General features: G+C 42.6%; 2 protein-coding genes across 3 annotated transcripts; one reads left to right on the forward strand and one right to left on the reverse strand.

Annotated features, from left to right (window-relative positions):
• Positions 1–11,101: 11,101 nt before the first annotated feature.
• axdnd1 (axonemal dynein light chain domain containing 1) lies at positions 11,102–168,558 on the forward strand. Its single transcript, XM_073063319.1, has 29 exons — positions 11,102–11,135; positions 11,703–11,833; positions 16,430–16,534; positions 36,098–36,261; positions 41,349–41,449; positions 43,029–43,149; positions 45,480–45,568; positions 47,521–47,577; positions 62,116–62,227; positions 72,603–72,724; positions 76,310–76,450; positions 77,293–77,397; positions 92,560–92,680; positions 105,837–105,938; positions 107,395–107,561; positions 109,927–110,002; positions 111,038–111,272; positions 113,862–114,075; positions 115,877–115,970; positions 125,039–125,229; positions 126,270–126,366; positions 130,116–130,259; positions 135,569–135,673; positions 147,671–147,703; positions 151,927–152,022; positions 154,788–154,916; positions 157,441–157,532; positions 161,782–161,927; positions 168,455–168,558. Exons 2-29 carry the CDS (start codon positions 11,725–11,727, stop codon positions 168,556–168,558), a joined length of 3,372 nt encoding a protein of 1,123 aa, XP_072919420.1. The 5' UTR covers positions 11,102–11,135; positions 11,703–11,724.
• LOC140737129 (podocin-like) lies at positions 168,541–213,455 on the reverse strand. 2 transcript variants are annotated; one of them, XM_073063320.1, is made up of 8 exons: positions 213,088–213,455; positions 203,468–203,571; positions 201,514–201,586; positions 200,581–200,663; positions 194,480–194,683; positions 180,083–180,138; positions 173,585–173,663; positions 168,541–170,964 (listed from the first exon to the last, which is right to left on the reverse strand). In XM_073063320.1, the coding sequence occupies exons 1-8, from the start codon at positions 213,416–213,418 to the stop codon at positions 170,683–170,685; spliced, it is 1,212 nt and encodes a 403-aa protein (XP_072919421.1). In that variant the 5' UTR covers positions 213,419–213,455; the 3' UTR covers positions 168,541–170,682. The 2 variants fall into 2 exon arrangements, with proteins under 2 accessions (XP_072919421.1, XP_072919422.1); XM_073063321.1 differs by having other exon boundaries at positions 170,845–170,964; positions 173,585–173,640.
• Between the last annotated feature and the right edge of the window lie 45,587 nt (positions 213,456–259,042).

The following is a 259,042-nucleotide window of genomic DNA, read 5'->3' on the forward strand; positions in this document are numbered from 1 at the left end:
CTTGTTCAATTAGATGCCAGACCAAGCTGTCCTTACCACTATTATGGAAAAATCCTTAACTGAGATCCAAAATTAGCAAAGGTGTCCATCAGGCTAAAGATTTCCACAGGGGTGGGGGTAGGAATGCAAGCAACTATTTAATTATTATTACTGGTGGATTTGCACAAACATTCTGCACTGGAAAATAATCCTGTGCCAAAATGTTTTCTTCTTGTGTATCCTTGAATTGATCTTGAATTTGACCTTCATCTTAAATTTGTTTGCCAGTACTATAATCCCTCATCCTGCCTCTAGGTCAAATGATCTTTGTTTAGTGCTGTGAGATTTATAACCTATTCTTTCAGAGTGCTCAGATTTTTAATTGTCATTGGGATATTGAATGGTTTCGGGACTGGTACCTGGAACTGATACTGCTTCAAGTGAAGTATTCATTCTGAAAACATGGAATTTCTTTTTCAGGTTGAAGTCAATGTAGTGTGCAGGGTGTTACTTGTCCAAAATTATGATTGTGCACCATGTTTTAAACATCTACTGAGAATTTAATACGAGGACATATTTGATATCTTTTGTCAAGGAAACTATTTGTACCAAGGCCAAATTTGGGCACAGCAGCCAGCAACATTTTTCAAACTGATAATTGTTTACTATTTTTTAAATCCAGGATCCAATTCTAGCCCCTAGAAATTAACCCGTTTCAAAAGCACTCATAAAATCTTTTTCAAAATACTTGTTTCAAAATCTTGCAATTAACGTATCATCATACAACTTTAGTGAAAACTGTTTTAAAGTTCAGTAATCTAGATGAGGACAATATTCAGAAAAGCAGTACATGCTCCCAGAGGTTCAAAAGTGCAGATTAGAAATTATCATATTCCATCACTGTTTATCCAGATGTGTATTTAAAATGGGTGCAGAGTATTTTTGGAGCGTCCATTAGATGAATTGGAAATGTCAGAGTAAAGCCCCTTTTGAAGTATTTGGTTAAAATGTAAATACAACTCATAGACATGAACCACCAAAGTTAATTTAAGTTACCTTGGTGCTTTGCATCTGCAAATATCACCATTTTTTTGAAGAGAATTTGGCACAATTCTGGTGGAGAATAGGTTTTGTGCACTGTGATTACAATATCCTAATCTGATTAACTATTTCAAATGTTGAGTTTTTTTTCTTTACTGATATAGTATAATAAACATTTAAAATAGGCCACAGTTTTCTGTGTTGCACCATAAATTATGTAATTGTTGCAGACTGCTTTGAAGGGCCTTCACTCTGATATTTTGGCAAGTTTATTGTGTGTGTATAATATATATGTATAAAAGTACACATGAATAATTCCAAATACCACATTGCAAAAAAAATTTGTATCCTGCAACAGCATTCTTTAATTATTAACATGTTCATTAGTTCACATACCTCTGTCACCTGACCTATTTCATTCCCTAACAGAAGATCCAACGCTGCCCCTTCTCTAGTTGGTTCCTCTATGTATGGCTTCCCAGTCTATGTGTGGAAAATTAAGATCTCCCACAATCACAACCCTGTGCTTACTACAAATATCTGCTATCTTCTTGCAAATTTGCTCCTCCAATTCTCACTCCCCGTTAGGTTGTCTATAATACACCCCTATAAGTGTTAGTACACCTTTCCCATTCCTCAATTCTGCCCAAACAGCCTAGACCAGCCCTCTAATCTATCCTGCCAGAGCACCGCTGTAATATTTCCTCTGACAAGCAAAACAACTGCACCCCTCTTGTCCCTCAGATTCTATCACACCTGAAGCAACAAAATCCAGGAATATTTAGTTGCCAATCACACAGTCACATGAAATCACATCACTTCCGATGAAAATTTTTGAATACAAGCACACTCAACAAGTGTAATTTACAATCACTTTGCTCTAAGCACAGTGTAGTCTTCCATCCATGAGGGTGCACATGTCTGACATTAGTTAGAAACTGCTTGGCAATGGTTTTCTGCCCCAATTAAGTGGCATAGTAACCCAAATAAGCAAAGGGAATTTGGACTATTTCCAATCAGTAGTTCTTTAAGAGTTGTCCCAAATAAGCAGCTACCCTGATTTAATCTGGCCCAATTAACCAAAATGCACTGTATGTCCAGTATTATATCCAGTATGTCTAAATCTATAAAGGTAGTTCCCCCTTGGTGTTTTTAGTATTTAAAAAAATGTGTATATATCTTTATTCAAAGGTTCAGCTATCCTAGAGCTAGCTTTTGTATAAACCTTAACTAGCAATTTGAATGATCATATTTGGTATTGTAGCTACAGGTATGTTTTGTTTTATTTGCGTTAATTCCTTTTATCAAACAGTGGCACTTATCTGTGGAACTGTTACACAATTCTATTTTGTGTCATTGTGAAGCAGTTCTTCATTTGTCTGTGGTTGTCATTGCAAATCAGCCAGATTTCATTTCTGGGGGTTGACCTTGCCAAAATAAAGTGCAGTGGGACTTTGAACCCATTTAGCGTACTGTCCAGTTTATAGTTCAAGTTCATTATTGAGATATCAGACTCAATGTCAGTACCCAATCTGAATTGTGTATACTGGTTATGGCACTGTTCATCACCAAGGCTTCAGTAGTGTGATGAGTCTGTTCACAAGCAGATGCAATTTCTCCATGAAAAAAATACTAATTACCATCTTTCTACTGAAAAGCAGATACTATTTCTGACATTGCAGGGGGCAGTGCATGATTTTTTTAATTAAGATTAGGACTCTGCTGTACTTCTCTGCCTAAATTATTCTTGATTGTCCTTTTTTTTGGTTAGGGTGCTAATTGTTAAGGTACTTTTCTGTAGCACTTTTCAACAGCTTGGGGTATTCCAAATGTTTTACAACCTATGAAGTATTGTTGAAGTAGAACCACTGCCATATTACAAGGAAACAGCAATCATTTGTGCTTTATTCGAAGGAAAATGAGTATTTTGTTACTTGAGAAATTTTGGCTAGGGCACTGGTACATTTATGCTTATAATTTATGGGGCAAGTGCATTGCCAACAAAGCAAGTGTTTATTGTCTATTCCCCATGTGCTCCAGAGAAAGAGGTAGTGAACAGTCTCATCGAATTGCCGCAGTGCCCCTGTAATTCTACTGATGTGTTGTACAGGGAGTCCCAGGATTTAAACCTAGTTATAAAAGAAAAACTGACATATTTCAGTTGGGATGCTGCTACTTAAAGGAGAATCTAGAAAATGTACCATTCCTTTCTTTTGGCCACATTCAAGCTTCTAAGTAGTAGTTATAAACTGAGTTTGATATGTAGTTGAAGTTGTGCATTTTCTGAAAAGCGATGTTGAGGGATTGAATGTTTGGGCCAGTGAATGGGATACTAATTTGTTTGTGTAGATTGTTGGTGCTGCACTGGTGGAAAATGGGAAATACTTTATGACACCTGACTCCAAGTTTGTGCTTTGTAGTAATGGGAAGGCTTTTGGGTCTGTGGAGATCAGTTATTAGTCATTAGTTTCAATGTAGTCAACCCTCTTTTCTGTTGCTGCTACAGCACACAAGTGCCTAGTCCAGTCCTCCGCCTACCCCCCCCCCCCCAGGATATTTATAGTGGGGAGTTGGTATGTCCCATAGGATAATCAAAATCAGGTTTAATATCACCAGCATATGTTATGAAATTTGTTATTTGTGACAGTAGTACATTGCAACACAAATGAAAACTATAAATTATAGTAGGTATATTTTTTAAAAACTAGTGCAAAACTACAGGGGAAATTACTGAGGAAATGTTCTTGGGTTCATTGTCCATTCAGAAATCTGGCAGAAGGGGGAAATGTATTTTCTGAAGTGTTGAATTTGTCTTCATGCTCTTGATGGTAGCAATGAGAAGGGAGGCATGTCCTTGGGTAATGGAGTTCCTTAATGATGGATGCCACCTTTTTGAGGCATTGCTTTTCGAAGGTGCCCTTATTCTGGGGAAGCTGGTGCCCATGATGGAGCTAGCTGAGTTTACAACTTTCTGCAGCTTTTTCTGATCCTGTGCGGTGGCCTCTCCATACCAGAGAGTGATGTAATCAGTTTGAATGCTCTCCATAGTACATCTGTAGAAATTAGTGTTTTTGGTGATCTACCAAGTTTCCTCAAACTCCTGATGAATTATAGCTGTTGTTGTGCCTTTGTAATTGGATCAATATATTGGTCCCAGGATAGATCTTCAGAGATGTTGACAGCTAGGAACTTGAAACTACTCACCCTTTCCACTTATGATTCCTTGATGAGGACTGGTGTGTGTGTTCCCTTGACTTTCCCTTCCTGAAGGGAAAAACCAAAGAAGACTGATGACATAATGATGGTAGTGCTAGCTGAAAGACTGTTAATTACAAATAATTGACCTAGAAGAGAGAAAAGTTGATGAATGTCAAGAGAGGATAAATGCTACTGGAACTTTAAAATAGTGGAGAAACAATATTGCAGATGCTGGAAATCTTGAAATAAAAACCTGATTTCTCAACCAGGTCAAGCAGCATCTTGACCCATTGCCTATCTTGGATAGGTAGTATCCAGCTATTGATGAAATAATAGCAGATATTAATTAGATAAAGTAGCAGCAGGTAAATAGAAGAATGAGGCTGTGCAGTGGTGCAGCTAGCAGGGTTACTTCCTCTCAACAAGAGCCAGGGTTCAATGTTTATCTCCAATAAAATGCATGAGCTCTTTGTGACAACATGTGTTTCCTCCACATGTTCGAATTTCCTTCCACATTCTATATAAGGGTAAGCTGGTGGGTTAATTGGACGCTGTAAACTTCCTCCGGTAAGTGGATAAGTGATAGAATATTGGCATGTGTTTAAGGTTCCTTAAGGTTGCCCTAGCTGGGGGAGGGGGTGGAGGCAGTGGGGATAAGCTCCCACTGCCCATTAAATGCTCCCATTGGTGAACGTCTCTCATAGTTCCTGCCTTCCATGTGTAGTTTAGCTACTAAGCCCGGTGGAACTATTTCTAGTGACTGGAGAAGGGGCAAAGGTGGGTTACTGACACCTTAAAGGTAGTTGCTTTGGGTAGATGGGACTCTACAACCAGTTCCTTGTTCTTATCGACATTGAGTGAGAGGCTGTTATTACACAGCCAAATTTTCAAACTCCCTCCTGTATGCTAATTTATCACCACCTTTGATACAGCCCACAACAGTGGTGTCATCTGCAAAGTTGAGTTGGACCTTTACTTAGCCACACCGTCACAGGTGCAAAGTGAATAGAGCAGAGGGCTAAGTCCACATCCCAATGGTGCACCTGTGTTGATGGGGATTGTGGAGGAGATGTTTGCCAATTTGAACTGGCTGGGGTCTACAAGTAAGGAAATACATTATACAATTGCACAAGGGATTATTGAGGCACAGATCTTGGAGTTTACTCATTAGTTTTGAGGGGATGATGGTGTTAAATGCCAAGCTGTAATTGACAAAGAGCACCCTGATGTCCAGATGTTCCAGAGTTGTGTGAAGAGCCAATGAGTTAGCATCTGCTGTAGGCCTGTTGCTTCAGTAGGCAATTTGGAGCAGATCCAAATTGCCACTTAGATAGGAGCTGATTTGCCTCAACACCAGTCTCTCAAAATACTTCATCATTGTGGATGTTAAGTGCCACTGGGCAATAGTCATTTAGACAGGTTACCACACTCTTCTTGGGCACTGGTACGACTGAAACTTGATTTAAGTAGGTGGGTACCACACACTCCCAAAGTGAGAGTTGAAGATATCTGTGGGCACAGGTTTTCAGTACTTGGCCAGGTACTCCATCAGGACTGGATGCTTTCCTTGGATTCACTTTCTTGAAGGCAGCACACATTGTGATCTTCAGATACTGAGATCAAAAGATCACCTAGAGACATCGGGGTGTGCGATGGTTCCTCCCTGTTCTAGTGGTCAAAGCAAGAAGAGAAGGCATTAAGTTCATCTGGAAGTGAAGCTCTGCTGTCCCCTATGTCACAGGATTTAACATTGTAGGAGGTTATGGCATTCAAACCCCTGCACAGCTGTCCAGCATCCCTCGTTGATCCCAGTCTAATCCAGAACCTCCACTTCGCCAGTGACTTGGCCTTCACAGCTGGCAATGAATTCCATATACTCACCACGTTGACTCAAGAAATTCTTCCTCATCTCCATTATAAATTGATGTCCCTGTACTCTGAAGGTGTGTCTTCTGGCCTTAGACACCCCCACCATAGGAAACATCCTCTCTTTTCAGATTTTTTTTTACATTTGATAGATTTCAATGAAATTTCCCCATCCCTACCCTCATTCTTCTGAATTCCAATGTACAGGCTCAGAGCCATCAAATGCTCCTCATATGATAAGTCTTTCAATCCCAGTCATTTTTGTGAATTCATTTGAACCCTCTCCAATGTCAGCATATTCTTTCTAGATAAGTGGCCCAAAGCTGCTCACAAGATTCCAAGTAAGGCCTCACCATTGCCTTGTAAAGCCTCAATATGACATCCTTCCCTTTACATTCTAGTCCTCTCAAAATGAATGCTAACATTGCATTTGCCTTCCTCACCATTGACTTAACCTGCAAATAAATCTTTAGGGAATCCTGCATAAAGACTCTTACGTCCTTTTCCAATTTTATCTCCATTTAGAAAATAATCTATGCTTTTATTTCTTCTACCAAAGTGCATGACCATAGACTTCCTGACACTGTATTCCCTTTGCACTTCTTTGCCCATTCTCATAATCTTTCTAAATCTTTTTGTAGCTCCTCTGCTTCTTCTACACTACTGCCTCTCCACTTGTCTTTGTATTGTCCACAAACTTGGCCACAAATCCACCAATTTTGACATTCAAATCCTTGGCATATAACATTAAAAGAAGCAGTCCTAACACAGACCCCTGTAGAACACGGTCACTGGCAGCCAACCAGAAAAGGCTCCTTTTATTTCCATTTTTTGCTTCTTGCCAATCAGCAAATGCTCCATTCATACTAGTATCTTCCCTGTAATACCATGGGCTTTTAACTTGTTAGGCAGACTCATGTGGCACTTCATCAAAGGCCTTCTGAAAGTTTAAGTACACAACATCCATCGATTCTCCTTTGTCTATCCTGCTTGTTATTTCTTCAGAGAATTCCAACATATTTGTCAGGCAAGATTTTTCCTTAAGGAAACCATGCTGACTTCGGCCCATTTAATCATGTTCCTCCAAGTACCCTGAGACCACATTCTTAACAAGACTTCAAAATCTTCTGATTCCGATTCTTCAGCCTCTCTCCCATCTTGAAGAGTGGAGAGACATTTGCAATATTTCAGATCTCCAGAACCATGCCAGAATCTATTGATTCTTGAAAGATAATTACTAATGTCTTCACAATCTCTACAGCCATCTCTTTCTGGGGTGTAGACTATCTGGCGCAGGTGACCTTTCAGTTTCCCAAACATCTTCTCCCTAGTAATGGCAACTTCTCTTACCTCTACCTCCGGCACTCTTGAACTTCTGGCATACTGCTAGTGTCCTCCACAGTGAAGACTGATGCAAAGTACTTATTCAGTTCATCTGCCATTTCCTTGTGCCCCATTACTCTCCAGCATCATTCTCCAATGATCTAATATCTACTCTTCCCTGTTTTACACTTTATATGTTGCTTTAATATTATTGCCTAACTTATTTTTGTATTCCATCTTTTCCTTTTTTTAATGAATTTTTAGTTGCCGTCTTTTCATTTTTAAAAGCTTCCCAGTCCTCTATTTTCCTGCTAATTTTTGCTCTATTCCATCTCTTTGGCTTTTATGTTGGCTTTCAATTCTCTTGCATCATCCTGCCTTTAGAGTACTACTACTTCTTTGGGATATGTCTATCCCGTGCCTTCCAAATTGCTCCCAGAAACTCCAGCCATTGCTGCTCTGCCATCATCCTTGTTAGTGTTCCCTTCCAATCAATTTTGGCCAGTTCCTCACTCATTCCTCTATAATTACTTTTACTCCACTGTAATGCTGATACATCTAACTTTGTGTCTCTGCTGTGCATCTATTTTGTGTGTTTGGAAGTTGTGTTATTAAATCATTTGAGCTCTAGGCTCTTCATGAGGAACAAACTTGGGGGAAGTGGATGATGTTTGGTTTGCAGAGTCAGTTCTTTGCTGAAGCCATATGCCAAAATAACAGGGTGATGCACCTGAAACTCAGTGGAGGGAAATACATGGCCTATTGAAATTAATAGATTAGATTGTAGGTTTGAATTAGTGTGTTCATTTTCCTGATGGAGCTTTGTACTACAAATTTTGTTTTAAAACAATTTTAAATAACTTGCACAGGATTGATCCTGCTGCCTATACCAAGGTGCCATATTGTTGCGGTCACCTTTAGAAGGGGTATTAAATAGAGTATTTGTCTGCTCTCAATAGACATAAAAGAACACATCTTCATGAAGGCCAGGTTCATCCATGTGAGAAGTGAATAGTGGCTAGATTTCAATACTTTTGAATGTAACATGTAAATTGACCATGCTAGTTTTGAAATTTCACTGATGTGTGTGTAGGCCTCTGTTAGTCTCAATAGACCATGGATTTACACCTTGGAAAGTTTCCAGGACTCAAGCCTGGGCAAGGTGTTCTTTTTAATGGAAGACCGGCAGTTGCCAAAGCTGCAAGTTTCCCCTCCACGCCACCGATGTTGTCTAAGGGAAGGGTATTAGGACCCATACAGCTTGGCTGTATGTGTTGTCGCAGAGCAATGTGTGGTTAAGTGCCTTGCTCAAGGACACACATGCAGCCTCAGCCAAGGCATGAACTAGCGACCTTCAGATCACTAGATGAATGCCTTAACCACTTGGCCACGTGCCAACAATTTCACTGATAACATTATTAGAAATTGATATGTACAGTTGTACAATTTAACTTCATGGTATTTAAAATAAAATTTGTTAGAAGCAATTGGGCACGTGTAGGCATCTTCCATGTGCTCTGGTTTCCTCTCACATTCTAAAGCTGTGTGGGTTAATTGGCAAACACAAGGAAATCTGCAGATGCTGGAAATTCAAGTAACACACACAAAATGCTGGTGGAATGCAACAGGCCAGGCAGCATCTAAAGGAAGAAGTACAATCGACGTTTCGGACCGAGACCCTTCGTCAGAACTAACTGGAAAAAAAAGTTAGTAAGAGAGAAGGGGAGCAGTGAGAAAGGGTTTCACTGAACTCCCGTCGATTTAAACTTCTTCAGTGTAGGCATCACTGGGAGACGCTTCGCAGTAGTGAATTTAAAAACTCAAACATCAGGAAATCTGCAGATGCTAGAAATTCAAGTAACACACACAAAATGCTGGTGGAACGCAGCAGGCCAGGCAGCATCTATAGGGAGAAGTATAGTGGACGTTTCGGGCCTCTTCCTACAGATGCTGCCTGGCCTGCTGCGTTCCACCAGCATTTTGTGGGTGTTGCGTGGGTTAATTGGATCTGAACTGTGGTAGAATTGATGAGAATGCTAAGTTGAGAATTAAGTTAATTTACCACCATAAACTTGATAGGCCAACTAGCTTATTACTGTCTTAAGAAAATATTATTTCAGAGGAATATTCGACTGGAATGCAATCCAGGCACAGCCTTTTATAAAGACTCTAAAGTGAATGGTTGTTCCATTGTCCTTTATGGTTACTATTTGTATTTTAAAATAAGAACTAAGTCGCAATATTTGTTTAAAAGTTTCATTGGTAATTCTTACTCTAAATTGATCTGGGTTCTGCTTATATTGTTTTATTTTGTCAGTTACCTCGAGAATCAAAAAATAGATCTAAGCATCAAAATAACTACTATTGCACTCAGCGGCTCAACCTCATGAAATTAACTCCGATTTTGAACACAAAGTCTTCAAGTTGCACTTAAGGAAGTAATGGTCTCCAAAGTCTGAGCTGGCTCTTTTCAGATCCCTGTACGTATTCCAATAGTTTGTCAGTCTTAGTTGAGGAAATAATGGTTATTTGTGAAATATTTTTCTTGGTCAACATGAGAAAGCTTAAAGGCTGAGTATGACTCCTGTTGTTTACAATATTCCCTTCCCACGGAGTGAGTCATGGATGGAAGAAGAGACGTGCTTTTCAATTTCACTCCCCTACCAACCCAGTATAATTAAACACCTATAATCCCTATGCCGACTAATTAGAAATCCTGGTTGATTCCCGGGCTCTTACCGGCCAGGCGTTCACTCCATCTCGCAGAGTGAGACCCCTTTCAAAATTCGAGCCTCGGCACCTGCACTCGAGACTCACTTGGTTTGTTCCCCGTGAAATGCATTGGGACCTATGATCCCTTAAAATCTAGCAAGTTGAATGGAAACAATTACTCCACTGTGTCCCAGGGCTCCCGGGTTAACAAGAGTTTGCTGCATTTGAAGACCACTGTAGGAGTGTGGGGTGGGGTGGGGTGATCTCTAACACAGCTCCTGTTCAGGGACTGTGACCTCTGCAGACGGCTGCAAAATGCCGGACCCCCTTCCTTTCCTCCCAGTTCTCTTTTGCATATTTGACCTTCCCTTTCAACGGCACCAGAACGTTTGCATTCCTGTCACTGGATCTCTTCGTATTTCTCTCATTCGGAGTTTAGCATTGCAGTCACTGTGGAAAGTTATCGTATATACTTTGTGTTATTAGCTTTTATGTTCCGCTACACCCGTTACATTTTCCGGTTGTCCAAAGAAGTGATCAGTCAAGTGGTATTCCTGAGGTGGCGTGACACGGCCGCCTCCCTGTAACCACAGCGACACCGCACCCTGGTCACTTTCAGGCGGTTTCCTTCACACGGCGGACTTGCTCGCAATCTTCACCCGACATTGGAGGGCAAAGCGTGGGCTTCGTGGCAGCAACGGCGCCTGGGGTAAGGGGTTTGTGCTCCCGTGGCCCAAGTTGGCTCGTTGTATTTAAAAGTGTCGGTTCACCCTTTTAAATCAGTAAAATTGCAATCAAATTTTAGCTTTGATGTTGAGTGTTGTCTTGGCAACGGGGACTTCTTACTCCCATTCCTGGAAGCCTTAGCAACGGGGCAGAAAGCCTGCGCGGTTGGGCGGCGGTCGCCCCTGACAACGGACGCTCCATTTGGGATTGGGCGGCCTGTCGCCCTTAGCAACACGCAGAGACCAGCCAGGTTTGAGTGAGTCTGGGAAGCTGCGGAAGGCTCGGTCACTGTGAGTTTAAGTTGGACAGTATTGTCAGCAAATGGAGTACTGTACTTCCCATTCGTTGTAATGGCTGTATTTTCCAAAAAGAACTCAACATGAAATATGACAGTTATTCATTGCTCCAAGATTATCCTCACCTCAGTTTTTTGTTCCATGTTACATTAGTACAGAAGTGAAAGAAAATACAGTAAAGATGGGAAATTAATGGTACAAATGCAGAGTGCCCTTAATAACGCTCATCTGATGTTCTACAAAATATATTGTCAGGAAACCTTTGGGAATTCCAGCTAACTAGGGAAAGCTTGGCCCAAATATAAAACTCTGGATACTTTACGACAGAGAAAATGGATGTGATTCTGGCAGGATTATTCTGGATGTGTTATAAAGAGTAACACTAGCTGTTGTGAAAGCTGTTATCAGTGGGGTAAAGGTATGAGGAGTGCTTAAGAGACACGAGTCGGACGAATGGTGTGGCACATCTTCATAATTTATTTTGTGTTGTGTCTACTCAATGAATAGAAAACATGCCATTAATTTAATTAGAAGCATTATTTTATTTATGGCTTCTTCTAGAAATACGAGGAAGTTCTTGGAAATGTGTGATGAAAGTTTTGAAGATGTATCCCTGGTTAATCCTGCTGATCAAACGCTTGACAACAGCAGACCCACTGAGAAAGTGTGTGGACAAATGGAGGAGCAAACAGGTACACAAAAAGCAGAGTTGATTTTACAATATATAAGTCTTACGTCAGAATGTACCACTCCCTGTGTGAAATATCTTAAGCTTGAGGGTGATTACCGGCTGAAGCGAACAATTCATGATGCGCTCAGGCTCTTCAATAGATCAGGATAGCATCAGTAGTTGGTTAAGCTCCATACCCCAGAGCCCAGCTCTGATATCCTCCAGGTAAAAACACTTCTGTCATGGTCTGGTCTGAAGTCCGCGTTCCAGTCTGTGGACTCCAGACTCCGGGTCCTCCGACTGTCCCTTGTTTCGGTTGGACTCAAGTATTTGCACCTGATGCTCATCTTGTTGGCTGGGAATATAAGTGGCTCTGGGATTGAGTGTGGTTGGGTGGTTGTCTTGTCAGTCTCCACTTGGAGTAACTCACCCGTGGAAGGCTAGCTCATTCAGTGAGTTATGGATTTGGCTGTTCTGTAGCCCACTGAGGTTACCGGCTGCCTTGAGTCCTGGAGCCACCCCAGAGTGAGCTCTCTTCCTGTCGGGTAAGCCAGGCTGATTGCTGTTACCCTCTGGTTGGATCTGTCCCTTCCTGTTCCTTGCCTCTGTCGGGTTGTGTCCCGTGTCCTGCCCAGGAGTCCCACGGCTCGCCAGGCGGCTAGCTCCAAGAACCCAAGACTCTAGCCTCGAGCTACCCAAGCCTCCAAGAACTCCAAGGCCCAAGACTCAAGCCTTGAGCTACCCAGGCCTCCAAGAGCCCAAGTTTCCAACTCCCAGAACCCAGGCCTTGTCATGTCTTTGCCTGGTTTGGGGGTCCGAGCCCGAGTCAAGAACCAGGCTGTGGGTCTGTGTCCAGTTTCGAGCTCGGATTCCACCCCAGGCTCCTTGTTCCCAGTCCCTCGTCCCGGTCCTGCTTCCCCAGCCCTGTCTGCGACCTGTCCTGTTCCTAGTACTTCAGTGTCTGCGTCCTGCATTTGGGTCCAGTCTCAATGCTCCCCCATATTCCTGTATGTGCTGTTGTCCAGGACATGGAATATGTCATACAAGTCCATATTCTAGGTATTTGAGGTTCCTGTATTGCCTCTATTTATTTAGAGTACCATTTGAACTCTATTTGCAATATATAGTACATAATCAACTGTTACTATTAAAGTACTTCCTGTTTTACTTAACTTGAGCTACTTTCTTTAAACTAATGTTTAAACATTGAAGTTCTGTTTCTCAAGAATGCTTTTCCTGTACAAGACTCTGGATCCCATATTCCACTCACCAGGGTTGTGCCTCCTGCTTTCCTTTCACTCACTGGGACGCTGCCACCTCCCCACACCTCCTCGTATGGTTACCAGAGCTCTGCTTCCAGGCTTGCTTTAAACTCACAAGGGCTTCATCTCCCACGTTCCTTTATTTGAGATGCAGACCCGCTTTGAAGTTTGCCTGCTGAGGTTCACAGTGTCCTGTCCCAACTCCCACATAACACATCACTTACCCATTGTTTAATTAGAACATAGAATATAAAACAATACAGCTCAATGTGGGCCCTTTGGCCATCCTCCATGATCAATCTAATCATTCCTTCTTACATGACCCATAATTTTCCACTTTTTCTTTCAACCATGTGCCTATCTAAGAGTTTCTTAAATGTCCCTACTATCTCAGCTGCTGCCATCACACTCAGCAGTACTGACCCCTCTATGTAAAAACCTTCCTCCGACATCTCCCCTAAACTTTCCTCCACTCACCTTAAAAGGATATCCTTTGGTACTCACCCTGGGAAAAAGGCACTGGATTCCACTTTGTTAATACCTCTTACACACCTCTATCAAGTTGTGTCTCATCCTCCTTCACTCCGAAGAGAAAAGTCCTAGCTTGCTCAACCTTTCATCGTCAAGTATGTTTTCTAATCCAGGCAGCATCCTGAAAATCTCCTCTAAATCTTGTCTAAAGCTTCCATGTCTTTCCTATAATGAGACCAGAACTGAACACAATACTCCAGAGTTTTATAGAGCTGCAATATTACCTTGTGGCTCTTGAACTTAACACTCCTACTAATGCAGGCCAACATAACATATGCCATCTTAATCTGTATGGCAACTTTGAGGGATCTATGGACCTGGACCCGGAGTTCTCTCTGCTCTTCCACACTGCCAAGAATCCTGCCATTAACCTCGTACTCTGCCTTTGTTCAACCCTCCAGCTTTTCTGGATTGAACTCCACCTGCCACTTCTCAGCCCAGCTCAACATCCAGTCTATGTCCTTCTGTGACCTACAATAACATTATCTACACATCGCCAACCTTCATGTCACCTGCAAATACACTCGTTCACTTTTCCACCTACTCAGCCAAGACATTTATAGCAATCACAAAGCGCAGGGGTCCTAAAACAGTTTCCTGTGGAACAACCGCTAGTCAAGGACCTCCAGGCAAAGTATGCTCCATCTACTACCAACCTCTGCTTTCTTTCTGTGCCAGCTCTGAATCTTTGCAACCATGTTTCCATGAACCCCATGTCTCATGACTTTTTGGATGAACTTTCCATGGGGAATCTTGTCAAATGGCTTACTAAAATCCACATACAGGTCAAACACTGCTCTCCCTTCTTCAATTTGTGTTGTTACTTCCTTGAAGGAGTCAATCAGGCTTGTGTGGCATAGCCTGCTCCTCTCAAAGCAATGCTGACTATCCCCAATAAGACTGCTTTTCCAAATGTTCATAAATCCAGTCCATAAGAATAGTCTCCTTTAGTTTGCCCACCACTGATGTAAGGCTCACTGGTCTATAATTCCCAGGATTATCCCTATTACGTTTCCTGAACAAAGGAACAACATTTGCCATCCTCCAATCATCTAGTACTATTCCTGTGGCCAGTGAGGATACAAAGATCATCAATGTGCCAGCAATCTCTTCCCTTGCTTCCCTTAGTAACTTGGGGTATATCCTGTCCAGCCCCAGGGACTTATCTATCATAATGTTTTTTAGAAGCACCAACACTGCCTCTTTCTTTAGATAAGATTAGCTTTATTTGTCACATGTACATTGAAATATGTTAATTGTGCTGGAGGCAATCCACAGAGGTCAACACATTTGTGACACTAACACAGCATATTCACAACTTACTAACCCATACATCTTTGGAATATGTGAGGAAAGCAGTGCAGTCATGGGGAAAACGTACAACTCCTTACAGCCACAGAGGGAATCTAACCCTGATCGGTGATTGCTGGGACTGTAAAGCAAGCACTACCTGCTATGCTGCTGTGTCACTCCCTGACCCACTCCAGCACGTTAGCCTGTGCTTGCTGACCTCACATTTTTCAAGGTCCCTCTCCCTGGTAAAACTGAAGCGAAGTATTCATTAAGAACCTCTTCCTCTTCTGACTCCAGGTGCATGTTCCCTCCTTTATTCCTGAGGGGTCCAACCCTCACTCTAGTCATCCTCCTATTCTCCACTACCTATAGAATGCCTTTAGGTTTTCCCTAATTCTGTTTGCCATGGCCTTCTCATGTCCCCTTCTACCTCTTCAAAACCCTATCCTAATATACTTCCTGCTTGGCTTATAACTCTCAAGAGCCCTGACTGATTTTTGCTTCCCAAGTCTTACGTATACTTCCAAACATTAAGTATCCACCATAAACCTTAAGCATCTTCTTGACTACATGTTCCATCTCTTTTGTATACCATGGTTCCTTCACCCTATAATCCTTTGTCTGTTTCAGTGGGACAACCATATCCAGAATTCATGCAAATGGTCCCGAAGCAGTCTCCATATTTCTGCTGTGCATTTTCATGACAACTTTTGCTCTGAATTTATGCTCCCAAGTTCCTGCCTAATACTGTTATAATTAACCCTCCCCAGTTAAATACTCTCCAATACCATCTGCTCCTATCCCTGTCCAGGCTATGGTAAAGGTCAGGGAGTTGTGGTCACTATCTCCAATATGGTCACCCACTATGAGATGTCACTTTACTAGATTCATGGCTAGCACCAGATCCAGTATGGCTTCTTCTCTTGTTGGCCTGTCCTCATGCTGTGTCAAGAATCCTTCCTGGACACACCTAACAAATTATATCCCATCTAAACCTTTTGCATTGAGTAGGTGCCAATCAATATTCGGGAAGTTGAATGACAACAACTGTGTTATTTTTGAACTTTTCCAAAATCTGCCTGCTTATTTGCTGTTCAGTGACCCTGAATTGAATATAGAAATAAAGCTTTTTTTTCCCATTCATTTAACATATTGTCGATCTGGAAGTGAACTGCATTTACTTCCATTCCATATCTTTGGCAAAATCCTTCAGGAAGACTGGTGAAAAATTATCAGCTTAGAAAACAGTTAATCAGACTGTATTACATAAATTTATTATTTAAAATTCCTTGACACGATGCAGTATCAGATAGAGTGGTTTATAAGTGGAAGAATATTAAACAGAACACTAATCACAAAGTAATTTAATGCTTTGGGCCAACATGCTAAGTGTATTAGAGCAAAAGATTACGAGCTGCTAAGTGGATTTCAAAATGGATTTTATATTAATGCAGATGAAGAACCTGCTTTGCACATAAAGAACTTCAGCAACTTGAAAGCTAATGAAAACCATAGTTATGCTTTTCTTTTAGAGTCCAATCAAACCTCTGAACAGATATTGGATATATGCAACTGTTTTGGCAGAGAGCCGGTATTTGATGGAAGTGAGAAGTCTGTCACCAAAGTCTGCACACAAGGTATGACGTGCCAGTATTGAAACTTAGTAGGAATCAGGATCAGAGCTTAAAGAGAAAAGTGATAATCACGATCTCTTTAAAACTAAATTGCTTGAAACTCCTTTAAACTGGTAAGCTTGGAAATTCATTGGTGCAAGATGAGCAGATTGCTCTTTTGACCGTTGCTCTGATTATTATTCCAGCATGCTTCTAATTCATTATTTTGTGTGTTGCTACACAGTGCAATAATTAACTTTCCAGTGAATCTGGTAAATTTAAAGGGAGTTCAGGAGATCCAGGGATGGTCAGCAAGTGTATGAGCTGAGCGAACCACTGGTTTCCTCGGCTGTGTAGGTCTAGGGAAGAGCATCTCCAGCCCCGCCAAACTTGAGATTAAGGTGTAAGCCCGTTTGTGTGGATGCTGTGTGATTCGTTACCCTCTTACAAATGAGTACCACAAAATAACAGACAGTACACCACATACAATTAAATAATTTAGCTTTATAATTCTTAATTTGACTAAAGGGTTAGTAAAGAAAAAGCACAAAAAAAAGGCCTATTTTAATGAAACATTCTAAGTTGGAGCTCGTGGTTTCCCCTTCATCAATCCTCCTTCGATTTCCCTGGGCTTCGTCAAATCATGGCCCTGCTCCAGGTCGAGTCCTACGACCTCTTCTCTCTTCATCTCCTGTTGAACAAAAGACCCAGCTCACACCGGTGTCAGGCACACAACATGAAAACACACACCCTTCATTGGACGACTCACATTCCAAAATACCCCTTATAACTAACCATAACCCAAAAACTGCTACTAGAGTAAGACCATTATGTTAGCAGTGAAACCTTTCCCAGGCTGTTACATGAGTATTTTCTTCACAGCCTTTTCTTATCTTAACGGACTTGTAGATAACGATATTGCCTAGTTACAATTGCATAAATCGTTAACTGTTGTATGTTGAACAGACTAATTTTGGAAAGGTATTAATTATTATAAAGCCATTCATCCAGCCGCTGAGCTACAGATTGGAAATAGTGTAACACACACAAAGTTCTGGAGGAGCTCAGCAGATCAGGCCGCATCTATGGAAATGAATAAAGAGCCGATGTTTCAGGGCCAGATCCTTCATCAGGACTGGAAAGGAAGGGGATGGGGGAAGATGTCAGAATAAGAAGGTGAGGGGAAGGAAATTCACAGTATATTATTTTAAATGTGGAATCTACATGATTAAAAACTAATGATCCACTGCAATTTACTGACCCACAATACAGGAACAAATGAAATAGAAGACAGTGATAAGATATATAGCCTGCTAATGTTGCTATACTCCTCCGATGTTTTATTTTAATTCAACTTTACTGTTTTATTCCCACCTGACCTTGAGTACTCTAAAGTACAAAATTTACTGGATTCACTGCCTTCGTGATTGAGAATCCACAGATTCTTGGTTCTTTGAAGAATTTCCTTGTAATTTTAATCCAATATATTTCACTACATATGATGAAACCATGCTTCAGGTTTTAGCCTGGAGAAGCAACACCTTAGCAATTATTTTCATGCCGCTTATTATCTGATGTTATAGCAAAGTCACCTCACATTTCTCTCAGTCAAAGAGTTATAGAACACTAAAGCACAGAAACTGACCCTGTGCCGAACCATTAATCCACCTGCACCTGGATCATAAGCCCTTCATACCTCTCCCATCCATGTGTCTATCCAAATTTATCTTGCATTTTGAAATCAAACCCACATCCACCACTTGCCTAGCAGTTCACTCCATACTCACTATCCTCTGAGCGAAGAAAATCTCCTTTAAACATTTCACTTTTCACCCTTAACTCATGACCTCTCATTGTAGTCTCATTCAACCTCAGTGGAAAAAGCTATACTCCTTATAATCTTGCATACCTCTATCAAATCTCCCCTCAATCCTCGACATTCTAGGGAATCAAATCCTAACCTATTCAACTTTTCCCAAGAACCCAGGTCTTCAAGTCTTGGCAACACACTTGTAAATTTTCTCTGCTTTCTTTCTATCTTATTTACATCTTTCTTGTTGGTAGGTGACCAAAACTTCACACAATAATCTTAATTAGGCCTCACCAATGGTCTTATACAATTTCAACATAACATCTCAACTCCTGTACTCAATACATTGATTCATGAAGACCATTGTGTCAATGCTTTCTTTACGAATCTATCTACCTATGATGCAACTTCCAAGGAATTATGTATCTGTATTCCCAGATCCCCCTGTTATGCTGCACTCCTCAGTGCCCTACTGCTCACCATGTTAAACCTACCTGGTTTGCCCTCCCAAAGTGCAACACCTTACACTTGTCTGCATTAAATTACATCAGCCATTTTTCCAGCTGTTCCAGATCCCACTGCAAGTTTTAAGTCTTCCTTGCTATCCACTTGTGGTGAACTACATATACCTGTCTGGACACGCCCCCCCCCCCCCCCCCTTGCTGACTGCTCCTGTGGCTCCTCCCACGGACCCCGGTATAAAGGCGATTGGGGACTCCGCCCCGGCCTCAGTCTCCAGGATGCAGTGTGGTGGTCAATTGCTGCTTGTTCTTTCTTCCAGCCAATAAAAGCCTATATCTCGCCTCACGTCTCAGAGAGTTATTGATGGTGCATCAATTTTATTGGCTGGAAGTTTTAAAACATGGAAAGCATTTTACGTCCGGAAAAATTAGACATTGACCCCAAACTCCAGAAGCAGCTCTTGCCTTTGAACTCTGGCTTGCATGCTTCCAATCATACTTGCAAGCGATTCCAGTGACTGAGCCTGCCACAATGTACAAAATCCTACTATCAAGAGTAAGTCCGAGAGTATTCTCCCTTATCAGGGACCTGCCGACCTACCAAGGGGCACTGGACGCTCTCAAAAGACAGTACCTGCGGCCGGTGAACACCGTCCACGCAAGACATCGCTTAGCGACGCAGCGGCAGCGAACCGACGAGTCAAGCGCTGAGTTTCTCTGAGCCCTACAGACACTCGTGCAAACTTGCAACGGCAAAGGACTGACTGCGGAACAACATGCGGAGCTGCTGGTAAGAGACGCCTTCGTTACGGGGATCAGGTCAGTGTACGTGCGCCAGCGGCTGCTGGAAAATGCCAATCTTACCTTACGCTCGGCGATCGAGACGGCCGACACGCTGGAGGCTGCTCTGCACAACGCCGACGCTGTCCAGCCGCGCGATCCCCCGCTGGAATTCACCACCGCCGCTGCCAGTCGCGAGTCCACGAACTCCTTGAAACCGACCACAGCTGCTGCCAGTCGCAAGTCCGCGCAGTGTTATTTCTGCGGACTCGAAAAGCACCCCCGAAAATGCTGCCCAGCCTGAGAAGCGACCTGCTCCAGCTGCGGGAAGAAGGGCCATTTTGCCAAGGTCTGTAAGTCTGAACCACGAGCGGGGTCAGGCAACGCTGTGTGTGAGGCATGGGGGCCGCCATCTTGGTCACCGCCATCTTGCCTGCCCGCCTCGTGAGAGGCATGGGGGCCGCCATCTTGCCTGCCCGCCTCGTGCAAGACATGGGGGCAGCCATCTTTGTCGGTGCCACCTCACCCCGCCCCCGACCCACCGGTGCTTACCGGGCACCAAGACGGCAGTTCAACTCTGGCCACCGTAACCCTCGACCAAAGCGCCCCACACCAGCTTGCAAGGTCAATGATGGACATCCTGGTGGAGGGGCACAGGACTAGCTGCCTGTTTGACACGGGCAGCACTGAGAGTTTTATTGACCCGGACACGGTGCAACGTTGCGGACTCGTGACACGGCCGGTAAGCCAGAGGGTCACCATGGCTTCTGGGTCGCATTCCACAGACATCCGGGTGGGTTGTGTAGTGACATTGGTGATGCAGGGCACAGAATATCGGGACTTTGTGCTACTGCTCTTGCCTCAACTGTGCGCGCCTGTGCTATTGCGGCTGGACTTCCAGAGCCACCTCGAAAGTGTGACTATGGCATATGATGGGCCCCTCCCACCACTCACTGTCAGGAATCTTCAGTTTTATGGGACTTCGTCATATACCCCGCTACTGACCACACACACACACCGACCCGCACATCCCACCCAGCACCATGCCGACAGCTGCGCTACTGACACCACTTGCAGCCTCTCCACCCTTAAGATCCCTCCCCCACCACTGTTCACCAACCTGACCCCCGACTGTAAACCTGTGGCAACTAAAAGCAGGAGGTACAGCGCGGGGGACAGGGCCTTCATTCAGTCGGAGGTGCAGCGGCTGCTCAGGGAGGGGATCATTGAGCCAAGCACAAGTCCTTGGAGGGCCCAGGTGGTTGTTGTTCGGACTGGGCAGAAAAATAGGATGGTTGTGGACTACAGCCAGACCATCAATAGATTCACGCAGCTTGACGAGTACCCCCTACCCTGCATCACAGATATGGTCAACCAGATAGCTCAGTACAAGGTGTACTCAACAATAGATCTGAAATCCGCTTATCACCAGCTCCCCATCCGCCCAGAGGACCGCCCCTACACTGCCTTTGAGGCGGGCGGCAGGCTCTATCACTTCCTGCGAGTCCCTTTTGGTGTCACAAATGGTGTCTCTGTCTTCCAGAGGGAAATGGACCGGACGGTGCACCAGTGCCAACTGAAGGCCACATTTCCCTACCTGGATAACATCACCATCTGTGGTCACGACTGGCCGGATCACAACGCCAACCTCCAACGATTTTTCCAAGTGGCCAAAGCCCTGAACCTTACCTATAACAGGGACAAGTGTGTGTTCGGAACCACCCGACTCGCTATCCTTGGGTATGTCGTGGAGAACAGGTCATTGGCCCTGTTAGAACTCCCTCTTCCCACCACCCTCAGAGCCCTCAGACGGCGCCTGGGCTTCTTTTCCTATTACGCCCAATGGGTCCCCCATTATGCAGACAAGGCCCGCCCCCTGGTCAAGTCTACCACATTTCTCCTCTCGGCCGAGGCCCGCGCGGCCTTCAGCTGCATTAAAGGGGACATTGTCAAAGCAACGATGCATGCGGTGGACGAGACCATTCCCTTCCAAGTAGAGAGTGACGCCTCCGATTTTGCACTTGCTGCTACCCTCAATCAAGCAGGCAGGCCAGTAGCATTCTTTTCTCGTACCCTTCAAGGCCCTGAAATTCGGCACTCCGCGGTGGAGAAAGAAGCCCAGGCCTTAGTGGAAGCTATTAGGCACTGGAGGCACTATCTCACCGGCAAAAGGTTCACCTTGCTGACCGACCAGCGCTCAGTTGCGTTCATATTCAGCAACCAACAGCGGGGCAAAATCAAAAATGATAAAAATTTGCGGTGGAGAATAGAACTCTTCACCTACAACTATGATATCCTGTATCGGCCTGGAAGACTCAGTGAGCCCCCGATGCCCTATCCCGGGGAGCATGTGCCAGCGCACAGCTTGACCAGCTATACGCCCTCCATGCAAATCTTTGCCACCCGGGGGTCACCCGATTTTACCATTTCGTGAAAGCCCGGAACCTGCCTTACTCCCTTGAGGACATCAGGACAATGACCAGAGACTGCCAAGTCTGCGCTGAGTGCAAACCGCACTTCTACCGTCCTGAAAAGGCGCAACTTATCAAGGCCACCCGCCCCTTTGAGCGACTGAGTGTTGACTTTAAGGGCCCCCTTCCCTCCACCGACCGCAATGTCTACTTTCTCAACATTATCGACGAGTACTTGCGGTTCCCCTTTGCCATCCCCTGCCCCGACACCACTGCCACGTCAGTCATAAAAGCTCTGCGCCAGCTCTTCACTCTGTTTGGATATCCCTGCTATATCCACAGTGATAGAGGGTCCTCCTTTATGAGTGACAAGCTGCGCCAGTACCTGCTGGCTAGGGGCATTGCTACTAGTAGGACCACGAGCTATAATCCCCGGGGTAATGGACAGTTGGAGAGGGAGAATGCCACAGTGTGGAAGGCCACACTTTTAGCCCTTAAGTCAAAAGGGTTGCCAGTCTCTCGATGGCAGGAGGTCCTCCCTGAGGCACTCCACTCTATCCGCTCCCTGTTATGTACGTCCACCAATGCCACCCCTCATGAGCGCCTATTTTCTTTTCCCAGGAAGTCTGCCACTGGGACCACCCTACCGGCTTGACTGACATCCCCAGAGCCAGTGCTGCTCTGGAAACATGTGAGGAGTAATAAATACTCCCCGCTGGTCGAGAGGGTTCACCTACTTCATGCGAATCCCCAGTATGCCTACGTGGTCTTACCTGATGGGCGGGAGGACACGGTCTCCGTCCGCGACCTGGTGCCCGCAGGAGCAGCAGACCACTACCCCGAACGCTCCACGGTAACTATGAACCCTGTACCCGAGGTGACACCGCGCACACTGAGCCCTACACAGACTCCTCATGACACGCATATACCAGGCACCTCGCACACGCATGAGGGATCACTGACGCCTAGTGGGCTGACACCTCCAGTTAGGCCGGAACCAGCACAACCACCGTCTCCAGTGCAATCACCACCGGCAACTGTGCAATCACAGCCGGTGCTACGTAGATCGCAGCAACAGATTCGACCACCTGATAGACTTAACCTGTAAATATACTTGTAAGAAACTTCGCCCCATGGGGACTCTCTTTTAAAACAAAGGGGGGGGTGAATGTGGTGAACTATATATACCTGTCTGGACACGCTCCCCCTGCTGACTGCTCCTGTGGCTCCTCCCACAGACCCCGGTATAAAGGCGATTGGAGACACCGCCCTGGCCTCAGTCTCCAGGATGTAGTGTGGTGGTCACTTGCTGCTTGTTCTTTCTTCCAGCCAATAAAAGCCTATATCTTGCCTCATGTCTCAGAGAGTTATTGATGGTGCATCACCCCTACACCCCAATCTTGGTGTCATCTATAAATTTGCTGATCCAGTTTACCACAAACAATAACAGACCCTGCGCTATTCCCTGCAGCACACCACTAGTCACAGGCCTCCAGTCAGAGAGGCCACCATCTACTACCACTCTCTGGCTTCTCCCATGAAGCTAATGTCTAATCCAATCTACTACCTCATTTTGAGTGCCAAGCAATGGCCTTGCTAAAGAAAATGTAGACAACATCCACTGCCTTGCCTTCATCAACTTTCCTGGTAACCCCCTCAAAAAACTCTATATGATTGGTTAAACATGACCTACCACACACATAGCCATGCTGACTATCCTTAATCAGTCTGTCTATCCAAATATTTATATATCTGGTCCCTGAGAATACCTTTAAGTAATTTTCCCACTACTGCTGTCAAGCTCACTGGCCTATAATTTCCTGGTTTATTCTTCGAGGCTTTCTTAAACAACAGAACAACATTAGCTATTCTCCAATCCTCTGGTATCCTCCAATCCGTGGTTAAGGATGTTTTAAATATTGCTGCTGGGGCTCCTGCAATTTCTGAACTAACTTCCTACAAGGTCCGAGGGGATACCTTGTCAGGCCCTGGGGATTTATCCACCCTAATTTGCCTCAAGACAGTGAACATATCTTCGCCTGTAATCTGTATGGGGTCCATGACCTCACTGCTGCTTTGCCCCACTTCTATAGACCATTTACTCCCGAGTACTGTAAATACATGAAAAACCCTTTTACTGGGCATCTCTGGAAATGCAGCTCATTAGCCCCACACTAACAGCCACTGGAAACCCACCTTTCTCAGGCTTTGTATGACTAGGGTGTAACCAACTTTGGTGCCGTCAAATTCTGTAAGGTTGGGATGCCTTGCCCAACCAAATCCCAGTTTGTGTGAACACTGTGTGATTTATTGCCACTGACAATTGCCTGTCGGCAAGAAAATACAGGTCATACATTGCATACAATTAATCATAGGTATGCTTAAGAATGTAAACTTTAGCAGTTACTAAAGGCAAGAAAAAAGACAAAAAGGGCCCATTATACTTAAACAGTCACATGTGCACGATGGATCTCAAATCTTGAACTTGTCTGTAAATCATGCACCTGACCCTCGGTCTACGTGAAAGCACACACCACCTCCTGAAGGTCACCTGAAATCCATCTTGAACAAACGGGCTGGTGGTTCTTCCTCCTCAAAGCCATCCGTCTGCACAAAGCATCTTGTGCCATGGGGCCAGCATCCTCCACCATCTTCTCTCCTGTCTTCTCACCAAAGCATCAACCTCCCCCCCCCACCCATTTCGGCAAAAAGCCTCCGCGCCCACCAAAGCACCCAAACAGAGACCATGACTTGCAGTCAACAAAAACTACTGTTTACCTGACAGTTCGACATGCCCCAGGCTCACTCTCTAAGAAGGAACAGAGAAATATCACAGTGAAGGGGGAGACTGACAGTCGCTGTTATGGTCTGCCGTGCTGCTTTTTACTCCAAGATTCCCGACCCGAGAATCAGCGGCAAACTACCCCCATCAGGGGAAAGACAGAGAGGCCACACATCCGTTCATAATCTGCTGCAGTGAAATCCTGATGTTTCTTCTCCCGCGATGCCTCGGTCAGCAACACCAGCCTAGAATTGGCTGTCTGCAGGGCCGTGCCCCGGAGGCACCATCTTCCCAACCGTACCTGGAGAGTGTCAGAAAATGGTTGGCCGACGAGCTCCAGGGATGGGAACTCATTCGCTGTATATAAAAATGCAGTTTGAGTGCCACTTCCAGATCAAGGCGTTGATAGAATCCCAACCACCTTGAAAAGGGAAAGAAGAGATAGTAAAGAGAAGAATTTCAGCTGTTTCCGCAGATGTGCTCAAAGAGACAGCCATCTTAACTCCGCCCAGCCATTTGGGGGATTTCTTCGTCGAGCACCCCCACTTCCATCCATCAAAAGCAGAACTTCCCAATGGCCACACATTTTCATTCCCTTTCCTATTTCTATTTCTATTCTGATCTGTTGGTCCATGGCGTCATCTTGTGCCACGTTGAGGCTACCCTCAGGGTAGAGGAGCAACGCCTTATTTGGGTAGCTTCCAACTTGATGGCACGAATATCAATTTCTCCTTCCAGTTAAAAAAATCCCTCCCTCTTGCTTCTTCTATTCCCAACTCTGGCCTCCCACCTCTTCTTACCTGCCTGTTGCCTCCCTCTGGGTCCATTCCTCCTTCCCTTTCTCCTATGGTCTACTCTCCTCTCCCATCAGATTCCTTCCTCTCCAGCCCTTTACCTTTCTTATCTTCCTTCATTCATCTATCACCTTCCAGCTATCCTCCGTCCCCCTGCCTTTTTATTTTGGCATCTTCCTTTCTTTCCAGTCCAGAAGAAGGGTCTTGGCCCATAATATTTATTCATTTCCACAGACGGTACCTGGCCTGCTGAGTTCCTCCCGCATTTTGTGTGTATTGTGTTGAACAGGATTTTGGTGGAAGCCTTTTACCATGTGTATGACTGAGCTAAAATTTTTTAAAATCTGACTTGCCATGAAGGAGCGGTGATGAAGGGGATGCTCAGGTATTGTATCAGGCAATGGTCAAAACTGTGGAGAGAGAAAGCAGCAGAATTGCTGGAGGGGAGAAAGTTGGCAGGCAGTTATTAGAGTGGTAATTCTGGGGCTTGATAAGGGGTGTTTGAAGTAGTGGATATAGAAGGGACACAGCACATAAAGGTGATGAATAAGGCAGGGCAGCACAGAGATTTTGTGGGAGGGTTGGGGAGACTGGAGCGAAGGCTCTAGTTGGGCAATGCTGGAGAAAAAGATTAAAGGATTATTGAGTATGATGAGAAGTCAGCGAAGAGGATTGTGGCAGATGATTGGCAAGTGAGGTCATATTGTTGGCTGTAAGGTGGTGTCATGTAAAAATCTCAGGAAAAACTTGTTTTGCTGGATTCCAATAGAAGTTTAATTGCTGAACCCAAGGCTGAAAGGACTGTCCTGTTTTTATATATTTGTTTTGAGGATGTAGATATTTGAAGCAGGCCTTAGCCTTTCAGTTAAGATCTGCTTCAGTCTTTGAGTGGGATTTGTAAGCGCGCTATAATTTGTGGAATGGACGCCAAATGAGTGCACCATGTGGCACAGGTCCAGCAGTCTGCATTTGCAACATGGAAATATTAGCAACAATTTCAGGAGTGACTTGCCCACAGAAGATTAGGGGTAGTGGTCGATGGGTCTTACTGTGGATGGAGATCTATGACTAGTGGTGTTTCGCAGGGACCTCTGCTGCTTGTGATATATATATATATATATAAATGATATGGATCAGAAAACTATTTCTAGCAGTGACGAGACAGCCTACAGAGGAGAGGTTAACACCCTGACACAATGGCGCCAGGATAACAACTTCTCCCTCAATGTCCAAAAAACAAAAGAGCTGATTGTGGATTCCAGGAGGAACAGAGACAGGCTCAGCCTGATCAACATCAATGGGACTGCAGTTGAGAGGGTGAGTTCAGCCTGATCAACATCAATGGGACTGAAGGTGAGAGGGTGAGTTCAGTCGGCCCTCCTTATCCGTGAGGGATTGGTTCCGGGACCCCTCGTGGATACCAAAAAACGCGGATGCTCAAGTCCCTTATTCAACCTGTCTCAGTGCGGTGGACCTTAGGACCCGGTGGTGGAGCTCTGAATCCAGTGTTTCTGTTCACAAAAATAATCACGATTGAAAATAAAGTGGAAATAATAAAGCAATCGGAAAGAGGTGTAACGCCATTGGTCATTGGAAAAGCGTTAGGCTACAGTCGGTCAACGATTGGAGCAATTTTAAAGGATAAAGTGAGAAAGGCCCTGCCCCAATGAAAGCTACAATTATTACTAAGCAACGTAGGGGTTTAATTATTGGGTATTGGGGTTTTGGGTTTTTGATCCTCCACATCAACTAGGCATGGATGGAGTGCGCGCTTGGAAGCAATTTGTCACTGGATCGAACTCAGGAACTTCTGTTTCTGAGCCTGGCACTGAAACATACATCCTTAAGTGTTTTATATGCATAGGAAGGTAAAATATATACTATATACTGTTACGTACCCCGCAACTGAGTCACTTACCAGCAAAGATAGAGAGGTCCGTTGAAGTCTGATGGTACTATTTTTAGCAGTATTTATTGATAAAAATACACAAAAATAATATCAATGCAACCATACAGATAATATACGTCGTCAATACTAAATCTAAAAGCGCGGGTATAATAATAATCAATAAGAAATAACTCTATCGTTGTCTAGGGGATAATGTATTGTCCGATGGAAATATAAAAGTCACTCAAGTTCATTCAAGCTACCGGCTGCAGCCTTTGGTTGGAGTCAAGAGAGAGAGATTAAAACTTGCCCATTCCTTTTATGATGTCAATCCTTCGAGAGTCGTTGGGGCTGATTTCTCCTTTGTTGTTAGCTAAAGCCGTTCTTCCGTGGCAAGGCCCACCAATTCCGAGGCAAATGGAAAAGGACGCACGTGGCTTTCCACCGGTTTTCGCTATTACGCTGTTACAGGATTTCTAGCGTTTCTTCTGGTGCGTCTGAAGGGCTGTTCCCACAGACCCTCTTTTATCCTGACTCACAGGGTCTCAGATGTCAATCGGGGTGGAATGATGCCATCCCCCAACCAGCCCACGTTGCCTGAGGGCTTCCACGAAGCACAGTACTCAATACACAATTCCGTCTCCCAGAGACAATGGCCGTTTCCCGTAGCTTTGTATCGCCGAGGGGCCAAGACATTCCAAACGTCTCTCTCTCATTTCCTGGGTCTCCTGACCTGAATTAATAGCGATCTTGCGATTCTCAAAAAGGAGGGGGCTACTTTGGGACCCTTCGACCCCTCAGAGTTGGGCACAAGCGTAACAATACTAAAACAAACATTTGACTAACTGACGCTAAATAATACCGGATGTTCATGTTCCGACTTACTTAGTAAGAGAACTTCCGATTTTTTCCGATCCCGATTCATGATAACCTACGCACATCCTCCCGTATACTTTAAATCATGTCTAGATTACTTATAATACCTAATACAATGTAAATGCTATGTAAAATAGTTGTTTTACTGCATTGTTTAGGGAATAATGGCAAGAAAAAAAGTCTGTACATGCTCGAGCAACAAGTGCTGGAAGAGCACTTCCGGATTTTCTCGATTTGCGGTTGGTTGAATTCGCGCACGTGGAACTTGCGGATAAGGAGGGCTGACTGTAGTTCCAAGTTCCTCGGTAACCACATCACTGGAGATTTCACTTGGACTGCACACGCTGGTAGTGTGGCATAAAAAGCACAACAGTGTCTCCCTCTTCCACCTCACCTCAAGAAGTTCAACATGAGCCCCCAAATCTTCAAGACTTTCTGCAGGGGCACCATTGAGAGCATATTGACTGGCCGTATCACCGCCTGGTACAGGAACTGCACCAACTTTGATCACTGGGCCCTGCAGAGAGTGGTATGGATAGCACAGAACATGTGTGAATGTGAACTTCCCTTCATTGAGGTGTGTAAAGAAGGCCTGGAAGATCAGTGACACCAATCACCCCAAACATAAACTGGTTCAGCTGCTTCTACCTGGCAAGTGGTACCACAGTATTAAAGTCAAGACTAGCCGGCTATGGAAAAGCTTCTTTCTAGAAGGCATTAGACTTTTAAATTCATGTGTGTGTACATTGCAATGGAGTCATAACACAAAAGTTTTTACTCCCTCACGTTGTGGGACAGGTGTAAGATTTATTAAATTCAAAAGCATGGGTGGGTTTTAAAGATTGCTCATGACGCAAAGGTTTTACTGTTATGGATATTACAGAAGGTTGCCAAAGGATACAAAAAGATATAGATTACTTGCAGAGATGAGCAAAGAAATGACAGATTGGGTTTAATTCGGGTAAGTGAGGTATTAGGAGATAAAATGTAAATATAAAATACACTGTTAATGGCAGGGCCCTTAACAGTGTTGATGTACTGAGGGACCTTGAGGTCCAAGTCTGTAGTTCTTTCAAAGTGACTACACAAATTGATAGGGTGGTAAAGTCATTGTATAAAGTGCTTGCCTTTTTTAGTTGAGGCAATGGTTTCACAATGGTTATGTTGCAGCTTTTTAAAGTCTGGTTAGTGAACATCTGGAGTGCTGCATACAATTTTGGTCACCGTGATATAGGAAGGACGTGGAAGCCATGGTGGGTCTCAGAAGAGGTTTATCAGGATGCTGCCTGAATTTAATAGTGTGTACAACAAGTAGACATTGGACAGCTATGACTGTTTTCTCTGGAATGGCGGAGGGTAAATAGAGACCTGATAGAAATGATCAAAAGTGTACATGGTAGATAGTGGGTAGTTCTTTTCTCCAAAGCTTTAAATGTCTTATATGAGAGGGTATGCATTTAAAGTGGAAGGGGAAGTTGACAGGAGATGTGCAAGATTTTTTACACAGAGAATGGTGGGTGCCTGGAATGCATTGCCATGGCTGGTAGTGGAGGCAAATACAAGAGGCATTTAAGAGATAGGCACATGAGTATGCAGAGAATGGAAGGATACAGATCATGTGCAGGCAGAAGGGATTCGGAGTCATTAACTTAAACATTTCACGACAGCGTAATGGGCTGAGGTCCTGTACCTGCGGTGCATACATCTATCTACTAGAACAGCATTATGGTTTTGACCGCAAGCCCATTCAGTTCTGGGTATTCAGAATTGAATTTAAGCAAGAAAGTAGGAAAAGTTGGGTTTTGGAAAAAGGATCTTTGGCCTCTCATCAATACACAACTCAATCAACTTGTCCTGTAAAGTTAGAAACTGCAAGGTCTCGGTGTCAACAGGAAAGGATTACCAGTTTTGTGCTTCCTTTTCAATGGAGTGGAGTCAGTGGGGAATTTTTGTCAAGTTGATTTTAGATGGAATGACTGTATTGTACTTTGCTTTGGAGAGCGAGAATGACATCTTTGCTGCCAGAAGATGGGACCAGTCAAAACAATTGCATCCAACTCCTTTCCAGACCTTAGCATTTTAAAAAAACTGATCTTGTTTGCTTTTCCAAATGCACTAGAAGCATTCCCTACATTGGCAGATCTGTATGATTGAAGTGATCAAGATGCAAGCTTGGTGAACCATAACAAATCCCAAAAGTTTTCTATCAGAGGGAAGTTATTTAGAAACAGAAAAGCTTCAAATTCACTTTGCCGTTCATACACACAGTTTTGTATTTCATCAGTGACAACTTTTGCATGAGCCAGGTGATGCACCATCAATAACTCTCGGAGACGGGAGGCAAACGACAGGTTTTTATTAGCTGCAAGAAAAGACCACACAACATCCTGGAGACTGAGGGGGGAGCAGTTCCTCCAACCGCCTTTATACAGGGGTCTGTGGGAGGAGCCACAGGAGCAGTCAGCAGAGGGGCGTGTCCAGACAGGTATATGTAGTTCACCACACCAGGAGAAGTAGATGATGGTAATCAGCCCCTATTTATTCACACACCACAGCAAAGAATTCAACATTTCTCAAAATTCACTATTTTAATGAATATAATAGGATATGTTTAAGCTGGACAACTTTTTGGTTGCCAGTACCTTTCTGTGAAAGATGCAATGTGTTGTTTGAGCAGGTGAAGTAACATGCCTTCCCTGGCCTGCAGCAGCTCTGTCAATACAATGTCACAGTCCTTCTGGAGTCAGTGCCTTGTAAAATACTTGTGCAGAATGCGGAACATTTTGCCAATGGTTATATTTTGTGGCAGTTATACAGAAGAAAGTAGACCTTCCTGAAAGTCTCCTTCATTGGCATAGCACAGATTAGCAAAAAGAACTCCAGCATTACAATTGTCTATACAAGTAGACTCTTCAAACTGAATTGCACACCGGTTCAATGTTTTCTCTTTCAGTGAATTGAGATACAATATGATCTCTAATAGCAATAGTTCTACACGAGACAGTATCACTTAACAAAATAATGCACTACTTTTCTTTACTTTTATCTGTGTCACCCAACCTGGAATTTTAAGCATCCGTCATTGAAGGCATCCGTGAGATAGTATGAACATCTTCCCATGTGCACATGTATTTCCTCCGTATCCTCTGGATCCCTCCCACAGTCCAAAGACTTGCTGGTTACTAGGATAAATGGTCATTGTAAATTGTCCTGTGATTCAGAGGCGCTGTTCGTTGGGCTTGACCACAAATGTTGCGTCCCAGCTCTCTGTGGTACGTAAGACAGATTGCAAGCCAGAGCAGTGTGATATGGAGAGCAATCTGTTACCCGTGCAGCAGGCTCCCTCTCTCCATGCAGCTGATGAACCCAAAGGAAAGGCTGAGACCAACACAGTTTGGCACCAGCGGCATTGCAGGTTTTGCCATTCAGATGTAGGACAGCCTTAGGGACTCCAGCTTTGGATTTTTCTCTCAGGATTTACTCCCAAAGCCTTCCCCATGAATGAGTGTCGCCAGAAGGTAATGGAAGTTTGAGATCAGAGTTCTCCTTCTCCTAAATGGGTTACCAACTATGGCTGATGAGCCCCATGCGCCCAAAGCAACTGGTTTTAAGGTGCCAGTAACCTGCCTTTGCCCTGTCTCTTGTCAGCAGAAATGGCTCCGCTGGGCTTAGTAGCTAAGCCATATATGAAGGCCAGGGGCTGGACTTGCTTGTTGGAGACTATTTGAGACACACGCCATTAGGAGCATTTAATAGGTAGTGGGAGCTTATCCCCATTACCAACCTCCAGCTATAATTACCGTAAGGACCTTCCTTTATTTTTCCCTTTCAGGGTTCTTCTGAAGACCCTGACCTGGAGTTACACACTGACTTTGGTTCTTTGTGGGAAAGGGACCTGTTCTCGGGGTTTCAGGACTGGCCGTTGTTCAGCACGCCAAGGGTTTGGCCTGACGGTCCGTCTCAATTTGGATGTCTAAGATCTCAGGGCTCTGGAGACGGGCTGATCGAGGGTCGGTGACACGGCAGGAGAGCTGTGTGTCGTCAGGGGAGTTGGAAAATCTACTGCTGTGTGCCCAAAGACCTGGGATCTTCATGATCTTGGGGCATAGAGCTTGAAAAAAACAACGTAACGGACTTTTAACATCGTAAACCAGCGAGTTGTTTGTTATGTCTCCCTGCTCACTGGGAAAATGGAGACACCCCCATTCTCCCTTATTAGGGAGAAAGAAAACCTGTGGTATGTCGAATTCTGGGTGAAATTCGAAGTCTTTGGGGTAACTGCAAGTCTGTGTCTTTGCTGTTGCTTCGCTCATGCCTGAGTGCTCAGTAGGGGTGCCAATGCTTTTCCTTTGCCAGTGGTGGGAGGGCGATTGTTGCGCGGAGGGGGGGACTTTGGTGTTCTTACGTTTAACTGTCATTCATTCTTTGGGGCACTCCTCTGTTTTCGTGGATGTTTGTGAAGAAAAAGCATATCAGGATGTATATTGTATACACTTCTCCAACATTAAATTGGACCTTTGAATCTTTGAACCTTTGATTAAGCTGGGGATTAAATTGGTGGGTTGCTGGGCAGCAAATACAAATAATTTGTATTTTCTTTATCTAAGTTTATACAGACCCATGAAGAGTCTGCGACAGAGTAGCACTGGTCCTTGGGTCTGGATTTGGTACTGAGAGAATTTGCTCCTGTTGTATCGTTACAAAGCTGGTTTTAGAGACCGCAGCGCAACCTCATGCAACACACACAAAATGCTGAAGGAACTCAGCAGGCCAGGCAGCATCTATGGAGAGGAATATATGGTCGAAGTTTTGGGCTGAGACTCTCCATCCAGCATTTTGTGTGTGTTGTTCTGGATCTCCTGCAGCTGCAGAAGCTCGTGTTTATGATTTGTAGCGCCACCTCATGGGCGGCTGGCTGTGCCTCGGCCCGATCACATCCCGTGCTTTCATTCAACTGTGGAAGCCTGGTGATAAGAAATTCAGCTGGTGGCAGAAGCCTGATGAAAAGATAAATATCTTCAACAGGAGATTCTCTAGTTTTATCATAGCTCACCATGCGGTCAAAAATCTCAAATGTGGATCATTGAGGTAGAATCACTGTTATTGGAAAATGAAATTGTTGCATAAAAATTGGTGCTCAGGCTGTCTTAATTCCTGCCCTTGTTGGTGGGAATCTGGTACATTCTCCCCATGACCGCTTGGGTTTCCTCTGGGTGCTCTGGTTTCCTCCTACAGTCCAAAGACATATCAGTTGATAGGTTAAATGGTCATTTAAAATTGCCCCATGATTAGGCTAAGGTTAAATTAGGTGTGGTTTGAAAGATGGGAATGGCCTCTCTGCACTAAACCTCAATAAATAAATAAACATAAAGTTAAATCTCAACTGATGAGGGTTTGAGTGGCTAAGTGGAGAATATATTTATAATATGGTATACCTATTTAATAAGATGTTGTTTATTTCCCTAAGTAATATAGACACCATGGTAGCGTAGCAGTTAGTGCGATGTTATTACTGCTGGGGGCAACAGAGTTTGGAGCTCAATCTGGTGTCCTTTGCAAGGAGAAATTTGTACATCTGCCCAGTGTAATGTGCAAGATTTTCCTGGGTGCTCCGGTTTCCTCCCACAGTCCAAAGGCGTACTGGGTAGGTTAATTGGTCATTGTAAATTGTCCCATGATTGGGTTAGGGTTGTTAGGGGTTGCTGTGTAGTGACTCGAGGGGCTGGTAGGGTCTACTCCTCACTGTAAATAAAATAAATACTAGCATTGAATTTTATATTGAATTAAGTCATTTTACAATTTTCAAAAATGTTGTTTTTACTTTTATTTTTTAATTTAGAGGTACAGCATGGAGCAGGTCCTTCCGTCCCTACAAGCAGCACTTCCCAGCAATACCTCGATTTAACCCTAGCCTAATCACAGGACATGTTACAATGACACAATGTCTGGACTGTGGGAGGAAACCAGAGCACCTAGAGGAATCCCACACTGTCACGGGGAGAACGTACAAACTCCTTACAGTCAGTGGTGTGAACTGAACCAAAGTCGTCTGTACTGTAAATCATTGTGCTAAACATGACCACCCCATATCTGCAAGCAGCTGGTAGGGTTAATAAGTTAATGCTTATTTCCTGTCCCTGGAGAATTTCTGATGCGCTTTCTTGAACAGCTGCTGTGCTTATTGGGAACTGCCCAATACTGTTTCCATATTGGGATGGTGTGTGCTTGGTCAATTTGCTGGTTACATTTTTGCCTTGTGCCACCCAAATAGCAAGGTTCATAGACCAGAAGAACATATGACAGAGGAGCAGAATTAGGCCATTTAGCCCACCAAGTGTGCTCTGCTATTCAATCCTGACTGATTTTACTTTCGCTCTCAACCCCATTCTCCTGCCTTCTCCCCATAACCTTTGATACCCGTACTAATCAAGAACTTATAAACCTCTGCTTTAAGTTTTTCCAATGACTTGGTCCCCACAGCCAATTTTTGGCAATGAATTCCACAGATTTAACACTCTCTGGCTAAAGAAATTCTTCCACATTTCTGTTCTAAAGACACATCCTTGTATTCTGGTCCTAGACTCTCACACTATTGGAGACTTCCTCTCCACATTCACTCTATTTAGGCCTTTCAATTTCAGTCAGTTTCAGTGAGTAAGTACAGACCCAGAGCCATCAAATACTCCTGATATGTTAACTCTTTCATCCCTGGCATCATTCTTGTGAACATCCTGTGGACCCTCTCTAATACCAGCACAATCTTTCTTAGAAATGGAGCCCAAAGCTGATCACAATACTCCAAATGCAGTCTGACCAATGCCTTATAACGTTTCAGCATTAATATGTAATTTGGTATCTTTTTAGTTAACTGCTATATAAAATAACCTTACTTGTTCTTATCTGGTACTCACCTGTGCACCCTGGCTGAAGCCCCTCGAGCTGAAGCCTCAGATCTTAGACTCCTCCACCAATCTACTCACACCACGGCTGCTCCTACAGTGGCTGCTCTGCTTAATCTCATTTTTATTGCCCCTAGAGAAACTCATATGCAATGAAACTCATGGTTTTCGATGTTTCCCACTCTCTCATAGATCTTGCTCTCACTATTCCAAGCTGAAACTCAATTGCAAGGTTTGGAGTTGCTTTCAAAGACACCTTGGCCTGTTGCTGCAGTCTATTTTGCAGCCACAATGTCTCCCACTACTGTCTGTCATATATAGTATGTTCTTATGATGCCACTTTCTACATCCCTGCCTTTGACGCATGTTTCTTATTCCTTAATCACAATTTCACCATAGTTAATGAGACCCTGTTTTGCTCTCTTTCCCCCTCTTTACATCACATTTCCTCCAGATGTACCTTTACCTGTTTCAGCTCGCATTATCAATGCATGTATCACTCTGTCTCTGCTGGAGTTCAAACGCTTTCCACTTTATGCTCTCTGCATCTTCTCCCTTTTCCACATATTAGCACTCATTTCATTTTTAGCCCTTCCTAGTTCTGCTAGAAGGTAAATAACATGAAACATTAATTCTGTCTCACCCTTCACAATCGTTGTGAGCATCTCCACTATTGTCACTGCAGGTTTAGCTCTCTGAGATGAACTAGGGCCTTTACCTTCAAGTTTGAAATTAATATTTGCAATCTTTTTGGAAGCAATCACACAATCCCCAACTTTGCTATTTCATATTCCATCATAGGTTTTTATTAATATTTAAGTTCTGATTAATTTAGTAGTAAGCCATTACATTCATGGTGGTATTTTCTTTACTTGTACCTTTGCAGAATTACCACAAACAAAGGGAACGTCAGAAACTATTGATCAAAATAAACTGCTGCCACCTTTCCAGAATGATTTCATCCCAGAAGAAATTCTGTTGTCGTTGACCACTGTGCCAAATTCATGCTGTCGAGGTGAATCACTGCTAAAGTCCCCGAAAGATCTTAAGGTAGGGACCTAAAATCACTTCAGATTCCCAAGTGTTTACAACCACTTTGTAAGTAATTTATGCTAGTTAAAAGAGGAAACAATGCAAACTTCATATTGAACAATGCAATGGACTTGCAGCACCCTTCAAATGTTAGGCTGTCTCAAGATGTTTTACAACCAAGGCAGGATTTTGCGAATGCAATGACACTTGTGGTTTAAGAAACAGCAGCCAGTTTGCACAAAGCAGAACGTAACAAGCAGCAGTGTGATAATGATAAAATATTCTGTTTCAGATGATGTTGGTTCGAATAAACATTGGTGTAGGAAGAACATGCCATCTCTTCGAAATAAGTAACTGGATCTTGAGAGAGACAGTGAATTGCTTCAATGCCTTATCTGAAAGACAGCCTCTTAAATAGATGAGTGCTGTAAGGGTTTTTCAGGATATATATTGTATACATTTCTCTGACAGTAAATGTACCTATTGACAGTATTACACTGAAGTATCAGTATGAATTATGTATTCTTATAACTGTATGTAATGTATTACCTGTCCTTTTACTTCTCTTCCCACAATCCAGGGACCAAAACAATTTTTCCAAGAGAAGCAGTGAGTCACTTGTTCTTCATCTAGTCTAGGATACAATACTTTTGTTCAGAATGTTGCCTCCTCTACAGTGAAGAAGCTTAGACTTGTGTATCATTTGCACTCAGTTTAAAAGTGTGACTCTAAGCTTCTGATTGCTTGCTCCTTTAATTCACCACCACACTCTTACTCTGACTTTTCTGTCCGTGGTCATGTGCACTGTTTCAATGAGGCCCAATGCGAGCTGGCAAATCAATACCTCATCTAACATCCGGGCAAATTACAGAATGCAAGACTCAATATTCAATTCCCCAAGTTTGGATAATACGCTGCTTATTTTCTTTATATAAGAGCTGGTAAATTCCTGCCTGCCATTCAGTTTTTTTTAATTTGTTTAATCCAAGACTAACTTGATTCTCTCTCAGTTCTGGACTTGCACATTATCTGTTCCCCTTTCTCTAGATGTTTTCCAGAATTGTATGTTTTTATTTCAGATTTTCACCACATGTAGTTGTTTTGATTTACACACAAATTAGGGAGGTACTTGACATGTATGCATCATAGCAGAGTGATCAAAAGTCACTCATTGATCACGTGCTTATCTGCCTAAGTAGCCACTAGTAATGGGAATTTCAGCCAACGGATTAAAGTCCTGCTGATCTAAGATTTTAGATGTGTTAGGTCTGAAATTCATAACATCAAAGCATGGAAGCAAGCCCTTCAGCCCTATTCGTCTGTTCTGACCAAGATGCTTAGCTAAGCTAATCCCATTGGCTCATATCTCTCTACACCTGTGCTGTCTAATTTTTAAAAATGTAATTGCATCTGCTTCAACAACTTACTCTGGAAGCTCATCCCACCCTCTGTGTGGAAAAACCTACTTCACAGATCTCCTTTAAACCTTAAACACAAGAGATTCTGCAGATGCTGGAAATCCAGGGAAGATAGTCCCAACCTATCAAATCTCGATGAATAAACACTTCTGGGGTTTCCAGCCAGGTACAGATATCAATCATAACCAATGTTTTGATGACAAACTCTGCCATCTTCATCAAGGATGAAGATGGCGGAGCTTGCCAATGAAATGTTGATTATAATCAATACCTGTAACTGTCTGGAAGCCCAAGAAGAGTTTATTTGTCATATATGCCGGGAAAGCACTAGACCCTTTATCAAATCTCTCTTTATAACTGAAGCTCTCCAGTCCAGACAATATATGAATGTTTTTTGCATCCTCTCTAGTTCTACTGCATTCTTCCTGTAGTGTAGCAATCAGAACCACATTCAGCTCTCCAATGACCAATGTTTTGTCAATGGTAATGTGACATCCCAACTCTTATACTCAATGCCATGGACATTGAAGACAATTATGCCCCATGCCTTTTTCACCATCCTGCCTAACTGTGTTGACACTTTCAGGGGACAATATACAGTACATGTACCCCTAGGTCTGTAAGTTCAATAGCATCCCCTTCAGAGCCCTTCCATCCATTGTGTGTGTGACCTGCCTCGATTCAACCTCCCGAAAGGTATCACTTCACACTTGTCTGAGTTAAACTTCATCTACCATTTCTTTAATCATTTTCCAGTTGATCAAAATCCCTTTGTAACTTTAGATAACCTTCACAGTCCACTATACCTCCAGTTTTGGGGTCACCTGTAAGCCTAGTAATTAGACCATCTGCATTTTTATCCGTATAATTGTAATTAATCAGTGTGACAAACAACAGGGGGCCTAGCACTGACCCGGCAGCACACTATTGGTCACAGGTCTGCAATATGAAAAGCAACCCTTCATTACTACAACACACAAAAGTCTGTGTGCTCTCTGAAATTCCAGCATCTGCAGATCTTGTGTCTACTTCACTACCACTTTCTGTTTCCTGGACAAGGTGACATGTAGTCTCATCATGAGTCTCACATGTTGTAACTTTCCAGACTAGCCGACTACATGTGACCTTGTCAAAGGCCTTGCCCTTGTGAATGTTTTTTATTGCCACTTCAAAATACTCGGTTGAATTTGTGAGGCACGATTTCCCATGCACAAAGTCATGCTATCTCTAAACATTCTTTGCCTTCTCAGAATAAAAGGCAAGGATAATAGGGTTAGGGAATCTTGTTTTTGAGAGATATTGAGGCTAAGAAAAAGAAGTGCAGAGCAGGTATAGCCAGGAAAGAGCAAATGAGATACTTGAAGAGTACAATAAATGAAAGAGTACACTTAAGAAGGAAATCAGGAAGGCTTAAAGAAGAGATGTGGTTGCCCTAAAATGAAAGAGAATTAGAATAGTTTCTGCAGATATATTAAGAACAATAGGAGAGAAAGGGACAAAATTGGTCCTCTGGAAGATCAGATTAGTCATTTATGCATAGAGACAAAAGAGATGGGGAAGATTTTAAATTAATTTTTTGCATCTATATTTACTCAGGAGATAAACACAGAGTCTATAGAAGTGAGGCAAAACAGCAGTGAGTCATGGTCTGTATACTGATTACAGAGAAGGAATTGTTTCATGTCCTGAGGGACATTAGGGTGGATAAATCCCTAGGGTCTGACAAGGCGTTCCCTCAGACCTTGTGGGAGGCCAGTTCAGAAATTGCAGGGGCCCTTAGCCATGGGTGAGGTGCCAGAAGATTGGAGGATAGCTAGTGTTGTTTCCATAATTTAAGAAAGGCTCTAAAAATAAACCAGGAATTTATAGGCCAGTGAGCCTTACATCAGAAATAGGTATGTTATTGGAAGGCATTCTAAACAACTGGATGTATAAGTACAGTGGATTTCGGTCAATTCGGCTGTTGGTTAATCAGGGCAGCTGCTTATTTGGGACACCATGCTGCATAATTGGGACAAGACACTATTCCCAAACAGTTTCTAACTAGCATCAACTGCAAGCACTTGTGTGGCCGTTAAACACTATACTGTGCTTAGAACACACAGTTTCTAAATAGTGTCAGTTGGGTATATTATTTTCAAAAATCAGTGACAGTTGGTGAGAAATAAGCAAAAAACGCAATTCAGAACTGTTTTTTCTCACTGCAGTTTCAAGCATTCAGTCTTAGAGATGCCAGAAATGGCTGGGAGTGAAAATGAAATGATATCACTCCTTCAACAAGTTGGAACTATGAAGAATTTGAAGGTATCAACAATCGTCTTGAATGTTACAATGGAAATGAAGATTTGAGGATGCAATTGTCAAAAGCATTGTATGAAGTCAATTATCTACACTAAGTGCATTGATTTTGTTTATTTACAGTCAAACAAAAGAACATGGCAGCATACACTGGATGAACTCCTCTGTCAATAACTATTAAGAACTAATACATTATATTATATTACTGTAGTAGTATTTAGTAATGTTCTAAGTTGTTCTGTATTTCATTTAAATACATAAATTGCTACTCAGTAAAATAGTAGTTTGTCTTTCTTTATACCTTTTTAACTTTTTTTTCTCATGAAACTTTGGTTTTTTGGGCCAAAATGTACTGTTTCCAATTAGTTCCAATTAAATGGAATCCCCTGCATTTGGATAGTCAGGGATTGATCTGGGATAGTCAACATAGCTTTGTGTGAGGTAGATCACATCTAACCAATTTAGTAGCTGGTTGCCTCTCTGACTGGAAGCCTATGACTGTTGGTGTGGAGTATTGTGTGCAATTTTGATCATCTATGTACAGGAAAGATGTAAATAAGATTAAAAGAGAATATATTGCCAGGATTTGAGGACTTGAGTTATAGGGAAAGGTTGAATAGGTTAGGACTTTATTGCCTAGAACATAGAAGAATGAGGAGAGATTTGATAGAGTTATACAAAATTATGAGGTGTATAGATTGGGTAAATGCAATCAGGCTTTTTCTAGTGAGGTTGGGTGAGTCTAGAACTAAAGGTCGTGAGAGGGAGTCCCTTCACTCAGAGGGTGGTGAGAGTGTGGAACGAGCTGCCAGTGGAAATGGTGGATGGGGGTTCAGTTTCAGCATTTAAGAGAGTTTGGATAGGTACGTGGATAAGAAGGATATGGAGGGCTATGGTTCGGGTGCAGATCGATGGGTCTAGGATAAATAGTTCAGCATGTACTAGATGGGCTGAAGGGCCTGTTTCTGTGCTGTAGTGTTCTATGAGTCTATGATTCTATACCCTAGGGAAAAAGAATTAACCCGTCTATGCCCCTTATGATTTTATACATCTCTATTCGATCACCTTTGAATCTTGTTTCTTCACAGCTATTCAGTAACCCATTCCCTTAATGCTTGAGTATTCTACAAATCAATGTGTTTTATTTTGCACTCAGTTTAAAGAACATTTTTCACTGTACAGCTTGACTGATGGACAATTACACTGCATTCAAAACATTATTTTTGCCCATGAATAGATATATTCTCCCCCAAAAGTACAGCTATACATGTTTAATTTAAAGAACAGGATGGAATGAAATCTGCGTTATGATTTTATTTTGGCACAATAATTTATTATGGTAACAATGATCAACTTCCATGCAACTATCCAGATTCTCTGTTTCCACAGTCGAGTGTCCGACCAACTGATCACGTATGGCATCATCCAAGTCGGAGATCAAAATTCAAACACTTGATCGATCAGCCCATCTCACTGGCTCGAGCAGGAAGGTACATTTAGTCAGTTAATTGAGGTGGGGATGTTTAAATGGAGTACGTTACCATAGAATGGGAAAATCCAGCTGCTTTGTATACAGTTTTGATTGACATTATGGAGTTCATTTTCCCATGCAACTTGTTGAAGTATTCACATTGCACGGGGCTTTATTGTGCAAAAACTGAACCGACACATTTTTATTTGACAGGTAGGAGTGCAGCAGCTACACACAATATAGTGAGTGAAGAATGCAGATGATCGAGGGAAAAGTAGGACACGCATATTATTCGGCTTGTTTCACGGAGCAGCTTAGATGTTGCCCACTATCTAACTGGCTGACAAATGCTCAGAGAAATTAGCATTCCCCTTTGCCTGTTCAATCATCTGAATCCAAAAGTGTGAACCAATGAGTTGCCATGTATAGTGAAATTACTCCTAATATGCTGTTGGGAAGAAGGCTTTAATATTTCAAATTCAGGAGATAATATTGGAACATTAGTTATAAATCCATAGTACTCTGCACACTGCAACATATACAGCCTCTGACTTTTTTGAATAGCCTCTGTACAGCATTTCTTATGATAACTGACTAGCACTATGCTCTTGTTACACACATGGGGTTAATGGGATATTAATTTAGCTAGGTTGTGTTTTTTTTTTGTGGCTAGGGTAAACCGTAGCAGCTTTCTACATTATTGTGTATATGTTGGTGTCATGACTGAAGCATCATCAGTGTAGAAAGACCTAGCCACAGTTTCACCTGAGGTGGGATGATGTCAGGGTCATAGTGTGGCAAATCCATGTACCGGCTTAGACATAGTGCGGAAGATAGTTAGAGCTCTTTACATGAAGTAATCACATGGGTATTGAGACTGTCAGGTTTAAGCCAAATCAGATAAAGCTATCAAGTTTGCTTCTTTGAAGTACATTGACCTTTCCGCCTTTGTAACGATCTGAGAGATTTATATTTTTCTTGTGAAAGTTATTTGCCGGAGTACTGCTACAAGAATGCTTTGCTTGGCACTTGTGCATGTACAATAAAATCCATATTGACTTTAGGTATATTTATCTTTCTGAAGTTAACTCAGACCTTGCAACTGTCATGGTGAGATTTGATTGTAGTCCAATATTCTAATTTATTACAGAGGACAGCTGTATCAGGCTTAAAAATGTTGCCACTTATTATCCATATTCTGCTGCTTACCTCGCTCCTGGAATTCTCCTTTTCGAGATTACCCTTAATCTCCTGATTCCTTCTGGAATGTTTAATTTTCTCTCCTTGTTTTCTCAGCTCATTTCATTTACTAGATACTTTTTTTTGTGTCCAGGGTTCTCTTCCTGTCTGGTGTATTTGTCTTTGCGTACAGTTATTACTCCCTTCTCTCTTACTTTATCACTCGCTAAAGAAAACAATATGTTATTTCTTTGGCCAAGGACTTTTAGAGCCTGTTTATTGCAATATTATTGGGTCAATGTTAAGTTTGGAAGAAGGCAGAGATCATTTTCATTATTTCTTTAATATCTTGGTGCATCTGTACCTATTTTTTTGTTGGTGACATTCGTTTATTTTAATCTTTCCATATCTTAACGCAGGGATATCTCCTTTCTGTGTGATGCCGTATGTACCAAATGTTCCATTAATGTGATGCCAATTTCATTGGCAGCCATAGACAAGAGTGCTGTTCGAGCTCAATCTGTAAAACCGCCTACCACAGTAAGTAATGAAGAGATCAGAATGCTGAGTGATTTGCAAGCAATATTTATCATGTTTTGTTTCCAGCCAGTGCCATTATAATTGCTGGGTTCAGAATAAGCCTGTTTCAACTTTATTTCAGTTTTGAATTTTCATTTTAAATTTCTGAGATGAGAAGGAAAAAATCTAATTTACACATTTATTTATATCACAACAAAGAAGAGGGCTGTTAACAACCTTGTTAGTTAAAACAGGGAATATTCCAATCGTGACTACTTTGAAAGAGAAGTTCACCTTAATGACTGCTTTAAGGAAAGGTTTACTGGACTGTTGACAGCATTTTGGAATCATGAGAACCACGTCACCCTATTTTGATTTTAAATGAGATGTGCTTTGATACTGGATAATATTTCATAGAATGTAGAACAAAAAATATGACAGCACTAGACGGGCCATTTGTACTACAATATTGTGCTAGTCTTGATATCAATTTTATCTCGATATCTTAAATGTCCTCTTTTAAAGTATCATCGATTTCCCTCCATCCCTTTATATTCTTGTATCTATCAAAAAACCCTTAAACTTCACCAAAATGGCTGCTTCACAACTGCCCCAAGTAACCTATTAGAGGCACCTACTACACATTGCACAAAGAAATCTTGTCCTTTACATTGCCTTTAAACATACCCCATCAAACCTTAAAAACATGTCTTCTGTGTTTGAAATTTCTGCCATGGTGAAAAGATTCTAACTGTCCACCCGACCTATGCCGCTCATAATTAAAAAAAACCTCTATCAGGTGTCTCAGTCTCCAATGCTCTCAGGAGAATAGCCTACGTTTGCCCAGCCATCCCTTATAGCTCATACCCTCTAATCCAGGCAGCACTCCAAGTCTAGTTCACAACTCCTAGTTCCCAAGTCTCCACGTCTTTCTCCACAGTAAAAACTGAGGAGAAATATTCATTGAGTAACTTGCCTATCTCCGATGGCTCCACACATGAATGTCCACATTGGTCATTAACGGTGTTTGTCTGTCTGTCTGTCCCTCTCTCCTTTCTCCTCTTTCGTCCCTCTCCCCCTCTCTCTTCTCTCTCCCCCCTCTCCCCTCTCTCTCTCCCCCCTCTCCCCCTCTCTCTCCTCTCTCCCCAATCCTCCCCTTCTCTCTCCCCTTCTCTCTCCCCCTCTCTCTCTCCCCCTCACTCTCCCCCCTCTCTCTCCCCCTCGCTCTCTCCCTCTCTCCCCTCTCTCTCCTCTCCCCTCTCTCTCCCCCTCTCCCTCTATCTCTCTCCTCTCTCTCCCCCTCTCTCCCTCCCTCTCTCCCCCTCTCTCCCCCTTTCTCTCCCCCCACTCTCTCCCCACTTTCTCCTCCTCTCTCATCTTTCCTCCCCTCTCCCTCCCTCTTTTCCCCCAAAATTGCATAAAACCTCTTTGGATTTTCCCTAATCTTCTCTGTGTGAGCTATCATGTCCTCTTTTTGCCCTCCTGATTTCCTTCTTGAGCATACTCAAGTATAAGCTGATACTTTATCTTCATTGCTTAGACTTTGTGCTGTAATCTCTAATATGACATCTTATCAAAAGCCTTTGAGAAATCCAACTGTACCATTTCTGCTGATTCCCTTCATCAGCTGTTTGTTATGGCTTAAAAGAATTGAATAAATAAGTCAGACATGATTCCCTTTCATGCTGACTTTGCTTGATTTTGTACAAGGGGTTTTTGAATGTTCTTCTGCTGGTTTCTTAATGGTGGATTCCGACATTTTCTCAGTGGTGATTTCTTAGGCTAACCGGCTCATAGTTTCCAGCTTTAATTGTCCCCCCCCCCCCTTTTCAATAGTAGCATTACATTTGCTATTTCCCAATCTGCTGAAAACTTACTTGTGGTTTCAGCATTTCCTAGAGTAATGTTATGCATTAAAGATGCAGTGAGAGACTTGAGATGTGCCCAACGTCGAAAGTCAAAGGTGAGTTTATTGTCACACATTTGAACACCAGCACATAGCAACTAATAAGCAGCATTCACAGGAAAAACACAAATGGAGCATAAATTACATATTTTTTGGAAGAAGAAACACAATAAGAGTAAGAAAGACCAAGTGCACTTTAGTGCAAAGTGATCCGGTGTATGGTGAAGAATTCAGCTGAGAGAGGCTGATTCACTGAAATCATTCAGAGATTATTCACCCATGCTTCCCCCAATGCCAAATAATTACTTGAGGTTAGAGTCAATGTTGAGTCTTTTCAAACCTGTTCTCCTTGAGGTACCTGCTTGTGATGTTTGTACTCTGCACTGTATTTAGGGACTGAACTGATTTCTTTTTTGACACTGAGTACTTTTTTCCCACTCTGCAGAAACAGGGGGATGTACCTGAGAGTGTGATACCAGATAAGTACCATATTGTGAAGAACAAGGGTGTTCTGGGATTGGAGTATTATGAGGAGTGAGTAATCCTCTAAATTATAAAATCTTTGATTAAAGTTGCTTTTTTTCCCCTCCAAAGTGAAAGCTTTCTCCTTTGTGTTTTGTGATATGTTAGACCTAAGGCTTCACAGCTTGTCACTGCATATGAAACTATGCTAACAAGTCTCTTTCCTGATTTCCCAATAAATCAACTACGTGGTCCTTCAAAACTGAAGAGTTATATATGATAGGGCTTTTGCATGACTTCACAGTGCAGCACATTGACGTTTTAATTTCAAGCTCAAGTTTAATTCTCATTCAACCATACAGGAATACCCATGAATGCAGCCAAATGAAACAATGTTACTCCAGGATAAAGGAGCAAAACACAGTACCAACAATCATACACAGCACAAGGCACATATAGCACATGTAAGATATCAGTAAAACACAGCCTCACACAAAACAATATAGTCCGAGTTAATGAATGTTGCAGCAGTCTAATACAGTACAGCTTGTCTTCTGTTGAGTGAACACTAGGGGGCAGCATCAACTCCAGCATGGACGCCGAGCCACAATACCTCTGGTGGAGCACTTGAATCCGATGCCTCCCCCAGGCGGCCGCAAACAGGCGACAACACAGCATGAGGGCTAGTCTTCGTTACACCCGAGGCCACGTAGCTCCACTACTGTCCGCCCCTGCCATCCGCCAATAATCCAATGAACTGGACTTAGATAGATAGATAGATAGATACTTTATTCATCCCCATGGGGAAATTCAACTTTTTTCTAATGTCCCATACACTTGTTGTAGCAAAACTAATTACATACAGTACTTAACTCAGTAAAAAATATGATATGCATCTAAATCACTATCTCAAAAAGCATTAATAATAGCTTTTAAAAAGTTCTTAAGTCCTGGCGGTAGAATTGTAAAGCCTAATGGCATTGGGGAGTATTGACCTCTTCATCCTGTCTGAGGAGCATTGCATCGATAGTAACCTGTCGCTGAAACTGCTTCTCTGTCTCTGGATGGTGCTATGTAGAGGATGTTCAGAGTTTTCCATAATTGACCGTAGCCTACTCAGCGCCCTTCGCTCAGCTACCGATGTTAAACTCTCCAGTACTTTGCCCACGACAGAGCCCGCCTTCCTTACCAGCTTATTAAGACGTGAGGCGTCCCTCTTCTTAATGCTTCCTCCCCAGCACGCCACCACAAAGAAGAGGGCGCTCTCCACAACTGACCTATAGAACATCTTCAGCATCTCACTACAGACATTGAATGACGCCAACCTTCTAAGGAAGTACAGTCGACTCTGTGCCTTCCTGCACAAGGCATCTGTGTTGGCAGTCCAGTCTAGCTTCTCGTCTAACTGTACTCCCAGATACTTGTAGGTCTTAACCTGCTCCACACATTCTTCATTAATGATCACTGGCTCCATATGAGGCCTAGATCTCCTAAAGTCCACCACCATCTCCTTGGTCTTGCAGCATTCCACACCAACAATGTCTGACAGAGTCTTGTGATCACAACAAAAATGACTAAGATAATCACTGGCTGTTAGTCTGCACACCTCCGTCGTGCACTAACTCTGACTCTCCGACGCAGACAGCAGCACGATCTTCATCAAGTCCAGCTCCTTCCGTTTCTCTGCCAATGATGCGGTAGATCTGCAGTTCTTAATATCCAGCAGGGTCTTGTGATCATAAAAGATATCTTTAAAAAAGACAGTAACACATTTGGTTGACCATGTAGAAGCCACCCTCTTACTGGAATTTATTATGTAACTAGGATGGTATGAACTAAAGCTGAACAGATGTTTTGGGGGAGTTTGACCAATCCACGAAACAGTAGTTCTGATTCTTTAATCTGTTCTCCATTTTCCTTACCTCAAGGAACAGGAAATCATTTATTCATTTTTATTTTGCATAGTTTTAACTTCAAAGGATCCACCAGAATCCTTGCTGATTTGTGGTTAATCTTTCTTGTAGTAAATATACCACGCTACTGGAAGACGATGAGAAGAAACTGAGAGTATTTCCCTCCATGTAAGTACTTGTACTCACTGTCTCTTTGATTAAATCAGTTTATTTAACAATGCCTTTTAAGATCTTTTTATGTTTTGTAACTCCAAAACATGAAACTAATTGCAAGAAAAAGATGGGAGCCCAGGAGAACATGTCTTAGTTGGGGTTTACATTAAGAGAGGGGAGCACGTATGATGTGGTAGCGTGATGACGTATACAATTCCCTTATTTTTACATACAGCCCATAATGATTTATTGAAATGAACAAGAATGCTTAATCAAACCATATATATTCAAATACTAATGAAATATTAAATGTACAACACTCCTCCTTGCTTAGCTATAAACTCTAACTCAATATAAAATGCATCTCAACTATAATCACAGTACACTATATAATACAGCTACTATACAGACATTCACAGCATATAAATTTTGAATTGTTCCATTCAGGCCTAAGGATTTAATCGCTGCAGAGGATTTGTGAGATAATGTCTTTCCTGACAGGGATGGGGGGTGGTCACTCTGCTTGGCAGGTGAGACGTGGCGATGAAACAATCTCAGGTTCTGGGGTGCCTCCGTGGTGGTTGTAGTGGTTGACTCTGGGACTGCAGAAAGTGGTTCTGATAGCTTCAGCCATGTTTCTTCTCTAACAATTGGCCCTGCTCACTTCAAATAATCAATGTGTCATTTTTAACCATGTATAACCATATATCAATTACAGCACAGAAACAGGCCATCTTGGCCCTTCTAGTCCGTGTCGAGCGCTTACTCTCACCTAGTCCCACTGACCTGCACTCAGCCCATAACCCTCCATTCCTTTCCTGTCCATATACCTATGCAATTTTTTTTAAAATGACAAAATCAAACCTGCCTCTACCACTTCTACTGGAAGCTCATTCCACACAGCTACCATTCTCTGAGTAAAGAAGTTCCCCCTCGTGTTACCCCTAAACTTTTGCCCCTTAACTCTCAACTCATGTCCTCTTGTTTGAATCTCCCCTACTCTCAATGGAAAAAAGCCTATCCACATCAACTCTATCTATCTCCCTCATAATTTTAAATACCGCTATGAAGTCTGCTCTCAACCTTCTACGCTCCAAAGAATAAAGACCTAACTTGTTCAACCTATCTCTGTAACTTAGGTGCTGAAACTCAGGTAACATTCTAGTAAATCTCCTCTATTTTGTTGACATCTTTCCTATAATTCGGTGACCAGAACTGTACACAATACTCCAAATTTGGCCTCACCAATGCCTTGTACAATTTTAATATTACATCCCAACTCCTATACTGAATGCTCTGATTTATAAAGGCCAGCATACCAAAATCTTTCTTCACCACCCTATCCACATGAGATTCCACCTTCAGGGAACTATGCACCATTATTCCTAGATCACTCTGTTCTACTGCATTCTTCAATGCCCTACCATTTATCATGTATGTCCTTTTTGATTATTCCTCCCAAAATGTAACACCTCACACTTATCAGCATTAAACTCCATCTGCCATCTTTCAGCCCACTCTTCTAATTGGCCTAAGTCTCAGCAAGCTTTGAAAATCTACTTCATTATCCACAACGCCACCTATCTTAGTATCATCTGCATACTTACTAATACAATTTACCACCCCATCTTCCAGATCATTAATGTATATGACAAACAACATTGGACCCAGTACAGATCCCTGAGGTGCACCACTATTCACCGGCCTCCAACCTGACAAACAGTTATCCACCACTACTCTGACATCTCCCATCCAGCCACTGTTGAATCCATTTTACTATTTCAATATTAATACCTAACAATTGAACCTTCCTAACTAACCTTCCGTGTGGAACCTTGTCAAAGGTCTTACTGAAGTCCATATAGAAATCATCCACTGCTTTACCCTCATCAACTTTCCTAGTAACCTCTTCAGAAAATTCAATAAGATTTGTCAAACATGGCCTTCCATGCACAAATCCATGTTGACTGTCCCTAATCAGACCCTGTCTATCTTGATAATTATATATGCCATCTCTAAGAATACTTTCCATTCATTTACCCACTACTGACGTCAAACTTACAGGCTGATAATTGCTAGGTTTACTCTTAGAACCCTTTTTAAAGAATGGAACCACATGAGCAATACGCCAATCCTCCGGCACCATCCCCATTTCTAATGACATTTGAAATATTTCTGTCAGAGCCCCTGCTATTTCTACACCAACTTCCCTCAAGGTCCTAGGGAATATCCTGTCAGGGTCTGGAGACTTATCTACTTTTATATTCTTTAAAAGCACCAGTACTGCCTCTTCTTTAATCATCATAGTTTCTATAACTACCCTATTGTTTCCCTTACCTTACACAATTCAATATCCTTCTCCTTATTGAATACCGAAGAAAAGAAATTGTTCAAAATCTCCCCATCTCTTTTGGCTCCGCACATAGTTGTCCACTCTGATTCTCTAAGGGACCAATTTTATCCCTCACTATCCTTTTACTATTAATATAACTGTAGAAACCCTTTAGATTTATTTGCACCTTACTTGCCAAAGCAACCTCATATCTCCTTTTAGCTTTTCTAATTTCTTTCTTAAGATTCTTTTTACATTCTTTATATTCCTCGAGCACCTCATTTACTCCATGCTGCCTATATTTATTGTAGATCTCTCTGTTTTTCCAAACCAAGTTTCCAATATCCCTTGAAAACCATGGTTCTCTCAAATTTTTAACCTTTCCTTTCAACCTAACAGGAACATCAAGATTCTGTACCCTCAAAATTTCACCTTTAAATGATCTTCATTTCTCTATTACATCCTTCCCATAAAACAAATTGTCCCAATCCACTCCTTCTAAGTCCTTTCGCATCTCCTCAAAGTAAGCCTTTCTCCAACCAAAAATTTCAACCCTGGGTCCAGTCCTATCCTTCTCCATAATTATATTGAAACTAATGGCATTGATCACTGGACCCGAAGTGCTCCCCAACACATACCTCTGTCACCTGACCTATCTCATTCTCTAACAGGAGATTCAACACTGCCCCTTCTCTAGTTGATACCTCTATGTATTGCTGCGAAAAACTATCCTGCACACATTTTACAAACTCCAAACCATCCAGCCCTTTTACAGAATGGGCTTCCCAATCTATGTGTGAAAAATTAAAATCTCCCACAATCACAACTTTGTGCTTACTACAAATATCTGCTATCTCCTTACAAATTTGCTCCTCCAATTCTCGCTCCCCATTAGGTGGTCTATAATATACCCCTGTAAGTGTTACTACACCTTTCCCATTCCTCAATTCCACCCAAATAGTCTCCCTAGACGAGCCCTCTAATTTATCCTGCCAAAGCACTGCTGTAATATTTTCTCTGATAAGCAATGCAACACCTCCCCCTCTTGCCCCTCCGATTCTATCACACCTGAAGCAACAAAATCCAGGAATATTTAGTTGCCAATCACACTCCTCCTGCAACCATGTTTCACTAATAGCTACAACATCATATTTCCAGTTATCAATCCATGCTCTTAAGTTCATCCACCTTTCTTACAATGCTCCTAGCATTAAAATAGATGCATTTAAGAAACACTCCACCTCTTACTCTTTGTTTATCTCTAATGGTGCAAACAACTTTATTATCTTTTTCTTCCTTCTCCCCTACATCTTCGGTCTGAGCGCTCCCCTTCTTTGTCACCTGCCTATCCTCCCTCGCACACTGTCTACTAGCTTTCTCTATTTGTGAATTAACCTCCTCTCTCCTAGTCTCTTCAATTTGATTCCCACCCCCCCAACCATTCTAGTTTAAAGTCTCCCCAGCAGCCTTCACAAATCTGCCCACCAGGATATTTGTCCCCCTAGGATTCAAGTGTAACCCGTCATTTTTGTACAGGTTACACCTGCCCCAAAAGAGGTCCCAATGATCCAGAAACTTGAATCCCTGCTCCCTGCTCCAATCCCTCAGCCACGCATTTATCCTCCACCTCATTCCATTTCTACTCTCACTGTCTTGTGGCACAGGCAGTAATCCTGAGATTACTACCTTTGGGGACCTTCTTCTCAACTCCCTACTTAACTGCCTATATTCTCCTTTCAGGACCTCTTCAACTTTTCCTACCAATGTTATTGGTACCTATATGTACCATGACCTCTGGCTCCTCATCCTCCCACTTCAGGATATCTTGGATGTGATCATAAACATCCCGGACCCTGGCACCAGGGAGGCAAACTACCATCCGGGTCTCCTGATTGCATCCACAGAAACGCCTATCTGACCCCCTAGCTATCGAGTCCCCTATTACTACGGCCTTCCTCTTCCTTTCCCTACCCTTCTGAGCTACAGGGCCGGACTCTGTGCCAGAGGCACGGCCACTGTTGCTTCCCCCAGGTAGGCTGACCCCCCCCAACAGTACTCAAACAGGAGTACTTATTGTCAAGGGTTACAGCCACTGGGGTACTCTCTAGTACCTGACTCTTCCCCTTCCCTCTCCTAACCGTGACTCACCTGTCTGCCTCCCGTGGCCCCAGTGTGACCACCTGCCTGTAACTCCTCTCTATCAACTCCTCACTCTCCCTGACCAGACGAAGGTCATTGAGCTGCAGCTCCAGTTCCCTAACACAGTCCCTTAGGAGCTGCAGCTCAGCGCACCTGGCACAGATGTGGACGTCTGGGAGGCTAGGAGACTCCAGGACCTCCCACATCCGACACCAAGAACAACAAGCTGCCCTCACATGCATGCTTCCCCGTTTCCTCAAATAACAAGAAAAACTGAAACCTAAACCTACCTTGCCTCGCCCGCTTCCACCTAAGCCCGTTGAGCCAAAGCCCTTAAGCCTTCACTCTGCTCCCGGCGCACTCCGCTGCCCGCAAACGACGCTGCCCGCTGTATAATGCTGTGTCCCTTTTAAATCTTCCGCGCTTCACTGCCCGACGTCACTCGCCTGCGCAGTCCTGCCTCTCTTAACTCCAATGAGAAGAAGAAAAAATCAAAATGGCTCCCGCTGCACTCCCGCTCCGATTCTTAGTCTTCCTTCTCCAAATTCCTTCTCCATATCATTTCCAGATGATATTAAATGCAATCTCCACTGTGTAGAAGAGTGGTCCAGTTCTGTCCTCAATCTTTCCAAGTATCCACTTTTAATCACCTCTGTAATATCTCGCTTGTCCAGGAATGAAACGTCGAACCTCCTTGTTTGAGCAGCCTTCAATTTGTCTCAGCAGTTTGTCCTGAGATTGGGTTTGCGGAGATGCAAGCGTGGATGTAAGGGACAGCCTTGGAACAGCATAGTTAGTGATTTGTTGGTTGTGGCGTTTGCTGCATTGTGATATGCAAGGAGGGATTTGATGAGCTTGTGATTCAGTGTAGTGTGTTCTGCTGACATAGGTTGCTGTGCATTCTTAACACTCTGGACAAACCTTTCTGCCAAGCTAATTGTAGCTGGGTGGTACAGTGCAGATGAAAAATATCTTAGTTCATTGATTTTCAGGAATGATTGAAACTGTTCTGCAGCAAACTGTGGTCCATTGTCATTGACTACGTGTTCTGGAACACCAGGCCTTGAGAACCTACTTCTCAATGTAGCAGCAGTGTGTGAGGCGAGAGGGAGCACTTCCGGACACTGTGTATCTGTGTCCACTGCTGGTTGCGGAATCCACATGAATCATCTGCAGGCTGCTCCCAGGATGGAGAGGCACTGCTATTGGCATCCCAAACAACGCATGGCTAGCTGCTTGATCTGCTGATCTATCACAGGCCACCAAAACACCTTCAGCCAACCCTTTCATTTTGATCATGCCTAGATGACCGGCAAGTAGCTGCTCCATCAGTTTAGCTCTCAGGTAAGATGATACAACAACTTTGAATCCCCACGTAAGGCAACTTCCGTCAAGGGCAAGTTCATCCTGGCGCTGGTAAAAACGAGGGAGCTGGGATTTCTGTTGCACATTCCAGCCATTTTGAGTGGCCATGTAGACCTGAGACAGTGTGGGGACTTTCTGGATTCCCTTTGGATCATCTCTGCTGCAATAGGAAGACATTGCATTGCATTGGGGATAATATGTTGAGAGGAGTGCCCTCTTCTGTTAAATGTTCTGCATCTTTCTCCTTTAAACCTGCATTGGACTGGTGTATGTGAACCCCCGTCACAACGGTAACTCGATTTGTTCAGCCAGGCTGGTTTCTGTTTGGTCATTGCAATCTTGTTCCAACTGACTTCCATTCTGCAACATAATTGTGTTTCTGTCTGCTGCGACCATTAGTACAGCTAAATCAACTGCACTTCTAAATAAACGTTGTGCTTCAGTTAGGAGCCATTTCTGATGCTTTCTTGTAAGATTCCACAAGCTAAACAATCTCTCAGTTCATCATTAAACCCATTATCAACTGACAGTGCTCAGGCAATCTCTTCAGTTCAGCTACATACACTGATATGGAGTTGCCTGCCTTATGAGACCTAAAGCGTTCTGCAATCAGCAATGGCTTCAGTTCTAAATGTTTCTGCATTACTTTTACAATATCAACAAAGGTCATTTCAGCTGGTTTGGTTGGAGCAGTTAAACTTCTAAACAAACTGTATACCTTTAAGCCAAAGGACTCAGCAAAATTGGCAGTCACTTCTCATCAGTTATTCCAATTGATATAAAATACTGCTCAATTTACTCCGTATACAGTATCCAGTTATCTGTTGAGTAATCAAACATGTCAATATTTCTGATATAGCCATTGATAGATAGATAGATAGATAGATAGATAGATAGATAGATAGATAGATAGTTCATTCATCCCCATGGGGAAATTCAACTTTTTTCCAATGTCCCATACACTTGTTGTAGCAAAACTAATTACATACAATACTTAACTCAGTAAAAAAATATGATATGCATCTAAATCACTATCTCAAAAAGCATTAATAATAGCTTTTAAAAAGTTCTTAAGTCCTGGCGGTAGAATTGTAAAGCCTAATGGCATTGGGGAGTATTGACCTCTTCATCCTGTCTGAGGAGCATTGCTGCTCTTTTTAAAAAAATGATTATCACCACCTAGTATTCACTGTTTATGAACCTGTGAATTCTTCAATTCTCTGTGTTCGTAAAAACTCGACCGTCTTTCCTTTTGTGAAGAAAATGTGCTGCGCTTTTTTTTAACCCAATTGTTTCTTGCTGCTCTTCAACAGGTAGGTAGTCATCTTGGGTTCAGTTAAAACTTCCGCATCTTCACTGTTCTGTTTCATAACTCCAAAGCATTAAGCTAATTGCAAGAAAAAGATGGGAGCCCAGGAGAACGTGTTTTAGTTCATTTTTACTTTAAGTGAGGTGCGCACATATAACGTGGTAGTGACATGAAGTATGCAATTCACTTATTGTTACATATAACCTGTAATGAATTATTTAAATGAACAAAAATGCTTAATCAAACAATATATTTTAAATATTACTCAAATGCTACTGAAATATTAAATACAATCCAGCTTGTTTTTAAAAAGTCTCTGTATTTCACTGAATTTGCAAAGACAGTGCCATTATTGACACAGCCATTTTTGATGGCAGTAGCATTATCAAGTATCTTTAACCAGGCTGCTCTTATTGTAAATGAGCCAATGATTTCTTGTAATGATTTCTGGAAGGTTATTTTTAGGTGGAGAACATTAGAAACACAATTCTGTCATCTGCTGTTCGCACATGCATACATTTTAGCAGTGTTGACTTGGAGACCTGTTCCTTTGCTCAGGATTAATGAATGGTCTGCACAGTTCAAAGTAACTTTATCATCAAAGTACGCATATGTCACCATACGCTACAGGAAGATTCATTTTCCTGCAGATATTCACAGCAGAATAAAGAAATGCAATAGAATCAATGAGAAACTCCACATGAAGTCTGACAACCAAGCAACATGTAAAAGAAGATATTTATGCAAATACATAATAAATAATGGAAACATAAGTTGTAGAGACCTTGAAAGTGAGTCCATAGTTGTGAAATCAGTTGAGAGTTGAGGTGAGTGAAGTTCAGGAGCCTAATGGTCGAGGGGCAATAACTGTTCCTGAACTTGGTGGTGTAGGACCCAAGGCTTCCATACCTCCTTCCTGATGGCAGCGGTGAAAAGAGAGCTTGGCCTGAATGATGGATGCTGTTTTCTTGGGGCAGTTCTCCTTATATATGTGCTCAAGAATGGAGAGGGGTTCTTCCTGTGACGAACTGGGCTGTATCCATCACTTTTTGTAGGCTTTTCCATTCTTGGGCATATGGTAGCCTGTGTTGCAACCAGTCAGGATAATCTTCACTGATCATCTATAGAGGTTTGTCAAACTTTTAGATGACATGCCGAATCTGTGCAAACTTCTCTGAAAGTGGAAGTTTGATGAGCCTTTTTTGTAATATCACTTACGTGCTGATCTCAGGACAGGTTCTGTGGTATGATTAAGCCAAGGAACTTGAGTTACTGCTCCTCTCCACCTCTGATGCCCTAATGTGGACTGCCTCATGGACCTTCAGTTTCTTCCTCCTGTAGTCAATAATCAGCTCTCTGGATTTGCTGACATTGAGTGAGAGGTTATTGTTATGGCACCATTTTCAATCTCTTTGCTATATGCTGATTCATCACCACCTTTGATTTGGCCAACAACAGTGGCGTTAGCAAGCTTAAATTTGGCACTGGAGCTGTGCTCAGCCACACAGTCATAATTACAAAGCAAACAGAACAGGGAGTTGAGCACTCAGCCTTGTGATGCAGTTGTGTTGATGGTGATTGTCGAGGAGGCGTAGTTGCCAATCCATATTGACTGGAAACTGCAAGTGAGTAAACCGAGGATCCGGTTGCACAAGGAGGTATTGAGGCCTTGGTATTGGAGTTTATTGATTAGTTTCGAGGGGATGTTAGAGTTGAATGCTGAGGTGTAGTCAATGATGAGCATCCTGTTGTATGTATCTTCACTGTCCAGATATTCCAGAGCTGAGCGAAGAGCCAATGAGATGGAATCCGATGTCTACCTGTTGTGATAGTAGGCAAACCAGAGCAGATCCAAGTCACCCCTCAGGCAAGAGTTGATATGCTTCACAACCAACCTTCCAAACACTTCATTACAGTGGATGTAAGTGCCACTGGGTGATAATCATTGAGGCAAGTTATCCCATATTCTTCTTGGGCACTGGAATGATTGAAGCAGGTGGGTACCTCAGTCTGCCGAAGCAAGAGTTTAAAGATAACAGTAAATAGTCCAGCCACTTGATTAGCACAGGTCTTCAGTACTCGGCCAAGCACATTGTCTAGGCCGGATGCTTTCCATGGGTTCACCCTCCTGAAGGATGCTCTCACGTCAGCCTCAGAGCCTGAAATCACAGGGTAGTTTGTGAAGGTGCCTCCATGTTCCGTTGCTCAAAGTGAGAATGAAAGGCATTGAGCTCATCTGGAAGCAAAACCTTGTTGTTACTATGTTGCTTGGTTTTGCTTTGTGGGAGGTGGTAATGCAGGATTTTGTGAATAAAACATGCAAGAGTCATTTTATGTTCTTAACAACAGCTTCAGCCCTTTACTTTCATTTCATTGGGTTTACTGAGGAGGACAGAATGCTGATGAGATGCCAACCAGGTGTTTGTGCTATTGGGAATAAAATTACCCCAACTCAGCTGCGGAGGACTGCCGGTCCTCTTTTTGAGCTGTTCGGAGCCTCACAGGCTCCACAGGAGATGACTGTGCCAACACTTGTCTGTAAGGGAGGTGCTCAGAGCAGCTTTGGATTGTAGGTGATATGCCTTGGTGTGATGTAATCTGATGCCGAAGCTGTGGGTCATTGTGGCCCAGAGGTCTGACGTGAATCGGGGTCTGCGGTCATAAGAAATATCAGAGAGGGTGCTGAACTGAGGGAGCCAGGTTTTGATGAATGCCCAAGCCATGTCTGCAGCCATCATCTGTCGTCAGTGCTAGAGTGGCAACCTCTGGTGGTACGATCCACCGCGGTAAGGAGGTGTGTGAAACCATGGGCCTACCAGATCCATGTTGACATGATTAAACCATCGCTCAGGGAATGTGAAAGTTGCCAATGGTGCTCAAACATGGCAGTTAATTTTCACCCGCTGACACATAACGCAGGCTGCACTCCAGTCTGGGGTGTCCTTCCTAAGGCAACCAGTTTCTGTGAAGTCTCCCTGCTGGTATGCGAGAGGCCATGAATGGAGTTAAAAAGAGTGCACCTCCAGTTTGCAGGCACTATGGGGCGAGGGTGACAGGTTGAGACAGGAGAGAAACTCCTGTGTCCCTGAAGTTGATGTCAGCCAACCGCAGGCCAATGACAGCTGTCCTGTAGGCCTGGACCTTTGGGAGGGAGCAGCCATGATGGCATAGTCAACCCCAATGTGTATTGCACCAACGGTGGGCCACGAGAGGCAGTCAGTCAGAGCATTGTATTTCCCTTCGATGTGCTGTTTGTCAGACGTGAATTCTGAAATGTAGGCCTGGTGGCATTGCTGCCGTGCAGAGGGATTTGTGGTGAACAAACGCTGTGAAACACTGACATCCAGTAGAAAACAAAAGCAGCAGATGGCCAAATAGAAACTGGCAGTCAGATGTCCAGAACTTCCTCTTGGGTGGGGGCAGGAGCAGGCAGAGCTGCCTGCTGAAGAGGGCGAGTGGCTGCTGCATGCCTCCGACCAACCGTTTGTGCATGGGACCCCACAGCCCAGACTGAGGCCACGGTATTGATGACTGTAGGTGCATAGGGGAGCAGGTGCACCACTAGGGTCGCAACCTAAAGGGCTCATTTGTTCTGTTCAATCCCGCAAACCGCTTAAGCATGTGATTAAGGACACTGCCTTTAAGGGCCTGAGTCAAGGGGAGCAGAAGGTCAGCAGCTCTCGGAATAAAATGATGATAGAAATTCCCCATACCTAAAAACCCTCGCAGTGCTTTGGTAGTGTGGGACAGTGCAAAGTCCATAATAGCGACGACCTTTGATGGCAGGGGTGTTGCACCTTCTATGGAGTTGCAGTGGCTGAGAGAGTCAATAGTAGACAACATGAACTGGCACTTAGTGGGGTTAATAATTAGCCATGTTGGCTCAAGTGCTTGAAAAGTCTGCGGAGCTGTGAAAAGTGTTTGGTTTCCAATGTGTTTGGAGCTAGCGACAAGTGTATTGTCTAGGTAAACAAAAAGAAAATCTAACTCTTTTAGCACACTTTCCATTAGTTGTTAGAAAGTCTGTGCTGCATTTTTCAGCCCTAACAGCATGCACAGAAACTCAAATAGGACAATCAGGGTATAACATCAGTTTTGGAAATGTCTTTTGTGCACACAGCCAGCAGATGGTAGCCCCTGACTAATGCCACTTTAGAAAAAATTATTTCCTGGCCAAACAGACTTGAATATGTGGGACTGGGTAATGATCGGATGTGGTGACCTCATTAAGGAGGTGGTAATAGCCACATGGACGACAACCACCATCGGGCTTAGGGACCATGTAGAGGATGAAGCCCAAAGGCTATTTGACCTGTTGTTAGTAATCTCAGCCTTTGCACTGTCCAGCTTTTCTGAGTCCAGTCTACACGCGCACGGGCATGGATCGGCCAGCCACTCGTGGAAATGTAATGCTGGATCTTCATGCTTTGTAACTGTAGTGGAAAATGTGTGCTTCATGAGGCTTGGGATTTCACCCAGCAGGCGAGTGAATTCACATGTGGTGGAGCATGTGCTAGACAGAGTCATTGTGGGGAACTTACTGAGTGTACAGGATAAAGACCCAAAGCGCTTTGCATCCACAAGCTGCCAGTTCTTAAGATCTACTAACAGTCCTTTACCGCACAGGAAATCTGCATTGAGCAGAGGTCCAGCAACTTTAACCAAGACCAAGTCCCATGTGTCGTGTCCCATAAGTCCAGATCCAGCTGCCTTGACTGAGGGTCTGTTGCTCTTTGCCTCATAATCAATGGGTGATTCTGTCAGCACAGACATTTGAGTGCCTGTGTCACATGGGAAGCGTTGCCCTGAAAGGGTGTTTATAATGAAGAATGGACGACCCTGACAGCTGGAGCCCACCACGTTCAAGGACCTCTGATGTCCCAAGGTGCTGCCATTGTTGAAGCTGATTGGCGGTCATCTTTAGCATTTGTGCTGAAGCGTGTGTGGTACGAACAAAGGCTCGGTGTTGTCTGGTTCAGCGCTGAGGGCATTAGTCTGCTGGAGGCTCTGCTGACAGGGCTTATTGAGACAGGGAAAGGAGGAGGACAGATGCACCTCTGCTTGGCTGAGCGTAGACAATCGGCTATTTTAGCAAGCTCCCTATAGTCATTCACAGGTGTATTAGCAAGGGCTGTGCTAACTTGATCAGGCAATCGTTGCAAAACAATTCTTTAAAAATAAAGCAAGGATGGTGATTGCACAGGAGAGATCGCATGTGGTCCTATAATTCTGAAAACCAAGCATCACCCAGGCCAGGCAAGGAGAGCAACTGTTTGGCATGCTCAAACTCAGTCAGTCCAAACGTCTGTCGTAGGTCAGTTTTCAGAGTGACATACTTATCACCTGCAGGTGGGTGAGTCTAGTAGACTCAGCACTATGGCCACAATGGAACTACTTCGCAGTGCTACGACATAGTAAAATTTGGTATTGTCCACAGTAATTTCTTGCAGTGTAAACTTGGCTTCTACCTGTGCAACCCACACAGCAGTGTGCTGCTCCCTAACCTCCAGCAGCTTCAAAGCGACTATGTTGATCGACATGCTGTTGAGTAACTCTGACATTGTCCACAAGCATCGGGGTCACCAGTGTAGGATTTTGTAAATAAACCATTTGAGAGTCATTTTATTTGCTTAACACAAGCCACAACCCTTTACTTCATATGCAAACAAACCAAAAGCATTCGCCTCACGCTGACATCATTACATCATACACCATCTCTTAAAGTGAATGCAACAACTCAATGATAGTGTTTGTGAGTTATGTAGAACAGTTTCTATTATGAACTACATGTGTCGTCTGTCACCCATTTCATTACCCTCCAATGGCATTCAAACTTTGCCGCAGCTGTCCAGCATCCTTCTGTAATTCAAGTTTGGTCCGGAATTGCCACTTCATATCTGAGAAGGCTTTCCATACCTGGGCCTTGTGTACTTTCCTGTGTCAGCAGTGCTGAACGGCACCGAACTAGCCTTCAGTAGAATGCGGATCTCTTGATCTATCCGGGGATTCTGGTTGGCAAAGACTATGAATAATTTTGTAACACCATCCTGGCTTTTATTTCTGTACATTGCAAACAGACGTGATCCTGATAAAACCCTCAAGTGATTTTATTCATTTGGTTCCTGTGAATGGTTCATTACCCAGTCAGTTAACATGTCAGAAAAATTATGTGAATCAAGTTCCCAGGCATCAGAAGATGCCTACAGTTTCACAGCAGCCAGAAAATCTATCCTGCCGGTCTCCCAGATGTTTCTTTGCATGTACTTTTATCCATTTTATTGGTAAAGGTAATTTGAAGTTCACAAAATCAAAATGAGCAATTATAGGGCATTTTTTTTTGCTGAAACAAGGTTACTTTATTGTCTTACATCATGTCTCCAGGTTAATTAATAACCCAACAGTAAGTTATATTCAAGAAAGAGAAATATAACATTATGGCGAGCATTTTGGTCCATAATGACAGGAAGCTTGTTAACTCAACAGTCGTTTTATTGTGATAAACACAAAACAGACTGGGCACCATGACCCTGAGAGTGAAACCACCCCCCCCCCCCCCACCAGTCTCATACAGACCATCATGTACCCCAGTTACAGTTGGGATGACCCACAAAATACACAAGCAAAACCTAGGTAAAATGTAACAATAAATGAACTGGAACTTCCCATCATAATCCCACAAAAGCTTTTTAACACAAGAACAATGAACAGTAATGGTCATTAGAAATGTAGGGTCGGACTGTCAGCCACGCTCCCCACCCCCCCAAGCGTCACAATATTATATAAAAGATAGTACTATAGAATTTCACATTGAAATGATGAAACGGGAATTCTAAACTTTTAAGTCATTATGCAGGATCTATTGGCTGAGGTTAGCCGGTCGGTGATGTAGTGGCATTAGCACTGGACGTCGAGCGAATTGTGTTGAGTTAGAATCTGGCCAGCCCCTTGCATGCTTTCCGTTTGTGCTGGGTTGTGCGTTCAGCTAGCAACTCAGCCTCGTAAATGGAAGCGGCAAAAATCCCACTTGATATACCAAAGGGCATGATAAGGAACAACAAATTCGGCTGAGGCAAATTGGAAAATGTGATTAAATAGTATGACAGTGAATAAACAATGCAGGCTTAAGGGAAAAGCTTTGCATATTTTTGCCTGGAACTTGATTCACTTAATTTTTCTGACATGTTAACTGACTGGATAATGGATAGTTCACAGGAACAAAACCTGTACCTGGGAGGAAGTGTAACCTATTATAAATCTTCATTTGTTACAGTAGTGAACAAATGTTAAACCATTTTATGCTCCATCGCTGGTTTCCCTCATCCTATTGAACAAATGGTTACCACTGCTCAGAGGAAATCTGAACTGCTGTTCAAGCATTTCTTTAATTAGACCATTGTTTTCTTCCCAGGAAACCCAGTGGAAGAGCTGAGGCCATTCAGCTGTCACAAGTGATGGATGATATGTTAGAGAAAGTTGGGTTTAATGAAGATGATAAACAGGAATTAAAAGGCGAAACTCAGGTATTGTGAGAATGGCAGAAACTGTATTTCTATAATAAAGACTCAAATAAAAAACATTATAAGAAGATAAATTTAGGAACTAAATTAGTTATTATTAATTTTATTCAACTAAGTTGGGCCAAAGAACCTTTTTCCACGCTGTATTATGCTTATGATTCTAGCAACTCACATTTTACACAATGATGTGAGCTTCTTGCAGATAAATGCCCCAAGGAACTTCACAAGACTATTATTGAACAAAATTTGACACAGTCACATAGCAAGATATTTACAAAGATATTGAGTTTTATAGTAATATAATAAGAATGTTTGTTTCCAATCTAACTTTAGTAGTTTTTCTTATACATAGTCATGATTGACATGAAATTCAGCAACAAGCTAAAGTGGAAATGTCTTGCTGAAGTTTTGGAAGGTTGAAGTGTTAAAGGTTTAAGAGGCAAGTAACTTCAGTTGTATAGGATTGATTCAGTTTATCAGTAATATTTTTAAAATTTGAGCAGGTTTTCTTAATCCCAGCCAACTCTTTCTCCAGTATAAAGCAAAGGTTTGGTTGAAGAAGTAAGTAAAGAGCTTCTGAAATAGGGTTTATGAAACACTTTAGTAAAAATTGGCAAGGATTAAGAGAAGATCTCTGCAGCTCATTGCTGAGGTAGCCAAAGATAAAGCTGGAAGTGATGAGCAATTAAAACACAGATGTGCAAAGGAAACCCATAAATTAGCAACTGCACTGTTCTCTGTATATTAAGATAGATTTTTAATGAGCCATTCCTCAGAGATTTCAGATTCCCTATCCTCCTGGAAATTCCCTACTTCTACATGTAACTCATAATGAATTATTTTAACGAACAAGAATACTTAAGCAAACAATATGTTTACAATATTACTTAAATATTACTGAAATATTAAATACACAACACAACAGATCAATGTGTAATGTCCAGATAACATCAGATGCAATCCCCAAGGTGTAGGAGAGCTGTCCAGTTCTGTCCTTAGTGTTTCCCAGTACTCACTTTTGAAAATCTCTGTAGTCCCTCACCAGGACTGCTTATCCAAGAGTAAAACATCAAACCTCCTTGTTTGCGGAGCCCTCAATTTGTCTCGGCCGTTTCTCCTGCATGCTCCTTCTGAGATTGGGTTTGAGGAGAACCAAGTGTGAGTGTGACCGAGGCACAGCAGAGCTGGTGAGTTGTCAGCTGTGGAGTGTGCTGCATTCTGATAGGCAAGGAGGAGATTGGTGAACTTCTGATTCACAGTGCTCACAGTGTGTTCATTGGACTCTGCACATACCTTTCTGCCAAGTCAGTTATAGCTGGGTAGTACGGTGCAGATGTAATATGTCTTATTCCATTAATTTTCAGGAATGACTGAAACTGTTCTGCCACATTTGTTGTTACTGACTACATGTTCTGGAACACTAGACCTTGAGAAGATGCCTCTAAAATCATCAGCAGTGTGCAAGGCTGTAGTGGAGGCTATTGGGAACTCTTTTGGTAACTTTGTAGCTGCATTCACCACCACATAGAAATGTGTGCCCATGAATGGTCCGGCAAAATCAACATGATTCCTCTGCCTGGCCAATGCAGGCCATTCTCTGCAATGAAGAGTCACTGCTCTTGGCATTTTCTGGGCGTGTTGGTGTGGTGAACTACATATACCTGTCTGGACACGCCCCCCCCCCCCCCCCCTGCTGACTGCTCCTGTGGCTCCTCCCACAGACCCCTGTATAAAGGCGATTGGAGGCACTGCTCCTCCCTCAGTCTCCAGGATGTTGTGTGGTCGTTTCTTGCAGCTAATAAAAGCCTATTATTTGCCTCCCGTCTCCGAGAGTTATTGATGGTGCATCAATTTTATTAGCTGCAATTTTAAAACATGGAGAGCATTTTACGACCGGATAAATTGGACATTGATCCTCAATCTCCCGAAGCAGCCATTGCCTTTGAACTCTGGCTTGCATGCTTCCAATCATACTGGGAAGAGATTCCCGCGACTGAGCCTGCTATCATGCGCAGAGTCCTCCTCTCCAGAGTCAGTCCGCGGGTGTACTCCCTCATCAGAGAGCTGCCGACCTACCAAGGGGCACTGGACGCCCTCAAAAGACAGTATCTGCGGCTGGTGAACACTGTCTACGCAAGACATCGCTTAGCGACATGGCGGCAGTGGGCCGGAGAGTCGAGCGCTGAGTTTGTTCGGGCCCTACAGACACTCGTGCGGGCCTGCGACTGCAGGGGACTGACGGCGGAGCAGCATGCGGAGCTCCTGGTACGAGACGCCTTCATTACGGGGATCAGGTCAGTATACGTGCGCCAGCGGCTGCTGGAAAACGCCGATCTTACCTTACAGTCAGCGATCGAGCTGGCCGACGCGCTGGAGGCTGCTCTGCACAATGCTGATGCTGTCCAGCCGCGCGATCTCCCGCCGGCCCCGTGGATGCCGCAGACCTCGCCACCCACCAGCGAATCGACCACAGCTGCTGCCACTCGCGAGTCCGTGAACTCCCCGCAACCCTCCCGTGAATCGACCACGGCTGCTGCCAGTCGCAAGTCCATGCAGTGTTACTTCTGCGGACTCGAAAAGCACCCCTGAAAACGCTGCCCGGCCCGAGAAGCAACCTGGTCCAGCTGCGGAAAGAAGGGCCACTTCGCCAAGGCCTGTAAGTCTAAACCACGAGCGGTGTCAAGCAGCGCCGCATGCGAGGCATGGGGGTCGCCATCTTGGTCGCTGCCATCTTGCCTGCCCGTCTCGTGCGAGGCATGGGGGCAGCCATCTTTGTCGGCACCACCTTGCCCCGCCTCCGACCCACTGGTGCTTACCGGACACCAAGACGGCAGTTCAACTCTGGCCTCCGTAACCCTCGACCAAAGCGCTCCACACCAGCTTGCAAGGTCAATGATGGACATCCTGGTGGAGGGGCACAGGACTAGCTGCCTGTTTGACATGGGCAGCACTGAGAGTTTTATTCACCCAGACACGGTGCAACGCTGCGGACTCGTGACACAGCCGGTAAGCCAGAGGGTCACCATGGCTTCTGGGTCGCATTCCACAGACATCCGGGTGGGTTGTGTAGTGACATTGGTGATGCAGGGCACAGAATATCGGGACTTTGTGCTACTGCTCTTGCCTCAACTGTGCGCGCCTGTGCTATTGCGGCTGGACTTCCAGAGCCACCTCGAAAGTGTGACTATGGCATATGATGGGCCCCTCCCACCACTCACTGTCAGGAATCTTCAGTTTTATGGGACTTCGTCATATACCCCGCTACTGACCACACACACACACCGACCTGCACATCCCACCCAGCACCATGCCGACAGCTGCGCTACTGACACCACTTGCAGCCTCTCCACCCTCAAGATCCCTCCCCCACCACTGTTCGCCAACCTGACCCCCGACTGTAAACCAGTGGCAACTAAAAGCAGGAGGCACAGCGTGGGGACAGGGCCTTCATTAAGTCGGAGGTGCAGCGGCTGCTCAGGGAGGGGATCATTGAGCCAAGCACAAGCCTTTGGAGGGCCCAGGTGGTCATTGTTCAGACCGGGCAAAAAAATAGGATGGTTGTGGACTATAGCCGGACCACCAATAGGTTCACGCAGCTTGACGCGTACCCCCTACCCCACATCGCAGATATAGTCAATCAGATAGCTCAGTACAAGGTGTACTCCACCATAGACCTGAAATCCGCTTATCACCAGCTCCCCATCCGCCCAGAGGACCGCCCCTACACCGCCTTCGAGGCAGGCGGCAGGCTCTATCACTTCCTGCGCGTCCCTTTCCGTGTCACAAATGGTGTCTCTGTCTTCCAGAGGGAAATGGACCGGATGGTGGACCAGTGCCAACTGAAGGCCACATTTCCCTACCTGGATAACATCACCATCTGTGGTCACGACTGGCAGGATCACGACACTAACCTCCATTGATTTTTCCAAGCGGCCAAAGCTCTTAACCTTACCTATAACAGGGACAAGTGTGTGTTTGGAACCACCCGACTTGCTCTTCTTGAGTATGTCGTGGAGAACGGGGTCATTGGCCCTGACCCCGACCGTATGCGCCCCCTGTTGGAATTCCCTCTTCCCAACACCCTCAGAACCCTCAAAAGGTGCCTGGGCTTCTTTTCCTATTACGCCCAGTGGGTCCCTCATTACGCAGACAAGGTCCGCCCCCTGGTCAAGTCCACCGCATTTCCCCTCTCAGCCGAGGCCCGCGCGGCCTTCAGCCACATTAAAGGGGACAATGCCAAAGCAACGATGCATGCGGTTGACGAGACCATTCCCTTCCAAGTAGAGAGTGGCGCCTCTGACTTCGCGCTGGCTGCTACCCTCAATCAGGCAGGAAGGCCAGTAGCATTCCTCTCTCGTACCCTTCAGGGCCCTGAAATTCGGCACTCCGCGGTGGAGAAAGAAGCCCAGGCCATAGTGGAAGCTATTAGATAGATAGATAGATACTTTATTCATCCCCATGGGGAAATTCAACTTTTTTTTTTCCAATGTCCCATACACTTGTTGTAGCAAAACTAATAACATACAATACTTAACTCAGTAAAAAATATGATATGCATCTAAATCACTATCTCAAAAAGCATTAATAATAGCTTTTAAAAAGTTCTTAAGTCCTGGCGGTTGAATTGTAAAGCCTAATGGCATTGGGGAGTATTGACCTCTTCATCCTGTCTGAGGAGCATTGCATCGATAGTAACCTGATGCTGAAACTGCTTCTCTGTCTCTGGATGGTGCTATGTAGAGGATGTTCAGAGTTTTCCATAATTGACCGTAGGCACTATCTCGCTGGCAAAAAGTTCACCTTGCTGACCGACCAGCGCTCAGTTGCGTTCATATTCAGCAACCAACAGCGGGGCAAAATCAAAAATGATAAAATTTTGCGGTGGAGAATGTAACTCTCCATCTACAACTATGACATCCTGTGCCTGGAAGACTCAATGAGCCCCCTGATGCCCTATCCCGGGGAGCATGTGCCAGCGCGCAGCTCGACCAGCTATACGCCCTCCATGCAGATCTTTGCTACCTGGGGGTCACCCGATTTTACTATTTCATGAAAGCCCGGAACCTGCCTTACTCCCTTGAGGACATCAGGACGATGACCAGGGACTGCCAAGTCTGTGCTGAGTGCAAATCGCACTTCTACCGTCCTGAAAAGGCGCAACTTATCAAGATCACCCGCCCCTTTGAGCGACTGAGTGTCGACTTTAAGGGCCCTCTTCCCTCCACCGACCGCAATGTCTACTTTCTCAACATAATCGACGAGTACTCGCGGTTCCCCTTTGCCATCCCCTGCCCCGATACCACTGCCACGTCCGTCATAAAAGCCCTGCGCCAGCTCTTCACTCTGTTCGGATATCCCTGCTGTATCCATAGTGATAGAGGGTCCTCCTTTATGAGTGACGAGCTGCGCCAGTACCTGCTGGCTAGGGGCATTGCTACTAGTAGGACCACAAGCTACAATCCCCGGGGGAGTGGACAGGTAGAGAGGGAGAATGCCACTGTGTGGAAGGCCACACTCTTAGCCCTTAAGTCAAAGGGATTGCCAGTCTCTTGATGGCAGGAGGTCCTCCCAGAGGCGCTCCACTCTATCCGCTCCCTGTTGTGTACGTCCACTAATGCCACCCCTCATGAGCGACTCTTTTCTTTTCCCAGGAAGTCTGCCACTGGGACCACCCTACCGGCTTGGCTGATGTTCCCAGGGCCAGTGCTGCTCCGGAAACATGCGAGGAGCAATAAATACTCCCGATGGTTGAGAGGGTTCACCTACTTCATGCGAACCCCCAGTATGCCTACGTGGTCTTACCTGATGGGCGGGAGGACACGGTCTCCGTCCATGACCTGGCGCCCGCAGGAGCACCAGACCCCTACCCCGAACACTCCACGGTGACTATGAACCCCGTACCCACCGAGGTGTATACCCACGAGACACCGCGCACACCAAGCCCTACACCAACTCCTCACGACACTCCCATACCAGGCGCCTCGCACATGCATGAGGGATTACTGATGCCTAATGGGCTGACACCTCAAGTCAGGCCGGAGCCAGCACAACCACCGTCGCCGGTGCAATCACCATCGGTGCTATGTAGATCGCAGCGACAGATTCGACCGCCCGATAGACTTAACCTGTAAATATACTTGTAAGAAACTTTGCCCCATGGGGACTCTCTTTTACAACAAAGGGGGGGGGGGGGGGTGAATGTGGTGAACTCCATATACCTGTCTGGACACGCCCCTCTGCTGACTGCTCCTGTGGCTCCTCCCACAGACCCCTGTATAAAGGCGATTGGAGGCACTGCTCCTCCCTCAGTCTCCAGGATGTTGTGTGGTCATTTCTTGCAGCTAATAAAAGCTTATCGTTCGCCTCCTGTCTCCGAGAGTTATTGATGGTGCATCAGTTGGCATCCAAAACAACGCGTGGCATGCTGCTCGAGTTGCTGATCTGTCCCAGGTCACCAGACAAAGCTTTGAGCCAATGCTTTTATTTTGAACACGCATAGTTGACCAGCAGGTACAATAGCTCCACCAATACTTTAGCTCTCAGCTTGGATGGTACTACAACTCTCAAGTCCCACATAAGGCAACCCCCATCAAAGGCAATTTCATGGTGATGCCGGTAAAAATGGAGAAACTGGAATTTCTGCTGCACCTTTCTGCCACTTTGGGTGGCCATGTACACCTGAGACAGTGGGGGAACTTTTCTGCCTTCCCTTTGGATTATCTCTGCTGTGATAGGGAAACTTTCAGCTTACATTAGGAAGAATATGTCAAGAGGAGTGTTCTCTTTTGTAAATTTTTCAAGCATTTCATTTAATCAGGGTAAACAGGACAATCCATCAGCATTTCCATGATGAGCTGTCCTCTTGAATTCGATCTTGTAATTGTGTCCTCCAAGAAACAGAACCCATCTCTGGTTCGTGCTTCTGCTGTTAGTGGAACACCCTTCTGTGGATTGAAAATGGACACTAGTAGTGAGGGTAAACTCTCCCCCATGTAAGTACTTGTTGAAACGTATTACACTGCAAACCTCTCTGTAATTTTTCTCTGCAGTAGTAAGGGAACACAATGCAAAGGCTATGGGGTGTTCAATTCCATCTCTCACAGCATTTGACATGACTGTACCTGTACCATAAGGTGAGGCATTACAGGGAAGCTTCACTGGACAATATGGATCATAATGTGTGAGTACGGTGTCTGACGTCACCATTTCCTTTGCCTTTTGGAAAGCCGTCTCACGCTGCTTTGTCCATTGCTATTTCTTCCCGGTCTATAGTCATGAGTTTAAGGGGTGGAGCTCAGTAGCCAGGTTAGGCAGGAACCTGTTATATTAATTGACAAATCCTATAAAGGACCAGAAATGTGACAGGTCCTTTGGCCTCAGGGCATCCACTACTGCTTGAATATTCTCAGCACACTTGTGTAATTCTTGTGCGTTAATGGTGCGCCCATAGTATGTGAAGCTTGGTTTAAAGAGTTCACACTTCTTGCATCATGCTCTGAGTCCATAATGTTCTAATCTTTTTTAACACAATCTTGAGATTTTGGATATGTTCGTTGTCATCCTCACCATTAACAATGATGACATCCAGGTAACACTGACTGCCTGGCAGACTTGCAGCACCTGGTCTATAACTTTATGCCAGAATGCAGGTGCAGATGCTACTCCAAAAATATGCCTATTATAGTGATAACCACTTTGGACTCTTCTTCCATCTCTATCTGTAGGTAGGCCTCAGTTGTGCCCACTTTACTGAAGTGTTTTCCTCCAGAAAGGTTTGAAAAGATGTCCTCTCTCTGGGCAGAGGATATTGATCTACTTCCATTATTGGGTTGATAGATTAGCTTAAATTTGATCTACTTTCATTATTGGATTGATGGATGATCTTAAGTTCGCCACAGGTCCTGACAGATCTATTCCTCTTGATTATTGATTATTGGGACCCCTGGCATTGTCCATAGACTCCACTCAACCTTGGCAAGAATTCCTTCACTCTGCATGCAATCTAGCTCACTGGCTACTTTATCATGGGTGATATAAGGAACTATACGGCATTTGTAAAACTTGGATGTGGCATTTTCAATTAACACTCTTTTACCCTTGATATGTTTGAGTTTTTCAATGCCATTCTTCAACACTGCTGTAGCGTCATCAAGTACATTAATTCATTTCACTTTCAGTTCACACTATAGCAAGAGATGTGGCGTGCAACTGGTGGATGGATCTCCACTCAAGCTATAGTTGTCTCAGCCAATCATGTCCCCACAATGCTGGCCCTCTTGTTTTTACCCCATTTAAGCCCAATGTGGCTTGTTGGTTGTTATATTCCACTGTTACGAATGTCTTTCCCACAGGAGTTGACTTTCCTCCAGTATAAGTTCTTAGTTCGATATCTGCAGGTTTCAGTTTGTGGAATAACTCATTTTGTGAAATAACTAAGACAGCTGAGCTAGTGTCCAATTCCATTTTAATTAATTTGCTGTTCACTTGTGGAGTAAGCCGTATTGCTTGTCCCTTGTTAATATTCATGTTGTAAATCCCAAGGCTTCCCAGTGCTGTGTCACCCTCATCATTATCAGATTTTTCATCAACGGCATGCAGATTAGTGTTCTTTTTGAAACTGCACCTTCACTTTTTCATTTATTTTTGTATGCCCATCATGCCCTTTGTGTATGTCCTACTTCGTTGCATTTTCTGCAAGTTTCACCTTTAAACCTGTGAACCTTTGTACGTGTCAGGAGCCCCTGCCACAATGGTACCCCAATTTGTCTGGCCTGGGAGATCTCTTTAAATCTCTTTAAGCATTGCAATTCTGTACACGCTCACTTCCATTCCTGACTGCAGCAACTTAATTGAGTCTATGTCTGCAGTTTCTATTGATGCACTGATTGCAACTGTTCTTTTAAATGTGAGTACTTCAGTTAGCAGTTGTTTCTGAATACTTTCTTGTAAGATTCCAATGCATCATCAAGCCCTTCACTGAACTGAGAATGTTCAGACAATCTCTTCGATTCAGCCACGTACTCTGTAATCAACTCCCCCTCCTTTTGATTCTGCTTATGAAAACTAAAGCATTCTGCAATCAATTATTTCATTGAACAAGAATGCTTAATCAAACAATTTCCAAATTAATTGAAATATTAAATGTACATCATTCTTCATATAAAGATGAAGTTTTATTTATATCATTGCTAAGGATCATCAAATAGACTAGATTTAGAGAATAACAATATTGTAATTACGTTATTATGAAAAAACAATGAAAATATAAAAAGAGCAATTTAAAATGCCTTGACTGCTTATAACCAACATGTATGTGGGGTAGAAATTCATTCAGGTGCTTGTGCTAAATGCAAATTATATTGGCAGCAGACTTAATGGAGCAGAGGGACTCCGGTGTACAAGTACATGCAGCGGTTTGTTGAAAGTGGCATCACAGGTAGACAGGGGTGTGAAAAGGGCATTTAGGATGCTGGCTTTCATTAGTTAGGCAACTGAGTATGGGAGCTGGGATGTTATATTGCTGTTGTATTATGTTGCTGTGTACAGATTTGGTCACCCCTGTTATCGGAAAGATGTAGTTGAGCTGGAAAGAGCACAGAAAAGATTTACGAAGATATTGCTAGGACTAGAGAGCCTGAATTATAGGAAGGGGTTGGCCAAGTTGGATCTTTTTTTGTTGGAACTTAGGAGAATAAGGGAGATATCTCTTTAACATTGCAATTCTGTACACGCTCATTTCCATTCCTGACTGCAGCAACTTAATTGAGTCTGTGTCTGCAGTTTCTATTGATGCACTGATTGCAACTGTTCTTTTAAATGTGAGTACTTCAGTTAGTAGTTGTGGAAAAGTTTGAAGTTATGAGAGGTATGGATATGATGGGTAGTAACAATCATTTCCACAGGATGGGGAATCTTAAATAACGGGGCATATTTTGTGGGAGAGAGGGGAAAGATATAAAAGTGATCTGAGGGACAACAAAAGGTGGTGAATATATGGAACAAGCTACCAGAAGAAGTGATTGGGGCAGATACAGTGATATCGTTTGAGAAACACTTGCCGGGATGTGGGCCGAGCAAAGGAAATTGGGATGAGCTGGGTGGGCACTGTAATCAGCATGGACGTGTTGGAAAGAAAGATCCATATCCATGCTGTACTGTTCAATGACTCCAGAATCCTACCCGATTCTGACTGTTGCTTCTATTGACTTTGGCGTGAAGTAAAAAGGAAATCTACTACACCTTTGTGATTGTTGAAATAAAATATTAATTAAGACTGTAAGATCATTCAAAGGCTCTTGCAGCAGTTAACAAATTGAACAGCATCATCATACTTACCATCTGTTTATCTCTCTTTCAACTGTGCTTTTTATTTGCATAGATCCATCATTTGCTGGACCTGGTGAAAAAGGAGCAAGACATTTATAATCTTGTGTTCCATGAGCTTATTCGTCAGATTAGTGTGGATTGTGGGGAACGAGGAGAGCTTCTTGCCAAAATCAGGTCTGTTTTGCAACCCGGAAGTAATTTGCCACATGGTAAATAAAGTTAGCAGATGATGTTACTTCTGGGCCGGAGATGCGAACAAAAATGTCCAATTTTGTTTTTTGTAGCATTGGAACATTTTTGGTAATACATAAACAAGTATTCAAATTTCAGATATAGTGATGCAATAAATAAGATGAAGGAAGGGAAGGAAAGGCAGCAGGTCCTGATGAATTAGTAATAGAACAAATTATCGCCCTTGAAGATTATGGAATTGAAAAACTTACTGATTTAATCAATGACATTTATGGGACTGGAATAATATCAGAAGAGATGAAAAATCAGTATTTATCACTCTTCCTAAGAAACCTGGAGCAATAGAATGTGAATTACATCGGACTGTAAGTTTAATGAGTCATATAACCAAGATACTTCTAAGAATTTTGATGACAAGAGCTAAAAGTAAGATACAAGTTGAAATAGGTAAAGAACAATGTGGTTTTGTGAAAGACAAAGGTACAAGAAACGTGATATTGATGTTAACGATACTATCAGAATCAGCTATTCAAGTGTAAAAAGATTTGTTTGTTTTATCGACTACACAAAAGCACTTGATAAAGTGAAGCACAATAAGTTATTTGAAATATTACAGGAATCTCTAGATTTAGATTTGGAAGACCTCTGCCTAATCAGAAATCTGTACTGGGAACAAACAGCGATTATAACAATAGATGGAGAAGTAAGTCAGTTTACGAAAATCAAGTGAGGCGTTAGACAAGGGTGTGTTTTCTCCCTGATTTGTTTAATGTGTATAGTGAAACAATATTACAAAAAAATAAGAGACATCTTGGGAATTAAAGTTGACAGTGAAAACATCGGTAATTTCAGATATGTAGATGACACTGTGTTAATTGCAAGTACGGAGGAAGAAATACAAAACTTAATTGATATAGTTGTTGAAAAAAGTGCAAAAATGGGTCTATCTATCAATTGCAAACAGACAGAATGTATGGTGATATCCAAAAAGAAGGAGAATCCTCTCTGCAGGCTGAGAATAAATGGGGAAGGCATAAACCAAGTACAGAACTTTTGCTACTTAGGAAGCTGGGTGACATCAGATGGCAGGTGTGACATGGACATCAAAAGAAGGGTAGGGATGGCAAAAGGCACCTTTATGAGAATGAAGAGTCTACTGACCAACTCTAAACTAGGCATGACAACCCACCTCAGAGTACTGAAATGTTACGTTTATCCAGTTATGTTATATGGTTCAGAATGTTGGACAATATCTAGTAACATGAGGAAATGAATTGAGGCAGCAGAGACTGGTTTTTGAGGAGGATGCAAAGAATATCATGGACGAAACGAATATCTAATGATGTCATGAACAGAGCAAGCGCAAAAAGAGAAATCATGTATGAGATCGTGAAAAGGCAACGTGACTTCATTGACATGTGATTAGGAAAGAGGAGTTAGAATGCACGGTAATTATGGGAAAGATTGAATGGAAGAAAGCAAGAGGAATGCAAAGACAAGTGATGATGGAGACAGCAGCCAGAGAACTGGAAATGAATACCAATGAATTGATCCACTTGACCCGAAACAGGACTGTGTGGGCCATGGCAGTCATAGCTCAAACTGGCATGGCACCTGACGATGATGATGCATTGTAATGTATAAATTATACTGAACATTTTCCCTTGAAGCATTAGCATCAAATTTAATATGGGTAAAAGCATGCTGTTGCTCAGATGGGATTTCTCCTTATAATGAAGAAATAAGTGAAGTAGCATTAAATAATTTTGATGGCATGACATTGTTTTAATACTGGACAAAACCAGCCAGGTAGTATAAATGCAAAGTCCTACACACAGTCTTGTTATTCTGAGTTTGGGCCCAACTGCAATGTTAACTGTGCCCTTTGTGGAAAAACAGTTTACTTTTCTTAAACACAGAGATTCTGCAGATGCTGGATATCCAAGGCAACACACACAAAATGCTAGAGGAACTCAGCAGGTCAGGCAGTATCTGTGGAAGTGAATAAACAGTCAATGTTTCAGGCTGAGACCCGTCTTCAGGATTGGAAAGGAAAGGGGGATGATGCCAGAATAAGTAGGTGGGGGGATGGGATGGAGGACGAGCTTAAAAGGTGACAGATGAAGTCGGGAGGATGGGGGTGAGGGATGTAGTAATAAGTTGGGAGGTGAAAGGTGGAAAAGGCAACTGCTGGAGAAGAAAGAATCTGATAGGAGAGGAGAGTGGACCATGGGAGAAAGGGGAGGAGGAGGGGTGCCGGGGGAGGTGAAATGCAGATGAGGAGAAGTGGTAAGAGTTCTTAGTGGGGAGAAGTGGGAATGGGGAGCAATTGATGTTCATGGCATCATGTTGGAGGCTACCTAGACAGGATGTGAGGTGTTGCTCCTCCAACCTGGAGGGTTTTCTTCATTGTGGCAGAAGAGGAAATCATGGACTGACATGTCGGAACAGGAATGGGATAGTAATTAAAATAGTTGGCCGCCAGTTGGCCTCCATCCGCCAGACGGAGTGGAGGTGCTCAACAAAGTTGACCCCAATCTATCGGTAATAATAGATAACCCCACCAGGTTCGCAAGTGAAGTGTTGCCTCGCCTGGAAGGACCGTTCAGGGCCCTGAATTGAGGTGAGGGAGGAAGTGTATGAGCAGGTGCAGCACTTCAGCCATTTGCAGGGAGAAGGGCCAGGTGGAAGGTTTGCGGGGAGGGATGAATGGACAAGGGAATCATGGAATGAGCGATCTCTGTGAAAAGCACAGTTTGGATGAGGTGAAAACATGTCTGGTGGTAGGGTCCTGATGAAGATGTGGAGAATGAAGTGTTGGATACAGAGGCTCATGGGGAGGTAGGTAAGGACAAGAAGAACTCTATCCCTGTTAAGGTGATGGGAAGATGGAGTTGGTGTGGATGTCCGGGAAATGGAGGAGATTGTGGGTGAGCGCATCATCAATGGTGGTGAAAGGGAAGCACTGTTCTTTGAAGAAGAAGGACGTCTCTGATGTGCTGCAATGGAAAGCCTCATCCTGAGAGCAGATGCAGTTGAGATGAAGGATGCATGTCCGTTGTCTACTTGGACTACAGCTTCTCTATTAATGCAATGCTACATTCGTCATTCAGTTATCTTTTTTTACCACTTTATTGCAATTTTATATGGCATGATCTGTTAAGATATCCAACAAAACAAAAAGCTTTTCTCTGTATCTCAGTATCCGTGACAATACTAAACCAAGATTACTTCTCAAACTTGCAAATATTGCCACTATTTCAATTTGGAATCTTAACTCTTGCTTAGCATTCACTAATGAATTGAAATATTACAAAGATATAGACTGATTACCCAGGAGGAAAGTATGAATGACTTTAGGATGCAATGCTCAAAAAACTGACAACATAGCATTCATCCAAGACTTGTGATTGGAAATATCGAGAGAGATTGCAAAGAAGAAGGGAAAATAAATTAAAAGTAAATGATGGGGAAAACTTTTTTAGAAATTGTATGATTTTGATTTTTTCTAGTAATGATTTTTTAAAGTATGATTTTAGAAGTAACATTTTGCCTACCTCTTCACAGAGAGAGGTATGTAAGCTTATTGGACCACATTCCACGCCATCTAATTAGTATGCACAATGAAATCATGATGCAACGGTTGTTGGACAAGCAACTTGTTTTGGAGCTGTTTCTTTTCCAAAATGCTGTTGAGAAACTTAACAGGTAATTATTTTAATCAATGAATCTATCCAAAAATTTTGCTTTTATTGAAATGACATGAGTAAGGGCTTTTCAAATGAACTACTAATTTCCAAATTGTAAAGAACTGATGGGTGGTTATGACAAAACAAATAAATGCAGTACATTTGATGCTCAAAATATTGGGTGTTTTTATTATTTAAACTCCTTGCACAGAATCACAGAAAATAAATAATCCCAAGCATGACCTTTAGTTGATTTTATTAGTTTCTCTGAACCAGGGTCATTTGGACTCATGGATTGTAAAGTGGTGAAGTTAGCCAGGGTTTGAACTCCAGGCCTGTAGATGTTAAGAGAGGGCCAAAACTGGACTCCATTGTGATTCTCCTGCCAAATATTTGAAGAGCATTTCCATTTACATACATTATAACATGTATAAGCATTTTGAGTGCAATCCACTACAGAGCAATAGCCAAAAGGAGTCTGTGCCTGCGGGATGTGAAGAAAGGAGAGAAGGCTGGCAGATAAGCATTAAGAAAGATTAAGAAACACTCAGATTCTATAGCTAAGATGCAGTCATATTACTGTGGAAAAGGAGCTTTCTTCAGAAGAGGTACTAAGTACTGATCAGTTGTAGATTATCATAAATCCGGACGTTGTGTTACCATTGAGAGTCCTTTGCTATTGATGGTCCAACAATGCCCAATGAATTTTGATATTACAGAGAAGTCTATGGATGATAATGTCCTTTTAAGAACTGACTGCAAAGATTGCATATCGTTGGCTACATGCTGGAGCCATGAGAACGTAATAACAGCATTTTAAGATAACAATGTAATTTCTCACTCTCTGTCTCTTACTCCTAGTGAACTTGGTGAACTTCGAGAACGTGACCGCAAGGCAACAAAGATGATAGCAAAGACACAGGAGGAGCTAAGTAATGCATTGATTGAAGCCCATAAAAATGCCAAGTGAGTCTTCAGTAATCTGACATAAATACTCATATACTTGGTAGATATGCAGCAAGAACCATGCTTTGCTGCAAACTGGAAAATGGGAATTTAGTAAGGAAAACTGAGTCTCAGTGAGACAAAATATGCCTCCACGCTTCAGAAGCATTAAGGTAGAAGTAAACATTATTGTGGAAATTTGAGTAAGGAGCCTTATTGATGGAAGGAAGGCAGAGTTGGAAACAGCCCTAGTTCTATGGATCCCAACAACAGAGTGCCTCAGTTTGGAGAAAAGCTATTGGTGGCAAGGATGTGGAATTTATTGTGAAGAATAGAGAATGTGTTACGTTTTATCACTTCAAAACACCAAACTACTTGAAAGGAAATGTGAGTCTAGCTTCATGTTTACTTTAACTGAAGTGCCCACACATCGCATGGTAGTGTGATGATGTATGCAATTCACTTATTTTTACATATAACCATAATGAATTATATAAACAACAAAGAATGTTAATCAAACAATACATTTACAAGATTACTGAAATATTACCAAAATATTAAATACATAACACTCCTCCGTGCTTAGCTATACACTCCAACTCAATATAGAATGCATCTCAATTATACACAGAATACTATCTAATACAACTACTATATAGACATCCAGGGCCAGATTAAGCTAGTGCGGGGCCTGTAGCATATGCTATAAAGGGGCCCTAAATTTAAAAAATGCACATAAGTATTAAAACATTAACTATTTAATTGCATAATAAATTAATTCAATTTTTTCATTTGCTATACGGCCAGATAATACGACAGATGTCTGGCACTTCTGTAATAGTATTACTTACATGTAGGTATCAATTTCAAATGTCAAAAGTAACAAAACTACAATTTAAAAGTTACATTTTCTAGATTTAGCATGAGCAAATTTGTTGATATTGGAAAGGTCTATTTCATGCAGAAGTTTATGTTCAATGCTCATTAGAGTGAGATCGTTCAATCTGTTTTGACCCATGGTGCTCCTTAATTCATTTTTAGTCCTTTTTAGTTTTGAAAATGAGTGCTCTCCACTGCAGTTGGCAACCATGAGTGACAAATAGATGCTCAAAGCATTTTCTACATTTGGAAAACATGACTCCAAAGAATTGTCAGTTATCAAACGGTACAACTGTAACTCTCCTGATGAAGGGTTTCGGCCCGAAATGTCGTCACTACCTCCTCCCATAGATGCTGTCTGGCCTGCTGAGTTCTGCCAGCATTTTGTGTTTTTACAAATGTAACTCTACAAGGTCTTGTTTGGTGCCAATATGAGAAGCAAGATCAGTTTTCAACAGTTCAGTAAACTGCACAAATTCTTCATCAAGACTTTCTTCCAGGTCTTTTGGATATGATTTAATAAGATTTGATGACCTTTTTACATCTCTTCAGGTGTAAACGACTGTAACTGATGAAAGAATCCAAAAACACCATTGACCTTTAGATAAGCTTTCTGCCTTTTTGACAGGGCGGAAAGCAAGCTGTCAATAATGATAAGAAATGTTCAGCTTTTAAACTTCTGAGAAGGCGTTTGAGATTCAACAAGTGGATCAAGAGTGCTGGAACCACTGAAATCATCATACGCGCGATTTTGCTTGTGTTTTCTTTGAGCTTGCTGTTGATAATCGTTACACTTAGTCAGATCCTTGGCTTGCTGCTCAATGTCTGAAAAAGTAGACCACATAGCTTAAATATATCCATGCAAGGATTCAAAGAGTGCACAAGCTGCGTTCAAGTCTTGGCCGGAAGATTGCAAAGAAACACTGGTCATTTGAAAACACTGTAATACTTGATCCCACTATATGACCATTATTCCTGTTTTCAACTTCATCATGGTTGAAAGTTGGAAACAGAGCCTGTTGTCGACACTCTGCCTTCTGATCATTGTTAATTGAAATGTCATCCAGGACTTGTTTTATTGCAGAAAAGCTGTGTAAAAGTGCTTTTGTTACATCTGCACGAGCTGACTACCTGGAATCTGACATCCTTTTCACAACAGGCAAATGAGCACCACCATCAGATAATGCAGCAGAAAGGAGATCCCACCAATAAGTAGAAGCAGAAAAAATGTGTACAGGCTTTCTACAAATTGAAAGAAAATTAATGCTTCTTGATAACATTCAGCAGCACATTTTCCAACCAAATTTAGTGAATGTGCAAAACATGGAATGTAATCCGCAAGCTCTTTCAGCCCTTTAATTCGTGCTTGTAAGCCACTGTACTTGCCACTCATGTTGCTGGCATTGTCATAACTTTGACCACGGCAGTCTTTTATATGTTTTTCAATGTCATCTTCCTTTAAAAAGTCAAGTAAACTTTGAGCGAGCAGTTCAGCACTATGACCTTCCATATCCAAAAACTTCACAAATCTTTCAACTGGTCCAGACGGCATAACATAGCGCACAGTCAAAGTCAGCTGGTCCACATTAGATATATCCGGAGTAGAATCCAATGAAACAGAATAATACTTGTATTTCTTCACTTCACTGATAATGTGATCCAGTATGCTGGATCCAATCAGATTGATGAATTCCTCACATGTTGTTTTAGATAGGTATGATTTATGTCCCCTTCCTTGGTTTGCATGAGCATTCATATACTCTGCCAGGAAAGGGTCAAACTTGGCTAGTAATTCTAACAACCCCATGTGATTTCCATTCTGAGGAGAGCCAACAGTTTCATCACTACCACGAAATGAAAGGCCTCGTTCTGCTAAAAACTTTACAACTTCAATTATTTGCTCTAGAAGTGTGCACCAATACTTTTGTTCAGTCTCCATTTCTTTCACAAGGTGGGAACCGACACGTTTAGCGACACGAAACTCACAGTCTAATCCGATCTTGTATGTTCCTGAGCTGGTTCAGAATACCTAAAATCAGGAAAAAAACTGAGGAATCATGAACTGGGTCACAAAAAACTGTTGAGTCGCACATCCCTTATCGCAGGCTCACCGCGGCGTGCATCCTCCAGCGGCATAACAGCGCACGCTGGAGCGGCTTGGGACTGTGGGAGATAGCACAAAGGTCACCATGACACAACAAGGAGCCAACACACGCCACGCAGCTCCCCCGACATGAAAACAACAGCGTTGCCAGATCGTCGTGAGAGTACGGTGAGAGATGCCGATTTCATCAGTCTGCAGCTTGCTGCATTTAGTGTGGGGTCCGTAGCATATGCTACTTTTGCTACTAGGTTAATCCAGCCCTGCAGACATCTACGGTGTAGTAAATTTTAAATTGTCCCATTCAGGCCTAAAGATTTAATCACTGTAGAGGCTTTTTTACTCTTATGAGATAACATCTTTCTTGTCAAAGGGGATCACTCTGCTTGGCAGGTGAGACTTCTAACTGTGAAACAATCTCAGGTTCTGGGACCTTCTCTGTGGTAGTTGTGAGAGTTGACTCTGGGACTACAGGAAGTGGTTCTGATAGCTCTGGACATCTTTCTTCGCCAACATTTGAATCTGCTCTCCGCAACTGATCAATGTGTAATTTCTAGATGACATCAGATGCAATCTCCACTGTGTAGGAGATTGGTCCAGTTCTGTCCTTAATCTTTCCAAGTACTCACTTTTGATCACCTCTCTAGTCCCTTACCAGGACTGCTTGTCCAGGAGTAAAACAACGAACCTCCTTGTTTGAGAGTCCCTCAGTTTGTCTCAGCTGTTTGTCCCATATGCTCCTTCTGAGATTGGATTTGAGGAGATCCAAGTGTGAGTGCAAGGGTTGACCCAGGAACAACATAGCTGGTGAGCTGTTGGTTGTGGAGTGTGCTGCACTGTGAAATGAAAGGAGGAAATTGGCAGACTTCTGATTCAGTGTTAGTACAGTGTGATCTGCTGACGTTGCTTGCAGTGCATTCTTCCAACTCTGGACAAAACATTCCACCAAGCCATTTGTAGATGGGTGATGTGGCACGGATGTAATTTGTCTTATTCATTCAATTTCAGGAATGACTGAAACTGTTCTGCCACAAAAGGTGATCCATTGTTACTGACTACATGTTCTGGAGCACCAGGCCTTGAGAAGATGCTTCTCAACGCATCAACATTGTGCGAGATTGTAGTGAAGGCTATTGGGAACACTTCTGGCTATTTTGTAGTTGCATCCACTACTTCCTAGAAGTTTGTGCCCATGAATGGACTGGTAAAATCTACATGAATCCTCCTCCAGGGTAATGCAGGCCATTCCCAGGGATGGAGAGGCACTGCTCTTGGTATCTTCTAGAATTCTGAACAATGCATGGCAAGCCATTTAATCTACTGACTTATCCCAGGCCACCAGACAAAGCTTTGAGCCACTGCTTTCATTTTAACCATGCCTAGATGACCAGTATGTAGCTCCTCCAACACTGTAGCTTCAGCTTGGATGTTACACTAACTCTCCATCCCAACATAAGACAACCCCTGTCAAGGGCAATTTCTTCCTAAAGCTGGCAAAAATAAGGGAACTAGAACTTCTGTGCACATTCCAACCATTTTTGGTTACTGTGTAGATTTGATACAGTGTGGGGTCGTTTCTGGTTTCCCTTTGGATCATCTCTGTCACAATAGGGAGACTTTCAATTTGCATTAGGGAGAATACATCAAGAAGAGTGTCCTCTTTTGTAAGTTTTTCCAGTATTTCCTTTTTCAAGGGTAAACAGGTCAATCCATCAGCATTTCCATGATTGGTCGTCCTCTTGAATTTGATCTTATAATTGTTTCCTTTAAGAAACAAAGCCCATTTCTGCATTTATGCTGCTGCTGTTAGTGAAACACACTTCTGTGGATTGAAAATGGACATGTTTTTGATGATCAATAATGAGGGTAAACACGCTATCATGGAGGTATCGATTGAAATGTTTTACACTCCAAACCAGACTCAAGGCCTCTTTGTCAATTTGTCTGTAACTTTTCTCTGCATTGGTAAAGGAATGTGATGCAAAGACTTTGGGGTGTTCACTTACATCACTCATCACACGTGACATGACTGCGCCTGTACTGTAAGGCGAGGCATCACAGGGAAGCTTTACTGGACAATACGGATCATAATATGTGAGTACAGTGTCTGATGTCACCATTTCCTTTACCTTTTGGAAAGCCACTTCACACTTCTTTGTCCATTGCCGTTCCTTCCTGATCTGTTCCATTGAGTTCAAGGGGTTCAGTTCAAGCTGTTATAGTAATTGACAAATCTTAAAAAGGACTGCAACTGTGACATGTTCTTTGGCCTTCAGACATTCACCACTACTTGAATTTTCTTAGCACACATATGTAATGCTTGTGCATCAATAGTGAGACCACAGTAAGTGATGCTTTGTTCAAAGAATTCGCACTGGTTGCATTGTGCTCTAAGCCCATAACCTTCTAATCTTTTTAACACTGTCTTGAGATTTGGTGATGTTCCTTGTCATTCTCGCCAGTAACAATGATGTCATCCAGGTAACACTGAATATTGCAGGACCTGGTCCAAAGCTTCCTACCAGAGTGCAGGCGCAGATGCTATTCCAAAAATAAGCCCATTATAGCTAACATGACCTTTGTAATATTTATGGTGAGAACCACTTTGGACTCTTCTTCCATCTCCTTCTGTGGGTAGGCCTCAGCTAAGTCCACTTTGCTGAAGTGTTTTCCTCCAGAAAGGTTTGCAAAGATATCCTCTATCCTGTGTAGAAAGTTTTGATCTGCTTTCCTTACTGGGTTGGTGAGGTCCTTAAAATCACCACAGATCCTAATAGACCTATCCTTCTTTGCTTCTTGGATGACTGGCATTGCCCATGGGTTCCACCCAGCTTTGGAAAGAATTCCATTAGCCTGCGTGCATCTAGCTCACTGGCTACTTTATCACAGATGGTACAAGGAACCAGAAGGGTTTTGTAAACTTAGGTGTGGCATTTTTATCTATCACTACTTTACCCTTAATATGTTTGAGTTTTCCAATGCCATATTTGAACACTGCTGTGGCATCAACCAGTACCTTTCTTAATTCGCTTTCATTTGATTCTATTGCATGGGATGTAGCATGTCCAAATGATGGATGGGTCTCCAATCAAGCTGTAGTTGTCTCCCCACAATGCTGGCCCTCCTGTTTTTAACCACATACAAGCCCAATGTGGCCTGTTAGTTGTTGTATTTCACTGTTACAAACGTTATTCCACCAGGAGTTATCTTCCCTCCAGTATAAATTCCTAGTTGGATGTCTGCAGGCTTCAGTTTGGTCTACTTTAAGTGCCATTCAAACTCACTTTTTGGAGTGACTGAAACAGGAGCATCATCATCCAATTCCATTTTAATTAATTTGCCATTCACTTCTGATATAAGCTATATGGTTTGTCTATTTTTGTTTTCACATTGTAAATCTCAAGGCTACTCAGTCCTGTATCACTCACATTATTATTAGATTTTTCATCAACATGATACAGATAAGTGCTCTTTTTGAAACTGCAACTTTTTATCTTTTTCTCTTCTCTGTGCGGTCCATTTATTTGTATCTGCCTGACAAGCTGTGTTTCTATGTCCTACTTTGTTGCATTTTCTGCAAGTTTCACCTTCAAACCTGCATTGGTCTGGTGTATGTGATTTCCCTACCACAATGGTTTGACACTGTTCAGCCAGGCAAGTTTTTGTTTAGACATTGCAGTTCTGTTCCTGCTCACTTTCAATCCTGACTACAACTCATTTTCATCTCTGGCTGCTGTTTCTATTGGTACACCAATGAAAGTTGTGCTGCATGTCAACAGTCTTGGGTTCATTTCAACACTTCCTTGCAATGTTTTGTAACTCCGGAAACTAATTGAAAGAAACCGCAGGATCTGGAGAAAAAGTTCTACTTTCTTTTTTGTTAGTCGGCACACACATATGCTGTGATGGCATGATGGTGTATGCTATTCATGTACTTTTTACATATAACCTGTAATGAATTAACTAAACAACAAAGAATGCTTTATCAAGCAATATATTTACAACATTACTCAGATATTAAATTATCACTCCCACAAGTAATTTCTCATCCCCACCTACGTAGTTCCTACATCATGGCTTCCTGAATTTGAGCCCTCATACTCTACTGCATTCAGGCTATCTTTAATTTACTGACCCATTGCTCCACCTGTTTCCAACATTCTGTCCTTCCTAAATGCTGTTCACTCCTCAATATTCAGGCCCAAATTTACATATCCTGCAGCCATATCTTTATAATAACTCTGTGATAGCCATGGGCAGTCCCAAACCTGGCTGTGAAAGGAGGAGGATTGGGCATTTGGCTAGAAACCCCATCATCTAAAAACCCAGAGCCACAGAAAAACCAGTAGAAGCTCCAAAGACTTCATCCCTGGGAGAGGGACACAGCAAGAAGATGGGCTACACTTGGGGACAACTTGAAAGGCTGGCCCAGGACAGAGGCCTCTGGCGAGCTGTTGTCAGTGGCTATGCCCCTGCAGGGGCGATAGGCTTAACAAATTAACTATTATCTCCCTAAATAGCCATTAAACCATATCCTTACTTATTTGTAAAGATGATAGTCACTGGTTTGTATATATGACAATTAACCATGTATATCTGGTTGATTAAAAGAGGTTTCCTATACGGCATTGTCTTTAGAATAGTTAGCTAATGTGAGTAAAAGGAAAAGAGCTGATACATTGGCCAGAGTTCAAAGTACACTTATTATCTATACTATATAGAACTTTGTGATTCATCCTCTTACAGGCAGCCACAAAACAAAGAAACACAACAGATGCAAGAAGTGCATCCAGCAGCAGCTTCTAACAAACCACGCTAAGGAGTTGGAGCTGGAACTGGATGAACTCCAGATCATCCAGGAGGCTGAGGGGGTGATAGATAGGACATGTAGAGAGGTAGTTATACCCAAGGTGCAGGACACAGGAAACTGTGTGTCAGGAAGGGGAAAGGGGCTGAGGAGACAGTGTAGAGTGCCCCTATGGCCATCCCCCTCAACAACAGGTATATCACTGTTGTTGGGGGGGGGGGGAATGACCTAACAGAGGGAAGTCACAGTGGTCAAGTCTCTGGCACTGTCTGCCTCCGTGACTCAGAAGGGAAACGGGAAAGAAGAAGCATGCTGTGGTCATAGGGGATTTGTTAGTTAGAGGAACAGATAGGAGGTTCCGTGGGTGAGAACAAGATTCCCAGATGGTATGTTGCCTTCCGGGTGCCAGGGTCCGGGATATCTGAGACCGAGGCCTCAGCATTCTTTAGTGGGAAGGTGAACAGCCAGAAGTTGTGGTCCATGTAGGTACCAATGACATGGGTACAACAAATGATGAGATTTTGCATGGCGAGTTCAGGGAGTTAGGTGCTAAGTTAGGACCTCCAGGGCTGTGATCTCAGGATTGCTACCCATGCCACGTGCTAGTGAAGCTAGAACTAGGAAGATTATACAATTTAATACATGGCTAGGGAATTGGTGTAGGAAGGAAAGTGTAAGATTTTTGGATCACTGGGCTGGGCTCTCTTCCAGAGAAGGTGGGACCTGTACAGAAGGGACGGTTTGCACCTGAACTGGAGAGGGACTAATATTCCAGCAGGAAGGTTTGTTAATGCTGCACAGTGGGGTTTAAACTAGAGTTGCAGGGGTTTGGGAACCAAAGTGCCAGGACAGTTAATGGAGAGGTTATGGTGGCAGATGTTGGTAAGACCTCAGACAAAGTTCAGAATCAAAAGGGTAAGCATGGTGTGACTAGTATCCTGAGCTGCATATATTTCAATGCAAGAAGTATCGTAGGAAAGGCAAATAATTTGTGTTGAGTTTGAGGTAGCTAGTTTACAGACAGAGGCAATGTGTAGTGAGGAGAGGCTGTTGATTGGTCAGAATTGCAGTCAACAGGATGAGTTGCAACGTAAAAGACAGACAAAATTGGAAAGGATGAATACAGGATTGAAGTTGTTGTATTTGAATGTGCTGTATGCAGAATAAGGTAGATGAACTTGCAGCACAGTTTCAGATTGGCAGGCATGATGTTGTAGGCGTTGTTGAATCATGGCTGAAAAAAGATTATAGCTGGCAGCTTAATATCCAAGGATACACATTCTATTGAAAGGACAGGCAGGAAGGCAGAGGACGTGGCATTGCTCTGTTGTTAAAAAATGAAATCAAATCATTAGAAAGAGGTGACATAGGGTCGGAAGGTGTTGAATCATACTGATAGAACTAAGGAACTGCAAGAGTAAAAATACCCTGATGGGAGTTGTATACAGACCCCTAAACAGTAGTAAGGATGTGGCCTACAAATTATAATGGTAGATAGAAAATGCATGCCAAAAAGGCAATGGTAGACTTCAATATGCACGTAGATTGGTTCTGGATTCCCGGAGGGGGTATTTCTAGAGTGCCTATGAGATAGCTTTCCAGAGCAGCTTGTGGTTGACCCCACTAAAAGATCAGCTATTCAGGATTGGGTGTTGTGCAATGAACCAGAATTGATTAGAGAGCTTAAGGTAAAAGAACCCTTAGGGCAAAGCGATCATAATATGATAAAATTCACCCTGAAATTTGAGAGTGAGAAGCTAAAGTCAGATGTATCAGTATTCCAGTGGAGTAACGGGAATTACAGGGGCATGAGAAGGAGTTGGCCAGAATGGAAAGGAACACTGGCAGGAATGATGGCAGAGCAGATGCCAGGCTGGAATTTCTGGAAGCAATTTGGAAGGCACAAGATATATACAGCACCTATAAAAAGTATTCACCACCCCCCCTTGAAAGTTTTCATGTTTTATTGTTTTACAACATTGAATCACAGTGGATTTAATTTGGATTTTTTAACACTGATCAACAGAAAAAGACTCTTCCGTGTCAAAGTGAAAACAGATCTATACAAAGTGATCTAAATTAATTACAAATATAAAATGCAAAATAGTGGTTTGCTTAAGTATTCACCCCCTTCAAGTCAGTATTTAGTAGAGGCACCTTTGGTAGCAATTATAGCCTTGGGTCTGTGTGGATAGGTCTCTATCAGCTTTGCACATCTGGACACAACAATTTTTCCCCATTCTTCTTTACAAAACTGCTCAAGGCCTGTGAAGTTGCATGGGGATCATGAGTGAACAGCCCTTTTCACGTCCAGCCACAAATTCTCAATTGGATTGAGGTCTGGATTCTGACTCCAGAACATTAACTTTGTTGCATTTGAGCCATTCCTGTGTAGCTTTGGCTTTATATTTGGGGTCATTGTCTTGCTGGAAAACAAATAATCTCCCAAGTCACAGTTCTCTGGCAGACTGCATCAGGCAGTGAATCATCCCCACAGCATGATGCAGCCACCGTTATGCCTCATGGTAGGGATGGTGTGTGTTTGATGATATGTGGTGCTTGGCTTACATAAAATAGCATTTAGTCTAATGGCCAAACAGCTCAAATTTGGTTTCATCAAACCATAGAATCTTCTTCCAGCTGCCTTCCATCTCCCACATACCTTCTGGCAAACTCTAGCTGAGATCTCATGTGAGTTTTTTTCAACAGTGGCTTTTTCTTTGTCACTCTGTCATAAAGCTGTGATTGGTGAAGCACTTGGGCAACAGTTGTTGTATGCGCTGTCTCTCCCATCTCAGGCACTGTAGCTTGTAACCCCTCCAGAGCTGCCATAGGTCTCTTGATGACCTCCCACATTAGTCCCAGTCTTGCACGGTCCTTTAGTTTTTGAGGGTGGCTTGCTCTAGGCAGGTTTACATCTGTGCCATATTCTTTCCATTTCTTGATGATTGACTTAACTGGACTCCAAGGGATACTCAGTGACTTGGAAATTTTCGTGTATCCATTTCCTGACGTACTTTTCAAGAACCTTTTCGCAGAATTGCTTGGAGTGTTCTTTTGTCTTCATGGTGTAGTTTTTGCAAGGATACTGATTCACCAGCAGTTGGACCTTCCAGATACAGGTGTATTTTTACTACAATCAATTGAAACACCTTGACAGCACATGGAGATTTTTTATTTAACTAATTATGTGATTTCTAAAACCAATTGGCTGCACCAGTGATGATTTGGTGTGTCATATTAAAGGGGTTAAATACTTATGCAATCAATTATTTTGTGTTTTATATTTGTAATTAATTTAGATCGCTTTGTAGAGATCTGTTTTCACTTTGACACAAAAGAATTTTTTTTCTGTTGATCAGAACGACTGAAAGACAAAGAGTCTAGTGGCAAGGAGGGAAGAACAAATGGGAGAGATAGACCCAATTTGATCTGGTCCCCTTATACCAGTTTGCTTACCCCTTAGACCAGATCACATTAAATTCCAATTCCATTGCTTAACTTAACTAGTAAGATAGCCCCTATTCAAATGATACAATACCCACAACTGCAGCCACGTTCTGAACAATTAAAAGTATTGTGCATGGGGAAAACTGTTAGAAACAAGATGACAGCAAATAATAGTGGAACAAGCATCATAATATCCAGCAGTTATCGACTCTGTTTGCAGTCTTCTGGCTGGTTCAGATTGGTCACCGTGGCCCAGCAACATAGCTACTGAGTCAGAGGTTGCTAGCAAATTAACCACCGTCCTTGTTGTCCACGTTGGGTAATGCTTTTAGCTCACTGCAGTGGTTCATGTGTATCCACTTATTTTTACCGCTGAGTTAGTAACCAACAGCACTCAATAAGGACCTTCCCATTGAGGCCCCAGTGGTTCATTATGCGGTTTCTTGATCAGGACCTACTCACCAGGAACCAATTGCATCTTCCTTCTGTTGGATCACTCCCAGCGGCAGAAACCTGTTGAGGAGGAGACGCAATGCTTATTTTCACAGAATAGTTAACTAAACTGTATGCCATTATATGTACAGTGTATCAGCCTTTCTGACCTCAAGAGCTTCTGGAAGTGACATAGGACATTTTGTTACTACCTCGAATAGAATTAGTTCTGTTTTCTTCTTTGCTCTGATGCTACACAAGACCACAGGAAAAGCTATAGACCATGGTACGCCTTCATCATTGCTTGATGGTTCTATTCATTTATTCGACTTGTCCGGACAACTATGGGTGAATGTGGACAATGGAAAGACCATTCAATATTTATCAGTAGACGTAATTCCTGACAAACATTCCCAATGAAATGGTCAGAATCAATGTGACACAGGTGGGGAAGGAGCCCTTAAACCTGATAGCTCACTGCTGCTCCAGAATTCGCTTTCTGGCATGTCATACATTTTTCAAACATTTGTTGAGCTTGTGGTCTGAACTTTGGATTTCACCACCATTGGAAGAATCTGCTGATCATCTTTTTTACTCCATTGCATCCTAGGGAGTATGTCTGTTGTGCCAGATAAGGAAGTAATGTAGTTGGAGCTACTAGTCTATGACTAGAGCCATATCTCCATTCTCCAGAACCACATTTTCTGTGGAGAGCATTGAGCTAACTCCTGTGATACAGAGATAAACTTCATTTCCATAACTTCGGTTGCTGAGTTCACTGCTTACATTCTCGGTACTTCTTTGACTTTATAAAATTTATTTTACTCATTCCCTTGCAGCCTCTTTTGCAATTACATCCAAGAATGGCTTTCCATTGTGGAGTGGCTTTTACATTTTAATACAGTAACTTCTGATGGCAACTGTATAATGTTCATGAATGCATGTGCTAGCTGGCCATTCTTGATTGGGGTTCCTACAGCTGTAAGAAATCTCTTTTGCATTCATAAGTTCCCAAAGTTGTGGACATCTCCAAATGAAACAGTGTAGATATTAGTGGATTTTCCTTCTGCCATTGTACAGGCTTTCAAATCTGCCTGTTGTGCAGAGTACCAGGAGCCATGCTTCCTGATGACAGCACTTCAGTTTCAGCCCATGCAATCATTTGAATTCCTCCCTCAATTGTTGAGGAGCAATCGGCGTACCGATCAGATCTGGATTCGATAAAGGTGTTTCCTTAGAATAATTTACATCTTCATGGCATGTTATTATTCTTGTATAGTCATGATCATCATAGTCTAACAAGAATTCAGCACATTTATTCCCAATTAGTATGTTAACATATAAGCAGCTTGAATTTCCCTCTAGCAAGCAAGGCAGCAAGAGAGGGCTTAGCCATTTTTAAAAATTCAACAATCTGTCCATTACATCTGAAATTGCTTGTTGAAGCCATGTCATCAGATCAGGGTCTCCCAACATTTGTGAGGTAGAGGATTGAACTTGTTGTTGAGTTTGTTTCTATTGTCCACCTTGTTTCTTCTGCCAGTAACTTCAAGCCCAATGCCCTCTTTTACAAGAAAAATGAGATTTTCTTTATGGGGTTGGCCTTAGGAGTGTGACTCAGACTGGGATTGCTGTGTGCACACGGTGAATTCCAGTCCCGTTTTTTTCTTTGTTGGTTAATGGGTGTTGGCTGCTGACTCACCTGCAATGACTGTTGATCCATGGTCAGTGGGTGTTGATCAACAGGTAACTGACCCACCTGTAATGATCTTATTTGGAATTTGATATCTCATTGTACTTGTTTGTCTGATTGCGCTAGCTCACTATATGGATCACCAACTTCACTCCAATTCATTTTTGTGAACTTCATTGCTTTGGCAATATCTGGTTTCAAGCCATTCATCAACGTTGATTTCAAGGGACCATGCGTAGAGTCTTCTATGCTGTCTTCATTTATTCCTGGAACCCCTAAGTAATTCAACCATGTTGTCCTGTGACGCTCCTCATATTCAGAAACATCCTCAGAAACCTTTTGCTTGCAGTCAACTACTTTCCTCCAATCAGTCTGTATTGGGGCCTGTTCTTCCAACCACCTGTTAAAAGCATCCCAGCCACCTAGTATCTTATGTTTATTATCTCCCATGTTGTCATCAACTCTATGAGTCAAGTGTCTGATCTGCTGAGCAGACAACACAGTACGATTTGAATCCAATTATATGGGTGCAATTTATGATTGTTCTTAATACATTGAAGCTCAGTCCAGGTGTTTAGGAGGTTGAATTTCTTTGGACCATTTGTCAATCTTTTCTGATTCAGGTAGTTGGTGATAAACTATCTACCTCCTTTCATAGGTTCCATCTTCAGTCCTGCACGTTTTCACTTCCTTGGTATTTATTGGACATGGCTGCCAACTCTATTGTTTCATCATTGACGTCCTCACTTGAGTTGCCAGTGGTCACTGTAGAATCCATGTCATGTTCATGCCACTATTCCCCAGAGTTCAGATGATGTCGCTGCCTTGGAGGACTGTCCAACGCAGGGGCTGTTTCCCAAGGAGAAGCGTCATTGGCAGGACCATCCTCTTGAGGTCCCCGCTAGGTTTTCTGATACTGCTTCAGTTTTGTTCAAAGTTCTATAGAATGCACTTTGATTACGTTTATTCTGTTTTTTTTTCACTTGTTGAGTTAATATATAGATTTTCTCTTTTGAACTTTTACTGTTTTATCTTTGCAAAAACTTTCCCTCAGTTTATAACTTTGCAGATGTTACCTTTGCAATTTATCACAGTTTTTCCCTTTCTTTCTCCACTTGCTCGGACTGGCAACACCCCCTTCTCCCCAGCAATTTGTTCACCAATACTTCTTAAAAAATATTACCGTGAATGAACAAAGTTACACAAGATAGAAAATACTGAAATGAAAAATTTCCTTCCATAACTGCCTTAGGCAGAAGGTAGTGATTTATTGAGGAAGGGAATATTACAGTGTAGTTCATAGTAAGTAAAGATAAGGCACCCGACTTTTTGGTGCCTTACACTCTTTTTTTGTTATGAGTAGGTGTTCCTATCAGTAAAAGATGGTGATCTACTTGCCTGAACTAACCAACAGGATGTACACTAATGTGTTTCCTGATCTTTCATCATCTCTTTTTGTATAATGGTTTTTGTTTAACTTGAAGCTGCAAATATTAGTTTTGTAATTCCAGGAATTCCATTGCGCATTGGAGATTCTAAGAAATAGTTCTTTCTGAAGGCATTATGACTGGTGGATAAGACAAAAACATATTCTTTTTTTGTTTGCTAGCTCATGCTTTTATTTTCTAATCCTCTATGCCAACATTCTTGCTCTAAGCAAAGAAACTGACTGAAAAAATATAAAGGTTTTGGCAAAATGACCAAGTATCTCTGTCAGGAACCAGAAATAACATCACATTTGGAGCTGCTTCATTAAAATTACTTCTATTTGAAATTCACAACTAAAGGCCTTTATGACTTTGATTTTTTTCATGCCCTCAGTTTGCTGGACGAATATCACCAGTTATACGAACTACAGAGAAAAAGACTAATTGCCCAGATAGATACTTTAACCCAGGAGAAGGAGTGGTGGACTGAAGCAACCTATAGCCTGGCATTGAAGGTAATTTTGCGCATTGTACTTTATTTGTAACAACCAGGTTGCTTCTCCTCCTCTTCCCTCAAAATACCTATATTTCCATTTTGGCCCTTGAGTCTATTTATCTCTGTAGCTGGATGACTGTAGCTTTGCATGTTCTTAATAATATATTTCATCAACGAATCAAACTACTGTATAAGTGAATTCCATTCCATTTCACATTTCACATTCCATTATATTCATTGGTAATTCTATGTAATGTTACACGTGAAACAATAGAAGTGGACCTCTTGAGCCTTTTCTGCTGATAAATTTGATCATTGCTGATTTGTGAGCTAGCTCCATCTATCTACCTTTCCCCTCCGTTCCCCTTTCTCTGATAAAAGTCTACCTAGACCCCAGAAATGTCTCTAATGTTTTATTTGAAAAGGTCCTGCAAACTTTATTAACTAGTTAGACAAAGCCTTCCACAATTCCACTTTATCAGCATTGTGTTTTTCTCCCTCATTTTCCCGTTTAGCTAATTCCAGCTGAAGATTCTAAAGCTTGCATTAGTTCTAAAAAAATATAGGGTTCTTAATGCTCAAGCCTATTTTACCATTTAATGAAATCATAGTTTCTTTGATCTAACTCCATTTCTTCAGCATACGCAAAATAAACTTAATGTCCTTCTTAGTGTGGTGTGCTCACAGAGTAGTATAACTAACATACAATTGTTTACTTCCTAGCCTAATATTTTAAGTTTAAATAAAACTGCATTATCAGTGAGTCATAGTCTTGTACAGGATGGAGGTGGGCCCTTTGGTTCACCACATCCATGCCAACCTACACTAATCCACCCTGGTTGCATTAGGGCTATATTCTTTGCTACCTTGCATATTCAAATTCCTGTCTAAATATCTCTTAAACACAGTAATTTTATTTTAATCTGACTCCACCACCTCTTCTGGCATTCAAGCATCAACTAATCTCTGCAGGGGATAAAGAAAACTTTCCCTCAGTTTCTTCTTTATACTCCCCTTAAATTTCTACTCTCTTTTCTTTTGATCCTCTTACTGGGGAAAAAGATTCTATCTACCCTATCTTTAATAATTTAACCTTTAAGATTACCTTTAATTTTTGTATGCTTCTTATTATGTTATAAACTTTTACCAGGTCAATCCTCAGCCTCTTTCACTCCAGGAAAAACAAACCCAGGCTATGCAGTTTATCCTCGTAATGAAAATTCTCCAGTCGAGGCAATATTCAGGTGAATCTCCTCTGCAATCTCCCCAGTGCAACTACATCCTTCCTATAGTTTGGTGATCAGAAAGTCACACAATGCTCTAAGTTCAATGTGTCCATTGTTAGTCAAGTTGCAACATAACATTCTGGCCTTGACCCATGTAGACAAACAATCGATGTGCTTTCTCCACCTCCTTATCTACCTGTTTTCAACACCTGTGGACTGAAACCTATAAGTCCTTCTCTTTAGCAATGTTCTTTAGTGCCCTACCATTTCACTATATATTCTACCCCTATATGACACCTTAAAAAGAAACACCCTCCCATTTGCCTGGATTAAATTCCATCTGACAATGTTCCACTCAGCTTTCTATCTGATCTACATTCTGGTGTAGCCTCAGACAACTCTCCCAGCTATCCACACCCCCAAAAACTTCTGTGTCATCCACATACTTACTAATCAAGAAGGCAAGATTCATCATCAAGGACTCACAGCATCTGGGACATGCCTTCTTCTCATTACCACAACTAGGGAAGAAGTACAGGAACCTGAAGACCCCCTTTCAATGTTTATTGTAGCATAGTAATTTTTGTGTCTTGCACTGTACTTCTGCCACAAAACAAAAAAAAATCATGACCTATGCTATTGATAATGAACCTGATTTTGATTCTGATTCTGACAAAAGGCTAGAGGAATTCAGCAAGTCAGGAAGCAACTACGGAAGGGAATAACCAGATTACTTTGGGGTGAGACCCTTCATCAGGAATGGAAAGGGTGCAGAAGCCAGAATAAGGAGGTGGGGAGAGGATGGAGTACAGACTGGCAGGCTATAGGCTACAGGTGAGGGGGTGGGTCGATGGATGAATGGATGGTGTAGGGTGGAAGATGTAAGAAGGTGGAAGAGGTAAAGAACTGAAGAAGTAATTTAATAGTAGAGAACAGTGGACCATAGAAGAAAGGGAAGGAGGAGTGGAACCAGAGTGAGGTGAGGAGAAGAGAAGGGATAAGAGAGGCTAACTAGAATGAGGAATGGAAAAATAGAGGAGGAAAGGTGGAGAAGTTACTAGACATTAGAGAAATTGATGTTCATGCTATTAGATTAGAGGTTCCCCAGATGGAATTTGAAGTGTTGTTCCTCCATTTTGAATTTGGCCTCATTATGGCAGTAGAGTCCGTGGGCACTCATGTCACAATGGGGACGTGAAGTTGAATTGAAATGGGAAGCCATAGGCTACTCCACCTTTGCAGCAGTTAGAGCGAGGATGCTCACAAAGTGGCCAGTCTCAGCGATGTAGAGGAGCATTAGGTTCAACAGAAGACCCTGACAGACTCAGAAGTGAAATGTTGCTTTGCCTGTTTGGGGCCCTGAATTGTGGTGAGGGAGGAGGTGAATGGGTAGGTGTAGCATTTGTCCCACCTGCAGGGATAAATTCCAGGAGGGAGATCAGTGGGGAAGGGTGAGTGGACAAGAGCAGATGCAGAGAGCAATCACTACAGAAAGTGGAGGGTTGGGGATGTGGATGAGGGAAATATGAATTTAGTGGTAGGGTCCTGTGGAGGTGGTGGAAGTTGCAGGTAAGGTCAAGAGGAAAACTACCCCTGTTATGGTGGTGGAAGGATGGGTTGAGGGTAGACGCGTGGGAAATAGAGGAAATATGGGTGAGGATAACATGCATGGTGGTGAAAGGAAACTGTGCTTTTTGGAAACCAAGGCTATCTCAGGTGTTCTAGAATGGAAAGCCTCATCCTGAGAATTATTGCTTGGTTTAATTATCTTCTATAACAGTCCGTAACCTGTGAATTAGTTATTTGAAGATGGATTTCCAAGATTCTTCACTGTTTCTGGATTCAATCCATTTATTAAGTATATTATTTCACCCTTTTAAGCTGGTACTGTTAACCTCAGACTTGTCCATGTTGTTCATAGAGGGTTATGGGTAACCCAAGGGAATTTCTAAAGTAAGTACATGTTCGGCAAAGCATTGTGGGCCGGAGGGCTTGTATTGTGCCGTAGGTTTTCAGTGTTTCTAAGAAATCCATTCCCCCAAAAGTTTAGGTAGCTCTGCCTACCTGAAATTGTGGTGGAATTTAGTGAATCTGCTTGTAGTGCAGTCCATATAAAGACAAAAGTGATCATGTGGTTTTCTATGCCATCATTTAAGTCATTTATCAATGTGGTAAATAGTTAAAAATCCATGTTTGCATATTTGCGGGTCATTCTGTCAAGTTCATTTTCCCTTTTCTCTTTGTCTCCCCACTGAAAATGTTTCCTCACCAGATGACAATCCCAGTTTGAATACCATGAGCTGAAACTACAATGAAGATTCACATAAAGTCTGTATTGGATGTCTGTTGAAAATCCATAGAAACAACAGCACAGAAGTTATCCTGTTCACTGCCTCTTTTATCTCATTGCCAGAATTCAACCAGGTTTATCAGACACGACCTATCCTTACACATCCGTGCTCACTTTCTCTGATTGCCTGAAATTTTTCAAGGTACTCCATCAGTCTGCTTTTAATTATCTCTGTGGACAAGAAATTCATTTGTATAACAGACATACCCTGCCACTCCCATCCTGTGATATTGATCCATGGATATATACAGCAGAGCACAGATGGTAACATGTTGCTACGTCCTGCACCTACTTACATATATTTGGGTTTGGGCTAGAGAAGAGCTCATTACACTGTTAAGGTGAAATGTTGGACCTAGTCTGGGTAAATAGCTTTGAATACAGAACATTACAGGCCCTTTGACAACCTTTTAACCTACTCTAAGATCAATCTAAACCTTCCCTCCTCATAATCTTTCATTTTTCTATCAATCATGTGCTTATCTAAGAGACTCTTAAATGTCCCTAATATGTCTGCCTCAGGCAATGCTTTCCACACCACCACCATTCTGTGTAAACAACTTACCTCTGACATCCTCCTATACTTTCCTCCAATCACTTAAAATGATACCTCCTCTTATCGGCCATTTCCTCCCTGGTTTTTCTTACACTGTGTATGTAGACCCAGATGATGGATCCACTGGGCCACCAGCATGGTCACACCAAGGAGTGGGTGGACAGGGCCTCAGAGTAAGCATAAGCTGTAAGAGAGGGGCTCTGAAAGATGCCTTGGAAGACTTGTTTTGAAAATTGTCACAGACCCCCTCCATTTGTCTGAAGAGCTTTGTATCTAGAAACTAAATGTTCTAATTATTGGTGACTGAGATCTGTGATGTCTGCAGGCAGAATTGCAGCTTGTATACCAGCTGCTATTTCTACAGGGTGAAAGCTTCACTAGTCCACAATCAGGTCAAGAGGTGGTGGAGGTGGCAGATCAGTGCTACATTTCCCAGTCTTGCAAATGGATTCTCTCTGCTCCATGAAAGGGGAATTCATGCACTCTTTGGGTTGAGAGAAGCAGATTATTTGTGAGCATCCAGATTGCATTCTTCCTAAAGGCTCAGATTGAAATAGACTGGATTCATTCAATGTTTCAGCTGGTGTATGTAAATCCAGAGCTTCTCATGAAATGTGCACATAATAACTCACTGAACATATAGATAGTGTGTTACTGCTGTTGTCATGGTCAATGCAGTGCTTTTGGAAAGGTCATAGAACTTGTGAATGCTGGAAACGCCTGTAAGAAAGTTGATCCCCAGGAGACCATTGATTGTTTGAACAGGGCTATAGAGATTTACACAGATATGGGTCGGTTTACACTGACATAGCGCCTCATTTAAATTGCTTTATCGGATGAAGTAGAAAAGGACAACATCCATCTCCTGTTTCCTTTTGTTCCAATTTGAGCTTCAGAGTAATATAGAAAGCATAATTATATCTAAAGATCTTCCCTAATTAAAAGAACTTTGTTCTTGTATAACTTGGGTGCAGAATGTGCGGCAGCACTTGTGACTGTTCCCAGCGCTTTCGTAGTTTGTATTGTCATTAACGTAAATGAAGCATTTCACTATATGTTCTTTATTTTTTATTTTTTTATTAGTTTTTCAAAACATTTTACAAAATTAAAAACCCCAAATCCCAGTGGGGAGCATTAATACAGTGCAAGATTAAGCATACAATAACAATATGCTACAAATGAAGAGAATTTAACAAAAAAAGCACCTAAATTAAAGACAAGTGAGCTTAGTGTCCTCCCCAATCCCCACAACACAAGAAAAAAACAACAACAACTCCAGACCAACCACCACACAGTATAAAGAGTATAAGTCCGGACAGTCAAACTCCCAGACTGTGAATACACTTAGTAACAGAGGATAATAATGCCTACTACCAGAAAAAAAAGGGAGCTGAAAGCAAGGGACCGAAAAGAAGAAGAAAAAAAAGAATTAAAAAAAACCCCCAGTCAAGAGGAAGGTTATGAAAGTACTCGATAAAAGGTCCCCAGACCTTATGGAACTTTAGATCCGAATTAAGAACTGAATAATGAATTTTTTCGAGGTCCAAGCAGGCCATAATGTCGTTAAGCCATTGCGCATGAGTGGGCGGGGCAACATCTCTCCATCTAAGGAGGATCAAGCGTCTAGCCAGGAGAGAGGCAAAGGATAGTATTCGGCATTTGGTCGGACCCAGACATAAATCTGTCTCGCCCCAAAAACCGAACAGAACAATTAAGGGGTTAGGTTCTAGGTGCTGATTCAGAATACCCGATAATGTAGTGAAGACATCTTTCCAGAATTTCTCCAAGCTAGGACAGAACCAGTACATGTGGATGAGAGAGACCACACCCCTCTTGCATTTATCACAGAGTGGACTAATGCCAGGGTAGAATCGAGATAGTTTAGATTTAGACATATGGGCTCTATGAACAATCTTAAACTGTAAGAGGCAATGGCGAGCACAAAGGGAGGTTGAGTTGACCGATTTGAGAACTGAGTCCCAGCTCTCCTCGGATAAGGAGATATTTAAATCCTGCTCCCAGGCCATTTTAATTTTATCCACAGGGGCCCGTCGTAAGGCTGCTAGTTTATCTCGGATAATTGAAATTAAACCTTTACCTAGTGGATTAATGGAAAGAAATAGGTCCATAGCATTTTTCGCAGGCATTTCAGGAAAGTTAGGAATTAAAGGAGCAGTAAAGTGTCGGATTTGGAGATATCTGAAAAAGTGAGCGTTAGGCAGGTTGAACTTAACGGAGAGCTGCTGAAAAGAAGCGAAGCGATTATCAATGAAGAGATCTTCAAAATGTCTAATGCCCTTCCTGTACCAAACATGGAATGCTGAATCGTACGCAGTAGGTAAAAAAAGGTGATTATGTGCGACAGGGCTAGAAACGGAAAACCCCTGGAAACCATAGCATTTCCTGAACTGAGCCCATATACACAAAGTGTGTCTGACCAGAGGATTAGCTATTGATCTGGGCAGACTGCTAGGGAGTGCAGAGCCAAGAAGTGCAAATATAGATAATTCTTTAGTGGAGCTCAACTCCATTGCCACCCAGTTAGGGCACTCGGGTTGACCATGGAAGAAAGACCAGAAGGCAGCACAACGTATATTAGCTGCCCAGTAATATAAGCGAAAGTTAGGTAAAGCCATGTCACCCTCTTTTTTAGATTTTTGGAGGTGGATTTTATTAATTCTAGAGCGCTTATTCTGCCACAGATATGACAAAATAATAGTCTAAGGAATCAAAAAAAGATTTAGGAATAAAAATTGGGATAGATTGAAATAAGTATAAAAATTTGGGGAGAACATACATTTTAACAACATTAATACGACCTACCAAAGACATAGATAGAGGTGACCATTGTACCAGACTCTGTTTTATAGCATATGAAAGATTGACAAAGTTTTCACGAAAGAGATCTTTAAACTTCCTTGTGACTGTAATTCCAAGATAAGTAAATTGATTATGGACTACTTTAAAAGGGAGATCACGAAATATTAGTTCTTGTGCTTCTTTATTAATTGGGAAAAGTTCACTCTTATGTAAGTTGAGTTTATAGCCAGAGATCTGGCTAAACTGGTCAAGAAGTGAAAACATTAGAGGTAAGGATGTAGACGGATTTGAGAGAAAGAGTAATAAGTCATCAGCATAGAGAAAAACTTTATGCTCAACACCCCCTCTCCAGATCCCGGTCAATTCAGGACAATTTCGAAATGCTATCGCCAGAGGTTCTATAGCCAAATCAAAGAGAAAGGGACTTAAGGGGCATCCCTGACGGGTGCCACGTTTGAGATTAAATATTTGGGATTTCTGAAAATTAGTTAGAACAGAAGCAGTAGGACACAGGTACAGCAATTGGATCCAAGAGTTGAAACTTTGGCCGAGGTCAAATTTTTCTAAGATTGCAAAAAGGTAGTTCCACTCTATACGGTCAAATGCTTTCTCCGCATCAAGGGAGATAACACATTCAGGAGTCCCAGTTGGAACTGAGTATAAAATATTAAATAGACGCCGAATGTTAAAAAAAGGGAGACTGTTTTTAATAAAGCCTGTTTGGTCATCAGAGATAATGGAGGGAATAATGGTTTCTAATCTATGAGCCAACACTTTAGCTAAGATCTTTACATCAACATTGAGCAGAGAGATCGGCCTGTACGAGGAACACTCTGTTGGGTCTTTGCCCTTTTTTAAAAGAAGAATAATAGATGCCTCGTTGAAAGAGGGTGGCAATTTGCTGTAATTAAATGAGTCAGATAATACTGAAAGTAACTGAGGAGAAAGAAGTGAAGAGAATGATTTATAAAATTCCACAGGGAACCCATCAGGTCCAGGAGATTTCCCTGAGGACAGTGCAGAAATTGCAAAAGATATTTCTTCTGGTGATATAGGTGCATTGAGTTTGGCTTTGAAATCAGATGAAAGTGAGGGGATATTCAGATTCTGTAAAAATTGATCCACAGAGATATTGTCATTCAGGGATTCAGAGGAATAAAGCCGAGAATAAAATTTTTAAAATGCGTCATTAATTTCTAAATGATCTGATGTAAAGTCTCCGTTCTCCTTCCGGATCTTTGTAATATGTTGTTTGGCTTTGGAACGCCTCAGCTGATTGGCTAGGAATTTACCAGACTTATCCCCATGAATGTAAAAGCGGCTCTTGCTTTTGAGAAGTTGGCGTTCGACAGGTTGAGTGGACAGAAGGTTAAATTTAGTTTGGAGTTCAATGCGCTTCTTGTATAATTCAGGGTTCTTAGTTTGGGCATATATTTGATCCAAATCTTTAATCTGGTTAATGAGGTCTGCTCGATCTGCACAGGATCTTCTATTGAGATTTGCTGTGTAAGAGATTATTTGACCCCTCAGATACGCTTTCATGGCATCCCAGACAATCTGGGATGGCACTTCAGGTGATGTATTAGTGTTAAAATAAAAGGTTATCTGGTCCTTAATAAATTTTACGAAATCATCATCCGATAGTAAAGTTGAATCGAACTGCCAGTGTTTGTTCCTCTGAGGGAGACCAGGAAAGTTCAGAGAGAGGGTAATTGGGGCATGGTCAGAGATCAGTATACTCTGATAGTCACAAGAGTGGGCAAATGAGATAAGTTGGTTATCGAGTAAGAAATAGTCAATTCTAGTGAAGGTATGGTGAACATGTGAGAAAAAAGAATAATCTCTCTCCGTAGGATGGAGGAAACGCCATATATCAGAGATACCAAAATTAGAGAGAAACGATTGAATAGCTAAGGCAGATTTAGTAGGTGATCTGGTAACAGAGGATGATCGGTCCAGTTTAGGATCCAACCAACAGTTGAAGTCACCACCCAATATAAGAGAGTATGAGTTTAAGTCTGGTAGTGAGGAAAAAAACCGTTCAAAAAAATTAACATCATCAAAGATGGGGGCATACAGGTTTGCTAGTGCAACTTTAGTGTTATATAGTTTACCAGAAACAATAATAAAACGGCCATTTGTATCAGATATTTTATTATGGAGTTCAAAAGGAATATTTGAGTTAATAAGAATGGAAACTCCCCTAGCTTTAGTGGCAAAGGATGAATGAAAATGCTGACCCGCCCACTTTGACAGAAGCCGGGAGTTATCAAAACAACGAATATGAGTTTCTTGAAGGAAAGCAATGTCAGCTTTGAGTTGTTTAATATGTGAGAATACCTTCCTCCTTTTAACAGGGTGGTTCAGTCCCTTTACATTCCAGCTCACGAATTTAAGTGCACTAGCCATTATCAATTACTAATGCATAAAAGGCAGCAGGCATATAAAAAATCAAGCAGTACAATAGCAGTCTGGGAGCAGAGATGTAAACATAGATTCGTAAGGTCAAAATATAAACATGTCCTAAGCAATAAAGAGATGTTGGAACTGGAAAATTCACCCCACCCGCACAACCCAAAACTAGACGGCTACCAAAACAAGTAGCTAGCTCTACCAAAAAAATTAACCCAAATACAACTTCCAGATCTGTGTCATTAACAACAGTTCCGTATAAATACTATAGCAAATAATAACTAGTTTATGCACTAGAAAACATAACTACAGATTAGAACACCTTCTGCAGAAATATACAACTTAATACAGAGAAAATAGGAAGAAAACCAAAACTAACCTACCTGCGAAAAATTATAGAAGAATAAAGTAAGAGAAAGGGAAAAAAAAGGTAAGAAGGAAAAAGAAAAAAGAAGGGGAAGAGGAAAATTATAAATTCAAGACGAGTATTTATCAACCATTTACAGAGAAGGGAGAGAAAAATTCAGAGATTAGAAAAAAGGGGTGAAGAAAAGAAAAAGATAAAGTAAATAAATATTTAAAGCAAAGGAAAAATAAATCAGCAGTTGAACTGTGAACCAACAAACAGGGAGGCCTTCACTAAAGACTTCGAACCTCCAAAACAAGTTAGAATTAGTTGTAGAACTCTGTAGGTAAAGTTATACAAGAATAAAGATAGGTTACACACACACCAAATCCCGGGAGAGATTGTCAACAGTCCTTAAAGTTTCAATGAATAATGTCTGAGTGATTCAAGTGAATTCCAAGTCCAGAGAAAGTAATTTTACTACGAGGAGTACTTATCCACCATTTTAGGAGGTCTGATCAGATTCCGAAGATGACTGGATAGCCGGAAGACTTGCCACAAACGCTTCAGCTTCCCTCGCTGATTTGAACCACTTGAATTCCCCGGTATTAAGCTTGATTCATAGATCAGCAGGGTTACGAAGGGAAGGTTTGAAACCACGATCAAAAAGCACTTTCATTGCGCCTTTAAACTCAGCGCGCATCTTTAAGGTCTGGGGTGCAAAATCTTCCACAAAGCGAATGGTTGTATCCTGGAAAGAAAAAGAGCCTCTGCGACATGCCTCCACAATCAGACTGTGTTTTACCTGGTATTGATGGAAACACAAGATTACTGGTCGCGGACAGGAACCCAGAATTCCGGGGGGGAACGTAAACCCTGTGTGCCCGTTCGAGCTCGGGCGGCTTCGGAAGCAAATCTTTCCCGAATAACTCACAGAGAAACTCGGCGAAAAACTTCACGGTTGGTCCCTTTTCAGTCGCCTCTGGTAATCCCAGAATTCTGATGTTGCAGCGTCTGCTACGATTTTCGAGATCCACCATTTTGGAAAGAAGTTTATTAGATTTTTCCTCTAAGCTGGAACAGAGAGTCTCCAAGTATCGAACACGACTTTCTAAATCTTCAGAAGTCGAATCGATGCGAGATAAGTGTTCAGCATGTTTGTCCACTTTATCGTTGATCCGATCCAGTTTGTCTTCTAACTGTTTGAAAGCGGTTTTAAATTCCTTTAAGATTTCGTCTCGGAGCTTTCCCAGCGCAACCAGCGTCTCGTCCGACGGGGTCATAGCTTCATTTCTCCCGGATTTAGAACTCTTGCTAGACATTGTAAGTTAGATATATTCACAGGCAAGTAAGAGATACCGAAATAATTCCTAACTAAGGTTTAAAAAATGGAGACATATAGTGCAAAGGTAGTGACAGTAACGGAACAAAAGTTCGGAGCAGCTAAACAATCGCCATCTTACCGGAAGTCCTCCCACTGTATGTTTTGATGTACATTTGATTAACAAATGAATGTGAATCTGAATTAGAGTATCTCCAATGTCCTCACCAACTTTGTTTAAAATCAGAAGACTTGAAACCATGTGGGCCTGTCGATTTACCATTCTTTAATGCCATTATTTCTCCTTCTTTATTGTAACTTCCATTAACTTTGGCAGTCTCTATTCCATGTTCAGTGCTAGTTTCCTTGGGATTTCTGCCATGTGCTAGTCTTCTTGTAAATACAAAGGCAATTTTCAATGTACATGCTCACTTCAGTGTTTTAACTTACAATATCATCATCATCAGTTTCCATAATTACTCAAGAAAATAAAGAGGAGAGCAGAAAGAGGATTGAGCCTGTTCTGCCATTCATCAAGATAGTGGCTGGTCTACCATCTCAAGTGTATTTTCCTCTATTATTTCTAAATCCCTTGATGCCATTAATATTTAGAAGGATATCAATGTTTTGAATAAACTCCATGACCAAGCTCTGCAGCCCTACAGCAAATTCCATAGTTTCATCACCATGCCAGTAAAATAAATTTCTCTTCATCTCGATCCCTTTTGTGAAACTGTGTGCCTTGTTCTGGACTCCTCAGCTAGGGTAAACATGCTTTCTCTATCCAGTTGGTCAAGCCCTGTGAGAACTTTAACAAGCTTCTCTGAGTCTCTCATTCTCTTAAACACAAGAGAGTACAGAGTGAGTCTACTCTCTGTTATATAGCAACCCTGTCATCTCTGGAAACAGGCTAGTCAATCTTTTCTACACTTTCTCTATGGCACTTATATCTTGATTAATGTGTGGAGATTAAAATGGTACAGAATTTTCCAGGCATGATCTCAAGGCTCATCAAGACATCTTTGCTCTGTACTCAAATTCTCTCTTAATATTGGCCAACGTATTGTTTGATTTTCTACTTGCTTGCTGCATCTGCATCTGTGTGTACAAGGACATCTAGGTCATAATCTGGTCTCTCACCAGTGGGGGAAAAAAGCTCTACTTTTCTGTTTCGTGCACCGTTGATAACTTCACATTTGATTCCACCAGCTTTGTTCCCGTCTATTCACATGGCTGGGCTAGATCACTCGAAGGCTCATTCTCTTCCCTACTTGAAATTGCTCCTGGTTTGTACCATCAGAAGACCTGCAAATGTGACTTTTTATCCCTTCATCCAGTATAATCTTTCAACCAAACTCCAAAAAATGTGCTCATAAGGTATTACATTCACATCCAAGTTAACACATAAGTTGCACCGTATGTTACACTTCGGACTCAAATGGTCAGAAGTGATTTTGTAAATCATAATTTATAGGAATATTGAGGCAAAGTTTGATGACATCTGGCAGTTTAGGCAATTGAAATATTTTGCACAAGAGTGTTTTCAAACTATATAAAGGAAGTAAAAAACTGACTAATTTTATTGTGTTTTACCATAACAAAAAAGTGAATGGTGTAGCAAAATATAACTCAAATAATGTTCCATTCCTGGTTTGAGCATTGATATTTGGCACTGAGTGACATGGAATAAGTTTCATGGATAAACTTTACATGTAGAGTGAAGAAAGTGGGCTAATTGCCTTGGCACCATAAACTGTGTGAAACAGATCTTTCAAAATTTTTATTTTATTGAGATAGGCTCTTCTGGCCCTTCAAAACGCAGTACCCAACAACCCCTATTTTAACCCTTGACTAATCACAGGACAATTTACAGTGACCATCTAACCGGCTAACTGATAACTCTTCGGACTGTGGGAGGAAATCGGGGCACCCGGAGGAAATCCACATGGTCATAGAGAGAAAGTAGAAACTCCTTACAGACAGTGGCAGGAATTAAACCCTGGTCGCTGGTACTGTAAAGCACTGCCCCAAATTGTAAAATATAAAATTCTAATCTGTTAATTCTCATTTGGATTCCAGTTCCTTTGGAGTTGGTATATACAGCAAAGTCTTGGTTAAATCTTTACCCATTTATTTCTTTGCAGGTAACTGAAGAGCACAATCTTAAACTGGTTCATGATCTTGAAGTCAGTGAAAAACTCTGGACTAAAGTTGCACAACATTTTGTTGTAATGCTTGGCACGAAGGTAGATTTTTGATTTCATGAATTACTTATGTGGATTCACAAATTTCTCATCTGTATTATAAAATCGAAAAGAATGAAGAAATGGTACTTATTTTCAGTCAGCATGAAGAGGGCAGAATTGTACTGAACTATACAACTGATCCCTGTGATTTTGATAATCATCATGTGTTTTTTGTCGACTATAACCACTTTGTATTGTTTACAAGACTTGTACTGCAACAATGAAAATTTGAAAAATATTAGACAATCTTAGAATGGTTCAACTTACTTGGAAATTTACATAGCATGATTAATATTGCCTTGGATCACTGCAAATGTTGTGGAGTCATGGAGCTATCTGCAAATCCATTGAATATTTTGTAAAATCAATAAAATAATGGCTTTGGCTAGAAACTGTAGACTTCCTTCAATAGCTATTATCAAAGAATTGTTTGCAATTAATGGCTCCAAATTGTCTGAATATATAAACAAGGGATTCTGCGAATGCTGGAAATCTTGAGCAACAAGCACAAATTGCTGAAGGAACTCTGCAGGTTAGGCAGCATCTATGGAGGGGAATAAGCAGTTGACATTTCAGGCTGAGACCCTTCATCAGAACTAGGATTCATCATGTCTGAACATTTTTTATTTGCAGTTATTTTGTAAATAACACTATTCCTTGCATTTTTGGTTAGATGCTAACTGCATTTCATTTGGCTTTGTATCTGTACTCATCACAATGATAATGAAGTTGAATCCAATCTGATCTAATCAAAATGAATACTTGGTCTAGCCTTTAAAAGCATACAGAACATTCTGACAACCTTGTACCGAAGTGGGGAAAAGTGTAAAGAGTAGTTAATATATTAAATAACTGGGGACTAATGAAGAATAATTATCAGAGAAATTATTAATTGGTCTCAAGGGACAATTCTCCAAGAGGTCTACAATCTTGTCATAGTGTTTGGAGGCTTGCGTAGTATATTGGCTGGAGCCAGGGCCTTGTGCTTTAGCTCTTTGTAGAGTCACCCATGCCAAACAGGTCAGGGTAGAGGCCAAACTTAGAGCATTCCACTGGTCCTCCAGGTTTGGGAGCTAAGTTCAGGGATAGCAACCCTGACTGGTCAAAAAACAATTATTCCAGAAATAGCAATGGAGAATCCTTCTATACAGACAGAGATGGAAGACCTTCACTGCTACCCTAACGCCAGCAGCATAATGGGCAGCAGCAAGTAAGTCAAGAGACAATGATGATTGCCATATGGCATTTTCAAGTCAGTTGCCTTTGTGGAAAAATTAGCTTACTTAATGACATAATTCAATTGACTATTCAGAGAGTCAGAATCTTCAAAATTTGGTTTTGTGTTATGAAGTTTTTATATTGTGGAAAGTGGATTGTATCTTGAAAAGGTCTATAAATGTATGATAATCTTTATATACAACTTGAACCTTTTGGGGTTTTATCTTTATACTGTAAGGATGCAGAAGATCAGGCTAAATTACAGCAAGTTACTGCAGACTGGAGAGACAAAATGAAGAAGTTCACTAAAAATCTGCAAGATGCGGAGAATTCAAGTTTGGAAAAAAGAAAATCGATTCTGTCTGGTTTGCAAAAATGGCACAAATATTTATTAGAGAATAAATCGTAAGTATTGTTGACCACCTGGATCACTTTAGATGAGCTATTGGCACTGAGTCATGTGACACCCAGAATATTTAAAAAAAACTTTAAAAATATCCACCTATTCAATTTTTTAAATTCATCATTTTCTCCCCGTTTGTAGAATCCAATATTATACTTGAGTGCAGGTCAAGTAGCTCCAAATCTGTTGTAGTAAATAAAAGAGAAACTGGATATTTTCTGTACATTTTCCACTCATTTACCATCATTTTACCAATTTAAAAAACCTTGTCCAGTTTACTATGGTGAATCTCTGCCCCTATTTATCATATCACATTTATCCAAATGTAAATCTTAGTAGCTGTTTTGCATTTCTCCATACCGAATACTGCATGCAATGTTGAATCCTATGTAAATTTTCACGCATCACTTGACTTGAATTGAAATTGGTGCAGGGATACAAATGTTATGAAGGTGAACCAATGGTTAAAGAGACTGGAAGTAACTGGTGTGGTGGGGTCTAAAGGACTTAAAAAACAGTAAAAGTGCAGTCAAGGTAGCTTTGATAGTTCTCAACAAATAGAAGATAAAAGAGATCGGTTTTAATAGAAAGAGTTATAGACTATGAACAGCGTATTAGCGAGCACTGGTAAAGGGACGAGTAAAGGCAGAGTAATTAAACCAGGTAAACTACATGAGTAAATTATGAGAGCAGTAAGACAATAGGATAAGGAGAAACAGCTTGCACAAACTCAATATCCCCATATTTGTCCAAGAAGCGTCTCAGAGTAACTGAGTATCAATGGTATTTTGATATTCAGTGGCTACTGAGGTATAGCATCAACATCCTGCTAACCAGAGCTTGGAGAGTTCTCTCATGCAGACTTCTCAGTGGTATTCTCGTCTCCACCATCTGCTTCTCTTCATACAAAGCATGACATGCCATATGCAATCTCCTGCATTAGAATGTCTTCAATTTTCATTCGATCCTAGCGATTCTCATGGTGAAGTTGTTCGATATAAAGGGGTTGCCCAGAGCAATTTGCTGTTTATAGACTCCATTATGCTGTACTTCACACATTGTATGCTCCATCATTAAATAATCTGTATTTTCCTGTTTACTTTTGAGTTTGTTGTCAAAGCAGTTTTTAAATGTGACACATTAACTTGCACAAAGCATAAAACACTTACGTTTATACAGAGACACATATACCCAAGAAGTCTGCAGCCATCAGTTTGTTTAAATTATTGGTTGCTGAATTCACATGTATTTGATCCTGGTCACAAAATCTTTTAAAGCCTGCATTTCTTCCAAATTTGATGAAATCAAAGAAATGATTATCTGGTGGTTTCCCTAGGGAAAAGGACACCCAAATTATAAACATTTCTTCAGATTAGTTTGCCATTAGTAGCATGTTCTCTTACTTGAGAAGTTCAAGTACTATAATAATATAGTTTGTGTTATTGCTACTGTGTATATGTTGTGCTCATTGCTTGGGAGCTGCAATCAAAGTCAGAAATATTCTGCCTTCATTCAAAAGCAAAAAAAGAATATGTGTTATCATATAATATAAACAATCAATAAAGTTATTTGACTGACATAAGAGCTTAAGAATTAGGACCTGGAGTGTGCTAGATACGTCCCAGCATTCAATAAGTTGATGGTTCATTTTTGTCTATTCTGTTTTCCATAATTCTTGGCTGACCGATTGATTCCTGAATACACTGTAAACCTATGTGTCTATCTGTGCAAATAAAATTGTTTTCTGTAACAGTGTGTTGTTGCTATAGAAGGGCACACTAATGACTCTCTAGGAAATTATTGGCAAATGGAATGTACTTTTCAGTCCTGTGAAAAAGCTGAGGAAACCTTTAATAAAAACATATTTTGTTATTATGCCTGAGAGAAGATTCAAGGATTTAAAGTACATTTGATATCAAAGTATATGTAAATTATACAACCTTGAGAATTGTCTGCTTACAGGCAGCCACAAAGCAAGAAACCTGAAAGAACCCAATTTAAAAAAAAACATATCTTGCAAACAATAGAAGCAAGCAACAGCATTCCAAACCAAATTGAGTCCATAGACATGAATCCCTGGAACAGCCGGAGTAGGCCCAAAGGCTTGGTCTTAGTTCATCATATACTGGAGCAAACTGCTGTGAAGCTCGCAGACATGAAGTGTGTAGCAGTGGGAGCAAACTCACAGCCTCAGTGCCGCGGAGACAGGAGTGAACATCATACGAGAGTAAACAAAGACTGTAGATGTCTGGACTGTGTTTCCAGGGGAATTAATGGATGCAGATATGATAGGTCTGTTTGTATGCTTTACTATATAAATGTTATTTAGATATATGCCAATATTTCTGACAATTTATATTGTTTTAGGAGTCATCAAGGAATGAAAAGTATTCCTAAAGACATGTTGCATGCACTTTTAAATGATCTAAAAGACTGGCATGAGGTGAGCAGGTCACTTGAATAATTTGTTGTTTTGTAGTATTTTCTTTGTAATTGGAACTTATAGATATGATCGTTACATAAAATAATAATACATTGAATGAATTCAACTAATGGCCAAAATTACAATAGGTTTTGTCAAAATAGATCATTGATAAAGTGACCAGATTTTCAGATGAGTCCTGTCTAAAATCTCTTCACGGGTTCACTAATCTAAAACGAAGTACCAGAGATCCTGGAAATCAGAAAGCAACAGAAAATGTTGACACTGTTCATCCAGCATTCACAGGCTTTATTTCCTTGACCACAGAAATCACTTGATGCACAGAGAACTAGCATATTCTGTTTTTTATTTCTCTTTCATAATTGTTATACTCCTTTTTATATTTGTTTTAAGCTTTCCTCATTTCAAATAATCTTCTCCCTTTCTGAGAAAGGTCACCTTTTTTTCAGTCCACCAACAGAACATATGAGGATACAAAGAATTGCTAAAACATTAAAAGCTTGAATGGAGTACTGACGGCAGCTTTGATTTTTGACATCTCTGGAACCAAATTTGATCTGAAGTGATTTATTGACTCTGCTTGATGCCTTTTAATATCCTCAGAATGGTATTAAATTGCCTCAGCCCAAACCCCGAGATGCCCGATGAGCAGTGCCAACATTCTCTGTTCCTCTTTCAGATTTCTAGTATCTGCAGAGCTTGTTTTTGATAAATGCACATGCAGAGACTTTAGACAGGATTCTTCTGAAAAGCCAGTCACTTGTTGAGTAACATTCATTTGGTAGCACAAACCTGCGGATAATTTGAATGGAATATATTATCGTTGAGAACAAAAATATACATTATTAGTACTGGCTATAATTTAGTCAGCATTTTGTCATTTTTTTTTACAACTTTAATCAGTGACTTATATTTGCAAACTTACATGTGACAATAGTGCCAGAATATTCATATGTCAGAAAATACTGTATGATATTTATTTAAGCACTGTCTCAACAAATCTTCCATCTCTAAATTAGGTTTTCTTTTCTTCAGCTGATTTCTCAAGACTATGAACGATTTGAAGGGTCGTTGCTCCTAGCTAATCAAGAAGCACTGTCAGAGATAACGCAGCTGCAAAGTGACTGGACTGATCTCAGCCTGGTACTCTTTAGTCGTCACCAGTGGGCTTCTGATGAAAAATTGCCTGAGCAGATAACAGTTGAAGAGTTGAACAACAGTGTTAATGCACTCTCTCAGCGGTGTGAGATCATACTGTCAGGGGAAAATGGTATTTCCAAAATTCTTTTACTTATTCTTTTCCAATTAAAGACTTCTGTTATACAACATCTACAGTTGATGGGCTGTCACTAACTGGTTCATACAAAAAATTTACTTGTCAGTAAATTTTGTGGAAGTTCTATCAAAAGGTTTAAAGCAAGAAATGAATAATCCCAGGTCTCATTCCGAAACATCAACTGTTTATTCATTTCTTTAGATGCTGGCTGACCTGCTGAGTTCCACGAGCATTTCATGTATGTATGTTACTCTGGATTTCCGGCATCAAACAGCATTTCTTGTGTTTATAACAGGTTTCTGTTACAGCTTTCCTCTACCAAAAGTCATAATGCAGAATTCAGTGCATCCGGGGAACATCCTTACCTTTATTAACTATGTGGTCATAAAAAAATGTCTACATTTCATATTTATATCTCACTCGGTCACAAGAGAGCTGCTTTGTGAACACAAGAAGATAAGAATATTGGGGCAGGAATAGGCCTCAATCTTTCAAATGTTTATATCTATCTCCACCTTAAATATATCTAATCGTTGGCCTCCCCTAGCCACAAGGATTGACAACCCTTTGAGAGAACAAATTTTCTCATGCCTCAGTTTTAGATGAATGGTCCCTTACTTTGTATCTGTCCCCTTGCTTGTGAGTCTCTCACTTGTGGTAACATCTCAGTAGTTACTTATCAACCTCTCTTTGTATCTTACATGTTTGAAAAGGGTCACATCTCATTCTTCCAAACTCCACAGAATATAAACCCAATTGGATAGCCTCTCTTGATAGGACAACCCTCTCATCCCAGTATTTAGCCTGATTAATCTCCTTTGGACCACCTCCAATGCTACCAGATCTATTTTTAGGTAAGTGGGCTGAAACCGTGTGAAGTATTCTAGATGGCGTCTCACCAACTCCCAGTAAAACTGTTACAAAAGCTCCCTATTCTTAAACTCCAACACACTTGCAACAAAGTCCAACGTGCCCAAGAAAGTTTGCCATTGTGATTCTGTTACCTCTGTTGGAGGTTGCTGAAAGGAAACCGAAGGTGCATTAGGAAGGTCTGCTATGCAATGGAATTCAGAATTTTAAAGTTTATAATGGAGCCCATTTGTTTAATCTGCTTATGAACCATCACAAATGAATCACAGAATACTTTAGAAATAATGAAAGACTTATCTTTAAGTAGTGCCTTTTGTGCCTCTTTCATAATATCTCAAAGGGATTTCCAGTCTATGAAGTTCCTCTCACATGCAATTATTGATGTAAAGTAAGAAACCTTAGCAAGCTTCCACACTTTAAAAAAATGATATTGATTGAGGAATAGATGTTGTCTGGCACTGCCCCTCACTTTTCTTCAAAATAGTACCATGAAATACTATAAATGCAAGTTATTTTAAAGTTTTCTTTCATCCATGAGATAAAGCTCTTGCCTCTTGATATTTCACTGAAGTGTCATCAAGAAATCTAAACCCAGATCGTTTGAGTTCAAAGACATAAGGCATTTATTGCTGTGTGAATCCTGGAATGGTGAAATAGAATCGGCTTTAGCATTTAGCATGACTTCATTTGGAAAATCATGGATATCCTGAGGTTGTAAACATGAGTTACAAAGAAACCAAAAGAAAAACTATAAATTGTTTATGTTTTTGCTCTATCTATATCTGTATTCTAAATGGAAAGATCTACAATTCTACAACTCATCTATGGTTTCAGCACATCCCAGACCTCGTTATAAGCTGTGATATAAAACTACTGGAAGGTGCAGAGTGCAGGAATAGTAGTAATTAATTTATATATAACAGGGTCCCTCAAGCATCAACGTTTTAAGAAAATCACAAACAAGAGAAAATCTGTAGATGCTGGAAATCCAAGCAACACACACAAAATGCTATTTAAGGGATAGATATGAGCATGAACAGCCTTTCTTTCAATTATGTCATTGTTTCTTTTATATCCACTAGTTTTTTTTAGTGTGTCACACCAGTCAGCCATTCTTGTCTGGCACGTGGTGTCAGGATTGGTCCCCTTTCGGATTAACCGGGTCATGATATGAACGTTCCTGACTCGACCCGTGTTTTTTTTACGAGGCCGAGTGGCTAGCTCGATGTTCAACCCGGCACGGGTGGAAAACGTGCTCGGGGGTGGCCCGACTTGGATTTGAACTCGGGAGCCTTCGCTCCGGAGTCCGGCACTGATGCCATTGCGCCACCAGATGGGACAATGGATGTTTCTTACAATTTCCCCTGAGAAAGTCAGTACTTTCCCTACAACTGAACTGAAGTGGTTGTCTCTGAACTGGGGTTTGATTCCATAACTTAGTGAGGGTGCTAAAACTGAGACAAAGTTGTAACTTGTATTTTGATCTACTGTAAGATTTTGATTGATTAAAATGTAACATGTTGAATACGCTAGGACAGAATAAAGTGCCTGGTGATGCAGTGAATTAGAATACTGCTCTTAATCAGTGAGATGGAGAGTTTCTTTTCCCTAATTGTATACGCACAATGAGCTCACACTGTTACAATCCAGATCACAATAACCAAGAATTATTATGGATTGCTGAAACAATTTTATCTGTGGTTCTTTTAACAGGCACTGCTTGGCATTTAATGAAGTTCCAGGACACGTTTGAATCCTGTCAAACTAAATTTGACTTTGTCAATCTAGAAAATAAAGGTTCGATAGAACATAATTTGCTGAAGCTGTCTGACTTCCTCCCTACACTGATTAGTCAATTGGAAGGGATAATGACACTAGCAGCAACACAGAATGACGGGGAGAAGGAAAGCAATCTCCCAGATATCAGGTATTATTAATTGTACAGTTTTATTACTTGTTTCTCTCCCCGCAGGTACGGTCTGATATGCTCAGTATTTTAAGGATTTTCTATTTTAATTTCAAATGTGCATTTTTATGCTTATTTATTTTCTTATTTCAAGAATGAAGTTAGAAGGCATGTTCACATATTTAAAATATTTAAATCCCAACAAAACCAAATTTTGACAGTTATCATAAGCAAATAAATATTATTTTTAAATAGTTATAATCACAGAATATAACATATAAAATGCTTTTATATTCCAGAATAACATGATGCTGAAATGAATGAAGTTTATATTTGAACCTTAACTCTGGCTTTCTTATGGGTGAACAGCTGGATTCCTCACACATCATAGGAATGCAAAGAGAAAATAAATTAAGGGTTGAAACCACAACTGATATCATAGATTTAAAGATAACAGAGGAATCTCTGGCTAACTAAACATCTCTGGCAATGAGTTTATAAGTTATTCATATAAATTGGAGATTTCTGCATCAAATACAGACATAGTACAACAAAATCATTGACAATGACTAAATATATGATTAACAGTGAAAATGTGGATTTTAGTCAGGAAATTCAAAACAATCAGACCTTCATGTTTTTAAATCTCTGTTTTAACACCCCTTTTCTAAACTGTGTATTCAAACCTTCCTATATTTTGTGTTTCCGCACAATAATCTGATTGTTTAGCATGTCCGGACAGGCACAGATTGTGCTTATTGTAGATACTTAGTCCTTCCGCTAAAGGCTTAGGTGCACATAGAAACATCTTTTCATTATGTTTGGTGACTATTTCTTTCTTCAACATCTATGTAAATATGAGGAAAGTAATAATCCTTTCTAATGGATAGAGTTTTAATTTAACTAATTGACTCACTTAACTGGAAAGAACTGAAATGTAAGAATATTCCAAGTTATAATTTACTTAAAAAACAGGTGTCTGTTTTCATTGTTTTATGTTGGTGGTTGATATTTTGAAATAGTCACAAATCTGCAGGGGAGTTAAATGTCCCCAACTGAACCATTACTTTGGTAAATGTCAGTGTTCCCTGGATTAGCTTTATGGGGAAATTTTTTCTGTGATTTTTCAGTTAGTTGGCAATATTGCTGATTGTCTTGTGTAGCTGCTGACCTTCCACTCAAGATACTTTCTGGTAATTCATATTGTTTGTTGTATCAGTATAGCCTATCTTACTGAATGTCATAAATTTCTTCTCCACTGCCCCAACTCCAGACTGAAATGTGCATTCCTGAAATCAACTGTTACAACACCTTCCTATGCAGATCGCTTGCCTCATACTTCAGGCAACTTCTCTTCCGCACATCACACCTGGGAATGGGCTTTCATCTCGTTACAAAAAAAGCACACCTTTCTACTTCAGATTGTGTCAATATCTCCTCATTGAGGTTAACACCGCCATTGTGAAGTCTTAGGGAAAGTATTAGCTAAGCAATACTAATGGGACCTTGGCATAATGGGACCAGACATAATCAATCCATGGTCATAGAGCAGTACCTCCAGCAGCAGAAGGATATAAACAGTTGTTGCACCTAGGAAAGGAATAAGTTTTGAAATTAGGCAGAGCATCTTGCTGGAATGAAGGTAGCCTTTGCAGCTCCATTGGAAAGGGATCAGGTCAACTGGGTGGCTGAATTAAAACCAACAAATAACTTTTTAAAATTTTAATAGATCCTTCCCGATTGACTTTGTGATATGCTTCGGTTGTCACGTAGCTTTGCCTCATTTAATTCTGTAAATTTCAAAACAATTACCTTATTCCAGAGAACAGCTTGGAGAAGTGAATAAGATGATACAAGACTGGTTGTCGTCACTGTTTAAGATGATAAATCACAAGGATACCAAGCTGACGCAGCAGGTAAAACCACTGATGATGCACTTCAAGAACAGCTGCAGACATGGTTCTATGCTAGAAGTGAAGAACTTGGCAAAGGTGTTGTTTGGGGAGTTGCTACCATTAACCTTCCAGCCACAGCCCTCCACGTTCAGGTTGAAAAATCTAGCTGCAGAACTATCAAAGTAAGAGAGACAATAGAGCCTGGCCAGATGTTGTGAGTTTGGCTTCAGAGACAAGTTTAAGTATGTGGTATTTACCACACAGAAACAGAATAGTAGGTACAATGCTTTCATCTCACTGCTGATGAGCTTACAGTTGCCCTTTGTCATCAAGCTGGTTTCCTCCTTATGGGACATGTTGCTGTGTTATAGGTGAAAAGTTGTTGCTGAAGACTTCAAGTCAAGTCAACTTTTATTGTCATTTCGACCATAACTGCTGGTACAGTGCATAGTAAAAATGAGACAACGTTTTTCAGGACCATGGTTTACATGACACAGTACAAAAAACTAGATTGAACTACGTAATTAAAAAAAACAGAGAAAGCTACACTAGACTACAGACCTACACTGGACTGCATAAAGTGCACAAAAACAGTGCAGGCATTACAATAAATAATAAACAGGACAGTAGGGCAAGGTGTCAGTCCAGGCTTCAGGTATTGAGGAGTCTGATAGCTTGGGGGAAGAAACTGTTACATAGTCTGGTCGTGAGAGCCCGAATGCTTCGGAACCTTTTCCCAGATGGCAGGAGGGAGAAGAGATTGTATGGGGGTGCATGGGGTCCTTCTGTGGTAAACTATGTATACCTGTCTGGACAGGCCCCTCTGCTGACTGCTCCTGTGGCTCCTCCCACAGACCCCTGTATAAAGGCGATTGGAGGCACTGCTCCTCCCTCAGTCTCCAGGATGTTGTGTGGTGGTCTCTTTCTACTAATCGTGGTCTCTTGCAGCTAATAAAAGCCTATCGTTCACCTCCCATCTCCGAGAGTAATTGATGGTGCATCAATTTTATTAGCTGCAATTTTAAAACATGGAGAGCATTTTACAACCAGATAAATTGGACATTGATCCTCAAGATCCCGAAACAGCCATTGCCTTTGAACTCTGGCTTGCATACATCCAATCGCACCTGGAAGAGATTCCCATGACTGAGCCTGCTATCATGCGCAGAGTTCTCCTCTCCAGAGTCAGTCCGCGGGTGTACTCCCTCATCAGAGACCTGCCGACCTACCAAGGGGCCCTGGACGCCCTCAAAAGACAGTATCTGCGGCCGGTGAACACCGTCTAAGCAAGACATCGCTTAGCGACACGGCGGCAGCAGGCCGGAGAGTCGAGCGCTGAGTTTCTCCGGGCCCTACAGACACACATGCGGGCCTGCGACTGCAGGGGACTGACGGCAGAACAGCATGTGGAGCTCCTGGTACGAGACGTCTTCGTTATGGGGATCAGGTCAGTGTACGTGCACCAGTGGCTGCTGGAAAACGCTGATCTTACCTTACAGTCAGCGATCGAGCTGGCCGACACGCTGGAGGCTGCTCTGCACAACGCTGACGCTGTCCAGCCGCGCGATCTCCCGCCGGTCCCATGGACGCTGCAGATCCCGCCACCTGCCGGCAAATCGACCACAGCTGCTGCCACTCGCGAGTCCGTGAACTCCCCACAACCCTCCGGCGAATCGACCACGGCTGCTGCCAGTCGCAAGTCCACGCAGTGTTACTTCTGCGGACTCGAAAAGCACCCCCAAAAACACTGCCCGGCCCGAGAAGCTACCTGCTCCAGCTGCGGAAAGAAGGGCCACTTCGCCAAGGCCTGTAAGTCTAAACCACGAACGGGGTCGAGCAGGGCCGCTTGCGAGGCATGGGGGTCGCCATCTTGGTCGCCACCATCTTGCCCGCCCACCTCGTGCGAGGCATGGGGGTGGCCATCTTTGTCGGTGCCACCTTGCCCCGCCTCCGACCCACGGCTGCTTACCAAGACGGCGGTTCAACTCTGGCCTCCGTAACCCTCGACCAAAGCGCTCCACACCAGCTTGCAAGGTCAATGATGGACATCCTGGTGGAGGGGCACAGGACTAGCTGCCTGTTTGACACGGGCAGCACTGAGAGTTTTATTCACCCAGACACAGTGCAAAGCTGCGGACTCGTGACACAGCCGGTAAGCCAGAGGGTCACCATGGCTTCTGGATCGCATTCCACAGACATCCGGGGGGATTGTGTAGCGACATTGGTGGTGCAGGGCACAGAATATCGAGACTTTGCATTACTGGTCATGCCTCAACTGTGTGCCCCTGCGCTATTGGGACTCGACTTCCAGAGCCACCTGAAAAGTGTGACAATGGAGTATGACGGGCCCCTCCCACCAATCACTGTCAGAAATCCTCAGTTTTGTGGGACTTCGTCATATACCCCGCTACTGACCACACACACACAACGACCCGCACATCCCACCCAGCACCATGCCGACAGCTGCGCTACTGACACCACTTGCAGGCTCTCCACCCTCAAGATCCCTCCCCCACTGCTGTTCGCCAACCTGACCCCCAGGAGGTACAGCGTGGGGGACAGGGCCTTCATTCAGTCGGAGGTGCAGCGGCTGCTCAGGGAGGGGATCATTGAGCCAAGCACAAGTCCTTGGAGGGCCCAGGTGGTTGTTGTTCAGACCGGGCAGAAAAATAGGATGGTCGTGGACTATAGCCAGACCATCAATAGGTTCACGCAGCTTGACACGTACCCCCTACCCCGCATTGCGGATATGGTCAATCAGATAGCTCAGTACAAGGTGTACTCGACCATAGACCTGAAATCTGCTTACCATCAGCTCCCCATCCGCCCGGAGGACCACCCCTACACTACCTTTGAGGCGGGCGGCAGGCACTATCACTTCCTGCGCGTCCCCTTCAATGTCACGAATGGTGTCTCTGTCTTCCAGAGGGAAATGGACCGGATGGTGGACCAGTGCCAACTGAAGGCCACGTTCCCATATCTGGATAACATCACCATCTGGCAGGATCACAACACTAACCTCCAACGATTTTTCCAAGCGGCCAAAGCTCTTAACCTTACCTATAACAGGGACAAGTGTGTGTTTGGAACCACCCGACTTGCTCTTCTTGGGTATGTCGTGGAGAACGGGGTCATTGGCCCTGACCCCGACCGTATGCGCCCCCTGTTGGAATTCCCTCTTCCCAACACCCTCAGAGCCCTCAAAAGGTGCCTGGGCTTCTTTTCCTATTACGCCCAATGGGTCCCTCACTACACAGACAAGGCCCGCCCCCTGGTCAAGTCCACCGCATTTCCCCTCTCAGCCGAGGCCCGCGTGGCCTTCAGCCGCATTAAAGGGGACATTGCCAAAGCAATGATGCATGCGGTGGACGAGACCATTCCCTTCCAAGTAGAGAGTGACGCCTCCGACTTCGCGCTGGCTGCTACCCTCAATCAGGCAGGAAGGCCAGTAGCATTCCTCTCTCGTACCCTTCAGGGCCCTGAAATTCGGCACTCCACGGTGGAGAAAGAAGCCCAGGCCATAGTGGAAGCTATTAGGCACTGGAGGCACTATCTCGCCGACAAAAAGTTCACCTTGTTGACCGACCAGTGCTCAGTTGCGTTCATGTTCAGCAACCAACAGCGGGGCAAAATCAAAAATGATAAAATTTTGCGGTGGAGAATAGAACTCTCCACCTACAACTATGATATCCTGTACCGGCCTGGAAGGCTCAATGAGCCCCCTGATGCCCTATCCCGGGGAGCGTGTGCCAGCGCACAGCTCGACCGGCTATACGCCCTCCATGCAGATCTTTGCCACCTGGGGGTCACCCGATTTTACCATTTCGTGAAAGCCCGGAACCTGCCGTACTCCCTTGAGGACATCAGGACGATGACCAGGGACTGCCAAGTCTGCGCTGAGTGCAAACCGCACTTCTACCGTCCTGAAAAGGCGCAACTTATCAAGGCCACCAGCCCCTTTGAGCGACTGAGTGTTGACTTTAAGGGCCCCCTTCCCTCCACCAATCGCAATGTCTACTTTCTCAACATAATCGACGAGTACTCACGGTTCCCCTTTGCCATCCCCTGCCCCGGTACCACTGCCACTTCCGTCATAAAAGCCCTGCGCCAGCTCTTCACTCTGTTCGGATATCCCTGCTATATCCACAGTGATACAGGGTCCTCCTTTATGAGTGACGAGCTGTGCCAGTACTTGCTGGCTAGTGGTATTGCTACTAGTAGGACCACGAGCTATAATCCCCGGGGAAATGGACAGGTGGAGAGGGAGAATACCACTGTGTGGAAGGCCACACTCTTAGCCCTTAAGTCAAAGGGATTGCTGGTCTCTCGCTGGCAGGAGGTCCTCCCCGAGGCGCTCCACTCCATTCGCTCCCTGTTATGTACATCCACCAATGCCACCCCTCATGAGCGACTCTTTTCTTTCCCAGGAAGTCTGCCACTGAGACCACCCAACCGGTTTGGCTGACGTTCCCAGGGCCAGTGCTGCTCCGGAAACATGCGAGGAGCAATAAATACTCCCAATGGTTGAGAGGGTTCATCTACTTCATGCGAACCCCCAGTATGCCTACGTGGTCTTACCTGACGGGCAGGAGGACACACTCTCCGTCCGCGACCTGGTGCCTGCAGGAGCACCAGACCCCTACCCTGAACACTCCACAGTGACTATGAACCCCGTACCCACCAAGGTGTATACCCATGAGACACCACGCACACCAAGCCCTACACCAACTCCTCACGACACTCCCATACCAGGCGCCTCGCACATGCATGAGGGATTACTGACGCCTAATGGGCTGACACCTCAAGTCAGGCCGGAGCCAGCACAACCACCGTCTCCGGTGCAATCACCACCGGCACTGGTGCAATCACCACCGGTGCTACGTAGTTCGCAGCGACAGATTCGACCGCCCAATAGACTTAACCTGTAAATATACTTGTAAGAAACTTCGCCCCATGGGGACTCTCTTTTAAAACAAAGGGGGGGTGAATGTGGTGAACTACATATACCTGTCTGGACACGCCCCCTGCTGACTGCTCCTGTGGCTCCTCCCACAGACCCCTGCTAACTGCTCCTGTGGCTCCTCCCACAGACCCCTGCTGACTGCTCCTGTGGCTCCTCCCACAGACCCCTGCTGACTACTCCTGTGGCTCCTCCCACAGACCCCCGCTGACTGTTCCTGTGGCTCCTCCCACAGACCCCTGCTGACTGCTCCTGTGGCTCCTCCCACAGACCCCTGCTGACTGCTCCTGTGGCTCCTCCCACAGACCCCTGCTGACTGTTCCTGTGGCTCCTCCCACAGACCCCTGCTAACTGCTCCTGTGGCTCCTCCCACAGACCCCTGCTGACTGCTCCTGTGGCTCCTCCCACAGACCCCTGCTGACTACTCCTGTGGCTCCTCCCACAGACCCCCGCTGACTGTTCCTGTGGCTCCTCCCACAGACCCCCTGCTGACTGCTCCTGTGGCTCCTCCCACAGACCCCTGCTGACTGCTCCTGTGGCTCCTCCCACAGACCCCTGCTGACTGCTCCTGTGGCTCCTCCCACAGACCCCTGCTGACTGCTCCTGTGGCTCCTCCCACAGACCCCTGTATAAAGGTGATTGGAGGCACTGCTCCTCCCTCAGTCTCCAGGATGTTGTGTGGTGGTCTCTTGCTACTAATCATGGTCTCTTGCAGCTAATAAAAGCCTATTGTTCGCCTCCCGTCTCCGAGAGTTATTGATGGTGCATCACCTTCATAATGCTGTTTCCTTTGCGGATGCAGCATGTAGTGTAAATGTCCGTGATGGCGGGAAGAGAGACCCCGATGATCTTCTCAGCTGACCTCACTATCCGCTGCAGGGTCTTGCGATCCGAGGTGGTGCAATTTCCGAACCAGGCAATGATGCAGCTGCTCAGGATGCTCTCACTTAAGTGCTATATTAGTTTTCCTTTGTCCTACACCTTTGTCATAACTACCAGCTCTGAGTGCAGCAAACCCACATTATAATCACTCAGTCAGGAAGTATCTTCTTAATATTCCACTGAAGTCAATAACAGTTTCTTTTGATTTATGGTCTTGGTCTGTTTTCCCTGCAAACAACATTATCAGAATAAAAATACAGTTGTTAGGAAATGTGCTAATGGTAAAACAAGAAGGATGTACACCAGGTCAGAGACACAAGGTTGGAAAAATAACCTCCAGCGGGTCTAGCAGCATTTGTGGATGCAAAGTGATGGCCAATCTTTCAGGTCGAGACCCTTCATCAGGACTATTTGACATACTGAGTCATTCAGTATGTTTTTTTTAGCTCCACATAAGTTTATTTCAGTGCTGTTCTCATGATTTTTCTGTGTGTAACCCAGGGAAGAATTCAAGGGCTTTCCCAACTTTAAGCAGCTTCAATCATTAACTTGTCCATATTGACACTCAGTAACTGCGGGCAAGATTTCGAGTCCAGAGCACCACTTAACTAGAGCTAGTTCATTTCATGCCTACATCCTTAAAGAAGAGATGGTCACTGATTCCAGCCTTTGCTGGAACAAGTTGCTCAAAGACAAACATATGGGCAAGGCCATACTCATTCCATTTCATCTATGCATATTTGTGTTCTTGGGAGCACAGAAAGCTGAAATGAAGCACTTGTGGAATAAAGTGTCCAGTGGGGGGATCTTGAGGAATATATTTGAGATCAGGTCCCAGTGCAGAAAACACATTGAATGTCCTCGTAAGTTTGGTCAATGAGTGCATCGACAAAGACCTCTTGCCAGCTACTGTGCAACTTATCACTACTTCAACAACGTACACATGTAAAACTGTGCACACATTTCCACCTGTGCAGATCTAGCAGGCCCCTCATACAGACACATTGCAGTACACATTTGACTTGAATTTGCAGAAGGGAAGATACAACTACTGCTTGCCTAGATGGGAGGATTGGCACAAGTGGGGGTGAGGCTGGGAGGCACAGTGGGAAGAGAGTACTGTATATCCTGGTGGTGTGGGGTGGTGGAGGATGTTTGTTTGGCAATGTAACAAGGCAGAAATTCATTCACAAACAAGAGAAAATCTGCAGATAACACACACACAAAATGCTAGTGGAACGCGGCAGGCCAGGCAGCATCTATAAGGAGAAGCACTGTTGACGTTTCGGGCCGAGACCCTTCGTCAGTGCTTCTCCTTATAGATGCTGCCTGTCCTGCTGCGTTCCACCAGCATTTTGTGTGTGTTGCTTGAATTTCCAGCATCTGCAGATTTCCTCTGTTTGCTTTTGAAAATCTGTGGATGCTGGAAATCTAAGCACCGCACAAAACTCTGGAGGAACTCAGCATCCATGGAAAAAAAGTACTGTTAACATTTCAGGCTGAAACCCTTTGGCAGGTCATTCTGCGTTTTGAGCATTAAATGAATAATGTACTTAGGTAAAATGATACAAAATTTTGAAACTGTTTAATGCATACAAAGGAGGATAAAATTCTATCCTGTCAAGTCTTATAATCTAGAGAATTGGGGGAGAGGAAGATAAAACTGAACAGGAAGTATATAGTAGGATAGAAGACAAAGAAATTTTTAAAAACGAGATAAACTTTCTTCATATTTATAAAACCAAAGTGCATTCCTGCTGTCCTGTTAAATTATCAGATGCCTCTCTACAGTGTTGAATTGGCTGCCAACAGATCTTTACTGAATGCCAGTATTCCAAATTTCTGTTTGATGGAATTAAAATGGGTGGCCTCTGGGAGATCCCGCTTTTTCTGGTGGTTGGAACGTAGGTGCTTGAATGCTTCATCCACCAGAACAAGCAGGATCTCCAGGTGGCCACCCATTTTAATTCCACTTCCCATTCCAATTCCAATATGTCCATTCATGGTCTCCTCCACTTTTATGATGAGGCCACATTTAGGTTGGAGGAACAACACCTTATATTCCATTTGGGTAGCCTCCAGCCTGATGGCATGAACACCGGTTTCTTAAACTTTCAGTAATGCCCCATAACCTCCCCCACCTCACCATTTTCCATCCTCTTTTCCCTCTCTCACCTTTTCTCATTGCCTCTCTCTGGTACTTCTCCCACTTTTCTTTCTTCCATGGTCTTCTGTCTCTTTCACCAATCAACTTCTCAGCTCTTTAATTCATCCCTCCCCCTTCAGGTTTCACCTATTACCTTGTGTTTCTCTCTCCCCTCCCCCCAATTTTTAAATCTACTCCTCAGCTTCTTTCCTCCAGTCCTGCTGAAGGGTTTCGGCCCAAACTGTCGACTGTGCTTTATTCCATAGATGCTGCCTGGCCTGCTGAGTTCCTCCAGCATTTTGTGTGTGTTGCTCGGATTTCCAGCATCTGCATATTCTCTCTTTTTTGAGATTAAGAGTTAGTTCAATAAATTGCCTGTATTGTTTGCTTGCTATATTTTTGTTTGCTCTCTCATTATCTTCATTTCAAATTTCTGCAATTGGAAGAAATTTTCAAAATGCAGTATCATCTAGGACTTGAAATTAGTTTTACTTCAATTTTAATGTAATTTTCTCTAATTATTTACAATCAATCTGCTGAAGTACACTAATTATTTTCTTCATTGAGGAACTAAATCCTTTTCTCATCCAGCTGTGAATTATGTCAAATATGCAGAATCATGGAATTAAAGCATTAATTGTTGGTTTCTGCTGTGTTTCTGATTTGGTGACTTATCATGGCCCTTTGCCATGCCATATGCATCAGGATTCATTCATGTCATGCCCAATCATTGTCAATTCCCATGATTTTAGTTCATGCCTGAAGACAGTATCAGCCACATTTTTGAGTTAGTGATGTACTGTACAATGCACAATGTATTTTCAAGGCCAAAGATTTCTGAGTATATACATACAATTTTGATATTTTTGTATATTACAATGGAAACTCTGTTGCCTGGAAAATTTAATTTCAAGAGTCTGCCCATTGCTTAAAAACTCTGAATGGATTGTCTTGCACATCTTCTGCTTTTTAAATTTTGTTTGTTTTGGGAATATTTTAAGTAAATTATGTATAACAAACCTGTTAAGTATATGATGGAGAAGTGTGATAGCAAGAAACTGGGGAAAAATTAAATATATTTTTTATTTCCTGATCTTCCAGGTTGCCATCATTCAGAGCACCATGAGCCATTTGCTAGTAGATATTTTGCTTCACGTTGTACGTGATACAGACAAGAAAACCAAGAAAGTATACTTCAAATACCTGCCTGGGCCAAATACAGTTGACATGCTGGAGGAGAAAGCACTGATTGTGGCTACTCAACTGAATATATTATCAACACAACTGTATCGGTAATAACAAAATTGGCTGAATTACCAGAATAATGTTGTTCAGAAATAGTGAGGCATTACTAATATCTATCCACTTTTAGATTTATAGAAAAATACTTATTAATATATAACAGAATGTAATGGAAAAAGACGGCATACTCTTTATACACAACCAGCTGGAGCTCTGTTTTTCTACAATCTACAATGTATATTTGAAGCTAACATACTGTGGTGTTGTTGAAAACACTGCAGCCAAGTTGTACACAGTCAAGTCTGAGAAACAGCAAAAACATAAATAATAAGATTATTTAACTTACTTTGTGGTGAGGAGTAAGGGAAAACACTTCAGCACTTTAAGTAGCACCTTGGAATCTTTTATAGGCGATTGGGAGGATAATGTAGAGTTGCTGTAGTTTTTACCATCGTACCCGAAAGCTGGGATAACACACAATGAAGAACTTTCTTAATACTGCGAAGCAGTGAGGTTCAGGCTTATGCTAAAGCATATGGAGTGGGTATCATCAAATTTAAATGTACTGTTAATTAATTTAATATGTATAAATCTGCATTGATACGGAAAGTCCTGTGTTCTAATTTCTCTTTCTCCTTTTCTCTTATTTTTTCTTTCTTTCTTCTGTTACTTCCTCTTTCCATTTCTCACTTTCTTTCACTTTTCCTTTTTTGCTTTCTCTCGTTCTCTCTTGCACTCTTTTTCTCTCTTCCCCTTTCTTATGAACTGAATGATCCAGAGCAGAAGTAGACTACATGGTCCCTCTACTCTACAGCCCAATACTGATGGCACTTAACCTCCTTATAGATTTGCCTAATCTGTGTTTTGAATACATTTACTGAGTCATTCAAAGACGAGCAAAGAAATTCCCTCTTTTCCATTGTAAATTTTATTCCTTTAGTTTGAAATTTGAGACAGAGATTAATTGCAAGAACAGTTTTTCTGAGAGAGAATGAAAATTGAAATTGGGGTTTTAGACTCTTTTGTTGCTGTGTTTCACCTGTGTATCAGTTCTTAATGCTTTTTACATATCCTGCACCTGTTCTTACAGCTGGTGCAAGGATACAGTGGAGGCAATGGTGAAGCAACAGAAAGCAGCCCATGCCCAGAATCCTGACAATGAACTCAAGGAGCTTGAAAAACTGAAGGTAATGCTTGCAATTGTAGACATAGGTGACAACAGTTAGTCAAGTAAATGGTACCATACCTAATAGGGGACCAGTTATAGAAATGTAGAAAACCTACAGCACAATACAGACCCTTTGGCCCACAAAGCTGTGCCAAACATGTACTTACTTTAGAAATTACCTAGGGTTACCCATAGCCCTCTATTTTTCCAGGCTCCATGTACCTGTCCAGGAGTCTCTTAAAAGACCCTATCGTATCCACCTCTGCTGCCGGCAGCCTATTCCATGCACTCACCACTCTCTGCATAAAAAAAATGACCCCTGACATCTCCTCTGTACCTTCTTCCATGCACCTTAAAACTGTGCCCTCTCGTGGTAGCCATTTCAGCCTTGGGAAAAAGCCTCCAACTATCCACACGATCAATGCCTCTCATCATCTTATATACCTCTATCAGGTCACCTCTCATCCTCCATTGCTCCAAGGAGAAAAGGCCAAGTTTACTCAACCTATTCTCATAGCCCAGGGCTATTAGTGAACTGCAGGACGCACACCCTGATGTTCTGTTTATTGTCGCTGGTGATTTTAACCACGCGAACCTTAAGTCGGTGCTCCCCAAATTTCGTCAGTATGTGGACTTTGCAATGAAGGGGGAGAACATGTTGGACCTGGTTTACACAAACATCCCCGACGCGTACCGGGCAGATCCCCACCCCCACCTCGGTTACTCAGACCACATCTCTGTTATGCTAATCCCAGCATACAGACCGCTCCTCAGGTGCTCCAGACCAGTTCAGAAGCAGGTGAAAACCTGGCCAGCAGGAGCCATCTCTGTTTTTCAAGACTGCTTTGAGCACACTGACTGGCACATGTTCAGGGAGGCTGCAACCGATGGTTAGAGGAGTACACAGAGGAGTACTACTTAGAGGAGTACACAGCATCAGTGACCAGCTACATCAGCAAGTGCATTGATGATGTTACTCTGTCCAAGACCATCACTATACGTGCCAACCAGAAGCCATGGATGACCGCAGAGGTGCGTGCGCTGCTGAGGACCCATGACTCCACCTTCAGAGCAGGCGAGAAGGCAGCTCTAACAACAGCAAGGGCCAAACTGTCCCGAGCCATCAGAGGGGCAAAGCGTGCACATGCCCAGTGAATCCACAGTCACTTCCAGGACAGCGGCGACACGCGGCGCATGTGTTAGGGCATCCAGGACATCACCAATTACAGGACAACATCACCTGACTGTGCAGGTGATGCCTCCCTCCCAAATGCGCTGAATAACTTCTATGCCCGGTCTGAGGCAGAAAATGATGTGGCGGCGGGGACGTCTACCCCTCCTACAAATGACCAGGTGCTGTGTCTCTCCATGGCCGATGTGAGAAGAACCCTGTGCAGGGTCAACCCACAGAAGGCTGCTGGACCAGACAACATCCCCGGTAGAGTGCTCAGAGGATGTGCAAACCAGCTAGCAGATGTTCTCACTGACATCTACAACATCTCCCTGAGCAGCACCACCATTCCAATGTGCTTCAAGGCTGCCACCATCACCCCCGTGCCAAAGAAGTCTTCAGTGTCCTGCCTAAATGAGTACCGTCCCGTTGCACTTACATCCATCATCATGAAGTGTTTCGAGAGGCTCGTCATGAGGCATATCAAGACCCTGCACCCTCCTCACTGGACCCCCTGCAGTTTGCGTACCGTCCCAACCGCTGAACAGATGACACCATTGCTACCACCCTCCACCTGGCCCTAACCCACCTGGACAAAAAAGACACATACGTTAGGATGCTGTTCATAGACTTTAGTTTGGCATTCAACACAATCATCCCTCAGAAACTGATTGGAAAGCTGAACCTACTGGGCCTGAACACCTCCCTGTGCAACTGGATCCTAGACTTCCTGACTGGGAGACCTCAGTCAGTCCGGATCGGGAGCAGCATCTCCAACACCATCACACTGAGCATGGGGGCTCCCCAGGGTTGCGTGCTCAGTCCACCGCTGTTCACTCTGCTGACCCACAACTGTGCTGCAACACACAGCTCGAACCATATCATCAAGTTCGCTGATGACACGACTGTGGTGGGTCTCATCAGCAAGACCGACGAGTCAGCTTACAGAGAGGAGGTGCAGCGGCTAATGGACTGGTGCAGAGCCAACAACCTGTCTCTGAATATGAACAAAACAAAAGAGATGGTTGTTGACTTCAGGAGGGCATGGAGCGACCACTCCCCGCTGAACATCGACGGCTTCTCGGTAGAGATCGTAAAGAGCACCAAATTTCTTGGTGTTCACCTGACGGAGAATCTCACCTGGTCCCTCAACACCAGCTCCATAGCAAAGAAAGCCCAGCAGCATCTCTACTTTTTGCAAAGGCTGAGTAAAGTCCATCTCCCACCCCCTATCCTCATCACATTCTACAGGGTTTGTATTGAGAGCATCCTGAGCAGCTGCATCACTGCCTGGTTTGGAAATTGCACCATCTCAGATCACAAGACCCTGCAGCAGATAGTGAGGTCAGCTGAGAAGATCATCGGGGTCTCTCTTCCTGCCATCACAGACATTTACACTACACACTGCATCTGCAAAGGAAACAGCATTATGAAGGACCCCATGCACCCATCATACAATCTCTTCTCCCTCCTGCCGTCTGGGAAAAGGCTCCAAAGCATTCGGGCTCTCACGACCAGACTATGTAACAGTTTCTTCCCCCAAGCTATCAGACTCCTCAATACCTGAAGCCTGGACTGACACCTTGCCCTACTGTCCTGTTTATTATTTATTGTAATGCCTGCACTGTTTTTATGCACTTTATGCAGTCCAGTGTAGGTCTGTAGTCTAGATAGATAGATAGATAGATACTTTATTCATCCCCATGGGGAAATTCAACTTTTTTCCAATGTCCCATACACTTGTTGTAGCAAAACTAGTTACATACAATACTTAACTCAGTAAAAAAATATGATATGCATCTAAATCACCATCTCAAAAAGCATTAATAATAGCTTTAAAAAGTTCTTAAGTCCTGGCGGTAGAATTGTAAAGCCTAATGGCATTGGGGAGTATTGACCTCTTCATCCTGTCTGAGGAGCATTGCATCGATAGTAACCTGTCGCTGAAACTGCTTCTCTGTCTCTGGATGGTGCTATGTAGAGGATGTTCAGAGTTTTCCATAATTGACCGTAGCCTACTCAGCGCCCTTCGCTCAGCTACCAATGTTAAACTCTCCAGTACTTTGCCCACGACAGAGCCCGCCTTCCTTACCAGCTTATTAAGACGTGTAGCTTTCTCTGTGTCTTTTTTTATTACGTAGTTCAATCTAGTTTCTTGTACTGTGTCATGTAACACCATGGTCCTGAAAAACGTTGTCTCATTTTTACTATGTACTGTACCAGCAGTTGTGGTCGAAATGACAATAAAAGTTGACTTGACTTGACTTGACTTGATAAGGCATGCCCCCCAATCCAGGCAACATCCTTGTCAATCTCCTACGGCACCCCTTCTATAGTTTCCACATTCTTCCTGTAGTGAGGTGACCAGAACTGAGCACAGTACTCCAAGTGGGGTCTGACCAGGGTCCTATATAGCAGTAATATGACCTCCTGGCTCTTGAACTCAAATCTGATGATATTTGATTTTTTTGGCATTTTAAGGATCTTGTTAATATTACTGTGTAATTTTCCTCTCTGTAATTAACTCATATGAGGGTCAATTCACTAAATTGAACAGTTTTGCTACATGACCACTTTGAATTCCTTATTTTTCCAAGACCGAGTCTTCTGAGTGGATAGATGTTTGTGAGGCTCTGCTTTCAGGAATTCAAGCACGTCCAGTCCACTTGTTGTCATCCAGAAGTGAAGAGGTACAATCGCACATCAATATGACTCGTGATCTATGCACTGCATGTTTACAGGTAGGATTGGCATTAGTGGATAACTCTAATATATTAAGTATGCTTTCCTGGCCTCTGGCCTCTGGTGCGTATGCTGACCTGATGACTACAGTCACCTACTCTTGACATCTCTCATTGCTAAATAATGGTGATAGATCCTCTGCTGCTTATGAAAGCCCGACTGATAGACAGAAGATCAGGTGTCTGGGAGTTCAGCAAGTTAGACAGAGATGGATTTGACAGTCATTGCAGTGTTGCAGGTGACTCCTGCTGGGTGGGAACAGGGCATTTCCATAAGTCCACTCAAACTTCGTTATGAAAACTATTTATTCTTGTGCTCCTACATTTCAATATTTGTCTAACTTTCAGTGAATTGCAGAAATGGTAAAGTATATTTCACTGGTATCATGCATTTTCTTCAGACTTCTCTCCCTCAAAGTTAGACAGGATTTTGCTTGTTGAATATAATCATTACCTTTCTTTCTAAAAATTATGAACGCCTTTCTTTCTATTGTTATGAATTTATATGGAGGGAAGTTTTTTACCTCTGACCCTCCCTGGACAATAGTTTTTTGAGGTACCAGTGGTGCTATAACCTGGGCCCAGCGGCACTCTTATATTCAAGTAAGGAAGAAAGCCGTGCTGTGGTTCTTGCCAGAATGCAAACTAACAGTCCAGACAGCAAGTTATTGGTGGCTTGATTTTGCTTGATGCTTCCTTCTCGTACTTTCTGCTGATTGGTGGATGTTTATAGTCATGATTGTCTAGATTAGATTTGTCTTGCTGCTTCAAGAGCCGGGCCACTTCCAGAATATTTGTGTTCCACAGCTGTATTGAATGGGGTGGAGTGGGAGAGGGCAAGAGGCAAGAGGAAGGAATAGAAACGAATATGGGGTGAAGGGAGGGCAAGAGTTTTGTTGTGTGGAGTCCTTTGTTTACAGCCACATATTGCATTCATGTGTGAGATCTTCCCCTAGTTGGGGGTGAACCTGTCCAGGGAGCACCCTCCTTTTAGCTTTCTAGCCAGCTCAAACCACTCATTGATTAGGGCTGCAAAAAATTCCTCTAATTTGTTTACTGCGGCCCCTATAACTCAGAGTTTTCCACATCTGGCATGTGTGTGATCCTGTGACACAGCTATTGTTTCCTGGTGATGAAAATGAAAAATCCATTCAATGCAGGCTGAGTTTAGACCAGATGCTAATGGCCATGATTTAGAATTGTCGGGCCATCCATAACATTTTCAGGAAACACAGCTATGATCTTATTGACAGGAGACACAGGCTTCAGAGATCCAGCAACCTTCTCCTACTCCTAATTCATATGTTAGTATGTATTTTTTTTTGCATGTGGAAACAATGCCATTGTTTATTGCCCATCCTGAATTATAATCGACCAGGTAGTTCTGGAGTAGGTACACAAAACTACTCAGTTAGGTTTACCTGGGTTTAGATCTAGTGATTATGGAGGAACAAGATAATATTTCAAATCAGTTTAGTGTGCAAGTCAGAAGGTATTCCCTTGCACTGATGATCTTGACTGTAGAGGTCACAGGGTTCGGGAACTGCTATAGGAATAGCCTGAGCGAACATCTTGTGAATGCTACACACTGCTCCCACAGTACATGTTGTGATGGAGGGAATGATTGTTTATGGTGCTGGATGATTTTCCAGTCAGTGAGCTGCTTTGTCGTATACAATGTCAGCCTTCTTGAATGTTACTGAAGTTTCACTCATCCAATCCATGTAGATAGTGGAAAGATTTTGTGATGCCATATTTTTGAATGGTCCATGAACACTACCTCAATATTCCTCCTTTGCCTGACTATTTATTTATTACAGTAACTTTGTCTTTCACTGTACTTCTGTCACAAAACAAGAAATTTCACAACTGTAACAGTGACAGTAATATCTATTCTGATTCTGCATTAACCAGCACATGATATATAGCTTGCTCTTGAGCAATAATATATTATAGTGGCTAGTTTAGTTGAAGACATCCTTGATGGTGGGAATAGTTGTGCCCTTGATGGAGCTAGCTCAGCCTATAACCCTCTGCAGCCTCTTGCAGTCCTATGCGGTGGATCCTCCATATCAGGCTGTGATGCAGCCAGTCCAAGTTCTCTCCACAGCACACCTGTAGAACTTGGATAGAATCTTTGATGACATATCATATCTCCTCAAACTCCTAATCAAGTATAGCACCTGGCCTGCCATCTACATGATTGATTCAATGTGTTAGGCCCAGGATAGATCCTCTGAGATGCTGATGTCTGGGAACTTTCCCCTCTACTGTTGACCACTCTGCGAGAACAGGCCCCCTTTCTGAAGTCCACCATCTTGCTGATGTTGATAATGAGGCTGTTGTCACAACAACACTCAACTAACTGGTCAAATACAAAAATAGAAAGTTTAAGTGCATTTAATCCAAGATGCCATTTCATTTGTTTGAAAGCATTTTGATATTTGTAATGTTATCATAGATTCTATTGCAAATGCAGAAAATTCTGCAGATGCCGGAAGTCCAGAGCAACACACATAAAATGCTGGAGGAACTCATCAGGTCCATGGAAATGAATAAACAATTGACACTTTGGGCCAAGACCCTTCATTAGGACTGGAAAGGTGAAGAGGGGAAGGAGTATAAGCTAGAAGGTAATAGGTGAAGCCAGCTGGGTGGGGGAGGGGTGATGACATAAGAAGCTGGGAGGTGATGGGTGGAAATGGTAAAGGGCTGGAGAAGAAGGAATTTGACAGTAGAGGAGAGTGGACCGTGGCAGAAAGGAAAGGAGGAGAAACATCAGGGAGAGGTGATGGGTAGGTGAGAAGAGAAAAGGTAAAGGAGGGCAAAGTGGGGAATTGAAGAAGAGTGAAGGGGAGAGGGAAAGTCACCAGAAGTTGGAGAAATCGGTGTTCCTGCCATCAGGTTGGAGGTTACCCAGATGGAATATGAGGTGTTGCTCCTCCAAGCTGAGAATGGCCTTATCGTAGCAGTTGAGGAGGCCATGTACCGACATGTTAGAATGGGAATGGGGAATGGAATTAAAATAGTCATCTACCAGGAAATCCTGTTTGTTGAGAACGGACAAAGCTGCTCAATAAATAGGTCTACATCAGGTCTCAGCAACGTAGAGGAAGCTGCATCAGGAGCACCGGATACAATAGACAGCCCCAACAGAATCGCAGGTGGAGTGTTGGCTCATCTGGAAGGACTGAATAGAGGAGGTGAATGGGAAGGTGTAGCATTTCTTCCACTTGCAGGGATAAGTTCCAGGAGGGAGCTATTGGGGAAGGATGAATGGACAAGAGAATCATGGAGAAAGTAATCCCTGAAGAAAGCAGAGAGTGGCGGGAGAAGTAAAGATGTATCTGGTGGTAGGATCTGTTGAAGATGGCAGAAGCTGTGGAGAATTTTCCTTCTTCTTGATCTCTCTGTCTCCATCTCTGGAGACAAACTGTCTACCGATATCCTTTATGAATCTACCAACTCCCATGGCTGGCTTGACTATACCCCTTCCACTCTGTATCCTGTAAAAATGCCATTTCCTTTTCTCATTTCCTTTCCTTTCCTCTGCCACATCTGCTTCCAGGATGTGGCTTGCTGTTCCAGGACATCAGAGATGTCCTCCTCCTTGAAAGAACAGGAGTTCCCTTCCTCCACCATTAATGTTGCCTTCTCTCATATCTCCTCCGTTTCCCAGACAACTGCTCTCACCCCATCTCGCTACCGCCTTAACAAGGATAGAGTTCCTCTTGTCTTCATGAGTCTCCACATCCAGCACATCATTCTCCGCAAATTCCGTTATCCTCAGTGCAACCCCAGCACCAAACACATCTTTACCTCTCCTACCCCACTCTCCACTTTTTGTCGGGATTGCTCCCACCATCACTCCCTTGTTCATTCATCCCTCCCACTGATCTCCCTCTGGCACTTATCCCTGCAAGCGGAAGAAGTGTTGTCCCTCCATTCAGGGCCTCAGACAGTCCTTCCAGGCGAAGCCAGACTTAACCCGTGGATCTGTTGGGGTCAGCTTCTGTATCCAGTGCTCCCGATGCGGCCTGCTCTACACTAGTCAGACCTGATATACATTAGGTATATAACTTTGCTCCATCCACAAGAAGCAGGATTTCCCAGTGGCCAACTATTTTAATTCCAATCCCCATTCCCATTCCAACATGATGGTCCATGGCCTCCTCTGCTGTCACAATGAGGCCACTCTCAGTTTGGAAGAGCAACACCAACAGGTTGTAGACATTAAATTTAAATTAAAGCTGTACCCAATATAAAAGCTTAAATATTATATAAAAAATCCAAAGGTGAGCCAAATTAACACACATGATTATTACTTAAATCAGAATTACTCTACAATTGACTTCTTGATTGATAGCTCTTCTAGAGTTTTTGCAGATTTTTGGGGGGCAAGAGAGCTGGTTTCTGTACAATATAACTCTATATGAATGTGACTTCCTGCGTTGTAGAACTGTCTCAGTTGAATTTGTGGCACTTGAGAATATTCACAGAAAGCTTGGACTAGGTTTAAATTTGGAACATATTTATTCAGAAAAAATGGTTTAAGATGAAAAGCCTAGTTCAGTCAGATGTTCTTTTCCAAAAAACCGTTTAATATACACCATTTTAAAATATCATCTTTTGGCATTTACCGTTATTTTAGATGACCTGAATCACCTGAAAAAAATTGCTGCAGACATAGAACTACATTAAAATGCCTGATAAAATTCCTTTTGCTTTGGGTCATTAGATTTAAACATGCAACAGTTTTTGCCATTTATTTTTAGGTAGATCTGAACACTGAAGATCATTGTTTTAATTCGCAATCCTAATTAGTCCCAAAGTGCCTTAACATTTAATTTCTGTCTCTAAAGGGGTTTGGGACATTCTGAACATATGAAAGGTATAATGAATTAAAAAGGTTACGATTAAGCATTTTTGTTATTCAAATCATCTCATCGTATATTGCAAAACAGGCAACTATTGCTACTATATTTTACAAATGACTGCAATCTTTTTGCCAGTTGTGATGCAAGCATATAGATGTGTTTTCCTTTGTTGTTAACTCAAGCAAGGAAATGGGTGTGAAAACATAACTGTTATTAAAAGAAGTGAAAGGAGGAAATGTTATTTTATTGTAAATGTAGAACTTCTTGCATAAGAAAACTCCCTTAATACACAGGTTGTTAAGCTTGATCTTGTATCCATCCATTGCTGATCTGCTAGGAATACTGCTAATCGACGTTTTCTCAGCAGTTTTGTGAAAACTGTGACTTAGTAATAAAATTGCTAAGTTGTCAATAATCCTCTTTGTATTGTAGCACTCATCCACCAATATTCTTCAGATGTCTGAATCTGAGCTTTCCTTGTTGTGGCCAGGGATGACACAAGTTGAGGAAGGACCTACTACCGTTACATCTTTCCAGGTAAAGTTATGGAGTTAAACAGAATGAAAACAGAGTCTTTGGCCTTCCCATCTGTGCTGACCAAGCTGTCACGCTGAGCTAGTCCCATTTGCCTGCATTTGGCCCATACCCCCTAAACCTTTCCTGTCCATACACCTGTCCAAGTGTCCTTTAAAATATTGTAATTGTATCCACCTCTAACACTTTCTCTGGCAGCTCATTCTGTATGCTCACCACCCTCTGTGCGAAAAACTGGCCTCTCAGTCCTTTTAAAATCGTTCCCTCCTCACCCAGTGGCCTCTAGTTTTAGATTCCATTTACCTGGGGAAAAGACTGTGACTGATTACTTTATTAATACCCCTCTTGATTTTATATACCTGCATAAAGTCATCATTCAGTCCCCTTGTTCCAAGGCAAATAGTCCCAGATAACTAGTCTTTCCTTTAAACTCAAGATCTCCAGTTCCATCAGTCTCATGAATCTTATCCCAAGCAACATTTTCAAGGATGATTGGCCTCATAGATTAAAAGACAGCATTTCTAAACTCTCTGTTTAAGAAGATTGGAAGGAAAGAAAGGGACAGTATATCATGGAGTCAGAATTGGGGAATATGACAGAAACTATAAATGAAGATAATAGAGGACTTGAAATTTACAAAATAATCAGGGGATGTAAACAAGGATTTATGAATGAAAGTTTGTCTTGACAAGTCATAATTTTCTGAACATGTAGATGGGAGGGAAGTGAATACATTTGCTTTGTGCTTACCGATGGGATCATGGGATTAGGAATTTCTCTTTGTTATTTACACCTGTATCAAGTGAATCAAAGCAAGGTTCAGTGATTTGTCTCCAAATTTTTGCAACGTGACTTTGATAAGGTTCTGTGTTAAGTCTACACTGCATGTGGAAAGGTTGGTGGAAAAGTAAACACCAAGAAGAATAAAAGAGGCTGGTTAAGTGATTGTAAGCTGGTTAAGTGATTGGGCAAAATGGGAAGACGTGTAGTAAAATGGGAGCCTGTGTGAAAATAGCTATTTTGGTAGGAAAAGTGGAAAATCAGTATGTAAATGACTGGTAGGTGAAGCAAAAAGCTGCAACTCCTAGCAATCTAAAGTAAGAATGGAAAATCCTGGACAATTTCAGCCGGTCATCAGCATTACGAAGAAAGTAACAGCAGTAATGCTTTAGGTCATTGACTTCCATTAGTACTTATGAGTTAATGCTGGTATTCAGAGAGATTTAGACCATAAGACTTAAGTGTAGAATTAGGCCATTCACCCCACCGAGTCACATCACTATTCAATCATGGCTAATTTATTATCCCTCTCAACTCCATTTTATTGCTGGAGCAACAGATGGAACAACCCCAAAAAGAAAAAAATATTACTGAACTCATTAGTTTGGAAACAAAAACAACAATGCAAATGATGGTACTAACACTTCAGCATAATATAATGCATCGAGTTTCTCGAAGAGATTTAAGAAAATAGTTATTTTCTACTGCAGTTGCTTTAAGTTATGGCCCTACATAGTTCAATTGGTAATATCTGTATAACGAGTCCAACAGTGATATTCTGCAATCCCCAGCTGTGCTGTATTTACGGAAAGAGATCCTACATTAACAGTACCATGGTTTTAAAGGGTAAAATTACTCTGGGCTCCCACTCCTAATCACTATCTTGAGAGCATTGTTAACAAAATTGTTCTCCATGTCTACATAGCCATCCACATTCTTGAAAGTGGTAGTTTTACTTCAGGAGGAAGCCAGGAATGTACTGGCCTGTGAATAGGTCTTCAGTGATAATTCTCTTCTGAATTGGTGACAAAATATAAACCAGCATTTGCCCCATGGTTCAGGCCAATAACTTCAAACACTAACCCTCTCAACAAAGATGCTGCCTGTCCTGTTAATTAGATCAGCAGTCTCTATTGATATCTAGAGTTCTACATCCACAGTATTTCATAGCAATTTGTGTTGGTTAGGTCAGTTTTATTCTGGGCAATGTGACAATCCTATTTTCACCAGGATATTGCCTTTTGGGTCCTAAGGAAACTCAAATACTGATAGTTACACATAAGGATTAGAAGTTTGCTAATTGTCAGAGTGATGTAAAAACATTTTCTTTTGTTCATATTTCATAACTTGAGCATCCCTGGCAAGGCTTGCATTTACTATGCATTCCTAATTGCCCTTGAGAACATGGAAATAAGCTTCCTTCTTGAACTACTGTAATCCCTCTGGTGAAAGAGCTGGCAAAATACTCCCAGATGGTATCATTGAGACAGTGCGCATCTTGGAGGAAAATCTGTAGGTGGTGGTAATCCTCAAGCTTCTGATGCCCTTGCCTTACTTGGTTGTAGAGTCAAGTCAAGTTTATTACCAGCTAATTACATACATGTATATAATGTATAGAACCATATAGTGTATATAGAAATGAGACAATGTTTCTCTGAACCAGGGTGTAAAGCCCAGTAGTACACATAACATACACAGCATGATAATCTATGAAGGATAAATCTCTAAAGATGAATCACATGTAAATAACAAACTAAAGTGCATAAATTAAATATTGTAAGGTACGGAACAGATTAACCAGTGACACTTCGAAGGTGAGGTGGCAGGGAGTTCAGAAGCCTCATGGCCTGAGGGCAGAAACAATTTCCCATCCCGACTATTCTTGTTTTTATGCATTGGAGACTCCTGCCTGATGGTAGAAAGTCATAGAAAATATGGATGGATGAGTGGGATCCTTAATAATACTAAGGGCCCCGTGTACGCAGTGCTCCAGATAAATGTCCCCAGTGGATAGTAGGGAGACCCCAATGATCCTCTCAGCTGCTCTCACAGTTCTTTGTAGGTAGAAGTTGCAGATTTGGGAAGTGCCTGGATTAATAACTACAGTACATTTTGTAAATGGTACAAACAGCAGCCACTCTACACAAATGACACAGAAAATAAATATTTCGGGTGCTTTGGTAAATTAATGGAAGAAGAATTTACGGCTCAGTGAAGTGATAATATTGTGACACTCTGGGTGGGGGGGGGGGGGCGTAGTTGACAGCCCGCCCCTGCATTTCTAATGACCAGCACTGTTTATTGTTCTTGTGTTAAAATGCTTTTGTGGGATTATGGTGGGAAGTTCCTGTTCATTTATTGTTACATTTTAGGTTGGGTTATACAGTTATTCGCTTGTGTATTTGTACGTCACCATAACCAGGGGTGTGTGATGGTCACCTCCCCTGTCTGTGTGAGACTGGTTGGGTTCACTCTCCGGGTCATGGTGCCTGGTCTGTTTTGTGTTCAATGAGCTTCCTCGTCTGTCATTATGGAGCAAATGCTCACCTCAATATATTAGAATAGTCAACAAATAATATCTTGTTATTCTTCAATCTAATCTCTCAATCTCCCCCTCACTCCTTTCTTCTCCTCTCACTCCTGTGGAAGTGTCAAATCTTGATACTTTATTCTGTTCCCTTCTCTCACAGGTTCATCTTCAAAAATCTCTTGTACCTCCTGACCTGCTGAATATTTCCAGTGTTTGCTTACACCTAAACATTGCACTTCAACACTGCCTGATGTCTCACAGACTTTTTTAGACTTATACTGTTAATCATTAACACTGCAACTTCAGTGCTAATGAAGCTTGGAAAGATGAAATTCACAAAAAGTCACAAGCATGTCATGAAAGAACTTACACGCAAGATCCTTGCCTTAAATCTTCCACACAGTCATAGCATCTGCATTGGTGCAAGGAGCAAGAGTGGATAACTGATGCACTAGCTCTCCAAAATGGACTCTGGAATATGTAATGCTTTAATAATGAATGTACAAGCATGCAGAAAACATCTCTCAATACAGACCACTACCCCTGAAACAATTATCTGGCTTCACCACTTGAATGGAAAATTACCATTGTGAAATTGTGTCAACAACAGCAGTAAGAAAGAAAAGCTGATTCTAGTCACTCAACTTCAGGTGAGGTGAAAGTTACAAACCAAAAGGCCAAGTTCAAATGTAAAGTCTGAATTTGCATAATAATAACAACAGAGTGTGAGTGTGACAGGAAAATACAGAGAGTTTTATTTTATTGGCTTTTGGTGAAAAAATTAACAAGAAAATGATATAAAAAGGAAAAAGGTAAGAAAATTAAAATGATAGGGACAAAGAACAGGAGTAGAAATATACTTTTCTCAGGTTGGCAGGGTGTTCTTGATTCCTTAAGGTTGTCATAGCTGTGCAAGGTTGTAATGGGGATAAGCTCCCACTACCTATTAAATGTTCCCAATGGCGTGTGTCTCAGGTAGCCTCTGATAGCAAGTCCAGCTCTTGGTATTCAAGTGTGGCTCAGGAACTAAGCTGGTGGAACCATATTTACCGACAAGAGAAGGGGCAAAGGCAAGTTATTGGTATCTTAAAACCCATCATTTCTGGCTGATGGGGCTCATCAGACGTGGTTGGCAGCTCATCTAGAAGAAGGAAATCTCTGATATCAAACCTCTGCTGCTTTGCAGCTACATTCATTCATGGGGAAGGCTTCAGGAGTAAACCCCGAGCAAAATTCCACAGCTGGAGTCCCTAAGGCAGTCCGACGTTGAGTTTAACACTGACTGGCAACTCCTGTGACCCTCTGGTTTGGCCTCTGCCATTACTTTGGATTCATCATCTGCATGGAGAGAGGGAGCCTGTTGCATGGGTAACAGCTTGCTCTCCATGTCGTCCTGCCCTGGCTTGCATATAAAGCTAGGATGCAACATCCATTGTCAACCATGACCAACTTAGGACCTCTACATGGTGCTCTTGTCAGCTCAGTGCTAAAGGATCAGCAAACTGTATTCATATTAATGTCTTAAATGGAAAGACACGATGTTACTTTTCCCAATGTGTTGACAATGCAAAACTATGTACAGAAAGAAGTATGTGAGGAAATTGCAAAATGTGAAATGAGATATATGTAGGTCAGAAAGATATACATAGGACAACACAATATGAAATTATAAACTTCAAATTTTTTGCATGGTAAGAATTAGTAAATTTTAGACTATGTAGCAATATGTGTGCTGCTTCATGAAATGCACGAAGTTTACAGGAAGACATTCTAAGGAACTGCACCTACAAATGATATGCTGGCCTTTTCCAGAGCACTCGCACATTATCTGCAACAGCCAACTCAATCTTCTATTTCCATGTCATTTTAACTCGCCTTCCCACTCCTGCATGGGTGGTGGGCTGGTGATATATCTCTAGCGAAGGAGATGTAAGGGTCTCCTTTCTTCTGCTAGCCTGCAAGTCACCCTGGGAGAAGGTGTAGCACCCCAATTCAGGGTCATGTGAAGCCATGGGATCAGGTAGTGGATGGTCATATGAGCAGCTGGTGCAAATCACAAGTCCTGGTTAGAAACGTAGAAACATAGAAAACCTGCAGCACAATACAGGTCCTTCAGCCCACAAAGCTGTGCTGAACATGTCCTTACCGTAGAAATTACCTATGGTTACACATATTTTTCTGAGCTCCATGTACCTGTCCAGGAGTCCCTTAAAAGGCCCTATTGTATCCGTCTCCGCCACTGTTGCTGGCAGCCTATTCCACGCACTCACCACTCTCTGCATAAAAAAACTTACACCTGACATCTCCTCTGTATCTATTTCCAAGCACCATAAAACTGTGCTCTCTCATGCTAGCCATTTCAGCCCTGGGAAAAAGCCTCTAACTATCCATGTAATTAATGCCTCTCGTTATCTTGTACACCTCTATCAGATCACCTCTCATCCTCAGTCGCTCCAAGGAAAAAAGGCCGAGTTCACTCAATCTATTCTCATAAGGCATGCTCCCCAATCCAGGCAATATCCTTGTAAATCTCCTCTGCACCCTTTCTATGGCTTCCACATCCTTCCTGTAGTGAGGTGACCAGAACCGAGCACAGTACTCCAAGTGGGGTCTGACCAGGGTCCTATATAGCTGCAACATTACTTTTCAGCTCCTAAACTCAGTCTCATGATTGATGAAGACCAATGCACTGTATGCTTCCTTAACCACAGAGTCAACCTGCGTAGCAGCTTTGAGTGTTCTATGGACTCAGACCCCAAGATCCCTCTGATCCTCCACACTGCCAAGAGTCTGACCATTAATACTATATTCTGACATTATATTTGACCTACCAAAATGAACCACTTCACACTTATCTGGGTTGAACTCCATCTGCTACTTCTCAGCCCAGCTTTGCATCCTATCAATGTCCCGTTGTAATCTCTGACAGCCCTCCATACTATCCACAACACCTTCAACTTCTGTGTCATCAGCATACTTACTAACCTATCCTTCCACTTCCTCATCCAGGTCATTTATAAAAATCACGAAGAATAGGGGTCCCAGAACAGATTCCTGAAGCACACCACTGGTCACCGACCTCCATGCAGAATATGACCTGTCTACAACCACTCTTTGCCTTTTGTGGGCAAGCCAGTTCTGGATCCACAAAGCAAGATCCCCTTGGATCCCATGCCTCCTTACTTTCTCAATAAGCCTTACCTGGGGTACCTTGTCAAATGCCTTACTGAAATCCATATACACTACATCTACTGCTCTACCTTCATCAATGTGTTTGGTCACATCTTCAAAAAATTCAATCAAGCTCGTAAGGCACGACCTGCCTTTGACAAAGCCATGCTGACTACAGTATTCCTAATCATATTATGCCTCTCCAAATATTCATAAATCCTGCTTTTCAGGATCTTCTCCATCAACTTACCAACCACTGAAGTAAGACTCACTGGTCTATAATTTCCTGGGCTATCTCTACTCCCTTTCTTAAATAATGGAACAACAACCGCAACCCTCCATCTTCCAGAACCTCTCCTGTCCCCATTGATGAAGCAAAGATCTTCACCAGAGTCTCAACAATCTCTTCCCTTGCCTCCCACCGTAGCCTGAGGTACATCTCATCCGGTCCCAGAGACTTATCCAACTTGATGCTTTTTAAAAGCTCTGGCACATCCTCTTTCTTAATATCTACATGCTCAAGCTTTTCAGTCTGCTGAAGTCATCCCTACAATCACCAAGATCCTTTTCCATAGTGAATACTGAAGCAAAGTACTAATTAAATACCTCTGCTATCTCCTCCGGTTCCATACACACTTTTCCACTGTTACACTTGATTAGACCTATTCTCTCACGTCTTAATCCTCTTGCTCTTCACATACTTGCAGAATGCCTTGGCAACACGAGTGAATCTGCAGATGCTGGAAATAAATAAAAACACAAAATGCTGGCAGAACTCAGCAGGCCAGGCAGCATCTATGGGAGGAGGTAGTGACGATGTTTCGGGGCGATACCCTTCATCAGGAGTGAAGTAACATAGGATGGTCGAGGGGGGAATAAGAAGTGGGGGGAGGGATAAAGTAGAGAGCTAGGAAGTGATAGGCTGGAGGGAAATGGGCTAGAGGGAAGGTGGAAAATTATGGGAAATAAAAGAGAAAGAAAGGTAGGGCTGGGGGGAGATTATAGTGAGGGGGGAAAAAGAGAGAGAAAGAGAAAAAAGAGAGAGAAAGAGAACCAGACTAAAATAATAGATAGGGATGGGGTAAGGGTGGGGGGGAAGGGGTATCAATGGAGGTCTGTGAGTTGGATGTTCATGCCAGCAGGTAAGAGGCTACCTAGGCGGGAGATAAGGTATTGCTCCATCGACCTGCGTGTGGCCTCATCTTGACGGTAGAGGAGGCCATGGACAGACATGTTGGAGTGGGAGTGGTCTGTGGAATTGAAGTGTGCGGCCACAGGGAGATCCCGCCACTGCTGGAGGACTGAGCGCCAGTGTTCGGCGAAGCGGTCTCCCAGTCTGCAGCGGGTCTCCCCCGACGTCTATCCACCGACGTCTACTACAAACCTACAGACTCCCACAGCTACCTAGACTATTCCTCCTCCCACCCTGTCTCCTGCAAAAATGCTATCCCTTTCTCTCAATTCCTCCGCCTCCACCGCATCTGCTCTCAGGATGAGGCCTATCATTCTAGGACAAAGGAGATGTCTTTCTTTTTTAAAGAAAGGGGCTTCCCTTCGTCCACTATCAACTCTGCCCTCCATCGCATCTCCCGTATTTCACGCACCTCTGCCCTCACCCCATCCCCCCGCCAGCCCACCAGGGATAGAGACTCCCTGGTCCTCACCTATCACCCTACCAGCCTACAGATCCAACGCATAATCCTCCGTAACTTCCGCCACCTCCTACGTGATCCCTCCACCAACCACATCTTCCCCTCCCCCTCACTCTCGGCTTTCCGCAGGGATCGCTCCCTACGCGACTCCCTTGTCCATTCATCCCCCCCCCCCATCTCTCCCCACCGATCTCCCTCCCGGCACTTCTCCCTGCAAACGGAAGAAGTGCTACACCTGCCCCCACACTTCTTCCCTCACCACCATCCTAGGCCCCAGACAGTCCTTTCAGGTGAGGCACCACTTCACCTGCGAGTCAACTGGGCTGATATACTGTATCCGGTGCTCCCGATGTGGCCATTTATACATTGGGGAGACCCACCGCAGACTGGGAGACCATTTTGCCGAACACCGGCGCTCGGTCCTCCAGCAGTGGCGGGATCTCCCTGTGGCCACACACTTCAATTCCACAGACCACTCCCATTCCGACATGTCTGTCCATGGCCTCCTCTACCGTCAAGATGAGGCCACACGCAGGTCGATGGAGCAATACCTTATCTCCCACCTAGGTAGCCTCTTACCTGCTGGCATGAACATCCAACTCACAGACCTCCATTGATACCCCTGCCCCCCCCCTTACCCCCATCCCTATCTATTATTTTAGTCAGGTTCTCTTTCTCTCTCTTTTTTCCCCCCTCACTGCAATCTCCCCCCCAGCCCTACCTTTCTTTCTCTTTTATTTCCCATAATTCTCCACCTTCTCCCTAGCCCATTTCCCTCCAGCCTATCACTTCCTAGCTCTCTACTTTATCCTTCCCCCCACTTCTTATCCCCCCTCGACCATCCCATGTTACTTCACTCCTGATGAAGGGTTTCGGCCCGAAACATCGTCACTACCTCCTCCCATAGATGCTGTCTGGCCTGCTGAGTTCTGCCAGCATTTTGTATTTTTGTTTGTAGAATGCCTTATTGTTTTTCTTAATCCTGTCCACCAAGGCCTTCTCATAGCCCCTTCAGGCTCTCCTAATTTCATTCTTAGGCTCCTTCCTGCTAGTCTTATAATCTTCTAGATCTCTATCATTACCCAGTTTTTTGAACCTCTTGTAAGTTCTTTTCTTCTTGACTTGATTTACAACAGCCTTTGTACACCATGGTTCCGGTATCCTACCATCCTTTCCCTGTCTCATTGTATTGTATCTATGCAGAACTCCATGCAAATATCCCCTGAACATTTGCCACATTTCTTCCGTACGTTTCCCTGAAAACATCTGTTCCCAATTTATGCTTCCAAGTTCTTGCCTAATAGCCTCATATTTCCTCTTGTTCCAATTAAACACTTTCCTAACTTGTCTGTTTCTATCCCTCTCCAATACTATGGTAAAGGAGATAGAATTGTGATCACTATCTCCAAAATGCTCTCCCACTGAGAGACCTGACACCTGACCAGGTTCATTTTCCAATACCAGATCAAGTACAGCCTCTCCTTTTGTAGGCTTATCTACATATTGTATCAAGAAACCTTAGTGAACACACCTAACAAACTCCATGCTCTAGGGACATGCCAATCGATAATTGGGAGATTAAAATCTCCCACCACGACAACCCCGCTATTATTACACCTTTCCAGAATCTGTCTCCCTATCTGCTCCTCGATGTCCTTGTTACTATTCGGTGGTCTATTAAAAACACCCAGTAGAGTTATTGACCCCTTCCTGTTCCAAACTTTCACCCACAGAGACTCCGTACACAATCCCTCCACGTCTTCCTCCTTTTCTGCAACCGTGACACTATCTCTGATCAACAGTGTCATGCCCCCACCTCTTTTGCCTCCTTCCCTGTATTTTCTAAAACATCTAAAGCCTAGCAGTAGTTAGATGACCACTGACACCAGGCAGGCAATCTCTGAAGAGTGTTGATAATGGCAGGGGTCATCCATCTTGTAAAGACACTGCTCACAAGAAGGTAATGGCAAGCCACTTCTGCAGAAAGATTTGCCAAGAACAGTCATGGACATGGAAAGACCATGATCGCCCATGTCATACAGCATGTCACAAAATGATGATGATCCCAATGCTGCACTGATCTGTCTATGCTCAGCCATTTTTGCTGAAGTGGCCAAATACAAATAGGAAGAACAACAGTTCATATTGAGTTTGGATAGCTTATGATATAACTCAGTGGTATAAACATTTAATTTTTCGGTTTTGGGTAACCCACACATCCAGTTCACTCTCCTACATTCATTCTTCTGTCCACTTTATTTTCTTTTCAATTTATTATTTCCCATCCTTCCCCCACCAAATTTTATCCAGTCATCATCCCTTCCCCATCTGCTTTGACCCATCACCCAGCAGTCTCTTCCCTGCTACTTGTTCTTTTTGTCCTGATGCTGGGGCTTGATGTAAATGTATTGACTTACACCTTTTATCTCCACTGAATTCTTCCAGCATTCTGTTTATTGTTACAAGCAAGTCTTTGGTGGGATCACAGAACATTCTTCACAATCATTCAGTTATATGGACTTGCAGATTTCCATATCCTGATTCTTGAATCTAAAATGCCCATGTCTACTTTCTTCCCTCATTGCTCAATTATTCAATTGTGCTTTCATCTTACAGTAGTTGATCCTTCTGTTCATCAAGAATTTCGCAAAAGCTCACCGTGATTTCCCCAAACCTGAGGCTCCCTAAGCTTAGGAATTTTTTTTTGCTGAATTTGCCTGAGCTCTTTGAGGATATTACACAAAAGTTTACAGAGAAATCTGTACATGAAACATACACTCAGTGGCCATTTTATTAGATACAAGGAGGTACCTAATAAGGTGGTCACTGAGTGTATTTCTGCACGTTCATGGTCTACTGCTGCTTGAAATGGTCCTTCCATTTCAAGATTCAGTGTGTTGTGTGTCAGAGGTTCTACACCTCTGTTATAATGCATGGTCATTTGAGTTATGGTTGCCTTCCTAATGGCTTGAACTATTCTTCTCTGACCTCTCTCATTAACAAGGCATTTTCACCACAGAACTGCCACTCACTGGATACTTTCTGTTTTTCACACCATTCTCTGTAAACTCTAGAGACTGTTGTGCATGAAAATCCCAAGAGATTAGCAGTTTCTGAGATACTTAAACCACCCTGTCTGGCACCAACAATCATTGCAGAGTCAAAGTCATTTAGATTACACTTCTCCCCCATTCTGATGTTTGGTCTCTTGACCACGCCTGCATGCTCTCACGTATCATGTTGCTGCCACGTTTGACTGATTAGATGTTTGCATTAACGAGTAAGTGTACTGCACAAAGTGACGAGTCAAAGAATGATCATTTGCTCCCATTTGAATGAATGGAGTAATGGATATAATCCTGTTATTTTGTATGGTTGTTATTCATTTCCTTTTCCAATATAAATTCATTCCAGGGACATCATTAAGAAAATTAAGGTGTTAGGAAGATAAGCCACTAACTTAGAGTTTATGTAAAGGAACAGCCTCATTCTTACTAAATGGCAGAGCAGGCTTAAGGGAGCGTCTGAGCTAGTTACATCTTTTTCTTATGAATATAATACAACAGGGGCTGCAAGCAATAAATTCCTATAATTACTACAGAATCTTTCACGGTCTTTGTTTAGATGCTGTAGTGCAAATGATCTTCGCGGTTTCAGTTCCAAAGGTTGTTCTGCAAAGCTTTTGTTGATTTACAGATGCGGTACAGAGGTAATTCCTTCTTTCATATCCTGCTGAAAGATTGAATTGATGTACAAGAAATAATATTGGTAATTATTGTTTCTTTTCTTTGTAATAATGCATGTTGTTTTTTTCTTTAATCTTCCACCAGTTAATCTTATTAATTTCCCTCACTTCCTCTGTTGCAGAACTTGAAAATCATTGAGGACGTGAAAGCTGAAGTAAGTTCGGAAGTCTCAGGAGGACACAGAATAATTGCTATGAATTTTACATCTCTATATAACATGCTCATCTCACATATACATTTTCTTTATATTGATTTTGTTATGTTTCAGCTGAAAAGTTAAGGAAAGAATCATACATAGTTGAATAATGAATAACAAAACAATTATCGTACTTGAATGAATGATACAGCAATAAAGTGGAAGGCTATCATAATGTTATTATTTGTTGCAAAAGGAATTGAATATAAATATAGGGATGTTATGCTTCAGCTATATGAGACACTAGCAAGACCACATCTGGAGAAATGCTCATTGCTGGTCTCATTATTTGAATAAAAATGTCAGAGGCAATGCAAAGAAGGTTAGAAGAGTGTGAAGTGACTTGATTGAAACATGTACAATAAGACCCTGACAGTTTTAAAAGGGTGGATATAGAGGAGATGTTTCCTTTTGTGGGAGAATCTAAGAACTTCAGGGACTTAGAGTTTTATTGTATTAATTTATTATTGTCACATGTACCAAGATACGGTGACAAGCTTGTCTTGCATACTGTTCATACAGATCAAATCACTACACAGAGCATCGAGGGGAAAAAAGGACTTGTCAAATTTCTTTATCCTCCTGAGGAAATCAATGTGTTGACAATCTTTCTTGGCTATGGCGTTTACATCATTTGACCAGGACAGGATATTGGTCATGTTCATTCCTAGAAATGTGAAGCTTTCAACCCTCTTAACTTCAAAGCCATTGATGTAGATAAGGGCATGCACACTGTCTCCTTTCCTGACGTCAATGACTAGTTCTTTAGTTTTATTGACATTGAGGGAGACGTTGTTGTCATGAAACTGAGCTCTCTACCTCCTTCCTCTACTCTGACTCATTGTTATTTGAGATATAGCCTAATGGTGGTCTCATCTGCAAACTTGTCGATGGAGTTAGAACAGACTTTGGCCAAAGTCGCGAGTGTACAGGGAGTAGAGTGGGGAGCTGAGGATGCATCGTTGTGGAGCACAAGTGTTGAGAATAATCATGGCGGAGCTGTTGCTGCCTAGACCTACTGATTATGCTCTGTTGGTCAGGAAGTTAAAGATTCAGTTGCAGGGGAAAGCTGTGACTCTTAGGATTCAGAGTTTGGAGATAGGTTAGCTTGAAATTATAGTATTGAAGGCAAAGCCATAGTCAATAAACAATAGTCTGACATAGTAGTCTTCACTGCCCAGATACTCCAGGGATGAGCGTGGAGCCAGGGAGAAGGTGCCCGCTGTAAACCTGTTTCAGTCATAGGCAAATTGCACTGTGTTGCTGATTTAACAGAGGGTTGAGATAAAAATCTTCCTTTGGGATGTTCATGTCTTTAGAACTCACTCCCTCAGAGGACAGTGAAAGTGGAACCTCTGCATATTTTTTGGGGCAGAGTTGGATAGATTCATGAAAAGCAAGGAAGTGAAAGTATAAACTCAAGAGATTCTGCAGATGCTGGAAATCCAGAGCAACCATCACAAAAGGCTGGAGGGACTCAGCAGGTGCAGGAACTCTCACAGTTTTGAGAGGCTGGAGCGTACTCTGTTTTCTGGTTCAAATGGATTTTCTGATGGCTTTCAATAGCGATTCCATCAGCCTTGGCATGGCTTCCCCAGTCTACGTGATTGCAGTCAGTATTCTACGATAATTAATGGAAATGTCAAACTTCTTGTTTGATCTATATTGGGAATTTGACCTTCTTTAATTTTATGGACATTTCATGATTTTTTAAAACAATTGGGATGTCATGTTGCAGCTTCCAAGAAGTTGGTGAGGATGTGACTAAACTAGAGAGGTTTAAAAAAAGATTCACAAGGATGTTGCTGGCACTGAAAGGCTTGAATTATATGGTGAGACTAGATAGACAGGTGCTCTTTTCCCTGGACCGAAGAAGGTGAGGTTTATAAAATCATGAAGTATGTTGTATTGTCAATTTTTTCCCAGGGTAGATAGAGTCTGATGGGAAGGAGCAAAGGTTTAAGGTGCGAGGGGAAAGATTTAAAAGGAACCTAAGGGGCAAGATTTGTCACACAAAAAGTGGTGAGGAAATCAGATGAGCTGGCAGGGGAAGTGGTAGATACGGGTACAACTGCGATATTTAAAATATACTTGAACAGGTACATGGATAGGAAGGGTTTAGGGGGTTATTGGCCAAATGTAATTAAGGGAAATCCCAAAAAAAGGATAGTGGGTTTACCATATGAGGAAAAATTAAACTGCCTAGGCCTGTACTCTGGCCAGGTCAAGTTTAGAAGAAAATGGATGGATCATTTTCAGGGTGAAAGCTGTTTGTATTGGCAAGGGTCTTACAATCTTTTTCAATTTGACTTGGTTAAGGTGGTTATGTGCAATGTATATTTCCACATGTTGCTCATACAAAGCTTGGTAGAAAAGTAAATACCAAGAATAAAATAGACAACAAGGAGATTAAAAATAGGCTAAATGATGGTAAAAGTTGGAGGCATATAAAGTCTAATGCAAGTGTGTGTGAAAACGGCCATTTTAGAAGGAAAATGGAAAATAAGTTCCTGAATGTCTGGTAAATGAAGCAACAAACCACAGATACTGGGAATCTGAAACAGGAAGAGAAGAATCTGAGACACTCAGCAGATCAGGCAGCTTCTCTGGAGGGAGAACAGAACGTTTCGGGTCAATGCTTTTTAATCTTGGGGATTATTTGGGGGGGATTTGGATGTCCGTGTACTCAAATCACTTAAAAAAGACAAATGTATGTTAATATTTATTAAAAGGAATTTGGAATGGAAGAATAAGAAGGCTTTGCTGTAATTATGTAAACCTATAGTGAGAGTACAATATGACATGGCTTCACCAAAGAAAGTATGTTCTTCAGCTATATTGAAATAACTCAACTTGAACAGGATGTTTGATGTAATCTTGCCATTCTCTGTTGTTACTATTCATTGCTTTTACCAGTATAATGATCAAGAAAACACAAGTATTCAGCAACATGTAATCAAAAAATAAAGATAAGCTCTCTAAATATATTCCATTCTTTGGTGTAGAAAAATCCACCTAAATTATCTACCAGTATCAAGAGAGAAAAGAAGGATCATCCCAGAGAAGGCATTGATAAAATGAAGGCATATTGGCATAAGTCAGGAAAGCGAAGTTTGTGCAAAGTTCAGCCATGCATTTGCTGCAAGGCAGAGCAGGTCCAAGGGTTTATCTGGTCATAATTACCGTACTCCTCCTCCTCATACTTTTTAGATGCTTTTAGGACTTTCTGAAACAAAAGGCACAGCAAGCAGCAAACTGGAGAATCTTTCAGAGAATTTACTGCAGTAAAAACAATTATCACAGCTTTGACAGCTTTTATCTTGTAGGTTATTTTTTGATTTGCAGATGTTGCACAGAGGAAGCTCTTTAATATCATGTTGTCAACTTGAATTGATTTACATAAATTAATGATGGTGATCACAGTATTATTTGTTTTTTCAGTGATCATGTGTTTAATAAGTTTATACTGAACCAACTGATGAGATTGCTGTTTTATATTTATTCTGTCCCACTTCCTCCTATGTCACAGGAATTGGGCTCCTCTGAGGAATCTGAAGCTGGCGTAAATTTGGCTCTCTCAGAAGAGTATACAATAATTGTGATAGATGTAACATTGCTACCCAATGTGCTAATCTCCATTCATACTTTGTTTAGGCAGCAAATTTTGCACCACTTTCAATTTACTATGCTGTATTTATTGGTCACAGCTGGTTTGCACCTCGTCTCTTTATGTTTTTAGTTCTTCTTGGATTGGCATTTGGTTTTCTCTGACCATGTGCTGTAATTGATTGGTTAGGAATAATCGAATGACTTGCTCTTATTTGTGGCTGATTTTAACTCTAATGAAGTAAAAAATTTTTGATATGATTTTAAGCAATGAGATATTTAAGTTAAAATTCACAATAAAAAACCAATTTGAAACATTAAAACATTTGCCTTATGGCTTTAAAACTTTCCTCTCTCTGAAAGTTTTATATTACCAAGGCTTTGAAATTAGTGAATAAATTGGCTGTCAAGAAGTCCCCTCTGCTAAGTTTATTTTCAGTTTGAATTGAACTCACGAACACGTTTCCTGAATGATTAACGTAAATCTTACAGTTTTGCTATGTCACTCTCTGCAATGTAGTTGTCAGTGTCAGTCAGTCAGTGAGAATGCCCGTATTTCTTACCTCAAACTGCAGACATCTGCTACTGTGCAAGTTGAGGACGCTACAGATATCAGAAAAACTCCACAGCCTGAATGCACAGATGGAGCTAAGAGAACTGTAGATGATGAGGTAATGTCAAACCACAAGCACCTGCTTTGCTGGTGATCATCTCTTAGGTGAAATATCTAAACATATGACCTTCAAAATCTTTCTTGTGTTTGATTCAGACAACAATGAATTTTACAGATATGGCTTACTCACTGAAAAGAAGAAACTATTATCGTTGATCATGTTTATTGGAAATAGCAAAGGCAATAAAATAAACACCAGCCAGTAAGAGCTTGTATATTTTTCCCATGACTGTGTGCATTTACTCATGTTTCCTCCCTAATTCCAAAGACAGATGGTTAGGGTAAGGTTAATAAGTTGTGGGCATGCTATGTTGCCACCGGAAGTGTGACAACATTTGCGGACTTCTCTCACCACAGACCTCTGAGTGTGTTGGTTGTTGACACAAACAGCATATCTCACTGTGTGTTTTGATGTACATGTAGCAAGTAAAAAAGGCAAAGGGTGTTTGTAGACGGGTCACATTCTGCATGGAGGTCAGTGACCAGTGGTGTGCCTCAGGGATCTGTTGTGGGACCCCTTCTCTTCATGATTTTTATAAATGACATGGATAAGGAAGTGGAGGGATGGTTTAGTAAATTTGCTGATGACACAAAGGTTGCGGGTGTGTGGATAGTGTGGAGGGCTGTCAGAGGTTACAGTGGGACATTGATAGGATGCAAAACTGGGCTGAGAAGTGGCAGATGGAGTTCAACCCAGATAAGTGTGAAGTGATTCATTTTGGTAGGTCAAATATGATGGCAGAATATAGTATTAATGGTAAGACTCTTGGCAGTGTGGAGGATCAGAGGGATCTTGGAGTCAGAGTCCATAGGACACTCAAAGCAGCTGCACAGGTTGACTCTGTGGTTAAGAAGGCATATAGTGTATTGGCCTTCATCAATCGTGGGATTGAGTTTAGGAGCTGAGAGGTAATGTTGCAGCTATATAGGACCCTGGTCAGACCCCACTTGGAGTACTGTGCTCAGTTCTGGTCATCTTACTACAGGAAGGATGTGAAAACCATAGAAAGGGTGCAGAGGAGATTTACAAGGACGTTGCCTGGATTGGGGAGCATGCCTTATGAAAACAGGTTGAGTGAACTCGGTCTTTTCTTCTTGGAGCGATGGAGGATAAGAGGTGACCTGATAGAGGTGTATGAGATGATGAGAGGCATTGATCGTGTGGATAGTCGGAGGCTTTTTCCCAGGGCTGAAATGGCTGCCACAAGACGGCACAGGTTTAAGGTGCTTGGAAGTAGGTACAGAGGAGATGGCAGGGGTAAGATTTTTATGCAGAGAGTGGCGAGTGCGTGGAATAGTTGCTGGTGCTGGTGACGGAGACAGATACGATAGAGTCTTTTAAGAGTCTTTTGGATAGGTACATGGAGCTTAGAAAAATAGAGAGCTATGGGTAAGCCTAGTAATCTCTAAGGTATGGACATGTTCCGCACAACTGTAAGGGTCTATATCGTGCTGTAGGTTATCTATGTTTCTGAAGCTAATCTTTAAACCTTTGTGTATGACTATACTGTATATTTGCTGCCTTGGGCTGCTGTCTGTGGCCTCCCTGCACTTGAAGTTGTTTTGACTGGACATGGAAGGCCTGTCTTGCATCCCTGAAGTGACGTGGCTTGAGTAATATCAGGACTAGCATTCACAAGCCATTAAAATTATGTAATATCAGTATTATTTTGTAATAAATATATTTAGGTAAAACAGAAAGAAACCTAAAACATAAATAATTTAAATTAAAGTGTGCCTTTCTTCTCCTCAGCCTCCTGAATCTATTGAAGTCAATGGCTTATGATTCCTGTGCCAGGTGTAGTTGGGCCTTAGGACCTGGGAGCTGGAATATCAGGGAACCCAGCAGGATTGGACTCTGCAGTTCATCCTCAGGGAGTTCAGATCATGCACCTTTTATTGTGCACTATATCTGAGCCTTCCTTATTGGTTTATGCATGTAAGGTCGCCCCGGTCCTACTATCTTTTGTGTACTGCCTTTATTACGTTTTATTTAGAGGTGCATCACAGTAACAGGCCCTTCTGGCCCAAAGAGCACATGCCAACCAATTACACTGACGTGACCTGTACATCTCTGAGCTCTCGGAGGAAACCCACACAGTCATAGCAGACAGCAGCAGGAATGGAACCAGGGTCTATGGCGCTGTAATAGCATTATGGTAAACGCTAGGCTTCCCTCGAAAGAAGTAAACATTACTTATTGACATATAGCATTTATAATATCCTATTGCGCTTAATTCAAAAATAGTTCAAAGAAAACATGAACAATAACAAAACACCCATTCCTTGGATGATCAAACAGGGTGAAAGCTAATACACTTCTTCCTTCAAAACAATCACATCAATTCTGCTGCCTTTTCCTTTAGTTCACGACCTGATATTAAGAATTCTGTTTCTGGTTGTTAAAGTGCGAATTTATTTTGTTTTCTGACCAATTAGTTCTTCAGTTTGTCTTGGCTTTTACAATAGATTCAAGTGTAGAAAGTAGAGAATGAACTTTTATCCGGCCCTTTCCATCTATTTTGAATACTAGTTCAACTCTTCATAACCTTTCATTTTTTGCTTGGCTTTTGAATTCATTTTCAAATGTACAAATAAAATGAATGCTCTTGTTCTATTTACAATACTTTTCAAATTAGATTGGCATTAAACAAACTGAAGTTTTTCAATAGTTAATTTATTGCATATTTTTATAGCCTTTTCACTCTGTAGCAAAATTTTGAACAGAAATCCTGCATTCTAACACTATCTTAATTCATACAGGGTACAAGTTTTGGAATAATGGAAATTAAAGACTTTCAGAGCCCATCTAAATCTACTATAACATATATTGGTGAAGATACTAACATCTATGAGATAGACTTGAAAGAAACTCCCCTGCCAGTTGAGAAGGTAAAGCAATAATTAATATGTATGCTCAATACAGAAAAGTATGCTAATACTATGACCCATTTGACCAAACTTTCTGAATATCTTCATTTTTATATCATACTTTCTTAATGAGCTGTCACAGGTGCAAACCCTGTATTACAGTTTAAAAGAATAGTCCAAACTGACTTTATTTTTATTTTGAACACAGTTGCTTTGCCAGAATTGAAGACGGCATGCTAAATTAATGCCATGATTGTGTTGTACTTCAATTAAAAATATTGCTGCTGCAGTAATTTGTTCAGCATTTATCACTCAACTCACACAACTAATCAGATTAACCCTAATGAATTTCATGGTAAGAAATATACTTTATGACTATTACAAAATGTACTGCAGGATGTGCATTTGCTTTAGTAAATGCTAGTTTGGGTCTAGCATTTTATGTACTCACGTTGTTGCAGAACTGCTGCACACTTTTCTTCAGAATATGGCGTTGGGGTTCCTCGTACTGTTGCAATCCTGTGCTGAAGGAACTCTAACGTTACAGGTAGCTGATGGCTTCAATTTATGCAGCCGTACTCTTTATTTTTAACTATTAATGAATGTGTAGCCAGGGAAAGATAAAGTGAAGCAAGCTGAGCTAGCAAATCACAATATTATCATCAGCTTTGTGAGTTCTACACAGTGAACATTTTATGAAGAAATATATTTTTCTCCCAATCTATTGAATTTCAAGTAAGTTAACAGCGTTCTCCCCTTGACGTATTTCAGCCAGCCATCAGCTACAGTGAATTCTGGCTAATTGGGCCATTGGTTAATTGGGCAGCTGCTTATTTGGGGCAACTCTTAAAGAATAAAAACTAAGTGAAAAAAAATAGCTCTTCATTTATTTGGGATACTAAGCTGCTTAATTGTGACAGGAGACTGTTGCCGAACAGTTTCTAACTACCATCAGTCGCGTGCACTTGTGTGGCCATTAGACACACAGTGCTTAGCCCATCAGTTGTGTGGGTTTGTGTTCAAAAACCAGTGATTTTTGTCACTGATAATTGGTGAGGAATAAGCAGTAAGACAATTCAGAACCGTTTTGCTCACTGTGGTTTCAAGCATTCAGATTTGGAAATGCCAGTAACAGCCGGGAGTGAAAAGGAAATGATTTCACCACCTCAACAAATTAGAAACTATGAAGAATTTGTAGGTCTCAACAACATCTTGAATGCTACTTTTGGTCCCCACCAGACACTCAGGTCTCACCTGTGGCTCCAAGTAGCTGTTTGCATGTGATAGTGGCCACACCCCGGTACACAACTTTGACAGGCGGGCTAAACCAGGTGAGGGTAGCCAGCAGTTCTCGTTACCATGGTGAGGTAGGGACATGCCTGTCCTGGCACTCAAAGTCAGCTCCGGCAGACTGAGTGGATCAGATCCAATGGCCAGGAAGATGGTTCTGCAACACTACATGGAGAGCAAGGGGATCACGAGTCATGGTCATCTACTGTAACCAGGGAAGAATCCAGATATAACATCCACTTGTAGCATTTGACCCAGACTTCCGAGGTCGAGAGAGAAGCACTGTCTCAGTGCAAAAGCTTTTCCACTTTAAAAACTCTCCCACACAGGTTTCCTGGCATTGTTAGAAATGATGGACAACCACCAGTAGTATTGGTAGTGTTCTAAATTGTTCTGTATTTCTTTTAAAAACATCATTTCTTACTCAGTTAACCAGTAGTTTGTCTGTTTTTCTGTTTTTATACCTTTTGAACTATTTTGATTAAACTTTGACTAATTTAGGCAGCCACTCAATTGGGCCAAAATGAACTGGTCCCAATGTATCCCAATTAACCGGAATCCACTCAATATTAAAAAAAGAAGGTCCTATTTAAAGTGGGCAGTAGTAATCAGAGAATGTTTTACAATGTTTCTGATCAATAATGCGGTGATGATGGTAACATTTTCAAAGCTCACCCTGTGGAGTACATTGGCTCCATGCCGTCACACTGAAGCACTTTAACAATTTAAAATTCTTACCCAGCTGCTCTCAGAAGTAGCCAGCTGCAACAACACATACTTCATACCTTTCACTCCCAACTTGTGTTCCAGATTCTATTCTGTTCTCTCATGCAGTGTCATTAGCAGTGGTCTGGAATATTACATAAATAGATCTACATTACTGTGATTGGAATCTGTCTGTTACTGGCCACTGTGAAACTATCAGTCAATTCACATAATTAATAAATGTGAAACCCACACCATAAAGATATTATCAAAAAACAGTTTGAGTTCTTCTGATCTTCGTAAGATTGCAAATTCAAATGTGCACTTAGTGAAAAAACAATTGAGAGCGGAAGTGCACACAAACATATTTTAAAATTGGCAGAAAGTTATACCTGGCAAATTGAGCGTTGAATATCGGAGTCATGCACTTATAGCAAAATCTGCCTGCGGAATGGGTGATATCTTTGCTTTACATTCCAGACGATTGTCACCAACTGAAGCTTGTCCAGTCGTTCCACTCCTAATCTAAAACGTAAACGTTTGATTGCAGACTGATTTTGATGTTGTTCTACCTGTGAAGCCCAAGGCAATGAGGAATTATGAGGCACTGGTTGAAGTGGGAGTGTTACAGAAACAGCTCATGTGAGTAGCTATTTATGCTTCTTAATTCAATTTAAAAACTTGCTAAATTTGTTTGCAATACTGGTGGTATCTAATCCATTATTTCAGGTGTCACTGCATTTCAGCACAGTCATATATATTTCTGACAAACACATACTCATAGTAAATATTTGACTAATATGTGTTAGGGTAATGGATTTCTTATGGGTTTAATACAATCTTAGTAAGTAGTGATTTTGGAGGCTTCCCTGAGTTTCATAATTTGGTTTAATTGCCTAGAATGCAGCTCCTTGTAACCTCAAACATGATCAAAAAAGTGAACGTACCTGATCAGTTGGCCGTACTCTGCTGGTTCTACATCTTGGTGATGTAAGCATCGTATTAAGGAAAAAAAAATCAGTCTACATATCCTAATCTTCTTTAGATGCAGAGGTGTTGCCAAAGTACTGGAATGCTTTGGAGTGGATGGTGAGGAGGTTTACTCGAAGAATGCCAGGAGGAAGCACCTTAGCTGTATGATGAGGTTAGAGAAACTGGGTTTATTCTCCTTTTAGCACAGAATGTTAGGCAGATACTTTGGAGAAATATTCAAATTAATGAAGGGGTTTGGTAGATTAAATTAGAAGAAGTAATTTTACCACAGAAGTAAGTTGGCAACCAAATAGTCCAGATTTAAGTTGGTTGGTAATAGACTGGAAGAGAAATAGCCAATGTTATTTGAATTCTGCAATTGTTACAGTGTAGAAAGTAGTTGCTGAAAAGATGGTGAATAAACGGTCAATAGTACATTTCAAAAGAGAACTGGTTAAGTTCTTGAAAAGGAAAACTTTTAGGGCAGGAGAATGGAAGGACAAAAATATGTGAATAAATGGATAAAGCGAGAAATTTTGCAGATGCTGGAAATCCAAAGCAACACACACAAAATGCTGGAGGAACTCAGCAGGGCAAGCAGCACCTACGGAAATAATTAATCAGTTGGGCTAAGACCCTTCTTCAGGGGGAAGATGCCAGAGTAAAAAGGTGGGGGGGAGGGGAAGGAAGATGGCTAGAAGGTGATAGGTGAAGCCATGTGCGCGGGAAAGGTAAAGGGCTGGAGAGGCGGGAATGTGAAAGGAAAAGAGCACGGACCATAGGAGAAAGGGAAGGTGGAAAGGACCCAGGGACAATGGACACGCAGGTGAGAAGAGGTGAGAGGCCAGAGTGGAAAATAGAACAAGATGGGAGGTGGAGGGAAAACTCTTTTACCAGAAGGAGGAATCAATATCCATGCCATTGGGTTGGAGGCCACCCAGATGGAATATAAGGAGTTGCTCCTCCTCCCTGAGTGTGGTCTTGTCATGGCACAAGAGGAAGCCATGGATCAACAAGTTGAAATGGGAATGGGGATAAAAATTAAAATGTTCTGCCACCAGGAAGATCTGCTTTTGGCAGATGGAACAGAGGTGCTTGATGAAGCCGTCACCCAATTTATGGGGAGGTGAGGCAATACTTCACCTATGAATCTGCTGCGGTCATCTATTGTGTCCAGTGCTCCCCATGAGGCAATTTATGATGGTTCTCACCAGTGTAGAGGAGGCCACACTGGGAGCACTAGACACAATAGATGACCCTAGCAGATTTGCAGTTGAAGCATTGCCTCAGCTGGAAGGACTGTTTGGGGCCCTGAATGGAGGCGAGGGAGGAGGTGAATGGACCGGTGTGGCACTTTGGCCGCTTGCAAGGACAAGGGCCAGGAGGGAGATTAATGGGAGGGACAAATGGACAAGGGAATCACGGAGGGAGTGATTCCATAGAAAGTGGAGAGACGGGGAGAATAAAGATATGTTTGGTGGGAGGATCCCTTTGGAGATGGCAGAGGTTGCAGAGAATAATGTGATGGTAGGTGAAGGACTTGAGGAACTCGATCACTGTTAAGCTGGTGGGAAGATGGGGTGAGTCCCAATGTTTGGGAAATGGAGAAGATGCATCTGAGAGCAGCATTAAGAGTTGAGGAAGGGAAAACCTGTTGAAGGAAGAAGGCAAAGCGGATGTCCTGGAAAGGATAACCACCTCTTGGGGACAGACGGAGCTGAGAAATAAGAATAGCATTTCTACAGGATACAGGGTTGGAGAAATATAGTGAAGGTAACTGTGAGAATCGATAGGTTCATAAAAGAGGTTGGTTGACAGTTCACTCCAGAGATAGAGATAGGGGAGATTGAAAAAGTGAAGGGAGGTGTCAGAAATGGATGGTTCTTTCAACTAGCAGGTACAAGCATGACTATATAGAGTGATTGTACCTTATAGTGTGAATAGCCAACTTCTGCGCTGTATGTCAGTCAAATTCTGTGAAGACTTCAATGAGAGAGGTTCATGTTATATTAAGCAATTTGAAATGAAAGAATAGATAGATTGATACCTTATTGATCCCAAAGGAAATTACAGTGTCACAGCAGCATTACAAATATACAGATATACAAATATTGGAAGAGAAATCAGAAAGAATAAAATATGTTGCCTTAAAAATAAGGTGAAAAATATTTACAAGTCAAAGATTACAAAATTTGCAAGATTTCTACTGATAAGATGGTAGTGCAGGAATTACTGTAAGTTTAAACAGTAATGGGTGCACCCTCACACCGTCTAGGTAAGAAGTGATGGTGGTATTGCACAGTATTTCACAAGGAGTCCACAATGCCAGGGTGTAGCAAACAGAACTTAAATGGATGTTACTAACAGTCTAACAGGAGGAAGGTGATCACTACCCCGGCTATATTATACAGCCTAATGGCCGAGGGCAAGAATGACCTCAATATAGCGCTGTTTGGAGCAACGTAGTAGTCTTAGTCTATTACAGAAAGTGCTCTTTTGTTCAGCCAAGGTGGCCTGCAGAGGGTGAGAACCAATAATGCAATAGTAGCAATTGTTTATTTTGCAGTTTACTCACTTTGTCATGTTATTCTGTTGCTACTTCACTGATCTTCTTGCTCTTACTTGTGCATGTGGAATAGGGGATAATATACTGATGTGGATTGAGAATTGATTATTGTAAAGAAAGAAAAGAATGGAAATAAACTCTTGTTCTTAGGTTCACAAGTTATGATGTTAAGGTACCACATGGACTGCTGCTTGGGCCCCAGCTTTTCAAACCCTGTCAATGATTGACAGAGGGGTCAAAATATCGTATTTCCAAATTTGCTGATAATATTGAGAATGGTGGGATTGTGAGTATGGACGAGGATGTAAAGAGGTTGCTAAGAGCTATGAGATAGCTGGCTGATAGGGTGAAAACATAGCAAAGGGTTATAATGGTGAGTTTATCCACTCTGGTTCATATTAGTAGGAAAGTAGAGCATTTGTTAACGATGAGATGTTGGGTAATGTTGCTGCTCGAAGTGACCTTGCTGTGCTTGGACATAAGTTGCTGAAGGCCAGTGTTTGTGTCAACCATGCAATCAGAGTACAAAGGCTATTTTACAAAAGGATTTGAATGCAGGAGTAAGGAAATCTTATTGTATTTGTATAGAGGCTGGGTGAGCTTCACCTGGAGTATGTGCACTAATTTGATCTGCTTACCCAGGAAAGGATGTGTTTGTCATCGAGGAATGTGGTGAAGGTTCGTGCAGGAATTGCAGAAATACAGGAATTGTGGGTTTTCCATGTGAGAAGAGAGTAAATAGACTGGAACCATATTCTTTAAAATTTAGAGGAATGTGAGAAAATCTAATTGAAGCATTATAATTCTGTAATGACTGTTGGTATTTATCCAGGTCAGGAATTGTGAACTTTGTTTTTGCCTCATGTAGGATGTTGAATGTCTGGACATCAGCCAGCATCACATTAAGCATTGAATCAGGGATTATCCTATTTACTTGGTCAGATATTCCCATAATTAGGTAAACAGTTAATATTGCATGAAAGCCTGAACAACTCTATATGAACAGTTTATTGTGCAGCTTTGCTATATAATCTGCTGGAGGAGGTTAATGATCTGAGTGGCATCTGTGTTAACCTTGCATCAGGACTTCACTGTATATTAACAAGAAAGTTGAGTTTTTGTTTAGTGATCTGAGAATACATAGTGTTGATATTCAAAGAGACCTTGGTGTGCTTGTACACATTGCTAAAGGCCAACTAAGCAAATCAGAGGTCAAATGATATGCTGGCTTTAAGTCCCTTTTAAATCAACTGTCATGACTATTATAAACCATTTTCCCATACTTCATTACCTGCGGTGGTACTGTAGTTTTTATTCCTTTTGATAATTATCTTCTCATCATAACTTTGGCAGAGAAGCAGAGCAGCGTGCCTTGCGAGCAGAGGAACGGGCAAGTTCTCTGGAAGCTAACCTACAGGAAGCTTTGGATAAGATCAGGGACATGACTCTAGAGTTGAAGACAAAAGAGCTACAGGTGTTTCACCCAGATGCAGAAAAAAGTAAGATTTCAATTTACCAGGAGTAAGTTATAGACACCATCAACTTTCATTTACTGTCAGTTCAGTCTTGGAGAGGCAACAAAATGTTGTGCCCTATAATACCATTGCCAATTTCTTGGAGAGTATACTAAATGATGGGATTGATTAAGAAGATAAAATTTATCAAAATTGTTGAATTAATGATATTTTACAGTTTAACTTGAAATTATATTATTAAAGTAGTCTCAAATGGCATGGGTGAATATATAGGCAATTTTCATGGCAAGACTGATACTCCTAAGAAGTGTCTGTCACTTGCAAGTATACAGATGGCTTTGATCAACAAACCATAACTGTGTTGAATAAATAGTTACGTTTTACTTTCCTAATGTGATGAATTAAATACAAATTTACATGATTGATATGTTAATAATTTCTGGGACAATTCTCTAGTCAAGCAATGTAGAACAAAAGTGGGATTAATTGCTATTCATTTATAGCAGTTTAATAACATTTTTAACATTGTTATACAAATTCAATGGATTCTGGTTAATTGGGACAAATTGGCCCAATTAGCTGAAGTTTCATGGAAATAGTTAAAAAGGTATAAAAAAGACAAACTACCATTTAACTGAGTAACAATTTATGTATTTAAATGAAATACAGAACAATGTAGAACACTACTAATACCTCTACAGTACTATAAAACTGTGTATTAATTCCTAATAGTTATCGACAGAGGAAGTCCTCTGCCATGTTCATTTGATTGACCGTAAATGAACAAAATTAGTGCAGACACCTAGTGCAGATAGTGGACTGCCTTCATATAATGCTTTAGGTGATTACATCCTCCAAATCTTCATTTTCACTGTAACTTTCAAGATGATTATAACTTCAAATTCTTCATAATTCCTACTTGTTAAGGCAGTGAAATTGTTTCATTTTTACTCCTGGTCAGTTCTGGCATCACCAAGCCTAAATGCTTGAAACTGCAGAGATTAAAACTGTTCCAAATTGTACTTTTCTCAGTTCCTTCAAAATGCTATTCGCTTTTCTTAGTTTCTTCATCTCCACTGCATCTGTTCCCAGGACATGGTTTTCTATTCCAGACATTAGAGGTGGCTTCATTCTTCAAAGAATGGGGCTTCCCTCCCTCCACTATTGATGCTGTTCTCACCTGCAACCCCTCCTTTTACTGAACATCTACACTCACCCCATCTTCCTGTCACCGTAACAGGAATAAAGTTCCTCTTGTCCTTACCTACCACTGCATCAGCCTCTGCATCCAACATATCATTCTCTGCAATTTCTGCCATCTCCAAAGAGATCCTACCACCAAACATATCTCAACCTCCCCCCTCTCTGCTTTCCGCACGGATTGGTCCCTCCACGATTTCCTTGTCCATTCATCCCTTCCCACTAATTTTTCTCCTGGCACATATCCCTGCAAGCAGCCAAAGTGCTTCACCTGCCCATACACCTCCTCCCTCGCCTCCATTCAGGCCACAAACAGTCCTTCCAGGTGAGGCAACACTTCACCTGTGAATCTACTGTGGCCGTCTATTGTGTCTGGTGCTCCCGATGTGGCCTGCTCTACATTGGTGATACCCGTTGTAAATTGGGGACAGTTTCATTGAGTTCCTCCGCTCCATCTGCCAAAAACAGAATTTCCTGGAGGCTAAACATTTTAATTCCAATTCTCATTCCTGTTCTGACATGTTGGTCCACGGCCTCCTCTTGTACCAAGGATGAGGGCACCCTCAGGGTGGAGGAGCAATATTCTATACATCTCATATTCTGTCTGTTAGCTCCCAACCTGATTTCTCCTTCTGGTAAAAATATTTCCACCCTCTGCTCCCTTCTTCTTTTCCCTTCTCTGACTTTTTACCTTTTCTCACCAGCCTGTCAACTCCCTCTGGGTTTCTCCTCCTCTTTCTTCTATAGTCCCCTGTCCTCCCCTATCAGATTCCTTTTTCTCTAGCTCTTTCCCACCCACCTGGCTTCACCTATCACCTTCCAGAAAGCCTCTTTCCCTCACTCCCCCCCCAAACTTTTTATTCTGGCATCTTCCCCCTTCCTTCTCAGTCCTGAGGAAGGGTCTCATCTTGAAACATTGACTGTTTATTCATTTCCATAGATGCTACCTGACCTGCTGAGTTCCTCCAGCATTTTGTCTTGATTCTTTGGATTTCCAGCATCTGTAGACTTCCTCATGTTTCTAAATTGTCTTTCTGCTTATTATTCACCAACTATCAGTGCTTTTTGAACACAAACGTACACAACTGATACTATTTAAGAACTGTTTCACTCTTAGCACAGTGGCCACACAAGTGCACATGACCGACCTAGTTAGAAATTGTTTAGCAATAGTTTCCTGCACAAGTTAAGGGACATAGTGTCCCAAGTAAATGAAGGAAATCCCAACTATTTTCTCAATTAAGATTTTGTTCTTTAAGTGTTGTCCCAAATAAATAGCTGGCCTGATTAACCGATGGCCCAATTTTTCTGAATCCACTGTACATTAATTTCTTTGTTAACTACAACCTTGCTGGTATGTTATTTCAGGTTAAGACTTTAATTGATTGACAGTGATAAGATTGCTTTGTATGTTTGTAGAAGTATAGCTATAATAGTTCAGTCATTTAAGGTTGAACATGATTTACCTGAATAAGAAACACTGGAGATTTAAGAAAGGAAGATAACATGAGGAGATAACAAAAAGATAAGAACTCAAGTCAGAAAATCATTAAAATTAGCTGAACTGTTCTACAAAAGTTTATATCTTTTCCTTAAAACTAGGGAAATCATGAAAGCATGCATTTGTTTTTGAACTTTGAATTGTGTCAAATAGATGAAAATATTTTACAGTTATTAATACACTTAAACTTAATGCTGATTAGTATTACTGTACTGTATGATGTTGCTGTAAATAAAGCAATTTTGGTTTATTCGTGAAATCATGTTTCAAATCCTTAAAGACTTCCAAAAGCGCTGGGTATTTTGCACATGAAAAACTGCATTCATCTCAGCTGTTGAGAATGTTTCTAAAGATGTCTCTTGAGACAAGCTACAACACAGAAAAATTATAAATCTTGGTCTTGTCTCACAATCCATCAGCACGAATATGGATCACTATGAATATGAAAGCAGAGTGTAAATTCCACCTTTCCTCAAGTTTATCCTGCATTTCATTTCCTTCAAAATTCTGTTTAAATCCTTTCTGATACTCAAAAATAATTAAGTAGATAGCAATATATTACTCCTTCACACTTGCTACCTTGAAACAGTATTACTTTACCGTTACCATATGTAAACCTCTGGCTCCAGCGGCTCTTCAGGTACTGCGTTCCAGATTTCAACTATTCTCTAGGTGAAAGAATTCTTCTGAAGGAAGAATTCCTGAGAGGCGTACATTGCACTGTGGTATGACTGAACAGCTGAAAGTTTGATAAGGTGCATTTTGTGTGTGTTTACGTCTTTGTGAGTATTGTAGTAGTAGCAAATGAGTGATTTTGTATAGAATCATTTGAATATTCAGCATGAATATTAATTGCTAGATATGTGTTGGAGGACTTTGTGAATTTGTTGTGCTGTTGTTGGCACATGGGCTTTGCTAATGTGTTCACTGATCTTGACTACATGTGATTTCATTAAAGCTTTCTTTGGATTTGCATTGCAAATTTCAGGAGACAGCACTTTCTCTAATCAAGAGTGAATTACTTATACTTCTTTCAATTTATCACACTGTTTTGGCTGCTTGTACTGTCTCCTCTGCAGTGAGATGAAATACAAACTGGTTGACCACTCTGCTGAGAACACCTCAAACCCTCTACAAATGTAACTCCATCCTTCCAGATGGCCAACTGTTTAATTGCTTAACTGTTGTAATGATGCTCAATGTAAGTTCAATATTTTTCACTGCTGCCTTCTGAACTCAATACTGAGTTTAATGTAGATAATTTTAGTTAAGATTTCTAGCCAGCGCTATCTTTATTTGACCCATTTCCATTCTTACACCATCATCTGTTTCATCACATAATCCGCCCCTGCAATTAACTCTACCATAGATTTTCCTTTCTTCTTCCTCTGCATCTTAAAATGTGTCTAACTTTAACTATTCCAGGTACTTATTCATCAACCTGAAACCTTAATTCTACTTCTCCATAAAATGTCTGTTTGATCCAGCATTTGATATAATTTCTTTTTGCTGACTTACATATTTGAGCTAAGACTTTAAAAACTGCTGACTGCAAAATTGATGTATACCGCTTATATATTTCCCCGCTATGTTTGAAGACTTCTATAAACTGCAAGTTCAAGAAGAAAGTTGAAAATGTTGCTTCTCAACTCTAAAATAATTCAAAAATTATTCTTTTATCTCCTGTGGTGCACTTCAGAATTTGTCTTCATCCAAATTTATTTCCTGGTTTACTCTTTGTGGTGTTGAATTTCTTATTCAACCTATATTTCAGGATGAAGAATTTATTCACAGCATCGGACATCAGCCCCACGTGTAATAAGTGGGACTTCATGGATTAATTTTGGTTGCAAGTCTGAATGCACCATTTACTTACCTCATGAACTTTCTCAATTTGATTCGCCCATGACTATTCAGTGATAAATGCATTTGCTTTTTTCCTTTTCCATTCAATTGCTATTGTTATAATTTTTACTCCTAATTGTGATGTCATGTGGGCTGTCATGATACATTCTGAATATTATTCTTCCATGGGAGAGGTTAAAGTAACAACTCCCATGATGCATTTTTTCATGCACTCAGAATCTGTCCACAGGTAAAGCTGAAGAATTCAGGCTCTGGGAACAGAGCAGAATCTCAAGTCCCAGGCCACATTGTGAAGGGTAGACTTGGGGAAACGAGCTTTTTGGAAGTGTTACAAATAAACATGAGTAAGTTTAGAGCTCCTATATTTATCCGTTGTTTTATTATAATAGACTAAATGAATTTCTGGTATTATTGTGAGCATGAAGAAAGAGCATACATTCAAAGACCAAATAAATTTGACCTTAGTTTCAATGTAATTAACAGCTTGGTACACAATAGCTCTATTTAAAAACAATAATCTAATTGCATCTGTGATGCTTATAAGTAGCATTTCCTACAATGTACAATTGGAAACTGAAACTTGACAGTACTTTTAGCTTTTTGTAATCATTCAGATGTTGAATTTAAATTGCAGTGGTGCTTGATTAAGTTGTCTTTGTATTAAAGAAAATTTTGGGGCACAATGCTTAGTAGGCACGTGGGTGCCAAACTGTATTTGTCCCTTGTTTTAGATACCTATATGGAAAAATTAATTATTAAAAAAGCATCCTGTAAGGTTAATAGAGGCAGAAAGTAAGGGATCCCCTAATTTTTGTTTTAATTTCCTTTTTTTCTGCCCTGATTTCACCTTGACCTTTTATTTTGGGTATTGGTTTCTCACCTCGGTTTTGAAAAGTTTCTGAAACAGTTCTAAAACAATAATGTAAATTATTGACAAAACAATAAAAAGACTCATCTCATCTCAAGAGTATTCATTGATGTTCAATGATTTTTTTCAATAGCAGGTGAGAAACTGGAAATTAGGTAATTTCAAGATGCATTTCACCTATTCATCTTTACCAGGGCTGTTCTGTTCTTCCTTTGCCAAGCTTCCTTTAATTGTCTACCTTTAAGCTTCTTACAAATCAACAATAACAATATATTGTTACTGACTTGCCACAATGTGGCCACTCTCAGGTTGGAGGAGCAACACCTCGTATTCCATTTGGGTTGTTTCCAATCTGATGGCATGAACATCAATCTCTCCAGCTCCCGGTAAATCCACCCCCTCACCGCCCCTTCCCTCTTCTTCTATTCCCCACTCTGGCCTGCCCTCTTACCTCTTTTATACTCCTCACCTGTATATCACCACCCCTGATGTCCACATCCTTCTCTTTCTCCCTTGGTCCATTCTTCTCTCCTATCAGTTTCTTCTTCTCCATGCCTTTACCCTTTCCACCTATGGCCTCCCAGCTGTTTACTTCATCTGTCCTCCCCTTTCACCTGGCTTCATCTTTACCTTCTAGTTTGTACTTTCTCTACATCACCTTCTTATTGAGGCTTACTTCTCCTTCCTTTTCAGTCCTAATGAAGGGTTTTGGTCTGAAACATTTGACTGTTCATTCTGATGTTGCTTAACCTTCTGAGTTCCTCCAACATTTAGTTTGTGCTACCTAGTTGCCCCATATCTAGTTTTCCTACATTAGCACTAATGTCTCTGATATGAAGAGGAGGTAGAAAAACAGGAATGTTATTATGAGAATATAACTAAGTTTACATGCTTAGTGTCAATTAAAGAAGCCAATTAATGTAGTGATATTTCTCTAATCAGGTATTTAAAATTACTTTGTAAAGAGGAGAGTCAAAAATATGACCATATTAATATAGAGAACTTTCTGCTCACTGGCCATTTATAGAACACTGCACTGACCATCACTGTAAATAAAATCAGTATGAGCGTAAAACTGACTGAATTAACTGCAACATTTTATTTTGTTTCTCTTAGGTGTGCCTCCAATCAGAACTACATCTACTCTATCTGCTGTACATCTCCCAAAGCGTCCTTCCAAGTCAAAAATCACCAAAGCCAAATCCAAGACCAAAAAATGATGTCTGCTTTATTTTATGAAACCACATGACACATTTTCCATATGACAAACAGGTCTTTTCAAATTCTGTATTAAGTACATTTATTTCCATTAATGCAAAATGTGTTTCAAATTGCAGTCAGCAATATTGTTTTGAAGTAGAATTGAAATCATACTTTAAGTAGGCTTCTATTTCAACTTAGTCTTAAGTTGCAAAAACATTGAAAGTAAATGCCCCATAAAGCAATTTAGACAAATACTCCTAATTATAAATAAAGCAGCGTCTTTGAGCTTGAGCATTAGTGCCTCAACTTTTCAACCTACTGAAGTGAATCTCTGGTTGGGTACAATTGCTCTGCCCCACCTTTTGGTGGAAAAATGGAATGGGTGTGGAAGAGCCAAAGCCTCAGTAGAATTAAGGCAGTCTCAGTATTACTAAGTCCTGCCCCTTGTTCACAGGGAACACAATTTTGCATGCAGTCTGTCATTTGTGATCATCAATATTTTATGTGTAGGTATGTTAATTTATTTTCATGTGCGGAATGGAAAATATCAAACAAACATATGGGTCCAATTATGAATATCATTCAAGAAACACCACTAATTTAGCACCATTGAGCATAAGTGTAAGCTATATGAATTGATGGAACTGATTAGACACCTGGAATAACATTATATAGGGGAAGAAGTAAGTAAAACAATGTGGAAAAAAACATCACTTTCATAATTCAATGCTTTCCAAGAAAGTGCATTGCAGTAATTCGGGACCTTTTAAAGAATCTCACAGACCAATTCTCATGAGTTATGCAACAAAGTGAAGGACGATACGACTTGTTCTGGTAATTTTATGTTTTCATTATCACCACTTGATAATGTTTTTCAGAGTAGAGTGTCTGCTCTGGGAGTATGGTGTTTGGCATACAAATTATGTGGCCTGCCCAATAGAACTGATGGAATGTAACCACTGAGGGTGCTGGCCCGGTAGAGAACATTGACCCTGGACTGTTCATCCTTCATGTGAAATTGGAAGATTGGTGGTGTCAGGTAGTCCATGTCTCAGTGTGTGTGTATCAGAGGGCAGAGACTACCTGCTGCCTAGTAGACTGTGAGGCGTGTGTCAGATCTCTGATTTCCATTTCATTCATGTTTTTTTCTCAATCAACCAAAGGCTGTTTTGATGTCTGTTTAGGCATCACTAACATACCATCAAAGCTGGACGCAGAGTCTGTTTTGCAGGTAGAATTTTATATACCTTTTCTGTTCTTCATAAAGAGAGCTGGAGAAGCTTGGATTGTTTTCTGTGGTGCATTGAAGGCTGAGGAATGGCCTGATAAAAGTATATCAAATTATCAGAGGCATAGATAGGGTAGGTAGTCAGAGTCTTTTTTCCCCAAAACTGGAAATGTCAAACATTAGGGGACATTGCTTTAGGGTAAGAGGGGGAAAGTTTAAAGGAGATTTATGAGGCATGTATGTTTATTTTACACAGCGTCTAATGCACTGTCAGGGGAAGTGGTAGAGAAGCAGATATATTATCAAAGTTTAAGAAGCATTCGGGCAGTATGTGAACAGACAAGGGTGGAGTGACATGGACCATGTGCAGGCAGATGGGATTAGTTTGGGTTGGCTTCATAATCCTCACAGATATCTTGCGCTGAAAAGCCTGTTCCTGCACTATATTTAAGTCGATTGAAATCCATTGCTAATAAAGGAAGATGAAGCTTTATGACAAAGTACAGATTTTGTCTTGCAAAGGACCTGGAAGCGTGTATGTTTCTTTTTAATATTATAGATTTTGGAAACAAGTTCAGAAAATAACGTATACTTTCAGGCCAGGTTCTCTGTTAGCAAGTTTGTATTGTATCATTTAGCATTTACAGTAACAAAGACAAGCACACTGATACAAATATACCAGACATCCCAATGAACACACTCCACTATGAAACTCTCATCCTGTCGTTCGCAGAGTTTTTTAAAAATTGCATGTCTTCTCTCAAAACTGATAATTTTTGTAACTTCATTAAGCACTGGACATTTAATGCAGTCATTTTACTACCAAGACTCACTAATGGCAAAGTTGTCCATGCATCTAGTAAAAAGAAATAACAGATAGATCTTGTCAGCTAGAATTAAGTCTTTCCATCACTTATAACATTGGAGAGTCAGGCTTAGGCTTCTGCTGTGAACTCTGTGCTGTTCTTGTTGTTTGAGTTGCTGCAGTGGTCTCTAAAGATTTCTGGGCAATGGCTGATGAGGTATTAAGAATGTCAAAAGGCAGAGGTAAGATGACAGTGGAAGTTTTCTCAGCACAAAGTGTGTGCAGTGTATGGAGATAACGTAGATGGACGGCAGCAGAGGATCCAGAGAGAACGTCTGCTGCAGTTTTTAGAGCTTCTGATGCATCCTTCTCAGCTTCAGCTGCAATCACCTGCAATTCGTTTCAAAAGGTTGGAGAGTTAGGTTAACTAAAATACATTCCTTTCGTAGTAACATGGTTTCCTTAGTTGCTAAGATGGTTTATGCCATTAGTTTGGTCCATCTTAAGATTAAAAAGTCTGTGCGACTCTGATTCACATAAAATATGTATTTTGTTTCCAGAGAGGAGAAAAGGTTGTATAGACTACTGTAAAGTTGCAGAGTAGTGTAGTTAGTGGAGCTGCTACCCCTTAGCTCCAGCAGCCTGGGTTTAATCCTCACCTCTGTTGCTGTCTGAATGGAGCATGCATATTCTCCCTCTGACTGTACGGGTTTGCTTCCATAGTCGTGTTGGTTCGGAGGTTACCTAGCCAATGTTCAATATTCATGCCACCAGGATGCAGACCCAGGTAAAATGAGATTTGGTTTGTGTTTAGTACCACCATTATCCAGTATCCTCCTGCTCTCATCATCATCAGCTTCACCGATATTCATGACCATTTGCTGATTACTGCTACACCCGTGACTTATGAACTAGATATTTTTAATTGCACTAGGTGATCTCACTAATAATTTGAACTTCAGCAAAATCAAGATAGCTCTCTTATTCAGCAGATATTGCAAAAGAGCAATGAGCCACATATGATACTGTACTAAATGTGGACAGATGAACTTCCATCATCAATGCTTTTCCAACTCAATGAAGCTGGTTCATGTTCTGAGGAATGAGCAGGTATATGTGGACAAGCCTATTGAGAGAACATTTTAGGAACATAATATACACCCCTGTTCAATAATGCAGTATTAGGGAATAGAGAGGGGAGACAGATTTATTACAAGTAAATCATTATAATCCAAAAAGGAATGCAAAACCAGGCAGATGCTGGAAAAAATGAATAAAAACAGAAAGAGCAGAAAAAACTCACTGTAATTTTGAATAAGACCATAAGATATAGGAGCAAAATTAGGTCATCTAGCCCTTCGAGTCTGCTCCGCCATTCATCATGGCTGTTCCTGGATTCCACTCAACCCCATATCACCATATCCTTTGATGACCTGACTGATCACGAAACCATCATCTCCCACCTTAAATATACCCATGGACTTGGTCTCTACTGCAGTCTGTGGCAGAGCATACCACAGATTCACCACTCTCTGGCTAAAAAAATTCCTTCTTATCTCTGTTCTAAAAGGTCGTCCCTCAATTTTGAGGTTGTGCGCTCTAGTTCTGGGTAGCCCATCAGAGGGACCAGCCTCTCCACATCCACCCTATCCAGTCCGTCCAGCACTCGGTAGGTGTCAATGAGATCCCTGTGAATTCTTCTAGATTCCAGTAAGTACAGGCCTAAAGCTGCCAAATGCCCTGCATTTGTTCCCAAAATCATCCTCGTGAATCTTCTCCAATGACAACACATCCTTTCTGAGAACTGTTGACAATACTCCAAGTGCAGCCTGACTTGTGTCTTATAAAGCTTCGGCATTCTCTCCTTGCTTTTATATTCTATTCCCCTTGAAATAGATGCCTATATTGCATTTGCCTACTTTACCACAGACTCACCCTGCGAAATATCCTTCTGGGAGTCTTGCTCGAGGACTCCTAAGTCCCTTTGCACCGCTAATGTTTGAACCTTCTCTCCATTTAGATAATAGTCTGCACTATTGTTCCTTTTACCAAAATGTACTATCATATATTTCTAACACTGTATTCCACCTGCCACTTTTTTGCCCATTCTTCCAATTTGTCTAAGTCATATTTTATGTAACAAGCTAGTGTTATGTTTCAAGTAATGGGTTTCAAATGAGTTTGTATTCAACTGACTAGCAGAAGTCCCTCAGTGTAATCTTAGCATTGTCTTCAGAATTGGATGAAATAGGACATATCTTTGAATACCCTATATGCTTGGAAATGAAAACAAGAATGGGTAATCTCATTTATACTTAGTTCTGCATTATCTCCAGTCCTCTCTCTCCCTGCCTCTTCAAACATTATCCTCTGGTTTAAAATAAATTTTGTTCATAAATTATGTAACTCTCGCTTTAGCTAGTTGCTTAATATAGGGGGTGATAGCCCCCCCCCCAAGCCAGGGAGACTTAAGAAATCTCGTTTGGGTGGATGCTGCACAATGTGTCCCCATTACAGATCAGTACCGCGAAATAACAACCTACACAATATGCGATTAAACGATTAAGCTTTATAATTCTTACTCTGACTATATGGTTAGTAAAGAAACAAAAAAAACAGGAAGAAGGGGCCCAATCTTATTAAATAGTCTGTTGCACAATGTTGGAGCTCACTGATAAGCCGATTGTCCAACATCAACCTCCCCCGATCATCACTGCCCTTTGGGCCCTCGCTCTAAGTCCACCCTGTCCAGCGGTCTACCAACTCTCTCCATTAGTGTCTTCTCTCCACATCTCTCCCCGGCAAAAGACCGCGAAAATCTCTCTGCCAGATTCACAAGAAAGAATAACAGCATTCCAAACCCCGGTATCTCTAGTCATAACCCAAACATTGCTGCTACAGAGAAACCATTACGTTATCAGTGAAACCTTACAGCATGTTACAATTAGAAAGAATAATGAATCACCATTAATTGTTCACGATCTCCTGAAGATAATTCAGCCTACCCTACCTTGGCTTTTGCTTTTCTGTGTGCCTCTGCTTCCACTGCTATCGAGTGCTGAAGTTCTGCAGGAAGATGGACATCTTTACTGGAACAGAGGTAAACAAGCAAGAATTTTATCTTTACTGCATGCAAGTCTGCAGTTTCATTTCAATACAGACTCCTGTTATCTCAATAATGTCCTTCACATGGTACCATTCAATGCTTGGCTACGGACTATTAATTTCAGAATCAGAATCAGATTTATCATCACTGACATACAAGGTGAATTTTGTTTTTACTGGCAGTTGTGCAGTGCAAAGGCATAAAAATCTGTAAATTACAAAAATAAATAAATAATGGAAAAAAGGCATAATGAGGTCGTGTTCATAGGCTCAGAAATCTGATGGTGAAGGGGAAGAAGCTGTTCCTAAAACATTGAGTGTGAGTCTGTTCAGTGGTGGTAATGAGAAGAGGGCATGTCCTGGATGGTGAGGGTTCCTAATGTTGGACGCCACCTTCTTGAGGCATCATCTCTTGGAGATGTCCTTATTGGTGGGTGAGGTTATACCAGTGACGGGGCCTGCTGTGTCTGAAAGCCTCTACAGCCTTTTGCAATCCTGTTCATTGGAGCCTCGCTACTGGGTGGTGGTGTAACCAGTCAGAATGCTTTCCACCATATATCTATAGAAAACTGTGACCTATTAAATCTTCTCAAACTCCTAATGAAGTAGTACTGCTGGTGTGCCATCTTCTTGTTTGCATTGATGCACTGAGCTCAGGATAGATCCTGAGTTTGATGCCCAGGAACGTCAAATTGCTCACCCTCTTCACTACTGACCACTCAATGAGGTCTGGTGTTCAGGTGTGTGTTCTCCTGCCGTCCCCTTCCTGAAGTCCACAGTACGTTTGTTGGTCTTGCTGATGTTGAATGTGAGCTTCTTGTTGTGACACAACTCAACCAGCCGATTTACCTCATTCCTGTAAGCCTCCTCATCTCATCTGAGATTCTACCAATACCAATAACAGGTGTCATCAGCTAACTTACAGATGGTGTCTGATCTGTGCTTACGACACAGTCATGTGAGTAGAGAGGAGACAGCAGTGGACCAAACACATATCCTTGAGGTTGATTTTCAGTGAGGAGGAGATGTTGCTTATCAATCTTCCAATAAGGGAGTTTTAGAAAGAGGTACAGAGTCCCAGGTTCTGAAGCTTGTTTACTAATACTGAGGGAATGATGGTATTGCACACCGAGCCATAGACGATAACCAGCAGCCTGGCAGAGGTATCGCAGCTGTCCAGGCGGTCCAAGGCAAAATGAAATTGCATCTTGTTGACCAAAATGAATTAAAAACTGTGTCTGTGCAGAAGATGAAATGCAACGGGTCCAGGCCCTTGCTCAGGCGGGAGTTAATTCTAGCCATAACTGACTTCTTGAAACACTTCATTAAGGTGGATGTGAGTTCTACTGGGTAATAGTCTTTGAGGAAGCTCATCCTGTTCTTCTTGGGAACTGGTATGAAGCCCTTTTGAAGCAGATCAGGGGAACCATAGACCACAGGCTGAAGATGTCTTGAGCACTCCATCCACTGGTTGGCACAGGTTTTCAATACTTCCCATATACACTTTTAGGGCCCGGTGCTTTGCGAAGGTTTATCCTTTGGAAGGACGTTCTGATGTTGACCTCCAGGACAGAGATCGCTGGATGCTGTGGGGATTCACACAGGTTTAGTGTTATTCCCCTTTCAAAGTGTGCATAAAAGTCATTGAGAAATGAAGTAACATTGCCACTTAAGCTGTTAGATTCTGCCTTATATGAAGTAATGGCATCCACACCCTGCCACAGCTTTTGTGCATCCATTTCTGCCTCCAACTGCACTTGCAGTTACTTTTTCACTCTCACAGTAGCTTTCCACAGGTTGTGCTTGGTCTACTTGAAGGGCTCAGGATTGCTGGTCTTGAGTGCTACAGATTTAATCCTCAAAGACTGTGAATCCACAGTTTCTGCTTTGGGAAGACTCAGTATGTTCTTGAAGGCACACAGTTGTTCACTTGGGTCTTAATGAAGTTGTGGCATATTCATTCAGATCTGAAGATAAATCCCAAATATGGTCCAGTCCACTGATTAAAATCAGTCTTCTAAACGCTTATCTGTCTCCCTTGATGCACCTTCCTGGTCCACACGACTGGAGCTGCTTGTATACTGGCAATAGAAGTATGGCCAGGTGGTTGGCCTTGCCAAAGTGTGCATCTGCATGACATCTAAAGCATTCTTGTGAGGCAGTGTGTTGGCCCCTTTGATTTCACAGGTAACCTGCTGGTGGTAGTTGATGAAAGATTTCGTCATGCTGGCCTGGTTGAAGTTCCCCATGAAAATCAGAAATGCATCAGGGCCCACTGTCTCACGACTGTTGATCACCGTGCTCAGCTCCTTCAGTGCAGGCTCGACACTTGCCAGGGGTGGAACGTGGGACGTACACTGCTGCCATACTGATGGTGGAGAACTCCCTCAGCAGATAGAACGGACAACACTTGATTGCCAAATGTTCCAGGACAGGGAGCTGGATTGAGACAGAGCTGCTATATCTGTGCAACACCAAGTGATAATCCTGAAGCAAGTTCCACCACCTTTACCTTTTTCTGATGTCACCATCATTCCACTTGGTAGTTGGTGAAGCTGTCAGAATGAAGTGATGTGTCTGGAGTGCTCGGGGTGAGGCACGTTTCTGTGAAGCAGAGTACACAGCAATCTTTGATGCCCCTCTGGTACTGCAGTCTTGCTCTGAGGTCATCAGTTTTATTTTCCAGAGACTGACTGTATGTTAGCCAGTTGAATGGTAGGGAGGGCTTTAGGGCCCTGCACTTCAGTTTTACCCAGAGTCCTTCCGGACAGTCACACTGAGACAATAAACGCCTCTCCTGAGCTTCCGGCTGCTGCACTTCCTCCCTGTGTGGTCTGGAGGCCACAGCCTGACAGGTCTGAAGATTGTTAGTGCTTTTAAACAGGTTGAAACAATTCTCCTTACTGCAATCTCTATTGCTGTAGATTTCAGTTGTAGTAGTTCCAAATGGGAATCCCTGATGATTCCTTCAGGAGCTACACACAGCATGTCACTCCACATTCAATTAGTTGGCCTCAGGTAATCCTGCTCCCCTTTCCACAATCTGTTGCCCCAAAAAGAGAAAAACAGTACAGTATGCAATGTACTCTATGCAATGTGGCCTAATTGGACAATGCTGCCTGGAGTGACCCTAAGGTAGAAGGTTTGTGGTGACACTGTCTTTGAATATCTAGGCAGACGTGTGGCTGTAGCAGTGCCTGTGGAAGTTCACAGTTCTCACTCACCACCGACTTAGTTAATCACATCCAATGAATGACTGAAGTAAAAGTAGGCAGGACGAAAAGGCTGTCAATGGTCTCAAGGTCACGCTGTCAGATTGGGGCAGACAGCAAGGTGCCAGCCAGACGCCACATTGCAGAGTAATCTTCAAAACAATTGGGCTGCAGCAGTTGGGGCACAATGAAGACATGGTTCTCTGTGATCAGTCACCCATCTTTCTAAAACACAAAACCAGCAAATGAGGCACAATGAAGACATGGTTCTCTGTGATCAGTCACCCATCTTTCCAAAACAGAAAACCAGCAAATGAGACATAATGAAGACATGGTTCTCTCTGATCAGTCACTCATCTTTCTAAAACACAAAACCAGCATCCAGTTTTAGCTACCAATGAGTTTTGTGTAATGGATGGCGTACTCTCAGTGGTCACTTTATGAGGTTCCTCCTGTACCTAATAAAGTGGTGACTATGTGTATGCTTGTAGTCTTTAGCTGCTGTAGTCCATCCACTTCAAAGTCCAATGTGTTGTGCACTTAGAGATACTTTTCTGCTCACTACGGTTATAACACATGAATCAATTTGGCCATTCTCCTCTGACCTCATCATTAACAAAGTGTCTTTCACCACAGAATTGACATTCACTGGATGCTTTTTACACCATCTGTGTAAACTTAAGGAAGTATTGTGTCTGAAAACCCCGGGAGATCAACAGTTTCTGAGATAATCAAACCACACTGTTGGCAACCAACACGGTCAAAGTCACTTTTCATTTCATCCCTATTCTGGTGTTGGGTCTGAACAACAACTAAACCTCTTGCACAACACATACAAATGGTGATAAGTGAAGCCAGGTGGGAGAGGGAAGGCAGATGAAGTAAGAAGCTGGGCGGTGATAGGTGGAAAAGGTAAAGGGCTAGAGAAGAAGGAATCTGATAGGAGAGGAGAATGGACCCTGGGAGAAAGGGAAGGAGGAGGAACACCAAAGGAGGTCACCTCATTATAGGAAGGATGTGGAAGCTATGGAGAGGGTGCAGAGGAGATTTACCAGGATGTTGCCTGGTTTGGAGAGCAGGTCATATGAAGCAAGGTTAGTGGAGCTGGGACTTTTCTCTTTGGAACGTAGAAGAATGCGAGGGGACTTGATAGAGGTCTACAAGATTATGAGAGGCATAGATTGGGTGGATAGTCAGTACCTGTTTCCCAATAGCAATCACCAGAGGGCATATGTACAAAATTAAGGGAGGGAAGTTTAGGGGAGACATTAGGGGTAAGTTTTTTACACAGAGGGTTGTGAGTGCCAGGAATGACTTGCCAGGGATGGTGGTGGAGGCTAAAACATTAGGGGTATTTAAGAGCCTCTTGGACAGGCACATGGATGAAAGAAAAATGGAGGGTTATGGGGTAGTGTGAGTTTAGTACTTTTTTTTTTAAGGATTATATGGCCCTTGTGGCTAAAGGGATCAGGGGGTATGGAGAGAAAGTAGGTACAGGGTTCTGAGTTGGATGATCAGCCATGATCATGCTGAATGGCGGTGCAGGCTCAAAGGGCCGAATGGCCTACTCCTGCACCTATTTTCTATGTTTCTATATGGGTCGGCACAACATGGAGGGCTGAAGGGCCTGTACTGTGCTGTAATGTTCTATGGTTCTATGGAGTATGATAGGTATGTGAGCAGAAGGGAAGAAGTAAAGGAGGGGCAGAATAGGAAATTGAAGAGGAGGGAAGGGGGAGAGGGAAGAATTATTGCAAGTTGGAGAAATTGATGATCATGTCATCAGGTTCAGAGTCACAATCAGGTTTAAAATCATTGGCGTATGTCATGAAAATTGTTGTTTTGCAACAGCAGTACGTTACAATACATAATAACAAAAACTATAAATTACAATAAGTATATATAAAAAAGAAAGTTAAATTAAGTAATACAAAAAGAGAGGGAAAAATAGTGAAGTAGTGTTCATGGGTTCATTGTCCATTTAGAAATCTGATGGCAGAGGGGAAGAAGCTCTTCCTGAAACATTGAGTGTGTGTCTTCGGGCTCCTGTCCATGGTGATGGAGAGGCTAGAGACCATGATGGATCTGGCTGAATTTACAACTTTCTTCAGTTTCTTTAGATCCTTTGCAGTGGTCCCTCCACACTAGACGGTGATGCAATCAGTTAGAATGCTCTCTACGGTACATCTGAAGAAATTTGCAAATGTCCTTGTTGACATACCAGTTCCCTCAAACTTCTAATGAAATATAGCCATTGACGTGCCTGCTTTATCACTGCATCAATACATTAGGCCCACCCAAGATGTTGACACCCAGGAACTTGAAAGATTGGAGCCTATCCAGACAATATATGAGGTGTTGCTCTTCCAAGCTGAGAGTGGCTTCATCATGACAGTAGAGGAGGCCAGGGACTGTCATGTCAGAATGGGAATGGGGTTTGGAATTAAAATGGTTAGACACTTTTGCCGATGGAGCAAAGGCGCTCAAAAAAGCGGTTACCCCTTCTCACTAATGTTGGGCCCTCTCCACCCTCCTGCTTTAACTTATCACCTTCCAGGTGACTGGAATTATGAATAATGATGACTGATTATTCATTTCCATAGACACTGCATGACCTGCTGAGTTCCTCCAGCATTTTATTGCTTTGCTCTGGTTTCCAGCATCTTTTGTTGCTGAACCTCTTGACAATGTCTGCATGCTTTTAGGCATCATGTTGCTGCTAATGATTGGCTGATTGGGTATTTACATAAACAAGCAGGTGTACCTAACAAAGTGGCCACCAAGTGTAATTCCATTTCATGTCCTAATTGTCCAAACATCTATTCTGTGCTTTTTTGAAATGGGAACAGCCACCTGCAGTTGTCATAAATCAAGTTCACTCATTAATCTGTAGGAAACAGGTGTTCAGACACAACTGAAGACCTGATGGTAAATATTGGCTGGGAAAGTTTCAAATTTCTCTGTGGGGAAGTGCAGCAGAACATCATTGTCCATCTGAACAAACAGATGATGCCTCAATAACACTTCGAAGAGCAGTGTCTCTGACCCCATTTTTATAACATGCTCAAAACCTGGGAATAAGCTTGGACCTTCTGAGAATGTTCCTAATGAATGAAGGGATTAACTTATAATTGTTAATACAGCTTTATGATAGGTTTTGAAAGATGGAGAATTTCGTGCTTTAAACTTACATTTCAGCATGTTCCACCTTGATTCCCCATTTCCATGTTATCGCATCAAGGGCAACCTGCAAACCAAAATAGGGAGATGATCGGTAAGAACATAGGGCTAGAAAACTGGGATAAATGAATGGTGAAAACATTGTTTAATTCATTTTATTACTATAGGTTTTGAATCCTTATGGAGGGTGGATCTATTGAAGTGATTCAGATATTTTTTATCTTGATATGCTGTAGACGATCAATATAAGTTACATTAAAATAATTAAATAAATAATACAAACAGACAAATAGCTAGGTAGTCATTGACTGTTCAGAAGTATATTGGTAGAATGAAAGAAGCTATTCCTAAAGCATTGATAGTAGGACTTCAGACTCCTGCACAGCTTGCCTGATGGTAGTATTGAGAAGAGGATATGTCCCAGATGGTGAGGATCTTTAATGATGGATGCTGTCTTCTTGAGCCACCACCTTTTAAAGATGTTTTCGTGTGGTGAACTACATATACCTGTCTGGACACGCCCCCCTGCTGACTGCTCCTGTGGCTCCTCCCACAGACCCCTGCTGACTGCTCCTGTGGCTCCTCCCACAGACCCTGCTGACTGCTCCTGTGGCTCCTCCCACAGACCCCTGCTGACTGCTCCTGTGGCTCCTCCCACAGACCCCTGCTGACTGCTCCTGTGGCTCCTCCCACAGACCCCTGCTGACTGCTCCTGTGGCTCCTCCCACAGACCCTGCTGACTGCTCCTGTGGCTCCTCCCACAGACCCCTGCTGACTGCTCCTGTGGCTCCTCCCACAGACCCCTGCTGACTGCTCCTGTGGCTCCTCCCACAGACCCCCTGCTGACTGCTCCTGTGGCTCCTCCCACAGACCCCCGCTGACTGCTCCTGTGGCTCCTCCCACAGACCCCTGCTGACTGCTCCTGTGGCTCCTCCCACAGACCCCTGCTGTCTGCTCCTGTGGCTCCTCCCACAGACCCCTGCTGACTGCTCCTGTGGCTCCTCCCACAGACCCCTGCTGACTGCTCCTGTGGCTCCTCCCACAGACCCCCGCTGACTGCTCCTGTGGCTCCTCCCACAGACCCCCGCTGACTGCTCCTGTGGCTCCTCCCACAGACCCTGCTGACTGCTCCTGTGGCTCCTCCCACAGACCCCCGCTGACTGCTCCTGTGACTCCTCCCACAGACCCCCGCTGACTGCTCCTGTGGCTCCTCCCACAGACCCCCCGCTGACTGCTCCTGTGGCTCCTCCCACAGACCCCTGCTGACTGCTCCTGTGGCTCCTCCCACAGACCCCTGCTGACTGCTCCTGTGGCCCCTCCCACAGACCCTGCTGACTGCTCCTGTGGCTCCTCCCACAGACCCTGCTGACTGCTCCTGTGGCCCCTCCCACAGACCCCCTGCTGACTGCTCCTGTGGCTCCTCCCACAGACCCCTGCTGACTGCTCCTGTGGCTCCTCCCACAGACCCACTGCTCCTGTGGCTCCTCCCACAGACCCCCTGCTGACTGCTCCTGTGGCTCCTCCCACAGACCCCCTGCTGACTGCTCCTGTGGCTCCTCCCACAGACCCCTGCTGACTGCTCCTGTGGCTCCTCCCACAGACCCCTGCTGACTGCTCCTGTGGCTCCTCCCACAGACCCCGGTATAAAGGCGATTGGAGACACAGACCCTTCCTCAGTCTCCAGGATGTTGTGTGATGGTCACTTGCTGCTTGTGCTTTCTTCCAGCCAATAAAAGCCTACCTTAACCCACGTCTCAGAGTTATTGATGGTGCATCAATTCGTTGATGGGGAGCCTCGCACCCACGATGGAACTAACTGAGTCCACATCCCTCTTCTGTTTCTTTTGATCCTCTGCATTGGAGCCTGGGTGCCAGGCAGTGATGCTCCCAGTAAGAATGCTCTCCATGGTACATCTGTAGAAATTTGCTAAAGTCTTTGATGATGTACCAAATCTCTTCAAGCTTCCAATTAATTTTAGCCATTGTCATACCTTCTTTGTGCTTCCATCAATGTGTTAGGCCCAAAGACAGTGGTGACGTTGGTAAATTACCGTAAATTCCGGTGTATAAGCCGACCCGGAGTATAAAGCGACCCCAATTTTCAAGGTTAATAAAGTGACTTTTTCACGTTACCTTTGTATAAGCTGATCTCTTTTGTAGAGGTTTTTTATTTAACCGGAAAAGATCACAAGATCTCACATGCCATTACTCAGCTTTGCCGGATCTGGAACCTAGAAATTTTGTGAGCAAGTACCAGCTAAAAAAAAGGCCTACACATTTAGGAGTATAATAAGCGAATTCTTAATAAATAAATCAGGGAAGGAAGTTTTGGATTAGGTTCCCAATGGTAAAGAATCCTCTGAAATGTAACCCCCGTGAAACCATTTAGCGCCCATCGTAATCTCGTTAAAACAGAACACGGGGTGGTGGGATCAGTACGTCTACTCAGTATTGAGTTTGTGACCACCATGTACAAAAGATTAAAATGAATGCGGTATGATGCTGGCTTCAAGCTGAAGGTTGTTGATTTTGCTAAAGGAACGAATAATTCTGCAGCTGCTAAGAAGTTTAGTGTAAACAAGAGAGAGTGAGAGAGTGGAGAACGGCAGAGGACATGCTGAGGGAAATGCCACAGACTAAATGTGCAAACCGCAGGAAAACATGCCAGTGGCCAGAACTGGAAGAAAAAGTTTTAGAGTGGGTGAATCAACAGCGATCGTCCGGATACATTGTTACCGGAGAAATGATTCGAGTTCAAGCGTTGAAATGGGCCAAAAAACACCGTGAGGTCAGCAAAAATTTCAAGCCTATGTGAAGTTGGTGCACCTGATTTATGAATAGTTGTGATCTTGTGTTGAGACAAAAAAACAAAGATCGCTCAGAAAATTCCCGCGGGGTGTTGTTTACATTCAAGAACGCTGCTGGATGGACGAAGCCGCTTGCTTGGTGGGTTAAAGATGTGTGGCGTCGACGTCCCAAAGGTGTCAGGAAGGAGAAGTCGCTACTTGTCTGGGACAAGTTCAAAGCGCACTTGTCAGGTGAGACAAAAGCAAAACTGAAAGCTGAAAATACAGACATTGCAGTCATCCCCGCTGGTTTTATGTCCATGCTCCAGCCACAAGACGTGAGTTTTAACAAACCAAAGAATTCATGCGTTGACAGTGGAGTGAATTTGACTCAAAAACAGCCAAAAAATACAACCTGTCTTCCATGTATTCGTTTTCCCAAAGTTGGCACCCTCTGTATAAGCCGACCCTCTAATTTTAGGACCAAAATTTAGGGCCAAATTCTCGGTTTATACATCGGAATTTACAGTAATAGATGCTGTTTGTGCCTCGCCCCACGGTCATGATGTAGAGAGAGTAGAGCAGTAGGCTAAGCATGCACCCCTTGAGCTGAGCCTGTGTTGAATGTTAAAGAGGAGGAGTTGATATTACTGATCCACACCGACTTGTTATCCTGATAAGGGCGTTAAGAGTCCTATTGCAGAGGGAGGTACAGAGGTTTTTAAACTTGTTGATTTGTACTGATAGAATGATAGTATTGAATACCAAAATATAATCAATAACAGCAGCCTGACAGAGGTATTGCTGTTGTCCAGGTGGTCCAGGGCCAAGTGGAGAGCCAGTAAGATTGTATCCTGTTGACCAAAAGGAATTAAAAGTCGTGAATTAGCAAAGAGGAATGCGTCAAGGGCATTGGAAGCAGACAAAGCAGATAGCTTTGTTCCTGCCTCGTGGTTGAAGGAGTGGAGAATGCCAATTTGTGAGGCTGCTTACAGCCACCATTTTGTGAACTCTTTTGTGAATGGATTCTTGCTCAGGAATGACTAAATCAGTGCATGTAAGTGGACACAATGAGAGTTATGCTGTTGAAATGCTTAACCTGAGACCATTCCCAAATAGGAAGCTGTTTGGTTATGTAAAAATGGCAGGCTTGTAGAAAGAACAACTTGTGATCTGAAGTTGCCTGAGCATAGTGTTTGGCTGGCCTGGATAAAGTAGTTTCAAAATGGTCTGATTTGGAAAGAACAGAGGAAGTTGCTCTAGGCACAAATACACTGCTATGGGCCTGATCCAATGAGAAACTTACACAGGTCAGCCAGGTGAGCCCAAGCCAACAAAATCCAAACATTACAGATTGATCTGATAAGGAAAAGGATGAGAATGCAGAATTTCGGGAGTACAATTGGTGACAACTCTGGAGACCAACCATCACTGAAGGTAGATGATCACATGTTGGAAATGTGGAGATTACATCAGGATCACGAGGAATGCCTGGCCGGTGTAGACTCCTTTTCTCTGGTGTTAACGTTTTCTATTCTTTAGCTATTCAGGGAGGGTCAGAGAAACATACTGCATGTGCACACAGGTACGCTATTTTGTTTTGTATATTTCATGTGCATTTTTTTAACTGAACCAATAAAGGTATTTTTTATGTCAGTAAGTATGGATTCTCTCTATGCCTAACTGATCATTATTGTAGAGGTTAATACCTGCAACAGTCTGCAGTAGGTCTGTTGTGGTCATAGGGATATTGCAATGGGTTCAGGTCCTTGCTCAGGCAGGAGTTAATTCTAGCCATGACCAAACTCTCGAAGCTCTTCATCACAGTAGGTGTGAGTGCTATCAGGTGAAAGTCTTTGAGGCAGGTCACCCTGATCTTTATTGGGGATTGATGCCCTTTTAAAGCAGCAGGAACCTCTGACTGCAGATGTCCTCGAGCGCTCCAGCTGGTTGCTCAGCACAGCCTTTCAGTACCCTGGTAGGAACATAGTGGGGCCTGGCACTTTGTGAGGCTTCACCTCTTGAAGGATGCTCTGGTGTCAGCCTTCAAGACCAAGATCACAGATTTTCCAGATACTGTGGATTCACACAGGTGTGGTTTTATTCTCCCTTACCAACGCGTACATAAAAGGCATTGAACTCATCTTGGAGTGAAGCATCGCAGAATTCATGATGGTTAGGTTTCATCTTATAGGAAGTAATGACATACAAATCCCGCTGCACTTGTCATGGATCTGATTGTGTCTCTAATTTCACATGGAATTGTGTTTTCACTCTCATGGTGGCATTCTGTAAGTAATCCCTGGACTTCTTGTAGTGTCCTGGATCGTCTTTCGTGAACCCTCAGCAGACTATGAATCTCCTGGTTCATTCATGGCTCCTGGTTTGGATATGTTTGGTATGTTCTTGAAGGCACACACTCATCCACGCAGGTCATGATGAATTTGCTGAATACTGTGGCATATTCATTCTCATCCAAAGGTGTTGTGTATTTAATATTTTAGTAGTATTTGAGTAATATTTTAGATATATTGTTTGATTAAGCATTCTTGTTTGTTTAAATAATTCATTACAGGTTATATTTAGAAATAAGTGAATTGCATACGTCATATATAACCATATAACCATATAACAATCACAGCACGGAAACAGGCCATTCCGGCCCTCCTAGTCCGTGCCGAACTCTTAATCTCACCTAGTCCCACCTACCCGCACTCAGCCCATAACCCTCCACTCCTTTCCTGTCCATATACCTATCCAATTTTACCTTAAATGACACAACTGAACTGGCCTCTACTACTTCTACAAGAAGCTCATTCCACACAGCTATCACTCTCTGAGTAAAGAAATACCCCCTCATGTTTCCCTTAAACTTTTGCCCCCTAACTCTCAAATCATGTCCTCTCATTTGAATCTCCCCTACTCTCAATGGAAACAGCCTATTCACGTCAACTCTATCTATCCCTCTCAACATTTTAAATACCTCGATCAAATCCCCCCTCAACCTTCTATGCTCCAATGAATAGAGACCTAACTTGTTCAACCTTTCTCTGTAACTTAAGTGCTGAAACCCAGGTAACATCCTAGTAAATCGTCTCTGCACTCTCTCTAATTTATTGATATCTTTCCTATAATTCGGTGACCAGAACTGTACACAATATTCCAAATTTGGCCTTACCAATGCCTTGTACAATTTTAACATTACATCCCAACTTCTGTACTCAATGCTCTGATTTATAAAGGCCAGCGTTCCAAAAGCCTTCTTCACCACCCTATCTACATGAGACTCCACCTTCAGGGAACTATGCACTGTTATTCCTAGATCTCTCTGTTCCACTGCATTCCTCAATGCCCTACCATTTACCCTGTATGTTCTATTTGGATTATTCCTGCCAAAATGTAGAACCTCACACTTCTCAGCATTAAACTCCATCTGCCAACGTTCAGCCCATTCTTCTAACCGGCATAAATCTCCCTGCAAGCTTTGAAAACCCACCTCATTATCCACAACAGCTCCTACCTTAGTATCATCAGCATACTTACTAATCCAATTTACCACCCCATCATCCAGATCATTTATGTATATTACAAACAACATTGGGCCCAAAACAGATCCCCGAGGCACCCCGCTAGTCACCGGCCTCCATCCCGATAAACAATTATCCACCACTACTCTCTGGCATCTCCCATCTAGCCACTGTTGAATCCATTTTATTACTCCAGCATTAATACCTAACGACTGAACCTTCTTAACTAACCTTCCATGTGGAACTTTGTCAAAGGCCTTGCTGAAGTCCATATAGACTACATCCACTGCCTTACCCTCGTCAACATTCCTCGTAACTACTTCAAAAAATTCAATAAGGTTTGTCAAACATGACCTTCCCCGCACAAATCCATGCTGGCTACTCCTAATCAGATCCTGTCTATCCAGATAATTATAAATACTATCTCTAAGAATACTTTCCATTAATTTACCTACCACTGATGTCAAACTGACAGGTCTATAATTGCCAGGCTTACTTCTAGAACCCTTTTTAAACAATGGAACCACATGAGCAATACGTCAATCCTCCGGCACAATCCCCGTTTCTAATGACATCTGAAAGATCTCCGTCAGAGCTCCTGCTATCTCTACACAAACTTCCCTCAAGGTCCTGGGGAATATCCGGTCAGGACCCGGAGATTTATCCACTTTTAAATTTCTTAAAAGCGCCAGTACTTCCACCTCTTTAATTGTCATAGGTTCCATAACTTCCTTACTTGTTTCCCACACCTTACACCATTCAATATCCTTCTCCTTAGTGAATACCGAAGAGAAGAAATCGTTCAAAATCTCTCCCATCTCCCTTGGCTCCACACATAGCTGACCACCCTGATTCTCTAAGGGACCAATTTTATCCCTCACTATCCTCTTGCTTTTAATATAACTGTAGAAGCCTTTCGGATTTACTTCCACCTTATTTGCCAAACCAAACTCGTAACTTCTTTTAGCTTTTCTAATCTCTTTCTTAAGTTTCCTTTTACATTCTTTATATTTCTCGAGCAATTCCTTTACTCCATGCTGCCTATATCTATTGTAGACATCCCTCTTTTTTCGAACCAAGTTTCTAATATCCCTTGAAAACCATGGCGCTTTCAAACCTTTAACCTTTCCTTTCAACCGAACAGGAACATAAAGATTCTGTACCCTCATAATTTCACCCTTAAATGACCTCCATTTCTCTATTACATCCTTCCCATAAAACAACTTGACCCGATCCACTCTCTCTAAATCCCTGCGCATCTCCTCAAAGTTAGCTTTCTCCAATCAAAAATCTCAACTCTAGGTCCAGTCCTGTCCTTCTCCATAATTATATTGAAGCTAATGCTATTGTGATCACTGGACCCGAAGTGCTCCCCAACACATACATCTGTCAGCTGACCTATCGCATTCCCTAACAGGAGATCCAACACTGCCCCATTTCTAGTCGGTACTTCTATGTATTGTTGCAAAAAACTATCCTGCACACATTTCACAAACTCTAAACCATCCAGCCCTTTTACAGAATGAGCTTCCCAATCTATGTGTGGAAAATTAAAATCTCCCACAATCACCACCTTGTGTTTACTACAAATATCTGCTATCTCCTTACACATTTGCTCTTCCAACTCACGCTCCCCATTAGGTGGCCTATAATACACTCCTATCAGTGTTACTACACCTTTCCCATTCCTCAATTCCACCCAAATAGCCTCCCTAGAGGAGCTCTGTAATCTATCCTTCCAAAGCACCGCCATAAGATTTTCTCGGACAAGCAATGCAACACCTCCTCCTCTGGCCCCTCCTACTCTATCACACCTGAAGCAACTAAATCCAGGAATATTTAGTTGCCAATCACACCCTTCCTGCAACCATGTTTCACTAATAGCTACAACATCATAATTCCAGGTATCAATCCACACTTTAAGCTCATCCACCTTTCTTACAATGCTCCTAGCATTAAAATAGATACATTTAAGATACTCTCCACCTCCTCCTCTCTTTTCATCCCTAGCAATGCATTCAAATTTATTGTCCTTTTCTTTCTTCTCCCCTACAACTTCAATACAGCTGATCAAAGTTGTCATGATGCATGTACAACTAGTTTAAAGTAAAAGAACAAACTAAGCCTTGCATCTCTTGGGCTCTCGTATTTTTCTTGCAATTTTTCTGCTTTGGAGTTACAAAACATAAAAGTGGCGATGAGGTATTTTTAAAAACGAACCCAAGACGACTACCTACCTGTAGAAGTGCAGTGAGACTTCTGAGTTAAAAAAAAGGAAGGGACAGAAACAGTCGAGTTTAAAAAATAAGGCAGAAAACAGAAGAATTCATGGGTTCATAAACAGTGATAATAATCATAAAAAAAGAGCAAAAATGGCTGGCTACATCAGAAAGGTTGACATGTTCAGTAACACAAAGGATAACTGGATATTTTATATGGAATAGATTGAGCAGTATTTTAAAGCAAATGGAATAGCCGATGAGAAACAAGTACCAGTTTTGCAGAGTGCATTAGATTTAAAGGTATATAGTTTGTTTAGCTGTTTGACTACTCCAACCAAACTAGCTAAAATGAGTTTTGCTGATATTGTGAACGTGATATTGGAACATTTACAACTGAAGCCATTGTTGATTGCAGAATGCTTTAGGTTTCATAAGTGGAATCAAAAGGACTGAGAATTCATTTTGGCATATGTGGCTGAAATAAAGATGTTATCTGAGCATTGTCAGTTCAGTGATGGGCTTAATGATGTACTGAGAGATTGTTTAGTTTTGTGGAATCTTACAAGAACACACTCAGAATGGCTCCTAACTGAAGTGCAACTTGCATTTAAAAGGGAAGTTGAAACAGGTGTGGCAATGGACACCGCAGACAGAGGCGCAATTGCGTTGCAGTCAGGAAATGAAAGTGAGCAAGAAAGAAATTGTAACATCTAACCAGAAACTGGCCTGGCTGAATAAATTGTTACCATTGTGGCAGGGGCTCACACACACCAGACCAATGCAGACTTAAAGCAGAAAATGCAACGAAGTAGGACACATACAAAGAGCATGTTGGGCAGACAAAAATAAATGGACTGCACAGGGAAGAGAAAAAGCTGATAAGTCAAGTTTCAGTTTCAAAAATAGCACTAATCTGCATGTTGTTGATAAAATACCAATCTGATGATAATAGTGTACAGGACACATTTACTTTGAGATTTAAATAAGAAAACTAACAATAGACAAGCAATATGGCCTATGCCAGAAATGAACGGTAAATTAATTTAAATGGAATTGGACACTGGCTTGGCTGTTTCAGTCATTCCACAAAATGAGTTTGAATAACATTTCAAAGATACTGAACTGAAGCCTACTGATATCCAACTAAGAACTTGTACTGAAGAAAAGGTCACTCCTGTGGGAATGACATTTGTAACTGTGAACTACAACAACCAAGGAGCCACATTGGGCTTGATGTAGTACGAACGGGAGAACCTGCATCATGGAGATCTGATTGGCTGAGACAACTACAACTGGTTTGTAAATCCATTCACTATTTGCATGCCACATCCCCTACAATAAAGGCAACTGAGAGCAAATTAAGAAAGGTACTGGAAGATGCCACAGCAGTGTACAACGATGGCATTGGGAAAACTCAAACACATCAAGGGTAAAATTGAGATCGATGAAAATGCCACACCCAAGTTTTACAAAGCCTGTTCAGATCCTTATACCATCCATGATAAAGTAACTAGTGAACTAAATCACATGGAGGCTGAGGGAATACTTTCCAAGGTTGAATGGATCCCATGGGCAAGGCCACGAGTCCCACTAGCTAAGAAGAGTGGGTCGGTCAGGATGTGTGGTGATTTTAGAGTCACTATCAGCCCAGTACTGAAAGTAAATCAATACCCTCTGTTCAGAACAGAGGATATCTGTGCAAACCTTTCTGATGGAAAACACTTTAGCAAAGTGGACAACTGAGGCCTGTCTACAGATGGAGATGGACTAAGAGTCCAAAGCGGTTCTCACGAAGGGCTTTATCGCTACAATAGGTATATTTTTGGAGTAGCATCTGCACCTGCATTCTTGCAGAAAGCATTCTTCTTCGTTTAAACAATTCATTACAGGTGATATGGAAAAATAAATGAACTGCATATGTCATAATGCTACCATGTGTAGTAAAATAATTTAAAGTAAAAGAACAAGCTAAGTCACGCAGCTCTTGGGCTCCCATCTATTTCTCGGAGTTACAAAACGGAACAGAATCCCTAAACATAGTCCAGTGCACAGATGCAAAGCATTTCTGTAAGTGCCCTTCCGCCTCCCTTGACCATACCTTGGCGATTCACACTAGGGGTGCAGTGGTCCTCGGTTTCTGCCAATATGCTGGGAGTAGAAGTACAGAGAGCTGATCAGACTTGCCAAAGTGCGGCTATGGGATGGCATGGTAAGCAGTGCTGTGGCAGTGGTCAAGTGTGTTGGCTCCTCTCGTTCCAAAGGTGACACGTCGGTGGTAGATGATCCGAGACTTGTTCAAGCTAATTTGGTTGAAGCCCCCAACAATATCTAAGAAGGCATCAGGTTGTGCTGTCTTGTGAATGTTGATCACCGTGCTCAGCTCCAGCAGTGCCAGCTTGACGGTTGGCAGGCGTGGAGGGTGGAATGTAGACTGCTGCCATGATGATGTTGGAGAATATTGGACAGAACCAGACATGAATTGAACTGTGCATCAAGTGGAAGGGACACACCTTTAACAGGGTGTTAATACAAGAGATGGCCTTCTCAGAGATCTAATTACATTACGTCAGCATGAATTAGCTAAATAAAATATTTACATAATACTTTCATAATAAGAGTGGCAAAAACAAAAGGTCAAGGAAAGGAAAGCACCTGAGTGGTCTGACAGCATGTCCATAAGGATATGGCAAAATGGTGCAACCGTGGCTGACGAGGGAAGTCAAAGCTAATGTATAAGGAAAAGAGAGGCAATACTACAAAGCAAAAATTAGTAGGAAGATAGAAGATTGGGAAGCTTTTAAAAACCTAGAGAGCAACTAAAAGAATCATTAGGAGGAAAAAGATGAAATATCAAAGCATGCTAACAAATAATATCAATGTGGATAGTAAAAGCCTCTTCAAGTACATAAAAAATAAAAGAGAAATAAGAGTGGATATAGGACTGCTAGAGAATGAGGCTGGAGAAATAACAGCGGGGGACAAGGAGATGGCAGATGAACTAAATGAATACTTTGCATCAGTCTTCACTGTGGAAGACATTAGTAGTGTGCCAGAGGTTGAAGGGTGTGAGGGAAGAGGAGTGAGTGAAGTTACTATTAAAAGGGACAAGGTGCTCAAAAAGCTGAAAGACCTAAGAGTACATAAAGACCTGGACCAGATGAACTGCACCCTAGGGCTCTGAAAGAGCTCGTAGTAGAGATTGTGGTGGCATTAGTAATGATCTTTCAAAAATCATTGGACTCTGGCATTATTGTAATCATTACTCCACTCTTCAAGAAAGGAGGAAGGCTGCAGAAAGGAAATTATAGACTAGTTAGCTTGACCTCAGCGGTTGGGAAGATGTTGGAGTCAATTGTTAAGGATGAAGTTATGTACTACTTGGTGACACAGGACAAAATAGGACAACGTCAGCATAGTTTCTTTAAGAGAAAATCTTGTCTGATGAACCTGTTGGAATTCTTTGAGGTGATTACAAGTAGGATAGATAAAGGGGATGCAGTGGATGTTGTGTATTTGGACTTTTAGAAGGCCTTTAACAAGGTGCCACACATGAGGCTGCTTACCAAGTTAAGAGCCCATGGTATTGCAGGAAAGTTACTGGCATGGTTAGAGCACTGGCTGTGGTAAGGAGGCAGTGTATGGGACTGAAAGGATCCTTTTCTGGTTGGCTGCCAGTAATTAGTGGTGTTCCATAGGGGTCAGTGTTGGAACCCCTTCTTTTTATGCTGTATATAAATAATTTAGATGATGAAATAGATGGCTTTGTTGCCAAGTTTTGCAGATCATATGACAATTGGTGGAGGGACAGGTAGTGTTGAGAAAACAGGTAGGTGGCAGAAGGACTTAGATAGATTTGGAGAAGGGGAAAGAAAGTGGCAAATAAAATACAATGTTGGAAAACACATTGTCATGCACTTTAGTAGTAGAAATAAATGTGTAGATTATTTTCTAAACAGGGAGAAAATCCAAAAATCTAAGCTGCAAAGGGACTTTGGAGTCCTTGTGCAGAACACCCTCAAAGACACTGGTGAGGACTCACCTTGAGTATTGTGAACAGGTTTGGGTTCCTTATTTAAGAAAAGATGTACTGACATTGGAGAGGGTTCAAAGGAGGTTCAGAAAGATGAATCTGGAAATGAAAGGTTTATCATATGAGGAACGTTTGATGGCTCTGGGTCTGTACTCGCTGGAATTTAGAAGGATGAGGGGGTGGAGGGAATCTTATTGAAACCTTTCGAATGTTGAAAGGCCTAGACAGAGTTGATGTTGAAAGGATGTTTCTCATGGTGGGGGAGTCTAGGACAAGAGGACACAGCCTATGGATAGAGGGGTGTCCATTTAAAACAGATGTGGAGAAATTTCTTTAGCCAGAAGGTGGTGAACTTGTGGAATTTGTTACCACAGGCAGCTGTGGAGACCAGGTCATTGGGTGTATATAAGGCAAAGATTGATAGGTTCTTGATTGGACACGGCATCAAAGTTACAGGGAGAAGGATGTGGAGCGAGGCTGAGGAGGCGACAAAATGACTCAGCCATGATTGAATGGCAGAGTGTACTCAATGGGCCAAATGGCCTAATTCTGCTTCTATGTCTAGCCGTTTAATTAGTAGTTATAATAAATGTAGTTAGATACTAATGCAGAGCTGGGCAATCTTCATTCGAGAGAGATTGAGAAGCTAGTGAAAAGATCTTTGCAGAAGCCAAATCTAGTGGTTGGGGATGAGCATCAATAAACTTGTTTGGAGATTTTCAGCAGAGACGAGGAGGAAGTAGGTGTAATGTGATACAGGATTCACATGTCATACAGTCCATGGGTGACGGTGAACTGCTGACAGTGTTCATACTAACTTGTGCAGTGGTCCAGCAGAAGCCTGTGTGGGAGGATACGAGGATATTCATACGAGTGAGATCCTGGCGTTGATATGACTTGCCGTTGTATGGGTATTATGTGGAGGTGAGAGCTTGAGGGAAGAGGAGGGCAGGACAAAGCCACCCCAAAAAAATCTGCTTTGACATAACAGTAACTGCCAAAGTTGACTCACCTCACGATGTCAAAATGCTTCACACATTTGTAAATAATAAGAAAGCATTGAAACTATTGAATGTTTAAAAAAATAAAAGTGCATACGCATCTCTTAAAGACACTCAAAACAATTAAAAAACAAAATCAAATATAAAAATTCACAACTCCTTCCTTGCACTGAAGTGAAAAGGGTAACGTTCCCTGAGCCAAGTCCAGCTGCTGCTGAATCATGTGGGTTGCCCACAGAAATGACAGGAAATTTCCATAACTCTGTTCACACTTTACTCCAATGCTGACTGCTGATTGCCCCTGCGGGACTCAGGCATTTGCATTGATATGCAGAGGTTTTCATAATTGTCCAGAAACACAACAGCTGATAAATGTCAACATTACCCTACCAAATCTGGACCATGCAATTTGAAGTACTTAATGATAGTCACCAGGCAACACCATGACTGATGAGAAGTGGAAATATTGCTGTTAGACTACGTATACGTGAAGCTTGATCCATGGATCTTGGGTCACTCCTTGGGTAACAATGGGACAGGATGAGAAGCAAGCAAGAGTATTTCCTTAAATGGAGCACAAAAATTGCAATGATTTTGGTTGAAGTGCTCAACTGTATTAAACACAGGAGAGAGTTTCTGTCAGGAAAACATGGAGGATATGCAACAGTTTAAAACAGTACTGTAAGCAGTTCAAGCAATCTTAAAAAAGTTGCATTTTGATGTGGATAGAGATAAGAAGAGAAAGGTGGTGCAATATCTGACAAAGACGGAGGAAAGAAGCCTACCAGGATAAATTGCGTTAATTCCCAAACCGGACATGCAGCACTTTCAATTTTATTTACCTTGATTTCATCACCAATGCTTTTTCTTTCTTGGAGAATTTCATTGAATTTACGATGTGCTAAACTTCTCTTAATAAAAGTCTGTACTAGCAATGATAATGAGTCAGGGGAATTGGCGACACTTGTTAACGAAAGGGAGGCATTTTCCACCCGATAATAGCAGAACGCATTCACTTCAGCAGTCACCATGTCCTTGGATATCACCTGTAAAATAAATGCCAGCATCTTTTACAGGGCAATCAACTGAGCATCAACTGAACCCTACCTAGTACCAGTTAAATCTTGATCAGTGCAATAGTACTATATTTAGAGACTGCTCTTAATTATCATGAAGTTCATTCATATAATCAATATAAAATATTGGGAATCTTGCAACTTTGATCCTATGTTGATTCCGTGAGATTCCAATTTTATTCTTAGTCATTCTTTTAATGTAAGTGAAATATCAGTTGTGCTCCTGCTAATACTCTATAAAAATGAATAAGACAGAATTTGTTGAATTGCACTTCTGTTCCAATGATAGCACTGCAGCTTATGACAATTGTTCAAATGTAATTTACTTGATAACAGAAGCATTTCTAGTGTCATGGAGTCTCGAAATTATACAGCACCGAAACAGGTCCTACAGTCCACTTGTGGGAAGAAGTAGCTATTGGATATTCAAGGATTATAGTGTAGAAGCCATTTAATAAAAATTAAGACCAAAATGTATTGAAATGTAATAAGTTCTGGTCAATTTTCAAATTATAAAGACAGCTGCAAAGAGAGTAGAATATCTACTGGTTCACAGTGTGAAGGTGATTCAGGGGTATGCTTTGAAAACTGACATAACTATAAGACACTCTCATACAGACAAAAGAGTTATGTTAATTGAAATATCTCAAACTAGGCATCAAATGTCTTGAGCCAAGATATTTTACATCATTGTGACTCAGGTCACAAAAGACTGTCTATTTAACACGGTCACTTAACATAGTCATGGTCATACTTGTCAATAGATAATTATTTATGGATAGCTCATTCTTTCCAATGAATTTTAGACCATTCATGTGGATTACCTTGTCCCAAAAAAGATGTTTAAATATTCTAAGATAGTCTTGGCCGCTAAGATGTACCTATTCTTCCATTTATAATTTTATGGAGCCATCTGTCCACAGATAAGACATTGAAGTTATTTATGCAGTTGTAACTATTGAAATAGTATTCAATTAGCTGCTGTTACCTTTATTTGTAGTAAAGGAGTCTGCAAAGGACTTGGACAGAGTAAGAGAATGGACAAGGATGTGGCAGATGGAATACAGTATAGTGAGGTGTACAGTGATGCACTTTGGTGAAAGGAATAAAGCTGTAGATAATTTTCTAAATGGGGACAGAATTCGGAAATCCCAAGGTGCAAAGGACTCGGAAGTTCTAGTGGAGGATTCCCTAAGGGTTAATTTTCAGGTTGAGTCAGTGGTAAGAAAGGCAGAAGTTCCGGTTTAAGATGGTGCTACCGAAGGTGTGCGCCAGCTCACTGGTAAATCATAGAGCAAGAGAACCGACTGTAAACATTGCTGATAACACCTTTCATGAAGCTGGGGCATTGCGAGGTGGAACGTGTTCGTGTCAGGGCAGCAGATGGACTTTTATCGCTGCTGGTGATGCAGTGAGCGATTTGGAGAGGAGTCGACGTGGAAGAGTTTTGATGCCCTTCCACCTAAGCCGGGTGCAAGGTTGGATCGCTCCAAGTGCCGAGCTGATTTGGTGAGATCAAGAATGACCTTGGGTGGGGTGGCCCAGGCATATAGGGGTGCTGGGATCACAGTCCCAGAGTGTGCTTGGACAATTTAAACACTGGCCACGACAGACTGGAAGTCTAAGTGTTGCGTACAGAAGTGAGATCGGGCTGACTTTTCTCACTCCCCCTTTCACTCCTTTCTCTGTGGCGCCAGGGTTGTGCACTGAGCCGACTGCTGTGTGTTTTTGACCTGCTGGTGTAAAGAAATGGACCGAGGCTTGGTCTGGGCCTTCTCTGGCTGCTCCGGGAGTGGATCAGGAAATCAGTCTGGTTTGGGATGCTGTTGGCTTGCATCTATTGTTTGCACAATGTGTTTTTCTCCCTCTTTCTCTGCACGGTGAGGTTCGGTCTGTTTTTAAAATTGGGTTATTTCAATTTCTTGCTTTGCGGCTGCCTATAAGCAGACAAATTTCTTTGATAAAAGATTTATTGTCTTTGATAATATATGTGCTTTGAAACCTTTGAAATGCAAAGTTAGTTAGTATTAATTTTGAGAAGACTAGAATATAAAAGTAAGGATGTAATGCTATGGTCTTTTAAGGTATTGCATATGAGGAACATTTGATGGCTCTGGGCCTGTACTCACTGGAGTTTAGAAGAATGAGGGCAAGGAGTTAATTAAAATCAACCAAATTTTGAAAGACCTAGACAGAATGAACATGGAGCAGATGTTTCCAGTAGTGGAAGAGTCTAGAACTAGAGAGCACAGCCTCAAAATAGAAGGATGTCCCTTTAGAACAGAGATGAGGAGAAATTTCTTCAGCCAGAGGGTGGTGATTCTGTGGAAATCACTGTCATAGATGGCTGTGGAAGCCAAGACATTGCATATATTTAAAGCAGAGGATGAAAGATTCTTGATTAGCAAAGGTGTCAAAGATTACGGGAAGAAGGCAGGAGTTGAGAGAAAAAATAAATTAGCCATGATCAAATGGTGGAGCAGACTCAATGGGTCAAATGGCCTAATTCTGCTCCTATATCTTGTTGTCTTACAGTCTAAAACTTGATGTACTTTGAGCTTGGAGATGTCCTACTGGGAGGTTCTCACACCTGATCTTTCTTGTGTGTCTACTTGTTCTGAATAAAAGCCTGTTACACCCATGGCTCCAATCTCTGTGGGGCTCATTTAGTCACAACACTCACCATGTCCATGTTGACCTTCAGGTATCAATCAACCTTATCTCATCTATGAGCACTTGGTCTATAGCCTTCTACGTGCTGGAAATTCAAGTACAGTACTCATCCTGATAATTCTCAAGTGTGTCTGTCTGCACCACTGACTTGGGCAGTGCCTTCTAGCTTCCAACTACTCTCTGGGTGAGTACCTTCTTCCTCAGATCTCCCGTAAACTCTTACTCCACTCCTGTTTTAGTTATGTGATGGGGAACATTTTCCTTTTTGCTACTCTATGTCCCTTATAGTCTGATATCCCTCATCCTAGTGCCCAGTCAGCCTCCTGCATTCCAAGAAAACAAACCCAGCCTCTCCAGTTTCTCAAAACTCAAATACTCAAGCCCAGGTAACATTTCTGCAACCGCTCTAGTTAAATCATGTTTTTTTCTCTTTTGTTTGGCTACTGGAAGTATTCTCCCTCTGTGGTGATGAATATTTTATAAAGTTGTACCATTTAAAAACCTTTTAAAAACCAACAGCAATAGGAAAGAAAAGATGAAATATGAAGATAAGCTAATATAAAATAATATAAATGAAGATGCCAAAAGTTTTTCAGATAAATAAAGAGTAAAAGAGAGGCAAGACTGGATATTGGACTGCTGGAAAATGATGCTGGAGGGATGGTAATGAGGGACAAAGAAACAGAGGATGAACTTAACAAGTATTTTGCATCAGTTTTCACTGTGAAAGACATTAGCAGTGTGCCAGAAATTCATCAGGGGTCGAAAGTAAATGTACATAGTTGCTATTACTATGGAGAAAGTCTGAAGGTAAATTAGTCACCTGGACCAGATGGACTATACCATAGGGTTTTGAAAGAGGTAGCTGAAGAGATTGTGGAGATATTAATATTGATCTTTCAAGATTCTGGAATGGCTACAGAGGAATGGAAAATTGTAAGTGTCATTCCACTCTTTAAGGGAGGGAGGCAAAAGAAAGGAAATTATAGGCCAGTTAGCCTGACTTAATTGGTTGGCAAGATGTTGGAATCTATTAGTAAGGATGAGGTTTTGAGCTTCCTGGGGGCACGTACTAAAATAAGCCAAAGTTAGCATGGTTTCCTCAAGGGAAAATCTTGCCTGACATATCTGTTGAAATTCTTTTGAAGAAATAACATGAAGAAGAGACAAAAGAGAATCAGTGGATATTGTGTATTTGGATTTTCAAAAAGCATTTGACAAGGTGCCACACATGAGGTTGCTTAGGTAAAAGCCCATGGTATAACTGCCGGTTAACTGTCAGCTAACTATTACTTGGATTGCACTACCTGTATGTACAATTTATATTTTCATTTATATTTATCATTATTATTGTTATGAGCAGAGAGACAACATCTGCCGGAAGTAAATTCCTTGTATGTGCATAGGTTCTTGGCAATTAAAGTCTGATTCTGATTCTGATTCTGATTCTGATAATAGGGAAGGTACTAGCCGGATAGAGAGAGGATTGACTGATTGGCAGGAGGTAAAGAGTAGGAATAAAACAGGGCCATTTCTGGTTGGCTGCTGGTGACTAGTGGTGTTCCTCAGGGGTCGGTGTTGGGGCCACTTCTTTTCATGTTATAGGTCAATGATTTGGATGATGGAATTGATGGCTTTGTAGCCAAGTGTGAGCCTGATATGAAGATAGTTAGAGGGGCAGTTAATGTTGAGGAAGCAGCAGACTACAGAAAGACAGTTTAGCAGTATAGGCAAAGAAGTGGCAAATAGAGTTTAGTGCAGGGAAGTGTATGGTCATGCACTTTGGTAGAAGGAATAAAGGTGGAGACTAATTTCTAAACAGGGAGAAAACCCAGAAATCAGAGGTACAAAGTCACTTGGAGTCCTTGTGCAGGATTCTAAAGGTTAACTTGCAGGTTGAGTTGGTGTTAAGGAAGGCAAATGTAATGTTAGTATTAATTTTGAGAGGACTAGAATATAAAAGCAAGGATGTAATGCTTGTATAAGGCATTGGTCAGTCTGCACTTGGAGTATTGTGAACAGTTTTGGCTCCTTGTCTAAGAAAAGATATGCTGGCATTGGAGAGAGTCCAGATGAGGTTCATGAGAATGTTCCTAGGAATGAAAATGTTAACACATGAGGAGTGTTTCATGGCTCTGGACCTGTACTCACTGGAGTTTAGAAGAATGGGAGCGAGGGGTGGATCTAAGTGAAACCTACTGAATATTGAAAGGCTTAGACAAATTACTCAATGCACCCAAATGATGAGCACTGTCTAGATTTAGACAAGCAGCCTAGTAGTTGAATCAATGTCAAAAACTTAACTACTTCTAATATTTATGGTGGCTAAGTCCACAGGGCCTGACAAGGTATCCCCTCCAGTCTTATGAGAGGCTAGTGCAGATGTGGTGAGGATCTTTCCTATAGTGGGGGAGTCTAGGACCAAAGAGCATAGCCTCAGAATAGCGGGACATCCCTTTAGAACAGAGATGAGGAGGAATTTCTTAGACGGTGAATCTGTGGAAGTCATTGTCAGAGACAGCTGTGGAGGACAAGTCATTGGGTATATGTAAAGCAGAGGTTGATAGATTGTTGTTGAGTCAGGGTATTTAAAGGTTATGGGGAGAAGGCAGGAGAATGGGGTTGAGTGGGATAATAAATCAGCATGATAGATTTCCAGAGCAGACTCAATGGGCTGAATAGCTTAATTATGCTTCTATATCTTGTGGTCTTATGATCTCTTTAACACAAAAGATTCTGCAGATGCTGGAAATCTTGAGCAACAAACACATTATGCTGGAGGAACTCAGCAAGTCAGGCAGCATCTATGGAGTGGAATAAGTCGATATTTCATGAGGGTTCACTATTCCTCAGTACTCCCTACAGCACCTACCACCTACCATTCACTGTGTATGTTCTTCTTTTGGTATTCCTGCTAAACTTGGCAGGATTAAAGATCGAATGTCCAATCTACTATACTCTTTGACCCTTTGAAGAATTTTTACACTTAGAAAATGTAATTGCCTTTGGAAATCAGCAACTTACTTATTTCCTTTCAGTACACTTAATGTTCCTTGTTTCACCAGCTGCACTGACACATCGTTCCGGATATTGCTAACATTTCAATAGAAATATGTGGCTTGGTTTCATGTCATCCTTTGGGCTTTTGACAATTCATCGTATTTTTGACAACTTGTTGACTTTGGCACACTTACTTCATGAAATGGAATCACCAAGGTTTTAACACGCATATCCACTTTGTGATAAGTGTCCAGACAAGGCACAAGAAAGAAGAGACCTATAATTAAACCAAATAATATAATAAACTTTAACTATACTTTGTGCATCAGCACTTTGTGCAAACCCAGAGGAATATTACAAAACGTCCTAGAATAAATATACTGATGCACTTCCTGATAAGGTGATATCTTAAAAAACACGCATACTGAAAACACATTTGTAACAAGGCTGTAGTAAATATTCAGTCTCTGCTTTTGTTAAGGTCACAGCTGGAAATTGCACTTACAATTTAGGAAGTTAGCCTGGAATATTAGTCAATGATAAGCTTAAAAAGAACTTTATAGTTTTCTTTTAAGTTTCTTGCTCACTTGCCTAAATTCAGGGATTGTCAAATCTATTGTGAATCATCCCATTACACCATTTCTAAACTAGGAGTCATATTATTTGAAACAAGTCCATTCTACAATTGCACTTGTTTAAAATAACATCACTTGCAATATTGTCTGCCCATTCAAACCCTCAGTAACCTAGAGCCCAATTACCAGCAAAAAACATACTGGCAGACTCTAATACTTAGCAAATTGCAAAGCTCTCTGTATGATATTGCCACATCCTAATGATTCTAAGGTTTACACACTTCACGAGTTCCAGTTCAGTTCGATTCAATTGAATTACAGTGTGAGAAATTAACATTTAGCGGAAATGGTTAAATATTTGCTTTTGTTAAGCATCTTTGAGCATTATTGCCTTAGCACAGGGTGATATTTGCAGTTTTGAAAAGAGGTAAAATTGACAAAATCTTCATTTCCATATTACTTAGAAACTAATATGCTTAACATGATTGGCAAGTATGAGTGTCATTAATGTGCGACCATCCTAACTCATCATTTTCGAGTATGGGCACCTACCTGGCCCCTTGGCTCTCCCTGGCAGTAGTCGTCCCAGTCTGAATGTCACAGCACGCTCATGCTCCTGTACTATCTGCACCATGAAGGACAGCGTGTCAGTTACAAAAAGAAAACTAGTTGCTTACACAGGATTCAGTCACCTTCTGTTCAACAAATTGCGATCTTTGCACAATATTCACATTCTTTTAGATACCAATTCTCCTTTGCTACATTTCTGCTTTTATCTCTGTTTTCTTTTTCCCTAACACAAATGCTTGTTTCATGTTTTGCATTTTGTGGAGTAGAGAAATTACTCAATGCACCCAAATGATGAGCACTGTCTAGATTTAGACAAGCAACCCAGTACTTGAGTCAATGTCTAAAACCTAACTACTTCTAATACTTACAGTGGCTAAGTCCACAGGGCCTGACAAGGTATCCCCTCCAATCTTATGAGAGGCTAGTGCAGAAATTGCAGGAGCCCTGGCACAGGTATTTAAAATCTCCTTAGCTACGGGTGAGGTACCAAGGGATTGGAGCTTAGCAGATGTTGTTTTGTTGTGCAAGAAAGGCTCTAAGAATATTCTGGGGAACTATAGGCTGATGAACCTGACACCTCTAGTGGGTAAATTATTGGAAGGTATTCTAAAGGACCGGATATAAAGATATTTGGATAGATGGGGTATAGTCAACAGGGCATTGTGTGTGGTAGGTCATGTTTAACCAATCTGATAGGTTTTTGAGGAGGTTACCAGGAAAGGCAGTGGATGTAGTCTACATGGCTTGTAGCAAGGCCTTTGGCAAGGTTCTGCATGGGAGAATGGTCAGGAAGGTTCAGTCCCTTGGCATTCAGAATGAGGTAGTAAATAGGCTGTGAAATTGGCTTCACGGAAGAAGCTGGAGAGTGGCAGTAGATGGTTGCCTCTCTGACTGGAGACCTGAGACTAGCAGTTTACTGCAGGGACTGGTGCTTGGTCTGTTGTTGTTTGTCATTTGTATAAACAATCTGGATGATAATGTGATGAACTGAATCAGCAAATTTGTTGATGACACCAAGATTAGGGGCATTGTGGACAGTGAGGAATGTTATCAAAGCCTGCAGTGGGATCTGGACCAGATGGAAAAATAGTCTGAAAAATGGCAGGTGGAATTTAATGCAGACAAGTGTGAGGTGTTGCACTTTGGGAGGATAAACCAGAGTTAGACTTACACAGTGAATGGTAGGGCACTGAGGGGTGTGGTAGAACAAGGATCTGGGAAAACAGATCCATAATTTCTTGATAGTGGTGTCACAGGTAGATAGGGCCATAGATAGAGCTTTTGGCACATCGTCCTTCATAAATCAAAAACCTGAATGCAGAAGGTGGGATGTTATGTCACTAAATTTGGAGTATTGTGTGCATTTCTGGTCACCTACCTAGAGGAAAGATATCATCAATAAGAATAAAAAAGTACAGAGAGAATGTATAAGGATTTTCTCGTGACTTAAGGACAATGAAAGGCTGAATGGATTAGGACTTTATTCGCTAGAGTGTAGGAGAATGAGGGAAGATTTGATAGATGTACATAAAATTATGAGGGATGTAGTTTGAGTAAATGCAAGCAGGTTTTGTTTCCACTGGTGTTGAATGAGACTGGAACTAGAGGCCATGAGTTAAGTGTGAAAAGTGCAATGTTTAAGGGGACCTTCTTCACTCTGAGGTTGGAATGAATTGCCAGCAGAAGTGGTGGATGGGGATTTGATTGCAATATTTAAGAGAAGTTTGGATAAGTGCATGGGTGGGAGAGATATGGAGAGCTGTGGTCCAGATGTGGGTTGATTTCACTAGGCAAAGTAATAGTTCAGCATGGACCAGATGGGCTGAAGGGCCTGTTGTGTGCTGTGGTGCTCCATGATTCTAAATAAGAATTTTACACCCATTGAAATAATTTTCCAAAACTCCTGTTTGATAGCTTGTGAATGCCATATGCTCACCTTAATACAGAACCAGACTGAGACTGGGAATAGGAGAAGAATTAGCAGCAAACAGAAGAATGTGAGAATACACTCACAGATCCCTGGACTTCCATTCTTCATACCTAATTAAAAACCAGCAGACCAGTATGTCAGATCCATATAAAGCATTAGCCAAATCCTATCTGCAAACGCTGCGATGCTAGTGCACCCCAGAACAGACGTCCCTACCGCCCTCACAGTGGACACATCTAACACGGCAGTCGGTGGAGTGCTGGAGCAACTCATCGAGGGTCGCTGGCAACCCCTGGCATTCTTCAGCAAACACCTGCGGCCACCCGAGCTCAAATACAGTGCTTTCAACCGGAAGCTCTTGGCGCTATACCTGGCAATCCGGCATTTCAGGTACTTCTTAGAAGGTAGGCCCTTCACCGCATTCACGGTCCACAAACTGCTTACCTTTGTGTTCACGAAGGTGTCCGATCCCTGGTCGTCCCGCCAGCAGCGATATCTGTCCTACATCTCCGAATACACGACGGATGTCCGGCATGTCTCGGGAAAGGACAATGTCATGGCGGACGCTCACTCCAGACCTAACATCCAAGCCCTGTCCCAGAGGGTAGACTATGAAGCGCTGGCGGAGGCGCAGCAGGCAGACGAGGAGATCCCTAGTTACAGGACTGCAGTCTCCGGTTTGCAGCTCCAGGACCTCCCCGTAGGCCCAGGTGAGAGGACCCTACTCTGTGATGTAGCTACCGGCCAACCCTGCCCCGTCGTTCCGGCAGCCTGGCAGCGGCGCATTTTCAACTCCATTCATAACTTAGTGCACCCCTCCATCAGGACAACCGTCCGGATGGTAGCCAACAGGTTCGTTTGGCACGGTCTCCGCAAGCAGGTCAGTGAATGGGCCAGAACGTGCATGCACTGCCAAACAGCCAAGGTGCAGCGGCACACCAAAGCCCAGCCGCAGCAGTTCCACCCCACCCACCGGCATTTCGACCACATTCATGTGGATATCGTGGGCCCCCTGACTATCGTAGACCGGTTCACAAGATGGCCAGAGGCGGTCCCGCTCACCGACACCACCTCCGAATCCTGCGCCCGAGCACTGATTGCAACCTGGGTATCCCACTTTGGTGTACCGGCTCACATTACCTCCGACAGAGGCGCCCAGTTCACCTCCAGCCTGTGGCCAGCTATGGCCAGCCTTTTGGGGACACAGCTGCACCACACAACTGCCTACCACCCACAGTCGAACGGACTGGTGGAGCGTTTCCACCGTCACCTGAAGTTGGCTCTTATGGCCCGCCTCAAAGAGTCTAACTGGGTGGACGAGCTTCCCTGGGTCCTGCTCGGAATCTGCACGGCGCCCAAAGAGGATCTGCACACCTCGTCGGCTGAGTTGGTGTACGGTTCACCCCTGATCGTCCCAGGAGAGTTCATACCAGCCCCAAGGGGGCAAGAGGAAGAACCTGCAGCAGTCCTGGACAGACTATGCGAGAGGCTCGGTAACCTGGCCCCCAAATCCACTTCACAGCATGGGCAGAACGCGACCTGCATACCCAAAGACCTGCAGAACTGTAAGTTTGTTTTTGTATGAAGGGGCAGACATCGGCCACCACTACAGCGGCCCTACGAGGGGCCGTTTACGGTGATCAGAAACAACGGATCCACATTCGTGCTGGACATTGGGGGGAGAGAGGAGGTTTTCACAGTGGACCAACTCAAACCGGCCCATGTGGACTTGGCGCAGCTGGTCGAGATTCAGGCACCGCAGCGCAGAGGCAGACCTCCCAAACAGGGACCGACCCAGACTGAGGACATTGGGGGGTGTATCGCTGGTTCTGGTGAGGAGGGGTTATGTGGCGACCCACTTCCCAGCGCACTCAAACCGGATCACAAAGCGGCGCGCGCCGGCATTGAGGCCAGTCCCAAAGAGGGCGCCAAGTCTGGTTCACCAGCAAGGGGAAAAGCCCGTGCGCGGGACGGGACTGTGAATATGTGCCCCCTACAGCATTCCCGCCCGGGGAGGGCGGGGAACATGAAGGCTTTAAAGCGAGGCCGCGAAGTTTGAATAAATCTATTTTACAACTGCAGCTCACCGACTGCGTGTCGTTATTTCAGCGCTGCGTGTAGCACACCGCTACAATAGAATAATAGTCATAGTTGAATCAATGAAGGACTGCACCAACTTATGTGCCAAAGACAAAACTTTACAAATATTAAAAGAAATAAATAATAATAAATAAAAGAGCAATAAATATTGAAAACATAAGATGAGAAATCCTTGTAAGTGATTCCTTAGGTGGTAAAACCCATGACCTACAGACTAGACAATAGGTGGGTGGAGAGGGAACAGCCTTTGTAGTCTATGTGTCAAGGAATCAGGTCAAACACAGAGAAGAAAGCTTCCTTTTGTTTAACCCACACTCTGTCTTTCTTTAGCCGATGAACTAGAGCTCCACCATGTTGAAAAGACACTTGGAAGAAGCACTGAAAGTTGTAAACTGCCAGAAGATATTCTGGGTGATGACTTTAATGTTAATCATTAACTTTAGCTTTGTATCGCCAAAAGTGATTAAACTGGCTGGGTCTGCAGAAGATTGTGAGAGAACTAACACCAGGTATAGATCTCACTGACCTTGTCTTCACCGTGATCAGAACAGTATTGTATTCATTTACATTAATTTGTGTGGCTGATCTGTCTATTGTGCATGCATGTACACTTGCTCAAATTGCAAATATCTCATCAGTCAATCACAAAACCACACAAACTTGGCCAAGAGGTTCAATTGTTGTTCAGACCAAGCATCAAAGTGGGGAAGAGAAGTGATGTAATTGTCTTTGAATGATTGTTGGTGCCAGACGGGGTGGTTTGAGTATCTCAGAAACTGCTGATCTCCGGGGATTTTCACACACAGCAGCCTCTAGAGTTTACACAGAGCAGTGTAATAAGCAAGAAGCATTCAGCCAGCAGCAGTTCTGTGGGGGGGGGGGGGGGGGGAGGTGTAAAACACAGGTCAGAGGAGAATGGCCAGACTGTTTCAAGCTGAGAGAAAGGCGACAGTAACTCAAATAACCACAATTAAGACCATAGGTCATTCATCCCCTCAAGTCTGCTCTGCCATTCCACCACGGCTGATTCCAGATCCCACTCAACCCCATACAACTGCCTTCTCGCCATGTCCCTTGATGTCCTGACCGAACAGGAAACCATCAACTTCCGCCTTAAATATACCAATGGACTTGGCCTCCACCTCAGTCTGTGGCAGAGCGTTCCACAGATTCACCACTCTCTGGCTAAAATAAAAATCCTCCTTACCTCTGTTCTAAAACGTTGTCTGTCAATTTTCAGGCTGTGCCCTCTAGTCCTGGATATCCCCTCTACATCCACCCTATCTAGTCCTTTCAATATTCGGTAGGTTTCAATGAGATTCCCCCCCCCCCCCCTCCAACATTTTTCTAGATTCCAGTGACTACAGGCCCAAAGCTGCCAAGCACTCCTTGTATGTCAATCCCTGCATTTCCAGAATCATCCTTGTGAACCTCCTCTGGACTCTCTCCAATGACAACACATCCTTTCTGAGATATGGCGCCCAAACCTTTTGATAATGCTGACTAGTGTCTCATAAAAGCTCAGCATTATCTCCTTGCTTTTATATTCCCCTTGAAAATTAATGCCAACTTTACATTTGCCTCCTTTACCACAGACTCAACCTGTGAATTAACCTTCTGGGAGTCTTGCACGAGGACTCCTAAGTTCCTCTGCACCTCTGATGTTTGAACCTTCTCCCCATTTAGATAATAGTCCACACTATTGTTGCTTTTACCAAAATGCATTATCATACTTTTCCCAACACTGTATTTCATCTGCCACTCTTTTCCCATTCTTCCAATTTGTCTAAGTCCTGCTGCAATCGCTTTGCTTCCTCAGCACTACCTACCCCTCCACCTATCTTTGTATCATCCACAAACTTTGCCACAAAGCCATCAAATTCATTATCCAAATCACTGGCGAACAATGTGAAAAGTAGCAATCCCAATACTGACCCCTGAGGAATACCACTAGTCACTGGCAACCAACCAGAAAAGGCCCCTTTTATTCCCACTCGCTGCCTCCTGCCCATCAGCCATTTCGCTATCCATGCCAGTATCTTTCCTGCAATGCCAATGGATTTTATCTTGTTATGTGATTACAACATTGCAACAGTGATGTGCAGAAATGCACCTCAAGCGCACAAGATATCGAACCTTGAAGTGATTGGGCTACAACAGCAAAAGACCATGAACGTGCACTCAGTGGCCAGAGTTTTAGGTACAGGTGCTACCTAATAAATTGGCTGTTGGGTGTATATACCGAGTCTACAAGGGAGTCAGCAACTGGGTATCCATTGATGATTGACTTTCCTGTTGATGCTCCAAACCCTTTCCACCATAACAAGACGCAAGTCAAAAGGATGATAGAATACTTTCCACTTGACTGGCTGCTCCTATAATACTTAATAAAGTTGACATTATCAGGACAAATCACGTGATTGGAACCCATCCACCACCTTGAACGTTCATTCTTGAAACATTCATTCCCTAGGTATTTATTCCATAAGACCACAAGACATCGGAACAGAATTAGGCCATTTGGCCGATCGAGTCTGTATCACCATTTCATCCTGGCTGATCGATTTTCCTCTCAGCCCCAGTCTCCGCCTTCTACTCATATCCCTTCATGCCCTGACCAATCAAGAATCTGTCAACCTCTGCCTTAAATATACATACAGACATGGCCTCCGCAGCTGCTTGCGGCAACGAATTCCACATATTCACCATCCTCTGGCTAATGAAATTTCTCCTCATCTCCATTCTAAAAGGGCTGGTAGGCTTCAATAAGGTCACCCCTCATTCTTCTGAATTCTAGTGAATACAGGCCCAGAGCAGTCAAACGCTTTTCATATGACAAGCCGTTCAATCCTGGAATCATTTTCCTGAACCTCCTCAGCCATCAACCATCAGTGCACAGAGCCTGCATTGTTTTCTAGGTTACACAGCACAGAAACAGGCCCTTAGGCCCAACTTTCATCCAGGCGTCTTTCTGAGCTAGTTCATTAGTCGTCATATGGCCCATCATCCCTCAAATCCGACCAAGTGTAGTTGTATCCTCCTCTGGCAGGTCAGTCCATAAAGCCGTTCCCTTTAAATCTCATCCCTCTCACCTTAAACCTATGCTCTCCCCAGTCTTGGGGAAAGGGCGAATCAGCTCATCCACTGACACAGTGTGCAGCATAGACATTTCCTCAGAGATGTGTGCCTGCACACGGTGACTGGGTATGAGTGGCCTGTAGCCAGGCTGGGAACAAGAGCAGTACTGATGCCAGCTCCTTGAGGTTAATGCTGTGAATGAATTCCGCTGCCCATTCCCATAGGGCAGCCTCTAGAGGATGTACAACAATGATGTTATAGGAAATTATAAAATCCTGGTTCAACCGCATTGACGCCAGGATTACAGAGAAAATTTACAAGTTATATGGAAAGATTGAATAGGTTAGGACTTTATTCCTTGGAAAGTAGAAGACTGAGGGGAGATTTGATAGAGGTGTACAAAATTCTGAGGAGTACAGATAAGGTACAATGCAAGCAGGCTTTTTCCACTGATATTGGGTGGGACTACAACTAGAGGTCATGACTTAAGGGTGAAAGGTGAAACATTTAAGGGGAACATGAGGGGAAACTTCTTTACTCAGAGGGTTGTGAGGGCATGGAACAAGCTGCCTGTGCAAGTTGTGTATGTGAGCTTGATTATAATGTTTGAGAAGTTTGGATAGGTACATGGTTGGTAGGGGTATGATCCTGGTGCAGGTCAATGTGAGTAGGCAGTTTAAATGGTTCAGCATGGAATAGATGGGCTGAAGGGCCTGTTTCTGTGTATAGACTCTATAGGAAATTATAAACTCCTGGTCCAACCACGTTGATGTTATGGCCAAGAAAGCTTACTAACATCTGGACTTCCTCAGGAGGCCAAAGAAATTCGGCATGTCTTTGTTCACTCTCACCAATTTTTATTGATGTGCCCTAGAAAGCATTCTGGCTGGATGCTCTACAGCTTGGTATGGCAGCTGTTCTGCACATGACCACAAGAAACTGCAGAAAATTGTGGTCACAGGAACCAGCCTCCCCTCTGTGGTCTCTGCCTCAGTAGAGTAGCCAGCATGATCAAAGACATTCAGGCATTCTCTCTTTTCCCCCTCCCATCAGGCAGAAGATAAAGCCTGAAATCATGCACCACAAGGCTCAGGGACAGCTTCTAGCTCACTGGTATCGGACTCTTGAATGGACCTTTCAAACAATAAAATGGTCTCTTAGCCTTACAATCTACCTCATTATGATCTTGCACTTGATTGGTTACTTACACTTCACTTTCTCAGTAGCTTTCACACTTTAATCTATATTATTGTTTTACCTTATTCTAGCTCATTGCACTGTGTAATGGTTTGATCTGTATGAATGGTATGCAAGATAAGCTTTTCACTGTATCTTGATACATGTGACAAGAATGAACCAACCTTCATACCAGTAGGTGCACTGGCAAGCACAATGGAAAATATCAGGGTCAGAATTGCAACTTCCTGGCTCCAGTCTTCATGTAGGGCAGAGAGAAAACCCTTTTCAGCAAGGCAGAGGTGAGCAATCTCGTTAGCGACGACGGCGCAGAGTCTCTTGATCAAAGGCGGACCATAAGACAGTGAGACATAGAAGCAAAATGAGGCCATTCGGCACATCGAGTCTGCTCCGCCATTCCGTCACGGCTGATCCCGGAATGGAATGCCTGAACGCAGCTCAAGTGTAAGTCCCTAGACTCTGAGCTTTATGCTGGAAGCCCAGCCTTCTGCCAAGCAGACCCTGCTAATTCTCCTGCCAGCAGTCACCTCAGTAATCTGTGCTCCAGCCATTAACACTATCTTAGGGAGCAGCAGTAAATCATGCGTCTATGCTCTCCTTCATGATTCCACCGCTGCTACTGCACCCGATGTTCCCGAGGCGGAGGAGGTAAGGACTTGACAACGCAAGAAAAAGGTTGATGGGAAGAGAATTAAGAGTAATGTGAAGGAGGAACCATTTTTGACGTGTGTGGAGCTGTGGTAGAAAGAGGTTCCATTCAAGATGGAACTGGTAAAATACATGGTAAATAAAAAGTTTCAAAGTGACAGAGAAAAGGCCAGTGGATCAGAGAATTCTCTGTCAAGAGCCAGCAAGGACATGATGAACTAAATGGCTATCTTCATCGTACAGTCATTCTATGATTCCTCATTGGTCACTGTATTGGAAACAGCCTATCAACAAGCTTCATAGACTTCAAAAAGCTCAAAGTTCAAAGTAGATTTGTTATCAAAGTACATACATATATGTCACCATGTACAATCCTGAGATTCATTTTCTTGTGGACATACTCAGTAAATCCAAGAACCATAATACAATCAATGAAAGACCACACCCAACCGGACGGACAAACTGCAAATATGAAATAAAAAAGAAATAATAATAATAGTAATAAATAAATAAGCAATAAATATTGAGAACATGAGATGAAGAATCCTTGACAGTGAGTCTAAAGGTTGTGGAAACAGTTTAACGATGGGGCAAGTGAAGTTGGTTCAAGGCTGATAGTTGAGGGGTAATAACTGTTCCTAAACCAGGTGGTGTGAGTCCTGTACGTTCTTCCTGATGGCAGCAGTGTAAAGAGAGCATGTCTTGGGTGTGGGGGTCACTGATGACGGATGCTACTTTCCTGCAACAGTGCATCATGTAGACATGCTCAATGATGGGGAGGGCTTTACCCGTGATGAGCCAGGCTATATCTACTACTTTTTGTGGGATTTTCCATTCAAAGGCATTGGTGTTTCCATATTATGCTGTGATGCAACCAGTCAATATACTCTCCAGCACACATCTATAGAAGTTTGTATAAGTTTTAGATGTCATGCAAATCTACACAAACTTTTAAGGAAGTAGAGGTGCTGCCGTGCTTTCTTCGTAATTGCACTTATGTGATGAACCCAGGAAACGTCCTTTGAAATGATAACACCAAAGGTGACCCTCTTCATTTTGATCCTCCAAATATGACATTGGAGCTGTGCTTCTAATTTCCATCATTTCCACCATAGCCATTGTAGCCATATTTTCCTCCATAGTTTAGCTGACAAACGTGCACTAATGTATCAATATGCTACTGAATGTAGTGAATTATGAGCCCGTTCCATGCTCACAAGTGTGGTCATATTGGGGCCAGAGGTCTGCAAACACTGGCCAAAAATCAGTTTAGGTAGTTTATCACTGGATGATTTGTTCAATTTCCACTTTATTAGGTGCACCTGTACACCTGCTTGTTGATGCAAATATCTAATCAGTCAATCATGTGGCAGCAAAGCATGCAGACATGGTCAAGAGGTTCAGCTATTGTTCAAAACTGGGGAGAAATATGATCTAAATGACTTTGACTGGAATGATTGTTGATGCCAGAGGGAGAGGTTGAGTACCTTGTAAGCTGCTGCTGATCTCTTGGGTTTTCACACACAACAGGCTCTGGAGTTTACAGAGACTGGTGCAAAAACGTAAAAACATCCAGTAAGCAGCACTTCTGTGGGTGAAAATGTCTTGTTAACGAGAGAGGTCAGAGGAGATTGGCCAGGCAGGTTCAAGCTGACATTAGCTCAAATAAACACATTACAACTGTGGCATCTCTGATTGCACAGCCCATTGAACCTTGACGTGGACGGGCTACAGCAGCAGAAGACCATGAACGTACACTCAGTGGCCCCTTTACTAGGAACGGGAGGTACCCTAAAAAGTGGCCACTGAGTGTATATCGAATTATATTTTAGACTTCACGTTTAGTTTCTATTTTTAAGCCTACTGTTTGATTATTCTCTTTTCTTTCCAACAAGGCATTTATTCAAGTGGCTAAAGTGTGTTCATTACTTCCTGAAAGTAGCTAGACATGGATGACAAGGACGTGGTCTCATTCTTGGCACTATCAAACAACTGCTCTGAGTAAGGACAAGGGTAGGGGATTCTAAGTCAGCAGCTAATAGACTCAAAACTGATTGTGTACATCTTTGCTAAATGCTGAATAGAAGATTATAGCTTAAACCTGATGTGGATACTCCCTGGTGAAAAGGGAAAATGCAGGGTGAGTGGAAGGAGGCAAAGATCAGGAGTAGCGGAGGAAAGGGTTGCTGACAGAAAGTGTTTCTATGGTTATTTTAGAGGGCAGACAATGAGAGATAAGGAAATTAAATTTAAATAAGCATTCTGTGTGAACCAGATCTGTTTAGTATTATGAAGAGTAGTCAAGTCAATAATTTGTTAATTTTATAAAAAATTATCTTTTACCAAAAGCAGTCTCTTTAGCTGTTGAATAAAGAAAGATGTAGATCATCCAAGGCTGAGAAAAAAACATTTTGTGTAGGACAAATTGATTCAAATTTGAATCTAATATTCACCTTATGTTCTCATCATTGAAATGGACTAGAAGAGAAAGAACTTACACATTTTCATAAAGGAAGGGGCAAAAACAAAATCTAACTTTAATACTGTTTTAGTTATTTTTAACTTGTGATTACTGTTTTCCCCACAGCTCCCTCCTCCCTCACCTTCCTCTGGTGCTTCCATTTCTATCAGGGCAATAGGCCCCTCTTCACTGTCTTCAGAGCTCAGCACGTTGTCCACGTCCACGATGGTGCAGCCTGTTACCTTGTCATCAGTGCCGTGGGAGCAATCTGACCTTGTTGTCCCATTTCTCGCTGTCTTGTTCCTTGAGTCCTTCCTTTCACTGGTTCTCACTTGGGTAGACCTGGACTTATTCCTGCTCCTCTTGCTTCGAATGCCTTTGATGTGAACGCCTTTCTCCCCGGTGGAAGATCCGACTTGTCTTTTTGCCGAATTCTTTGAAGAATGGGATATAGCCCTGGAGATTTTCTCCATCTTGTTTGATGAGCTGCTGGCTGAAACCTCACTCTGGAAAAAGTGTCCTTCTGATTTATACTCAGGGTCTCTGCAATTTTCATAGGCATCCCATCCCAGACACTCCTTCCTGACGATGTCAAGAGTCATACTTGAGTAATTAAACACTCAGTCAGGTGTTTTTCTAAGCATTTTATTGATATGAAGGGAGTTACTGCTTCTTCAGATTTAATTAGTTATTTTCTGAGACTGTGACCCCCCTCCCCACTGTTGCACTGACGCTGTAATGAATAACAAATGCAATCGTAGACACTTGCACTGTGTTACCAGATTGAATGTGAGCATTGGGGGGGAGGGGGGGGGTTGGACTAAGGTGCGATGAGCAGAGCCACTGGCCTTTCTTGATGCAATGTTGTACCTCAGCTCCAACAGGACTGAGGTAGGCTTGGAGCTAATCAGGATCAAAGTCAGGCTTATCGTCACTGACGCTAGCTGTGAAATTTGTCATTATTTAGCAGCAGTGCAGTGCAATCACAAATTGCTGTAAGCTATAACAATTAATAAATAAAAACAACCAAGTGAATAAATAGCAAAGAAGATTAATAACGAGGTAGTGTCCGTGGGTTCACGAAGCAGTCAGAAATCTGATAGCAGAGGGGAAGAAGCTGCTCCTAAATCGTTAAGTTTAGGTCTTCAGGCTCATGTATCTCTCCCTGATGGTAATAACAAGAAGAGGGCATGTTCCAGATTGTCAGGGTCTTTAGTTTTGGATTCCACCTTTCTGAGGCACTGCCTTTGGAAGATGCCCTCGATGGCGGGGGGTTGGGGGGCTTGTACTTGCGATGGATCTGGCTGAGTCTACAACTCTCTGCAGTCTCTTTAAATCCTGTACATCCCCCCCACCCCCAACCTCCCACTGTCGAGGACATCTTCAAAAGATCTCAAAAAGGTGGAACCCTACCAGCCGGTGGGGCAACCGGTCAGAATGCTCTCCACCATGTGTAGTAATTTGCTAGAGCCCTGTCAATGAGGACTGGTGCGTGTTCAGAGCCAATGGGAAACTTGTGACCGCATTCCAGTCCCATCAACCACAGGGACTCTGGCTGTAGCACACATACTCAGAGGCAGAGCTCCAAGCCGTCCGTCATCACCATGTTCTCTGAAGTATCTAAGACAATGGGCTGTGATTTATAATGAACACATGCAGTATAAAGGACCTCTGCCAATCTGTCCCCACTGCTCTCCAAAAACATTTCACGGAAACCCCAGAAATAAAAAAATTGGCCTGTGTTTATTTCAACAAGAAATACAAATATCCACTTCCCCTATCAGAACGTCCACCTCATGTCAAAACGTTAAACCAATGGTGAAATTCACCACTGCCGTCATGGTTATGGTTAAAGGTGAAAAAAGGTGCACATTAACACCCATGTGACCAATTAACCTACCAACCCGTACACCTTTGGAATGTGGGAGAAAAATGGAGCACCCGGAGGAAAGCACACGGTCACGGGGAGAACATACAAACTCCTTACTGACAATGGCAGGAATTGAACCCAGGTCACTGGCACTGCAAAGCATTGCTCTAACTGCTACACTACCACACTGGCCCCTGTGTAAGCTTCTAGTGAACACAGCCTTTGAAGGTAGATGTAGGAGGCATGCTGAACTCACAACCCCCACCCTCCCACCCCCTTCTATAGCTATTGAACATTTTATGATTTTGGGTGTCACTTTGTCACTATGTTTCTAAATGATGAGTTTATGGCCAAAAATGGCATTGACTTTATATCAGGATTAGTGGCTGTCATACTTTCAATTTTTCACAGAGAAGTGCATGTACTTTGTTGTGGTTCTTTGCTGCGACAACTGAGTTAAAGAGAAGTTTCACATCCCTGTGCCGTGCACTATGCCCATGTATTCACAAAATGTTGAAGGGTTTCTCAGCATTTTACCTCAAAGAAGGAGATATTATTGGAAAGGCAGAGACTGTATTGATGCAGGCATCTAGAGGTGAAGTTCTGAGCACAGATAATAGTAAGAAAGAAGAAGTGTGATAAAACGGAGGTGCTGAAAGTGATTATGTGATGCAGCACTGTAAAATGCAGGGAAAATATTTCTTACGGGGGATGAATCCAGAGCAAGCCTGCACTATCCTAAATTTACAACTCGGCCATTTAGAAGTCAAATTATAAGGCCTTCTTTTTTGGAATATGAACAATAGGAATATGCAGTCTTTTTAACTAAAAAAATGGATACTATGTTAATTGAAATTTTAACGCCTGGAAGGTATAGTATCAGTGAAGAACGTTCTAAAGGAATGAATTAAAGGGTTGAGGCATAGTTCATGCACAGAGAGGAACAGCAGTGAATGCTTACCTTTAGCAGTTCACATCTATAAATTCTCTCCAAAGTTTTTTCCCATGTTTGTATTTGAGCTTTTACTACACCTAACTTATTTTTCCTGCTTTCTTGAAGCACCGTGATTCAGTTCCAAAATGTCCTTTTTCTAACCTGCCAAGCATTTCAATGGCTTTTTAAAATACCCTCTTCAAACTGGAAGCCTTTGCTGGATACCACTGCCTCTGTTTGTTTGACAAAATATACAGATATCCAACTGATCTGTAATAAACTGGGAGCAGCTATCTTGCAATGATCAATACAGCAGACACATTAACTATTTATACAATTGCAAGCTTTCAAAAGCTAAACTTAATCATGAGATCGAATAAAAAGACTAACCTTCCATAATATAACCAGCAACATATTTATAATGTAGGAAAAGATACCAAATCTTAACACAGGAATGTAATCAATTAAACACTCATATGAAAGCAGAAGACAGATGAAGATAGTTATCCTCAATCACGAGTAGCTGCACTAGAAGAAGGAAGGTATGGAGACAAATCCCTTCAGGCAGAGGTTGAGACTGATAAGGCTCAGGATAGAGTTACCAATGAAATCATAACAGGAATAGTGATGCACAAGAATTTAGAGCTGGAGGGATTCAGGGTTATTGGGGACTGTTACTGCTCATGAACTATCCCCCTCAGTGAATACATGGCTCCTCTGTAGAGAGTTAAGTGCACTTAGTTCCCGGGAGTTCACATCACGGATGACCTCACCTGGTCCCTTAATATCACCTCCCTGAACAAGAAGGCACAGCAGCACCTCCACTTCCTAAGAAGACTGAAGCAAGCGAGGCTCCACCTCCCCCCCTCCCCATCGTAACTGAGTTTTACAGGAGCACCATTGAGAGCATCCTGACTAGTTGCATCTCCACCTGGTATGGGAGCAGCAAAGCATCAGACTGCAAGTTGCTACAAAGGACTGTGAGGATGGTTGAGAGAGTCATAGGGGTCACCCTACCATCCATCGGGGACATTTATCAGGAACACTGTGAGTGTAGGCTCCTTAGTATTATTAAGGATCCCACCCATCCATCCAGCACACTCTTTGACTTTCTACCATCAGGCAGAAGACTCCAATGCATAAAAACAAGAACAGTCAGGAAGGGAAACTACTTCTTTCCTCAGGCCATTAGGCTTCTAAACTCCCCACTACATCGCATTCAAAGTGCCACTGGTTAATCTGTTCTGTATCTTACAATATTATGTATATGCAATTTAGTTTCTTTATGTATAATCCAACTGTAGATTTTATCCTTACTTTCATAAGTTATTGTGTTATGTGTACTACAGTGCTTTACATCCTGACTCAGAGAAACGCTGTCTCGTTGGACAGTATGCATGTAAATAGTTAAATGACAATAAACTTAAACCTCACCATGAATGCTTTCATTGTGTTGTAATGTTGCACATAGTTTTCTTATAATTTATCTATTAACCACCAGTGAACATTATCTCAGTTTTGGCAACTGTAATTAAATCAGATATAAAGCTCCAAGTATGTTACTCACATACAATCCAGAGAACATGGTAATCCAGTGGATGGATTTATTGGTACAGCAAGGTTTTCTGTTCCAGTTATTTTATTACTAGACACAATAGTGTTTGTTTGTGTTTCTTTTTGAAACTAAGATTGCTCTGTGAGCTGTCTCAATGATTTGACAAAGACATTTTAGTTTCTGCATTTTACAGTTCAAGAAAGGATGTAGTTCGAATTTACTTCATCTTAATAGTTAAATGTGCCTTAATATTTAAGTAATATAAAATGATATTTAAATAAGTTAAGAACCTGCTGAACTTAGTCACTGTAATGTTTAGAAAAGATTACGGTGGGGTTTCATGACCTGTTTTTCACAGTTAGTGTACTAGAAGTGATGATATCTGTTTTACTTTCTTTTTGGCGCATAGAAAAACAAGAGTGTGACTGTAGGAGTTTTGTGTGTGACACATTCAATTATTTAAAGATTTATTTCACAGTACATTTGTCTGTTAATAGTTTTTACATTTCCCCATCCATTATTCACGGAGTTTTCCAAATGAGTCTCCTAATCTAAGGCATTGGTAGAATGACGGAAGTCACATGGTCAGTATGTAACTTTTCCCAGGTCCTCTGTAGGTCAGCAGGTTCTTATCTTGCTAGCCTTTTCTTATCATTTAGAATTGTTAAGGAGATATTAATTTGAAATACACCCTTCCCAGAACTGAACAATGCAGAACCTAAAATGTCCGTGTCAGATCTCCACAAGCCGTATTTTACCAAATTTCCTGATGACATTGGTTACCATTTCAGTCCATTGAGACAACTCACACAGGTATCTCATTCCCCCAATCCCATGCCTTGTTCCTATTCTCCCCACATTCTCATAATCTCCCTGCAGGTTCTATTATCATTTACATTCTACAAAACCCAAATAGCCTCACAACCCACATGTCACAGGGAAGTTCGGCACCAGAAGCCAGGAGTGAACCCAAGTCACTGGATTTGTGAGGGTGCTGCTCTAGTAGCTGTGCCACTGGCTGTAAGAGCACCTGTGAGATTTTGGTAGGGAATGAAGAACTGAACAGGAGAGTTATTGTTCAGGGGTCTCTTAAAGTTCAGTTGTGGAAGAACTCAAAAGAGCAGTTAATTTGGTGATCAGAAGAACTTTCTATTTGCCAACAGGTCACTGGAATTAAAGAGTCCACTAAAATTACCTCCTTATAACCTGACTCCAACCCAGCTCCTGTTGTGCACTCCCTTCCTTTCCGACATTAAGGATACCTCTCATGCCCTCCACCAGCCTGACAACTTCCAGACTCCTCAACACCCTTTGCTTCACTGTCGCTGAGTATGTCCGGTCTTTATACACTTCCAACATCACCCCACCAAGTAAAGCCCTCTGCTTCTTCCTGCTACAGAGATCCAACCAGTTCCCTCCACCGATGCTCTCATCCATGTGGTAGGACTTGATGTTACCCTGAGCACTTTCTTATTTGACTCTTCTCACTTCCTACTGTTTAGAGGCATAGCCATAGTTACTCTCAAGGGACTGGTTATGCCTGCCTTTTCATTGACCATATGGAAAAGACTTGTTTCAATCTTTCTCTGATACAGTCCCCAACTCTGACAACCACATTGGCACTGTTTCCTGCACAATGCACAGGTTATCAACTTTATCACTTTCACTACAAGTTCCATCCCATTGCTAAAAACACTTACACCATTTCTGACACTTTTCTCCCCTTTCAGATTCTCTCTAATTCCACCTCTGAAGACAAACTGTCCACTGTGTTTATTATACACCCATCAGACTCCCTCAGCAAGCTAGACTACATCCTTTCCTACCCTGTCTCTTGTAAGGACACCATCTTTTCCTCCCAGTCTCTCTATCTTCACTACATCAGATCTTTCAGGAAACACGACTTTTCTTCTACATGGCTGATGGAGACCCCCTCTTGTATTTCCTCCATTTCCTGGACTTCTGCTCTCACTTCCTCCCTTGTCCTCCCTTCATGGAGAATATTTCTGTTCCTAATTTCCATGCCCCTTTCCCCAAACTTCCAACTCCCAACTCCCTTCCAATCACTCATTTTCATTCCCCGTCCCTTGCTGGGTCAACCCACCTATTGTCCCACATTTCATCCTTTGGCTCGCGTCCACCGAATTTGGTCGGGGGATAGAAATCAGAGCACCAGATCAGCAAGTGGAGAAGAGGAAAGTCAATGTAATGACCAAAAAGGGCCAGGCTCAAGGTCATAGGACAGAAGGGCTGAAGTGTGTTTATTTTAATGCAAGGGGTATTAAGGGTAAATTCCATGGATCAATACATGGAGCTATGATGTTGTGGCCACTGTAGGTAATTGATTGAGAGAGGGGCAGGACTGACTGCTTAATGTTCCAGGCTTTCAGCGTTTTAGTATGAATACATGGCAGGGTAAAACTGGAGAAGGAGTTGCATCATTAAGATAAAAAAAGATCATTTCCAATCCTAAGCCAGTTAGAAAGAAAGTACAGATATGTAGTTTAATTCAAACATATTACATAGGAGAGGTTTCATTCCCATCATATTTCCAGGGACAGAGATCTTTGTGATGGTGAATTAGTCTCCTTGCAATCCAAAATTGCTTTTGCATCTAATAAGTTAATTGGACAGGTTAGGGTAAAAAAATCATAAAGCATGAGGCACGCAGGATGAAAGTATTGTAACACACTGGTTAAATGAAATGAGGTAACATAACCTAAGAATTTGATAAGAGTCTGCATGGTAGGCTAATCTGGAGGGTTAGATCACATGTGATTCAAAACCTCATCCTTAATAATGGACTCCAGTATCTTCCAACCACTAAAGTCAGGCTAATTGGCCTATAATTTCCTGTCTTTTGCCTCCCTCCTTTCTTAAAGTGAGGAGCGACATTTGCAATTTTCCAGTCCTCCAGACCATTCTAGAAACTAATGTTTCTTGCAAGATGATTACCAATAGCTCAACAACCTCTTCAGCTATGCTTTCTGAACCTTGCGTTGTAGTCCATCTTGTCCTGGTGACTGATCTGCCTTCAATTGTTTCCGCTTAGTAATAGAGACTACACATGCTCCTGCCCCCTGCCGCTCTCAAATTTCTGGCATACTGCTGTCTTTCACAATGAGAACTGATGGAAAATAGCAAGATGGCTGCACGACGTGGCGCGCAGCGGCCACTCCAGGAATGAATATCTGTTATCTGTAAGTAGGGGCCGTGTACAATCCTGATTTGATGGAGACGGATGTGTGAAGCACGGAGGAACATCTGGTGGAACTTTTGAAATTCCTATTTCGCTGCTGCTGCTACTGTGTGATCGGAAAAATCTCCGGGAGGAAGGCCCCGAATCCTTGGCTTTGCCTGTTGCTTGGCGGCTGGTGCCGGGGTCGAAGTGCTCGGCAGAGATGGTGCTCGGTGTTTGGTGTCGGAGGGCTGCTCGGAGGCTCGAAGTTTTCAGACGGACTCAGAGTTGGTTGTGGTCAGGGCTCCCAAAGTGCTGTATCGGCAAGCTGCGGCGCTGGAGGTTCATGGCAGGAAGAGTTTTTCTTCCTTCTACCGTCTGCGTGAGATGATGGGCTGTCGGGACTTTGTGACTTTCTTTTCAACCATGCCATGGACTGCTCTTTATCAGATTACGGTGTATTGCTTTGCACTGTTGAAACTATGTGTTATAATTATGTGGTCTTTGTCAGTTAGTCTTTTATCAATTATGGTATTGTCTGCACTGTTGAAACTATATGTTAACTATAACTATATGTAACTATGTGGTTTTGTGTAGGTCTTGTAGCTTTAGGTTTGTCTGATGGGTTTGTAGTTCCTTTCTGGGGAACGTGCTAAGACGGTAGCACGATATCGATACGCAGCAGCCTCTCTGGACTCTGGATTGGGGATTACCAAACGTTATGTGGTTTTTCTTGTGTGGTCTGTTTTGTGCTTTTTTTGTGATATCATTCCGGAGAACGTTGTCTCATTTTTTAACTGCATTGTATTTGTGGTTTATAAATGACAATAAACTGAATCTGAATCTGAAATATTTATTGAGTTCGTCTGCCATATTTTTGTCCCCCATTACATCCTCTCCAGCCTCATGTTCCAGCAGTCATAAGAAAATAAGAACATAAGAAGCAGGAGTCGGCCATCTGGCCCGTCAAGCCTGCTCCACCATTCAATAAGATCATGGCTGATCCGGCCATGGACTCATCTCCACCTACCTGCCTTTCCCCCCATAACCTTTAATTCCCATGCTGTGCAAAAATCTATCCAACCTTGTCTTAAATATATTTAATGAGGAGGCCTCCACTGCTTCATTGGGCAGGGAATTCCACAGACTCATCACTCTCTGGGAAAGGCAGTTCCTCCTCATCTCTGTCCTAAATCATGCCCTTTGGAAAGAAAAATGAAAGAGCAGATTATTATTTAAATGGTAAAAAAATTGCAGCATGCTGCTGTGCGGAGGGACTTGGGAGTGCAGGTACATGAATCACAAAAGGTTGGTTTGCAGGTGCAGCAGTAACACCCATGTATCCCAACTCTCTGCTTTCTATTCATTAACCAATCCTCTATCCATGCTAATACATCAAACCCAACTCTATGCATCCTTATCCTATGGATAAGTCCTTTATGTGGCACCTTATCAAATGCCTTCTGGAAATCCAAGTAAAAAACGTCCATCTGTACCCTCTGTCTGCTCCCTCGTTATACCCTCAAAAATGTCCAGTAAGTTTGTCAAACAGGACCTGCCTTTGCTGAATCCATGCTGTGTCTGCCTGATGGATCCATTTCTTTCCAGATGCCTCGCTATTTCTTCTTTAGTGATAGCTTCAAGCATTTTTCCAACTACAGATGTTAAACTAACTGGCCTATAGTTACCTGCCTTTTGCCTACATCCTTTTTTGAACAGTGGCGCTACATTCACCATCTTCCAATCCATCGGGACCTGCCCAGAGTCCAGAGAATTTAGGTAAGTTATCACCAAAGCCTCTACTATAACTTCTGCCATTTCTTTCAGTACCCTGGGATGCATTCCATCAGGACCAGGGGATTTATCCATCTTCAGACCCACAAGTTTGCTCAGCTGTGCATCCACTCTCTCTTCTCTTTAACTCCTTATAAGCAGAAAACATTGATGAGGCAAGTACAACTTCAGTATTTAAAAGACATTTGGATAAGTGCACGGATGGGAAAGGCTTTGAAGGATACGGCCAAATGCAGGCAAAAGAGATTAGTTTAGGCAAACACCTTCTGTCCCAGAACAGAATAGTTGGGCCAAAGGCCCTGTTTCTGTTACATATTACTCTATGACTCTAATTGTTGAAGGGGATCTAAGAAAGTTGCATTTCATTTCAGGAATAAAATTTAGTTGTATATCAGTCTTGCTTTCAAGCCAAAAGACAGCATTTTCAAGCCCCAGAGGCGAGCATGAAGTTCTGGTTGACATCCTCCGAGGGAGTGGATAATTTTTGGATCCAATGTTAATTTGAGAGCAGGATCGACATTAAAAAATTCCCTAGTCCAATCTGAACAACATCTGGGGAGTTCCCATTTAGTTTCCTGGCTTATTATTCATCCCTCAGCCAATAATATTATAGACAATAGACAATAGGTGCAGAAGTAGACCATTCAGCCCTTCGAGCCTGCACCGCCATTCTGAGATCATGGCTGATCATCTACTATCAATACCCGGTTCCTGCCTTGTCCGCATATCCCTTGATTCCCCTATCCATAAGATACCTATCTAGCTCCTTCTTGAAAGCATCCAGAGAAATGGCCTCCACTGCCTTCCGAGGCAGTGCATTCCAGACCCCCACAACTCTCTGGGAGAAGAAGTTTTTCCTTAACTCTGTCCTAAATGACCTACCCCTTATTCTCAAACCATGCCCTCTGGTACTGGACTCTCCCAGCATCTGGAACATATTTCCTGCCTCTATCTTGTCCAATCCCTTAATAATCTTATATGTTGCAATCAGATCCCCTCTCAATCTCCTTAATTCCAGCGTGTACAAGCCCAGTCTCTCCAACCTCTCTGCGTAAGACAGTCCGGACATCCCAGGAATTAACCTCGTGAATCTACACTGCACTTCCTCTACAGCCAGGATGTCCTTCCTTAACCCTGGAGACCAAAACTGTACACAATACTCCAGGTGTGGTCTCACCAGGGCCCTGTACAAATGCAAAAGGATTTCCTTGCTCTTGCACTCAATTCCCTTTGTAATAAAGGCCAACATTCCATTAGCCTTCTTCACTGCCTGCTGCACTTGCTCATTCACCTTCAGTGACTGATGAACAAGTACTCCTAGATCTCTTTGTATTTCTCCCTTACCTAACTCTACACCGTTCAGATAATAATCTGCCTTCCCGTTCTTACTCCCAAAGTGGATAACCTCACACTTATTCACGTCAAACATCATCTGCCAAGTATCTGCCCACTCACCCAGCCTATCCAAGTCACCCTGAATTCTCCTAACATCCTCATCACATGTCACACTGCCACCCAGCTTAGTATCATCAGCAAACTTGCTGATGTTATTCTCAATGCCTTCATCTAAATCGTTTATGTAAATCGTAAACAGCTGTGGTCCCAATACCGAGCCTTGTGGCACCACACTAGTCACCACCTGCCATTCCGAGAAACACCCATTCACCGTTACCTTTTGCTTTCTATCTGCCAACCAGTTTTCTATCCATGTCAATATCTTCCCCCCAATGCCATGAGCTCTGATTGTACCCACCAATCTCCTATGTGGGACCTTATCAAATGCCTTCTGAAAATCGAGGTACACTACATCCACTGGATCTCCCTTGTCTAACTTCCTGGTTACATCCTCGAAAAACTCCAATAGATTAGTCAAGCATAATTTGCCCTTGGTAAATCCATGCTGGCTCGGCCCAATCCTATCACTGCTATCTAGATATGCCGCTATTTCATCTTTAATAATGGACTCTAGCATCTTCCCCACTACTGATGTTAGGCTGACAGGATGATAGTTCTCTGTTTTCTTCCTACTTCCTTTCTTAAAAAGTGGGATAACATTAGCCATTCTCCAATCCTCAGGAATTGATCCTGAATCTAAGGAGCATTGGAAAATGATTACCAATGCATCCACAATTTCCAGGGCCACCTCCTTTAGTACCCTAGGATGCAGACCATCTGGACCTGGGGATTTGTCAGCCTTCAGTTCCGTCAGTCTACTCATCACCGTTTCCTTCCTAATGTCAATCTGTTTCATTTCCTCTGTTACCCTATGTCCTTGGCCCATCCATACATCTGGGAGATTGCTTGTGTCTTCCCTAGTGAAGACAGATCTAAAGTACTTATTAAATTCTTATTAATACACAGAGTAGACTTGATTTTTTTTTCAATGCTTTTTGTGGGTGTTTGCTGTGTTCAAGTAGAACAGAGGCCAAAGTAAACTAGAAATATACATTTATGACTGCAAAGCACAATGAGATCTCAATAGACTATGAAAGCTACTTTGCTTTGTCAGTTCTGTCTAAAGTCAAAAATAGTGTACCAGACTTAATGATGCAAACAAGAATAGTTCAAAATTCAAAGTAAATTTATTATCAAAATGCATATACGTCATCGCATACAACCCTGAGTTCATTTTCTTGTGGGCATACTCAATAAATCCATATTAGGAAAATAACCATCAGAGAATCGATGAAAGACAGTACCCTGGGCTGCATTCCATCAGGACCAGGGGATTTATCTATCTTTAAGCCCACAAGTTTGCTCAGCATTACCTCTTCAGGCGGTGCTTCAACCAGAGTGCAAAAGACAACACATGGTGCAAATACAAAAAGAAAGAAATAATAATAAACAATAAGCAATAAGTATTGAGAGCATGAGACACAGAGTCCTTGAAAGTGAGTCCATAGGTTGTGGGAACATTTCAATGATTGGGGCAAGTGAAGTTGAGTGAAGTTATCCCCTTTGGTTCATTAGGCTGACGGTTGATGGGTAGTAACTATTCCTGAACCTGGTGGTGTGAGTCCTGAGGCTCCTGTACCTTCTTCCTGATGGCAGCAGTGAGAAGAGAGCAACTCAGTATCATAAAAGTTTGAAGAAATATATGGGGCGAGGATATGCTTGGAAGGAGGAATCGCAGTGTTGGTGACTGCCACTATTTGTCTGTTCTAAGTATTGTTACAAATGTGCCGCAACTTTGAGGGGCCGAAGGGTACAAAGTCACCCCCTCCTTCTTGAGAATCGCAAGATCGCTATTAATTCGGGTCTGGGACCCAGGAAATGAGAGAGAATCCACAAGGTTTGGAATGTGTCCTGGCCTCAGTGAAACAAAACCATTGATAACGGCTATTGTCTCTTGGAGACGGAATTGTGTATTGAGTACTGTACAATTCATTGAAGCCCTCAGGGGACGACCAGAGTGGGCTGGTTGAGGGATTGCATCATCCCAACCTGATTGACATCTGAGACCCCGTGAGTAAGGATAAAAGAGGGTCTGGGGAACAACCCCTTTAGACGCACCAGGAGAAATGCTAGAAATCCCGTGACAGCGTTTAATAGCGACAGCCAGTGGGGGGCTCGTGTGCGTCTTTCCCTTAACTGGGATTGGCGGGCTCGCCACGGAAAAACGGCTTAGCTAAAGGAGAGGCCACAAGTGAATGGCCACACCAACGAGACTCTGACGGATCGAAATCATAAAAGGAAAGCCGGCAAGTTTCTCAAAAGCTCTCTCTCTCTCCAACCATTGCCACACAGCGGTCCCCAAAGGCTGCAGCCTGCATGAACTGAGTGACTTTTATATTTCCATCGGACAATACATTATCCCCTAGACAACGATAGAGCTTATTTCTTATTGATTATTATTATACCCGCACTTTTAGATTTAGTATTGACGACGTATATTATCTGTATGTTTGCATTGATATTGTTTTTGTGTCTTTTTACTAATAAATACTGTTAAAAATAGTATCATCAGACTTCAATGGACCTCTCTATCTTTGCTGGTAAGTGACCCAGTTACGGGGTTTGTAACAGTATGGAAAGCAGTTGTTGAACAATCTTCAGTTAAGTTTAACAAACAGAAGAGGAAAAATAACACATCTCGAGGTGCCGCCCATGCTGATTTGCTAGATTAATCCAAAGTGCTGATCAGATATGTAAACCACTAAAGTAGTCAAGATAAGCTGCAAAATTGTCAAAACAACCATCTCCTGCTTGAACTCCTCTGCAAAGGCAGGCAAGAAAACAGCCATGTACTTTATGCCATATTTCCCAGCCCTATGAATGTCTGTTGTGATTTCATTTGCTTGTTTCAAGATGCCAGAAAGTTTGACACTTGCAGTTAAATAACAAGGGTCCTGTTAATTATTCACATATTATGAAAGTGAGTAATACAATAAACACCGCTTCCTAGGGAATTGCCACATTCTGCAACTAAACCCAGTCTTTGGAGGGTTGCCCACAGATTAGTAATTTGTCTTTTCAACTTGCATCCCTCCATTGGATCCATGGAACTATAGCTGTTGGAAGCTGAGAAGGAAAATTTTCCATTTACTAAACTCTGACTTTGCAACAGGGTTGATTCACAAGTCAGCTAAGTGGAATAGCCCAATTTTAGCATCAATGAGTGTGGATTCAAAATTGCTCAGGTTCGAGGAGAGGCTTCAGAATATCTTTATTAAAGTGATCTGAAGGAATTTCACTCACAAAATTGTTGATCACCTCAACAAGGACTGCAGGAATTTGAATTACTGTCTAGGTGTGAATATGCAAGTGGCTGTTGGGTATATGCAGTGCCATTAAATGGCAGAAACTGCAAGTTTAGTGAAATTCTAACCCAACACTGGTGCAAATGCTGGAATACTGACAGGGCCACTGGAGATTAGAGGTAGCATCGCCTTCTGAATCAGTAACTTCTTTATCTTTACATTATACTGATCGCCTATGTTTCTGTTCTCAGTGATGTACCCGATAATCTCAGTCTTCTCTCAATACCCTCCCTATCATTGATCATCTCCCCAACCCTCTGACCAGTCTTCGCCCTGACCACTCCTGATCAGCTCCCTCCTGAGCAGCAGCAACAAAAGTTTATGAAGGAAGTGCCTTCATGCACATTAGCTTCATGTGATCTATACAACTGCACAGGTCATTCAGGGTGCCCTCAGTTCAGTAGAATATCATAGCTTAGGGACCTTGTACAAAAACCTTGCCCATGCAGGGCAATTTTAGAATCTATTTTGTTTATGCATATTACAATTTCTAGACCTTAAGAACCTACTAGATTGCAATAATGTAAGTCTTTTCATGATCTGGCCCAAAACTGACTCACAACCAATCGCATTGTGCCTGGTAATTAAACGCCATTCTGCAAGCTTTGCTTTTTAAAGGTTAATAGGATTGCATGGAATGATGGTAATTTATGAAAGACTAGCAAAAAATAAAGGAAATGGGTCCATGCACGAGCACAAGGTGTGAAAGAATAGACCAGGGGCATGCTGAAAAAAATTCCATCACCCAGCTGGGGAAAAACCCACCGGTAAAAAGTGAGTGGTTTTAAGGTTTATACTATATCATACTTCCACAATGTAATGCTCATCCCATGAACCAGCTGTATAAGAACCAACTGCAGAGCAGTAGGAACATTGGAAGGAGACCATTTCATATTTCATTCTTCTTCATCTCCCCCCATCCCTTGGCTTTTTAGTTGCCCCCTGTTGGTTCTTAAAGGCTTCCCAATCCTCTAGCTTCTCAATAATCTTCAAAAGTAGTATGACTACATCTGTGTTGTACAATATACATGGCAATGGCCCACGTCCAGCCTATGGGATGTGTTTGTCAGACCCACCTACAATCACCATACCAGCTGTCTGTAGGCCTGCCAGGTCTTCTTTTCCAGTGGACCACTAGATTGCACTTACCACATCACAAAGGTTTGCTTCTATAGCTACTTTTAATCTATTCTTGCAGGCTTCAGTTCAGTATCTTTGGAATGCCATTCAAAGTCATTTTGTGGAATGACTGAAACAGCCGAGCCAGTGTCCAATTCTACTTTAACTAATTTACTGTTCACTTCTGGTGTAAGCTATATTACTTGTGTATTAAAAACACAAAATGCTGGCAGAACTCAGCAGGCCAGACAGCATCTATGGGAGGAGGTAGTGACGACGTTTCGGGCTGAAACCCTTCATCAGGAGTGAAGTAACATGGGATGGTCGAGGGGGGATAAGAAGTGGGGGGAGGGATAAAGTAGAGAGCTGGGAAGTGATAGGCTGGAGGGAAATGGGCTAGGGGGAAGGTGGAGAATTATGGGAAATAAAAGAGCAAGAAAGGTAGGGCTGGGGGGAGATTATAGTGAGGGGGGAAAAAAGAGAGAGAAAAGAGAACCAGACTAAAATAATAGATAGGGATGGGGGTAAGGGGGGCAGGGGTATCAACGGAGGTCTGTGAGTTGGATGTTAATGCCGGCAGGTAGGAGGCTACCTAGGCGGGAGATAAGGTATTGCTCCATTGACCTGCGTGTGGCCTCATCTTGACGGTAGAGGAGGCCATGGACAGACATGTCGGAGTGGGAGTGGTCTGTGGAATGGAAGTGTGTGGCCACAGGGAGATCCCGCCACTGCTGGAGGACTGAGCGCCGGTGTTCGGCGAAATGGTCTCCCAGTCTGCGGTGGGTCTCCCCAATGTATAAATGGCCACATCGGGAACACCGGATACAGTATATCACCCCAGTTGACTCACTGGTGAAGTGGTGCCTCACCTGAAAGGACTGTCTGGGGCCTGGGATGGTGGTGAGGGAAGAAGTGTGGGGGCAGGTGTAGCACTTCTTCTGTTCACAGGGAAGAGTACCTGCAGATTCATTCGTGATTACTTGTGTATTGTTAGTTTTCACAATGCAAATCCAAGGCCAGTCTTGTGTCACTCTCATCACTAACAGATTTTTCATTATTAGCATACAGATAAGTGCTCTTTTTGAAACTGCGACTGGACATTTTATCTTTTTCTTTTCCCTGTGCAGATCATTTATTTGTATCTTCTTGCAAGTTCTTTTTATGTGTCTTACTATGTTGCATTTTCTTCAAGTTTTGCCTTTAATCCCGCATTGGTCTGGTGTATGTGAGCCTCGGACACAACGGTAACACGATTTGTTCTGGCTGGCTGGTTTCTGTTTAGATGTTGCAACTCTGATTGCTCTGATTTCTGATTACAGCTCTGGCTACTGTTCCCATTGATACAGTGATTTCAACTGCTCTTTTAAATGTGATTTTTGTGATATTACAGAAACTAAGCAATCTCTCAGTACCTCATTAAGTCCATCATTGCACTGACAATGCTTGGACAATTTCTTCAATTCAACCACATAAATTTATTATTATTATCGGCCGACACGCTCTGATTTTGAACCCGTGAATTCCGTCCATTTTCTGCCTTTGCTTTTTGACTCAGCCATCTGCTTCCCCTTCCGAAGAAAAAAATGTGCTGCGTTTCAACAGGTAGGTATCCATCTTGCGTTCACTCTAAAACTTACTTGTTGCCACCGTTATGTTTTTGTAACTACAGAAATTAATTGAAAGAAAAATATGGGAGCTGGGAAACATACGTACTTGGTTTCTTTTAGTGAGGTGCTGACATAAGGCATCATGAGTATGTCATCTGCTGCTTCTTACATATAATCCATAATGAATTATGTAAATAAACAAAGAATGCTTTATCAATCGAGTAATTCATATCATTATCAGCAAGAAGCAATTTAGGCTGTAAATATCTGCTCAAACTCTCTGCAATGGATTCTGCTCCTTAGAATCTGAGTCTTAATTAACTGAATATCCTTAATCCACAATTGTGACAGAGTTTCTAGTCACTGGCTTCTCAGACATCTTTGCCTTCTACTTACACAGAAGTGTGAATCATTGAAATTATCTTCCTCAGAGAGCTGTGAAGCTGGAGGCATTAAGTATACTCAGAACCAAAATAGCTATTTTAACTTTTATCAGGTTTCATGGAACTAGACAGGAAAGTGGAAACAAGGGCAGGATCAGACTGTTATGATCTTACTCAGTGGTGAGGCAGACATGAAAGGGCATATTCCCTATTATTTCCTCAGTCCCCCGGTCCCAGCCAGGGTGAGGCTTATCATTCCAGAACTAACGAAATGTCCTCCTTCTTCAAAGAAAGGGGCTTTCCTTCCTCCACCATCAACACAGCCCTCACCTGCATTTCTTCCATTTCATTCACGTCGGCCCTCACCCCATCAGGGAGAGGGTTCCTCAGCCTCACCTACCACCCCACCAGCCTTCATGTCTACACATAATTTACTGCAACTTCTGCCATCTCCAACGGGATCCCACCAACAACCACATCTTTCACTACCTCCCTTCCCCTCACCCCCATCCCCATATACCACAGGGATCGCTCCCTATAGGACTCCCTTGTCCTTTCATCTTTCTCCACTGATCTCCCTCCTGGCATTTATCCTTACAAGCTGAACAAGTGTTACACCTGCCCCTATACCTCCTCCTTAATTAAGGGCCCCAAGCAGCCCTTCCAGGTGAGGTGGCACTTTACCTTTGAGTCGGTTGGGATCATCTACGGCATATATGTCAAACTCAAGGCCCGCGGGCCAAATCCGGCCCGCGGTGGAATTATCTTTGGCCCGCGAGATAATATCTAATTACTATTAAAGCTGGCCCCAGTAATCGAAGCGCCTATGGCGTATAATATGGCTAATGCTGAGTTTATTCAGGTACCAGGTTTTCAGGGTTTTTAGTGTTTATTAGGCAGTCTTGCTCGGCAGTCTTCTTCATAAGAAACGGAATTTGTAAAGTGAAACACTTTGTAGTTATAGCAGAGACTGAGACACATGAGAGCAGGCTGAAAAAACGGAGGCAACGAAAGCTGCGTTTGCACGCGTCCGACTGATCCGGCCCGCATGAAGCTGCATTTTGCTCAATCCGGCCCGTGACCTAAAATGAGTTTGACACCCCTGATCTACGGTATACGGTGCTCCTAGTGAGGCCTCTTGTATAATCGTAAGATCTGACATAGACTGGGAGACTGCTTCGTCGAGCACCAGTGCTCTGTCTGCCAGAGAGAGCAAGATCTCCCAGTGGCCACCCATTTTAATTCTACCTCCCATTCCTATTCTGACATGTCAGTCTACGGCCTCCTCTACAGCTACAATGAAACCACTATCTGGTTGGACGAACAACACCTTATATTCCATTTGGGTAGCCTCCATACTGATGGCAAGAACGTCAATTTCTCGAACTTCCAGTAATTGTCCCGCCTTTCATCATTCCCCCATTCCCATTTCCTTCCCTCACCTTATCTGCCTATCATGTCCCTCTGGTGCTCCTCACTCTTCCCTTCCTTCCATGGTCTTCTACACTCTCTCCAGCATATTCCCCCTTCTCCAGCCCTTTATCTTGTTCACCAAACAACTTCCCAGCTCTTTACTTCACCCCTTCCCCCGTTCCTGGTTTCATCTATCATGTACCACCTTATGCTTCTTCTTCCACTCCTCCCACCTTATTGCTCTGTCCTTGTCTTTTTTTTCCAATCCCAACTGTAAAGGGGGTTACTTCTTTTTCTTTGTTGCTGCATATGTTAATCAAAATGGCTTCTTCGTTTTGTTAAAAGTAGGAATGCTTCTTTGTTATGAGAGAGTGCTGGAAGCTTGTTTGGGTTTAAATTTACTGATATCGTGAATTGTATTCATTTGTTAACCAGTTGGGATTAATGTTATTCTCTCTCTTCTGAGTCTGTATGTGACATGGACACGGCAGGAAAACAAACCCAAGCACAGGACTCCGACGCGGAGGCAGGATCAGGAGGCAGAATCTCCGTAGCGAGCGCAGAATCGGGACCAGGCTGAGTTAGGACCTGGGAGACTTGGTTTACGGAGAGATATGGGATTGAAGACTTGGAGCAAGGTTCCTCTCTTTCTGAGAGTCGACCAACAACCTGGCAAGGGCTGACCAGAGCTGTCGGGGTCTTATCCTCTGGTGGCTAATGGAAACCAGGTGCTAGTGATTGAGAGGAATTGGGAAAGATTGGGAATCAAGTGTGGGGATTAAAGACCAATTAGGGAGGAAAGGGAAAAGGTGGGAAATGCCAGCCAGGTCCATGACACTATAAGCTACTGTTGGAGGGCTTTTGGGGAGTCGGCGCGAGGGGTTGAGAGAGAGAGAGGACATGATGCTGTAAGCTGGGCGACGGAACGGACCCCGAGCAGGGATCCAAGGCCAGGGTTTTCAGTGAGGAGAGGAGATGAAGACAGACGTGCCGGGGGTGCTTGGTTGATCACTTCGGGTGGTCCTGAGCTACGAGTCGAGGATGTCTGAGGGATCGAATGGTAGCCAGAAGACTTAGTTAATTGAGCTCCAACGGTTGTGCATGAAGTGGATTGGACTTTGATAAGTTTGCCGCCTTTTCTTTATTTTCTTCATATATACTGTATCATTATTAATCACTTAGTTTTAGTAATCTCTATAAAGTGTAATCATTTAATCGCATATGTTGTACTGTCTGTTATTGGGCGTGTTGGGGACATCACACGGCATCCACACCAGCTGATTGTTCAGTTTGGCGGGGCCGAAGGCTGCTCCCCCTAGACGGAAGTGAGTTGAGTGAGCCTGAGGTGACCCAGGGGGCTACACAATGAAGGGTCTCAGCCTGAAATATCAGCTGTTTACTCTTTTCCATAGATACTGCCTGGTCTGCTAAGTTCTGGAATTGTATGCATGTTGCTTGAATTTCTAGCACCTGTAGATTTTCTTGTGATTTTCCTATGATTACTTGCATTTCTTTTGCTTATCCAGACTTTGAAAGAAACCAAGAAGTAAATATAAAATTCATATTGATCATGCACTTTACAATCTTCTGCACTCATAAATAAGCTCAACAATTTCCAGCCATAACAACTATCCCATGGTTTTGGACAATGGGAGCTAGTAAAAGGTTATACTATTGTCATTTACACCTCCACCAGATCTATTTTGTGGTTCTTTATCACATAGCCAACCACTTTGTCTCATAGCACTGTTCCTTTTGGCACATTTCCCTTTTTGTCTATGATCCTCCATCTTATTATTCCTTCCCACATCAAACCACTCCATAAATAATACATCCCAAACATTTTCCCATTCTGACAAAAGGGCAGTGATCTGAAACATTAACTCTATTTCTCTCTCCATAGACCCTGCCTAGCTTGCTGAGCATTTGCAACGTTTTCCTTGTCTTGTTCTCAGAATGCACATTGTTTAGACGGCAAGACTGTGTAGGTGGAGTCCTCTGGGCGAAGAAGAGGCATGTGTCAATAAGATCTCGTTCCTCGCGCTCCTGAGATACTGGGAATCCACTGGGAACATTGGGGTATTTTAAATCTGAATTTCAAGACATAGAAGCTTAAATGCAACTAAAATAATTGATACTTTGCATTTGAACTAAAAAATTGCTCTTAGTTCTATATGCTATTTGGATGGGTACAGCGATGATTCTGGTCAAACAGAAATCAAACCGTTGGAAAAAGCTACAGGAATTAAATTATGTTAAGAAGCACTGTTGTCATTATGTTAAGAAGCACTTACCTGTGTCTAAAATTCCTACAAGTAAAGCCAATCATGAAGCAGGCATGTACAGTGGGAAGACTACCAACCATTACCAACGCTCTGCCTGACAGCAAAGGTTAAGATCTCCTTATCATGGTGCAATTTTACAGTGCTTTTACATCAAATATTTCCTACAGGTTTTCCTATCAATGCCCTTATCTGAGCATTGCCCTCTCCCCCTTTCTTTCTCCTGAGGCCTCCTGTCCCATGATCCTTTCCCTTCCCCAGCTCTGTATCACTTTTGCCAATCACCTTTCCAGCTCTTAGCTTCATCCCACCCCTCCGGTCTTCTCCTATCATTTCGCATTTCCCCCTCCCCCCCACTACTTTCAAATCTCTTACTATCTTTCCTTTCAGTTAGTCCTGACGAAGGGTCTCAGCCCGAAACGTCGACAGTGCTTCTCCTTATAGATGCTGCCTGGCCTGCTGTGTTCCACCAGCATTTTGTGTGTGTTGGCTGTATAACCTCACTCTTTAGGAAGTGTGTCTGTTCTAAACCTACCATTATTCTAGCTACAGATCCCTTCTCCAGGCCAAATACTGTACATATTGTGCTTTGTCAGTATCACACTCTTGTAACTCACTACATTTACTTTTTTACCTGCATCTGGCCAGCTTGGCTATCTGATGGGAATAAAGCATATGAACAGGGCCACGGTGAAGGGAGTGGACTGGTTAATATCAGCTTGCAAGAGCCGTGCAAGTTAACAGAACAGCCTGTAAATCAAAAGCACAGTGGAATAATGGGCAAGTAGAGAAGGATGCATTAGGCTGGAGATTATTATCACTGCATTGTTGGGTGAGCTGCTAACTACATATTTTATCTTCCTTTTGAAATTCAGACTGGCCTTAAACAGCACAGGTCACCTTGTACTGGTTTTGGCTGCTTTTCAGAACAGGCCGCCTCCCCCCACTGTCCGAGATGATATGGCACATAAGGGCATCAGCCAGCATTGGCTGGAATTATTGATTTTAATTTTGCTGATGAATATCAAACATACAAGACTATGTTCACAAGCAGTAGTCAGTCGTATATGTTTCACTGCTCACTTGTGGTTTCCTTGTTTTCCCACTTCTGAAGAAGACTCCTGGGTCTGAAATGTAAATTGTTTCTTTTTCCACATTTTCTCTTTCTACAGTGCTTCTGGCATTAAATGCTATTATTTCAATGCACCTTGATATCTTGCTGTTGCCATACTCTCCAGACTGGACTATTCCTGCTGTGAATTTCCAGCTTTCCCAAATATTATTCCAGATATTATTACATTATTTCTATCTGCCTGACAACACCCCTTCTGTTTTCTATGGAGAGACATGGACAACTAACGTTTCAGGCCAAGGCTCTTTACTGGTACAAGATGAAAGGTCTTGACCGGAAATATCGATGTCCTGATGAAAGGTTTCAGCCCAAGATATTGACTGTCCATTTTCCTCATCAGACACTGCTTGGCTTGCTGAGGTCCTCCAGAATTTTCTTTGTTACTCTAGATCACAGCATCTGCAGTCACTTATTTCCCCCTCTCATTTTGTGTTCTTACTTCTTCTCAGATACAAATGATAAAATAGTAGAGGAAGGTCAGAGCCTTGTGCTGCAAATTGTACTCCTCAATACCCAGAGCCTGGACTGACACCTTACTGCCCTATTGTCTTGTTTATTATTTATTGTAATGCCTGCACTGTTTTTTGTACACTTTATGCAGTCCTGGGTAGGTCTGTAGTCTAGTGTAGTTTTTTTTCCTGTGTTGTTTTTTACATAGTTCAGTCTAGTACTGTGTCATGTAACACCATGGTCCTGAAAAAAACATTGTCTCATTTTTACTATGTACTGTACCAGCAGTTATAGTTCAAATGAGAATAAAAATGACTTGACTTAACATTGTGCCTGCCTGCAGCATGCACCATAAAAATGCTGTAAGAGTGAAAGCTTTGTGTAATTACAAAGAAAAGCAATCATAACACAGAATCATAATAACATATAGTGCAGATAGATCTCTTCCTGCCCACTTGACTGTACCAACAATGCTGCTTATCTATGCCAATCTGATTTGAACATTAAATTTGCACCTGCCTCCACCATCTCCTCTAGCAACTTCTTCTAAATATTTGCCAGCGTATGTAAAACTTAGCATTCAGTCTTCCATTAAATTTCTCTCCTCTCACCTTAAGCCAAGCCTTCTTGTTCTAACTCCCCTGCCCTGGGGAAAAAAGACTCTAAGCACCTATCTATCCCATCAATTTTATAAACCCCTATTGAATCACCTCTTGGCCTCCTACATTCAAGTGGGAATAAGCCCAGGCTGTTTATTCTTAAAATTGCAGCCCTCCTTATCAGGCTAAACACAAGTGAATCACTTCTGCACTCGGTATTGACACCATGTCCCTCCAAGGAGAATGTAAACTAGACTACAAACAATACTCCGTGAGGTCTAAACAATGTCTTGTGCAACTTTCAGAAGAAAATGTGCATTTTTTTCAATTGTTCATTCTGAGTCAGAGAATGCAGAATGTAGTCCGCCGGGTCTATAGCGATCAATAGTCAGACGTTTTACATTATTAAGCCTATATTTAAGTCTTCCCATATTCTTTTCAACCCTCCCCATATTCTGCAACTCATTTAACACTAGGAATAATTTAGAGTGGCCAATTACACTACCAAACTGCAAGATTACATGAAGAGCGTGCAAACTCCACACAGACACTATCTGAGATTAGGACTGAACTGCTATGAGGGGGGAGCTCTATTAGCTCAATCACTCCCCCTTTAGAAGGTGATATATTCAAATATTCTGGAATAATCAAAGCAGAAAACAGAATGCCACTAATACTTACATGGATTTGAAAAAGTTTGAAAAACTTTGAAACTTTGAAAAACCTTTGAAAAAGTTAGGTATCAAGTGCTGATTTCTGCAGTTAGGTTTTACAGTTTTATTTTGTTTCCTTAGATTTTTACTTTTTTTTCTCTTGAGACAGGTTGTTCCGTTTTAAACTAATTGGTCACCAGTTCACTAACTTCAAGTAATCATTAACTTTTATCTTCCCGGTGATCTCTTGCAATATAATGCTTTGAGTAGTGATAATGCCTTGAAAGACAATACTTCTGCGCTTTCAATACTTTGGTCACATTTAGTCTTCTTTTTAGGCAGAGCCTCAGGATCGAGGACGATCTGCTACTCCTCTAGATTTATGGTTTTTGATGTGACCGATGAAGCAAGCTAAGGATCGGCAGACACTTTGATCAACTGGGCAGTTAGAGAACCAACAAGCACACAGGATTCTGAAAATGCTGGAAATCTTGAATGACACACACAAGATGCTGATGGAACTCAGCAAGTCAGGCAGTATCTCTGCAGGGAAGTGAACAGTCAATGTTTCGAGCTGAGACCCTTCATCAGGGCCATTTATTTTCCTCCATGGATACTGCCTGACTTGCTGAGTTCCACCAGCATTTTGTGTGTGTTGCTCAGTAGGTACAAGCAGCTTATGAAGGGGTGTGCTCCTGCTGTCATTTATGCAAGGCTTCTGTGTCCTCATAATACATGGACTGAAGTTTCCCAATATGCAGAATGTTCCTTTTCCACTTGGCCATGGATCTGGAGGTTCTCAGGAGTCAGTGGGAATGTTGTATGTCTACAAGGAGACTTTGAACACATTCTTGAATTTGTTTCTTGATCTGCTTGGTATAACAGTGCCAGCCTATCCTCTCTCATACTTCAAGCTGCCCAGTCTCAGCAGCATCCTCGTCAATCTTTTCTGTGCTTTTCCAGATTAATGACATCCCTCCTATATTCAAGTGACCAGAAAAACACAGAATAATCCAAAAGCAGTCTACACCAGCATTTTTTTTACAGCTGTAACATGACGTCCTAGTTCTTGTGCTCAGTACTGCGACCAAAGAAGGCGAGCATGCCAAACGCTTTCTTCACTGCCCTATCTACCCATGTCCCCAGTTTCAGAGAATGATGTACCTGTAGCCCTGGATCTCTCTGTTCCAAAGCACGTTCAGGGAGCTACTCATTTACTATGCTGATTTAATATCTCAAAATCCAACAGTTTGCATTTGTCAGAGTTAAATTCCTATATCAAAAACTTCTGTTTGGGGTTTCTGTCAACCTTATGAAAAAGATACATTTGTGGTGTGCAACTCCATAGAAGTATCAAAGCGCTTCCTTCCTAATGTTCTTAAGGCAAATTCAACAACTCCCCTGGACCCTTCCAATAAGGCAGCTTATTATCAAAACATGATCATTTTGCTTTTCTTCAGTAGTACCTGGCTTCTGTAGAATCTGACTTCTACAGAATACAGCTCATAGGGTACTGATCTGCAAATATACGGCATTCCCCCCGGACCGCAGCACAATGCGTAGACTAGAGGATGGAAACAAATTGCTTTTCTTTCCTTTATGGCTGACAGCAAAGAGAAGTAAGAATGTAAGCTCTTTGTAGTGAGTAATCACATGGCCTACAGCCAGATCTTGATAGTGCTGTTACACAACCCTCGACCTGCAGCGTAGGTTGGCTTCCCTTCTATTCACTTCAAAAGAGAAGGAATTTTCATGGTGGGCCTCCTCTGGACCCTCCTGGACAAAAATAAATTTGTTCCAGGAAATGCCAAACGTTAAGGAGAATTGAGAATAGTAGGAGTCATGGAACTTCTAACGAAGAACACCAGAACAACTTCAAGTTTTGTTTTAAGAATTTATTAACGTGATGTCATGGAGAGTCTGCAGCAGTCTCTGCTGCCACCAGAGCTCTGATATTTTGGTTATACCTGGCTCATCTTTATACAACAGACAAACAGCATCACGTGACTTTCTTTGACATCCCACGGTCAGTGTGTGATCAGTCTTTTACAAGATATGTCAATTATCTCTGATCACGAGTTTAATGACTCCTTTTGTTCCCTGTTAGCAGGACTCAAGACTTACCCCAGACGCATCCTCTCCCCTGGTTCCAGGAATTTAAAATCCTGTTTATTTGAGTTCCTGGCGCTGCACTTATCATTCAGGGTTATTCTCAATTTGCATCAGCAGTCTTTAAGTCCAGCTGCTCCCGAGTGGTCAAGTATCCCATCATGCACTAGTTTTTACCACGTCTATCACAGAAGGATAGCAAAAATGCCCTGTAGCACACAAAATGCTAGAGTAACTCAGCAGATCAGACAGTAATGATAGAAAAGAGTAAGCAGTTGATGGGTCAGGCCAAGACCCTTCTTCAGGACTGAGAAGGAAGGGGGAAGATGCCAGGATAAAAAGATGGGGGGGGGGGGGAAGGGCAGAGAGGCTAGCAGGAATGTAATAGGTGAAGCCAGGAGAGTGGGAAAGCTTAAGGGCTGGAGAGGAAAGAACTTCTGACCCCTTGTACTTCAGACCCCCTTCCCCAACTATCTATCATATTCTTATGTGCACCTACATCTACGCTATCAACCCTAATGGCTACCTACAAGACTCTAAGCAGAGATTGTTCCAAAAATTTGACCAACAGTCTTTAAACTGCAGCTTCATCATTCACGTGCCTGTTGCCTCCTTCTCTGCTGGCCAATTGCAGTTTAATCACACTCTTTATCTTCACCCCTTCACTCTCGGTCAGCTAAAACTCAGCAGTGACTGTCGGTGGTTTCTCTCTGGTCAGGGGCACCAGCAAGGTAACCAGGCTCACAGTCCATGCCGTGATAAAAATTCGTCAGAATCTGACAAGTGGTCTCTCAGACCCTTTCGTTGATGTACAGGAGAGGTTGTGGTGGTCACTATTTGAATGACTGCAAGGAGCTCACCCCAGTCGCACCTCCTTCCGAACTGTCCATTCGATTGCTAGGCCAGCCACCAAGAGGGCCCAGCTCATTTGTTTGTATTCACTCTATATTCAGGCTGGATGCCGTGTGTAGTTTATTCTGTTTCTCAGCCTGCCACACCATCGAAGTTGTGAAACCTGAAGTCTCTGCTGTAACTCAGATTCCATCCTGTCTATTGTCCCCAATATCTTTCTGATCTATCTATACAACTAATCATCTAACCAGCCTTCATTACAGAGTACAGTTTTTGCTACACTTTAACACGCTGTACACAGCTTGCTGTTACATTCTCTGTGTCCTCTACATCTGCGTTTGTTGTGAGTCTGTTTCTGTCAGCCGTGGTTAGACCTGATGCAGTCAGCTGCTGGTAATCACTTGGGTTCTCTGCAATGACACTGTTAACGGGTACACTTATTTTCTCTGTCTGAGAGGGCGATAAGAAGGTGAGTCATATGATTTAACCTGAGTCCAGGGTTTCCATGGGCTACCTTGTCGGGTCTGCACACAGACACAGGTGTCATTTGTCAAAAGCACCAGTTGTGGTCCTATCCATCTGGGAGAAAACCCTACCTTTTCAGGCAGCTCTCTCACCGTGACTTGGTCACTGGGCTATGAATGGACTATTCTCCCTGCACTTGACTTTCTCTAATCAGCAATATGTTGTTCCCACCTGCTTCAAAAGGGCAAGAATTATACCGGTACCCAAGAAGTGTAGTGTGAGCTGCCTTAATGACTATCGTCCAGTGGCACTCACATCTACAGTGATGAAATGTTTTGAGAGGTTGGTCACGGCTAGAATGAACTCCTGCCTCAGCAAGAACCTGGACCCACTGCAATCTGCCTATCTCCACAATAGGTCTATGGCAGGCTCAATGTCTATGGCTCTTCACACAGTCTCAGATCACTGGACAATACAAGCACCTATGTTAGGATGCTGTTCATTAACTATACCTCAGCATTTAACACCATCATTCCCAAAATGCTACAGAACCTCGGTTCTGTACCTCCCTCTGCAACTGGATCCTCAACCTCCTAACCGGAAGACCACAATCGGTGTGGACTGGTAATAACATCTCCTCCTCGCTGATGATCAACACTGGCACACCTCAGGGGTGTGTGCTTAGCCACTGCTTTACTCTCTCTAAACCCTTAACTGTGTGGCTAGGCATAGCTCAAATGCCATTTATAAATTTGTTAATTGTTGGCAGAATCTCAGATGGAGATGTGAAGGTGTACAGGAGCAAGATATACCAGCTAGTTGAGTGGTGTTGCAACAACAATAGGCAATAGACAGTAGGTGCAGGAGTAGACCATTCGGCCCTTCTAGCCAGCACCGCCATTCACTGTGATCATGGCTGATCATACACAATCAGTACCCCGTTCCTGCCCTCTCCCCATATCCCTTGACCCCGCTATCTATAAGAGCTCTATCTAACTCTCTCTTGAATGCATCCAGAGACTTGGCCTCCACTGCCTTCTGGGGCAGAGCATTCCACATATCCACCACTCTCTGGGTGGAAAAGTTTTTCCGCATCTCTGTTCTAAATGGCCTACCTCTTATTCTTAAACTGTGACCTCTAGTTCTGGACTCACCCATCAGCAGGAACATGCTTCCTGCCTCCAGTGTGTCCAATCCCTTAATAATCTTATATGTTTCAATCAGATCCCCTCTCATCCTTCTAAATTCCAGTGTATACAAGCCCAGTCGCTCCAATCTTTCAACATATGACAGTCCCGCCATTCCGGGAATTAACCTTGTGAACCTATGCTGCTCTCCCTCAATAGCAAAAATATCCTTCCTCAAATTTGGAGACCAAAACTGCACACAATACTCCAGGTGGGGTCTCACCAGGGCCCTGTACAGCTGCAGAAGGACCTCTTTACTCCTATACTCAATTCCACTTGTTATAAAAGCCAGCATGCCATTAGCTTTCTTCACTGCCTGCTGTACCTGCATGCTTGCTTTCATTGACTGATGTACAAGAACACCTAGATCTCGTTGTACTTCCCCTTTTCCTAACTTGACTCCATTTAGATAGTAATCTGCCTTCCTGTTCTTGCCACCAAAGTGGATAACCTCACATTTATCCACATTAAACTGCATCTGCCATACATTTGCCCACTCACCCAACCTGTCCAAGTCACCCTGCATTCTCATAACATCCTCCTGACATTTCACACTGCCATCCAGCTTTGTGTCATCAGCAAATTTGCTAATGTTACTTTTAATCCCTTCATCTAAATCATTAATGTATATTGTAAACAGCTGCGGTCCCAGCACCGAACCTTGCGGTACCCCACTGGTCACAGCCTGCCATTCCGAAAGGGACCCGTTAATCACTACTCTTTGTTTCCTGTCAGCCAGCCAATTTTCAATCCATATCAATACTCTGCCCCCAATACCATGTGCCCTAATTTTGCCCACTAATCTCCTATGTGGGACTTTATCAAAAGCTTTCTGAAAGTCCGGGTACACTACATCCACTGGCTCTCCCTTGTCCATTTTCATAGTTACATCCTCAAAAAACTCCAGAAGATTAGTCAAGCATGATTTTCCCTTCATAAATCCATGCTGACTTGGACTGATCCTTCTACTGCTATCCAAATTTGTTGTAATTTCCTCTTTTATAATTGACTGCAGCATCTTTCCCATCACTGACGTCAGGCTAACCGGTCTATAATTCCCTGTTTTCTCTCTCCCTCCTTTCTTGAAAAGTGGGACAACATTAGCCACCCTCCAATCAGCAGAAACTGTTCTTGAATCTATAGAGCATTGGAAAATGATTACCAATGCATCCACGATTTCTACAGCCACCTCTTTAAGTACCCTGGGATGCAGACCATCAGGTCCCGGGGACTTATCAGCCTTCAGACTCAACAGTCTATCCAACACCATTTCTTGCCTAATATAAATTTCCTTCAGTTCATCCTTTACCCTAGTTCCTTTGGCCACTATTACATCTGGGAGATTATTTGTGTCTTCCCTAGTGAAGACAGATCCAAAGTACCTGTTCAACTCATCTGCCATTTCCTTGTTCCCCATAATAAATTCACCCATTTCTGTCTTCAATGGCCGAATTTTGGTCTTAACTATTTTTTGCTATTCACGTACCTAAAGAAGCTTTTACTATACTCCTTTATATTCTTGGCTAGTTTACCTTCATACCTCATTTTTTCTTGGCATATTGCCTTTTTTGTTATCTTCTGTTGTTCTTTAAAAGCTTCCCAGTCCTCCGGTTTCCCGCTCATCTTTCCTATGTTATACTACTTCTCTTTTATTTTTAAACTGCCCTTTACTTCCCTTGTCAGCCACAGCCGCCCCTTCCTCCCCTTAGGATCTTTCTTCCTCTTTGGAATGAACCGATCCTGCACCTTCTGCATTATTCCCAGAAATACCTGCCATTTTTGTTCCATTGTCTTCCCTGCTAGAGTATTGTTCCATTGAACTTTGGCCAGCTCCTCCTTCATAGCTCCATAGTTCCCTTTGTTCAATTGTAATACTGACACATCTGATTTTCCCTTCTCCTTCTCAAATTGTAGGTTAAAACATATCATATTATGGTCACTACCTCTTAATGGTTCCTTTACCTTGAGGTCCCTGATCAAATCCGGTTCATTGCACAACACTAAATCTAGAATTGCCTTCTCCCTGGTAGGCTCCAGTACAAGCTGTTCTAAGAATCCATCTCGGAGGCACTCCACAAACTCCCTTTCTTGGGGTCCAGTACCATTCTGATTCTCCCAGTCTACCTGCATGTTGAAATCTCCCATGACAACTGTATCATTACCTTTGCGACATGCCAATTTCAACTCTTCATTCAACTTACACCCTACATCCAGACTGCTGTTTGGGGGCCTGTAGATAACTCCCATTAGGGTCTTTCTACCCTTAGAATTTCTCAGTTCTATCCATACTGACTCTACATCTCCAGATTCTATGTTCCCCCTTGCAAGGGACTGAATATCATTCCTCACCAACAGAGCCACCCCACCCCCTCTGCCAGTCAGTCTGTCCTTTCGATAAGATGTATATCCTTGAATATTCATTTCCCAGGCCCTGTCCGCTTGAAGCCATGTCTCTGTTATTCCCACAACATCGTACTTGCCAATTTCCAACTGAGCCTCAAGCTCATCTACTTTATTCCTTATACTTGGTGCATTCATATATAATACTTTTAATTCGGTACTCCCCTCTCCTTTCATATCAATTCCTATTTCACTTGGCCATACTGTATGATCTCTTCTTGAGCTTTCTACTCCATTGATTCTGTTGTCCTTTTTAACTTTTCTTATTTTCACTTTCCCTTTAACTCCATCCTTATATTTCCAGTTCATCCCCTCCCCCCCACTACTTAGTTTAAACATATCCATGTTGTAGTGGCAAACCTGTCTGCCAGAATGCTGGTCCCCCGCCTATTAAGGTGCAACCCGTCCCTTTTGTACAATTCATCCCTACCCCAAAACAGATCTCAGTGGCCCAAGAATGTAAATCCTTGCTTCCTGCACCTGTTCCTCAGCCACACATTCAGATCCATTATCTCCCTGTTCCTGCCCTCTCCAGCACAAGGAACTGGAAGCAAACCAGAGATAACCACCCTGGAAGTCCTGCTTTTCAGCCTTCTTCCGACTTCTCTGAAGTCCTGCTGCAGAATGTCCTTCCTCTTCTTCCCGATGTCATTTGTGCCGACATGCACTACCACTTCCGGCTGTTCACCTTCACCCTTGAGGATTCCCTGCAATCGGTCCGTGATGTCCTGGATCCTAGCACCAGGGAGGCAACACACCATCCTTAAATCTCACCTGTTGCCGCAGAAACCCCTTTCCGTACCTCTTACTATGGAGTCCCCTACTACCACGGCTCTTCCTGATGTCCGACTCCTCGGCTCTGCTTCTGCACCAATTTTCGGCTTGCAGACCTGTCCGCCTCTCAGACTGGCAGTATCTTCTGTCCTGACAGCTTCCAAGAAGGTGAACCTGTTTACGAGAGGTACATCCCCTGGGGTCTCCTGTACTTCAAGCATCCTTTCCTTCCTCATCGTCGCCCCCTTTCTCTCTTCTGGTATCCTTGGTGTAATGACCTCACTGTAGGTCCTGTCCAGAAAACTCTCGTTTTCGCGGATAAACCTGAGGTCATCCAGTTCTTTCTTCAGTGCTGCAACATGCTCCTTCAGAAGCTGAATCTGGACACACTTTCCACAGCTGTAGCAGCCAGGGGCACCATCAGTGTCCCTGACCTCCCACATCATGCACGTAGCACATTGAATCAGCTTAGTGGTCATGTCTTCACCCTCTGCAATTGTGCCTGGCGTAGTCTCCTCGCCAAAGACTCTCGAGCCAAAGACTAGCACTTTTCACACCAGGCACTTCCCTCGACCAGGCCACTTCCCGACAGTGGGAGTGCAACAATATTGCACTCAACGTCAGTAAGACCAAATAGCTGATTGTGGACTTCAGGAAGGGTAAGATGAGGGAACTTGAACCAATCCTCATAGAGGGATCACAAGTGGAGAGACTGAGTAGTTCCAAATTCCTGGGTGTCAAGATCTCAGAGGATTTAACCTGGTCCTAACATATTGATGCAACTATAAAGAAGGCAAGACAGCAGCAATATTTCATTAGGAGTTTGAGATTTGGTTTGTCATCTAAAACACTCGAACACTTCTATAGATGTACCATGGAGAGCATTCTGACTGGCTGCATCACCGTCTGGTATTGAAGGGAGGGGGTGGTGGGTGGCTACTGCACAGGATCAAATAAGCTGTAGAAAGTAGTAAAGATCATCAGTTCTATCATGTGTACTAGTTCTGTAGTATCCAAGACATCTTCAAGGAGCAGTGCCTCAGAAAGGTGGCATCCATTATTAAGTACCTTATCATCCAGGACGTGCCCTCTTTTCATTGTTACCATCAGGAAGGAGGTACAGAAGCCTGAAGGTACACACTTAGCGATTCAGGAACAGCTTCTTCCCCTCTGCAATCCGATTCCTAAATGGACATTGAACCCTTGGACACTACCTCACTTTTTTCTGCTCTTGCACTGTTTTTTATTTAACTCTTTAGTATACATATACAGTGTCTTTAAAAAGTACTAACCCCCTTGGAGGAGTTCGTGCTTTATTGTTTTACAACATTGAAGCACAATATTTTGGCTTTGTTTGACATTGATTAACTCTCTCGTGTCGAAGTGAAAACAAATTTCTACAAATGGGTCTAAATTTATTATAATTATTAAGCACGAAATAATTGATTGTGTAATTACTCACCCACTTCAAGTCAGCTGCCACACCCAGCTGGTCTGCATCCATCCAGGTAGGATGCTTTCTATGGTGCATTGATTAAATTGGTGAGTGTCAAAGGGGACATGCCCAATTTATTTAGATTCCTGAGGAGGCAGAGGCACTAGTGACCTGCCTTGGTTATGCCATCCATGTGTTTGGAGCAGAGGAGGCTATTGTAGTTGTTGACATCTAGGAACTCTCAATCCTCTTGACCTTAGCACCACTGATTTAAACAGGAGAATGTAAAATGCCCCCCTTTCTGACATTGATAACTAATTCTTTTGTTTTGCTGACTTTGAGGGAAAGGTAATTGTCATGACACCAGGCCACTAGGTTCAGCTGCTCTGACATTTGGAGGAAAACTGGCTTTTGTCTGTACATCTCATGCAGACGGTGTCTCTGTCAAGACCCTTCTCTCTCCCACGGCTGCAAGTGGGTCAGTGACTACTAATCCTGGTCTCTAGCGATTCTCCAGCCTGCTCCTCCTCAGAAGCCCAGATAATAGATCTGTTATCAGCACCTATTTTCATTATAACAGGCAGATGCACAGGTCTAGATGCTAAATAACAAGGTTAGCACCAATCCTCAGAAACTCCTCCAAAATTTAACAGGGAAAGAATTAACACAACATCTGGAGATTAAAATATTTCTGATCATCAAGGAAAGCAGTTGAAAGTTTTGATAATGGAGAAGGAGATATTATTGTTAGCAACTCAACCATTGCTGTCTGATTTTCATTAAGTTCTCCCTGGCAACTGTTAATGACGCAAGGCCATATAACATTGCACTTCATCAAATATTAATATATTTGAATTATCAATTACCTGCAAGTTTTTCTTGATTTTTGCTTAATACCATAAGACCATAAGATACAGGAGCAGAATTAGGCCATTTGGCCCATCAACTGTACTCAATCATATCATCATAGTTAATCCAATTTTCCTCTTAGTCCAAATCTCCTGTCTTCTCCCCGCATCCCTGACCAATCAAGAATCTATCAACCTCTGCCTTAAATATACCTAAGGACTTAGCCTGCACAGCTGTCTGCGGCAAAGAATTCAACAGATTCACCATTTGCTGGCTAAAGAAATTCCTCCTCATCTCTGTTCTAAAAGGGGGCCTCTCTATTCTGAGGCTGTGTCCTCTGGTCTTAGACTCTCTCACTGTGAGTGAGTTCAAAATCCACCTCTGTCCCATCATTTATTTACTTTTCTTTGTCTTTAAATAGAGCAAGCATACAATTACCTCTGGAAGCATTATATATTAAGGATGCAACAACATTTTCTGTCCATGTCTTTATTGATTTTATGGAGATTTATAATGTCTCTCAAAGGAGAGGGAGCATAGAGGTGAGTTCTGATGTAACTTCCAATTAACTTTGTTTGGAACATAAATAAAAAGTTCAAAGATAGGAATTAATTTGTGCCTCAGCACATCCTTGATTGGAAAGCAACTTAGTAAGTATGTTTGAGGCATAGTCATTGCTACTATATTGTAGAAAATTGTCGTTACTTTGCATTTGCAAGCTCCCATGAATCATAATGTAGTCCTTGAAGGAGAGATATTGGAAAGAACACCAAAAGATAACTCACCTGCCCCACACTAAAAGAAAAAGATAGGGCATCAATTAAACATATCTTCCACAATGTAGTGTGCCCATAGTGTCAGTCTTGATTTTAAATTTTCTTATGTGGTAGCCATCATAACAGGCTTGCAGTAAAACCGTTTGACAAAAGAACAAGACATGTTAATTAAGAATTTCACAGTACTTCATGTTATGTTCAGTGAGAAAAGGAAGCAAGATTTTTGGCAACAGCAATTTCATCAACATTGATATAATGTTAAGTAATAGAATTACCACATAATGTTGACCAATGCAAGATCACTTAATGAAATTAAAAACATGGAAGTTAAATTAGCAGTGAGTAACACCAAGCTATTGTAGTCAAGCAGATATAGACAATGGAGGATGGAACAGATAGATGGAGAGGGGAACAAAAGAGCTTTAGTCTCACCCTCAGGGAATTTTACTTACAATTCTATGGAAATACAGAGGAACACCAGTGCTTACACTCTGGCAAGAGTAATGACTCAGATGGAAAACAGTGATAAACAATTGAGGTGAGATTGGACACACTATTGCATTATCAGAAGCAATAGCTACTTCACCGATTTTCACACCCAAGAAAATGGACATGCTTAGAATGGACACACTTAAAGAGGAAAAATTAACATAACACGATTACAGAGTATGCATTTAGCCCTCTGGAAAAGAACCTAGAAATGTCGATTGTTTATTCATTTCCATAGATGCTGCCTGACCTGCTGAGCCCCTCTAGCATTTTGTGTGTGTTGCTCTGGATTTCCAGCATCTGCAGAATCTCTTGTGTTCAATCTTTAGATTTGTCTTTTAGAAGATCACTATGTAACTACGTACAAACATTTGTATTTGCCAGCTGCAGAAGATTGCAAAATCCCTTGCAGTATATAAAAGGAGAAGTATCTTTTAAGATAGTCCACAAGAATAGATTCTTTTCCCAAATTCATTTCATGTAGAATCCTTGTAGCAAATTGGAGTGGGATATCATTCCCTGGAGGGCTAACTGGATTACCAGGATGACATTTTTCTCCTCATTAATTTTTGGGACCTTAGCATTACTCTGAAGGCCTACATTTTTTATATGTCAAAATAAACTTTATTCATAGTGAAAAATATTTACAGGAACAAATCGTGGGATGCCTTTTCATTCTTACATTCATAGTCAATGCTTTGAATTACACCAATAGCACTACTGCCACTCAGGGGGTCCTTTGGAGTGGTATATTACTACAATAATTGAGAGGCTTCCTCACCCAACCCGGCCCCTCCCTCTTCAGGAGTGGAAGAACCCTATACTGTGGAACTTCCCCACCAAGCCCTTGTGGTGGCCACACAACGCTTCAGTGTGTCCCTTATCGCGTAGACCTGCAGCCTGGAATGTGCCCGCCGACAGCATTCCTCCGCACACATCTCGATGTGATGGCAGACCAACAGCCTTTAGGTAAACCATAGGACATCTTGTACTGAGTTGATTATCTGCCATCAGCCCTCAAGGCCAACGTTTAAAGCTCATCCCTAACCGTCCTTAAAAAGCTGGGAATAAACTATCTTCTTTGACTGCTTCTGGAGAAGCAGTTCCACAGTTTTGTTGGAACCTGCAATTGATAGTGCGCCCATGAGCTTGAAATCCTTGGAGTTTGTAGTGGAAAGGTTCAAGGATTGGGGCATGGTAAGTAACCACAGTTCATTTTGTATGTGCTACACGCTACGATTCAATTCAACTTTAATTGTCATTCACCCATACTTGGACACAGCCAGATGGGACAGAGTTACTCCAGGGCCAAGGTGCAGAACAGTCACACATAGCACGTACAAGATAATATGATATAAAAGAATCCAAACTCAAGCCATCCAACACCGCAGAAATCTTCCTAGCAAACACTGGGGGGCAGGGGGCGAGCGGCGCGGCAGCACTGACTCCAACCTGGATGCCGCACCACACTGCCCCCTATGGAAGCACACCAGCTATGACACCTCCCTCATGGCAGCTGCAAACAGGCAAGGCTGTGCCTTGAGGCCTAGTTCTCTCTACCACCGAGACCACGCAGCTCCATTGCTGTCAGCCCCTACTCTCCACCAATAAATCACTGAATCGAACTTGTGGCATACCACATTAACAGTGTCCAAAAGGGTCTTGTGATCACAAGAAAAGCAACCAAGATGGTCACTCACTATTTGACTGTGAGCCTCCTTCGACTCAGGCGGCAGAATAGCTTCCTCATTTTCTCCTTCAACGAGCTACTCGCTGATGAGGCAGACCTGCCATTCTTAAGGTATAGCAGGATCTTACGATCATTAAAAATATGTTTAAATAGGACAGTAGCACCTTTTGTTAATCCCGTAGAAGCCACTGCAACTGAACACACTGCCAACTTACTGGAAGTTAGTTTTTGCACACTGGCAAATGAAAGAATGAACGTCTAGCACGATTAATGAGATATCGGCCAAGGAGGTTGCTTTACTAACTGCACACCCCATCAGAGTGCTGATTGTGATCCAGAAGCAGCGCTTAAATTTCACCCACCTCTTAACGAGGAAGTGTATTGGAGGTGCAGGAGATAAGACCATGAGACGCAGGAGCAGAATTAGGCCATTCAGCTGATCGAGTCTGCTCCACCATTCAACCATGGCTGTCCGCGGCAATGAATTCTACAGATTCACAACCCTATGGCTAAAGAATTCTTCCTTATCTCTGTTCGAAATGGACACCCCTCTATTTTGAGGCTGTACCCTCTAGTCCTAGACTTTCTGACAATAGGAAACACCTTCATCCACTCTTTCTAGGCCTTTCGACATTCAATAGGTTTCAATGAAATTCTCCCTCATTTTTTGAAGCTCCAGTGAGTACAGGCCCAAAGCCAACAAACGTTCCTTATACGTTAATTCTCTATGAATTAATGCTAACTTAGCATTTGCCTTCCTCACCACTGACTCAGCCTGCACATTAACTTTAGGGAATCCTGTACCTCTGATTTTTGAACCGTCTCCTTATTTAGCGAACAGTCTATACCTTTTTCCTCCTACCGAAGTGCATGACCATACACATCCCTAGACTATATTCCGTCTGACCCTTTTTGCCTATTCTCCCAATCTGTCTAAGTCCTTTGCAAGTTCCCTGCTTCCTCAACACTACCTGCACCTCCAGCTATCTTTGTATTGTCTGCAAATGAGACCACAAAGCCATCAATTCCATCATCCAAATCATTGACATGTAACATGAAAAGAAGCAGTTCTAACACCGACCCTGTGGAGCACCACTAGTCACTGGCAGCCTACCAGAAAAGGTTCTCTTTATTCCTACTCTTTGCCTCCTTGCCAGTCGTCTAATCTTCTATCCATGCTAGTATACTTCCTGTAATACCATGGGCTCTTATCTTGATAAGCAGCCTCTTGTGCGGCACCTTGTCAAAAACTTCTGAAGATCCAACTAAACAACATCCACTGACGTTCCTTTGTCATGGTGGTGGTCATTTCATGAAAGTCAGTCTGTTGTAATTCTTGGAAGAATGGCATGACACAAGAAACAAGGCTCCAAGAGTTTCCAACCCAGCACTGGGCCGGAGGGTTTGATGGAGCAAGCGGGAAAGGTACTATGTGGTCTTGCATATCAGGCAGTGGACTGAATCTCAATACCAGAAGCCAAGGACCTAAAACAAGGTACATGATGAGGTAAGAACTTCAGGAACTTCCCACAATCAGTGCCAGTGAACTGTTTAAAAAAAATGAAGGTGATCCATTTTCTATGAGTTCACATGGATGTATCGGTTACGGAAATTTCACAGAATGTTGAATTTAACAAACGAAATACACTCATTTTAAAGTTATGATATGGACTGAATCAATGATACATTAACCACTTCATTTCAGATGTCTGGCTTGCTTATTTATCACTTTCAGGTGAACAAGAGTGTTAAGCCAATCTCCTCTTGCCACCAACAGTTAATATGTGGCTCTGTCATGTTACTTTTTTGACAGTGTTTCTATTGACTTCCATCTGATTTATACATTAAAATCTTTCAAGAATCTTTCATCATCTTTTTTGGTCAAAATGCTTCAGGATATTCTCAATCAAACCTGCTCCAGCTGACCTTTGACTTCACATTCCAATCTTTATCATAAAAACAAAGGATCTCAAATGCTCTTTCACAAATATTTCACTATCAGCAGATTATAACCCCCTCCCCTCCATTTGTTGTATTTATGAATCATGTTCTCAGGACAAATACCCTCCTTATATTTACTTGTCTTTCACCATCAGTACTTTAATTTGATTACTGGGATTTATTATGGTTTCTTTCTTACCCACACATTTTAATTACTTAACACACAGGAAGAAACGTGTTATAGTTCTTACCAAAACATAAAACTCTAGTTTCTACTATAAAGGACAAAGTTGAATAACCTTTACATGTTATTCCTTAGCCGTTCAAGTTCTGACTGTACATAAATTCAAACAAAAGAAACAGCATTCATCCGGGCCATTGTACACCTGCACAATATATATCACACATAGCATATAAAGCAAAATGCTATACTCTAAGTAAGCTAATAAAATATAACTCAAAATGCATGTAGTAAGTGCAGCACAGGTAAACAGTAAACAGTGATTGGTACAGTAAATAGCTCGCTGTCCTAGTGACGAGACCTCAGTGATGGCTGGGTATTTATCAGGTTCACAGCTTGAGGGAAAAAGCTGTTACACAGTTTGGCAGTCTTGATGCTCCTGTACCTTCTTCCTCATGGTAGTGGGTCAAAGAGATTGTGGAATGGGTAGCAGGGATCCTCAACAGTACTCCGGGCCCTTCATCTGCAATGCTCCTGGTAAATGTCACAAATAGGGGGGGAGGGAGACTCCGGTGATCCTTTCTGAGGTGCTTACTGCCCGATACTTTGCAACTTCCATAAAGCCAGACAGGACCCGCTCAATGGTGCTCCTACAGAAAGTTTTTAGAATGAAAGCGGGGTGTCTTGCGTGCCTCAGTCTCTTTAGATAATGTAAATGCTGTAGTGCCTTTGAGGGGGTCTTGTGGGTCCAGATTAGATTGTCTGTTTTGTGCACACCAAGGAACTTTGTGCTCTTCACCCTCTCCTTGGTAGAGCCGTTGATGTGCAATGGAGAGAGGTCAACCTGTGCCTTCCTGAAGTCCACAGTCATCTCCTTTCTAATGATCACGTTGTTATCCTCACACCGTTTGACAAGCCCCTTTACCCCTTCTCTGTATACCAACTCATCACTGATGCTGGTGAGGCCAGCCACTGTAGTATCATTAGCGAACTTGATGTGGCTTGAGCTAAATCTGGCAGTGCAGTCGTGAGTCAGAAGCCTGAAGAGCAGTGGTCTGAGCGCACGTTGGTGGGGGCAGTGGTCTGAACGCACGTTGGTGGAGGGCAGTGGTCTGAACGCACGTTGGTGGGGGGCAGTGGTCTGAATGCACGTTGGTGGGGGGCAGTGGTCTGAATGCACGTTGGTGGGGACAGTGGTCTGAATGCACGTTGGTGGGGGCAGTGGTCTGAGCGCACGTTGGTGGGGGCAGTGGTCTGAGTGCACGTTGGTGGGGACAGTGGTCTGAACGCACGTTGGTGGGGGCAGTGGTCTGAGTGCACGTTGGTGGGGACAGTGGTCTGAACGCACGTTGGTGGGGGGACAGTGGTCTGAATGCACGTTGGTGGGGGCAGTGGTCTGAGCGCACGTTGGTGGGGGCAGTGGTCTGAGCGCACATTGGTGGGGGGACAGTGGTCTGAGCGCACGTTGGTGGGGACAGTGGTCTGAACGCACGTTGGTGGGGGACAGTGGTCTGAATGCACGTTGGTGGGGACAGTGGTCTGAATGCACGTTGGTGGGGACAGTGGTCTGAGCACACGTTGGTGGGGGCTGTGGTCTGAGCGCACGTTGGTGGGGACAGTGGTCTGAGTGCACGTTGGTGGGGACAGTGGTCTGAACGCACGTTGGTGGGGGCAGTGGTCTGAATGCACGTTGGTGGGGGACAGTGGTCTGAGTGCACGTTGGTGGGGACAGTGGTCTGAGTGCACGTTGGTGGGGGGACAGTGGTCTGAGCGCACGTTGGTGGGGGACAGTGGTCTGAACGCACGTTGGTGGGGGGACAGTGGTCTGAACGCACATTGGTGGGGGCAGTGGTCTGAGCGCACGTTGGTGGGGGGACAGTGGTCTGAACGCACGTTGGTGGGGGGCAGTGGTCTGAACGCACGTTGGTGGGGGGACAGTGGTCTGAACGCACGTTGGTGGGGGACAGTGGTCTGAACGCACGTTGGTGGGGGGCAGTGGTCTGAACGCACGTTGGTGGGGACAGTGGTCTGAATGCACGTTGGTGGGGGATAGTGGTCTGAACGCACGTTGGTGGGGGGCAGTGGTCTGAGCGCACGTTGGTGGGGGACAGTGGTCTGAACGCATGTTGGTGGGGACAGTGGTCTGAGCGCACGTTGGTGGGGGGACAGTGGTCTGAACGCACGTTGGTGGGGACAGTGGTCTGAACGCACGTTGGTGGGGGGGCAGTGGTCTGAACGCACGTTGGTGGGGACAGTGGTCTGAATGCACGTTGGTGGGGGCAGTGGTCTGAGCGCACGTTGGTGGGGGCAGTGGTCTGAGCGCACGTTGGTGGGGGCAGTGGTCTGAGCGCACGTTGGTGGGGGGGCAGTGGTCTGAGCGCACGTTGGTGGGGACAGTGGTCTGAGTGCACGTTGGTGGGGACAGTGGTCTGAGCGCACGTTGGTGGGGACAGTGGTCTGAATGCACGTTGGTGGGGACAGTGGTCTGAACGCACATTGGTGGGGGGGCAGTGGTCTGAGCGCACGTTGGTGGGGACAGTGGTCTGAGTGCACGTTGGTGGGGGCAGTGGTCTGAGCGCACGTTGGTGGGGACAGTGGTCTGAGCGCACGTTGGTGGGGACAGTGGTCTGAACGCACGTTGGTGGGGGACAGTGGTCTGAGTGCACGTTGGTGGGGACAGTGGTCTGAATGCACGTTGGTGGGGACAGTGGTCTGAGTGCACGTTGGTGGGGACAGTGGTCTGAGCGCACGTTGGTGGGGACAGTGGTCTGAATGCACGTTGGTGGGGACAGTGGTCTGAACGCACGTTGGTGGGGGGACAGTGGTCTGAATGCACGTTGGTGGGGACAGTGGTCTGAGCGCACGTTGGTGGGGACAGTGGTCTGAGCGCACGTTGGTGGGGGCAGTGGTCTGAGCGCACGTTGGTGGGGGGACAGTGGTCTGAATGCACATTGGTGGGGGCAGTGGTCTGAGCGCACGTTGGTGGGGGCAGTGGTCTGAGCGCACGTTGGTGGGGGGACAGTGGTCTGAGCGCACGTTGGTGGGGGGCAGTGGTCTGAGTGCACGTTGGTGGGGGGACAGTGGTCTGAGCGCACGTTGGTGGGGGGCAGTGGTCTGAGCGCACGTTGGTGGGGGGACAGTGGTCTGAGCGCACGTTGGTGGGGGGCAGTGGTCTGAGCGCACGTTGGTGGAGGGCAGTGGTCTGAGCGCACGTTGGTGGGGGGCAGTGGTCTGAGCGCACGTTGGTGGGGGACAGTGGTCAGAGCGCACGTTGGTGGGGACAGTGGTCTGAGCGCACGTTGGTGGGGACAGTGGTCTGAGCGCACGTTGGTGGGGGGACAGTGGTCTGAACGCACGTTGGTGGGGGCAGTGGTCTGAGCGCACGTTGGTGGGGGGACAGTGGTCTGAGCGCACGTTGGTGGGGACAGTGGTCTGAGCGCACGTTGGTGGGGGGACAGTGGTCTGAGCGCACGTTGGTGGGGGCAGTGGTCTGAGTGCACGTTGGTGGGGGGACAGTGGTCTGAACGCACGTTGGTGGGGGGACAGTGGTCTGAACGCACGTTGGTGGGGACAGTGGTCTGAACGCACGTTGGTGGGGGGACAGTGGTCTGAATGCACGTTGGTGGGGGCAGTGGTCTGAGCGCACGTTGGTGGGGGACAGTGGTCTGAGCGCACGTTGGTGGGGGCAGTGGTCTGAGCGCACGTTGGTGGGGACAGTGGTCTGAGCGCACGTTGGTGGGGGACAGTGGTCAGAGCGCACGTTGGTGGGGACAGTGGTCTGAGCGCACGTTGGTGGGGACAGTGGTCTGAGCGCACGCTGGTGGGGACAGTGGTCTGAGCGCACGTTGGTGGGGGGCAGTGGTCTGAGTGCACATTGGTGGGGGGGCACCAGTGCTCAGTGTGATGGTGTTTGAGATGTCGCTACCAATTCAGATCGACCTTGGTCTTCCCGTCAAGAAGCCTGACAGCCAGTCGCAGAGGGGGGCTTTGAGTCCCAGCAAGCACAGTTTGCCCACCAACTTCAAGGATGATCAGCTGAATGCCAAGCTGGTCGATGAACAACATCCTGGTGTACAGGGAGGTTTTCTAGGCTGAGGCTATGACATCATCAATGGGCCAGTTTGAGTGGTAGGCATACTGGAAAGACTCCCATGTAGCTGGAATATTGGAGTTTATGTGATCCATTACCAGCCTCTCAAAGTGCTTCATGATTGTTGATACAAGAACACTTGCAAGTCACTGAATATCCCTTGGAGTACAGTTAAGTCAATCATCAAGAAATGGAAAGAATATGGCGCAGCTGTAAATCTGCCTGGACCAGGCTGTCCACAAACACTGAGTGACCAAGGGAACTAATGGGAGAGGCCTATGACAACTCTGGAGGAGTTACAAGCTTCAGTGCCTGAGATGGGAGAGATTGTGTGCTTCACCAGTCACAGCTTTATGGGAGATTGGCAAAGAAAAAGCCACTGTTGAAAAAAACTCACCATGAAATCTCAGCTAGAATTTGCCAGAAAGCATTTGGGAGACACTGAAGTCAGCTGGAAGAAGGTTATGGTCTGACGAAACATTATGTTTGGTGTAAGCCAAACACTGCACTTCATCAAAAACACACCATCCCTACCATGAAGCATGGTGGTGGCTGTATCATGCTGTGGGGATGCTTCACTGCAGCAGGCCCTGGTAGGCTTGTGAAGGTAGAGGGTAAAATGAATGCGGCAAAATACGGGTAAATCCTGGAGGAAAATCAGAAACAATCTGCAAAAGAACTGTGACTTGGGAGAAGATTTGTTTTCCAGTAAAACAATGATCCCAAGCATAAAGCCAAAGCTACACAGTAATGCCTTAAAAACAACAAAGTTAATGTCCAGGAGTGGCCAAGTCAGAGTCCAGATCTCAATCCAATTGAGACTTGAAAAAGAATGTTCACTCAATCCCCCTGGAATCTGACAGAGCCTGAGCAGTTTTGTAAAGAAGAATGGGGAAAAATTGCAGTGTCCAGATGTGCAAAGCTGATAGGGACCTATCCATACAGACCCAAGGCTGTAATTGCTGCCAAAGGTACCTCTACGAAATACTGACTTGAAGGGACTGAGTAATTATGCAATCAACTATTTTGTGTTTAATAATTGTAATAAATTCAGACCCATTTGTAGACATTTGTTTCACTTTGATATGAAAGGCTCATTTCTGTTGATCAGTATCAAAAAAGCCAAATTAAATCCATTGTGATTCAATGTTATAAAACATGAAAACTTCCAGGGAGAGTGAATACTTTTCATAGGCAGTGTATGCTTTCTTTTTTGACTAAGTTTACGATATCTTTGGCCATCCAAGTTTCCCTTATTTTCCCATCCTTGTCCTTACTCCTTGCCAGAACATGCCATTCCTGAACTCTAAACAGCTGGTTCCTATCATCTCCCACGTATATAGACTGGTCCAGCCGCAGCTGTTCCCAATCAACACTCCTTTGATTCTGTCTATCCCATCGTAATTTACCTTCCCCCAATTTAGTAACTGACTTAGTACAAAATCTGATTTTTTATCCTTACTCATAAGTATCTTAAAATGTAATGAGTTGTCACTATTCCCACTGTCAGGCCTGTCACCTAGCCTGGCCCATTTCCCAAAACCAGGTCCAGTATGTCCGCTCCTAGGCTTGGGCTCTCCAGATTTAATTTCAGGAAGCCCTTTTGGATGCACCAAAGCAATCCCGCCCCATCTAACTCTCATGTATGAGAAAGTTCCAATCAATTTTGAAGAAGTTAAAGTCTCCCACTATGCACTTTTCCATAATCAGTATCTGTTCCTACACTTCTCGGTGGCTACTGGGGAGCACATAGTATAATCGCATCAGTCTAGTTTTGTATACTGAGTCATGTAACACCATGGTCCTGAAAAAGCGTTGTCTCATTTTTACTATGCACTGTTCCAGCAGTTATGGTCGAAACGACAATAAAAAGTGACTTGACTTGATCAGTATAATTGCACCTTTCTTATTTCTGAGCTCCATCCAAATTGCCTCTGTGGATGACCCCTTCAGTGTGTCCACTCCGAGTACTGCTGTGACACTCTTGTCTTATCAGTAGTGCAACCGTTCCAGCTCTTTTATCCGTCCCCCTCGCCATCACATCTGAAACAATGAAACGGAGCAACACTGAGCTGCCCGTCCTGTCCCTCATGAAGCCGGGTCTGTATTGGTACACTACATTCATATAATAACCTGAGGTGTTTGAAATGTCAACACACTGCACCTCTGTATAACAGTACATTTTGCAAAATCATCAAAAATCATTTGTGCTCATAGATTAGAAACCGTTATTCCCTCCATTATCTCTGATGACCAAACAGGCTTTATTAAAAACCGTCTCCCTTTTTTTAACATTCGGCGTCTATTTAATATTTTATACTCAGTTCCAACTGGGACTCCGGAATGTGTTATCTCCCTTGATGCGGAGAAAGCATTTGATCGTATAGAGTGGAACTACCTTTTTGCAGTCTTAAAAAAATTTGACCTCGGCCAAAGTTTCATCTCTTGGATCCAATTGCTGTACCTGTGTCCTACTGCTTCTGTTCTAACTAATTTTCAGAAATCCCAAGTATTTAATCTCAAACGTGGCACCCGTCAGGGATGCCCCTTAAGTCCCTTTCTCTTTGATTTGGCTATAGAACCTCTGGCGATAGCATTTCGAAATTGTCCTGAATTGACCGGGATCTGGAGAGGGGGTGTTGACCATAAAGTTTCTCTCTATGCTGATGACTTATTACTCTTTCTCTCAAATCCATCTACATCCTTACCTCTAATGTTTTCACTTCTTGACCAGTTTAGCCAGATCTCTGGCTATAAACTCAACTTACATAAGAGTGAACTTTTCCCAATTAATAAAGAAGCACAAGAACTAATATTTCGTGATCTCCCTTTTAAAGTAGTCCATAATCAATTTACTTATCTTGGAATTACAGTCACAAGGAAGTTTAAAGATCTCTTTCGTGAAAACTTTGTCAATCTTTCATATGCTATAAAACAGAGTCTGGTACAATGGTCACCTCTATCTATGTCCTTGGTAGGTCGTATTAATGTTGTTAAAATGTATGTTCTCCCCAAATTTTTATACTTATTTCAACCTATCCCAATTTTTATTCCTAAATCTTTTTTTGATTCCTTAGACTCTATTATTTTGTCATATCTGTGGCAGAATAAGCGCTCTAGAATTAATAAA

Source organism: Hemitrygon akajei, chromosome 12, assembly GCF_048418815.1.
Source record: "Hemitrygon akajei chromosome 12, sHemAka1.3, whole genome shotgun sequence".
NCBI lineage: Eukaryota > Metazoa > Chordata > Chondrichthyes > Myliobatiformes > Dasyatidae > Hemitrygon > Hemitrygon akajei.

Coding starts and splice junctions, on each gene's coding strand:
- axdnd1 (XM_073063319.1), top strand. CDS start 11,725: ATGTGTGATGAAAGTTTTGAAGATGTATCCCTGGTTAATCCTGCTGAT. Junction 43,150..45,479: donor CTGTAAAACCGCCTACCACA/GTAAGTAATGAA, acceptor CCCACTCTGCAG/AAACAGGGGGATGTACCTGA. Junction 45,569..47,520: donor GGATTGGAGTATTATGAGGA/GTGAGTAATCCT, acceptor TCTTTCTTGTAG/TAAATATACCACGCTACTGG.
- LOC140737129 (XM_073063320.1), bottom strand. CDS start 213,418: ATGGAGAAAATCTCCAGGGCTATATCCCATTCTTCAAAGAATTCGGCA. Junction 200,664..201,513: donor AGGGAGAGCCAAGGGGCCAG/GTAGGTGCCCAT, acceptor GTTTAATTATAG/GTCTCTTCTTTCTTGTGCCT. Junction 180,139..194,479: donor GCATTGGTGATGAAATCAAG/GTAAATAAAATT, acceptor TTTGGTTTGCAG/GTTGCCCTTGATGCGATAAC.